This window comes from Acomys minous, assembly GCF_964271855.1.
Source record: "Acomys minous genome assembly, chromosome: 8".
Classification (NCBI taxonomy): domain Eukaryota; kingdom Metazoa; phylum Chordata; class Mammalia; order Rodentia; family Muridae; genus Acomys; species Acomys minous.
In genome coordinates this window covers 56,194,953-56,438,745 of record NC_140489.1, presented here as the reverse complement: position 1 = coordinate 56,438,745, position 243,793 = coordinate 56,194,953, and the positions used below count along the sequence as shown (strand labels likewise).

At 41.1% G+C, this 243,793-nt stretch overlaps 2 protein-coding genes and 2 pseudogenes across 17 annotated transcripts; 2 read left to right on the top strand and 2 right to left on the bottom strand.

Moving 5' to 3' along the window:
* Positions 1–1,352: 1,352 nt before the first annotated feature.
* Positions 1,353–94,926, top strand: MIA2 (MIA SH3 domain ER export factor 2). 12 transcript variants are annotated; one of them, XM_084792718.1, is made up of 30 exons: positions 1,354–1,681; positions 6,908–7,041; positions 10,436–10,522; positions 16,123–17,383; positions 24,484–24,666; positions 24,760–24,866; positions 40,652–40,783; positions 42,527–42,548; positions 42,642–42,730; positions 52,255–52,326; positions 53,885–53,911; positions 54,407–54,517; positions 55,477–55,548; positions 56,841–56,945; positions 60,173–60,295; positions 62,655–62,775; positions 64,561–64,607; positions 65,167–65,257; positions 70,641–70,779; positions 75,541–75,642; positions 77,861–77,921; positions 78,379–78,414; positions 79,699–79,766; positions 80,823–80,905; positions 83,256–83,384; positions 86,881–87,036; positions 90,625–90,741; positions 92,079–92,137; positions 93,189–93,423; positions 94,383–94,926. In XM_084792718.1, exons 1-30 carry the CDS (start codon positions 1,567–1,569, stop codon positions 94,544–94,546), a joined length of 4,248 nt encoding a protein of 1,415 aa, XP_084648844.1. In that variant the 5' UTR covers positions 1,354–1,566; the 3' UTR covers positions 94,547–94,926. The 12 variants fall into 12 exon arrangements, with proteins under 12 accessions (XP_084648851.1, XP_084648852.1, XP_084648853.1 ...); XM_084792725.1 differs by lacking the exon at positions 83,256–83,384 and having other exon boundaries at positions 1,353–1,681; XM_084792723.1 differs by lacking the exon at positions 52,255–52,326.
* An 8,229-nt stretch (positions 94,927–103,155) lies between these two features.
* Positions 103,156–122,969, bottom strand: FBXO33 (F-box protein 33). Of its 3 annotated transcripts, XM_084791375.1 has the most exons (5): positions 122,033–122,968; positions 111,310–111,420; positions 109,607–110,292; positions 107,775–107,926; positions 103,156–103,269 (listed from the first exon to the last, which is right to left on the bottom strand). In XM_084791375.1, exons 1-5 carry the CDS (start codon positions 122,641–122,643, stop codon positions 103,171–103,173), a joined length of 1,659 nt encoding a protein of 552 aa, XP_084647501.1. In that variant the 5' UTR covers positions 122,644–122,968; the 3' UTR covers positions 103,156–103,170. The 3 variants fall into 3 exon arrangements, with proteins under 3 accessions (XP_084647501.1, XP_084647502.1, XP_084647500.1); XM_084791376.1 differs by lacking the exon at positions 103,156–103,269 and having other exon boundaries at positions 105,893–107,926; positions 109,862–110,292; positions 122,033–122,969; XM_084791374.1 differs by lacking the exon at positions 103,156–103,269 and having other exon boundaries at positions 105,893–107,926; positions 122,033–122,964.
* Positions 122,970–141,090: 18,121 nt separating this feature from the next.
* Positions 141,091–143,593, top strand: LOC311604107 (NADH-cytochrome b5 reductase 1-like; annotated as a pseudogene). Its single transcript has 2 exons — positions 141,091–141,114; positions 142,809–143,593. The product of its transcript is annotated as an NADH-cytochrome b5 reductase 1-like (transcript).
* A 65,552-nt stretch (positions 143,594–209,145) lies between these two features.
* On the bottom strand, positions 209,146–209,583 carry LOC311603682 (large ribosomal subunit protein P2-like; annotated as a pseudogene). Its single transcript has one exon. The product of its transcript is annotated as a large ribosomal subunit protein P2-like (transcript).
* Between the last annotated feature and the right edge of the window lie 34,210 nt (positions 209,584–243,793).

The window sequence follows — 243,793 nt, the reverse complement described above, 5'->3', positions numbered from 1 at the left end:
GACTTTAATCTTTTAAAGCAACAGCAACATTCAAATGACTTAGTTTTTATAGCTTATTTTCAAATGATGTATGCTCACTGGTTTTTACAAAAGAAAGTTATAAAGGAGAACACATTCTGAAATGACATTTTCACTCTTTGAAAGAGCATTTTCAGTGCTCTTTCATTTCTTGCTGTCATAAATACACATGCAATTTTAAACACGTGGAACAGTTCTCTGCTTTTGTTTTTCCACAGCAGACGACTTAAAACACTCACTCATGACATCGGGTCACTTAGCCTGTCTACTGTGGCTCATATGCAAATATCAGAGTAGTAATGTCACCTACCCCAGAGAGCCGGTATGAAGTTGAGATCAGATCCTGTATCTGTGCACATTATTTAGGTTCTTCGGATCGTATGTGGGTCATAGTAAGTAGTCATTATGTGTTAGCTATTATCTAGCTATGACTTCATAGTAACACTGAGGATTTTAAAAAATATCCAAAGGAATAGTTTTTCTGATAATTTCATTATATTTCAAACTCATACGTTAACATAAATTAACTGTTTTTTGTATAACTATATGCCTTCTTCTTCTTCTTCTTCTTCTTCTTCTTCTTCTTCTTCTTCTTCTTCTTCTTTTCTTTTTCTTTTTTGGTTTTTCGAGACAGAGTTTCTATATGTAACAGCTTTGGCTGTCCTGGAACTTGCTCTGTAGTCCAGGCTGGCCTTGAACTCACAGAGATCCGCCTGCCTCTGCCTCCCAAGTGCTGGGATTAAAGGCGTGCGCCACCACTGCCCAGCCTGCCTTCTCCTTTCTTAAGTCATGTGCAGAGCATTTTTTTAGTTTAATTTCTGTACTTGAAGCTTTTGTGCAAAATAGTACATTCTTTTTAGATTATGCATTTAACTTTTAAAAATACATTATCTATCTACGTATTTATTTATTTATTCTCTCTCTCTCGTGGTGTGTGTGTGTGTGTGTGTGTGTGTGTGTGTGTGTGTGTGTGAATGAGTGTAAGCCAGACTACCACTTGTGGGAACCAGTTTTGTCCTTTTACCAAGTAGGTCCCAGGTAATATTAAACTCAGGTCATTAGCCTTCGTGTGGTAAGTACATTCCTTCTCCAAGCTATTTCCTGACTCTACACCTTCTCTTTTGAAGTTAGAGTTTGCATGCAGTAAAACTTAGTTTTGTACTCGTTGACCGGTCTGTCTGAAGACTATGGCTGAGATTGAGTGCCGTTTCTATGGAGACTTTAGAACTGTCCTACTGAGTGCAAGGTGCCTTTAAGTGAGTCAGTTTCACGTGGGCTACTTTATAAAACATTACTAAAAGTTCTCGTTAATTATTAAGCCCTTCTATATTATCTAGCTAACTGACACTGCAGATCGAGCCGAGAGAGTGTTAATTCCTGAAGCTGAGCCAGCACACCTACAGGAAAATGTAGCTTCGAAGGGACTGAAAAAACACTCAGCCCATTCCTCTTGCACTACAGAAGAGAGTATCTACTGTTTTGTTGGCATGCCTGCGACCTAACAAGTGCTCTGACGCTTGTTTGGGATTCCTGGTGGCTGGCTTAAGCATGGCGGATATCAGTGTTCAAAGATTGCTTCTTTTGCTTATTTCTCTGGCAAAGTGTCTGGAGGGAACAAAGTTGCTGGCGCACCTTAAAAAGTGTGGGGACCCCGAATGTGAAAGTAAGTTTGCTTTTCTTCTTCCCTCTTACACTGAATTCTAAAATCACAGCAAATGTTACTGTGGATGCATGTGTGATGAAAAATCAACATTACTAGTCCTGAGAAATATTTGAATTGTAAAGTATAGCTTGATATAAAAAGGAATTCTAGAAGCAAGGCATTTTGTAATAGGATTATTATAAATGTAACATAAAGGACAAAATAGAACTGGCATAGAAATATGCCACAAATGGTAGTAATCAATGTGTCAAAAATGAAATAACCAGCTGTTTTCCTTTTTTTTTTTTCTTTTTTAAAGATTACTGAGTTGTTTAAAAAGGTATTAGGGAGGTAATTCAATGTTTAGGAAGCGTCTACATTTTAGTTTCTAACTTTCTCTTTCTCATAGGTTTCCCCCAAAATGTTTTCATTTCAAACCATCAGGATTTAGCTGTCTAAATATTATCAAATGCTAATCATTTGCATTAATGTATTATGTAAAAATGCTATGTGTTCCAATATAGATATATATGATTTATGAAATTCAATACTAAATGTTCTTGAGTTTCTATGAAGCAAAATGAATTTCTACTTTGTTGTTTAAGAACTTACATTTAAATTGTATATATATGGGTATTTTGCTTGCATGTATGTACATATATATCATATATCTGTATACGTATATATGTACATAAATATATCATGTATATGCCTAGTGCTCATGGAATCCAAAAGAGCACATTGTATTCCCTGGAAGTTGGATTACAAACAGCTATGAGCTTCCATGTGAGTGTTGGGAACTGAACCTGGGTCTTCTGTAAAAGCTTTAAGTGCTCTTAACCACTCAGTCATCTCTCCATCCCCAATAACTTAATTTTTGGTATCCATGTGATGGTGAAAAATAATTTTATCCTACTGGATTGATGACATCAAGAGGCTCTCTAGTCCAGGCTGGCTCAGTCTACATAGTGAGTTCTTTGTCTAAAAAGAAAAAGAAGAAAAAGAAAATATCAAGTTCGCATCTTAGAGTTCTTGAAACTAAGTTCTATCTTTCCAATATAAAACTATTTCCAATTTTGCAAAATGTAAATTAAAATAACACAAAATATAACTATATGAAAAACAATAATGTCTAAGACATATATGTGTATTTAAAGATTTATGTACTCCTATTTTATGTGTATTAGTGTTTGCCTGTGTGCATGTGAAGGCACTAGGTGTGTGCCAGGTGCCCTCAGACACCAGCCTCAAACTCACGAAGATCTGCCTGCCTCTGCCTCTGAGTGCTGGCATTAGAGGTATGTGCCACCACGCCAAGCTCCAAAGAGGGTTCTCAATCCACAGACTGGAGCCACAGATGACCACAGGTCATGGTATGGGTGTTGGGAATTGAACCCAAGTCCTCTGGAAGAGTAACGAGTGTTCCCATCTGCTAAGCCATCTCTACAGTCCCAGTGATTTTTTTTTTCTTCAAGACAGAGTTTCTCTGTGTAGCCCTGGCTGTCCTGGAACTACCTCTGTAGACCAGGCTGGCCTTGAACTCACAGAGATCTACCTGCCTCTGCGTCTTGAGTACTGGGAATAAAGGTGATGCCACCACTGCTGGGCTCCTTTTTTTGTTTGTTTGTTTGGGTGTTGTTGTTGTTGTTGTTGTTTTTTAAGTTCTTTTAAAAGATTTGTTCATTTTCATTTTATTTTACATCTGAGTATTTTGTGCGCACATGTATCTGCATACTATGTGCCAGCGGAGGACATTTTGGAAACCCCTGGAATTGGAGTTACAGATAGTTTTTGAAGCACCGTGTGGATGTGGACCATCCACGAGAGCCATTGGCCACGCCCCTAAAGAAAAATGACTCTCTCTCCTTCAGAGGCCAGGCGGGGTGGACTCCATGTCTCCTCCGCTGGCAGGCGGGGCTTGCGAGCCCCTCCCTGCACTGTTTTGCAATGTCAATGGCTTGAGCCTGTGCAAGCCTTTGGCAGACAACCACAGCTGCTGTCAGATTGTGAGTCATGCCAGGTCTAGAAGACAGCATTTCAAAATGCAAAATATGATTAGTTTAAATGTAAAAAATTCACAAGTGGTTTTTTTTTTTTATGAGTAATCATTTTTTTCTTAGCCTTTTGGAAAAGTTGTTCCATATACTGGAAGTTTGTTACCATGGTACTTCTCTGTGGCAATTCTCTCCCACTTTGCATTAAAATCAGCACTTTAATATCTTTATCAAGATACTTAAATTCGTGTTTTCTTTTCTTTTCTTTTCTTTTCTTTTTTTTTTTTGTGCTTCTCACATTTATTAATGCCACATTGTAATGGTACTTAGATAAGTGTACAGTGACGGGCCATGTCCATCTAACACAGTTTGCTTAAGCTCACTTGACACAATTCATCTTGAGTGGATGCATGGGGTGGTTAATGATGGCCATGGGCAGGTGCAGGACTGGAGCCTTTCAAAGCTTTGCTTCTCTTACCAGCAGTACTCCTGATTTTATAAAGGATGAAGGTCATTAGCCCCATTCCTACCCAAATTTCCTGGTAAACCTGGGTATAGCAGGGTTTCATTGGGACCCAGACATTCTTTTTTTTTTTTTTTTTTTTTTTTTGGTTTTTCGAGACAGGGTGTCTCTGTGTTAGCCTTGGCTGTCCTGGACTCACTTTGTAGACCAGGCTGGCCTCGAACTCACAGCGATCCGCCTGCCTCTGCCTCCCGAGTGCTGGGATTAAAGGCGTGCGCCACCACGCCCGGCTGACCCAGACATTCTTAATAAGGCTTTGAAGCATCTCAGCAGACCAAGGCCACAGGCCACACAGGATTCCACAACACGAGTGTTCACATTTCTTGAATCTCAAGAAATTCAAATTTGTGGTAACCTGTTATGCTATTTTGACTCTTGCTGAAGGGCTTAATCAGTATGTTTTTAAAATTTACACATTTCTACTGTAATAGTTACATGATATGTGTATCACTTTAGGCATTAAAGGACTAAAGGAAGCATACATGATTTACTCAGAATTATTGAGGGCCTACTATGTCCCCTGGTGTGTGTTTTAATAGAATGTGTTTTTAAAGTAATAAAGTAAAATGTAAGCTGTTTCTTACTCTGTAGGAATGTTCATTTTATCTAATAATAACAAAACAAATCAATGTGGACTAGGAGTGATGTAAAATTACAAGCATAACAGGTAATGCAGGAGTTCAGTCTCAGGAAAAAAAGCAGGATGTGAGTTAAACATGAAGAGAGGTGGATTGTTTTCTTTTTTGACTGAGAGAAGAATAGAAAAAGAAACTTAAGAGCTAGGCGATGATGGCACACGCCTTTGTTCCCAGCATTTGGGAGGCAGACGCTGGTGGATCTCTATGAGTTTGAGGCCAGCCTAGTCTACAGAGCAAGTTTCAGGATAGCCAGAGCTATATTAGAAACCCTGTCTTGAAAAAACAAAAAAGCAAAAAAGCAAAAGGAAAAAAGAATAAGACAAAGATGAAGATTAAGAAGAGGAAGAGGAAGAAATAGAAACCTAGGATAAAGATGGTGATGTTGTAGTGAAAAATAATTTTTTTCTCAGGGCAGAGTCAGCCAACCATAGCTGTATGATCAGTCCCCTAAACCTTAGTTAAAGGCTCACTTGTTAGAATGAAATGGGGTTCTTTACCTTATAGGTTTTTTTTTTAAAGATTTATTTATTAATACATATACAGTTCTCTACCGGCAGGACAGAAGAGGGCATCAGATCACACCATAGATGGTTGTGAGCCACCATGTGGTTGCTGGGAATTGAACTCAGGATCTCTGGAAGAGCAGGCAGTGCTCTTAACCTCTGAGCCATCTCTCCAGCCCAATCTTATAGTTTTAACAGAATGAAAATATAATGCCTGGAAATGTGAAGGTACCAGAAAGAAAGACAGCATTTCCCACACATCAGAGAAGAGTAGTGACTCACTAGGAGAACAACAGGTTTGCAAGTTGGAGTGTAGCCCTGAGTCTGTGCAAAGGGATAGGAGAGGTTGCTTAAAATAGGAAAGGGCAGGGCCTTCAGAGACAGATCCGTAGTGCAGAGTGCTTACTGCTCTCGGACAAGCATCTGCCTTCAGCTCCCAGTACCCAGATGGCAGCTTACCACTACCTGTGGATCCAGTTCCTGGGGATCCAGTGTCCTCTCTGGCCTTGGTGGGCACCAGCCTCACATACGGCACACATACGTACATGAAATCAAAATTCAAACAAATAAAATAAAAACAACTTGAAAGCAAGATAAGGAAGAGAGAGCGAGCCTGTGAGATGAGTCAGTGGGTAAAGGCACTTGCTGCCAAGCCAGATAACCTGAGTTTGATATGCAGGTCCCACAGGGTAGGAGAGACTGACTCCCAAAAGCTGCACTCTGGTTTTTTTGTTTTGTTCTCTTGGTTTTTCAAGACAGGGTCTCTCTGTGTAGCCTTGGCTGTCCTGGACTCACTTTGTAGACAAGGTTTGCCTCAAACGCACAGCGATCTGCCTGCCTCTGCCTCCTGAGTGCTGGGATTAAAGGCATGTGCCACCACCGCCTGGCTTGTACTCTGAACTCTACGTTCAAACTACATGTACACACACACACACACACACACACACACACACACACACACACACATATACCGCGTTGTAATTTAAAATTTAAAAATAGGTAAATGGGATCAGGTTATGAATAATCAGCAATACTGTGCTAAAAAAAAAATCTGAGCTTGAATCTATATGTAGTTAAAAGCTTATTTTGTTTTTTGAGAAGATCAACATCAGTAAATTAGCATTTCAAACATTATTATTGTTGTTGCTGTTATTATTATAGAGATATCCCAGTCTCTTGAAATCCTCCTCAGCTTCATTAGTGTTGTTATTACAGGTGTGATCTATCAGGCTCAGCGATCATTCCAAAATTTTGTTTTTGCTTTTTCGAGACAAGATTTCTCTGTGTAGCCTTGGCTGTCCTGGATGATCTGCCTGCCTCTGCCTCTCTGAGTGCAGGGATTACAGGGAACACTGTGCCCAGCCTCATTTCCAAATTTAAAAGTTGGGTTGAAGGAAGGCAAAATGGATGGAGGAATGGGAGGAGTTGAGGACGGTGGGATGTATCTAAAATCTCAGCGCCAGGGAGAAGTTGGCGCTGGAAGACTCTAAGTTGGATGCCCACCTGGGATACATAGCAAGAGCCTGTCTATAATCAAGTGAGAAGCCATGGTGTTTAAAGTGTGTGCTTTTCTTCCTGTGTCTGTGCAGCGTTAATCAGCAGAGCCTTAGCCCTGAGGGACTACACAGGACCTGACTGTCGATACCTGAACTTCACTGAGGGGGAAGAGATATCTGTTTATGTTAAGCTTGCAGGGGAGAGAGAAGATTTGTGGGCAGGAAGCGTAAGTATCTAGCTAAGAACGGAATGCAGAATAGATGACCAACTTGTACAAGGATACTCTCTGTTAGCCTTTAAAGGAATTCTTATCCAACATCTTCAAAGCTCTGTATAAGTATTAACAGCTCTCATCAAATAGAAGCAAACAAACAAAAAGCCGATCACATGAGTGTCTTTACTCCAACCTCTTGGGAGGCAGACGCAGGTGGATATCTGTTAGTATAAGGCCAGCCTGGTCTACAAAGTGAGTTCCAGGACAGCCAAGGCTACACAGAGAAACCCTGTCTTGAAAAAACAAAACAAAACAAAACAAAACAAAAAACAAACAAAATCACATTTAATGGTGGCTCTAAAATTTCTATTGAAGAGGTTTTAGGAAACATTGTTTAAGATGAAAGACTAAAGAAGTGCTTTAGCTGGGCGTAGTGGCACACGCCTTTAATCCCAGCATTTAGGAGACAGAGGCAGAGGCAGGCAGATCGATGAGAGTTCAAGGCCAGCCTGGTCTATAAAGTGAGTTCAGGGCAGCCAAGGTTACTCAGAGAAACCCTGTCTCAAAACCCCCAGCCCCAAAATGAAAAGAAGTGCCTTGAAATTATTTTTTTCACATAACACACCCCCTAGGCCTGGCATGGTGGTGCACGCCTTTAATCCCAGTATTTAGGAGGCAGAGGCAGGTGGATTGATGTGAGTTCAAGGTCAGCCTGGTCTACAAAGTGAGTCTAGGACAGCCAGAGCTACACAGAGAAACCCTGTCTCAAAAAAACCAAACCAAACCAAACCAAAACATAACCCCCCCCCACATTTGGTTTTATTTGTAAACCAGGCTGGCCCCAAACTCGGAGATCTGTCTGCCTCTGCCTTCCTGAGTGTACCACCATGCCCGGCTAACATACATAAATTTTAAGCTTAGAGTTCATATTTATTTAGAAAGCCTTTAGGAGTGCTGACTTCTATTATGGCAATCACATCCATCTCTCTGTGCTGTCGGTGACTGAGTTTGAGAGAGACTGGGAAGTTAGTTGATAAGATTTCAAAGCATGTCTGAGCAGAGAGAGAACAGGGGTGTGTTGGAGAGGTCAGCAGAAAGGCTGGTGCTTTGGGGAAGAAAGGTATATAGAATTTTCATGGAAAATGAAATGATAACTGAGAGAGCCTTGTTTTGTTTGATTTTTCGAGACAGGGTTTCTCTGTGTAGCCCTGGCTGTCCTGGACTCACTTTGTATACTAGACTGTCCTCGAACTCACAGCAATCTGCCTGCCTCTACCTCCCTGAGTGCTGGGATTAAAGACATACATCACTAGGCGCACCTGGGGAGATCCTTTTATTTGGCCAAAGTAAAAGAAGCCCACGCTACCTCTCAGAATAATAATAACCACTTTCAGTTGAAAAGATTTGTATCTCTGATGTAGATCATGTTTTGTAGTGATGCCGTGCTGTGACAGATGAGTTTCCTTCCATGCTGAACAGACCTGGTCAATCTGATAGCGTCCTCCATAGGCCCCATATGCTGCAGACGTCAGCTTCTTCCCTAATGCTGCCTCTGTGCTCACTGTTTGAATGGGCAATTTTATTTTTGAGACAGGATTTGCATACCCCAGGTGATCTATAAACTCCCAATGTAGCTGAAGATGAGCCTGGATGCCTGATCCTCCTGAGGGTTGACGTAGCTGCTGTACCCATCTGAGGACACAGACCGTATTTGAAACCTTCCTCTTCCCTCCAGGGGATATGGACCCAAATTTTTGCCACTGGCTAGATTTGCTTTTTGCTTTGCAGCTTCTGGGACTCCTTGTTGCCTCGGGTGGCTTTAAAATACCTGTATGTGTTTTGAATGCACCACAGAAATCTGATGCAGGTATAAAAAATGACATAGTATATGTCATAAGAGGCAAAGTATGAAAGTAATAATTCTAACACTAAACAGTGTTTAATGGGTAAAGCTGTGGGAAGAGTCTTAGACGCCTTTGGTTTGGCACATTACGTGTTTAGCCTAATTGCACCTCTGCCTTTTGGCCAAGCTGAAGTAGATGTGATTAATCTGTGCTCATACCCATTTTAAGGACTCACACTGTGGACTCGTAGACTATTTCCAATAGTTGTAAATGAAGACTAGCTGGAGAGCCTGAAGACACACATTTAATGTGTGATGGTGATGGGCCAGAAGACAAAAAAAAAAAAATTTTGTGAAACTTTAATAGGAATAAGTGGGGCTGTGAGTGGCTGAATGGTGACTCCACTCTTGGGGGACCTCCTACATGTGCTCGCACTGGGTCAAGAGTAGCTGTTACTAGAATCACCCAGAAAAGCCTAAAGGAACTGCATCCTCCCTTGGGGACACACGGACCTTAATTCCCTTGATAAACTCCTCTGTCACTTCTGGGAGTCTTAAGTCCCTTACTTCAGTTGCGACATCTTGAAAACTCTTGGGTTTTGTCTTCCTGAGCTGTCACCTGAATTGTCACCTTTCGATCTACAAGCATAGACCAAAATATCTCAGATCTAGAAGTATAAATCTGCAGAACCTGGGCAAAGAAGGTGCTAGAGAACGGGGAGGGGTTGGACAAGAACAGTGGCTCAGCAGGTGAGAGCGTTTGCTACGCCTCCCGAGGACCTGACTTTGGTTCCCAGTATCCACAGGGCAGCTCACAGCTGTCTGTAATCCGGTTCTAGGCTGTCTGATGGCCTTTTCTGGTCCCCACAGGCACTACAGGAAAAACACCCATACACATAAAATAAAACATATACATCAAGAAATAAAAAGAATGAGAGCCAGGCAAGATGGCACACGCCTTTAATCCCAGTACTAGGGAGGTAGAGGCAGGCGGATCACTGTGAGTTCGAGGCCAGCCTGGTCTACAAAGCGAGTCCAGGACAGCCAGGGTTATTACACAGAGAAACCCTGTCTCGGAAAACCAAAATAAATAAATACATAAATAAATAAATAAAAATAAATCAAAAGAATGGGGAGAGGGAGAATAATAGGAATATATAGTACAGTTTACATACTGATGCCTGCAACAGTGTTGTTGCTCATCATACTCTTAAAATTTTATTATTATTTTTATTATTTATTATTTTTTAAATATTATTATTATTATTAAAATTTTATTAATATTATTAATATTATTCTGTCAAATAACAAAACAATGAGGCCTCACTCATGTTCTTGTACATTTGTTTGGCATTGGGGCTTGAAGCCAGGACCTAAGTGAGTACTTTACCACTTAGTTATATCCCCAGCCCCCACTCCGGATTTTTAGATGACATTTGACAGGCAGTTAATGTTCTGTGATTTAATATAGCTAGAAGCCAAGGTCACAGGGCAAATGAGGCTCAATGGTTATTTCTGCTTCAATCGCTTTTCCTTCATAATCTTTGTTCTCTGTTTTGACAGAGAGGAAAAGATTTTGGATTTTTTCCCAGAGACGCAGTCACGATCGAAGAGGTGTTCATATCAGAAGAAGTTGAAATGCCAGCTAAAGTAAGTAAACACATGCTCGGCTATTACTTGCATTTAAAAGTTCTTGGCAAAAGTGGCTTCCTGGCTATAAAGGTCCATTGGTTGTGTGCCTTGTTTTAGTGAGTGTAAGCAACAGTTCATAAGAACTTGTTCCTGGCATGCCGAGAATAGAATTAGATGAAACAGAATTGGTAACAGTTATCTCCAGCTGGCCAAAGAATAAATGAGCTTACAGAAAGCACACAATTGTTATGTTTTAGGTCCAGTTACTGATACTGTTGTCCTACCAGGACCAAAGGTCATTTCTCCTACCACCTCCTCTAGGTCTCAGATCTGTCCAAACACTTTAAGCTGTTGTTTTTAAAAATTAATTAATTTTATTATTTTATGCATATGAGTGTTTGTCTATGTGTATGTCTGTGCACCTCATGCATGCCTGGTGCCTGCAGAGGCCAGAAGATGGTGTCAGATCCCCTGCTGCTGCTGTTATAGACAGCTGTAAGTCTGTAACAAGCCACGTGAGTACTGAAAATTGAATCTTAAGACTTCTGGAAGAGCAGCCACTGCTCTTAAGCCCTGGCCATCTCTCCAGCCCCATGCTGTTGGAATCCTTTTTTATTTTTACTTTCTGTTTGTGCGAGTGCGTGCGCGCGCGCACACACACATGTAGGCATCTTTTGGGTCCAAAAGAACTGAATTCTACTTCTCTAGAAAAGCAGCAAATACTCCTTTTTGTTTGTTTTGTTGTTTTGTTTTTGAGACAAGGTTTTTCTGTGTAGCCCTGGTTGTCCTGGAACTCACTCTGTAGACAAAGCTGGCCTCGAACTCAGAGATCTGCTGGCCTCTGCTTCCTGAGTACTGGAATTAACGGCGTGCACCACCACTGCCCCAGTGCTGTTGGAATTCTTAATGAACTTCAAATAATGTTGAGCTTGGTAATAAGAAAAGGAATCAGAAATTGCTATTTTAACATATGAATTTGAGTTGCCAATTTAATTCCGACTCCAGATTTTATCACGAGTAAGGTCACTGTGGCATGAGACTGCTTCCACAAACTGTTTGCTGTTGGCACTGGGCTTAGCTGTCCACTTCCTGCAGGGCACTCTTCCCGTCACTTCTGAGTCTGTGGACTGTATCTCTAGCACATTATCTTCTCTGCAGTCCCACTCTTGCAGACCCGACCCCAGGCATAATCAATCATCCCTTTTTCATAATTTTATTTGTTTTATTATTGTTGCATCATGTGCATAATGAGGGCAAGACTGCATTGCCATGGAGTGCCTGTGCGGGTCAGAGGACGGCTTTGTGGAGGCAGTTCTCTCAGTGGTCGGAGGTCGGCTTTGTGGAGGCAGTTCTCTCGGTGGTCGGAGGTCGGCTTTGTGGAGGCAGTTCTCTCAGTGGTCGGAGGAGGGCTTTGTGGAGGCAGTTCTCTCAGTGGTCGGAGGTCGGCTTTGTGGAGGCAGTTCTCTCAGTACTTGTATGGACTCCAGGGACTAGACTGACATTCTCGGGCTGGCACAGAAAATGCCTTTACTCATCGAACCACTCCAGTAGCCAGGCGTCATCACTTCGTGACTGGAGGAACACAGTAGCCTTCTAACTGATTCTGTTTTACTCCTTTCTTCTACTCTGCCCTTCAAATAGCAATGGATCTTATAAAGATGAAAACAAAAGACCAGATCACATCGTTCCTTTTGTCAAATCCCTTTCGTGGCTTTTCACTGGATGTGGTGTACAGCCTAGACTTCAATCCCAGGCCTCACAGGTCCTGTTCTGGCTGCTGCTCCTGTCTTGTGCCCTCTCCTCTCATGTCACCCCCCCCCCCCCGACAGACTGGCTTTTGGATTGTTCTTAGACGTGCCAACTCTTTACTAGCCCAGGGACTTGAAGGGGGCACTTTCTCTGGCAGAAACCCCACACTGTTTTCATCTAGATAGTTTCCTCTCACACTTTAGGTCTCAGTTTAAAACATCAGTACCTCTTGAGAAATTTTGGAGTATTTTCCTAGATCAACCTTCCTAGATCAACCTTCCTGATGCTATGGCCCTTAACACAGTTAGTTCCTCAGGATGTGGTGACCCCTCAACCATAAAACTATTTCATTATTACTTCCTCACTGTAGTTTTGCTACTATAATGAATCATAGTATAAATATCTGATATTTGATCCCTATAAAAGGATTTGTTCAGCCCCTGAAGGGGTCACAATGCACAGGTTGAAAACTGCTGCCCTAGATTGTAGCTATGGTAACAGCAGTGGATTTGTCTGAATTCGCCAAATTAGATGCAGTTATTATGTGTCTTTTTTTGTGTGCCAACTATTACTCTATATAAAGTGGGGAAATGGTATAATTAGCTTGCAAGTTAAAAAACTGTTAATGGCCGGCTGGTGCTCTGGAGAGGTCCAGGGCAGGGTCTCTGGGGCTGGATGCGGATGCCCTTCCAGTTTGCTTCATCTCTTGGGTCGCCAGAGCTGATGCTCAGGCAACCAATCAGGATTGAAAGGGAAAGGAGGGAAGGGGAAAAGAGCGCAAGGCTTCTTCTCTAGGGACTGGCTATAGTGCTGCAGCCGAGGAGGAGAATTTAAACTGACTACAATTTTCCTATGGCTGAGGCTGTAAAAGCGGCTTCTGGCTAGAACTGCACCGGGGTCGTAAAAGGAGGCTCTTTGATCTGTAGATAGGCCTCTTCTCAGAGATCTCCAATAAATTGGTGTAAACTTAGGCTGGGTCTGAGTCTGCTAACTTATTTGTAAATCTACAGCGAAATAAGAAATACGAGAGAAATAGAAAATAAACCACTCACACACGTACATTCAAGAGAAAAGGTAGATGGAATTAGGCATCAACTGAAGTCAGGTTTCCCAGTTTTCAGCACATACATTCAAGAGAAAAGGACCAAGAGAGGAGGTGGATGAAGTCAGGCAGCTTAACTTCACCTGAAGTTAAGTGTCCCAAATTTCCAGCCCCGTTTATTGTAGAAGACTTATACTTCTGAGAGAAGGGAATTACCTCATAATCAAAAGAGTACAATTAATCACAAAAAACAGATGAATTCTAAAGTACAACAGGTTATATATTTTAAAGCTAAACATTTCTTACCTATGTATCCATTACATAAGTTCATAGTGAGTTCAGAATGGCAGGTTGACAGGGTCTAAGGTTAGTAAGGTCTGAAACTTACAATAGTATACAACTTATCAATTTGAATGGACCTAACTATACATTATCCAGCTATCTCTTAGTTCATTATGAGCTCAGGACAATACTTTTATCTGTCTTTCATTCTAAGAAACAGAGTAAATTCAGACATATCTAGGTAGCTTCAGTTCACTTAGGTCATGAGAAGTTTAAACAAACTTGCCCATATTTATGGTGAAAATACCAGGATTCGTGGTGTCATCTGCAGTGGAGGCTTATCTGAAGCCACAAATCTGCTAGTAAGCTATCCTAAGTGAGGCATTTGGAGGTCCACAAAGGTATTTATTGCAGCCATAAACTAACTTTAACTTTTAAAGCTATTTGAATCAAACCAGGAATTCCATAATCAGGGATTAATTCATCTGAATAACAAACAGTACATCTTCAACAAGATCCTGTAGAAAGTTTGCTCAATCAGTACCCAGAAAGTAACAGTTCACACCAATGCCAGATGTGTTTACTTTTAGTTTTTCGAGACAGGGTTTCTCTGTGTAATCTTGGCTGTCCTGGTCTCGCTTTTGTAGACCAAGCTGGCCTTAGACTCACAGTGATCCACCTGCCTCTGCCTCCCTGGGTGCTGGGATTAAAGGCATGCCCATCATGCCTGGCACTAATGCCAGATTTTAGAGATATGCAGCAAAGCATAATTGACAGGGTAGTCAGAGGCTGGAAACAATTCTGGGATACATCACGATACGGACCTTGCCAACACCAGATCACCTTCTAGACAGCCCACATGCCTAGTGAGCTCCCTTAATAGAGTGGCTCTTGGCAAAAAAACAAAATGGGAGCCAGTGAAATGGCATAGCCAGTGGAAGAGCTTAGCACAAAGCCTGCTGACCTGAGTTTGATTCCTGGAGTACATGTAAAAGTGGAAGGAGAGAACTAACAGCTCACATTCAGATGAACATCATGGTATACATGTGCTCAAATACATACATCAGGCATCGTGTGCACATGGGTGTACTTGTGTGTGTGTGCATATGCCCTTGTGCCACAGCCGACTCGTGTAGGTGCGAGGTCAACTTGCTGCAATCAGCTCTGTCCTTCTACTATGTGGGTTCGGACAGTCTTGGAGGTAGCCATTATTTACCTTTTGAACGATTCAAATAAATGAGCCTATGGGAGTCATTGCCATTCAGACCACTATAGCTGGGAGGTTCCATCTGCAGCTGCTAACACCTGGCGAGGGCGTTCCTGTGACAGGACTCCGTGGTGGAAGGAAGGAGAGTGAGCGAAGGCATAACAGAGCAAGTGCTGAGCCCACTGTCACTCCTGGGGTGATGCACCCACTCCCCTGATAATAATAGCTGTTTTCCATTTGCACTGACCTCACGGCTTAATCACTTACCATGAGTGTCCTTCACCCAAGGCTGTTGTGTTAAGTTTCCAATAAATGCCTTTGAGGAACATAGTTAAGCTATATGGTCCATACCTTCAAGTCACTGCATAGATGCATGCATTAACAGTATACAGTCAGGAGGTGCAAGATTTGGTACCTACTACATGTATTATATATATTTTGTCATCACAACGTATTTGTTGGGGACTGTGCAGGAGGAACAGCAAAACAGCAATCGGGCTCATGGAACGCAGCCCACTGGTTAGCACAACCATGATGGGTGGGCCTCGGAGGGATTCATGCTGCTGTAGTTTTGCTCTGCTTGTTGCCATCATGGTCACCACATCCCTTACACTCTATGCATTGTGTGAAAACTCTAAGGTGGCTTCCAGCCCCTCACTGGGCAGTGTCTTCGGCACTTACAATAAGAGTGCTTGATCTTTTTCAAGCCTTTCTGCTGGAGCAGTTCAGGGTTCGTCCACCACCGTCGGAAAGGACTTAGAGATGGGGATCGTTAGCAATGAACACCAACCTAGAGAGACTCTGGAGAAGCAGGTGTTAGTAACCATCTCAACCTAACTCTGCTCATCATGGTCATCCCTTCACTTTACTTGACTTTTTGAAAGTCTTTTAACAAAACATTTTTATTTACATCCTCCCCTGGTGTGTGTGTGTGTGTGTGTGTGTGTGTGTGTGTGTGTGTGTGTGTGTGTATGTGCATGCTACATGTGAGCAGTTGCCCCGGGAGGCCAGAAGAGGGTGTTGGACCCACTGGAACTAGCATTGCAGGCAGTGAGCGAGCTGCCTGATGTGGGTGCTGGCAACCGAGCTCAGGTCCTGCGGTAGAGCAGCCAGTACTCACTCTGCCGAGCCATCTCAGACCACGATAGCCTTTCCATAAAGACTAGCTACCGTCAAATCCACAATCCTCCTGACTCAGACTCCAAAATGCTGAGGTTATAAACGTGAAACAAATGTGAAACAAAATGCGTGGCTATAGTCCTCTATCTTAAAATGTTCAGGGAGAGAGACATTTATGAATTTTTTTTTCCTCTGTGTGTGTTATTGTGTATCTTTTAGGAATCTGACTTCCTTTGTCTTCTTGGAGAAGGGTACATATTTGGAAGCGAACACACTGAGTTAAACGGTGATGATGATGAAGAAGAGGAGGAAGAAAATATGTACCTATATGAAAAAGATGAAGACCACAAATATGGTATACATGAAGGGGATTTCCAGCCAGGGCCTGACTTTTATGCAGCATCTGAAGGGACTTTGTTTGAAGAGCAAATTTCAGCAGCAGACTCTCCTGAAGATTTCAGAACTTTTAGTGAGTCAAAGGACTGGGAAGGGGCCGAAAGCGCAGGCAGTGGGGAGCAGGGCAGCACTTCAGCCACGGAGCGTGCCTTGCCAACCCTGAGCATGCCTGAAAGGCAAGGATGGTTTGGACTGGGGAGAGAAGAAGCTAAAGAGGCCGTTGAACCAGGGACCGAGCCCGCACAAGAAAGCTCGTTTCATGGGGGAAAATTAACAGTGAAAGAGGAGACTGACCTGGAGAAATTAAACAGTGGCGAGCCCCAGATGGAACTTGAGCAAGAGCCAAAACCACAGTTTGATTCAGAGGTGCCAGATGTCAGCCCAGTGCCGGAGGAACAGCACGGACTAACTTCTGAATCCGAGCGTGTTCTCGACCCTCAAGCTACTGGCTGGTTTGGCGGTGGATTCACAAGTTACTTAGGTTTCGGAAAGGAAGATACAGGCCTTGAGTTATTATCCAAAGAAAACAATTCGCCATTACAAGATGGTCCCAGTTCTGTTCCACCGGATGAAGAAGCCCCGGCTCCATACAGAGAAGTTTCAACAGACAAGGAAGATACAGTCAGTAATGACAGCTCAACTCTAAGTCCAAGCTGGCTTTCCTTTGGTTTCGGTATGCTAGGCTTAGCACATGCTGATGAAGACAAAATCACTTCGGACAACGGGAAAAGTGATGCTGCCTGGGTAGATGACCACAAATATCCTGTAGCAAGTGACTTTGACCCTGGAAAGGAAGAAGAAAGCGAAACGATAACAGCTGTGGAAACAGACGATCAAACCGGTAAGGAAAGCGCCTTGGAGAAGACAGATGATTCTGATTCTATGCAGTATCTGAAGAAGTTCTTTAATAACCCTTGGAGCTTCCAGGATCTCCCGGAGGATACAGAACTGCCATTTTCCAAACAGATGCTGGAGCCAGAGAATATAGTCGAAAATGACAAAACTGAAAAACTTTCCATTGGAAATTCTCCCGCAGATAGCACGAAAGATCCCATGGTGTTGGAGAGCAGATACAGTCCATCCGGTTAGTATGAAAAGATTTTTGAACATATTCGTTAAAATAATTTTTTTCGAGATAGTCTCTCTGTGTTAGCCTTGACTGTTCTGGACTCGCTTTGTAGACCAGGCTGGCCTCGAACTCATAGTGATCTGCCTGCTTCTGCCTCCCAAGTGCTGGGATTAAAGGCGTGTGCTACCACGCCCGGCTTGTTAAAATAATTTGTTTTTGTTTGTTTGGTTTTGGTTTTTTTGAGACAGGGTTTCTTTGTTTAACTGTGCCTCTGTCTCCCGAGTGCTGGGATTAAAGGCTTGCGCCACCATGCTCGGCTCTAAAATAATTTATCTTTGTAAGCACTGATCGTGCTTGCGCTGGGAGACAGCTCAGTGGATGAGGCACGTGCTGCCTAAGCAGGAGGATGAATGTGGATTCTCCCCAAATGTATGGAAAGCAAGGCAGGCATGGTGGCTGCTTGCAACCTCAGCACCCAGGAGGCAGAGACAGGATCACAGGGGCAAGGCGGCCAGTTAGAGCAGCCGGAACTGCCGAGCTCCAGGTTCAGTGAGAGACCCTGCTTCAGTAACTGAAGTAGAGCAACTGAGGCAGACACAAGATGTCAACCCAGGTCTCCAAAAGAGGGCACTGGATCACACTATAGATGGTTGTGAGCCACCATGTGGTTGCTGGGAATCAAACTCAAGACCTCTGGAGGAACAGTCAGCGCCCTTAACCTCTGAGCCATCTCTCCAGCGCTCCCTAACACCTTTTTCTTAAGTCTATGAAGTAGACTGCACAGTTCTTTTGAATGTAGTTCTTCAGCAGAGGACTAATTAGAACACTGCAAAAAAAAAAAAAACTGCTTGATTCATTCAAATGAGCCGTTTAAACTATGTTTGAAAATCATACTAATTTCCTTTTCTTTTTAAAAAGAATGTTTATAAGTTTTATTATGTATGAATGTCCATGCATGTGTGTTATGTGCTCCACTTTAGCGTCTGGTGCCAGATGAGGCCAGAAGAGGGGACGGGAAAACTGGACTTTGCGATGTTGGAGAACTGTCACGTGGGTTCTTTGCAACAGCAGCACGTGTTCTTAAGCTCTGCGCCATCTCTCACGTTCTTTAATTAAAAAAAATATATCTATTATCAGTGTGCATGCAATGTGCTGTGTGTGTGTGTGTGTGTGTGTGTGTGTGTGTGCGCGCGCGCGCGCGTGCGCGCGCGCACATCTCTCCATGGTGCATATGTAGAGGTCAGAGAAGAAGTGTTGGGAATCCTTTATGCTCTCTCACTGTGGGTTCTGGGGATTGAACTCAGGTCACCAGGCTTGTATGACAAGCCTGTCTTTACCTGCTGAGTCGCCTTACTGGTTCATCCCATCACAGATTTTCTTGAAGTGAACTGATGGCTTTTTTTGACCTGACATAGACATACTTATATGGTGCACCATTATAAACATAGCAAAATTTGACCTATGTATGCTCAAAATTGGAAATTTAAAAGTTAATTCTGTGGAAAACCTAATTCCTTAAAAATTGTTACACTTGAACATTTTGCTTGTGTGTGCACACATGTATGCCATGCCACGGTGTTTGAGTGGAGGCCAGTGGAAAATTTTTCTGGAGCCAGTTTTCTCCTTGCACCATGTTTGCTCCAGGGATAAAACTTAGGGCATTGGCCTTGGTGGCAGTGCCCTTGCCTACTGAGCCATCTCCCTGGTGAGCTAAGCCTTTAAAAATGCAGATTCCTGGCCAGGCAGTAATGGTGCAAGCCATAATCCCAGCACTTGGGAGGCAGAAACAGGCAGATTGCTCTGAGTTTGAGGCCAGCCTGGTCTACAAAGTGAGTCTGGGACAGTCAAGGCTACACAGAGAAACCCTGTCTTGAAAAACAAAACAAAACAAAACAAAACAAAGCAAAAAAACCCCCAAAACAAAACAACAACCACAACAAAAAAACCAAACAAACAAAAACAAAAATGCAGATTCCCTATAGCATGCACAGTTTAATTTGCCAAGAATTAGAACTTTTATAAGAATCTAAGTCAATGTATCATCCTCTTTAAAATTTTCATATTTTTGTCTTTTATGTTTTTCAATAAATCCTATTGTTTTTCTTTTGAAAAACATACAGTAATTTAGTTTTTTTGTTTGTTTGTTTGGTTGGTTGGTTTTTTGGTTTTTGGTTTTTGAGACAGAGATGTGCTCATATATTTTATTCTGAAGTTGAATTCAGGCATATCGTGGTTATTTAAAAACTGTACTTGTGAATTAGGTGTGGTGGCATATGCTTGTAATCCTAGCTCTTAAGAGGCCGAGGGAACAGGCTGGCTCAGGTCATAGAGTGGCTGGTGCCTGAGGAGGCCAGAAGAAGGCATTGGGTTTGTGTGAACTGCCCTGTAGATACTGGGAAATTGAACCTGGGTCGTCTGGAAGAGCATTCAATGCTCTTAACTCCTGAGATGTCTTTCCATCTCCAGGCAACATGCTTTCAAAAATATTTTTAGTACTCTCTCTTACCTCTCCTTTCCTCTCTCCCTCTTGCCCTCCTTCCTCCACTCTCTTCCTCTGTCTCTGTCTCTCCCTGGGCTCCCTTTCCTTCTCTCCCCCATGCTCACATAATAAACGTTTCCATACAAAAATATTTTCAATTTAAGCTGATAATTTTATTCTTGTATGTAATATATCTTGATCAAATCCACCCCCACTACTCTCTTCTTCCTGGACTCCCAGCACCCCTTTTTGCTTAAATTCATTTCATTACATTTACTTACTTATTTATTTATTTATTTATTTAGTGTGTCTGTGTATATGTGGGGACAGTTGTGTTACAGTGTACACCTTGAGGTCAGAAGACAATTTGTGAAAATGATTTTTTTCCTTCCATCCTATGAGTCCCCAGGGTTCAAACTCAGGCTTTTGGGCTTGGCAGCAAGAGCCTCAACCTAGGTCCACCTTGCTGCCACCTATTTTTTCGAGTTTTGAGATAGAGGTTGGCTGTGTAGCCCAGGCTGACTTTGTTTTTTTTTTTCTCTCCTTTATTAATTTATTCTTGTTACATCTCAATGGTTATCCCATCCCTTGTATCCTCCCATTCTTCCCTCCCTCCCATTTTCCCCTTATTCCCTTCCCCTATGACTGTTCCTGAGGGGGATTACCTTCCCCTTTATATGCTCATAGGGTATCAAGTCTCTTCTTGGTAACCTGCTGTCCTTCCTCTGAGTGCCACCAGGTCTCCCCCTCCAGGGGACATGGTCAAAGGTGAGGCACCAGAGTATGTGAGAAAGTAATATCCCACTCTCCACTCTACTGTGGAGAGTGTTCTGTCCATTGGCTAGATCTGGGTAGGGGTTTAAGGTTTACCGCCTGTATTGTCCTTGGCTGGTGCCCAGGCTGACTTTGAATTCATGAGTCTCCTGCCTTATCATCATGAGTGCTCAGTTACAGGAGTGCACCACCATGCTTGGTTAATAACATGGATTTTTTAAAAAGCAGATATAATTACTTTCTGATGGGGAAAAAAGGTAATGATAAGTTTTATAATTTTCTGAGATTGTTTGCAGTAACTTGACATTTTTATCTTACTGAAGCAGTGTGTGAACCTTCCAGAATCACCAAAGGAAGCAGTTTGAGTTTTCCTTCGCCTGAGGCATTCACAGGCAAAATGATCTAAAAGACAGCTTAGTATGACTTTTAAATTAATTTCTTGGCACAGCCTTATGCTATATTTGGCTTGAGAGAGAAAAGAAACATTTCTGTGTGCAAATTCATGGCAGCACGGATTTCATAGTTGCCGTTTTATATTTTATATCTGTATCTTCCATGCACAAAGCCAAAACAGAACTACAAAATGTCATTGTTTTAACTCTGCCAGTCTTATTCTTGTTTGTTTTTTGGAGACAGGGTCTCAGGTAGCTCAGGCTAGCCTTGAAGACATTAGCAGAGGATGGCCTTCTGCTCTTTATGCTCCTGCCTTTACCTCCCATGTGTTGGCATTGTAGATGTGCACCATAATGCCTGGCTAAGACCGTTTTTAAAAAAGACAACATATTTTAGTCTATGAGTCACTGACATAATGTACTCTAAATATAAGATATACTAAGGGCTGCATGCGGCTGTAATGTCTACCAGCCCAGCACTGGGGAGGCTGAGACCAGAGGTAGCCTGTGTGAAATCATGCCAGACGGTAGAGTGAAACCCTGTCGCAGTAAGTACAAACAAAATATAACATGTAAGATGTGTTAGCTAAAACTGATTTCTCTAGAGTCTATGTTCTTCTAAATTTTTTCAGTTGATATAAAGTATGGGTTTGATAGTGGGATCTTAAAAGGCTTTTAAAAGCAATCATTTCTCTTAATATGCTCCCTTAGCCATGTAGTATGATACAGTATATGCTAATAAAATGGACCGGACATGGGATAAAAGGGACAACCAAGGATGGAGTTTGAAGTTAACAAACCCCAGAAGAACATAAAGGATGACAGTGGGTGACATTTGATTGGCATTTTCTCATTCTCAAAATTTTCCTAATATCCTAATGATGCAGGCCTTTTTCTGCATAAAGGTTTGATCTCCAGAACTTACATGGTATTGACTCCTGCAAGAGGTCTCTGACACACACACACACACACACACACACACACACACACACACACACACACACTGACACATGAGCATTCACACACATGCACACACTAAAAGCTTGAATGATAGTAGTTTTTACATTCAATGGTGTATATAATTACATACACCATGGTCCAGTGGGATCCTGTTCCATCAGTTTTAGAACTTGGAAATCAATTACTGTAAATTCTAGTATGGCTTTTCTTGGTGTAAGTACTTGATCTATTTATTAACTAGAATTAACCAATATTAAGCATCCTGTAGCTACTGTAAATAATTTTGGTATTCTCACTCCCTATTTCTCTAACAGATAAAGCAAGCAAACTCTGCTTTATTGAGTGACGTCTACATATTCATCTTTTCCAATACATGTTTCTAACAGGAATGAAATCTTTTTAACTTTTGTTTTTCGAGAGTGGGTTTCTCTGTGTAGCCCTGGCTATCCTGGAACTCATTCTGTAGGCCAGGCTGGCCTTGAACACACAGAGATCCCTCTGCCTCCCAAGTGCTGGGATTAGAGGTGTGTGCCACCACTTCCTGGCATAAATCTTTTAAAATGAACTTTATTGTTTTATTTATGTGAATGTTTTGCCTGTATGTATATTTGTGTACCACCAGAAGCCAGCATTGGATCCTCTGAATTGGAGTTACAGATTGTTGTAAGCCACCATGTGGGCACTGGGAATTGCTGGGTCCTCAGCAAAAGTAACAAGTGCTCTTAACCACTGAGCCATCTCTGGAGATCCAGGAAAGAAATAATTTCTTTTTTCTTCTCTTGTGTTTTCTTTTCTTTTCTTTTGAGAGGGTTTCTCTGTGTAACCCTGGCTGTCCTGGAATTCTCTTCGTAGAACATACAAAGAACCTTCTGCCTCTGCCTCCTGAGTGCTAGGATTTAAAGGCATGTGACATCATGCCTGACCAGGAAAGAAATCTTAAAAATTGTATTTATTTACTTATTTTAAAAATATTTATTTTTATTTATGTGTGTGTATGCTTCTGTATGTATTTGTATGGAAGTGTCAAGGTATATGTGTGACAGTGGAAGGACAAATGGCAGGACTTAGAGTTGGTTCTCTTCTTCTGCCATGGGATCCTGGGGATTGAACTCAGGTCTTCATGCTTGGCAGGAAGCACCTTTACCCACTGAGCCATCCTGCTAGCCCAAGGAATGAAGTGTTTTTCTTTTCAGTTTTTTTGAGGTGGGGTTTCTCTGTGTAGCCTTGTCTGTCCTCGACTAGCTTTTGTAGATTAGGCTGGCATCAAACTTACAGAGATCACATGCGTCTGCCTCACTGACACTGGGATTACAGGAGTGTCTGACCACACGCAGCTGCTCTTGGGTTTTTTTTTTTTTTTTTGTATTCTCCTGTCTCTGTTTATGAAATGTTGGGATTATGATCCTATGCCACCATGCTCAGCTTCATTAAAAAAATGTTAAGAAAATTATATTTGCTTGCTTAAACACAAATTTTAGAACAACAACAAAAAGAATGTATAGAATATGAGTACAGTTTACGTTTTTATATTTTTGGTTGTGAGCCTAGCCTTTAACTGCCAAGCCATCTCTCCAGCTGCAGATTATATTTTTAAAAGTTTTTTTTGGACAAGGTCTAAAAAAGCATTATGCAGTCATCTGAGTAAATAAAGGCTCCTCAAAGCCTTGAACTCACCAAGATCCACCTACCTCTGCCTCCCAAGTGCCAGAATTACAGGCATGTGCCCTAAGCCATGGTCTTGGTGAGCAGGACAGGTTATTCTTTGGGTATACTGTAACCGCAGGGTTCTTCATGAAAAGAAAGTAGGACAAAGCAAGCAAGAGGTGAGAAGACAGCTGGGCGTGGAGGTGCACACCTTTAATCCCAGCACTCGGGAGGCGGAGGCAGGTAGATTGCTGTGAGTTCGAGGCCAGCCTGGTCTACAAAGTGAGTCCAGAACAGCCAAGGCTACACAGAGAAACCCTGTCTTGAAAAACAAAAACAAACAAACAAACAAAAAAAGAGGTGAGAAGATGGGTCCCACCACTTCCATGAAGAAAGGAATGTGAGCAGCTTCTGAAGCCACAAAAGGCAAAGGTTTGAACTTTCCTCCCAGTTTCCAGAAGGAACACAGTTCAGTGAATATGGCTTTAAGATTTTTGACTTTCACAGACAGGCAGAGTGGTGCAGGCCTGTATTGCCAGCACTCAGGGAGGCAGAGGCAGAGGCAGGTGGATCTCTGTGAGTTCGAGGCCAGCCTGGTCTACAAAGTGAGTCCAGGATAGCCAAGACTCTTTTGACTTTCAAAAGTCTAACAGAATGAATTCTGTTACTTAAGCCATAGCTTGTAGTCATTTGTCATACTACTATAGGAACTTGTAGCGGCCACAGTAAATGTTTTGTGTATTTTCTCAAATGAAGTGTCATACTTATCATCCTGTTTCAAACAGTAATTTTTTAAAATAAAATAAGAGGAAGACAATGACAAAGCAAGTCTTTTCGAAAAGACATTTCTCTTTGTGTGTTTGTAGATATGGCCTCTGAAACCGAGTCACCTATGAGAGTCCATGAAGGAATACATCTCACAACCTCATTTTCTGAAATGGATGAGGAAGATTCAAAATCATGGGCGGATTCTGAAGGGCCTGCCATGGCCGAATCAGACAGGTCTGTGGAAGGGGCCTTGCTCAGTACTCAGCTGGCTTCTCCAGAAGGTAAGAAACACTTTTTTGTTCTGATCCATCAGCTGGAGAAGAAATTAGATTCAGAAATTATACATCAAGTGGTAATGTGCTCTGTTTCCAAAGCCACAGAACACGCTGCAGAGTTTCAGCTTCTCAAGTGTTTATTTCAAATCAACGTCCACGGTTTCATGAACTCGGCTCTTTCGCCAGTCAAAATTCTTATAGAAAGTGTAAGTCAGATTTAAAATTTTTCTTTTCTTTTCTTTAATGTTCTCTCTCTCTCCCTGCCCCCCCCCCCCCCCCCCCCCCCCCCCCCCCGTCTCTCGCGCGCGCTTGTGCATGGAGGTCACAGGACAATTCGCTGGAGTCTCTTTTCTCCTCCCACCATGTGGGTCTTAGGGATGCAACCTATTAGGCTTGACAGCAAGCACCTTTACCAGCCGAGCTGTCTCAACCACGCCATGGATTATTCAGTGCTTTGCAATACTTTTACCTAATGCAGGAATGACTGACAGACTTGGGTGACCCTTTCCTGTCCAAGCCTCACAAGTGCTTCACTTCCCATGAAATCTTACGTGTGAGTTCTCCTTTGGGATTTTTTTTTCTTCTTCTTCTTCTTCTTGGACAGGGTTTCTCTGGGTAGCCCTGGCTGTCCTGGTACTCATCTTGTAGTTCAGGCTGGCCGCAAACTCAGAGATCCACCTGCCTCTGCCTCCCAAGTGCTGGGATTAAAGGTGTACACCACCCCCACCCCCACAGCTAGGAGTGCTTTTAAGAAAAGATCTTGAATAATACCTTTTTTTTTCTTCTTTTGGCAAAATTATGCGAAATAAGCTAATTAAAAATAGTCTGAATTAAAGAGTCTTGAGTGTATTGTTAGTAACAAATGACAGTTATGTTTTAGAAGTGGTGTAATAAGAACAGTAAGCCAACTAGTACTATAATATTTAACTTTACTGTAGCAACATTTCTAATTCTGTTCATGTGTCACGGACCGGCCAAGTCAGGGATGGGTACTTGGGGTTGGGAGTTCTTGAAGCATCGGTGGACAAAGATAAGGCAGTTGACAAACAGAGACAAAACTCAAGATCAAGTCTGTGTCTAATTGTATTTTGTAGCCAAGCAGTCTAAGTTTTTAAACATACATTTCAAAAGCAGGGGGGCTTGCGGTTACATTTTCCCACAGAGCAGATTTAAGGAAGTCAGTGAGCAATCAGGCATACACAGTGCAGGTACAGGATGTAAAGTTATCGTGTTGTCATATTTTGAATTACAACTTTGAACGTAACAATATGGGGTACAGCACACACAGCAAAGACCGTCATCACTTCTAAGTTGCTGCCTTGACATCAATATGCCTGTGCTCTCTTTGTCCAGGGTCAATGTTCTCTCCCTAACGAAACTTGTGCCCAACACCTGTGTGTCAAGACAGTTTTTTTTCTTTAGTTCCCTTTTCTGATATCTGAGTGCCATCATCTGGAATTTTTATATAACGTATTAACTAATGATTAGTTTTTAGTCATTTTTTTTTTAAAATAAGTGGAAGTCAAGCAGAACTACTTCAGCCCTTAACAGTCCCTGGCTGCAGTCCTGAGTCAGGGTCGTCTTCCAGCGACTGTGGTTACGCCTGAGGAGTCCTGTCATGGGAGTGAAGTAGAGTTGAGAAGAAAGAATAGAGTCTAGCACAATGAGAGAAAAGAGCCGTGATTCAATTTCTCCTGGCAGAAACATCAGCCCCAGTCTAGGAGACTCTCCCCTTTTGGGGGGTTGTCACCTCAGGCCTGTGTAGTATTTGTCATACAGACTCCTGGAGGGGTTGTGACATTCTTGTTGTTGTTATTTTATTTTTTAAAAAATATTTATTTATCTATTTATTACATACACAGTGTTCTGCCTGCATGTACACCTACACACCAGAAGAGGGCACCAGATCTCATTATAGATGGCTGTGAGCCACCATGTGGTTGCTGGGAATTGAACTCAGGACCCCTGGAAGAACAGACAGTGCTCTTAATCCCTGAGCCATCTCTCCAGCCCCGTGTTGTTGTTATTTTATAAGTAGGGCCAAATAAATGTTTATTAGGTTAATTATTATTATAGTGGTATTTTCTAACCCACTATCAGTCAGATACAACACAGACACTTGTTATGTTTTAAAATAGGAGGTCAGGGCAGATATTAATTCCCTAAGCTACCTCACAGACCTCCCTGCCTAAATCCCATGCCATCTGATTCTAATAATTTCTACCTATTTTAGCTATCCCTTTCCATAAGCAACTTCAGAGTCCCCTCTCTGGGCCATGTGGTTCTCTTCCTATGCCTTGGCGACTCTCCTCCTTGCTCTTCTTCTGTCTGGTCTCCTTCTCTTTCCCAAGAGTCTCTTTTTTCCAAAGAGTGGGAACCTTAGCCATGAATATCCATTTGTCTACCAAGATGTTAGAGTAAAAATGTATCGGTTCGGCCTAAGATTGCTAATAAAAGACAGAGTCTGAGGGGTACTTCAAGGCTGCCAGCACAATGCTGGGCAGAATCTAAACTAATACAAATCTCCTAAACTATGGTAAACAAACTACTCTAAACTGATATATAATACATATACCACAAGCATTTGCCACTAAGATGCTCCTCCAACCAGTCTCCCCTTTGTTCTCCTACCCAGTCAACCATCTCTCTCCTCCCAACTGACTATCCTCCTGGGTCTCCTCCAGGAGGTCTCGCCTTACACTCCCTGTCCTTCTGCCCAGCTGATTGGCTAAACTGTGCTTTATTGACAATTGTTACATCCACTCAGCATTCTTCCACACCCAGGTGTGTTGGCTTTTATTGGTCAAACAGGTATAAATTCTTAAGCAAGGTTACCAACATTTTGGGCCAGTAGTAATTAGCATCAAAATACATCTGACCAACCTCCAACAGGTTCATGTTTCTCATTTGTTGCTACTCTGTTTATCAGCTAGATGTGGTGTTACAAACCTGTAATACCAGCATTTGAGAAGTAGAGGCCAGAGGATTGTGAGTTAGACTTCATTGACACAGTGAAATCTATCTTAAAAAAGGAGGGGCACTAGAGAGGGAGCTCAGTGGTTAAAAGCACTTGCTTCTCTTGCAGGGGACCTGGATTCAACTTCCGGCAACCACATATCAGGTTACAACCATGTATAACTTCAGCAGAGGATCTAGCACCCTCTTCTCCACATGAGGGGCACCAGGCACACATATGTGCACATATATATTTGCAGGCAAAACTCAAAACACACACTCTCTCTCTCTCTCTCTCTCTCTCTCTCTCACACACACACACACACACACACACACACACACACACACTAAACAAACAAACAAAAACCCCTCACACACATAAAATAAAAAGAAATACAACTTTTTAAAAAACAATAGTAGCCAAGCAATGGTCACACATGCCTTTAATCATAGCAATGGGGAGGCAGAGGCAGGCACATCATTGTGAGTTCATGGCAAGCCTGAGAAACAGAGAGACAGAGAGAGAGAGAGAGAGAGAGAGAGAGAGAGAGAGAGAGAGACAGAGAGACAGAGACACAGAGAGACAGAGACACAGAGAGACAGAGACACAGAGAGACAGAGACACAGAGAGACAGAGACAGAGACAGAGACAGAGACACAGAGACAGAGACAGAGACAGACAGAGACAGACAGAGCAAGATCCAGAACAGCCAGGGGTACACAAAGAAACCCTGCCTCCAAAATCAAAAACAAACAAACCAAACCAAACCAAACCAAAAATTTATTACTAAATAAAAATAGCCTTTCAGCAGGATCCCACTTTAGTGTATATATTTGTTTGTTTTTTCAAGACAGGGTTTCTCTGTGTAGCCTTGGCTGTGCTGGCCTTGCTTTATAGACCAGGCTGGCCTTGAACTCACAGTGATCCGCCTTTGACTGCCTCCCTTGAGTTCTGGGATTAAAATGTGCACCACCACACCCCACTGACACAAATCTTTTGCAAACTTATACCTCCAAGTTAATTGAGGAAGCATTTCTCTCTGCTCATTTGCTTTGTAGGTTGCTTTCTGGGAGTTTACTCTACTTGGAAGATGTAGATTGGAAAAAGAATACTTTTAATATAGTGATATAATAGTCATAGGATGCTCCCACAGCAAAGCCTAGGGGGTGGCTTAGGTAGTGTGGTAGGTAGATGGGTGGAGAAGGAGGCTAGGAAGTGTCCTAGAGGAGAGCATATCTGACCTAATACTGAAGGAAAAGCAGAGTTCACAAAGCAGGAAAAGAGGAAATTACATTGTGGAGGAAATAACATTTTTAACACTTATGAAGTAGGAGAGAACATGACTTTTTTGAGAACTATATATAGGCAATTCATCTTGGCGGAACTGGGAAGACTTAAGATGTATATGAGAATCAAATTAAGAGGAGCTTTACACACTGTAATGGGGGTTTAACTTTGTTGAAATTGTTTGTTAGTTTGTTTGTTTGAGACAAGATCTCTTGACATATCTCTGGCTGTCCGAGAATTCACTATGTAGACCAACCAGGCTTACCTCAAACTCCTAGAAATCTACCCACTTCTGCCTCCCAAGTACTGGGATTAAAGATGTGTGCCGTCATGCCTGGCCTCTTTGTCTCATTTTTCAAAGCTGGCAAAAATTCGTTGAAGAAATAATGCCAGTTGGGTGTGGTGGCACACATCTTTAACCACAGCCCTTGGGAGGCAGAGGAGGGAGGATCTCTGTGAGTTCAGTGAAATAGAAATATGCAGGCCAGCCAAGGCTACACAGTGAGACTGCCTAGAGACAGAAAGCACTGTATAGGTCTGACAAAACAGTCCACTAGCCATGCTTTAAAACCTGTGGCTCAACATCTGGTGGTTGAAATGAGTAGAAGAGCCAGTTGGATGGATCTTGTACATAGTGTTCATTGGATTTAGTGACTGATTGGTTAAAGCAGGAATTAGAAAGAAAAGCAAGATAGTTAAATGCTTCTAGAGGACAGAAGCATATGGTAGCACCACTAACTGACAAATTTTGTGGAAACTACCTAATATTTTTCCTTTTCCTTCCTTCCTTCGCTTGCTTTCTTTTTGTTTTTGTTTTTTTGAGACAGGGTTTCACGGTGTAGTCCTCTTTGTCCACTTGCTCTGTAGATTAGGTTGGCCTCAAACTCAGAGATCCATCTGCCTTTGCCTTCTGATTCCTAGGATAGAAGTCACATGCCACCACCTTTCAACACCTACCATCTCCCCCTCTCTCCCTCTCCCCTCCCCCTCCTTGTGGCTATGTCAGATCCTCCTGCCTCATCCCCCAAATGCTGCTGTAACAGGCATAAGCCTCCGTGTCCTACTTCATCATTTTGCTTTGAGAAGCCCCTACTCATTTAATTATCTTTGCTAGGTTCTAGAAAGTAGATATATTATAAGAAAAAGCTCCAGAAAGAACATTCATTTTCTTTGTATGACTCAGTCTTAAAGATGATTACAAATGTTAGGTTAAGAGAAAAATTAGTACTAATGATAATTGCTAAGTAGTCAGAGTGAAACTTTCAGTTCTACTTACTAGTGTATTGTGTGGAAATATCCTTCCCTGGGCGGTGGGTGGTGCACACTTTTAATGCCAACACTTGGGAAATGGGAGGGGGGCAGTTGGATCTCTGTTGAGTTCCAGGCCAGTCTGGTCTACAGAGCGAGTTCCGGGACAGCCAGGGCTACAAAGAGAAACCCTGTCTCAGGGAAACAAACAAACAAAGGAAGAGAAAAAAATATCCTCGACCATAAATTATACCAGAGAAAGTAAGAAGCTGAAAAAGTAACTTACTAATCAGAACATGATATTTGTGTTATGGGTTCAAGAATAGGCGCACACTGACCACTTGAACACCATACTCAGATTGATGAAAGTTTTTCGAACGCTAAACAAAAACTGACTTGTCAGAGCCACAGCTTGGATTTAGGAACTGTGATGCTGGTCTGCTTCTAAGGCAGGCTTTTTAAATAAGAAAAACCATAACCAGCTAACAACCAGGTAACCATGTGGGAAGGAAGGGGAGGGCAGAATTACATCATTTTGACTAGCTAAACATCAGAAGAATCAATTTTGTTCTGAGCACAATGTATCCAGGTGGCTAGACAAAGCATTTTATGGTGATTGCCTAGGATATAGGCTTGGGGACTTTCCAGTTCCCCACTGTTCCGGGAACATAGCAGGGTATTATTGTGGTTTTGTTTAAGTAGAACATAAATCATTAATTCAAGCAGAACGTCCAACAAGTCTTGAACGCTAAGTAAAAGGCTGTTCAGGCTCCTAGGTAAGCAGAGCCTTAGAACCTGAACTTAATTTTACCTTGTGGTCAAAATGGAGATTGGGAGGCAAAAATGGCTTCTGGTATGTTAAAAGTGACAGCAGGCGTTAACAGAGAAGCCACAATTATGCTAGGAACTAAAGCAGGTCTCAACAGAGGGGCTCTAGAGGCTAGGCACGTTAAGGAGTTTATAACAATCTGAGTCTCTGTAAAGCATTTATTTAATGAGGCCTACTAAGAATGTTACCTTTGTGGGCTTAGCAAATATAGTCAAGTGTATTTTCCTTAACCGTCTTGTTGAAATTCATTAGACACGAAAATGTTGAATTTAATATTATTTTAATTGTCTTGTGGCCTTGGAAAGTTTCATCTTCTTTGGAGAAGGCATTTTAATAGTAAGCCTTCAGTATTAAAGATGAGACTAGCTAACAGGTGAAGTGGACTTGTCAAGTGCTTTTTAAACAAGTTATTGTTAGCCGGGCAGTGGTTAGTGCATGTCCTGGCACTCAGGAGGCAGAGGCAGGTGGATCTCTGAATTCAAGGCCAGCCTGGTTATAGAGTGAGTTCTAGGACAGCCAGTGCTACACAGAAAACCCTTGCTCCAAAAAACAAATGAACAAAACCCCCAAAAGCTATTGTTGGGGTGGTGATGTAGCTCAGCGGAGGGGAGAACTTGCTTAGGCTAAGAAGGCTGTGGGTTTAATTCCCCAGTATATAAAACAACGGTAACAAACAAACAAACAAAAAAACAGCACACACACATTCATCCATATTCACACTCACAGGTCAATTGTCAACATCTAAAATGTGAGTTCACTTAAAAATTCTGCATTTTCTTGAAAAACTAGAAGATTTCAGTAGAAATACCTCTTCTTTGGCAGCCAGAGCTGTGCCGATAACTTGGAGGAATGTAGGCTTGGTCTGTCTACGACTACTTCTGTGCGTCCCGACTGCTTGGCTTCTCTAGGCTGGCTGGCAGCCCATAATCATTGGATTAGGTGTTCTGACGAGTTCCTGACCGACCTAGAATCTAGCAATCTGGGCACAGTTGTAAAGTACGCAGAACATAGGTCTGAAAAGCTTCAGTAAACAAAAATATTGGAGCAAATTTCCAGTTAATTTTGAGTGAATGTGGTTCCTTTCCCTCTTGCCTAATTGTTTGAGGTGATGGCTTCAATGAACCAGTATCTTAGGTAGATTATGTGCAGACGTACCTTCCTTGAAGCACGGAGAAACAGAGTATACACAGCTTCTTAGCAACTTCAGCTTACAGCTGAGGAGCCTCTTGAAGTTCAAACATTCATCTACTCCTCCCTAGAGCGCTTCACTTGTAGGCGTGATAAGCAGGAAATTCGCTCAGCTCCTGTCGAACAGGTAGCTCCTGATTCCGTGTATTCTGAGAACAACTCTTACATCACAAACCCAGAGAATAGCAATGTGGCAGGACAGAGCTGATTTCCTTCCAAAGGAGGAGTGCTTATGTGGGGGACACTAGTGCTCGCCCCGCCCAAGTGGGAGTGGCTAGTCCTGACAGCCCTGGGCACAGGGCCTCTCTGAGGGAAACCAGTTTCTAGGCCATAGACTAGGTTTTCTGGTTAGCAAGTTGTCTAGTGTCCCTGGATGTTTTCTCATAGCTGCTGTGAGCACTAATAACGTTTACTGTCCAGTTCCTTGAAGGCCAGGTCCTTTATAAGATAATAAGTTCTCATGTCTACTTATGGAGAAGAATCTTTGAATATTACTCACTTGGTGGAAATTATGGACTCTGAATAGACTAGAACCAAATCTTCAGTGTTTCAGCAGTTTGACATCCTAGGATTTTTCTTTCTCGTTGTGAATTTTAATGTGTGATATGCATACTATTTAAGAAAATATGTATATGCAGGCCTGTGTGCACACATACATTTAGCAAGTTATGAGGTCCATGAAATTGGATTATGGGTTGGTAGTCACAGCTCCACCTATAGCACCCCTCTATCAGTGTCAAAACAGGATCACACTGTGTGGAAACAGGAGTGCAGAAGGTATTAAAATCTGGAACCTCTCTCAGCCTTATGAAGTATTCAGGAGAGATTTACTTACATGTTAGGGTATTTTAACATGAACTTTCTAAGAAATGGAATCAGAAGGTCTAGGTGAGGGGGTAAGTGTCTACATGACTGCAGTGCATGGTTTGGGAGTTAGATTTGGAATTTGCAGTGATTGCTAAGTTTACTTTTTTTTTTGTTATGGGGAAATCTTTGCTATAGATATGCTTGTGTTTTTGTTTTGTTTTTTTCTTCTATTTAAAGGTTCACTTGTTTTATTTCTGCTTTTAGCACTTGGGATGGTAACTACTGCAGATTGGAAAGGGGCACAGATTAACATAGGGAAGGCTGAGTGGAGCAATTTCTTTTTTCCCTTTCTGTTTACAAATCCTAAAAGCCCAGTAAGATTCGGAGTCCGTTAAAGATGCTCAGACTCATTGGAGAAGTTTTGAGTAATGGTGGTTCTAACTGAAGCCTAAGCACCTGTAAAATTCTAAAAAACTTCAGCACACTTCTCTTCTGACTGTAGTATTCATATAAGCTAATTTCAACACAGTCCAATACGTATGAAAGTTGTGCGTTACCTTAAAATGGGAGTATTGAGCAACTTTTGCTATCTCCAGTAGAAGCAGTTTTTGAAACTCCCTAGGGTGATGTGGCAAAGTCTGAGTATCCACAAAGCAGGCCTGAGTTTGGTCTTAAGTCACTGGCTGCAACCGTGGGTATTTCCAATTTTGTGTTTGTGAGTGCTTGTAGCACCAAAGTGATGTTTTTTACTAGGTTATATTATGGAAATTTACAAAGGGTTATGATTTTGTTTATCAAGTTCTCTTGGGCAGCTGCTACGTTGTGAATTGCGTTAGTTTGGATAAGTGATCGTGTTCGAAAAGACACACAGAGACAGGTTATGTTCCAAACCTTTCGTAAAATCGTCTTTCCCAGGATACTTCACGCAATGGCTCTAAAAATAGGGCCCTAAATTTAGAGGGTAAGCTGCTACACTGAGTTCTTTTCTCGGAGAACGCTTGGTGCTGGGCAGAAGTCCACACGGGCTTGATCCGGCACTCCCGGACCTAGGCGCCAATGGAGTTTGAGACTGGGGCGCCTAGCTGACGCCCGCCAGGTGAGCACCAGGTGAGTGAACCAAGGCTGGCGGCTGCGCAGGAGAGGTTAAATTCTGACCAGACCGCACGGTTGACCCGAACGCCTTCGTGGTGCAGAGTCCGAAGTGCGGACTCGGAAAGGAGGACGCGCCGGGTCGTGCGCCTCGGGCCATTTTCTGACCGGAATGATGGCGGAAGCCGGCGTCTCTGTGCCGGAGGGATCCCCCGGGGTACGACGGCGTGGGGTTCGGGCTCTGGAGGAGCGGACTGGGGCGCGCTGGGAACTAGGGCGAAGGAGGCGCCCTCACCCTGGGAACTGCGCCCCAGGCTTCGGGGCGCAAGGCGGCAGCTTCACGCCCGGTGCTCTGGGGTTGGAGGCCTGGGAGCGGCGCGCGGGCCCTTTAAGCGCGAGCGAGGACGTGTCCGCTGAGCTCGAGCGGTGGGAAGGGGGCGTCTCCGCCGCGCCGGCGAGACCAAGGCCGGGGGTGGGGGTGTGCGACGACGCCGGCTCCCCCCGCGGGGCCGAGGTGGTGCGCGCCGGCCGCCCGTGCGTTCGCGTCCCCCGCGCCGCGCCGACTGCGCCGGGCCTGCTGCTGGCCGGCTGGCCGGCTGCGAGGCCTCCGCCCGTGGGCGCGGAGATGGTGGGGCCCGGGGCCGCCGGGGGGTGCGTGCGGCGGGTTCTGGAGCAGCTGCGCTGGGTGAGTCCTGGATTCCCCGGGGCCGCGGGCCCGGTGGGGGCGGAGCGAACGCGGTGGGGAAGCCAAGCTCAGCGCGCCCCGCCGGCCTGTGCTCGGACGCTGCTCGCCGCGGGGAGAGGGGCCGGGGAGCCGGGAGGCCATGTGGGCGTCCCAGAGGAGCCCTTCCGGTTCCCGACCGCCGTACCCCCCCCCCCCAACCCCCCAGCCAATTTGCCTGGACGTTATTTATTTTGAGCTGGGGTCAGTTACACGTGGTTTTTCTGACTGCCGGAAACTGGAGTTTCTTGGTGATGAAACTTCTTAAGAGGACACCTAAGCTGGGGCCGGAGCTGAATTCTAATTTTGCACTATTTTTCCCCCAATAAAGGATGCCCTTTTGAGATGCTTTAAACCATAGAGTTCCTTCTTCGTTTTTGTACTGTTATTGTAAAAGGAATTCTTGTAAACTTTAGTGATACTGAATGCTCAGGATCCAAAGGATGGTTTTTTGCTTTTTTTTTTCTGTTTCATTTTGTCATCAGGTGGCAAAGGTTTTTCTCCTTAAGTGTTGTAAGTGGTTTTGTTGTTGTTGACATATTTAGGGTTACACATCTCTCTCTCTCTCTCTCTCTCTCTCTCTCTCTCTCTCTCTCTCTCTCTCTGTGTCTCTCTCACACACAAACACCCTCTCACTCTCTCTCTTTGAAAACTGGATTGCTTTTTATTTTGGTTTCCAGTCAGGGTTTCACTGTGTACCCCTGGCTGTCTTGGACTCACTTTGTAGACCAGGCCTGGAACTCTCAGTGATCCTCCTGCCTCTGCCTCCTGAGTGCTGGGATTACAGGCATGCACCACCACGCCTGGCTGCATTGCATTTTTAAAACGACCATTTAACTATTTTGGCTGTTCTGATTAACCAGTTTGGATTATCTTCTTGTTCTAAGTTTAAAGTAATGTTGTTACATGGTTCATTTATCCAACCGTAGTGTAGTGAGTGCACCTGCCCATGAGTGAAAAAGCTCAATGGAGGTTCTAAATGAACTGAGTATTTTTTTTTTTTTAAAATCATTGGCATTCTGTTGTCTTTTAAGGGAGAGAAGACACAGCAGAAACTTATTGCTTATAGAAGCACACGTGCAAAACAAGGGGAGGGAGAGATTGTATTTTCTTGGGTGGTTGGGAAAGACTTTGCAGTCTGAGCAACCAAGCTCAGTGTGAAATGAACAAGTGTGAGCAACCAAGCTGGTGTGAAAACATGGTGTGCACAGGAGCTCTGCTGCTCAGTGTACATTGAGCCAAGGGTGTGATGGGAAACGGTGCCCCTGTAGACCAGTGGGGTCCTCAGGAGACTATAGGGTGCAGGAGAGCCACTGAAGCCTCCACTGTTGGTTTCTGGAGATTTTCCTGATAGTACCTAGTCCAGATGTGGGAACAAAACTCAAAACAGGAAGGAGAAATGATCGCAGTCAGGATACAGAAGTTGATACGAGTTCCTAAATGAGGAAGTAGAAGGTAAGAGCTAAAATTAGATGTTGAGAGGAGTTGGCTGTGGGGACTCACTAGAGTAACCCTAAATTTCTGGCTGTGTCAATTAAGTTAGTGAGATGGGGTTTATGGGAAGAGAGTTATATTGTAGACGAGAGATACTTTTAAGTCATACACATCTCCCTCCATTAACATCAACCGTTGGGGACTGGAGATACAGCTTAGTGGGCGAAGGGCTTGCTGTGAAGGCGTGATCTGGGACCCTCACATGCAGTGTAAATCCTAGCCTTGCGGTGGCACGGGGTGGAGTTGTGTGTAGGGGAGTGAGTTCCAGGGGCTCACTGGTCACCAGCGTCACAAAGAATGGGTGAGCTCTAGGTTCAGTGAGTGTCAGACCCTGTCTTAGAAAAACTAAGACGGAGGACGAGGACATCTCGGTGTCAGCCTCTGGCTTCTCTGTCCGTGCACCTGCGGGGTACACGTAGAACACAAACACACCCAGCAGTTACCAGTGCTTGGTTTTGGCAGGGTTGGTAATGAGGGAGGTGGAGAGGGGATTTGGCAGGACTTTTTTGTCGTTCAGTGGACTATGTGGATGTGCTTGTTCCTGCTCTTAGGGAACAGTCCGTCTCTGGCCTTCATTTTGGTGTTCGCTGTGGATTCTCTGTTGACGCCACTTGTCAGGGTGAGAAACAGAACCCCAGCTTGCTGAGTCTTTTTGATCGCTAGAAGGTGTTTGATTTTGTTAGACATTTTCTCAGTAAATTTTTCTTTTTTTTTTCTTTTCTTTCTTTCTTTCTTTCTTTTTTTTTGAGACAGGGTTTCTCCGTGTAGCCTTGGCTGTCCAGGACTTGTTTTGTAGACCAGGCTGGCCTCGAACTCACAGCGATCCGCCTGCCTCTGCCTCCCGAGTGCTGGGATTAAAGGTGTGCGCCACCACCGCCCGGCAACATTAATTTTTTTAACTTAAAAATTACATTCATTTGTGTGTGTATGTGCATGTGGAAATCCAAAGACCCAGGAGTCTGAGTTTTCCTTCCACTGTGTGGTTTCTGAAGTTCAAACTCAGTCATCAGGCTTGGTGGCAAGTGGTTACCTGCTGAGCCATCTTCCTGGCCTAGGAAGGTTTTAAAAAAGGTTTTACAACTATAAATTTCCCCTTTATGCTAACTACATTAGCTGCATTCTATAAATTTTGTCCTGTTGTGTTTTTTCCCCCATTTAATCTGAAAGCTTTTCATTTAAAAAGCTATTGTTAACATGCATGGGTGCTTTGCTCCTGCATGTATGTCCATGCACTAGTGTGTTTGTAGTGCCTGAAGATGCCAGAAGAGGGTGGCCTGGTCCATGTGGGTGCTGGGAATTAAACTTGGGTCTTCTGGAAGAATAGTCAGTGCTCTTAACTGCTGAACCATCTCTCCAGACCCTGGAAGCGTTTTCTCATTTCCTTACTTGGACTGGTGACATGAGGCTCAGTGGGTAAGACACCTGCAGCACAAGGCCTGAGTGTAGGTCCCCAGTACCCCAGAGTTGGACACAGAGTAGGCATCTCTAATCCTAGCTGATCCTTACTGGTTTGTGGGAGCAGGAGGCAGGAGACTTTCTAGAAGCTTAGGGCGGGCTAGCCTGGCATATGTGGCAGTGAATAATAGGAGGCCCAGTCTCAAACAAAGTAGAAGGTACCAACCAGAAACCTGAGGTTGTTGTCTGACTTCATCATCTGTGCTGTGGCACTATTGTGCCTAAACTCACAATAATCTCCCTCATGACCTAAGTTTTCATCAATCTGTGGTTACTAGTGGTATATTATTAATTTACATATTTGTAAAATTTCCAGATTTTCTTTAAAAAGTCATTTAAAAATTATTTATGTGTATTGAGTAGTCTTGCCGGCATGTATGTCTGTACACGCTGTGTGTTGGCTGCTGATGGAGCCCAGAGGAGGGGTCAGATCCCTTGGAATTGAAGTTCCGCCTGCTTCTGCCTCCCGAGTGCGCCACCAGGCCCGGCCTAAGAACAAGCTCTTAACTGTTGAGCCGTCTCACCAGCCCTTCCTGTTTTTGATGGCTAATTTAATTCATTATAGTTGGAGGACACACTTTTTAAGATCTGAATTGTTAAGTTTTACTATTTTAAATTTATGTGTATTTGTGTATATCTGTGTGTGTCTTTTTGTATGTATGTGCTTGTGGGCTCAGGAGTCTGAGCAGGCCAGAAGAGGGGACATCAGATCCCCTAGAGCTGGAGTTATAGGCAGGCGGCTGTGAACTGCCTGACATGGATTCTGGGAACTGAACTCTGGTCCTCTGCAAGAGCAGTAAATGTACTTAACTGCTTAGACATCTCTCTGGGCTGGACTCTGTGATTTAATTTAATTAAAAAAATTTTTTTTTGTTTTTTTTGTTTTTTTCAAGACAGGGTTTCTCTCTGTAGCCTTGATATCCTGGACTTTCTTTGTAGACCAGCCTGACCTTGAACTCACAGCATTCTGCCTGCCTCTGTTTCCCAAAAGCTAAGATTAAAGACATGCGCCAACACCACCCGGCTGGGATTTAGTTAAAAACAAAAATCAAAAACCATATTGAGGTTTATTTTAGCTTGATGTGTGGATTTGTTCTGAAGAATCCTCCATGGACACTTGGGAATATTTTGTTTTGTTCTTGTGTGGTATTTATTTTGTTAGTGTGTTAAGTCTAGTTGGTTTGTAGTGTTGTTCAGCTTTCTCTTCTTATGCTGACTCATTGAAAATGAGCTCTTGAAATCTGTAACTTTAATTGATGAATTGTCTGTTTTTTTCCTTTACTTCATTCAGACTTACTTCATTCTGTGGTTCTCTTGTTGGATAAAATATGGCCTACATCTGAAGATTGAGCTAGCCTTTGCCATAACATGATATCCTTCTTTTTTGTTTTTAGTAACAGTTTTTGTCTTACAGTCTTTTTTATCTGCTATCAGAGTAGTCACTGTGCTTGCTTAGGATCAGTAGTATCTGGGGCCCTACAACAAAGGGCAGGATAACCGCTGAGGGAGGGTGAGTGCTGAGCTGGTGCAGGAAGAGGTCAAATCCGCAGCCAGCTGCACACCGTACCGTGGTGAGGAGAGCACTTCAGGAGGAGTGTAGCCAGGCCGTGGTCATGCACTCATGGTCTGGGGGAGAGATGAGGAAAACAGTTGCCTCTTATTGAATCACTGCCTTGGTGATCTTGTTATCATGACTTGATGGTATGATACCGCACATTTGTGTATTGGTGACCGAAGTGAAGGAAGAGACAGAGTAAAAGGGGTTTCACCCTTTCCTGGGCCCTTTTAAGGTTGGCGCTGTACTTTAAGAGGCTAACACAGAAGTGTAAAGGAACTCTCCATCAAACCCGGAGAGACGCTGTACACCTCCTCTTTGGAGCCTCTCTGGAGTCACAGCTGAAAAAAGAAAATAAAGAGATAGAGATTTAGGAAAAGAAGATACTATTACGTGTTTCCGATAAAAGTTAATAAACTGTAGCTAGCAACTTGGAAGGAGTCCATGTGGATGTCATAGCTAAAAGATTTTCAGGAGAGTAACCATCAAAGGGTTGGTTTGTTGTTGGTTCTGTCAGGCTGCCGAGGGGAAGATGGCCAGTTCTAGAGAGTCTGTGCTGACGCCTGGGGAGGATCAGCTGCTCGTTCTTTGGGTTGCTTTTCAAAGAGCAGTTTTCTTCTTGCCTTTGTTTGTGTTTAGGACCAGGTAGTATGGGGGGCTGACAACAAAGGACAGGATAACCACTGAGGGTGAGTTTGAGCTGACCAGGAAGAGGTCAAACATGCTACCAGCTGCACGCCTGACGAGGTGAGGAGAGCACTTCAGGAGGAGTGCAGCGAGGCCGAGGCCTCATGGTCACGGGGAGAGATGAGGAAAACAGTTGCCTTTTGTTGAATGTCTGTCCTTGAGATCAAAATGCATTATTTAAACTGGAGAAGAGATAGGCGGGAGGGATTCTAACCTCAGATTCAAAGCTGTCAGTTGTTTTCTGATGACTCGCCCTACTCCCACCTAACAAACTGCAGACCTAAAAAACCCTCTCTCTGCAGGGAGTTTTTGTTTGTTTGTTTTGGTCAAACCCAATGCATATAGATAAAACATGAGCTTGAAGTCAGGGAGAGCACCCAGCCCAGGTCATTGATACTCTTTTCTTGGCACTCTTTGTGTCCTCCTGCCCTCACGAGTTAAGCTCTGAGGAATCTCCTTGTAACTCCTGTTTGAAAACCATTGTGTTCCACCACACTGCTGCCCTTCACTCAGCGGGAGCAGTTGGAAGCTGCCAGAGGAATGCGCTCGGAGGCTTTCTGCCTCATGTTATGTGGCAGCCCGCTTCCTGTTCATAGAGCTGACCACAGCTACCTGTCTTTGTAACGATGCTGTGGAAGATGAGCGTTTATAGATTTCACTTCCTTTGTCTTGAAGGTTGTGGCAGCACTGCCTGAAGATATGAGAGCAGACGTGAATGCTGGCGGATTTTCATTGGAACTGGCAATATGTGTGTCTACCATTGGCCTGCTGGCCGTGCTCTTGTTTCTCTGGAGAGGCTTCCGATCAGTAAGTGACCACTGCATATAAGAGAATGTTTGTTCCAGTTTTGTTTTGTTTTTTAGGTTTACTTTATGTTATGTATATGAATGTTTCGCCTGCATCTATGTATGTGTATCACACGTGTGCCTGGTATACAGGGAGATAAGAGGGCGTTAGATCCCCTAGAACAGGAGGTACAGGTGGCTGTGAGTTACTGTGTGGGCGTTGGGAATTAAACCCTGGCCCTCTACAAGAGTTAACAAGTTCTCTTTTATTGTTCTTGTTGTTTGTTTGTTTTTTCGAGACAGGGTTGCCCTGTGTAGCCGTGGCTATGCTGGACTTGCTTTGTAGACCAGGCTAGCATTGAACTCCCAGAGATCTGCCTGCCTCTGCCTTCCCATGCTTGGATTACATCGTGCACTTGCTTGTAACAAGTGCCCTGAAGCACTGAGCCATCTCTCCAGCCCTCATTCTGTCTTTAGACTGAACAACCAGTTGGAGAAACTTACTTGTTGCTTCAGGGAGATGAGTTAGGTCACAGTGCTCTGGCTTACTCTTGGAAGTAAATGGTTATTAGAAACTGAATGTAGAGTTAGAGAAATGTTTCTGTGTCAGGATTTTCTTTGTAGGGATACTATATGCTAGTAACAAAGCCCCACTCTTCTTCCTTCCTCCTGCTCTTCCTCCTCCTCCTGTTCTTTTTTGGTCTGTGGTTTTGTTTGTTTGTTTTGTTTTTTCTAGGCAGGGTTTCTGTGTGTAGCCTTGGCTGTCCTAGATTCACTTTGTAGACCAGGCTGGCCTCGAACTCATAGTGATCTGCCTGCCTCTGCCTCCGAGTGCTGGGATTAAAGGCGTGCGCCACCACACCCCTTTGGTCTGTGTTTTTAACAGTATGAAAAAACCAGCAGATGTATCTACCCCAACTTAGAATAAAAAACACAGACTGCCACTTTTATTCAGTTCATAACCCCTGATTTCATCCGGCTTGTCTTGTAGAGGGACCCCTGTCCCGGATAGAGCCTGTATGGCCTGTTCCCTTACTTAATATTTTTTAGGAGGGGATCAGAGCATATCCTTTTCTTTCTGAGACTTCTTTTTAGACGTTAGTCCTTGGGCTTCTGATTCCATTTCTGATCTCTTCATGGTTTTCCGGGGTTCTCCAGGATTCCTTCTATCCAGTGTTGCCCCTCTTCATCTCCTGTTTGCACAGATCCCACTATATCTTGTCTTTTTTATTTTCTCTTCCAATTTCCTGTCTCTCTGTCTTTCCTAGCTGGTATAAATCTTCCTTTTGTTTGTTTTCCTTGATTGTTTTCCCTAGCCCCAATGCTCCCACCACAAGTAGACTTATCCCTTTCTTCATTGAGAGCTGAAGCTTAAAGAAGAAAAATATTCTAATGGGTTTTTAGAATTGCTCCGTGTCTAGAGCCCTGTGGTATTTCTTCGACTGTTTTAGTTTATTTAACAGTGGGGCTCCTTGAAATACTTTGTATTAGGGCCAAATATGAGTGTGGGAAACATGGGTCTAAGTGAAATAAAAGATGTCTTCAGAATAAGGCAGTTTTGGAGCCTTTAATATGATAACACACAGGCTGAATCTTCAGTGTAAGACCTCACTGTGTAGCAAAGTTTTCATCCGAAGTGAGTGCCTTTGGTAATTCATTCACTGTAATGCCATAAGAAGTCGTTGTCGTAAAGTTGGGAGAAGTCAGGTAGATTTACTTGATGGTATATTTGTTTTAATATAATTTTGTTAAAAATTTGTTTCAGATTCAAAGCCGATTTTATGTAGGTAAGTTGTTACCTTTCTATTTTAGATTCATTATTGTATACAATTTAAAAACATAATAGTTTAGTCATAATAATCTTTCTTTTTCTTTCTCAGGAAGAGAAAAAAAACTCGCTCTTGAGCTTTCTGCACTAATTGAAGAAAAATGTAAACTACTTGAAAAAGTTAGCCTTGTTCAAAAGGAGGTAAGACATGTTTGAAAATAACATCAGCGGTAGTGCCTGGAACTTGATTCTCCGTGGCTTACTTAGTGTATCAGGTCTTTGAGAGCAGAGTTCCGTCGCTCTTCACCTCCACCACTTAGCCTTTCTCTGTGCAGTCGGCCTGCTGGTGTAGGCGCTTATCTTCCCTGACTAGTGAAGTGCAGCACCTTGATCGCTTACTGCTCATTTGATAGTCTTTTTCTAAAAACTGCCCTTTTAAAGTCTTTTTCACTCTTAAAAAAATACATTGTGATGATGATGATGATGTGTCTATTTGTGCCTGTGCATGTGCCTATGTGCCGAGGTCATAGGGTACATGGACCAGTCAGTTCTTTTTCTCAGGTGAGTCCAGGGATTGAACTCAGGTTGTCAGTCTTGGCAGCAAGCTCCTTAAGTACTGAGCCGTCCTCCTGGCCCATGTCTACCCTTTTAAAGAGACTCAATCTTTTCCCCTTTATGTCATATAGAAGCAGGGTTTTTGTCAGATATATGATTGTAAATATCTTCTCTGTGGCTTATATTTTTATTTTGTTTGGTGTCTTAGAAAACAGGTTTAGGATTAATGTGTGATATGTCTTTTTTATGTTTTTTTTTGCTTGCTTAAAATGATTTTTGCCTATTAAGGATGTAAAGGTACCCTTACTTGTTTTTGTGTATAGACTTCATTCACTTTTTTCATTTGGGTTTTGTATTAGCCTGCTAGGGCTACTGTGGCCAGATGCCACTTCAGCAGCAAGAGTGATCTCCTTACAGTTCTGCAAACAGGAGTTGAAGACTGAGGTGTAGGCGTTGCTTCTTTTGTGGCCTGCCCCTGACTTGTAGCTGGAACTGCTTGCTTGCTGTGTCTCACTCCATCCTAATGATGTCTTAGGATACCAGTCATATTAGCTTAGGGTCATTTTAGCTGCCTCATTTTAACCAGTTACCATTGAAAGGCTTTGTCTCCAAATAACAGACACATTCTGAGGTGCTGAGACTTAAAAGATAAGGTTTCTCTGTGTAGCCCTGGCTCTCCTGGGTCTTGCTCTGTAGACCAGGCTGGGCTTGAATTCGTAAGAGATCTCTCTTGAGTGCTGGGATTATAAACACATCACCATGTCCAGTTCAGAATAAACATTTTTGTAATGTTGACTTCTAACTTGTGGGTTATAGTATATTTTTCTGTATATACCTTTTAAATGTTCTTTTTTTTTTTTTTTTTTTGCTTTTTTTGTTGTTGTTTTGTTTTTTGAGACAGAGTTTCTCTGTAAAGCCCTGGCTGTCCTAGAACTCACTCTGTAGACCATGCTGGCCTCGAACTCAGAGGTCTGCCTGCCTCTGCCTCCCAAGCTCTGGGATTAAAGGTGTGTGCCACCACTGCCTGTCTAAACGTATCTGATGCAGTCTTACTTATTTTATTTTATGTGTATGGGTATTTTGTCTGTATGCACATCTGTACTTTGTGTGCATGCAGTGGCTGCAGAACTCAGAAGGCATCAGATGCCCTGTAACTGAATTCACAGGCAGCTGTAAGCTGCCATGTAAAATTAGGTTATAATTTGGGAGGGCTTTTCTAATCACCCATTCTAGCTTCCAGATAATGAGACAGAAACCTATTAGATTTATTCAGCAAGCTTTTAAGCTGGGCAGATATTTATTCTAACCTGCTGTGCTAGTCTGGCTGCTTCCCAGCCATGTTCCCTGAATTACCTGCCATATTGGTCCTGCCTGGGGTATTTTTGCTCCATCAGGTCAGTCCTGCCGACCATGTCCTTTTCTCTCCTCATCTTTCCCTTTCCTCTCCCACCTTGTGGTCCCCACCTGAGACTCCTTGACTGGGAATAGAAGTCCTCTGCTGGTCATAGGCTGCTCAGCTTTGTTATTAACCAACCATTTGGGTTGGTTAATAATTGAGGAGCAATGTTACACAACAGGAGATTGTTCTTAGAAACAACAGTGCCCATGTCCCTGATTATAACCAGATCCGTGGGTGCAGAAATCAGCATCTGAAAGCGCAGTGCACCAGCCCAGCCCCAACACTGCCATGTGGGTGCTGAACTCAGACCAGGGACCTATGGAAGAGCAATCAGTGCTCTTAACCACTGAGCCATCTCTCTAGCCCCTCTCTGCTTTCTTTTTTTTTTTTTTCTTCTTCTTTGAGACAGGGTTTCTCTTTTTATTTATTTATTTATTTATTTATTTATTTTTATTTTTTTAAATTAATTTATTCATATTACATCTCAGTTGTTAGCCCATCCCATGTATCCTCCCATTCTTCCCTTCCTCCCACTTCCCCCCTACTCCCCTCCCCTCCCCTATGTCTGTGTCCGAGCGGGACCTCCTCCCCCTGGATATGCTCATAGGGTATCAAGTCTCTCCTTGGTGACCTATTATCTTTCCTCTGAGTGCCACCAGGCATCTCCATCCAAGGGACATGTTCAAATATGGGGCACCAGAGTTTGTGTGAAAGTTAGATCTCCTTCTCCACTCACCAGTGGAGAATGTCCTGTCCATCGGCTAATCTGGGTAGGGGTTCGAGGTTTCCTGCCTATTTTTTCCTTGGCTGTTGCCATAGTTTGCGGAGGACCCCAGGGCCCAGACTCGCCTGTAGTTTTCCAGGACCTGCTGGATCCTTCTATTTCCTCTTTCTCCCAGGCTTCTGACACCTAAAGTCTCAATAGGATGACCTCCCCTCTTACCCACTATCCTGGTAGGTACAGTTTTTCATGGGGACGTACACCTTGGACTAGTGTCTCGATATAAGTGAGTATATACCATTTAGCTCTTTTTGCTTCTGTGTGAACTCACTCATTTTGACAATTTCTAGTTCAATCCATTTGTCCACAAATTTTGGAAATTCCTTGTTTTTAATAGCTGAGTAGTAGGTTGTTTCCAAGTTCGAGACAGGGTTTCTCTATGTATCCTTGGCTGTCCTGGATTTGCTTTGTAGATTAAGACATTAGTGGTACATGAATAATACATCGAATAAACATTGAACAAAAAGAACGTAAATTTCTAACATACAATATATAATATTTTGTCAACATATAACATACAATACATAAGGCAAAAATGAATGGAATACAATTTAAGTTCTTATCAATGTGAAGCAAAAGTTGAAGTCTTAAATTTCCATCAATCTACAATACCAATGTAGAATTTTTGAAGTTAGTAGATTCAATAATCTACCTTTTATTCTACAACCCTGTATCCTCCCTTACCAATGTAGAATTTTTGAAGTTAGTAGATTCAATAATCTACCTTTTATTCTACAATCCTGTATCCTCCCTTCCTTTAGATCAGCCTGGGCTTGAACTTGGAGATTCGCCTGCCTCTGCCTCCCAAGTGCTGGGATTACAGGTGTGTGCCACAGCGTCCAGTTCCTTCTTTCGTTTTTTTAAAGTACATTTTTTTGAGTCTTTCAACAATTTTTTCTTAGATTTCTTCTCATATATCTGTTTTAAAATTTGTTATTTTTAACTGTGTGTGTGTGTGTGTATACATGCGAGTATAGAGTCCAGAAGGTGCCAGGCCTTTGGAGCTGGAGTTAAAGGAACTAGCGAGCCACATGATGCAGGTGCTGGGAACCAAAATTAGGTCCTCTGCAAGAGTAAATAATATGTGCTCTTAACCTCTGACCTACCTCTATAGTTCTCCCAACCCTTTTGTTTTTGTTTGTTTTGCTTTTTTTTTTTGGACAGAGTTTCTCTGTGTAACAGCCCTAGCTGTCCTGGAACTCTCTTTGTAGACCATGCTGGCCTCGACCTCAGAGATGTGCCTGCCTCTGCCTCCTGAGTGCTGAGATTAAAGGCATGCGCCACCACACCCAGCCTCCCTACCTATTTTTGTTAAGGTCTCATGTAGTCCAGGCTGGCAGCTGAGGACAACCTTGAACTTCTGTGTCCTCCTGCCTCCACCTTCTGAGTACTAGGATTTCTTCAGCCCCGTAGCTTCAGTGGGCTACAGTTTCCACTCTCCAGCTGACTCACCTGTTTGAAGTTTGTAGGTGAGTCACTGTGGTGATAAATGACTGTAACCCCAGCATTTTAGAAGGAGTACAAGTTTGAGATTATCATGGGCTGCATGGTAAAATTCCATGCCCTTTAAAGTTTGTAGATGAATGACTTGTTATATTCACAGATTTGGATATCCATAATAGCAATCAGCTTTTGAATTAAAAAAAATTTATTTATATATATTATTTGTATATATTCTGTTCACGTATGTGCCTGCCTGCCAGAAGAGGGCACCAGATCTCATTGTAGATGATTGTGAACCACCATGTGGTTGCTGGGAATTGAACTCAGGACCTTTGGAAAAGCAGAAAGTGCTCTTAACTTCTGAGCCATCTCTCCAGCCCCCTTAAATTTTTTTATTATCCCAAGAAACCCTAAATTTTTGTTATTACCCTTCACCCAGTTTTTCCAGTTTATTCATATTCCTAGTTACTTACATGCTTTCTGTCTCCATAAAATGTTTATTCCAGACATTTTCTTTCTTCTTTGTTGTCCTTCCTTCCTTCCTTCCCTCCCTCCCTCCCTCCCTCCCTCCCTCCCTCCCTCCTTCCTTCCTTCCTTCCTTCCTTCCGTCCTTCCTTTTTCATCCCTGGCTGTTGTGGGACTCATTCTTTAGACGAAGCTAGCTTTGAGATCCATCTGCCTTTGCCTCCCTGAGTAATAGGATGAAATGTGTGTGTCATCACTGCCTGGCTATTCTGGATATTTTCTGGAGAAGGAATGTGGCACTATATTTTTTTTTCTGATTGGGCTTTTCCCTTAGTGTGAGTTAAGCACAGATACAGCAGTTTCACTCCTACGTGTACACGTAAAGGAAATGTGCTTCCATCTGTGTTGTACCATACATACACATTAAATACTTTATCCCATAATTTACGTATCCATTTCCTAGTTGATGGCCCTCTGTGTTATTTCCACTTATAGTGTTGTAAAAAAATAATGCTTTGTGGGGCTTGAAAGAGAGCTCAACTGTTAAGAGAACTGGGAGCTTTTATAGAGGACCTGGGTTTGATTCCCAGGACTCAGGTTGTTTATAGTTTCCAGTCAGAGTTAGCCAACACCCTCTTCTCGCCCATGTGGAGCATAGATGTATACACAGATGAAACACCCCTATATAATGAACAAATTAATAAACACATAATTTAAAAATACATATTACAATAACAATGCTTACGGCATTCATGTAAGTTTTTTCAGATGCTTATGCATTTACCTAGGAATGCTGTGTTTGTATTTATGTTTTGGTAGAATCCTCAATCTCTTTCACGGTGGTTGTATCATTTTGTGTTTCCACTAGTAGGTGAGTGTCGTAGTTCTGTGTGTCCTTCTCAGTGGGTTGTGCTGCTGTTATCCTGGCTGAGCAGTGTCCTGGTTTTCACTGGCTTTTCCTTGGAGGCTAATGACATTGACTATCTTTAATGTTTGTCACTTGCTGTCTTCTCTGGAGTGAAGTTTACCTGTTACATATATGTTTATTTTTGAGACAGCCTTAGCAGTTGCCCAGGTGCCCTTGAATTCTCCACCCTGCTGTAGCATTCTGAATGCAGGGATTATAAGTGCTGCCAGCTGTGCATATCCAGGATACAGATACCTTACTAGATACACGATAATACTTTCTTTTTATGGTTGTTTTCTTCCTTCCTTCCTTCCTTTCATTTATTTATTTATTTATTTATTTATTTATTTATTTTTGAGACAGTCCTATTGTAGCCCAGGTTGTTTCTTTCCATTTATTTATTTATTTATTTGGAGGCTGTCCTGCTGTAGCCATGTTGTCCTTGAACTTGTGGTAGTCCTCTTCGGGCCCCAGCCGCCTCAGTGCTAGGGATCACTGGCTGGAGCCACAATAAATAGGTAGCTGACTCCTCCCCCTCTCTCTCATGTCTGTGTCTATGTCTTTTTCTTCCTTTTTGGTTTTTTGAGACAGGGTTTCTTTGTGTACTCCTGGTTGTCCTGGAACTCACACACCGTAGACCAGGCTGGCCTCAAACTCAGAGATCTGCCTGCCTCTGCCTCCTGAGTGCTGGAACTAAAGGCATGTGCCACTGTGCCCAGCTGTCTCTTTCTTAACGGTGTGGGGTTTCTTCCATATTTATTTTTTTATGTGTATGAGTGTTTTATCTGCGTATATGTCTATGTACCGTGTGAGTTTCTGGAACTACAAGTTGTAGGCTGGTGTGAGCCACTGGGTGGTGCTGAGTGCGCTGCCTATCAGAGCCTTCTCTCCAGCCAGACATGGTTCTTCTTCTTTGTCGTCTTTATCATCGTAGTCATTGTCATCCTCCTCCTCCTCCTCCTCCTTTTTCTTTTTCTCCTCCTCCTCTTCTTCGTCCCTCCTCCTCTGCCTTCTCTTCCCTCTCCTCCTCCTCCCCCTCTTCCCTTCCTTCTTCTTCCTTTTCTCTGTGTGGCCCTGGCTGTCCTGGAACTCAACTCGTTTTGTAGAACAGGCTAGTTTGGAACACACAGAGATCAGTCTACCTCTCCCTCCCAAGTGCTGGGATTAAATTAAAGGTGTCTGCCACCACCACACCCTGCTCCCTTGCTTGCTGTTCTTTCTCTCTCTCTCTTTCTCCTTCCCTCTCCTCTCCTCTCCTCTCCTCTCCTCTCTTCTCTAGACATTGTTTCTCTGTGTAACAGCCCTGGCTGTCCCGGAACTCTCCTTGTAAACTAGGCTGGCCTTTCAGCTGGCTCATTGTTTGTCATGCACAATCATGCCTCTACCTTCCAAGTGCTGGGATTAAAGGAGTTAGAGGTATGAAAAGCAATAGAGGAAATACTGAAAATACAGAGAAGGCCTGTCTCTGTCTCTGTCTCCCAAGTGCTGGGAGTCAGAGGAATGAAGAGCAGTAGAGAAAATTCTGTGCTTTCAGCTTAGAGGAAAAAGGACAGATCGAAGAGCCTTTCCTTCCAAGGTGCAAATTCCCACATACCAACCAAACACCTAAAGTATAAAATAAATGGATAAAATTAATAATTAAAAGTTATGTATAAATAATTAGGAAAATAAAACTAAAGATTAAAATAACAAACAACCTCCTGCCCCCAAAGAAATAGAGGAGTTAGGCACCTGGCCAGTTTCCTGCACTATGTACTTACGGTAGTACCCACGTTTTCTGTGATCGTGTGGCTCCTCCCTGCTGTGCCAGGGCCGCAGGTATTGATCTCATCTGGATGCTGTTCAAATTCTGTATGTTCTTTCCCTCGTTCTGTAGTAGGGCTGAGAGGATCAGGCTTATAGTTTTTCAGCTACAGGGTCCCCTGTCCACTCTTTGGAACTTTTATGAATATACTTTGCTGAGCTAGTCTCGTCTGCTGGAGGATTTAGCCTCCAGGCTAGCGCTTCCCAGTGTGTCTGCCCCAGTCCCTGCCCTGCTCCTCTACACAGTGCCATGGAGTGAGAACAGCGGGCATTGGGAGGCTCTTGCTCAGATTCCCTATCCCCGTTTGGAGGGTTGTGGTCCACTTTCCTTCCTGGTCACCTTGGATTTGTATGTCTGCTTGGAATCCTTCCTAGGCACCTCCCTGGCAGGATTTGTTGCTGCTGCCTGGTGTGGGGGGGGTGTGCTTATGCAGGGAATCCCAAGTAGACTTATTTCTCTCTTCTGTAGCTCTTATTTCTCTGTGATATTATCTTGACTTTCTTCTGCTCTGACTCCTGGTCTGTCAAACACTTCTTCTAAACTACCACTGTCAAGCAGGCTGTCGGTATCTTCTTCAGCTGGCTCTTTATTTGTCATGTACAATGCTGCTGCTTTATTGAATTCATTTGTTGGCCCTGTAGTCTTAATAGTTTCTCTACATATAACATGCTATATTAGTTAGGGTTCCCTAGAGGAACAGAATTGATAAAATGAATCTATATACACTGAAAGGGGATTTCTTACAGTGTCTTACAGGGTGTGGTCTTGCTAGTCCCACAATGGCTGTCTCTCAATAGAAAGACCCAGAATCTGATAATTGTTCAGTCATCAGGGCCAGATGTCTCAGTATTCTATATACCTCAGAATCCCAAAGAAGTAGGTTTTAATACTAGGGAGGATTGCCTCAGCAGCAGGATAGATGGATTTGCCCATGACAGTAAGGGCAAGCCCTTTTATAAGTGCTGCCATCAGAAGGTGTGGTCCAGGTTTAGGATGTCGGCTCTACCCACCTCAAATGGTCCAATGGAGATCAAGGGGTACTTGGTTTTAATTGATTACAGATGTGGTGTTGACCAAGATTGCCATCTCACATGCTGTCTGCAAATGGAGATAATGTCTTGTTTGATCTGGTCACCTTTGGAATCTCCTTTCTTCCCTAACTGCTCTCAGTAGGACTTCCATCACTATGCTAGCCAGCTGTTGGGGGAGGGGATGCCCTTGCCCTGCTTTCAGTCCCTTCCCATTGGCTGTGTTGGCTGTATTTTCCATAAATGACCTTTATCAAGACAAGGGACTTCTCTTCTTATACATAAACCTGTACAGGTTTTGGTCAAGAAAGGATGCTGAACTTTGTTCAGAGCTCTGTTGATCTGTGTGCTTGTGTTATTTGCTCCTGTGGTCTGGTGAAGTGATGGATCACACTGGCTGTGTGTTTAGCCTTAGTGTCAGGAGGAAAGCCCACATGGCTAGGCATATAGCTTAGTGTGTTAAGTTCTATTTGTTAGAAATGTACTTAGAGTTTTTGCAGTACTTAACAGACATATTCACCTGTTTTCTTTTTCTTGTGATGTCTTTGTCTTGCTTAGTTACCAAAATGATACTTTTGAAATATTCAGGCAAACACAGGATCTGGTCCAAAAGCTCATCCTACTTACCAGATCCTGAAGTATACACATTGTTTCTTCATGGTTTCTAATTCTCCTGAAATCCTTACCTAGTTCTCTGCCTGTGTGAGTCTCTTTTATAAGGAAAAAGAAATGTGAACCACTGGCCTTGCCTTTCTCCAGGTCTCTCTTCTCCCATAAATCTTTACTGTTTAGTTTTCTGAGGCCTTCAGACAGATTCTGTCTTTTTGGTGTATTATGTCACTATTGTTTATCAGGAAGCCATGAAACCACAAAGTTGCCAATTTAACCAACTTAATCTTATGATGTCTCATATTTTATTATTCTTCGTTTTCATTCCTTGATTACTTTGTCATTTAAAAGTTTTATCTTCCTTACTTGCCTTATGTGTCGTATGGTATAAATGATGGCCAATTACTTCACATCGCTCTATTGAGACGGCTAGAGAAGCTGTTCACTTGTGCAGGGCATGGCAGACAGCTCATATCTTGGATGCTCTTTCCTACACTCTTGCTGTTAGAGTTTTCACCCCCAACCAGCAGTCTACAGGGATAGACTTCCCCATATGTTGCCCAGGCCAGAGGTTCTGACTTGTTGTGGTCCTGGCTTTGCTTGTCACTCTGGTTAGATTGTAAAACCAAGCTCAGAAAATCCAAGGGAATTTTACATACATGAAGATAAATTCTGTTTGCTTTGTAGGGATAAAATTTGTAGTTTTTACTTACGTGTTGCCTTGTTTCATTCAGTATGAAGGCTTAGAGTCATCTTTAAAGGAGGCCAGCTTTGAGAAGGAGTCAACAGAAGCACAGAGTTTGGAGGTAAAAAAACAAAAACCACAAAAAACAAAACAACAACAAAAAAATAAGTATCATTTAAAAGTTAGGGAAAATATTCTTATTAAATAACAAACTTTAAAAATATGTTACCGTCTCAAAAATAATTGTTTCAAAGAAATATGAAACAGCATGTCAGGATCTTAAAACTTACAGAAAAATTTGGAGGAAATAGAACATTGTAGGTAGCATTAAACATTTAAAAACAAGACAAATTGGACTCTTGTTGCTAGCTTGTTTTGAGGGATACATAATTTTTATCAGAATCTGTAGGTTTACAGGAAGAAACCTTTTATTCTGTATTCCTAAGAGTGCACTGAAGACACTGTTCCTTTTTGGACATTGTTTGCTCCAGGAAGGAGACATACGACTCTTTCATAATAAATTATGTAAGGTGTGACTGTATGACCTTTTTCATCCTATGATAGTAAACATTAACTAGAATTCAACCAGAGGTTACATTGTAAATAGTGCATGCTGGTAAGTGTTCAGTCCTTGTCTGCAGACCATTTCCTGTGTTCTGTGTTCTAATGAATATTCCATCACGGCCAGTTTTCAGTCACTGACATGACACCACTGAATGGGGAGTTTAGGAGAGTTGCAGTTAACGCTGATGATTTTCAGCTTAGCAGACAGATGAGGGTGTGATGGCCTGCCTTGATACTGTGTACAGATGGGCATGCTGTGGAGTAGAAGCAGCCTGCTCAGTTGATGATATAATAGAAAACAGACCTTCGTACTTAGGCTTTACGTGTGAGTCCAGCGTGGCAAATCTGTCATTGTCTGTCCTCAGTAGAAAGTATGTGTCTTGTGATTTAGAATCCCCAAGAAGTTACAGACTCCAAGTGAATTCCTTAATTTTTTTTTTCTTTATTTGATACCTGTGAATATCCTCAGGAACCTTTTGTTGCTGTGTGTTCTTTGGTGAGCCTGTGTATATAAGCACTATCCCAATGAGAATGGGTTAGCGTCCCTAATGAAAGGGACTCAGGCAGGCGTGGGGTGTGCCTATCGCCCTGGCACTTGGGAGGCTGGTATTGGAAGATTGCCAAGTCTATCTCAAAAACCAAACAGTGGCAACAACAAAACAGCCAAAAAACAAAACATATAAATAGTTTTAGAAGCCGTTTGGCATGCATGCTTACAGAAGAGTTGTTACTGGGTAACAGTGACAAACGTTTATTCAAGCTTGGTGTTACAGGTAATATAAACACACCATTTGTTGCTATGACAGTGGCTTTATGTGAATTAAAAGTCAATGGGTTGAGATTTGGCCAAATTGAATATTTTAGAAAATGTTCTGTTAATTTTAGTAATTTAAAACATTTGTAGAAGTAGTAATTGTAGTTGGACACAAACTATAATATAATACAGGTTTTACAAAGTTTGATAGTTGACATTGCAGGTAAAAATTAAACCAATGGAATAATCTTGATTCATGTCAGAAGTTCTATAATGAAATAGTCAAATTTGGGGAGATTGTAGGCAAGCATTCTTTTAAACTACTGTAATACATTGTGGTTTTGTTCTTTTTTCTAACAAGTTTGTTGAAGGATCACAAATATCAGAGGTATGTTAATTATATGTAGTATTTGAAATTCAACTATACCAATCTAATAATTAATCACTTTAAATTAAAAACATTACAGAAAATATGTCATTCAATGGAAAATGTGATGCAGTCTTGATTTTTAAATTCACTGTGTCTTTATATTAAATAGAACTTATCATTTCCCTCTATAACATGCTTTTTAACATGCTTTAGAACTGGGCTGACAGGCTGTGCTTAGTGGATTTTCTACCTGCTTTAAAAAAAAATTATTGGAAAGCAACTGTATTAATTGCTTCAGGGGTCCCTTGTGTTTCTCATTACAGTTAGCTGATGGGAGCCTAAAATGCTTATGCTCTTTATAGAAGTTGCTAGCAACTGCTAGGCCTGCTGTTATCTTAATATCAGAGAAATGAACAAATGTATAAAGTGTTAGTAAACTTGTTTGATTATACTTATCTTTATCCTAACTAAGAATTCTTCTCTCTGTCTACTAAAGTTGGCTTTCTGTTTTAGGCAACCTATGAAAATCTAGAAAGATCCAAATCTAAACTTGAAGATGAAATACTCCTCCTAGAGAAGGAGCTAGAAGAAGAGAGAGCTAAACATTCTGAACAAGATGAGTTGGTAAGACTTGTAGTTCAAGAGAAATATGAAGAGCAAGTTATGTATTTTATACATTTAATGATATTGGTTAAAATAGTACCCATATGCTAGCCATAGTGGCACAAACCTGTAATCCCAGCACTTGGGAGGCAAGAAGTTCCAAGCTTGCCTGGACTGCATAGGGAGAGGAGACAGTGTCTTTAAAAAATGTAAATAAGCAAAAATAAATAAATAAAAGTCCCAAACCAACAAATAATAAATCTAAACAAAGCAAAATAAAACAAAACAAAAAACTCATTCATGTAAAAAATAGAATACAGAAGGCCATAGAGGGCTGAAATTTCCAGATCTGATCTTCTCACTTTTAAGATGTTACCCTGGGTCTTTTTTGCATATTCCTCTTTGGTGTTGTTTTGATTTGTTGAGATATAGGGTCTTAGAATATAATCCAGTCGGTATAACTGTGTAACTCAGGCTGGCCTCAAACTCATGATCTTCCGGCCTCTCCCTCCCAAGTGCTGGGATTACAAGTGTGCACCCCCACACTTGGCTCTCTTGCCCATTTACATAAAAATTTTTTGTATTTGCTATGGAAGTAACATATGTTATAACTTGAGTAATCATATACTTAGTGAGAGATTTTTTTTTTTTTAAAGCTTAAAAATATGTTAAGAACGTATAGCTTTCTATTTTAAATTCTGGCATAAGGAGAATCTTGATGTGTGTGAGATTATTGAGATTATTTAAAGTATGACGTCAGTGGGCTCATCTTGAACCTGAAAAGCACTGTGCTACATTGAAGTTGAGAATATGTACTGTGTGACTTTATTTGTGAGATCCTTTTAAGTAGATGCTAAGCTTGCTGACAGGGCGTCTTCATCTGACTTTTTTTTTATATTGAGTTAACAATGAACTCAACAAATACATGTTATCTTGAAGCTAATGGGGCTTAGTAATACTGACTGGCACTGTCTTTACAGATGGCTGATATTTCAAAAACGATGCAGTCCCTAGAAGATGAATCAAAATCTCTCAAATCACAAGTAGCTGAAGTAAGTTGAATTACTCTAATTGGTCTGTTACTTTAGAAAAACATTTACATTTTCAATCAATCAATCAATCAGTTCTATCTATCTGTCTGTCTAGGATTTATTAGAGTGGCTTACAGTCTGTGGTCTAGCTGGTGCAGCAGTAATGGCTGCCTACCAACGGAATGTCCAAGAATCCAGTAGTTGTTCAGTGTGTGAGGCTGGATGTCTGACGTGTTCTTCAGTGTACACCAAAATCCCAGAGAGCTAGGCTCTAGTGCCAGTGAAGGAATGGGCATGCCAGCAGAGTTAGGACAAGCCAGAAAAGAGCAAAAGCTTCCTTCTTTCATGTCCTTCTATAAGTTGCTACTAGAAAATATGGCCCAGATTAAAGGTGGATCTTCCTACCTCTAAAGGTCCTGATTAAAGGTGATCTAAGATCTGTATTAAAGGTGGGTCTTCCCACTTCAGATTAGTTAATTAGGAAAAATTCCACATAGGTATACCCAGCTTGCTTGGGTTTTAGTTAATTCCAGATACAGTTAGGTTGATAGCCAAGAATAGCTATCATGTCCAGCTGTGGTGCTGTGCACCTTTAATCCCAGCACTTGGGAGTAGCGCTTGGAGTTCTAGGCCAGTCTGATCTCCAGAGGAAATTCAGGACAGCCAGGGCTACACAGAGAAACGAAAACCAAACCAAAAACAAAAAACAGCAACAAAAAAATTGAGATATAGGGCAATGCATTCTTAAACACTTGAGTTACTTCAGTGAAATTCACTTTTCACTAGATAGGTTTAAAGTATGGCCATATCTGAGCACTCATGAAGTTGTCTAACGTAACAATAATAAACACAAATTGTCTCCTATAAAGTTTAGGAGAGGAGAGAGAGAGGGGAAGTAGTGTTGCGGGAATCTTTCTGGAATAAGCACTCCCTCACCAGTGAGAGTGAAAGAGAGGCTGTGTCATCAGAAGCCAGGACAGCTCCTGAGAGGCTTCGATGCTGAGTCCAGTCACTAAATAAACCAATACAGCAGTATCTAATCGTTGGTCTTTTTGTATGTTTCCTACTTCAGTAGAGACTTGCCTGCACACTACATGAAAGGTTCAATAATTTGCCCAAATTTATGTGGCAAATGAGAGAGGTAGTGCTAGGACTAGGTTCTGGATTCTGGCCAGCCTTTGTTTGCTGTATTGTGCTGCCTCTGCTATTAATAGTGGCATGTTCTAACCTTTGCTTAAATTTATATTCTGTGGAGAATGTATAAACATGAGGCATTCAGTGAATTGTCATAAACTGTGCGTTTCTCTGCTTAGACCAAAACAACCTTCAGAATATTCGAAATCAATGAAGAACGGCTTAAGGGAGCAATAAAAGATGCCTTGAATGAAAACTCTCAACTTCAGGAAAGCCAGAAACAGGTTTGTAATCTCTAGAGACTCTTTTAGATAGTGAATATAGATTTTGAATGTTCTGGGTGCACTTACAGGTGATCCATGTGTGGAGTCATGTAATGCGTGAGTAGGTGTTTGCTGAAGAGCATAAGAGCAGGACAGTCTCCCGTGCATATTGTGCATTTCTCGTAAAGGATTGAAAAGTATATCCTTCAGTCTGTCTTCTCCTGTGGAAGAAATAAGCCAAGGCTGTCAGCATTCTGTAATCACAGTAAACAGCAATTAGCATCACTCTGCAATTTGGAGAGTTACTGTTTTACCAATTTGGGACCTAAAGGAGTAAAGAGGTCTGGGGTCACATAAAATTGAGAGCTTAGCTTTATTCTCATCTTCCTACACATAGGCACTCCCACATTTTATACCCTCCCTTCTGTCCTCCCAGTAGAATTTTTGGCATGGAAATTTTGTCTGTCTCTTTCTTTTTCACCCCCACCACTCTTTCCCTCTTTCTCTCTACTTTCCTGTCCCTCCCTTGCTCCTTCCCTCTTTCTTCAATGTTCACATGTCGTGTGTATGTTTTGTGAAAGTGAGTGTGCACATGTCATGGTTTGGTGTCAGTTCTTGCCTTCACCTTGTTTGAGACAGAGTCTATCCTTTTTCTGTTGTGTATGCCTGGATAGCTAGTGTGCAGGCTTCTAGGGATCCACCTGTCTACCTTCCGTCTCTCCATATTAGGAGCACTGGGATTACAGATATTTGTGCTGTCCATCTGGCTCTTACGTGAGTTCTGGGGATTTGAACTTGGGTCTTCATGCTTGATGGCAACTTCTTTTACGCATCTCCCTAGCCTAGTTGCATGAAAGATTTCTGATTATATTATTTTGATTCTCTCAGTAGCAGTCTGTCTGAGCCACATGCTATGACCAGATTGGTTCTGTGTTGAGATTATAGGCATGAACTACCATGTCCAGTTCTTTGATAATTTCTTGTTGTTATTGTTGTTGTTTTGTTTGTTTTTTGAGACTGGGTCTCTCTGTGTAGCTTTGCCTGTCCTGGACTCGCTCTGTACACCAGATTGGCCTCAAACTCTTAGAGATCCTCCTGATTCTGCTTCCTAAGTACTGAGAATAAATTAGCTTGGCTTAAATTAGTTATTTTTTGTTTTGTTATGCTTTTCCCCTGTTTCATTATTAAGGATATTGAGCTGGGTGTGGTGGCACATGTCTGTAATCCCAACACTCAGGAGGCAGAGGCAGGCGGATCTCTGTGAGTTTGAGGCCAGCCTGGTCTACAAAGTGAGTACAGGACAACCAGGGCTATAGAGAGAAACCCTGTGTTGGGGAAGAAAAAAAAAGAATAACTCATTGTTGATGATATTGAAATTTTTTTCAAGTGCTTTTCAGGTCATTATGTTGCCTTGTTTCTTTTGCATTCATTTTCTGTCTCACCTAAAAGGGTCACTTTTTATTTTCAGATATTTGAAGATTCATGGCTGACTGCTTATTTACTTATGAAGCAGTCCAAATCCAATGGAGAGATTTGAGTGTGTCCTTTGTGAGATTTTCTGTATTGTGATATGGCTATGGTGAGGCTCTCTAGTTGCTAGTATCTGAAGATTGTTTCCACAGAGGTGATTCTGCTTCAGTTTCTATTTGGGAGATGGTAGCCTGTTCCAGCAGTCGTGCAGCTCAGTGAAGTCAGGAAAACTGGTGTCTCACGGCTCAGCAAGTCAGCTTCTACCTCAACTCTTACATTTTCTGTGTGGTACTCCTACTTTCCCATCTGTCCAAGTTATCTTAGAGTCTTAGCTTCCATACTTCCAAAGAATAACTGTTTTTGACTGCGTGTGTACGTGTGCATGTGTGTGTGTGTGTAAAAGAAACAAAGGTTAAGAGATGAATAGCAGAAAATGAGAAGATGTGTATATGTATGCTCTAGGAGAAGACAGAAGCAGGGAGAGAGGGAGGAGGGAAAACAGGAGAGAGTGTGTGTGTGTGTGTGTGTGTGTGTGTGTGTGTGTGTGTGTGTGTGTGTGTTTCTGTGTGTTGGCATGTGCATATGTGTGCAGGTGCCCACGGAGGCCAGAAGAGGACATTAGATGCCCTGGAGTTATAGGCACCTGTGAGCCACCCAGTGTGTGAGCCAGGAACTGAGTGTGGAGTCTTTGCAAGAGCAGCGCGTGCTTTTAACTGCTCCACGTCCCTCCAGTCCCTCAGCTCTTCCTCTCAGTTCCACTCGCCCTCCTGTTGTTCTGCCTTCAGATCATGAGGCTTTCTGGGTTGTGTCAAATTGTTTTTTATCTGCTACTTTCCCATCTGGCTTAGTTTCCTTCTAAGCCTGTGGAGTCTTTTATCAGAATTGTGTCTTTTCTTTTCCACATCTCCTTTTTTCCTTTCTGGGTTGATGTCTTTTCCTTTTACATCTTTGTTCTGCCATTTTAGATTTCAGAGGATGTGGTGGTGATGCCTGTTGTAAATTTCCCATTGCTATAATCAAAGTTCTTCTCCCACAACAATTCCACGGTTCAACATCTTACCACATAGCCCAGGCTAGACTGGAACTCACAGTCCAGTTCAGGCTGGGATTATCTGCAGAATATCTGTTCTAGATTAATAATATTCTTAAAGGTTACTGTATCTTCAGTACAAAACAGCATCACGACTAAAAACTATCATTAAGGTAAGGGAGATGTGGCATGTTCTGTGGGCTACAACAATAGAAAGAATTGACTGCTTTAACAGATGAGTATGTGTCAAATATCTTGTATTTGATAAATATTCACTTTGGAAATCAGTTGAAGAATAATTGTTATTTTATACTTTTCTGTTTTGAAAGTTCTTTATAGCCGGTTGCTGGTGGCACACGCCTTTAATCTCAGCACTTGGGAGGCAGAGGTAGGTGGATCTCTGTGAGTTTGAGGCCACCCTGTCCTACAGAGAGAGTTCCAGGACAGCCAGGATTACACAGAGAGAAACTATCTTGAAAAACAAAAGGAAACAAAATATTGTTTATAAATGGGAGCCACTTCTGGCTTCCTTTTTAAAGTAAACCTACTTTCTTTTTTGTTTGTTTGTTTTGAGATAGGTTTTCTCTGTGTCGCTTTGGCTGGCCTAGAACTCACAGAGATCACATGCCTCTGCCTCATGGGTGCTAGGAGCCACCTTAGTATCTATTAATGATACATCTAAATATTTAAATAAATATATCTAAACATTGTATTGACTTTCACATCTTTTTTATTGTTTTCATGCCAGCTTTTACAGAAAGCCGAAGTAATGAAAGAACAACTGGATGAACTCGATAAACAGAAAGTAACATTTGACGAATCCAAAGTCCAGGCGGAACAAGTTTTAAATGATAAGGAAAATCAGATCAAGGTAATAGCTCTTCAGTTTTAGTGACTAGTTGGCCACAGTTTTATAGGAAATTCAAATACTTTTACAGCTTTTACTGCTGTTGTATCTTTTGTCACATTTCAAGTGCTTCTTGAAGATACATAGATTTGTAACATATATGTTAATATAGTATATCTTTGTGCCTCCAGTATTTAGCCTGGTGTTTATCAATAAAGAAGAAAATAATGGTTTTTACCCTTTCTTGTTTTGCTGACATCTGCTTCTGCTAAGATGATGTTGAAAAGAGTTTGAGAAACTGTTTATAGTTTATATGTGCTGACTGAACATGCTTAGTATCTCTACTAGTTAGTGTTACTTTCATCAATATAAAAACTTTTTAAAACATTGAAACTCTGGGAGTTGGCTTACTGGATAAAAGCATGTGTTTCCTAAGCCTGATGATGTGAGTTCAGATCCCCAGAGCCCAGGTAAAAGCTTACTACTGTAGCACCGTTATAATGCCCGTACTCTGCAGTAGAGAAATGGAGGCAGAGTCTAGAGCTCTCCAGAGCTTGAAAGCCAGCTAGCCTGGCTGACCCAGGCAGTGGAGAGACCCTCTTTCAAACAAGGTGGAAAGGAAAGGACTGACCCCGGAGGTTGTCCCCTGACCTCTGTAAGTTTGTTTTGGCTGTGTACCTGAACCTATACATATGCAGGTACATGCACATGGCTGCCGGGTCACACATATATACACTAATTGGAACTTGACTTTAATTGTAGGAATAAAATGATTGACATTACTTAGGCTATTGAGAGCACTTGGTGGGCAAAAATACTTCTTGTACAATCCTGACAGCCTGAGTTTATTGTATCCTTAGGGCTCACATTGTAGAAGGAGAGACTGACTCTCATAAATTGTTTGCTGACCTTCGTGTGTATGCCACAGAATACAGTTGACTCTCGGTATCTACCTTTTCTAACTCTGTGAATTTAACCAATCACAGAATGGTGCTACTGAAAATTCTGGGCTTATAAGAGGGTTCAGTTAGTGACAGTGAGTGCCTCATAAACCTGATGAGCTGAGTTTGATCCCCAGACTGTACAAAAGTAACAGGAGAAAGCCAGCTGACTTCAAAGTTGTTCTCTGACCTTTATGTGCTTGTCCATACATAATTAATACACGGACATATCAACACAAACACTAATAATAAAGCAAAACAATTGCACGTGCAGACTTTTTCCCTGTTGCTCCCTAAGTAATACAGGATAACAACTGTTACATAGCATCTGTGTTGCCTTAGTTATTATAAGTAATGTAAGTGTGATTTCACGTGTACAGGAAGATACATGTAGGTTATATGAAACATTGTTATTTTATAGAAGGGGACTTGAACTTCATTTGTGGAGTTTGTAGCCATGTACTGGGTGTGGCAGGCATCCTGCAACAATGCCCTGAGGATGCTGAGGGATGATGGTACCTTCCTCCCTATAAACTTACTCTACTTAGGAAGCTTAGGGTTCTTCCTAAATAGAGCAGGAATGGGATGTGAGCCCTCAGCACTACTCAGAGGTGGTGGGCATTTGAACGAAAAGAGATCGGCAAGTAGTTTTGGTCGGACCTTCTATAAAAGTGCGTGGTGTGTAGTCGTTTTGTTACTTGTACTACCACACCTGATCTTGGCCAATCGGCTATGTTACTAGAGAGCGTTCCTTACTTCAGAAGATTAAAATAGCACTGCTGAAGCCAGGTGTAGTGGTGCATACCTTTAATCCCAGCACTGGGAGGCAGGGGCAGTTTGAGGCCAGTCTGGTCTACAAAGTGTGTACAGGACAGCCTGGGCTCTGTTACACAGCGAACACTGTCTTGAAAAACCAAAAAAAGAAAAAAAAAAGATTTAATAGTCAATAAATGTAGTTTTAAAAAAGAAACCCAGTGATTTACATATCTTCATGATAGTTAGAAAATTAGAGCATGTGAGGGCTTATTTATGTGGGTTGAGTTAAAACATTTTTTATTACATTTTAATTTTTATTTGTGTGTGTCCATGTGTACGATGGTGTGTGCGGAGTTCAGAGGACAGCTTTTGGGAGTCAGTTCTCTTCTTCTTCCAGCAGATTCCTTTACCTGTTGAGCCTGTTGGCCTGAAATTGAGGTGTTTTGTTTTCTTGAGACGTATTATCGCTGTGTAGCCTTGGCTGCCCTGGACTCATTTTGTAGACCAGGCTGGCCTTGAACTCACAGAGATCCACCTGCCTCTGCCTCCTGAGAGCTGGGATTACAGGCGTGTATACGGCACCTGGCTGGAGATTGAGTTCTGAACTATTGTACATTTCTAAGTTGTAAAGCTGTTAGCAAAGCCATTACTTTTTGTTTTTCTTTTTTCTTTTGTTCACTGTCTAGTCTCTGATCGAGAGCCTGCTAAAGATGAAAGATTGGGCTGCTGTGCTTGGAGAAGACATAGCAGATGATGACAGTCTCGACTTGGAAGTGAAGAGTGACCTAGGAAGTAATGCTCATTTAGGTATGGTGCAGGCTTCCTGCTGCCTGTCCGTTGCTCATGTGTGCCCTGTTCCTCATACACCTGGACTTGGCACATTCTGTCCAGCTGCCCGACATGCCGGCCACTCTCTCAGCACGTCACCGAGCTAGATCTTCCAGTAAGTCTTTCCTCACCTCTTCAGGGTTGTCGTGAGCTCCTCCTTTGTCTATGGGTCATATATCTCTCCATTAAAACAGCCTTAGAACGTAGATCATGGGCATTCTCGTGTCTGTCTCTTGCTGATCACATAGGTGTCAGCGTAACTAATTCAGGATGCCCCCTTTGCTTTAGACAGATTATAATTCTTCAGTCTTGGCTGCCACAGACTGTTACTGCCCTTGTGGGTTGTGTTATGGTGGTCATAAAACTAAGGCTCATTTACTATATTTTCAAACAAATTCCTTTGACTTGTTAAAATTTAATTTGAAAAAAATAAAGAATAATAGTAAGAATAATACAAGAAGGCCCCTTGTACCTAAACCTAATTTGTTTCAAAGGTGATTCTTAAACCTTATGTCCTCTCGTGGCTCCTGGACCTGTCGTACATTTAGTAGTCTTCTTGTACCCACAGAGGATAGTTTTCAACTTTCTAGTAGGGGCCTGAAACTGCAGCTGGTACTGAGTGAGCCCACTGTGTGCTGTGCCCTCTCCTGTCCTTATGTACCTGTAGAAGGTTAATTTACTACATAGCCACAGGAAGAGACTTGAAGCACCAATAACGGAATAGGATAGTTATTACAATACACTGCTACGAAGCCAAGGGAATGTGTTTTCTTTTGCTCCTGGTGCTGGAACAGATTGTGTAATTGAGGTGTCTGGAAAGTGAGTAATGAACAGATACAGTGAGGGTCACATCTCAGGCAGAAAGAAGCAGGACAGTGCAGGGCTTCCTTATGCTACTCAGAATGGCATGTGATATAACACTTAGGAGCCGTGCATTCCAAAGCTGTTGTCATGGAGAGGTATATGACACAGGACAAAGGAGAAGGAGAAGAGATGAAGAAAGACTAACTGGAAAATCTAGCTTGGTGAGGTGGCAAGAGTGGATGACATTTTGGACAGATATGGCGAACTATAATGAAGTTATATTTGTATTTTTTCATTTGTACCTTATCATGTAAGAAATAGTTTTCTAATAGAATTTATGCTTAATATTACTTAATTTGGAGCCATGATTTCACTAATATTTTGGATGCTGTAATGCCATAAGCATCTAAGCATAGTTAAGTCTGTGGCCAATGTTTAGGTGAATATTTAGTTCTTGTTGGGACTCTGATATTTTGATTGCCTTTAATGTCTAGCTTCCTGAGAATAGGTCACGGTACCTTATACAAACTTATATAGTTGCTGACTTTCTGAGACAGTGTCTCACTGTAGCTCAAGCTGGCCTAGAATTCACTTTGTAGCCAAAGCTGGCCTCAAACTTATTGTAGTCCTCCTGTGTGAGCCTTTTGGAGTGTTGGGATGGCAGACAGGAGATATTAAACTCAGCTCCAAATTGTTTATTGTAGCAAGAAGACAGCCCGGCATGGTAGCGCATGCCTTTAATCCCAGCACTCGGGAGGCAGAGGCAGGCGATCGCTGTGAGTTCGAGGCCAGCCTGATCCACAAAGCGAGTCCAGGACAGCCAGGGCTACACAGAGAAACCCTGTCTCGAAAAACCCAAAAACAAAAACAAAAGCAAGAAGAGCTGTTGTAAGACTAGGTGAGGAACTAGGCGTGTTCATTTGGATGTATTTAGTAATTATGGTTTTATTTTTCACTTAGATAATCAGCCAAAGGGAGCTTTGAAGAAGCTGATTTATGCTGCTAAGGTTTGCATTATTATATAAATACAAGGATGAGGAGGAGGATCTACAGCAGGGATTAAATCTATCTGTCCTTAAGAACTAATTTAAAGATGGTTTTAATTTTTCCATATAAGATTATCTGAGAAATGATTAGAATTTTTTAAATCAAGTGCTTTTTTATATTAACTTTAGAAATTCACATAATTTTAGAATTTAGAAAAGTTTCAGTTCTATACTCATTTCTTCAGTGAAAAAATACTTCTAAAATGTTTGTTTATTTTTATAGTTCCCTTTATGCATCACTTTCCTTCTGGTTTTATTATTTTCTTACCCTGATAGCTCCACATCCTATTTTGAGAAGTAAATCCTAGCTTTGCTTTCTTCTGGTTCATTCCTTTGCCCTGTTGTTAGCTAATCTGTGTAGGAAATCTTGATAATGTAGTGTGAAGGCTGCTTTATGGCAGCTGCATTGATGGCTTTATGTTCTTGAGTGAAAACAGAACTGCAGAGCAGTGTGGGGTGTATCTGGAGAGTGTATGTTCTGTAACTGACTGTTGCTTTTTTCTACATTCCTTCTTTTAAGTTAAATGCATCTTTAAAAACCTTAGAAGGAGAAAGAAACCAAATTTATACTCAGTTATCTGAAGTGGATAAAATAAAAGAAGACCTTACAGGTAAGGGTTTACCTCCTGAGAGATGGAATTACTTCAGAGGTCGGCTGTTAATGGTCAAGGCTTTTCAACTTGTGAGATCGTTTTTAAAGCGTGTACGACCGGAGTACAGTGTGTCTTAGTCAGTGTTTGATTGCTGTTAAGAGACACTAGGCCCACGGCAGTTCATTTAACTTGGGGTTGGCTTACGGTTCAGAAGTGTAGTTCGTTGTCATCATGGTGGGAAGCGTGGCAGCACACAGGCAGGCATGGTGCTGGAGAAGGAGCCAGAAATTCTATATCTGGATTGGCAGGCAACAGGAAGAGCGCGAGACACAGTGGGACTAACCTGAACATTTGAAGCCTCAAAGCCCACCCACCCTCTTAGAAGTGACACACTTCTAAGAAGGCCACACCTACTCCAACAGGGCCATATCTCCTAATAGTGCCATTTCCAATGGGCCTATTGGGGCCATTTTCATCCAAACCACCACACAGTGTTGTATGTTTGGTATAGTTGAATCCAGGACACCAGGGCTACACAAGCCTTTCTTGAGTCCCCCTCCCCATCCCCCCTACATCCCCAATATTTAATTGAAATTTTTATGATTTTTTTCAATTGTAAAATTGATCTTCAGTCATAGAAGTAGTATTGTTTAATATATATGTATATATATGTGTGTGTGTATATATGTATATATGTATATATAGTTTGTTAGCACATGTATGAGTAATGTTAGACCTATTAAATAATTTTTTTGCATTGAAAACATTAAATTTGTTCACATTGAAAAATAAATTCTGTCAGGTGTTTAGGATGTTTAAAAAAGTTAGTATAAATCATATCTCATTTTTGTTAAAGAAAACTTCATATTTTTATATCTGAAAAGAATTGATGGAAATATTCAGATGTCTGTGCTGGTTAACCCTGAATATAGGGCCACAGGAAGTTTCTTATTTTATTTCTCCTAATGTACATTTTCTTTCATTTTGGCTTTCTAGAAAAGTGTTTATTGATCCAGTTGCATGAGTGTAAATCATGCAGCATTGGCCAAGTTTCTGTTTGCAGAGCTTTGCTTTTCTCGCCTGATCTTCCTTACCTGTTTCCAGCTATGGACCAGCAGTCATTGGTTACATAGCAGAAAACAAACCAGAAACAAACAAAAACTGCTTAATGAGGAGAAGCAAGATATATCCAAAGTGCTTAGGCAGCCCTTGCTACAGCTGCCCAGAACCTCGGTTTCTCTACTAGAACCTGTGCTCCATCCTGTGCTATTGCTGTGAGAATAGCTCCAGTGTACTCTTTCCCTTTACAACTACCAAGTCCAGTGTTAAGATCTTATGAGAAAGGGACAAAACGGGTCTTTGTCTGAATTTCTAAAGCTTTTTTAAATGAGTAAAATGTTTAAAAGGATTGAACTGCTAGATACAGAAATTACTAAAAAAAAAATTATTACTGTACTCAATGATTATAGTAGTTGCATCTTTATTGGCCCTGAGAAAACATTGTACTAAGAGCATGGATGGTCCATGGGGCAATCAGTGCATCTCAGTAGGAAGTGTCAGTGGAGCAAGGGATTAACTCCCCACTTACTCCATTTGCTTCCTCCGGCCTCTTCACCAGCCTTTACTTTCCCCAAGTACTAGTGGAGATGTGTATCTGTGTATAGTGTTCCTTTTAATCCAGCTTTTTTTCTGCAATTGGTCATAAAATTTTTCAGCAGTTGATTTTTGTTGTACATGACCATGTTTTTCTAGCTGTCTCTCTCCTTCCCTAGTCTCTGCCCTTTTTGGCACGGTGCCTGTCTTTCTTTGCAGTCAGAGCTTCTCGGTGACCCCAGGCTGTCTTGTAGTCCTGACTCTTCTGTCTCAGCCGCCCACATGCCTCATGACCACCATACCTGGCCTGTACAGTGCCCTCTTTAAATATGTGGGCTGTGGAGATGGCTCATGGGTAGAACCCTCTCTGCTGAGCCTGACCACCTGAGTCAGTCCCCAGTGGAAGGAGAGAATTGACCCCTGACCCCTGTTAGTTGTCCTCTGACCTTTGCTTCCTTGAGCGTGCTGAGACACCTGTGTACATATACACACACACATAATTTTTTAAAAGTTTTGAAGTAAAATAAAGTAAGAGACAAAAGAGCTAGACTATATAAAGGTAAAATAATTTGTGGTGTTTTGTAAGGTTTCTTTGGTATTAGATTTGAGTCAGTTATAATAGAGATATAATATCGAACATTGATTTTTCTTTTTCCTAAGTGACTGTTTTTGGAATTGGATGGCAACATAGGTAGGCAATTTTTTTTTCTGATACAGATGTAAAATCTTTCAGCAAAACCACTTACGCATGATTTCCTGTACATGCGTTATATACTACTAATGTATTTACATAAACTGTTCTTTTGGTCTGTATGTTTAGTTAACTGATGTTACATTTAATTACTAAGCTTTTCCATATTTGTAATAATCTTGAAACTGCCCTTTTGAGGCGTAGAGCATTCACGTGTGTTTTGGGAAATGATACCTCAGGGAAGGTGAGAGTTGAGTTCCTCCTCTTGGTCCCTTAATATTAAAGCTGTTCAGAGTTGAAGTAATTCTATTGAAAAAGAAATGAGATTTTAAAAAACAGTTGTGTGATAGTTTGAACAGATTTCTAATTACTTCAAATTGTTCATTTTCATGTTTGTGTCTGTTCTTGTGTGTCTGTGTTCATATGTGTACATGCATGGAGGACAAAGGCTAATGTTGAGTGTTTTCTTCAGCTGCTTTGCACCTTGTTTGCTGAGAAAGGGTATCCCGCCAACCCTGAAGCTTGCTAATTTGGCTGGGATAGCTGACCAGTGAGCCCTGGCGATTCACCCTGCTTTGGCCCCCAAGCATGGAAACGGCTTACAGGCTTTATTTTGCTACCCTGCTTTTATGTGGGAGCTGGGGATCCTAACTCAGGTTCTCATGCCTGTGTGGCCAGTTTTTTTAAAAATTAATTAAACATTTTTTATTTTTTACATATACATTTATATTATTATACATATATACAATAAACTACCTACAGCAAGAGAACCATGACACAATTAGGAATTATATAAATGTTACATTCTTAGTGTTTTGGCTATTTGTATTTGATATCCTTGAAGAAAACATCTTTCCTATCTTGATGCCTCTGAAATTCTGAATGTAAATCAGTCTCCATCACATCTTGTCATTATCAACTTAAAACATCTATCTACACCTAAAAACATCTTAACCTCTAAACAACTAAGCTTCAATATAAAACTGAGCCACCTTGTCTTCAACTCCATCAGAGACTTGAGAAGGAATAAACTTGATTACCTGAGTATGCCGGGAGTGAAGGTTAGTAGCTTTCCAAATGAGAAGATGACAGAGACAGTGTTCTACCTGGATAGTCACCCAAAACTCTCTATTATGTTGGAGCATCTTCTATAGCCTCCTGGCCCAGTATATCTGACAGACGTATTTGAGAGGCAGGAACTATTGAGGACTTGCTTACCCTGTCTTGGCAGAATTTGGCCGTCAACTCTGCCTGCATCCAGGCTTGCCCTTTTTTAAGGGAGAATTCTGTCTGTGGTAGAAATGAGAAGATTTTGCCCAGTGGCTTGTTTGCCACATTGAAGCTATCTCCAAAGGAGGTTCTTTGATGCTCATCATCCTGTTTGAGGTAGGCTGGGTGTTGCCAGGAGTTAGCCTGTCTCATTGTCAGTGGTGAATCTTTAAAATAATAAAAACATTTTAAATGCCATATTCCGCATGTCTCTGAGGTTTTTGAAGACATTATGTAACTATCCTGCCTTATCTTTCTATAGAATCATATCTATCTGCCACACCTAAGGTGTATATTCTTGTGATAAAAGTAGACTGTGTGTGTGTGTGTAGAATAAAGCTTCATTTGAATTCTATATCACTGTATCTAGAATTAAATTTATTTTGCATCTATAAACAAAATTCTATACCAGTGAATTAAAAATAACCTTGTAAGTGACAATTGAGGCATTAAGTTGAGGAGTAGATTCACTAATCTACTTTTTGTTCTATCTTCCCTATGTATTTCTATATTCCCCCTTTTCTTTCTTTTCAACTCCTATTTCCAAACCTAAGAATGTAAAATAAGGGAAAAGAGAGACATCTCTGAATTTAGCCTTGTTTTCTTTCTAAATAAGACCAATAATAACTTGGAACCAACTTCCATTGATAACAACCCTCTATAGCTCAAGAAAGCAACCAAAAACCTACCCTACCTCCCTTAAAGGAAATGGGGCGTTGCTCCCTTAAAGTTTCTTCCAGCTGATTTGAGATGAATAATACCTAGTAGGGGCCCAAATAAAATGAAGAAATGGCTAAACAAGCTAGGAATTGCATTTGTGGTCCAGCTTCTAAATGATGAGAAATTCCAGGCTTAGTTAGAATCCTGTGTGGGACAGTCTGAAATGCTGGACCAATTGGGATTGGAAGCTTTTTTAGAAGGGGTCCTGGGAGCTGTCCTGTTCTGATGAGGACACAGTAATTGAAGCACTTGGTGCTGGAACATGAGGGATACAGGATGTCAGTGTCCAACATGCTGAGGGGAATGCATCGGTCAGGTCTGATCCAATGTTAGTGTCTGGTTCTTTTGTTCTGAAAGCATATAATTTCTCATAAGCATTATATAGTCCTAATATAAGTATGTAAGGTGTGCGTGATGCACAGAACAATTAAGGCTGGTTTTCTGCTCTTTGTATGAGCAGGAAAAAAAATACATGTGTAAACCTTCATTCATGCTGTGTAGCCAATAAAGTCATAATTATTCTTTCTAGTCTTGATCTTGCTTGAGACATTGGCTCTCATTACACTGCACAATGAGCATTTGTTACCAGCTAGCTGGAATTACAGCATATGTAAAATTTTGGCTTAAACATCAGGGCTGGGTTTATGACACTGGTGATTGCACCCATGGCTTCGTGCGTCCTAGGCGAGTGCTCTCCCACTCAGCTCTCTCCAGCAGCCTGAACTTCTGTGTCACTGAGGTGAGGTTTTTATTAGATTATAGCAGATACTCAGCATATGAAATAGGGAATACTGAGTGGAATTGCCAGCCTTTGAAGCTCTAACCCTCGTAGCCTTCCTTCAGTGACTATTACCTCTCTGGTTGAAAATCCGATGCTAGAATTAGAATGTTGAAGGTTTTGGAGATGTTCATAAGAATAATTATCAACAATTAAACAGTGTGTTAAAATAGTGAAAAGCAATTCAGCAAACGAAACGTCCCACAGGTTTTATTGTTGCTGGAGAAAGTTTTGTCTGTTACTGTCTTCATCACCCTGCACATGCCCAATCTTGCCTATCTTTGATAGGCTTTATTTTTATGAAATTCTTTTAGTTTTGTTCTTTTTTGACTTTTTAAATTTTTCTTTAGAGCATATGAAAAGCCTCGAGTCTGAACAAGCATCTTTACAGTCAGAAAACACAGAGTTTGAAAGGGAGAACCAGAAACTTCAGCAGAAACTGAAAGTACTGACGGAGCTGTATCAAGAAAACGAAATGAAACTTCACAGGTAAGAAGTATCTCCATTGGATGGCAAATGGCCTTAAATCAGTGGTTCTCAACCCTTCTAATGCCACCCTTGAGTACAGGCCCTCACGTTGTGCTGAGCCCCAGCCATAAATTTATGTTGTTGCGACTCCATAGCTATAATGTTGCTATTGTTAATGAATTGTAATGTAAATATCCGGTATGTGGTCTTGACCCACAGGTTGAGAACTGCTGCTCTAAAGTACATGTTACATATTCATAGCCCTAAAGCATGCGATTATTGGAAGTTACCAACTATATTCATTGTTCACTTTAAAGAATGTTATTTGATCTTGAAGCATGTCTTTCTTCATGGAAGACAATGTAAGTGATGTTGAATTTCCAAGCTATCCCACAAAATCCTCCTTAACATCTGATAAACAGCTATCAGTTCATTACTGACAAGCAGGCTCAGGGAATCTTGAGTGGTCTCTTTGGATGGAACTGCCCGATGTGTGTAAAACTGTTTCCTTTCTCCTGTGCAAATTACTCTTGCTCAGTGTTCCTTGTTAATAGGTGACAGTGTAATTTGCCCTGTGTTCGGGCAAATCATCCTTAAATGCCCCTTGTGCATCTGATATTCATCTCCCCAACCTTTGGTTTACGTCATCTTTGGCAGTAGCTGGCTTATCATGGGAGCCTCCTGAGTGTTTGTCCTTGCACCTTCCCCTCCCGCACTGCCTTTTCTCTGTAATCACAGAACAGCTCTTGGAATCCGAATTGTGGGTACCGTCACTGCCCTTTTCGTACCGCCTGAGTACGTTTAAACAGATTTAAATCAAAACTTAATCTTGGCCTGTCAGTGCTTCCTGTCCCTGCCTCCTGGCTATCTCTGTACCTTATTCTGTTTCTCTTTGTTTGTTGCGCTCTATGACACTGGCTTTCTTGATTATTTTGGTGTGCCAAGCACATCTTCATCTTAAGGTCGTTTATGCTTTTCCTTTTGTGTTCAGTCGTTGATGTTTCCCTCTGTGTTTGCATGGATCGATCTTTGGTTTTATTTGGGTCTAGGTTCAGCCATCATCTTAAAGAATGCTTCCCTGGTTGCTCTAACTAAAACAATACTTGTTCTAAACATGGAGTTTGCCTTCCATCTCATAACTAATTTAAGCTCTGTAAGAAATACTATGTTTTTGTTTACATTCCCAGGGCCTAAACTGGGAGGAAAATGGTAGGTTTCCAGTAAATACTTGTTGAACATACAGATAAGTATGCTAGGGTGTTTTGCGCTTAGTGATGCCTAGCAACAAGGCAGAGAGAAGAACCTGTGATACTGATCCAGACACTGCAGATTTACAAGGACAAATTATAGCATAGAGTTTTCATTATAAAACCTAGCAAACTTTTATTTCCCTTTAGGGAGTTAATTAAAGTTACAAGTCCTTATCCTTCATTCATTCTAGATGTAGAGTTTGTCTATTGATAAAATGTGCTTGCAACCCGGAAAAGCTCATTTTATTTTAGAGCTTTCGTGGCCTTTCATGGGTTTGCAGAGAATGATGAAGGATTTGAGTTTCCCAGGGTGAGCACTCCCAGCTGAGGAGGAACACAACAACTTCTTACAGGTCTTATTCTGTGAACATGTATCCTTCTCAAAGTTACTGAATGTCACATCTTTTGAGAAGTAATTTATCTGGTGCCTTAGCTGTTCATGCAGACCCAGACATAAGCTTGACTGCTCTGAGTGTTCCTGATGGTAAAAAGCCATGATGTAGTTTGTGAGAAAATATCTTTACAAAGATTAACTGTTTGGGCATAATTTACAGTGCTGTTGGCTGTGAGTTTAATGTTGGGAAATCTATAGTGTATATTAAGTAAGACGTTTTTTATTTTGCTTGCGACTGTTTCGTATCATCCGTGCTGGCCTGACTGTGATATGCAGTCAGTGATGACCTTCAACTCCTGATCTTTCTGCTTCCACTTCCAAGTGTTTGGATTGCAGTGTTTGCCACCACTGTAGTTTTTAACTTATTTTAAAAAAAGATTTATTGTAAATTATGTCTGTATGTGTGGGCCTGTGCACATGAGTGCTGGTGTCTACAGAAGTCAGAAGTGTTGGATCTTCTAGAACTGTAGATGTATGCAGTTATGAGCACTGGACATGGGGGCTGGGGACTGAACTCAGGTCCTCGGCAAGAGCAGTATGTGCTCTTCCTTACCTGCTGAGCTATCTCTCCAGCCCATAAAGATTTATTTTCATTTTATGTGTATGTGTGAGTTCTTGCATGGATGTCTATGCAGCACGTGTGTGTCTGGTGCCCTCCAAGGCCAGAAAAGGCATGGGTCCTGTAACTGAAGTTAAGGATGTTTGCGAGGCGCCACGTGGGAACAACATGGGCCTCTGCAAGAGCACTGAGTGTTCTTAGGCACTGAGCTATCCCTCCAGCCCACGGCAAGTTTTAAAGAGTCTGTATGTGAAACAAAGTTGTGTATTGTTTAGTTGATGAGTTTTGTGAAAAGAGGTTAACAGAACAGTAATCCTGTAGTGGCCCCAGTATTTGCAGATTTAACAGTTCATGGTCACTTATCAGAAGAGAATGAGCTCAGATAACAAGAACCCACTCTATATTTGGAAACTAGTGGAGACTATTCATGTTCTATTGAGATATGACTGCTAGATGGTTGGTTACACTCATTCACTTCCACCCTCTGTACTGCACTCATACTTATTAAAGATTGGAAACTTGCCATGCACCATGGGCCCATTAATCATTAATCAAAAAAAAAAAAATGCCCCACAGGCTTGCCTACAGCCTAGTCTTGTAGAACTATTTGTCCAATTGAGGTTCCATTTTTTCAAATGACTGCAGTTTGAGAAAAGTTAACAAAAAACCTAACTAGCACAACTATGTTGAATCCCCAAACGTTATAAACTCTCTTCTGAAGATGCTCACCACTCAAGCTGAATTAGACCACTAGTTGTTTTTCAGGGTAGGAAATAGAAAGTTGTTGGAACTGTTAAAATGTTAGATTTAATTCTTGCCTGTATAGGGTATAATTTAGGCTCAATTATTTTCTAGATTTCTTTTCTTAGATTCAGATTTAAATACCCGGACTTTTTTTTTTTTTTTTTTTGCCTGTGACCCTTGCAGTAGTGTATGGAAATTGCTTCTTGGAATGTATCAGTTCTGATGTGTTTTTAAAATGTATTTACTTGATGTTTTTCATGACTGATATTTCATGGTGCTTGTACTTTTTGAAGTTTAATACTGGAAAGAAGAGAAATATTAAAATCCAGGAGTTTAGTGTACTGTTTTAAATATGTGATTTCTCATTAAAGTTCCATCAGTGGAGTTTACTTTCTTGGAGTCATTTTCAATTTTAAGGCCATATTAGTTACTTTTCTATTGCTGTGATAAAGTACCATGACTGAAAAAACTAAACAAAACAAAGCAAACAAAACCAAACAAAAAACCAAACCAAACTAAAACAAAAAACCTGAAAATCAAAATCCTGTGGTGAAGGCAACTTACAGAAGGGAGCGCTTGGCTTGCAGTTCCAGAGCAGTAATTGTGAGGGGAGCATGGACGCAGTACTTGGAACAAGAAGCTGAGAGATCATTGTGTAACCTTGAAGAAGAGAGAGAAAACTGGAAGTCGGGGGAGATTCTGATGCTCCCGAGGCCTGCTCCCAGTGACAGTCATGTGGCATAATGGCAGGTTGGGCACCTTTGAGCCACAGATATGATGAAACTTTCATGACAGTGCCACCCACTGATTCTTAGCCATCTTGTTTTGTGATGAAATGGCCTCCTGGTGCATTTTTTTCAGGACCCGGTGTTACATAGTGTATTTGGAGTCTCTGCTGCAGTTTCCTTTTTTGTGTGTGTGTGCAATGGGAATAATAGTTCCTTCTGTACAGCTGCTGAATAGTAAAAGAGCCCATGGAAAAGCCTGACAGAAGCTTCCATCACACACCAGTGGCTCACTGTTAGTAGAAGAAATAGGTAGGGACAGGATTAGCACTGGTGCTGGTAGCATTCATTCTGTTATTATAATTAATGTGTTCTGGAACAAACCATTATTTTGACTACTAGTTAAAAATATGGGGCCAAGTGTAGTTGCGTGCCTTTAATCCTAGCCCTCAGGAAGCAGAGGCAGACAGACCTTTGTGAATTAGAGGCCAGCCTAGTCTATACAGTGAGTTCAGGCCAGCCAGTGCTACATTGTGAGATCCTGTTTTTTAAAAAACAAAAACAAAAACAAGAAGGGAGACAAAAAGCCATAGTATATTAGTTTTGGCTTCTTTTTGCAGTTGTTTTTTTGGGGGGGATTTTTTTTTTTTTTGAGACAGGATTTTTCTCGGTAGCCCTGGCTGTTCTGAACTCACTCTGTAGACCAGGCTGACCTCAAAGTCACAGAGACCTGCCTGCCTCTGCCTCCCGAGAGCTGGGATTACAGACGTGTACCACCACCTCCCAGCTAGTTGTTGTGTTTTTATTAACCAATATAGTGCTTTATTATTACAGGAAACCTTGATAAATGATAGTTATAACAGTTTTTAATAATATTTATATCTAATGAATTAATATAAAACACTTGAGACTGTTAGTTCTAATAGCACTGTAATGAACAAATATTAAATTTCATATCAGAAATACACAGACCTTTTTCTCATGTATATGACCTTATAGTAGTGTATGTCAATTGCTTTGTGGAACACATCAGTTCTATGCGATTTTTAAAATGTAGTTGATTATATGTATTACATACATTAAAAGAAATAAAATACTCTTTGTTTTAAGGAAATTAACAGTAGAGGAAAATTACCGATTAGAGAAAGAGGAAAAACTTTCCAAAGTAGATGAGCGGATCAGCCATGTGACGGAAGAGCTGGAGACCTGCAGGTATGAAGCACTCTTTATTGTTGGGAGACATAGCGTCAGGAAGAGCTGGAGACCTGCAGGTATGAAGCACTCTTTATTGTTGGGAAGCATAGCGTCAGGAAGAGGCAACCAAAATGATGGGCGTGTTTATTTGTTGGTTTTTTTTGAGACAAAGTTTCTCTGTGTAGCCCTGGCTGTCCTGGAACTCACTCTATAGTCCAGGCTGGCCTCGAACTCAGAGACTCTCCTGCCTCTGCCTCCTAGGTGGCTGGGATTAAAGGCATGTGCCACCACCGCTGCCACCGCCGCCGCTGCCTCCAGTGGAATGGCTTATTTTTATTTCATTATTTTTAAATTCGGATTTCTTGGTATTTTGCAGATAGTTAGAAAATATAAAAGGGAAAAGTTTTCTTTTCAGGGATTTGATACTTAAGTCTCACACTGAATATAGACATAGTTTATGTTAGTTTCAAGTTTGTAGTTATTAATGCTAGTGTGGTGGCATAGGCCTGTAATCCTACTGCTGCGATCCCAGCACTTGGGAGGTGGAACAGAATGATCACAAGATCAAGGCCAGCGTTGGCTACATAGTGAGTTTGAAGTCAGCTTGGGCTACATGAGACCCGCTCTCAAAGAAGGAGAAGGGACAGGACAGTTAATCCAAGCTCAAGTGGCTTTGTTCAAAGTGGAAAGAATGTACACAGTAATGTGAAATTAAGGTACGGTTTTCTCTACGCCTGTCCTAGCTCCCAAACGATGACACAGAGACCTAATACACTTATTAATAAGCTTCAAAGCACTAAGCTGGGCAGATATTCATCTGTTCTAACCCAGCTATGCTGACCTGGCTTACTTCCCAGCATGTGAGACCTGCCATCTAGTCTCACCCGGGCTGCTCTTGCCCCCTCAGAGGCCTCAACTCTCCTGACCAGCTATCGGCTCTTGAGCTCTTTGTTAACGAATCAGAGATGATGGAGAAGAATTTTTACACAACATTGAGATTGGAAATTTTTCAGTAACAATGTCTAGACTGCAACCAGATCTCGGCACAGAAATCAGCACCCGATCACACAGTGCACAGTGCCATTCCCCAATAGTACTAACGTTGAGTAAGTGTGCCACAAAAGGAGCAGGCCATACTTAGCATTTGAGTAAGTGCTTAGCGAGAGCTTTTGGTTCAGTCCTTAGTTGATCTAAGGAAATACTAGAATGTTTCTATCAAAAAGGAACAAGCAAAGCAGCGTTCTGATTCTTAGCAACACTTCTCTTTACCCCGGGAAGAGGAAATTTTAGTTTTATATAGAGGGAGAAATTATCTTCTTTGTTGTATAAAGACAGTAAGTCATATTTTGCCTTCTAAGAGTTTCTCTCCTGAGACTCTGCTAAGATTACAGGCATCTGAGTAAATCTTTCAGGATTCCTTGTCCTGAAAATAAAAACCTGAGGACCAGGCATGGTGCCATGTGTCTGTGACTCCAGCACTTGGGATGGAGAGATAGGAAGATTATAAATTTGCTCAAGGCCAGGCAAGGCTACACTGTGAGAGCCTGGTGAGACCTTGTTTATTGTACAAGTCCTTGTGTGACTTTGTTTTAGCCACACCCAAGCAGTGGTACTCATAAGGCTTAACTGAAGTTAAAATTAGGTCAAGAAGCGGTGGGGGAGGTGCATGCATGCCTTTAGTCCCAGTAATCAGGGGCAGAGGCAGGGGGATTTCTGTGAGTTTGAGGCCAGCCTGGTCTACAGAGTGAGTTCCATGACATGCAAAGCTACACACACACACACACAAACTGTCTCAAAACAAAAAAAGAAAAGAACAATAAAACTCCCAAACATATATTACTATATCATATATATTATTCTGCTTTATTTTAAGTATAACCCCAAGCTTATCTTTGAGAAATGCTGACAAAATTTAAAGTATATCTTTTCCTGGCCTGATTCTTTGTTTTGTTGGTTGGTTGGCTGGCTGGGGTTTGTTTTTTATTTTCGTTTTTTTTTTTTTTTTTTTTTTTTCTTTTTGGTTTTTAAGGAGAGTTTCTTTGTGTAGCTTTGGCTGTCCTAGAACTCACTATGTAGACCAAGCTGGTTTCAACTCAGATCCGCCTGCCTCTGCCTCCTGAGTGCTGAGTGCTGGGATTAAAGGCTAGCGCCACTGCTGCTGTTTATACTTGTGTAGTCATGTGCTCTCATTTCTTACTATATGTAACCATAGGGCAATAATTACTGTTCCTTATAGACAGCGCGCCAAGGATCTTGAAGAAGAGTTGGAGAGAACAATTCGTTCTTATCAAGGGCAGGTATGTTTGTAACTGCTGTTGTTTACACAGTTTGACTCACTAGAGCTGATGCAGGAGTATAGTTTCCTCCTGTCCGAGGTGGTCATGAGTCTGAACTATTTCCAGGGAGCCAAAGATTATGAAATCAAAATTAGGAAACTTTTTTCTTCCTTTGAGAATGAGGATTATATATCCCAGATGAGTCTCTGTCCCCATTGCAGTCCCATGTTGGGCTGCTGATCTCTTCCTTGTAAAGCCTTGTAGTTGATTATCATATGAGGTTTGTTGGCATAAAGAACCGTGCATTCATGTGTGAGAGTCAGGAGAGTAGAGCATGTGTACATGAATGTATACTTTCAGATGCTGGATGCTTCTCAGGGATGCTGGGCAGCTTGACTTTGTGATTTGTGCACTGAATTTTAGTGCTGGGAATGAATGTTTTTTTTTTATTTAAGAAAAACTTTAACTTTGTCTTTAGGTTATTTCTCATGAAAAAAAGGCACATGATAATTGGGTAAGTTTTAAGTTTCCCTAAATCCCCTTGTCAAATTCCTTTCAGAAAATACACTGCTCGTTTTAGATTAGGCAAAAACATAAACAGTATTTAAAAATAATCACTTTTTCCAGCAGTGGTGGCACACACCTTTAATCCCAGCACTCGGGGAGGCAGAGGAAGGTGGGTCTCTGTGAGTTTGAAGCCAGCCTGGTCTACAAAGTGGGCCCAGGACAGCCAGAGAAACCCTGTCTCCAAAACCAAAAACAAAACAAAAAACTCTGTCTTAAACAAAAACCCCCCACTTTTTATTAATTTTACCAATGATGAGGTAATATCAAAGACCAGAGACACTGAGAAATGATTGTCTTTACTTTGTACTTTGTTTGTACTTGTCTTTCTGAATGTAATTAGTTATAAAAGCATACAGACATTAAGAGGAACCGTGCTGCTGGAGAGCCTTGTTGCTCTCTGGAGGCCCCGGACTCTCTTGTACTTCTGAGCGTGTCAGGTGGTTCACAATTGCCTGTAATTGTAGTTCCAGGTGATTTGACATCCTCTTCTGTTCTCTTTGGACACCTCTAGTCACATGTGCGTGTACACACACACACACACACACACACACACACACATTTTTTTATTTGATCCATCTAATGATTTATATATCTGTGTCTAATCTGTAAAGTCCACAGAGTAGCTTGAAAATATGTAGAACACTATGTTTAGCCTTTATTAATGATTATTTGGGAATATTGTATGTATATTCTTCGTATTTATTATAAATAAGCTGGGCACAGTGCTGCACACTACCAACGCACACACAATACTTAAATGCTGTCGGAACATTGTTCTGTACTTAATAGATGAGCAATATGCATGCATTGTATTTAGGTTTTAGAAAAAATGACTTCTGTTGGCGATCTGTGAAACTGTTCTAGGCCTTTTTAGTTTCCCATAATGACCATCTGTTTCGTTGACGTTGCTCTAAGCTTGTCTGCCAGCATGCCTGTTATGATTGGATAGTTACATTACCAAATAATTCTAGGCTCTGAATTGAATCTAAATAGTAACATTCATTAACAAGTACAATTAATGTACTCCAGGTTCATGCTTTTGGCGGGCACGAAACTCATTTCCTTTTTGAAAAGTTCCCTAAATTTAAAATGTTTTAATTAAATTACTAAAATAGATACAGACTCATGTCTGTTTCCAGTTGTGATATTCTATGCCATCGTGCTGATATTTATGATGCTCTTGCATTTAAGTTTATATAGATATATTTTCAAATGTATTATTTTCTTCAAGCTGGCAGCTCGGACTTTGGAAAGAAATCTCAATGATTTAAGGAAAGAAAATGCTCTCAACAGACAGAAGTAAGTATCTCTGTGGGAATATTTAAAAGCTTGAGACAGTTTTTTCATAATGTAATGCTAATATAAAAATAAATTTAAAAATTATAGTTCTCACATGATCCATTGTGAAATATCTAGTTAGTTTTACTAGTGTGAAGTTTTATTCATTTATTTTTGTTTGCTTGAAGTACCATTCTTAGGCTACTGCAGTGGCACTTTAAAGAAGCTTTTATAAGTTGCATTGTAAAAAGTGTAGCTTATAACAAATTAAACCAGTATGAGTAGAGAAAAAACAAGAGTAGGCAAAAGAAAGGGTGTTTGTCTCTGGCACAGTGATGCTTAGAAATTAATATTCTTCACTGCTAGATAGATAAAGTAGTTATCTCAGCCCCTGGGTTTGTTGCTGTTGGATGTCATGTTGTACAGTAGTAAAGTGAGAGAAAGAATAAAAGAGATGAGTAAACGCTTTTCTCAGGGCTGTAGAGTGTTGGACTTGCTTGCCAGACTGTACTTTCAGCAACGTTAAAAACTAGTTTCTGTCTTCTGGCTTGTAGCTCAGAAATTAAAGTCAAACAGTTGTTATATTTCAGGTCTGAGGATCAGGAAGTAAATGCCGTTTGTTTAAAAATGTGACATTTACAGATACAAAGTTTAGAAACAAAATAGTGTCAATTATTGGGATTTCCAATTTCACAAGGGCAAGTGTAGGAGACTCAGAGTAGGCATTCTGTGTTGTAGCTCTGGTCTTCTCATTTAGAGGGAGTCAGTTAAACTCCCTGTCTCAGTTTCCTTAGTTATAAAATGACACATTTGCATTAGTTCATCTTGAATATGGACTCTGTGAGTAGCACTCACCAAATCTAGTCTTAAAGAGCCAAGTCGTACTGAATATCAGTGCCCTAACAAGAAGCCCTTCACCCCCAGGTCAGTGTGGGGCTGTGTAAGGGTGTCTGGGCAAAGTTTCCTTTTCTGCAGATATGGAGCTTGTGAGAGTAGCTGGTTTGGAATTCGCCTTTACTTAAAATGTGGTGTTTCACTTGGATGAGTAACTTAGAGATGTTTGTTCTTTGTTTGCAGATTAACTGAAACAGAGTTTAAATTTGAACTTTTAGAAAAAGATCCTTATGCACTTGATGTTCCAAATACAGCATTTGGCAGAGGTAGTCTTTTTTTTTTAACCCCTTGTTTGAAATACATATTATGTCTCCATATATATATATATATATATATATATATATATATATATATATTGTATCTATAGCTTACATTAGTGTACGTTAACATTTTCACTTAACAATATTTTGTTTTTTGTAGCCAGGATTCTATTCGAAATTGTATCATTACCTCTTAAGTTTCTGGGTTTTGTTTTCCTAGCAATAATGAAAATGATTGGTGCCTTCCTTTCTCAGTGATGTGCATGATAGACACTTAGTGCTGTCAGCTCCTTGTAGAGTCCAGTGCTCTTACTAAGGTACTATTAGTTACTTGTTAGGAGCATGAATGAGAAGTGCTTCAGTGCAATAGCATCATGACTGTTTATATAGTAACAACATTTGAACATTTGCCTGGGTAAAGTGAGGATTTACATTGCTCCTCAAACATTCCTAAAGCACTGATGTAAACCTCAGCTCAGACCTAGTCTAAATAGTGATTACTGTAACTATACCAGGGGGGTTAGTCCCTTAAAGATCCAATTAGCATCTCTGCAGGTTTATTATTGAGTTAGACATTTTCAGAGTAATTTTAAAGCTGGGCAGTGGTGGTACATGCCTTTAATCCCAGCACTTGGGAGGCAGAGGCAGGTGGATTGCTGTGAGTTTAGGCCAGTGTGGTCTACAAAGTGAGTCCAAAACAGCCAAGGCTACACAGAGAAACCCTGTCTCGAAAAACCAAAACCAAACTAAAAAAACAAACAAACAAACAAAAAAAAAAACAGAGTAATTTTAGTTGAAGTGGAATTAAAGTGCTATGGTTATGAAAAGAAATACTTATAGGTAGAATCTGTTTTTAATACCCTCTGGAAGTCAGCAAATCACTTTGAGAGTTAAAATGTAAACATGTCTTACACTTAAAAATACCAAATTACTGTAGATTTTAAGTAATAGCAAAGCTCCGAATGAGACAAGTGTATAAGAATTTTAGTATAAATCCCATGTAGGAGTCTGCGGGAGCGTGAACCATGCTTTGGTCTTGTCTGTAAACCGTTTGGGTGTAATAGATACACTTTATAAGACTTACTGTGTTTCAAGTGTGAATTCCCTGATGTTTAAGTTCAGTTTTTGTTGCTACTTTTTGATTTTTGAAAGTATAACCACAATTTGGGAGTAATTAAATTTGCAAAATGGTAGGGCTTTTAGTTATCAGAATTATAGAGAAGTTTATTGGATGCATGATAGTATGTAACAATCTTTTACTTGTAAGGATTCAAAAGTAATTTCTGATTCTTCAGAGTATTTTATGCATTTATTTATTTTCAAAATCTGGCTTTTATGATTGAACATGGCATATCTGGCTGTGACTTAAATTAAACATTTCCATATTGTAAGCCTTCCAAGTTGAAATATTGGGAAGCATATTGCCACCAGAATTTCAAACCATATGGACATGGAAACAGACACCTTTAATCCTAGTACTCTGAAGAAAGGATAGGTTAATCTCTGTTTTTAAGGCCAGTCTGGTCTGCAATATCCAGTTCCAGGCCAGCTAGCGCCACATAATAAGACTCTTTCAAACAACCAACCAAACAACCAAACAGACAAAAAAAGCAAACCAACGTCATGCTCCCTAAATCCTTCTGTAATTGCCAAGTACACCAGCATCCTTTGTTTAACCTGTGTGGTTACTTAACACTAAGCTAATGGTTTTGTTCTGTTTGTGGCTCCTTTGTTGATATTTTGTTTTGTTTTGTTTTTATATGCCACATGTTCTGAAAATTGCACTTATTTAACCACATAAAATTTCTCTAGGGGCTTATGGCTTGCCCTCAGTATTGGACAAATTAAAATAAAGGACATTCAACATAGACAGAATCTCCTTCACATTTTAAATATCAGATCTCTCTGAGGGCTGAAGAGATGGCTCAGCTGTTAAGAGCACATACAGCTCTTGCAGAGGACTTTGTAGCTCATGATCCCTGTAATTTCAGTTCCAGAAGATCCAGTGCCTCTGACCTTGTAGGCCACTGCTACTTACATGTACATATCCAAACATAGACAAGCAAAATAAAGTCTTAAAACATGAGAATATTGTTTAACTCTGTGTGTGTGTGTGTGTGTGTAAAGCTGACAGAATTCAAATTCTGAGTATTCGTATGTACAACCTAATGTTTTAAATGGCTAAATGTCTAATGTACCATGCTTCCTCTTTTATTTAATGCAGTGTAGTATTCAGTGCACAGATGAGACTTATGCTGACAGTAGGGTGACTCGATGACAGTTGTTGATTAGGTTTCTAGCTTTATGGTACAACTAACTGCATGTGCATTTACGTCTGCTGTTTTAATTGTTCCAGAACACTCCCCATATAGTCCCTCACTATTGGGCCGGCCTTCATCTGAAACGAGAGCTTTTCTCTCTCCTCCAACTTTGTTGGAGGGTCCACTCAGACTCTCACCTTTGCTTCCAGGGGGAGGAGGAAGAGGTATATTGTTTAAACATTTTTAATACTCTGCATTTCTTTCTTACTTTATACTTTCCTCTCAACTTACCTTTAAAATAATCTCTAAACAGAGATTTGCAAAGTACAGGCATTCCTTGCACTTATCATAGATTGACTTAGTTTTTTAGCTGGGTAAAGAATATTGGGCCAGGTATGGTGGTACACACCATTAATTCTAGCACTCAGGAGGCAGAAGCAGGAGGATCTGTGGGAACTTGAGGCCAGCCTGGTTTACCCAGTGAGTTCCAGGCCATTCATAGCTGCAGAGTAAGAGTCAGCCTCAGAAAGCAAACAGCCAAACAGCCAGACTCTCCACAGCACTTGTTCTGATTTTTCCTTTTTGCACATAGTGCAGTGCATGTGGCCAACCCAGCTCTGAAAATACAGAGTGCCCTGGATCCCAGACTCTCTGGGGGTACTACTGAACGAGAGGTAAATTTTAAAGCATTTTGTACGGTAGATTTTGGGTTTGTGGTGCTTAGCTCTGAAGGTCTGTAAATAGAAATTGCAGGCACTTTTGTTGCAGTCTCTCCAGTAAGAAAGACTCAACCTATGCCGGGTAACAGGTTAAAGAATGTGTAAGACAGAGGTATAACAGCGTACAGTGTGTTTGATGAAACATGATCAGAATGTCGATATTTTAAATATATATTTTTTAATTTCAGTAACTTTTCTTATTGTAGAAAATCAGAACATTCTCCACAGTTGAGTGGAGAGTGGGGTCTGACTTTCACACGAACTCTAGTGCCTCATATTTGTCCATGTCCCCTGGAGGGGGAGACCTGGTAGCACTCAGGGGAAGGATAGCAGGTTACCAAGAAGAGACTTGATACCCTATGAGCATATACGGGGGAGGAAGTCTCCCTCAATCGCAGTCATAGGGGAGGGGAGTAAGGGGGAAAAGGGAGGGAGGGAGGACCGGGAGGATACAAGGGATGGGATAATCATTGAGATGTAATAAGAATAAATTAATAAAATAAAATTTAAAAAAAAAGAAAATCAGAATTTGAAAACCCCACCCCCTTTTTAACCATAGGAGGAGACCTAACTCTTACTGACATTTTGAGGGACTGAGCCCAAGTTATCTGCGTGGCTCCCATACCACCTTGCTCGTTCTATGTTTCCATAGCTACGTGGAGTGTAGGAACTGCTAATGAGTGTCTCTAACCATTTATGTAAGTGATTTAACAAACTAAATTTGTTCCTACAAATAAGACTGAGCAGCAAGCTAACGCAAGCATATCTGCATTGCACACTGAGTCTACTCATCTCCAAGCCTCCCAGGCAGCCTTCCACTTCTGCTAAGCCCAGCACCAGCGCAGGGATTTTAGAGCCCTGCTCTTTGGCCTTGGCTTCAGGCAGCGGGAGTCTCACTTTTGCAGGCACCCAGGTTAGGTGCTGCAGGTGAAGGAACAGCTCAGCCTGTTTCCTCTGTGTTTCTTCTTTGTACTCAGTTTGCTCCATGAGCAACTGTTCTTCATGCTCTTGCATTGGGCACCAGCTCTGCTTTTGTAGGTTTTGATCTGGAAGCTTCTAGGGAAAGTGGCGCTGCCACAGACATGGAGCCCTAGGGGAGTTGTATCGAACACTCCAGAAAGGGGCTTAAGTTTCAAAATTTACATGTGTGCGGTAAGCCTGGGGCTTAGGGCTGTCAGTTAGGCTCCTTGCCACCACTTTTTGTTTTTGATTTTTTTTTTTTTTTCTCGAGACAGGGTTTCTCTGTGTAGCCTTGGCTGTCCTGGACTCGCTTTGTAGACAGGGCTGGCCTCAAACTCATAGCAATCCGCCTGCCTCTGCCTCCCAAGTGCTGGGATTAAAGGCGTGCGCCATGACCACATGGCTGCCACCACTTTTTATACATTGACTTATGATAGGTAAGAAATGTGGGTTGTTCTTCCAGAGGTTCTGAGTTCAATTCCCAGCAAAGGCATGGTGGCTCACAGCCATTTGTAATGGCATCTGATTCCCTCTTCTGGCATGCATGAAAACAGAGCACTCACATACATAAAATAAGTCTTAAAAAAAAAAGAAATGTTTGTCATGTCATGTTACATACTAGTGTAAATCACAGCTGAAGCCAACCACACAAAGTATTTGCCTTTGTACTTCTGTGACTTGTAGTATTTTCTATATAGTATTACCACATTTCATTAGGAGAAGCATGTTCATTAAGACAGTTACCTTTGCATAGCACACATGGGTAGCAGCTATCCAGAGCTGAGCACAGTACCCTAGAAACAGGGTTTAATTGGCTAAACTAATTCACTGGAAGTTGAGTTGCATAAGTCAAGGATTGCTTATAGTCAATGTATGTTTCAAATTAGAGTAAAATTTACCTTTACTTTCTCCTTTCCTATTTCATTACTTTTCCTCTTCTATTTAATTACTTTTAAGTGACAGTGTGTTTAGATTATTTGCAAAGTTGTTTCCTGTCTGTCCAAAAACTTACAGAAGTTCTTTGTAAGTTACCAACAGGCCTAAAATCTGGATTTGGACCAAGTTCCCTATGACCAGTGAAAGACTGTTACCCTGAAATTTGAAAGTTTAAATAGGATTGTGTATAAGGAGAACAGGTTATATTTAGATAGTGAATTGTATATGATTTGTTCTTAAAACTCTTTAAGCTTTTGTATTTTCAGGTTTGCAGTGTCCACCTGGTAGTCACTTGATCTGTGGCTTTGTCCTGTGGTGGCAAGTGATGAGGAGAGGCTTTGAATCTCTCCTTAAGGCCTGTGTGCTCCACTCGAGTTAAGCTCAGCCCAGTGGATTGAGTGTTCTCTCTTCCCAGCCTTGCCATAAACTGATGAGGAGGATGAGCAAGCTAGAAGGAAAGCTGTGGGGATTTTCTAGAATGTTTATCCATTGTTGGCTAGAGTTAGAGATTCATGTTGCTTATGATACAAATTTTGGCCTCTTATTGTTAGTCAGTATAGTACCCTTCCAAAGAAGCTGTCTGAATCTACTTGCTTAGTAGCCTCTTAGATGGCCAGTAGAGATCATGCATAAACAGCAAAAACCTTAACTTTTACTTAGCTTATAATTTTGCTTAGTATAAATCTTTACACTTTACTTTCTATACGTTATTTTTCAGATTTAGCATTTATTACTTACCCACTGATTGTAGTTGTGAAATGATGATGGTAATAATGCTTTAAAATGAATTTCATAGGCTAGTGTCATTGGCTATTTATTCACTTTTTGTGTGTGTGTGTGTTGGGTTAACCCCAGAGCCTTGTGTTAGCTAAGCAAATGTCTCTGAGCTATACTCCAAGCCTGTAAGCATGTATTAATTTATGCACACTGTAAAAATTTTTCCCATTTCTTACAAATGGTTTTGATAGAATTATAATCTAAATGTATCCTAGGGAAGCTTTGTTGGAATTAGTATTCACTTTTAAAAAGTGTCTTGATTTTATTTGATAGTAGGCCTTTTGGGACACTTCTTGAGATAAGGTAGATTTGTGTTTTCTTTAATTAGGCTCACGAGGCCCTGAGAATGTTCTGGACCATCAGATGAACACTGAAAGAGGAGACTTGAGCTATGACAGGTTATCGGATGCTCCCAGAGCACCTTCCGACAGATCCCTGTCACCTCCATGGGAACAAGATCGCAGGATGACAGCCCCTCCACCAGGTGTGTGAATACAACAGTCAGCTGTTCATATCTGCAAGATATCATATGTGGGGGACACAGTGGTGGAAGGAAGGAGGACCGTATGTGTTTTCTATCTTAAAAATCATGATACATTTTAGAATAGTAAGTCTTTCCAAAAGAATATTAGGAGGTGATGGTTCACATTACAGGAAGCTTGTCCCCATTGTTTTTGATGCTTATAAAAGTAATAAATGTTTAATTTTGAAAATCTGAATAATGTAAGGATGTATAACTAAAAAGTAAACATTTCCATTGTTAGCAACATTTCTTGCCTAGAATTCAGTTCTTTATCTTGAGATATTTAAAATATATCTATCTACATGTATTCACAAACATAGATGTTAAGATTCTCCTGCTGCTGCTTGACCTTGCAGCATTTGTCCTGCATCTGGAGCATACTCTCCCACCTTTTTGAGACTCCCCAGATCATACTTTCTGGGGTGACCGGCTGGCAGCTGTCTCCTATTGGGAGTGCTGGAGACAGCTGCCTGCCTGAGATGTGTGAAGGTGTGGCTTGTCTGTAGACAGGGAGCATCTGCGGGTGCCAAGGTCAGACCTGTGCTTCAGGACCTGTGCTGCAGCCCCGAACACTGACTGGAGGGCTCCTGAGGCTGGCCTGCCACTTGTGTCCTCAGCTGAGCCTCTTGCTTTTCGGCTTCTCACTTTTTACTTTTCGGCTTGTCACACAGTTTCCTAGGTTTTTGTCATACTGGTCATGGCTGGTTGAGTTCAGGCTTCTTGATTTGTGGTTGACCTCTGTTCTCAGTCCCCCAAATTAGCTCTGTCTTATATAGGTTCCCTCTCAAGATGACGCTCAGCCTTCAACCTCCAGGTCATTTCAGAGCAACAGGGTGGGACGTCTTTCTATTGGAGACTCCTGCTGGGAGCATTACGGTCTCACGAAAGCCTGCAGTTCTCTGAGTCTTGTGAACACTGTGGGTCTGTCCTACTTTAAGATGCTTAGTCCCTCTCTCCAGGGCTGCCTGGCCCACCAGAGAGCCATCTGACTGGACCTGTGTTTGGCTTGGCTTCTTTTTGATAACATCCATTTAGCAAAATAACAGCTGTAGGTCCCCCTCTAGGGACCGTGACCTCCCGAGCCACAGACGTTTGAGCAGTACTTTACATGAGTTCCTTCCTGTAAAGCAGGCCTCCAATTCGATTAGAAAATGCTCGCTCATTCCCAAAAGACCCATGGCACTATTGTCCCGGTGGGTGTATCTTGCCTGGAAGGTCGTTATTGTAGCATACAGGATTGATCAGTGCTTCCACTGGTGACTTTTCGTCTCTATAGGACTACAGAGAACCTTCTGGAACTGCAAAAAGCTAGTGTGCAGGGAAAAGGCTTCCAGGTCAGACAGTTCTCTCTGTTGGTTCGTCAGCGGTAGATTGCTTACTGTCCGGCTCTAGTAAGCAGCCGAGTTTAGTAAAGCCCTTTGACCCCACTTAATTTTTACTCCCAGTTATGTCATTGATAGTCTGCTTCTCATATTACCTTTATTAAAACATGAGCCACACAGTGAGATGGCTCAGGAGTAAGGGTGCTTGCCAACAAGCCTGAAAAGCCAAGTTCAACACTTAGAACCCACATGGTAGGAGAGAATTGACTCCTGAGAGCTTTTGAACCTCCACACTCAAGCCATGGCGTATGGACACACATACACACAATAAATGAATGTTTAAAAAGGCAGCAACATTATATTTACTGATTTCCATTACCATTAAACTCTTAAGAACATGTACTATATTGAGACCAACATTGTATTGCTTATTACCTGCCACCTGATAGGCCCTGGATTTAAGGACAGGTTGCTTTTGTTGATGGAGATGAAATGTACGTACTTTGTCAAAGGATAAACTCGTGAGTTCTGATATTTTAATGTACATTAGGAATAAAGCATCAATGTGGTCTCTTGAGACCTGAGTAAGGCTGAGTTAATAAGCTTTCAGGTTTTCCCACATCGTCATCGTCCTTATGCTTAGTTAATCCCATGTTTGAAGAAGCAGGGAGCAGTCTGTTTAGATAGAGGGTTTCCATAGCCCCTGTCTAAGATCTGAAAGGTGGCAAATGAGTTACAGCATTCTTTAGTCATCTCCCTTGCTCTTGGGAACTCATTAAATACCAATCTCTCCACTGACTCTGTTTCATCTAAGTGGTTTCCTTGGCTTTGCAGGAGAGAAGCTTCAGGGGAGTCCCATGTGGTTAAATCAGGTGACGTAGCTAATACTGAGTTCTAGCAGTCCACATTATGAACCCCTGCCTAGTGAAGGGTGGGAGACAGCTTGCCGCTGTTGGTTGCTGTCTGTCGTAGGCTAGTACCTTAGTAAAGGTCATTACTGCTTTGATGAAACATCAGGACCAAAGCAACTTGGGGAGGAAACCCAGTTAGTTTATTTGGCTTACACTTCCACATTGTAGTTCATCACTGAAGGAAGTCAGGAATTCAAACAGGGCAGGAACCTGGAGGCAGGAGCTGATGCAGAGGCCATAGAGGAGTGGTGCTTACTGGCTTGCTCCCCATGGCTTGCTTAGCCTGCTTTCTTATGGAACCCAGGACCACCAGCCTAGGGGTGGCCCCACCCGTAGTGGTCTGGGCCCTCACACCTCAATCACTAATTAAGACAATGCCCTACAGACTCGCCTTCAGCCTGATCTTATTTTTTTCAGTTGAGGTTCCCTCCTCTCAGATGTCTCTAGCTGTGTTAAGTTGGTGTGAAACTATCAGGACACCCAATGAGAGAGCCACACAGTTCACCTTCTTTGTCTCTCCAGAGTTGTGGAGTTGATACCTGCATACTCTACCTAGTAAAGTCTGCCAACAGCTCTCAAGAGTGAAGTAGACTACTTGTAATTTTTTTCTAGAATGCTAACTTCTACAAGGAATTAACAGTTATCATCTTCCCATTCTAAAAGATCCTTGTGACTGAAGGAGGGTGTCTGAAGTTGTTGTAGTTGGTGTACAAACGTGTGTGTTTGCATGCATGTGAGTGTGTGTGTGTGTGTGTGTGTGTGAGAGAGAGAGAGAGAGTGTGTGTGCACACGTCTTTTATCTGAGCTGTGAGCCTGTTTAGTGAGATACTCCTTAAGTTTTGCATGAATGCTAAAACTCAAATTCTAAAGTTAGTCAAAATTTGAGCCCGGGTGGTGTCTGTGACTTTCTGTTGTGACAAATGTAATGGTGTACTGAATTTCTTTCTGTGCTTTTCTTTCTTGGTGAGTATCTTTCCCCCAGCATTTTCTTTGACATGTTGATGCGGTTTCCTTGAGGTACTGTTATTAGTTTGAAGATGAATTGAATTTAAATTCTGTTTTCACAGATTCTAAGTTGTCTTGTTTGAGCATTTCACGTGTAGATTGAACTTACATATACACAGTGATTGAAACATTCAAATTCTAGTCAAAGCATGCTTGTTGTGTATTATGAAACAAAGTTAGTGTAACTTTTCTCCAATCGTTGATCACAGTGGTTTGGATGCAGAGGAAATGTCTAAGTGTAATGTATAAACCTAAATAAACTAGATTTAAAATTTATGTTCATGGAGATATTCTAATAATTTATTTTCTAGGCCAACCATATTCTGATCCAGCTCTACAAAGGCAAGACAGATTTTATTCTAATTCTGGCAGACTCTCTGGACCAGCAGAACTCAGAAGTTACAATATGCCTTCTTTGGATAAAGTGGGTAAGAAATACTATATGTATGCGTGTGTGTGTGTGTGTGTGTGTGTGTGTGTGTGTGTGTTTGTATGTGTATGTGATTAAATAGTTGTGATGGTCTGTAAGACTGAGAATTGAACAAAAGGCTAAAATAATTACCATTTTGGAGAGCTCTTTTCTTTTTCTAATTAGAACTTACTCTGTAAACTAGGTTGGTCAAGAATTCAGAGATTCACCTACCTCTGCCTCCTGGGTGCCACAACCATCCAGCCTGAGAGAGCTCTAAAAGCCAAAATCTCCTTTTTAAATTTCCTGTGTTTGTATTTCTTGTCTTTTAAAAAAAAGATTTTTTTTTATGTGTGATATGTGTGGGTGTTTTGCCTGCATGTGTTTCTGCGCATCGCATGCATGCCTGACGTCTGAAGAGACTGGAGCATGGTGTCAGGTCTTTGGAATTGGAGTTACCGATGGTTGTGAGCTGCTGTGTGGGCTCTGGGAAATAGCAGCCAGTGTCTTAACCACTGAGCATCTCTCCACACCTTCCTTGTTGGCTCGTATTACAGGCATGTCATGTAAATATGTGTTGAACGTTAGTTTGGGTAACATAGTAAGGGTTTGCTATATCTCCTTATGGTATAAACTGTTCCATAGCTAACTTGTCATTGTTTTCAGTCCATTTTCATATGTCCTGTTTAGCAGTCAAGAACATTAGGCAGCCAAATGCCAACGGATGTATAAAAGACTGCCAGGAAAATAACTTGGGTTCATGTTCTTAATCAGTTATCTTATTTACCCATTTCATATTTAGTGGATTTAATCTGTTCACTGAAACCTCTTCAACTACCACTCAACCACCCACTGAAGTTCAGAAGTATGTGTATCTACTGTAGCTATCAAAGTATACAACATTAAGAAAGAATAAAATTCAGAAAATTAAGTTAAAATTGCATTGTACACTCATTGCGTTTCATAAGGGTACTTCATAGAAGTATATATTGTATCCTGAGGGAATAAAGGCAAACAGAAAAGATAGGAAACGGACTCCCAAGCAGTCCTTCATGAGGCTATGGCAGCAAGTTTGTCTAGCAGTCAGCTGGAAGTGTTGCATCACGACATGCAAAAAGACGTCTGTTGTACTGAAGTTTCCACAGGCCTCCACAGGCTGCTCTTGGGACCCTAATGTGGAATACTCATGTCAAATTGTTCTCCTGTCCCAAGAAGGGGAAGGAACATATCAGTGTCATTTTGATCTGGAAATGGTCTAGGAATGAATTGAGAACTCATGGATTTTTTTCCTGGTTTAATTTATCTTTCTTTTCTTTTTCTTTCCTTCTTTTTTTTTTTTTAATTGTTGTTATCTAGATGGGCCAGTATCATCAGAATTGGAATCCAGTAGAAATGATACCAAAGATAATCTTGGTGTAAGTGTTGAAAATTGAATTCTACTCATGTATCTGTAACTAGTATTTTTGGTTTTACTAGAGTAAGGTTAGAGCTATTCTACTTTGTTTTATCACTATATTAATAAAATACACTTCTACTTGTCATTAACACTGTTTCTTTTTTGGCTTGTAACCTATGGTGAAATAGTACAGACCACAAGCCAGGTTTTGGTGGTACATGTAATCCTGGCATTTTGGCAGGCTGAGGCAAGATTGTGAGTTCAGAGTCAGTGTGGGCTACGTAAGGAGGTCTTGTCTCAAAAAGCCAGATAATGGGCTGGAAAGATGGCTTATAGGTTAAAAGCACTGGCTGCTCTCCTAGAGGGCCTGGGCTAGATTCCCAGCACGCGCGTGGTGGGTCACAAGGGATCGGAAGCCATGTTCTATCCTCTGAGAACACTGATGTACGTGGTATGCAGACATACATGCAGGCAAAACACCCATGCACATTCAGTAAGTAAAACATACTAAAACAAACAAACAAGAGAACAAAACCTTGATAGCTACCATGTAAAGAAAAAAAAACCACAACTTGTGGATGGGTTTTAAAGCCAGTTTACTATCTGAACACAATTTCAGATTTTCTTTCTTGAAAATTTATTTGAATCTTGAGATATTTTAGTTCTAAAATATAACATTTATTTTGGCTTTAGTTTTAAAATAAAGCATTGATTTTGGTCCTTTTAAAAATATCAGTATCAAAAAAATATATCAGTATCTTAACATTTTCTTTTTGCATGTGTGTTTGACAACAGTATCTTGTTTTTTTAAATGTCTTGATATGCTTGAACTGAACTTGAGTTTTAGTGTGAACCACATAGACTATTGTTACTGTTAGTAAAAATATTTATGATAGCAACAAGTAGCTCATAAGCTGAGGTGGAAAATTGAGTCTGTTCTTCAGCTTTCTAGAATGGCGTGAACCACTTTCAGCATAGACAGCTGCAAGCATCCTTCTATAGATAACATTCCCAGGAAAGGCTCTGAGACTGAGCCACTCCTCTGACTGCTGGTTGTCAATCTGTTACAGAATTCAAATGTGCCTGATTCCCCTGTTCCTGCTGAGTGTGAAGCAGTGGGCCGTGGCTTTCTTCCTCCACCGTTTCCCCCAGGCAGAGACCCATTGTTTCCAATGGACCCGAGGAACCAGTTCATGAGAAGGGCACCTCCTTTACTCCCACCTCCTCCAGGAAGCGTCTATGTAGGTCCTCGAGATTATTTCCCACCAAGGGACTTCCCTGGCCCACCACCTCCTCCATTCCCAGGTAGGCTGTAAAAGTCCATGTGTGCTTTTCCTCTAGTTTGGTCCCTGTTGCTATATGTAATAAACATTGATCAGAGCCATGTGGGAGAGGAACGGTTTGTGCAGCTCACAGGCTACACACAGTCCAGCGTCTAGGGAAGCTGGGCTTCCCCTTGACCCACCTTAGCTAATTTTGAATTTTAACTGTATTGTGATAGTTCAGGAAACCACTGAATATACAAGTAGTTTTAAGATTAAAATTATATGTATTTCATTTGATAGAAATTTATTGTGGCCATTAGTTAAAGTAAATACTTAAATTTTAGTCTTAAGAATACTACCTAAAGTGTTATAAAATCTTTTTCATAAATAGTATCTATGTGACCATATTTATTTAAAATCTAAGATCTTGTTTGTTTATTTATTGAGCTTACTGAAATTCCTTCATAATTTTACATTTTAAAATAAAAGTAATTTATTTCTTTTAGAGCATACTTTACCATTTGGTAAAGTGCGTTTTTGTCCAGTAAATGATGTTTTCCAGTACTAGACAAGAACCAGCTTAGTTGTCCTAGGTAATCAGTCGCTCTCTGACCTCATCGCTGGTTTTAAAGTTCAAGGTGAATCAAAATGAGTTTTGTTTGGGAAGGTTGAAGGTGGTCCTCGGTATTTCAGGAGATGATCAAGTCAGAATCACTGATCTGAATGTTAAGTTTGAAATTTTTACATTGAAGAACTGTTTCAAAGTAAGTCTTAAGTGTATTGGGATCTTGTGTAACTACTAAGGTAGGACAAACATACATGAAATGAACGATATTTCTGTTAATCCTATATATTTGAAGAAGTACATTTGTCAATGACAAAATTAATTTGTGAGAGCGAGTGTTCTGGTGTGACTGAATATCATAATAGCTACTGGAGCAGGGGGTTTAACACGCACAGGGTTAAACTCCAGTGTCCTTTACTCATCTCTATGAACAGGGAGAAATGTGTATGCACCGAGGGGCTTCCCACCTTACCTTTCCCCAAGACCTGGCTTCTTCCCCCCGCCCGCACATCCTGAAAGTAGAAGTGAGCTCCCCCCAGACTTGATTCCGCCTTCAAAAGAACCTGCAGCTGAACCTCCAGACACACAGGAGACCTGACAGTGGCGTTTGGTCTTGTTGGCAGTCATTTTCTTCTCATTTTCAGTTTAAGTAACTGCTGTTACTTATGTGATTATATTTTTGCTCAAATTGAAGCTTAATGGAATTATAATTCTCAGGATAGTATTTTGTAAATAAAGATGATTTAAATATGAATTATGAGTAAATTATTTCCATTTTATCTTATTCTAGATAGTATAGCTATTTTACTTTGATTACCTCATCTATAATTACAGTAGTTTTATATATGTAATCTTATAATTGGGGATATCTTAAACTCAAAAGGCTGTCACTTTATACCAGGAATGTACTCACCATGGTTGTAGACAAATGTAAAAGTAACTTTTTGTTTAATCAAATAAAATTTTAATTAACTACAAGTCTTGTTTGACATCGATAATAAAACCAGCCAATTTCCCATAAATATGGTTTCATAAATTGGTCTTTTCACTCATAGTTCAGTGGTTGAAAAGTAAAACATTTGGGGCTGGAGAGATGGTGGCTTAGTGGTTAAGAGCGCTTCTTCCAGAGGACTTGAGCTTGGTTCCCAGCATCCAGATGGTGGGTCACAGCCCTCTGTAACTCCAGCTCCAGGGGATCCGATGGCCTCTTTTTGCTTCCAAATATACCAGGTATGCATGTAGTGCACAGATAGGCATGTAGACAAACACCTGCTAACAAAGTTCTGTTTTAAACAAGTAAAGCATTTTGTGGTCTTTCTGACTTACCGTACAAAATATGTACCCTGCTTCTATTTAAATGTTGAACTTGAGGTTTTTGGTTTTGTTTTGTTGTTGTTTTTGTTTTCTTTTTTCAAGACAGGGTTTTTCTGTGTAGCCTTGGTTGTCCTGGACTCACTTTGTAGACCAGGCTGGCCTCGAACTCAGAGATCCACTGCCTCTGCCTGTTTTTTTTTTTTTTTGTTGTTGTTGTTGTTTTTTATTTTTAAGATAAATTTAGTCCCACGAAAGCCTTCACTCACCAGGAAACTGAGACGGAGGGGAGGACATTCTATTGGGACTTTAGATGAGAGAAGCATGGGAGAATGGCAAAGTAGAAGGATCCAGAGGGTCCTAGAAACCTACAAGTAGAACATTATGATAGGCAGATTTGGGTCCAGGGGTCTCGCTCAAACTAAGGCACCAGCCAAGGACAATACAGGCGGTAAACCTTAAACTCCTACCCAGATCTAGCCAATGGACAGAACACTCTCCACAGTAGAGTGGAGAGTGGGATATTACTTTCTCACATACTCTGGTGCCTCACCTTTGACCATGTCCCCTGGAGGGGGAGACGTGGTGGCACTCAGAGGAAGGACAGCAGGTTACCAAGAAGAGACTTGATACCCTATGAGCATATACAGGGGGCGGTAATCCCCCTCAGGAACAGTCATAGGGGAGGGGAATAAGGGGAAAATGGGAGGGAGGGAAGAATGGGAGGATACAAGGGATGGGATAACCATTGAGATGTAACAAGAATAAATTAATAAAGAAAAAAAAGATAAATTTATTTATTATGGATAGAGTGTTCTGCCTGCATGTACACCTGCATGCCAGAGGAGGGCATCAGATATTTGTGAGCTACCATGTGGCTTCTGGAAGAGCAGTCAGTGCTCTTAACCTTTGAACCATCTCTCCAGCCTTGGTTTTGGTTTTTTAAGACAGGGTTTGGCTGGGATTAAAGGTGTGTGCCACCATCCCTGGTGAACTTCAGATTTTTTTAAAACTTAGTTCACTGATTAGTTTTCTTTTTTAGCAGTTTAAAAATGTGTATATTTGTATGGGGAGGGAGAAGAGAAGAGAGGAGAGAAGAGAGACTGACTCATGCAGGGTCGTGGGACAACTGGCAGGTTAACTGCTTTTCACTGTAGGTTCTGGAGACAGTTCATGTCAGGCTTGCACAGTGAGCACTTTTCCCCTTATATCTTGCTGGTCATACTGACTGGCTTTCTTAAATAATTTCTCTCATTATAACTAGTTAGTTGTTTGAGACAACAACTGTGTAGCCCTGGCTGCCCTGGAACTTGCACTGTAGTCCAGGCTGGCTTTGAGCTCAGAGACACAACTGCTTCTGCCCCTTGAGTGCTGGGATTAAAGGTGTGTACACCGCTATGCCTGGCTCTGATTTGCCTCTTGTAAGATGTTGAGTGTTTACTGTGGGTGGTGGTGAGAGCTGCTCTGGTATCACTGATGTGAGGCAGTTTGTCCTTGTTTTGAGCTTGTGTCAAGTGTCTTCAGATGCTCTGGGGTTGTGGTCTTAGTCTTGCATACTCAGTGAAAGGAGAGAGCGGGTCCTGACGGACTTCACAGTAGGCGTGGTGTGCTCAGCCGCTGGTCTTCACTTATTCAGTTGTGTTTGGCCTTCAGTGTCAAAGGACAGCACATTAAACGTTCTCTAGCAAAACGCTGTGATTGTGACTGGAACGTTCCTGTGTGTTGTTACTGGGAACATTAATCCTGTGAGACATTTCTGCTCTCTGGGGACGAAGGCTTTATGTGGAATGTACGGTTTCCCTTATTCTGATTCTAGTTTTTTTTTAGAACAAATGCTTCTACTTCTTTGTTCCCGTTTTATTTCTTGATTCAGAAAATTTATCAGTGTATTAGTTACTTTTGAAGTAGGAACATAGGATATTGATACCCACATTTAAGTTTTTTTCTTCAACGTAATATTTTTATTAATTCTTTGAGAATTTCTGCATCATATGTCCTTGTCCCATCACATTTCTTCCCAGGCCTATGTCTGCCTCCTCTTTAACCCCCCCCCCCAACAAAAACAAAAACAAAACAAAACCAAGTCCAGTTTATGTCAGCTATATACTCACTGAAGTGTGATCCAACTCTCAGTGGCTTGTCCCTTAAATAGATCTGAGTCCTTCTCCCACATTTCCACCGGAAGTCATCAGTTGAGAGCTACCCCTTAGCATCCTTATCACACATCTTAAAGAGTTCTCTTGCATGGCTTCCTGTTTAGGTTGTTAATTTTTTGGGAAGTGGGAGGTGTGGAAGTAGCAGTCGTCACAGAAGTCTTCTACGTCCTGTGCCAGATGTCCATCTCCACCTGCAGTCATCCATCTTACCACACAGCGGTCCTTTAGAAGGCCAAGTCCTGAAGGTGAACCTTCCTCATTTTGAGCCGTGGTTGTCCACAGCTGGAGTGATCCCAAGGCCAGGTGGTATGTTGGGGGTGGAATGGATGGTACTGGATCTGCATCTGTATGAGCTCCCTGTTGCAAGCCTCCCCCTCCCCTGCTTGGCATTGTCGACCTCGCCTCTCTCACATTTGTCACCAATGTCACAATGTCACGTCTCCAGTTCCTGCCTCTCTCCATAGTTCATTTACTGCTCTACTCTTCCATCTTTCCCACCTTCTCCATCACACGTTTCTTCATTGTTGTGTGGTCCTGGGTGGCTGTTTGACTGCCTGCACACATTTAATCTTAACCTCTTTGAATCTCTGTTTAAACCCACTTTCCTTCTCTCTCTCCCAGGACCAGCATCTCACTTTCTGTTAGCTATGTATTTATAGTTTCAAGTATGCTACTAATTTCAATGTGCATATAACCGTGTGCATAACTGTTGCATATTTGACCTAAATTTTACAAGTTAAGAAACCAAATTTATAACTTAAATGTTAATTCAGCACAGTAGTACATCACACACTAAGTTTGTCTCCTTCTCTGTGAGTCCCAGTGACTGGCTGTCACTAAGTTTGTTGAGCATTGAGACAAGATCCTACAACAGAGACACATTTTAGTTTCCTTTACACGTAGGCTAACTGAGGTGATAAAGGGAAGGGTCAAAGCTGACAAAACTGAATTGGGAATTGCTTTGACCAATATGAACGTATAATTACAGGTTATATGTGCAACTTTCTCTGATTAATCTTACTTTAAAAAACAAAACAGAAGCAGTTTGTAATCCTTGCAGAAAGGTAGACAATGGCTGAAACAGCAGAAATCTGTTAGGAAGCAGCATTTCCACCCCTTCAGGTGGTGTCCTGCCTGGCCTCTGTCCTTCGAATGTCTTCTGAAGGGCATGTGTTTAGATCCATATTATATATTTATGTAGATAACTGATTATATATTTCCATACAAATTAACACATTATTTTTGTTATATAGCTTTTACAGTCTTCGTGTAGTGTGAAGCTATTTGTGAAGGCAGTTGTAAATAATCTCTTCTTGAAGCTAGGGCTGGAGAGACGGATGGCTCAGCTGCAGTCTGCGCTTGCAGTTGACCTGAATTAGGATCTCAGACAGGTTACTCACAACTGCTGTTCTATGGCATCTGATGCCTCTGACCTTGAGCGTGCACAAACACACAGACACACAGTTAAAAATTAAAAACCTGGGGGTTGGAGAGATGGCTCAGTGGGTAAGAGTACTCTCCGCTCTTCCAGGGGCTCTGAGTTTAATCCCCAGCAACCACATGGTGGCTCACAACCATCTATAATGTGATCTAATGCGCACTGTATACATTAAAAAAATTAAAAAACCTGAAGATAGTGTAATATATTTGCACATAGACTTTTTCTGTGTTTTGTATAGATTTTAGGAATGTTATTAGAATTAGGGTCAGAGGACCTGGGTGTGGTAGTGCATGCTTTTAATCCTAGCACTTAGGAGGCAGAAGCAGGTGGAAAACAAAAAGAATTTGGGTCAGAGAAAATGACATTTTTTGGTAGCAGGTTTTGCTGAAAAGCCAAGTGTGGTAGCGCGTGCCTTTAATCCCAGCACTCAGGAGGAAGGGGCAGGTGGATCTGTGTGTTCGAAGCCAGCCTAGTCTACAAAGAGAGTTTCCAGGACAGCCAAGGCTACATGGAGAAATCCTATCTTGAAAACCCCCCAAAAAAAAAAAAAAAAAAAAAAGGACTTTTAAACGTTTATTTATAGCTGGGTGTGGTGGCACATGCCTGTAAACCCAGCACTTGGGGAGGCAGAGGCAGACGGATCTCTATAAGTTCTAGGCCAGCCTGGTCTACAAATTGAGTCTAGGACAGCCAGGGCTGTCACACATAGAAACCCTGTTTCTCCTGAAGTCTCCAGGAAAGGCAGTGTCTGTGATTATAGACATTAAGACTTGATTTGTTTGAAGCTGAGCTAGTTTTGACTCTAATTTCGTGACCACTCTAGCAGATGGCATGGTATGTAGTCTCATGTTGAGTTTGTACAGTGTTACATGCATCAGCTTTGAAGTTTTCATACCTCCTGTAGGGCCTTCGGTCAGGATTAGGTAGGACAGCCGTGCTCTGCAGACAGTGCTTCACCTGTCTCCACTACCCCCTCTGGCTCTTACATTCCATCCCTTCCTCCTGTCTATGAGGTTCCAAGTTTTGGGAGGGGTGTTAAAGACGGATGGGCGTTTAGCAGTCCATTTACCACTTGGATAAATTTTGAGTCTCTAGTTACTGCTACCCACGGTAAATGGGAGAATCTGTAGTCAAAGCTGAGAGCTGCACTAAACTGTGGACATAAATAAAACCATTTGGAGGGTGATTTTATGTTTGTATGTCAAATCAACTCACTGAGCAGAATAACAGTTGATTTCTAGGACTTTTATGTAATAGTAACTTTTATTCTCCTGACTCAATTGTCTGGGAGGCTAACTTCCTCTTTCTGTTAAGCTAGGCCTAGTCCTGGAAGCTTCTAACCTCCATACAATCTAACCTAGGCCTAGAATGTTTTCAGCGTTTGAGACTTAAGAAAGCTCACCCTTACTTCTTTCTGAGCTCTGGGCTGGCTAGTTCAACTCAGCTGTTTTGGATCAAACTCTTCTCCCAGCTGACTTATTTAATCTGGCTTCTCTCTTGGCTTGGGATTGCTCTGCTTGGTCTCAAACTAATTCAGCAGTCTGCTTTAATCTTCTGGCTTGTCCCAGCTTCACCCGAGTTCTCTCTCTGTAATCCATCTCTCTATTACTGTCCTGGTAAAACTGCCTCCTCTCTGTAAAATTGCCTCATAAGTAGTTTCGCTGTCCTCTCTCTTCCTGTGAGAGCTGGGTGTGTCCTATTCTGTCAAGTCTTCTCTGATTTGTCACCTTTTCTGCCACTCAATTCGACATCCCTTTCAATCATGGGTGCTTCATTCAACAAACTAACTTTACCTTTGTTTGGGATTAAGGGCATGCATCACCCTGCCAGGACCTAAGCTTTTCTGTACCTGATACTTGCTTAGACCAGGTTGGCCTTGAACTCAGATCTGTTTGCCTCTGTCATCTGGGCTAAAGGTATGTTTGTATCCCAGCTGGGTCACACAGACCTAGAAAGTCTTTGGATGTGATCTCTTGCCAGAACAGCCACGCTCTGAATGACCATTCCTCTACACTTGTAGCTTTGGGCTTTCAATCATGTTTACTGCACCAGACTGGAAATCCCTCCTGTGGAGTGAGCGCCTGTGCTCTCAAGCCTCAGACACTGGATGTGACTTTGAGTCCCAGAGGTAGAGTCCTTCCTCTGGGTCAACCCAAATCCCAGCAGGAGCAACTGGCTAGTCGCATTTCACTGATCTGGTATTTAAGTCCTTTTTGATTATTTCTCAAATCACAAAATGTGTTAATTCTACATTTTCAAATAGTTTGTCCATAAGCGCATGGTTTATTTTAGCATGAACTCAAGTCTTAAAATCTCACTTTTCTCTTTAGTATTTTAATAAAAAGAATAGTCTAGTTATTAACATGTTTCTAAGGAATATACTAAGTCAAAGTAATTTAATTTCCTTATTTGGAAGAAAAGGGTCACATAACCACCTACCGCTGATAAGGTGCCAAAATAGTTTATTTAATAATTTAGAGGAAAACAGGATCAGTCAGCTTGTATGTTAACAGAATTTGATCTACTTCTTCACTATATATCTTCCACCAGTCTGGTTCATAAGCATATGTAAGAAAATGTTCATAAAGTACAAAAAAAAATCACATTTATGTTCAGTAACGGAAAAAAAAATTGACAAAGTATCACCTCAGGTGAGCAGAATTCTATTTTGCCATTCTAATTTTACAGTTGCCAAACAGTAGGCAGACTACATACCAACCCTGATTTTTCTTATTAAAACCAGAATGAAATGATAAACCTATGTAGTATACTTAACATTTCTACCATTTCTTCACATCTGCTTTGTAAGAGATGTGAATTCATGCTCCTATGGTCATTCTCTCTGTGGTTCAGCAGATTCAATCCCACCAGGCACAAAGAATGCCCTTGAGGGCACTAGGAGAACATTGGCAGATGAACATGGACACTGCCTAGCAACCAAGGAATACCTGCTCACCAGCAGTGAAATTACAGGACGAAAAGTGGCAGGAAGGAGCCAGGAGTAGTGGCCACACCTTTAGTCCCAGCAGAGGACTTACTCCCAGGGAGGCAGAGGCAGGTTGATCTCTATGAGCTGGAGGCCAGCCTGGTTTTCACATCCTGAGTGGCAGGATGGGGTGATACTGTAGGGGCCTGTCTGACTGCCTGAGCTTTCATCTCATTAATTGGCCTTGGAATTTGGACAAGATTATTGTTTCTGTTTCTTCATGCAATGGAGAGGAGATGCTGGTGACTTCAGAGGTGCTGTGTGGTAAGAGAACACATACTTGAGTGTCTAAAGCTCTGCTTCACACACAGCAAATAATTCACAGGCACCCTTGACAAGTCCTAGTTAATTTACCAGCATTTCTTCCGAATTCATTCTTGACTAAGGGCATTCTCTTAAACACAAACTTGACTTGTGTGTAAATGTTTCTAAGATAACGTTAAATGCTTCATTTCCTGCATATATTATGAACATTGTTGTGGTTTAAATCTGAATGTCCCCCACAGGCTCATGTCTTGAATTTTTGTTATTGTAGTACTAGGAACTAGACCAGGGCCTCACATGTGCTTGGCAAGTGCTCTGCCACTGACCTACTCCTCCCAGCCCACTGTCACCACTCTTCATTTCTAGCTTGGTATAGGCATGAAGTCTTCCAAGCCTTCGTAGGTGCTGTCATCCACTGCAGACTGAGAATCTATGATCAGGATTAAAAGGAAGTGTGAATGGGTCTTGAGGGTAGCACCCTTGAGGGACTCACCCATCTCTACTGTTTTTATTTCTGGTTCCTTTGGGTGGTGTCTTCATCAAATATGCCTACTTGAATGACAGTAGCACTCTCAACTGAAATATTTAACTGCAGTGGCATTTTCAACTTTAATGAGGCATGACCGTCGAAAGTTTGCATGTACATGCTGGGCAGTGGTGCGTACCCTTTTAATCCCAGCACTTGGGAGGCAATGACAGGAGGACCCCTGTGAGTTCAAGGCCAGCCTGGTCTACAAAGAGAGGTTCAGGACAATCAGGGCTACACAAAGACACCCTGTCTCGAAAAACAAAAGCAAACAAAAAAGTTTATACATATTTAAGGTGTGTAAATAATGATTTGACATATTTATTGTGAGATGATTAGTACAATCAGGTTAATTAATGTATGACCACATGTTAATTTGTGGGTACATGGAGAAGACTTGAGGTGTACTGTTAGCAAATTCAAAGGATACATTATCAGTGTATTATAATCTTTGCTACATGTGTACTAGATGGCCAGAATTAACCAGAATCTGTACTCTTTAACCAGAATCTTTTTTTATTCCCACAATGACGTACTTTTAAAAACCCACTTGGAAAAACAAAACAAAACAAAACCCACTTGGAACTTTCCTCAAGCAACTGCTGCTAACTGATCCTTGCTCCGAGTGGTGTTTCACCTAGGAGTACAGTTAAGAGTGGAAAGGTATAATTAAGTTAGCTGAGCTATCTGTAGAAGCATCACTATTTTGATATATGAAAAAATCCACTTAAAACTGAAATCCATATAGAAAGAAATGTCAACATTCTACCAAAGCAAATGTCTTAATTTTAACATACTTTCAAAAGGATATTGAAAAAAAAAAAGGCTTAACCATTATCACCCATTGGCTGGGTTTTTTTTTTTTATTAATGGCAGCATTAAATTTATGAAGAGGTTGACAAATAACAAGATTGTATTTGAAAGTTCTGTATAAGAGTCAGAAGATGGTTTTTACAGTCTGAGTTTGATCTTTTGGACTCAGGGTGTTCTACACATTCACTGTGGCAGGCGCATACACACACAGTAAACATAAGGTTTTATATAAAATGTTGCATTTAGTAACTATAAAGGAAATGCAAATGTTACAGGCTATTGGGGTGGGGGGTGGGGCGGGAGCAGGAGGCCCAATTCTTCCTAGTGTGTATCACTATGCTTCTATGCTATTTTCTGCCAGAATGTGAAAAAGGGCTAGGAAGCAATGGGAGGGTAGTCGGGTCCCTGCATATTTTTCATGTTTGTATGCTACTCCAGGAAGACAATTCTTATTTGCTTCCTAGAGAGCCACTGTAATTCATGTTACAAGTTTAAGCAAGCTTATTTCTGCATCATATTCAACCACAAACACACTGTCCTTTAGAGCCCCACCCTATTGGTTCCCTAAATTCTCTATTTCCAGGATGGTGGAAGATATGGAAAGATGACTTTATTCTGCTGTTCCTGTCTTTTTGGAAGTGCTGGGGATGGAACCCAGGGCATTTTCACATGAGAGGGGAAAACCTTATCATTAAGTTGTATTCTTAGACATGTAAAACAAGCAGTTTAGGTCACTATATTGAAACTATTCAATATATATATTTTAAAGACTATCTTATTTGTCTAAAACCGATTAAGTTAAAAACAGCTGAGACTTATTTTTAAGGGAAAATCAGTATTAGGTAACCTGTTCTTTTTTGGCTGCTCCCCTCCCTCCCTCCCCCTAAGACTATACAGATTTTTCTGTGTAGCCATGGCTGTCCTGGAAGCTTTGTAGACCAGGCTGGCCTCGAAGTCAGAGATTAGCCTGCTGGGACGCTGTCAAGTCCCATTCTTGACCAAGAAGAGCGTGTGTTGAAGCAGCAGGACCAGGACTGGGAGTTGAGTCCTTCAGGTCAGCACGTCACTCTTCACCTGGGTGCCAATCACAGTTGCTGACAGTCTTTTCCTTTTCATATGCATGGGTACATTTGTTTGTAATTTTTTCCGTACACAAACATGCTGAGTCACTCAAAGGCATCAGATGTGTCTAAGAAATAAGGATTCAAAAGACTCTAGACAACTCCAAGAGGAATCAGTGTCTAAAGAGTCAGCACCCAAAACAATCAAGATGGGAAAAAGAAAGAAGCTGTTTTCTTTTCCCTTGTATAAAGGCTGTTGATCTCAGGGACCAAGAACGGAGAGAACATTAAGACAGCAGTAGCTAATCAAGTGCTTACCAGTGGCAATAATTCCTGCATCTAATAAAGGAATTTTAAAAAATAAGAAGCACCTTAAAGTTTGCAGTATTAATAATGTATACTAAATGAACACTACAGTGGGATTTTGTTAACCAGTCTTTTTTTTCCTTTTTCTTTTTGAGATCATGTCTCATGTAGAATGCACCCCAAGCTCTTCAAACTCACTATTCAATAGCAGGTGGCTATAGTGGTTTGAAAAAGAAAAGGCTCCTATGTTTGAGTACTTGGTCTCAGGTGTTAAAACTCTTTGGGAAGGATTAGGAGATGTGGCCTGTCATTGAGGTGGGTGTGGTAGTTTGAATGAAAATGGCCCCATAGCTCATATATTTGAATTCTTATTCATCAGTTCGTAGACTCTTCGGAAAGATTAGTGGGTGTGGCCTTGTTGGGGAAGTTTTGCTGCTGGAAATGGGCTTTGAAGTTCAAAATCCTATGGCAAGCCAAGTCTATCCCCTGGCTCCCAGCCTCACCCTGCTGCCTTAGGATCGGGATGTCAAGCTCTCACCTTGAGCACTACGCCTACCTGCATCCTGCCATTCTCCCTACATAATGGACTAAGCCTCTGAGACTGTAAGCAATCCCCCAACTAAACGCTTTCCTTTATAGGAGTTGCCTTGATCGTGGTGTTTCTTCACAGCAACAGAACAATGACTAAGACGGGGCTGGGGGGTGGAGCTTTGAGGTCTCAAAAGAGCTGTGCAGTGCTCAGCTCTGTCCTCTACTTGTGGATCAAGATGTGAGTGCTCAGATGTTTCTGCTGCCATGGTTTCCCTCCACCACCATGAATTTTAACCCCCTGAAACTGCAAACCCAATTAGACACTTCTTTTATAAGATGCCTTGATGATGTTTTGTCACAGCAACGGAAAGGTAACAACATTGACCTTGAACTTCTCAAGAGCTGGGATTATAGGAGTGTGTCATAGTACTTGTACTGTTTTTAAGCTTGCCTTTTTTTAAAAGTGAAAAAAATTTAAAACTACACAGCCTAAGAGTTTTATTTAAACATTGATACTTTTTGTGTTTTGTATAAAATACATCATAATGGTCACTTTTTAATGCTTTATTCATTGATTAAAAGAATATACATTTAACATAAACCATACAACATCAGTCATCAGGTCAAACATTCAGCTGGTTTCCTTACAGTTTCTGTCAGGAGTTATTTTTGTCTGATCACATATACAAGATAAAATCTCACCACATCTGGCATTTACACACACTGTGCCAGTGGATTCACACTACTGATGTACATATAAAATCCGCATGGTATGTGCTCACTGGAGACAAAACAGTGCACACCTGTCAAAAGGTCATTTAATATAAGATGGTAAAACCATTTGTAAAACATATAAACTTTTTCCATAAATAGAATCATATCTGGACATCTGTTGCATAAATTGTGTTTCCAAAGCTTACAATAGAGCAGCCAGGTCTCAGCACTGCTGGGCACCCACGTTGGCTACTTACTTTATTATTGCAGACTGTCCTTAACATTAAATGCACAACATTCGTACCATTTAAAACTTGGGTCAGGTGGAAGTCTCACAGAGACCACGTCTGTACCGCGGTTGCCCTGAAACAGTTAAATTGGCTTTTAAAGCCTCTCAGATATAACAAGGTTTTAAAACATACTTCATGGAATGTTCTTCATGTATCATAGCAGCTCATACCTGTGATGGAACAAGCTTTTGGTTTTTCCTTTCTTTCCTTTACATTCACTATTCACAGTGAAACAGGTGCATTTTTTTTTCTTTTTTTCTTTTTTTTTTTGTTTTGTTTTTTCAGAGTTCTGAGGTTGCTGACTGAGCCACAGCACAGCTGTGTACCACAGGTCGAAATTCGACCTTAAATATTACAATCTAGCAGTATCTGGCTGACCAAAGCTGGCCAGCCCCTGCCAGCATGTGGGCACTTCTTCATGTAAATCTATTCTTTGGCAGCTGACACGCGCGCTGACAGAGAGAATCCAGTGACTTGTTAGGGATTTCACGACCAATGTTGGTTTGCAAGCCTGTGCGTTTACAGTTCTGTGCTTTGACTTAGCCTCAGAGGTTTCCCTGGAATATGGTTTCTTTCTTCCTCTACTGTTTTGAAATCTGGGCTAGAGAAGCTAACTTGAATGTAACATATGAAAAAAATCATGTCAGATACAGTTTAAAAAATCCAGCAATTTGAGTGTTCATGTTTATGTAAATGCATTTTAAGGGATTAAGCAATGTCTAACTTATGCTATATGAAATTCAGAATGGTAATTGGCAATATCAATTATTATATAGGTAATGAATGTTAAACTCAGCTTTCTGTTAAAGACAACTCATTTGGGATACTATCTTCCCTTCTATTTCAAACCAAAATCAATGAGATGCTATCAGAATACATAGATGCAGTGCATTGCATACAAATCCACCAGGCTATGGATATTTATTTATATATATATATACGTATAAAAATATTTGGCTCCTGAGCTCTGGATTCTGACAAACAAAGAATAAAAATGTCAAAAAGGCAGAGTAACTCAGTGAAAAACAAAGTTAGCCAGTAACCTCAGATGACCATTGGCTGTATGTCCTTAAGGTTTGGTAACAATGCCATTAACCGTGAAAGCCCTATACAGTGTCACTTTGAACTTCTAAAACCAATACCCGACTACGTTCTTTGATCAAGAAGTAGAATATACATTTATAATTCTATAAAGCTAATACTGATTAAACACAGCACAAAAGGATTAGTTTACACTACTGAAAAAAAAAAAACATAATGGGACCCTACTTGCATATGTAGCCACAGGAATTATACATTAAAAAAAGCTAAACGTCTTCACTGAAGCTTTGCATCTCTCTGTAAAAATGACGATTTGGTTCAGTGAAGACACTGAGTGATTCAATGTCCAAGACTGCATGCCAAGGTTGACCAAGGCCCAGGGATACCTGCTCAATAAGGTTATGTACTGGATCCACATCCTGGTCGGCTAGTTCACCTTGGTCAAAGTCAATGCTTTCTTCGGTGACTTCAAGCACTTTTAGGTCAGAGCCACGAAGACGAGCAATGGCAATGAGGTTGTGTGCCCACACGGTGTAACCTTAAAGATAAGCAGAAGGCAACGCTGTCATTCTCCTGTTTTATTTTGTCTCTGACAAGTTAGTCTGTTCCTCAGTAGGTGCTTCTTGAGAAGCTTCAAATTTGTATTTACCATGTTGGTCCTTTCCCCTTCTAACACATTAAGAATAAAAGAAATACGACTACCTAGGAGTCTGATAAACAGCATACAGTAGTGAGCTGGTAAGTGGTATATAATCTGATTCTGGTATTTCATTCAGCAAAACAAAAGACATTTAAAGTTTATAAATACATTTTTAACTTTGGATAATGTATCACAAGGAACAAATTTTATTTCCTATATAGGTCTCTATTAAGAATATATAGTAACCTGTAATTTTTCATTATAAAAAATCATTCCCTATGGTGTCTCACAGTGCATAGTCTCAAGTTCACGACACTTGAAACTTTGAAGGTAACTTGTTCACTATCAGAAGTCATAGAAACCACAGGAATACTTCAGAACAGAGGTCACCTCTGGGAAAGGATAAGGGGGACAGAAGATGGACAAACTTTACTTGAAAGAAGAAAAAAACTTTAAAAGGGCTGGTTTAAATTAACTTTTAAATAACCTGGCACTTGCTGATTCCTTTCCCTCCCCCCCCCCCATACATTTTTGGGTGTATTATGTAAGTGTGCATGCATGTGTGTGTATTTGCAAGTGGATGCACATGTACATGCCTGCCTGTGGAGGCCCCAAGACAACGCTGGGTGTCTTCCCTGGGTGCTCTCCAATTTCTTTGTTGAGGCAGGATCTTGAAATGGAACCAGAGCTCGCCTGGCTAGTCTAGAGCCAGCTCGACCCAGGGATGCTCTCTGCCTGAGTACAGGGTTTGAGGGGGCCACTGGCTGTTATGTGAGTTCTGGGCATCTGAACTCTGGTCCCACATTTGCACAGTAAGGACTCAATCCATTGAACCATTCCAACAACCCCTTATTACTTTTAATATGGATCTGTTTCTTGCTACTACCTGTAATATATGGCCCAATTATGAAGACAGACTCTAAAAGTACAACAACAGGCTAAGAAAATAGTTTCAAAAACAATGTAAGAGTTAGCATACAGAGCTTAAGATATTCTTTGCGTGCCTTATTATTATTTTAAAATAAGGTCTTGTTCTATAGTTCAGGCTGGCCTAGAACTCACTTATGCAGTCCAGGCTGGCCTCTCAAACTAATGACAATCCTACCTCAGTCTCTCAAGAGGTAAGATTATGATGTGTGACACCATGCCTGGTGCCTTTTTTTTGTAACTGTCTTTGAAGTAAATTGTTACCTTAATTCATCAGAATAGCAACTCCACTCAAATGAGACTAGTTCACAAACTAAGATGAATGGCTAAGAAATAACATGTACCTAACCAATAGATTATTTCAAGAATATAGTAAATACATTAAAATTAGAATCTGAAGGATGGGGCTGTAAATATAAAAGCCTTGTTTCCCCCCCTTCTGTACTAAGCACTTTGGCATCTTCTGACTGGAATGAACATATTCACAGCAGGTAGACATACACCTGTTTTCTTAGCCATGGCAGAAAAAGTGGGGTGCTCAGACAGAGCACTCGGGGTTGAGATATGACTTTCTACTTGTGATATATTTAGGAGCATAAAATACTTTAGGCATGATGTCAGTATCAAGTTATAGTGAACAAGACCACATACCATGAATTGCCAAAAGAGTGAGTTTTGTGCACCTCCATGCTAATAAAACCAAGGGATCTTCATTTCGGTTGTCACTAAGATCTGGAAAACCGGACGTGTCAATCACATCATTCATCAATATAAAATGGGTGAGGAACTTGTCGTACTGCCTGGATATAAGATCAACAATAGCCCCTGAGACACAAGTGACGTAGCTATCAAAGTGAACCCTCTCAAGTGGTATACTGGGTTTCAGAATCTTTAGCATGTCTTCACCTTTGACATCAAAAGCCATTAGATAGACCCGAAGGCTGGAGCTCTTTCGTGACAGGGCTTTCCAGTGCTCATCATTTGGCATGTTGTCTAATGACTTGTGCATCACTGAAACATTGTGGACCAGAAGAGACAGTCGCTGCAAAGGCACATGGTTGCTATCGGTTAAGACTCTCGCCATCTCAGCTGTAAAGTCACAGAAATCCAGGGCAAGTGAACGCAGATTTACAAACCGCTCTAGTTCAACTGCAGTGATGAGAGTGCTGTTGCCAGGAATGTTGTTGTCCAGTAAACTCAGGTGCTCCATGGTGTTGGCAATTGAGTTAGACAGAGACGACAGGGATGTTGGGGTCACTATTTCCAGCATAAACCCACAGGACAGCCATTTTAGTTGCCTACTATTGCTCAGTATTTCTTCAAACAGCTGCTGAATTCTACAAGGAAATTATCAGAATTTTGTCACTAGCACTCAGCTCTAAATCCTTTAATGGTGACTTTAAAAATGGGCAACATGACATTCAATGTTGAGATACATTTCTCTCAATAATTAATTTCTATCTAACCTACAAATGCAATTAAAATTCACATTATAATATAATAAGATACATTAAACATGTAGGAATGTTTCTCATCTTAGGATAATAGCATTTTTCAAACTAACATTATGGAATTAAAGACTGATGACATAGGACTTATTTTATAACAAAGGCAAGTGAAAAACAACACCTTTAAATAGCAGTAAGGGACTGTGCACAAGAGAACTTTCTTCTGCAGATTATCCAGGTTCATTTCCCAGCATCCACATAGTGGCTCACAACATCTTTAACTCTAGTTCCAGAAGATATGACTCCCTCTTCTGACCTTTGTGGAAACCAGACACACATGTGTTGCATATATACACATTCAGGCAAAACACTCAAACACATAAAGTAAAATATTAAGAATTAATTCAGCAAGAAGTACCCAGCAAGCTATATAGTTTATCCTAAAAGACTTATGCCACGAAGTGTCACATAACCACCACTAAAATGCTGGGTTAAAATGCTTCTAGGAGTCATACTGTACCTCCTGCTCTGTGTGAGTGAGTGAGTGTGTGTGTGTGTGTGTGTGTGTGTGTGTGTGTGTGTGTGTGTATAAGAGAGAGGGAGACACACAAACAGTCTCTCAATCAAACCAGAGCTTGCTAAAAGGGCCCGGTCTCCTCTGGTCACCTTGCTCTAGGGATCCCTGGTCTCCAGGCCTTCCAAGGTTAGAATTCTAGGTAGTCTGCCATGTCCGTGCATGGTTCACATGAGGCCCTTCACAGTTGTGGGTTAAGTGCTTAACTGCCAAGCCCATATATTCTCTTTAGAAAACAGAAATCATCATTCTTGATTGTGTCCTGTGACTTTTCAGAAAGGAGCTAGACTTATTATCACCATAAGCCCCGTAAAGCTTACTGCAGAACTTACTGCTTAATCTTCTTGCCGTCAGGGTCTACCCTGCTGAGGTACGCGCTGGACAAATTTCCTTGCTGCTGTACAACACTTATATCTCCAAAAAGACTAAACTTCTGGAGGTTCCTACAGGAGAAAATGGTTAAAATGATTATCTAAATGCTTTAACCACTGTGGAAAACAGTGACTGAACTGGAACTCTGAACTCACAGGTCTTAGGTACAAATGAGTGACATTGGGAACAGAGCACTTTAACTTATAAAAATGTCAATCATAAGAACTTCTCAAATAAGCTGGTAGTGGTAGCACACACCTTTAATTCCAGCACTAGGGAGGCAAAAGTAAGGCTGTGAGTTCAAAGCTAATCCCAGGACAACCACCAGATCTATTACATGGGGAAACACTGTCTCAAGAAAGGGAGGGAAGGAGGAAAGGAAGCAAGCAAACAGACATCTAAAAAAGGAATGGCCCCATAGTAAAACATTTGACTACTTGGTCACTGGGGAGTGGAGCTACTTGACAAGGAGAGGTGTGGCCTTGTTGGAGGAAGTGCGTTACTGGGAGTGGGCTTTGGGGCATTAAAAGCTCAAGCCAAGTCCAGTTTCTCTCTTCCGGCTGCCTGCTGATGCAGAGACAGAACTTTTAGCCATCTCCAGCACTACGTCTTCTTGTGTTCTGCCATTCTTCCCACCATAATGATGATGGGCTAACCCTCTGAACTGGAAGCAAATCCCAATGAACTGCTCTCCTTTATAAGAGTTGTGGTCACAGTGTCTTCACAGCAGTACAAACCCTAAAACACTAGGTAACTTAGCTGAAAAATGGGGCATTTCCCCAAAGTTATTTTCTGTAAGAAATACACTTCAAGTAAAATATAAAGAAAACCTTCCCCAGTTTTGTGACCAAACATTTAGATAAGCCAAAGCATATTAAAACAAAACAAAACAAAAAACCTCTATGTTTTGAGGAGAGTCTACTGGGTGTGGGTCCCAGCACCCACATGGTGATTCACAATTGCCTGTAACTCCAATTACAGGCTAGCCAACACCCTCTTCTGGACTGCAGGTACCGAATGTACATGGTGCATAAACATACATGAAGACAAAGCCCCACACACGCAACAGAAAGAGATCTAAAAGAAAACCTAAAACAGCTTAAAATGGGAGATCGGATATTTGCACAGCAATGCACACAGATGCTGGGGAGGGACCTGCACTAGTTTATTTGTGGTGCTGTGGTAGTGAGTCATCTTACGAGAGGTATTATAGTCAAACTTCACCTTCAATAGCAGTAGTAGCCACTGCATTTTTATATCCACAAGCCCCAAAGGTCGTATCTTTCTACCAAGCAAGTGACAACTCTGAGAATCAGAGTGGGTCCAGGGAACTGCTTATGTATGGGATACTAATTCATAGACGTGTGAGTCTATGTGGAGGAACTGTGCTCCATCACAGAGGGCTGTGGAGGACCCTTACAGCTGGGCATGACTGAGCACTTAAGTGTCTGTGCCCTGAACTGCCAACACAGACAGCCTTGGCCCTGCTGCTTTCTATGTTTTCAAGGCCTAAGAGACAAGTGGTAGAAACTCAGCTGCTTTGCTGTTACCATTCCATGCCTATGCCCACACTAGCACAGAGCCTTTGGTATGAGAAGGCATTTACCACAGCTGATGCCTGTCTAATTATCTTTCTTTTCTTCCTTTCTTTCCTTCTCTCCCTCCCCTCTCCCTTTCTTGAGATAGGTTCTATGTAGCCCTGGCTGTCTTAGAGTTTGATATGTATGCCAGGCTGGCCTTGAACTCACAGAGATCTATCTATCTTTGCCTCCAAGTGCTGGGATTAGAGGCATTGCTGTAACTGGCCTTCATATTTTACAAAAAATTTCTATGCTTTAAAATTTCTGGCCTGCTTCTGAACTACTGTTATTATGTCTACTTTAATTTCCTCCGAGTAGTAATGGGGACTGAGACCTCAAGAGAAATCTTCCACTAAGACCCCAATGCAAAAGCTATAGATGCCAACAAATGTGCACATTTGTAGTGTAGAAACAAAAGACATATATAAAGGCAACATGAATGCTGTAAAAGTTCACTCCTCACTAAATGAACCAAATGATACTGAAATGGCTGAGATTTAAGGAATTAAAACACTTGGTTTTTGTTTTTGTTTTTTAAGATGTAAGGATTTTCATTTCATATTCGTTAGTTACAAAGAATTTGCACTAAAAGTCCTATGAAATATCAATATAAATTTTCTTGTTCAAAACTCAAACACACAAAAACTCACAACAATTTGACACAAATGAGTTTCTGAAATATTAGCTTTGCATATTCATTTTAGGACATACAATGTATTTTTAATAAACATTCTTATTTTTTACATATATATTTATATTATTATTATACATATATACAATAAACTACTTATAGCAAGAAGAACCATGACACAATCAGGAATTATACAAATGTTAAATTCTTAGTGTTTTGGCTATTTGTATCTGACAGCCTTGAAGAAAACATCTTTCCTATCTTAAAACACTTAGTTTTAAAAATGATCAAGACTAAAAAGACTCAAACAGGTGTAAGGAAGTTATTTCAAGACTAGGATGAAAATTTCAACAACTTGTATAGCATGGAAACTTTAGAAATGAAATAGCTCAACAAAAGCCAAAACAAAACAAATCTGACCCAGTGGATGGCACACCTTATAGTCCTAGGGCACAGCATACTAGATTGAGCAGAAGAAGAAAGAATACCAGGGATTAAAGCAAGGTCGAGATTTTACCTCATTCAGATATCAGTAAAGAAAATGTCATTATGGCTATGACCCTCAAGAACTGTAGGATATGATCCAAAGACCAGTGCTGTTTAACAATCCTTGAAATAGAAGGTGCTGAAATACAAACCAAAGGCATTAGGGAAACAAACAATGTCCCCCCCCCCCAAATTCATATTCAATGAAATTAGAGCAGAAAATTCCCCCTAATACAGAGCAAGTTGTAGTCATCCAAGATTAGTAAGCATCTAGAACTCCAAACATGACCAGAAAAGAATCTCTCAAAGTAAAAAATTCAGAATGAAGAAAAGAATATTCAAAACTGCCAAAAGAGCCAAGTTACTTAAAAAGGCAAACCTATCAGCATTACTTTAGCTCTCAGAAGAAACGCAAAGGCCAACACAGAATAGGATGATGTGCTTCAAGCCTTGACAGTAAATAACCACAAGCCAAGGTTTCTCTAGCTAGCAATGTTATTTGTTATCCCTTAAATGGATGGATTAAACAGACTCCAGGATAAGCATAAATTAAGCAATTCCTGCCCTCTCAGACAGCACTACAAAAACAAACAAACAAATAAACCAAACCAAAACCACAAGATTACTACTATGCACAGATGAGAAAGAATGCCACAATTATAAGAACTAAGAATAAACTTCACAAACCAGGTGTGGTGGCATACAACTTTAATCCCAGCACTCGGGAGGCAGAGGCAGGTGGATGGATATGAGTTTGAGACCAGCCTGGTCTACAAAGTGATTCCAGGACAGCCAAGGCTACACAGAGAGACCCTGTCTCGAAAAACAAAAACAACAATAACAACAACAACAACAACAAAACTTCACAAAAAGAAATGAGCATAGAATAGGAAAGAATCAAACATTTTTCTAGTCAGTAAGCCAGCAAACCTTTAAAATTAGTAAGGAAGAAAGAAAAGTCAACCAGGAAATAACCAACTACAACCAAATTCTCAATAAGAACCATAAACGTATGATCTGCAGTCTCTAAAAGCCAACTTCTCGGTAGTAACTCAACATGATCTTAAATCTCCAAATAAAAGACACAGCTTGGCTTAAATGGATTAAAGATAAGATCTGAGGTGTGAGAAAGCTCAGGTGGTACACTGCTTGTATGCAGGCCTGACCTCATAAGGCAGGGTGGAAAGAACCAACTCCTTCACATGTGTGCTATAACTCACATGCTGTGCCATACATTTTGTGCATGCATACATACAAATAATAATAATAACTATATCCATAAACCTTTAATTAGTCCTTAGCAAACACTAATCTTTTTACCACCTCCACAGTTCTGCCTATTGTAGAATTTTATACAATTGAAATAATCTCATATACAGCCTTTTCAGATTGTTTTATTTAGCAATATACTTCGAGGCTTTCACGTCTTTAATATCTCATACTTTTTAGCACTGAATGATAATTTATTATCTAGATTACCAGTTTGTTTATTGATTCACTTATGAAGGGCATACTGATTACTTCCGAGTTTTGGCAATCATTAATACAGCTGCTATAAATATCCCTATGAAGGTGCGTGCACACACATTTTCAGTGTACATGAGTATATACCAAAAGGATATACAGGATATCACATGACTTTGTATGGTTTTTAAAGAAAATGTCTTCTCTTCCTGAAAGTCAGTTTTTATTAGTGTAATTACATAATGAATTTTTATGACATTTTATACATTTACATAGTATGTTTTGATCATATTCACTCCCACTATCCTTTTCTTTTTCCCTTTCCACTCACATGATTCTCTTCCACGTCCCAACTAATTCCCCCTGTAGAGCCCAGGAGCCCGCCTGGAGCAAGTGTGAGGTCTAGGCATGTCAAAACTCCAAAAATCTCATCTAGAGATTGGCAAGAGTACGACTCCTCCTCCCTGCCCTGGGCCTGCATGTCTGTTGAAGTGGTCATGTAGCCTAGCATAGGTTAGAGTTTAAATTTCCTCTTTCCCTAAGGTCATGTCTAGTAAGCATGTGCAATTCCTCTTCATGCAAATAAGGCATTCCCAGCACCTTCGCCCTAGGCAATGATGTACATTCACCCTGAAAGCCTCTACCCACTCCCCTGCCTCCCTCTCCCTCTAGTTCCACCTGTCATAATCACAAACGATACCCCCTCGCCCTTTTTGAACTCAATGAGTTTCATTAAGATTGCTTTCAGGAACATGACTGAAGGGTTGTTCAGAGTGGAGGAGTTGTTTAGAGTTGTACGGGCACCGGAATAGTGGCAACTATTACAGGCACATAAACCCTCATGGTGAGATGGTGTCCAGGAGTTCCCCTTCCATGACAAAAGGCTGACAGGTCCAGAGCATGGGCAGAGTACCAGAAAGTGTAACACTCAAGTAAATGCCCCTCTGTCCTCCAGTTACCTTTAATCCATCATAAATCCTCAAGGAAGGAGCCTTGCCAGCTCCTCCCTCATTTATGACTTGTCCCTAAAATTTTTGCTGAAGACTTTTTTTTGTTCTTGTAATACTGTTGTGGAGGTTTGAATGAGCTCTCCCCTCCCCCACAGGATCATGTATTTTTGGGCTTAGTCCTAGCTGATGAACTGTTTGAGAAGGATTAGGAAGAGCGTTGCCAGAGATGGGCTTTGAGGTTTCAAAAACTGAAGCCAGGTCCAGTGTCTCTCTACATGCTCTCTGTGTATCCGGATATAAAACTCTCAGCTACCTCTCCAGCACCATGCATACCGCCTGCCTGCCATGATGATAATGAACTAACCCTCTCAAACTGTAAGCAAGCTCCAATTAAATACCTTTAAAAACAAATAAGAGTTGCCTTGGCCATTGTATCTTTTCACAGGAATAAATGAATATGACAATCTCCTATAAGCTCCATCATTCTTCCCGTCTGCCTCTCAGAGATTTTCCTGAAATGACTGAGTTATTATTTTGCCCTGGTTATCACTCTTTCCAGATAAAAATCCTGTCAGGTTGAGGCCATGAACTGCTCCGTGTACTTGGAGTGTTATTTGCTCTGAGACACACAGGCAACTCTAGCCACTCACAATACAGCTCTAAATGCCTCTCCAAAGAGGTCTTTATGTGCCACTCTGTCTACTACTGCAACTTCAGCCATGGTGTGGTGTGTACAGTGGGTGCTCATCTGCATGTGCATGCACACTGAGGCCAGGAGGATGCTGGATGTCTTCTTCTACTATCTTGTGTCTTTCACTGAACAGTAAGCTCATCTTTTCCGCTAGGCAGGCCGGCCTGTGAGTTCCCAGGATCTCCATGTTCCTGCCCCCAGTGAGGAGGCCACATGATGTTGAGGATTTTAACTCAGGTCCTCAAGCTTCTGCAGCAGATGCTCCTCTCATGAAGCCGTCTCCCCAGCTCCCAGGCTGTGTGTGTGTAACAGGGCCTGGTGTATACTATTTCTTAGTGCTCACAACATGACTCCTTACCTGTGTATGTCAAATAACAAGACCAAATCTAAGATTTACTAATTGACCTTTTGATGAAATAGTGCTGAAATTTGGATACGGATTATTCTCAAAGTCCATAGCTAAAATAGGCCTGAGCAATTCTGGAGGGTGGAAAATTTAAAAAATGGGATAGGTCTAAAAGCAAGAGGGTAATTGAACAAGCTGAAACCTTCAAAATTGTAAGCAAAAACTATTATTTTTGATAGGGTCTATTTATGTCGCCCAGGCTGTCTTGGAACTCACTATATAGAGCATGAAGGCCTCAAACTCACAGAGCTCCTCCTGCCTCTACTTCCTAAGTGCTGGGATGAAAGGTGCACACCATCAAACCTGGCAACTCTTCTTTTTAGCAGTTAATTTAGTTGAAGCATATACTATATGAATAAAAAAGGATAATGATGTAACCATAAAATGGCCTGTCTACAAACTAGTAAGGAGAGGCAAATCCTAGAATTATAAAGAAGAAAAACCACCCCCATACATAACTTTGCTGGCCTGGTGTAACAAACCTTTAAAAAAAAAATACTACCCTTATATGACGCTTATATGAAATTTGTAGAGCGGAAAGATAAGCATCAATTTAATGGTATCAACATGTTCACATCTACTGCTAAAGAAGTGCACTTGCCTACAACAAATGAGATTCATGGAACGCTCCAGAAAAAAGTATTTTTAATAGGTGAGCCTGTTATATAGTATCTCAAAAAAAATTTTTTTTTTTAACGTTTGGACTTATTTATTATCTATTTAGGTGTTTCGAGACAGGGTTTCTGTGTAGCCCTGGCAGTCCTGGACTCGCTTTGTAGACCAGGTTAGCCTTGAACTCAGAGATCCGACTGCCTCTGCCTCCCAAGCGTTAGGATTAAAGATGTGCACCACCACGCCCGGCTTATTATCTCAAATCTTACTGGTAACTTTAAGGTTTTCATTCTTCCTAAGTATCTCAAAACTAAGTACTTAATTTAACACCTTGGCTGAAAGCTACAAATATATTTCTGAACTTGTTTTGAATGTGGATGAATTTCTTCAAGAGCCATGGCAGAAGAAGTTCAACTCAGTTAACACACATTTTAAGTTGTGGTACACACATTTAACCCCCAGCAGTTGGAAGCCAAAAGTAGGTAGATCTCTGAGTTTGAGTCCAGCCTGGTAGAGATAGAGAGACAGAGAGGGAGAGGGGAGGGAGGGAGAAAACCAAGGAACAAACCAAAATATTTTAATGAGCTCTTACTGCATCTTTAGACAAGGCAGGAACTCTTGCCTTCTGTAGAGAAAAGATTTCTGAAACCCTGTGTTTTACCTTTGTTGATTATCATCTGTAGCTAACATATATGATACCAGTATGGCAGCCATATTCACTGTGCCAGTATGTAATTCAAATCAAGAAAAACTGCCAGTTATTCTCTCAGAAGATCAATAACCTGATTATACCCCACAACTCTAGGTTGAGGTTTTAGTTCTTTTCCTGTGGGGTATGAACACATCTGGAACAAAAGAAAAATAACTATGAATTGTGTAAAGCAGTTCAGCACAAGGCTTGGAAGCAGAATGTCTGACACAGTATGATTCATACTCTGCTTTCTGCTTAAAATATGGCAGAAATCACAAAGCCAAGAGCATTATAAAATGTAAAGAATGTATGTTTATACTTCTCATTAGTTATTAAATTTTGGCATATAAGAAGCACGGGTTCAGTCCCCATTATCATTAAATTGGGAGTGGTAACACACACCTGTGCTTTAACACTAGGAAAATACTTGGTTTGAAAATGAACAAAAAACTACTAAGTGACACTGTTAATACACTATTTTAGGTTTGTAGTTATAATCACAAAATCACAAACGTCACTAAAAGTTAAGAAAAAAAGTTTTAAAAAGTCACAGGCTTCACTAAAGTTAGTGAATAAGAAACTTAAGTTTAAAATGCTTTTAAGTTATTAAAGCTTTAAGGAAAAGTCTCATTTATATTTGTAACATTTGAATACTTATAGTATCAAGAGTATTTAGACACTTCCAAAAATAAAGATGGCATTAACTTATTTCCAAATATATAAACATAACTTTTTTTTTTTTGAAAGAAAGGGACCAGTGTATCCCACCCTAGCCTTAAACTAACTATAGTCAAGGCTGACCTTGAATTCTGGATCCTTCTGCTTCTTCCAAGTGCTGAAAAACAAGTCTGTGCTACCACACCCAATTTAAGTGGTGCTGGGGACTGAGCCCAGGGCTTTCTGTAGAAAAGTGCTAGAAAGCCTAGCGTGGTGGCAAACACCTTTAATCTCAGCACTTGGGAGGCAAAGGCAGGAGATCACTGTGAGTTGGAGGCCAGCCTGGTCTACAAAGCGAGTCCAGACAGCTACCCAGAGAAATTTTGTCTTGGAAAAACAAACAAACAAACAAACAAACAAACAGTGCTAGAAAAGCTCTTATCACCTAAGCTACACTCCAGTCCAACATGATTAAGTTATAAAATAAAATAAAATACAATAAAATAAAAGCATTAATACAAATAATGCACATACATATGGTAAATATGCTATCAAACCACCACAGTGTAGTGTTCCATTACTACAGCAGATGAAAGAAAAAACCTTACAATCATGGATAACCGACGGCTGTTAGCAGAGAAGTGATAGTGGACCCAGGACAGGCACATGTGGACTCACAAACAAGTACATCAGGACAAAAACTTAAGTGGTAAGGGTGAAAAAGAGAAGGAAAGACAAACTATAGGACACTACTATTGTGTATATATGCTATAGATCCACCTAGAAATTATTAATATACCTAAAAGAACTACGCACTGTGAGTTGTTTTTACTTGAATCAAAGGCACTTACCACCCCCTGACTGTGTTGTTTTTTCTTTGCAGGGCGAGTTGATTTCAGAACAAATCAGCTGGTTCCCAGCTACATTCAACTCTGAGCGAAAACCTCCAATATCTGATTAAGAATATTTTTAGCCTTAGTAGTCTATCTTGACAAATAAAGTCAAAGCAAGGAAATAGAATGGATTAATGTGAAAAGCTTAGAAATCAGTCAGAGCCCTGGAATAATGGAGTCATGTTCCCATAAACATTTTTTTTTATATTGTTTTGCTTGAGACAGAAATTCACAAAACCCAGGCTGGCTTTGAACTTGTCATGCAGCACAAAATGACCTTGAACTCCTGATCTCCCTGCTTTTTTAGCTCCCAAGGACTGGGATTCCAGATCTGTATCATGCCTGGCTTCCACACACAACACAATGCTGTAACACCTACAGTCTAACCTATAACAGGCAGGGTCTCTCTGGGTAGCCCTGGCTGTCCTGGAACTTTCTGTAGACCAGGCTGGCCTCGAACTCACAGAGATCCCTCTGCCTCCCCAAGTGCTGAGATTAAAGGCATGTGCCACTACTGCCCTGCTTAATCTCTGGATTTAAACACAGATTATGAAAAAAACCATAATCTATACATAGACATAGCATTAACCACAACCATACTTAAAATAAAGATGATGGGATATTAATTGTGAAAGGAAGGGCACTGCTCTTAGAAACAGTGTCATACAGCAATGTGCACATCACTTGACCTATTAAGGACCCGCTTTTGGTCTGTAAAGTGGACAATATTTTCTGCCCTGACCGCTCTGATTACAACTATGTAAGGGTCTCTCTCTCTCTCTCTCTCTCTCTCTCTCTCTCTCTCTCTCTCTCTCTCTCTCTCTCAACTTTCTCCCAAATTAAGAGTTGTTGTAAGAATGGAATAAATATCCAGATACAGAAAACATAAATATGGTTTGAAGGACACTAGACTTTCATGGGACAATAGAGAAATATTGATTAGGATATGGAGTGTGCCCTGGAGTCTGAATATGGGTTATAAGCTATGTGGAATTATAGTAAAGACCTAATGCAAAATGAGTTTCATACTTAGCCCTCACAGACTCTGGCCAACTTCTTTACCCCACCCCAAATTATATGGCGTTACTTTTGTGTGAATCATTGGGAATAAGTTCAGTCTGTTTTCTCCCCCAATAATTTTTAACAAGCTTTCCTCCCATTCTTTGAACCTGGCCTAGCCTAATAAAGCTATTTCAGGTAAGAAAAGAACTGTTAAGGAATTCTTACAGGCTAAGTCTTGTTATCATGAACACCAGGAGAAATCATGGACACCTCCTCACTAAGAATTATCTATCACCAAAGGTCAAACTCAGAATCGGAAAACCGTCTTGTTTTCTTACTCGTAACTCATAACTCTCCTACGCATAAAATAAGAATCACATTCCTGGCCATGAGATAGAGCTACCGGTAGCTCTATCTCAGGGCCAAGAACGGATGAATGAAACCATGCCTGGGAGGCGCAGAAACGGTGTTTGATAAAGCGTCGCTCAGTTATCGCCTCTTGTCTCCAGAAACATCCGGGTCAGGACGGAGAGCTGCACCTACACAAGGCCACGCCGAGGCATCCCACGGGATCTTAGCAAGGGGAAGGGGAGACCCTCGAGGCTCCCACGCAAGCCTACCTGTTGTTCCGGATGCTGAGCAGCACGCACAACACCAGCTCCAAGTAGATGCGCAGCACTTCCAGCCAGCGGGAGGACAGCTGCAGGGCCTCTCCTTCCTCCCCTCCGGTGCCCGTGTCGGCTCCGCCGCCGCTGCAGTCGCCCGGGCCGCCGCCTCCGCTCAGGTAATTCTCCGCGGCGAACTCAACCCGCAGCTCCCGCACGAACCAGCCGCACTTGCGCATGAGGAACTCCAGCCGCGGCTGCTCCGCCGGCGAGATGCGGAGGCAGATGCGGAGCTGGGGCCACAGCGCCGGGTAGAAGAGGCACTCCCGCCAGTGCGAGCAGGAGGCCGAGGCCCGCAGCCGGTCGGGCGGCGGCAGGAAGGAGAAGATGTGCACGATGAGTTCGCTGGGCAGCGACGCGGCGCCGGCCGCCTGCCCGCACAGAGCCATCCGGCCCCGCCGCCGGCCGCTCGCCTCCGGCCGCCCGCGCACTCTTCGCAGCAGGCCCCGCAGCCGGCGCAGCTGCCGCAGCCGCAGCCGCCGCCGCCACCGCACCACCCGGGCGGCCCCGGCTCGGGTTCGCGCTCCCGGCGGTCGGGGCTGCGGCACTGACAAGAACAACAACATCAATGACAAGGAAGAAGGGGGCGGAACCGTCGTGCTCCTCGGCGGAACCAAGTGCAGCGTGAGTGGCGGAGAGGGGGGGAAAAGCTTAGGCGGGGAGACCTTGCGCGCCGCCAGCCGCCGGCTTTCCGTACCGCACGCCAGTGCTCCCGGACCGGCCCAGTCAACAACCTCAAAACCCTCGCTCGAACGGACCCAGGGCCCGGAGGCGGCCGCGCTGCCTCGGAGGAAACGGTGGCTCTACCCGTACCCGGCCGCGGAGGCTCGGTAGTGGTAGAGACTGGGCTTGACGTCAGCGGCGACGGGCGGAGCCTGGCGCGGCTGTGAGCGACTTCCGGAACCGGGGAGCTCCTGGTTGCCTGGATCGCGCGGCACGTGATCCAGGACGCCGGCAGGATAGGGGGCGGGGCTAGTGGCGCGAGGGCGGGGCCACGCACGGCGTCCCTCGCGGGATAGGCCCGGCCCCTGCAGCGTGCTCATGGCGGAACTCGGGCGTGCGGCGCGAAGTCCCGACGCTTTCTCATTCGCTGGGCTGAGGTTGCGGCCCCCCGAGGCCCCGCAGGCAGCGGCGTCTTTCTACAACCTTCTTGCTCAGAGTAGGGCGAAATAGGCTACTGAGAGCCGGGTGGAGGCAGCTCGAGGACTTTTCTCTTCCGATTGGCAGAGGCCTCTCACGCCCCAATGCGGAACGAGTGACGACAGCGCCACCCTTCGTATTTAGAGGCAGGAAAAAAGTGACTAAGGATTTTTATTTTTATTTTTTTAGAGCTGGTACCCAGACTTAAAGGCTCTCTGAACCCTTGTCTGTAAAAGTTCTGTGTAATTAGCATGTTTTATTAATAGCTAATCATTACTTAGTGGTAACAACAGCAAATTAGGAAGTTAAGACAGAGGTTTTAGTTTTCGGTTTCATAAAGTCATTGAAGTGTCTTTGAAGAGAGCTGTAGACACAGATGGTTAGTGTACCAGTGTGTACATTCACCTCCGTAACAACAACCCCCTGTATACAAATATAGCATGAATTAAGATATTTTTATATCATCTGTTACTCCTGAAAACAAGGTTGAGAGGAGCGCTTTTCTTTAGTTTGGCGCTCCCAAAGGAAGCTCTCCAAGTTCTCCAGTGGTAAGAAGCAGCTAAATCGGAAGGATTAAGAGATTTTATATAAACCGGGCGGTGGTGGTGCACACCTTTAATCCTGGCACTTGGGAGGCAGAGGCAGGTGGATCTCTGAGTTCCAGGTCAGCCTGGTCTACAAAGTGAGTTCAGGGCTACTCAGAGACCCTGTTTCGAAAAACCAAAAAACGGGGGACTACTGCTGCTTGAAAGCGTTGGAACAGTCTCTTGCATACACTAAGAAACTAGCTATTCTAGATGTTTTTAGCCCAATGAGAGCAGACCTTTCCGTTCACTTTGTGTGTGTGTGTGAGTGACACATTTTGGTGTCATGAGCCAAATAAGCTACCAATAATAGTATCCTATTACCTCTGAATCTCCATTAGCTCTGTTGGTACTTTGAATAAAAACATATTCCAGGTAGGTCACTTCTCTGATCCCTTGTCTACAAACTTTGATGTAATTATTATGTTTTCTGTGCATTCAATGAACGTTAAGTGGTAACAGTAGATTAGGAAATTAAGCCTTGAATTTGAGTCTCAGTTTCAAAGTCACTGCAGTGTTTTGAGTGGAGCCACGGACTTCCGGAGCTTCTCTTTAGCGTACACCTCTGTGATGGCTATTCTTGGTTGTCAGCCGGACTCTATCTGGAATGAAGTACAATGCAGAAATGGAGGGCACACCTGTGAGATATTCTGCTTGGTTTGAAGCGGGTGAAACCGCTTCTGCTCCGGACCTTGGAGGAAGGAAACCACACCTCTGTACTGGTCGGGAAGACACTCTTTTTAATCTGGGCCACACCCTCTGTTGGAAACCAGCAGGATGACACGGGAGAAGGAAGCCTTTGTTCGTCGCCTGAATGCCCTTCCTTGCTGGCACCTCATTCCTTCCCGGGCTTTGGGGCCGACTTCTCTGGGGTTCCAGCACACACAGGAGGCCAGCTGAGGCCCCCCAGCCTTCTGCGACTGAGCAGCTGCTAGGTTCTTGTACTTTTCCACTCACAGCTGGCCGCTGTTGAATTAGTTGCATTGCAGCCTGTAAGTCATCTCAGCATCCCAATGAGTTTCATATATCTACACATATATACATTCATATATTCATCCCAGCAACACCACAGGTGACAAAAACATTTGAGCATTTGCTAATATTCCATGTTTAAATTTACAAATATTTTCCAAAATAGGTTTTGTAGTTGCTTTGTACAAACCAGGATCCAATTAAGGGCCACGCTTGCATTTAATTATGTTATTTTTTTTTCCTTTAAATAACCTGGGAAGTGTTTTTGTTTGTTTGTTTTTTAATGTCCAGTTCTCTAACTAACCATACCCTGAATAGGTTCTGACAACAATTCATAGTTCTTGCATGGGTCACTGTTAAAATGATGATAACTTCCTTTTGTCTCCTTGTATTTACAATTATTAGTTCATATTATTATGTAGACTTAAGAAGTTTTCTTTCAAAAACTAGTAACATAAAAAAGCTCCACAAAACAAAATTAGTAACAGTTAAAACCTGCCTAATTTTTTTATTGCCCATTTTGAAAGTAAGGCCTGAAGATGACAGATGAATTTTCCATTGATTTGGTTTTTCAGCATATTACTATTTATTCATGAATGTTTTATAGATTTGAATCATTCATTGCTTCTCAAATTCTGGTGCTTTCAGAATCCCTTTGAAATAAATATTTCTATGTAATTATTATAGTGTTTTTTATAGTTCTATCCCTATTATACACTTGACAACTGATGATTCTGGGGGAGGAACTGTTATTGCCTTGAGTTGTGTACTAGGCAGTGGGCCCACCACGCTCCAGTGAATAGTTTCAAACCTACAGCCACGCAGACAGTCCTTCGCATCATTAGTGGATCATAAAACTGTTGGCATAATGTTCTTGAGGAGACAGAGCAGGAAGGACCGGAGGGATGCACATGGGGAAGACTGGGACACACCAGGAGGAATGAGCTGGGGCCTATCATAGGAGTAAAAAGCAAGTGTGGTGTGACAAACTGAAAGGGGGAACTGTACTAGGTCGAGGTTAACAATGGAGTAATTATTGCTCAATATTGTGCTCCAGGCTAGTTAAATAGATCTTAGTCTTTGTGTGGTTATCTGGGTATAAAGTTGGTTAAGGAGTAACTGCTGATTTAAGATAATCGATATAAATATTAACAACCATTCAACCAAAACAAAAAAGCATGTATTTTGGAGGGGGGTTTGTGAAGAAGAATGGGAGGGATTATGAGTGACAGAGAAACAAAAGGTCGGAGAGAGAGAGTCAACAATGCACTAACATATGCATGAAAGAACAAATTTAATCCATAAAGGAATAAAAATTAAAAATTCCTTGAGCAGTTTCAGTAAAATGAGCGGGAAGGTGAGGCTGAGTATCAGCTATTCTTTTTGAGTTTTCTGAGATCTAGCTAGGTGGACTTTAAAGAAGTTGCCTAACCTGTTTGGTCTTTGATTTTTCATCAGGCGGGGATTTCTGCAACCCTGTTCTTTTGCTCTTAAAAATATATACCTATGCCGGGCATGGTGGTTCACACCTTTAATCCCAGTATTTGGGAGGCAGAGGCAGGTGGATCACTGTGAGTTCAAGGCCAGCCTGGTCTACAAAAGTCCAGGACAGCCAAGGCTACACAGAGAAACCCTGTCTCGAAAAACCAAACCACACCAAACCAAACCAAAACAAAAAAACAACCCCCCCAAAAAAACCATACCTACATTTTCATTGAGATACATTTTACATGCCATAAAACCTTCTCTTTCAAGCATGTAATTGAATAATTTATAGTAATTTTGTTAAATGATGCAATCATCACCATAAATTAGATTCAGGACACTTTTATTCCACATGTAAGGCTCTGTATGTAGTTAATCCTCACTTCTACCATTTCCCAAACTGTTATGTACACTTTTGTCTACATTGCCTTTTTTGGACATTTCAGATGGAATTATACAATATATGATCTCACAGTTTGTTTGTTTTACTTAGCATAATGTTTTGAGGTTCATTCATGATAGACCATACATTCCTTTATGTTGCAAAGTAGCATTCCACTCTGCATTTGTTGTTATGGCCATCCAGTAATTGATAGATGTTTAGATTGTTTCCAGCTCAGGCTGTTAGAAATATGCTGCTTTTATTTTTTTTTTTTTTTTTTTTTTTTTTTTTTTTTTTGGTTTTTCGAGACAGGGTCTCTCTGTGTTAGCCTTGGCTGTCCTGGACTCACTTTGTAGACCAGGCTGGCCTCGAACTCACAGCGATCCACCCGCCTCTGCCTCCCGAGTGCTGGGATTAAAGGCGTGCGCCACCACGCCCGGCTTGCTGCTTTTATTTTTAACTAGCAACTGAGCAAAAGAAAATTCAGAAGTAGCAGCATGCTATTATTGGTAGCCTATTAGATGCAAGTCACCGGAATGCATAAAACACAAAACAAAACAACAACAAAAACAAAAAGACAAAACCAAAAACTGGACATGGGCAGTGTTGATATAGCCTTTAATTCTTGCACTCAGGAGGCAGAGGCAGGCAGATCTTTGAGTTCAAGGCCAGCCTGCTCTATAGAGTAAGTTCCAGAACATCCAAGACCACACAGAGAAACTCTATCCAGGAAAACAAAACAAGAACAAAAATCCCAACAACCCAAAAAATGCCCCCCCAACCCCAAAAAACAAAACAAAACAACAACAACAAAACCCAACCCTGTGAAGACAGTTATATTCTGCTTTGTACTTCTTGGGTACTATTAATGTTAGGCTTTAATAATTAAGAATGTTATTTAAGTAAAAAAAGATATTTTGCTTGAAATAAAAGTATTTCTAGGTATTATGTTTGTATTTTTATTTTCTTATTAAACAAAGATAGGGATACTGTTACCTATAACCGTGAACTAAGACATGAATTAATAAGATACAATCATGTCCAGTTACAATAAAAATACAGAAAATTCCAGTAGCAACACATAATTTATCAAGGCAATACACTTTATGTTGCCTATTGAATATGTGTTCTTTACATGTTAGGTGAGCTAGATTATTTCTTTTGACTTTTATGCCTGCATTGTATTGCTAAAGGAACAATGTCAACTTACAAAGGTTAGAATGAAATCATATTTCATGAAGTTATAAAGCCTGAGCTATGATTCAGAGTGTGGGAGGAAGCACTGGTGTTATGAATTTCATAAATACCTAGTACTACTGAGTTCCAGGATCCCCATATTGTCACCATGGCAACTACCATACTTACTTGGATTTGAATCTCAGGCAACCAGTGGTTGTTAGGGCTGTCTTATCCAGGTAGATGGATTGGATTGAATTAACTGCCTGTTGACAGTTAATGGGTCTGTTTATTCTTGTAACTCTTTTATAGAGAGGTATTAGTTGTTTTGTATTATTTTTCCAAGAGATGGCTTAACTATTCAGTGTTTTTATATTGCTTCTTTTTAACACATGCTAAGTTTAGTGCTTTTTTTCCAGTTAGGTAATTAGAATTTTCTCCTCATTATTGCTTAAATTTGGCAATTTGTTTTGATCTAAATATAAATTTTATAACAGAGGAAAATGGCTGTGACAGAATTCATTTTATAATAATTAAGGCTACTGATAAAACAAACAATCCTCTAAATTCAGATATTTTTTGAAAAAGTTATTTTTCGTCCCTGAGTTCCTCCATTATCTTAGATGATATTTCCTGGTAAAGACAACCTAAGTCTCTTACAAATTATCTCTTAGTGCTTTGATAAATTTACCCAGGGGTAACCAGGCACAGACTCATGCAATCTCTTAACTGTAATCCTTTAAAATCAAAATGAAAAAGCAGATCATGTATCTCCAATATATATTGGCACAGCATTTACATTATTCTAAAACATAGGGAAAGGAGCATAGTAAGGAAATCTGGACCAAGGCAAGAATGAAAACCAGCTGGGCAAACTCAAAACTCTGCATCTCCATGTCTGATGTTAAAGCACTCTTCAGATCTCGAATTCTTTTCAGTTTTGTTGACTACCAACACATTTCTCTTTCTTGGGCTGGCTCCACACCTTGTTAACGGCTTTCCTTAGCAGGTGTCCCACAACGCTGGCATCTCCAGCATCTTGGTGTCTTCAAGGCATTCTAGGCTTCACCTTCACAGCTTTACACAATGGCCTCTCTAGGCTTCCATCTAGGGACATCCTTGACACTTTACTGGCCCCACCAGCTCTCCTTAGCTGTGGATGGAGATTCTGTAACCCTTTCCATCTATCCTTGACTCTAAAGCCAGAACCTCATGGCCGAAACTGCCACATTCTGATGCTGGTTGGGGCCTGAAACATGACACCCACATTCAAACACATCCATACCAGCTTTCTGTTTTTGATCATTTCCTTCACTGCCTAAGCTTGGCTGTCCTGAAACTTACAGACGAGGCTGGCTCCACACTCAAGAGATCCGGGTGCCTCTTCCTCCAGAGTGCTGGGATCAAAGGCCTGCACCATCACACCTGGCTCTAAGCTCTAAGTCCTTTTAACAAGTTGAAAGCTTAGCTGGGTGGGATCTTGCCCTGAGGTCATCACTGTTTATTCCATTTAACATAAGGTTTTTCTTTAATCTGTTTATTTCATTGAATACAGGACTTAATTCTGTTCCACTTGCTGGTGCCCCTTTCTCCTTAAATTATAGCCTCCGGCTGACAGTAGTGGTGTCTTTTATCCTAGCATTCAGGAGGCAGAGGCAGAAAGATCTCTGTGAGTTCTAGGTCAGTCTGGTCTACAAAGCAAGTCGAGGACAGGCAAGACTACACACAGCAAAACTCTGTCTTAAAACAACAACAACAAAGAAAGAAAAAAGTGTACCTTTCGTAACTTCCTTGGCTCAACTTGCTTCTTTTCATTATAGATTTGCATATGCATGATTAGTAATATGTTGCAGGATATTTGATCCCATTGTGAATGCTGAGATTGTGAACTGTAAAAACCTGTTTCTAACTGTGGTATGGCTCAATCTTTAACCCTAGAGCTTTCTGTTGACTGTAAACAAGTACTTGTGTTGTGGCTCAGCTCTAGCACACACCTTTAACCCAAGAGCTTTCTGTAAATAGGATTAATTAAAGTTAACCCTAGGTCAAGAGGCAGAGCAAGAAACCAGCTGACAGGGAATAAAGAGAAAGGAGGGACATTTGAGTTGAGGGTATTTAAGACAGCATGGAGAAGTAGAAAGAGCCTTTTCCTTCTGGGACATCAGCTGAGTAGGAAGGTCTGCCTCTCTGAGTAAGCAGGGTTTCACCCCAATCTGGCTCCTGAGTATTGGTGAGATCAAATGTTTGGGATTTTCTTTCATTATAACAATAGTAATAATCACAGGACACAGTCCCAACAAGACTGTTTTGAAATCTCTGCAAACACAATCCAAAACTCTTTAATTTAGCCTCAAAAAGATTTTTTTCTGGACAAGGGCAGAAAGCAACCATGTTAAAGAATGGTCTCTCGACTATATATGAATATTCTCTGAAACTTCTTGAGCTAGGGCCCCACAGTTAAAATCTCTCTCAGCACTGCTGTCTTCCATGTTTCTACTAGTAGGGTCCATTAAGCCCCACTTACAGAATTCAGCTGCTTTTCTAATCCAAAGTCCCACAGTCCACATTCCTCCAAACAAAAGCATAAATTAGGCCCATCTCAACAATACCCCAGTCCCTTGTACCAACTTCTGTTTCAGCTAGGGTTTCTATTTGCTGTGAAGAGACACCATGACCATGGGAACTCTTAGAAATGAAAACATTTAATTGGGGCTGGCTTATAGTTTAGTCCATTATCGTTATGGTGGGAAGCTGGTGGTGTGCAGGCAGACAAGTGGCCAGAGAGGTACCTGAAAACTCCACATCTGGATGTATAGGCAACAGGAAGAGACAACGAGCTACTAACCCTGCCTTGAGCTTCTGAAACCTCAAAGCCTGCTTCTAGTGGACACATTTCCTCCAACAAGGCCACACCTACTCCTCCAGGCCACAGCTCTCAATAGTTGTCACTATGGGCCTATGGGGGCCATTTTTATTTAAGCCACCACACTAGGTTTCATAGGTTTTCAAGAGTAGCTAAACTGAATTTTTAAAGTGATGAAGTTTCTTGATTGATGCTTGATTCACATTACAAATATTCTGCAGACGTATAAGACAAGAATTGGTCTTTAGGACATTGAATTACAAATTCCTAGAGTTGTGAAGTCTGTGGGTGGCACTCCTTTTTATTCTTCTGTCTTGGCCTGTTAGCTTATTCCTGACATTTAAGTACACTGCAGAGATCCTTTTTCCACCCTCTCTGCTCAGTTTAAAGATAAAGGAAGTGTTTATCTTGTATGGCTATTTTAAATTATGTTGTTTTTGACCTTTTACTCAGAAGGATAGATACTTTCACAGGAACATTTTATTGCGTATGTATGTATGTATGTATGTATGTATGTATGTATGTATGTACAATTAAAAGTCAAATATTTCTATTTTAAGTCCTTTTATACAACAACAAATGTCTTTGATCCATAATTTAAAATTAACAGTTTGATAATTTTAATGATTTTGGTTAACAAAGGACAGTCTCCAAAGTAGTCACTTTAATTTGGTTTCTTTGGTTGCTAAACTAGTAGAAGCATTGAAAAGATTACCTCCTCTCCCTCTGTGCTCATCCCCTTCTCTCTCCTTTCCTTTACTCCTAGATATAATAGGAAGCTTTGAGAACATCCACATGCTTGTGACTACCTAAATTTCATAGCGAACATTCTCTTCGCCTCTCAGTGTATCATGAGGTCTTTCTATTTTCTTTTCAGACATTTTAGATAATTTACTTTACATAGGGCTCTAACTGGGCTCAACTCCAAGTCTCTAAGACCTAGCTGTAGTTTCTAATTTCATGAACAGATTTCGTCTCTGTCTTCAGTTGAAATTGTTGAGGGAATCTGCTTGGGTTATCTTAGGGACATACATAGGTCACAAATCATTAGCTAATTTGGTTGGCTGCTTTAAGTCCATATACTTCTGTTCTTGTCTAATGAGATGAATTTAGAGTGTTAGACCACTATGCAGTTCTCTAGACAGATGGACATGGAAATAAGGATTAAGAGAACAAAAAGCTTTTTTTTCTGAACTGATACTATAGGCCTACAAGCACTCTGAAATTCATATTGTACAGTAAATACCATGGCTCAGTTATATTTTCTATGCAAAGATGCCTATAATTTTACATTGAACAAAAGTGGCCTACACTGGACACCCAGGGACAGATCACCTTGTAGGAACTGGATTGGTGCCTGTGTTCTATTAATTTCAACTGGATAGATTCTTAAATTCCCTGGATATGGGCCCCTGGATATACCTCTGGTGGGATTACCATAAAAGACTTGTCATTTCTGGGTGGCATTATTCCCTGGTTGGAATCCTGGACTGTATAAAATGGAGAAATGAAACTGACTACTGGCAAGCATGCCTTACATTTTTTATTGACTATGGATACAATCTGATTAGCTGCTTCAAGCTCTTGTTGCCTTGGCTTCTTCACTATGATAGACTGTTCTTTGAACTATTCCTTAGGTATTTCTGCCACAGCAATAGGAAAAGAAACTAAATCAGTTCCTTTGGGCATAACAGTGATCAATAACTTCTTCTGATCCACCTTGCAGGTCCTGAACTAAGACAATAATGGGAAAGACTACACCTTGACCAGGACTACCTAATTATGTATTCTTTCTCCCATGCGAATCATTTTTCTATTTAAGCCCAAAGTTTGTGTCAATACCTTGAAGACAACTTGAACTTACTAGACCCCTTTGTTTGTTCCTCTTCCCAACATATATTTAATTTCTTTATTTGTTTTTAAAAAGGGGGGCCAGATGTAGTGGTTCACACCTTTAGTCCCGGCACTTGGAAGGTAGAGGCAGGTATATAGCTCTGTGAATTCAAGGCCAGCTTGGTCTATATAGTGAGTTATAGAACAGCCACAGATATGTAATAGACATTGTCTCATTTTAAATTAAATGATTTTAAAAATTAAAACAAAAAATAAAGAAAAAGAAAAAGAGGCCTAAGCTGATGATAATTGGCCTTTTAGGTTGTTACTGAATAGGTGAACAGGCTGAGAAGTTGTGTCCTAGCCTCTTAGAATATCCATCACACTTTTTGAGACCATACAGAGTTTGTTAAGAAGAGTTAAATTCTTTCTGAAAAATTACTACAATATTCTTATTATAGAATATAATGTGTAGTTCTTTGAAAACAATCCTTTAAAATTATTTGGTACAGAAAAAGCAGAAACAAAGTATTTTCATACAATAAACACTAATCAAAGTATTGGGGCAAAGGGTTTACTTGCTATGCAGATGTTAGTCAGTTTAGGATGTAGTGGTCAGGGCAGGAGACAAAAACTGGTAGGCAGTTCAGGAGCCAGGGTCTCAGAGTGAATAATTTCATTGTCCTTGGTTAGAGCAGGAAGTATCCTTGGGTCTCAATTCAGGAATGCCAGAAGGGAGCTCTGACTTACCTCCTTCCAAATGAACACTTCTCCCTCGAGGAGATACGTGAGGGTGTAGCCAAAATGCTAGTCTAGATGCTAATTCCTTTAGTGACCAGATTTAGATTATTTCTCTAGGATTTTTACATGGAAAATGGATTATATTTATTCCCTAATTTCAGGCCATCTCCTAATGATGTTAGAATTACCTCTTCAGATGGGGAAATGTCATAGTAGTTTTGAAGGATATATGGGTTTGGTTGAGGTCCATGAAGACAAAGCTACTTCCTTCTGGTCAAAAGAATTGAATTTTAAGTTCTACCTCTGGCCCTAGGTGGAGATCTAACATTGCAAGATACCTAAAGCATAGGAGCTAATTCAGCCAGCTCAGTTAATCACCTGGACACCTCACTATAACAATTCACACTAAGTCTTGTGAAACAGATGGGAGGAATAATTATCCCTTTAATGAGACAACATTCTTTTCCTTCCCAGAACCTTTTCCCTCAGGAACTGCTGATATGCAGTGGGTTAGGCCTGCAGTGTAACTTTCACTTTTTCTTTTTCTTTTAAATATTTGCCATATTCTGATCATACTTTATTGGACATTTTGGGATTCCTCATTCTCGTTTTAAACCCCACCCTCTCCACCCTCTGTTTCTGCCACATGGCAATTAGTGTCACCTCTATTGCTAACCTCTAGCACTAACTCAAAAGGCTTGTTTTCTCATTTTTCCCTCTAATCCTTAGTCAGCTGCTGAGCTATCCAGCTTGTGTGCCTTGTAGTTTTTATTTTTAGCTTTAATAAGATTATCCTCAAGCTTCATTCTGAGTCTGTTTTTAAATTATTTTATTAAGAAGAATGGGAATCCTAAGAGGGAACCCCAAATTTTCAATTAACATGAGGCACCCCAGATGAAATTCACTGGTAATTTCCATTAATAGTACTATCTTGAGGAAGATTTTGAGGTGGCTTTTTTTTTTTCTCTTACTGTGTTTGACTCGTAATGTCTGTGATGCCTGGGGGGAAAAAAAAAGCTAATGATATGAATGACCTGTATTTTCTATCCCTAGACTAATTTAATGGTCATTTTATGTGACAATATATTAGTGTTTGTTTTCTACTTTTGTTGTACACACAAACCCAGCCCATCCACATTCCTAAGTACCAACTCCAGTACCCAGAGACACATTTCACCTGGAACCCACAGCTAACACGCTCTGCTAAGAAACAGAGAGGAAACAGAAACCAAGGAACAAGCACCCACCCAACAAAGATACAACTCAGAATTACAATCTCAATGGCCGATGCCTATATATCAGCATAAAATGGCAAATCAATAACAGGCAGGACAATGTGTCCACTAGAGCCCAGCAAACCAGGCACTGAGTATTGCAACATGGCTGAAGCACAAGACAAAGACCTTAAGACAGCCTTTATGAATATGATGGAGGTTCTTAAAGAGGAAATGAATAAAATCCCTTAAAGAAACCTGTGAGAACACAAACAGTGGGGGGAAAAATGAATAAAACAGCTCAAGACCAGGTGAATTGGAGAGAAAACAAATCATATAAAAAACTTTCTATCAGGTAGGTCTAGCTATCTCCATTCTACAAAGTGCCAGGAGATAAACTCTTAGATTTACATTTCTTTCTTTAAAAAAATTTTTTTACATATACATCTATATTATTACACCTGCATAAAACAAACTACAGGAATTACATTCATGTTACATTCACAGTGTTTTGGCTGTTTGTATTTGGCAACCTTGAAGAAAGCATTTTCCTATCTCGGTGAGTCTAAAATTCTGAATATAACTCAATATTAACATATCTCATCTCTATCAACTTAAAACATCCATCTAGACCTAAAGACATCTCAACTCTGAAACAACTAGGCTGTATTGTGACACTTAACTATTTGGTTTTCAACTCCATCAGAGACTTGGGAAAGAGTGAAATTAATTACCGGAGTAAACAGCAAGTACAGGTTAGCAGCTTCCTAATTTAATAATGAGAGAGAAAAACAAGAACAAAAACAAACAAAACCCCCACAGAGGCAGTTTGCTGTCTGAACAGTCACCCATAACTCTCTAAAATGTTGGAGCATAATCTTCAGCCTTCTGGCCCAGTATTTGACAGACATATTTGTGAGGCAGGAACCATTGAGGACTTGCCTACCCTATCTTGGCAGAGTTTGGTCATCAACTCTGCCTGCATCCAAACTTGACCTTTTTAAGGCAGCATTAGAAATGAAGACATTTTGCTGATTGGTGTATTTGCCACATTTGAAGCCATAGCCATCTCCTTAAGGAGGTTCTCTGATGCTCATCATCCTCTTTGAGGTAGGCTGGGTGTCACCAGGAGTTAACCTGTCTTATTGTCAAAGAATCATTAAAACAATATAAACATCTTTAAATGCCATATTCTGTAGGATTCTGAGGTTTTTGAATACCTTAACTATCTTACCTTATTTGTGTAGAGAATCATATCTATCTGTTACATCTAGGATATATATTTTTGTGGTATAAATAGACTAGTAATTGAAATGACCAGGATTTGATCAATTGACAATTAACTTGTCTAATTTACTTATCCTAAACAGCCTGCCATAGCATTTTCAAAGAATTGGAGGTAAACCTTGTATTCTATTGAGTGGTATGGGTACAATACCTCACAATAGAGTAGAAACATATATAACGTGAGTGAAGAAAATCTTAAATTTGAATCCTAAGCCAGCGTATCAAAATAAAACTTATTTTACATCAGTATATAGATTTCTATGCCAATGAATTAAAAATAACCTTGTGTGCACAGTTAAGGCCTTACGTTGAGGGATCGACTCAACAATCCACTTTTTGTCTATCTTCCCCATGCACCTCCACATTCTCTCTTCTCTCTTTTCATCTCCCATCTCCAAGCCCAAGAAAGAATGATAAAGGAACAAAGAGAGATCCCTGAGTCCAACCTCGTTTTCTCTCTGGGTAAGACCAACAGTATCTTATAACCAACTACCAGTGAAAATAAACACCTAAAGCCCAAGAAAGCATCCAAAAACCTACCCAATCCCCCTTAAGGCATATGGGCATCTTTCTCTTAAGGTTTCTTCTGGCTGATTTGATATGAATAATACCTTTGTAGGGGCCCAAATAAAATTGGGGAAATGGTTAAACAAGGTAGGAATATCATTTGCGGTCCATTTTCTAAGTGTTGAGAACTTCCAGGCTTAATTTAAGTCCTGTGTGGGATAGGCTGAAATGCTGGACCAATTGGGAACAGAAGCTTTCTTGGGAGCTGTCCTGTTCTGATGGAGAACATCAACTGAAGCACTTAGTGCTGGAACATGAAAGGTGTAGGATGTCAGCATCCAGCATGCTGAGAGGAATGAATTGTCTCAGGTCTGATCCAGGTTCAAAGTCTGGTTCTTTTGCTCTGAAAACATTCAGTTTCTCACAAGCATTATACCATCCTAAAATTATAAGTGTATGAGGTGTGTATGGTGCACATAGCGATTAAGGCTAGTTCTCTGCTTTTTGCATGAGCAGAAGAAAGACATCTGTACATCTTCATTCGTGTCCTACAAGGAATGGCATCTAGTCCTAAGTTACATGTATTCTGTAAGAAGCATTGACTATGCATAGACATTCATGCCTCAGCCTGTCTCAGAGCTATTCCCGTGTAGTGAGATTAGGAATGTAAGCTACCTGTTCTGCAGTCTTAATTTTTTTTTTTACATCCTGATTTCAGTCCTCTCTCTCATTACTTCCCAATCCTACCCTCCCTCCCTCATACCCTCTCCCTACCTCCCTCATCCCTTCTATCTACCTCCCTTAGCCCTCTACAAGGGGGGCCCTCCTCCCCTAATACCTGATTTCGGGTCCTCAAGTCTCAGTTGTACTATCTGTATCCTCTTCCTCTGTGGTCCGGCAAGTCCACCTGGCCAGGGGGAAGTGATCCACATTGGGAGTCCAGAGCCCATGTCAGAAGTAGTCCCTACTTCCCATATTGTGGGACCCACAAGGAGACTGGGCTGCCTATGTACTACAACTGGGTGGAGTGTCTAGATCCGCACCATGCATTGTCCTTGATTGGTGCATCAGTCTCTGCAGCAACCCCCTCCTCCATCCAGATTTTTTAAGTGTATATTTTATTTATTATAATTTATTCACTTTAGCTTCCAATTGTTATCCCCTCCCTCTTAACTTCTCCTCACCACCCTCCTTCCCTCTTCTGCTTATTCCCTTCCCCTAGACCTCTGGGAACAGCCTATCATCAGAGTGGTTTGCATTTCCTTCCACTGTGTGCCCACTAGATCATCTTGCCAAGGAGCAGTGACTAAGTATTAGGCCCCCAAGTGCATGTCAGAGGTTCAGCAGCAGTCCTCCCATTCCCCCATGCAGAGAATCCGCAGTTCATTGGTTCATCTGAGAATGGGTCTTGGTTCTCTGCATGCATTGTTCTTCACTGGAACCTCAATGTGTGCAATCCCCCCACCCCCACCCCAGGCCAATCTACATGACCCTTCCAGTCCTTCCATGTCCCCACCCTTACCAGCAACTCTCAGCACACTGCCCAGAGTCCTGCTTCAAGTCTCAGGATCTGCCCACATCTATGTTGGGCCAAAATCCACTTGTAAGTGAGTAAATACCATGTGTATCTTTTTTGGTCTGAGTAATCTCTCTTAAGAGGACCATTTCTAGTTCTATCCATTTGCCTGCAGATTTCAAGATTTTCTTGTTTTTAAAAAATGTTTAGTTTTGGTTTTTTTGAGACAGGGTTTCTCTGTGTTATCTTGGCTGTCCTAGACTCACTTTGTAGACCAGGCTGGCCTTGAACTCACAGTGATCAGCCTGCCTCTGCCTCCCAAGTGCTGGGATTAAAGGCGTGTGCCAACACACTCAGTCTGATTCTTGTTTTTAATAGCTTAGTATTCCATTGTGTAGATGTATCACAGTTTCTTTATCCACTTTTCAACTGAGGGACATCTAGGTTGTTTCCAGATTCTAGCTATTACGAATAAAGCTGCTATGAACGTAGTTGAGCAAATGTTTTTGTATGGTAGAGCATCTTTTGGGTATGTGCCTAAGTATAGCGTAGATCTTGAGTATATGAATGATATAGCTGGGTCTTGAGGTAGAACTATTCCCAATTTTCTGAAAAAGCACCAGATTGATTTCCAAAGTGGTTGTACAAGTTTGCACTCCCACCAGCAGTGGAGGAGTGCTCCCCTTTCTCCACATCTTTGTCAGCATGTGTTCTCATTCGAGTTATTGATCTTCGCTATTTGCATGGGTGTAAGATGGAATCTCAAAGTCATTTTGATTTGCATTTCCCTCATGACTAGGGATGTTGAGTATTTTTTTAAAAGTGTTTCTCAGCCATTCAATATTCCTCTGTTGAGAAGTTTCCTTTTAGCTCTGTACCCCATTTTAAAAATTGGATTATTTGGTTTGGTGATGTTTAATTTCTAGAGTTCTTTATATATTTTGGATATTAGCCCTTTGTCAGATATAGGGTTGGTGAAGATCTTTTCCCAATCTGTAGGCTATCTCCTTGTTCTGTTGACAGTGTCTTTTGCCCTACAGAGGAAGCTTTTCAGCTTCATGATGCCCCATTTATTAATTGTTGATCTTAGAGCCTGAACTGTTGGTGTTCTGTTCAGGAGGTTGAGATTTACATTTCTTAGACTTGTGTCAGCTTCTGAGAACATACCAACATGGATTTCACAAAAGTTGAACTAATTAACAATTTGCTTGGAGGCCTCTTCCCCCACATACTTACTGTATTCTTCATTCATGTTTTCGCGTAAATGCCTCCTGTGCAGAAGGGTCTTTCTGTACTACCTTGTCCAGAATCAGCCTCTCCCCCACGACACAGCCTATGCATTGAGAATGTGAGGTGCTGGAGAGCAAATCCAGGAGCTTGCATGCTGTAGGCAAGCACTCTACCTGTAGATAACCCTCTGAACCTCGCCTTCTTTCTTCATTCATTTTCCTTTGTAGTATTCATCACCTAACACACTGTGTATTTTGCTAATTTATCAGTTCTCTGAATATACATACAGAGGTCATAACTTTTTGTTTGTTGACTACTATATCCTTAATGTCTACAGTCCTTGACATGTAATGAGCACACAGATATTTGCTTAATGATGAAAGAACCTGGCAATGTTGTACAGAGTACATAGAAATAAAAGCTATGGTTATAGAATACCTTTATTTAGACACATACAAAATTGAATACCAACTATTGATACAAGGCTTTTTGTGTGTGTGTGGGGAAGGTAACAAATATGGGAAAAACGGTGATGAGATATAAGTTAACTCTAAGCTAAAATAAAAATTTATGTGTGAATTGGAAGAAAATGCTTTAAGTGCTAGAATAAAAATTATGCTGTGGCTGAAGAGGTGGCTGAAGAAGAGCACTTGCTGTTCTTGCAGAAGACTTGTGTTTGGTTCCCAGCAACCACATAGTGGCTCACAACTGTCTGCAATTCTATTTCTGGGGGATCTGATGCCTCTTCTGACCTCCAGTGTCTCCTGCACATATGTGGTTCACATGTATACACTCAGGCACACACATATATACCCATAAAATAGATTTATATACAATATTTTTAAAAAGAAAGCATTACATTGGCAAATAACTGTTGCAGTGGACTAGACATCAGCTCCCATGCCCTACACCATGCAGTTTGCAGAGAACATGGGCAGGAAGGTGTTAGCCACTAGGCAGGTACTTTTATGGGCAATTATTGTATGTTTGTGCTGTTTGGGGAAAAGAACAGCTGCACCTTTGAAATCACTTTTAATTGATTAACAATACTTTATTGTTGATTTCCTGTTTCAGATAAGGCCTTCCTGAGAAAAACTCAAGGAACTTTTTAAAACCAGCTCCATCAACTCAGTCCTTCTTCTGGGTGACCTGCAGTAAGCTGGACTCATTATACTGTCATCACAATACTCAATTTTACAGCCATGAGACAGTTCTGACTGCTATTCTTGAAACCTTTTATAGGGGTTAACATGATTTCCAGCTGTGTTTACTGAAGGATGTGCCTCTATTTCATGAGATGTCTTTCCCATACAGTTTTGTATGAGATCACTAATCAATGTTCTTTGCTTTCCTTGTTGGAGAGGAGGCTCTGCTTTGTGAATCTTCCCAGGTGCTGTTTTTACTATTATCTTCTGGCTATAAAGATTAGCTTTTTACTTACCATTGCATAGGTATAGATATTATGAAAATGGACAGAAACAGGACAAAGTGATCTTTTGAATAGAAAAAGAAATGCCAAACTTGGATAGTTGTGTGTGTGTGTGTGTGTGTGTGTGTGTGTGTGTGTGTGTGTGTGTAGTGCCTCAGCATTCAGACAGATTCCAGCAGAGAAAAATGAGAATTAGGTAGAGGGGAGTAAATAGATGAATGAGTCAGAGATCATGGCTGGGAGAACGTTGCATCTCTTACTGCCTAGCAGCCAGGATGTTTCTTTAGTTAAACAGATTCCAGAAAAGAGGCAAAATTATGACTTTTAATATATTTGTATTTTTATATTGGAGGGAGTGAGTAGAAGAGAAAGCAGCCCCTGTACTGGGCCCTATTCAGTGACAGCTTTTTGTTCCATAGGGTTAAGGAAGACTTTGAGGAAATAGAAGTTGTTTGGAAAAGTCCAGGTGTAGTTTCTTTGTATGCTATGATGGGTAGGAGAGATGAAATGAAGTGTGAAGGCCCCTCACACCCTTCATCTTGCCTCAGACTATGTCCTGGAACCCCAGGGCACAGAAATCTCCACTTTCATTCCCACTTCTTGGGATTGTTGACTGCCATGTAGTGATAGAAAATCGTGAGCAAGAAAAGCGACATGCCCAGCATGTTAGTGAAGATGGTGAGCGGCACGTCTGTGATCAATCATCCTGTGCACAAGGGGAGGGACTTAGCTTCAGTCTGCACACCCCTTGCCCTCACCAGGCCAGGTTCTCGTCACCACCGTCCAGCCTCCACTGGTTCCCTTGTGAGACAGCACCTGCAAGCCTCTCATGTGACCAGTTCCACTTGACCGTGACACTACGGCTGTACCCAAAATTATGATTTTTAAAAGAAATACAAGTGCTGTGCCCTGTTTGCTCCATTTCCAAGCCCACAGCTCTGCCTGTGCCCCCAGAGGCTGGCTGGCAGTAGGGACAACAAGCTCTGTCTGCCTTCCTGGAGGCTTGCTGTCATCAGAGACCACCAGAGGCCTGCCAACACCAGGGACAAACAGGTGACTAAAGGCCAGCATAAGAACACAATCAGCAAAAGCTAGGGCAATGTGGCACCAGCAGAACCAAGCTATCTTATCACAACAAGTTCTGGATATTCTAACAAAGATGAAGTACAAGAAAATGACCAATCATATGAAGATGATAGAGGCATTTAAAGAGGAAATAAATAAATCCCTTAAAGGAAAAAGGAAAGTACAATCAAACAAGTGAAGGAAATGAATAAAACTGTTGAAGACCTGAAAATAGAAATAGAAACAATAAAGAAAACACAAACTGAGAGAATGCTAGAGATGGAAAACTTAGGTGAGAGAACAAAAATATAGACATAAGCATCACCCACAAAATTTAAGAGATGGAAGAGAGAATCTCAGGTGTAGAAGACATGGAAGAAGAAATTGATACATTAGTCAAAGGAAATGTTAAATCTAAAAAGTTTCTAACACAAAACATGCAGCAAATTGGGACTTAATCCACCATATAAAGAAACTGAAAGAAAAAAGCTACATGATCATTTCATTAGATGCTGAAAAAGCCATTGACAAAATGACACATCCCTCAGGTTAAAAGTCTTGGAGAGACCATGGACACAAGACACATACCTAAATTCAATGAAGGCAATATACAGTAAGCCTATAGCCAACATCCAACTAAATGGAGAGAAACTTAAATCAATTCCACTGAAATCAGGGTTAAGACAAGGTTGCCCACTCTCTCTGTATCTCTTCAATATAGTACTTGAAGTCCTAGCTAGAGCAATAAGACAACTATTGTATCCAAAGGGATACAATTTTTGGAAAGGAAGAAATTAAAGTATTGCTCTTTGCAGATGATATGATTGTATGCATAAATGACCTAAAAATTCTACCAGAGAAATCCTACAGCTGATAAACTGTGGGGCTTGTGGACTGTGCCACCAGAGGAATTGGCATGAGACTGACAAGGTGTATCTTGTGCAAAGCCTTCTGCATGATGTTCCAGAGAGAAACACGTCCTCATTCCAGTCATGGCGTCCAGTGGTGTCCAGGCACCCCAGAGAGAAGTGGGACTACAACAAACACCTTCAACAAACTGGGTGGATACAAAATTAACTAAAAAAAAAATCAGTAGCCCTCCTTATACAAATGATAAACAGGCTGAAGTAGAATTCTGGGAAACAGCACCCTTCACAATAGCCACAAATAATATACAGTATCTTGGTGTAACTCTAAACAAGCAACTGAAAGATCTGTATGACAAGAACATCAAGTCTTTGAAACAAGAAATTCTGCTTGGCTTGGCTCTGAGTACTTACCTGGTCCAAAGATCCTGCTGGCCATAGGACTTGGATGAGAAGTACTTGCTGCCTTTGCTAGACAGGATGACTGTGAGCCACACTAGGAGGCTCTGTTTTGCCCTGCCTACCTCCCACCACATTCTGGGGCTGCTTGCGGGCAAGCAAGTCTTCCTCTCTGCCTGAATATCAGTGACAGTCTGGTCATCAGGCCTTACACTTCTGTCACCAGTGATGAAGACCAAGGTTATGTGGTCATCCAGGTCTATCTGAAAGGTGTGCACCCCAAATTTCCTGAAGGAGGGAAGATGTCTCAGTACTTGGATAGCCTGAAGATTGGTGATGTGGTGGAGTCCAGAGGACAAGGAGGTTGCTCAGTTATGCTGGGAAAGGGAATTTTCATATTCAGTCCAACAAAAAAATCTCCACCCTAACTTCAAGTGGTGAAGAAATTGGGAATGGTTGCTGGCGGGACAGGAATCACCCCAATGCTGCAGCTGATGTGAGCCATCTTCTAAGTCCCTGAAGATCCCATCCAGTGCTTTTTGCTTTTTGACAACAAGACTAGAAAACACATAATCCTTCATGAGGACCTAAAGGAACTGCAGGCCTGATATCCTAATTGCTTTAAGCTCTGGTTCACCCTGGACCATCCTCCAGAAGACTGAACCTCCAGCAAGCCCCTTGTTACTGCAGACATGGTCCAGGAGCACCTACCTGCCCCAGCAGAGGATGTGTTGCTGCCATGCTGTGGGCCAGCACCTACGGTCCAGCTGGCCTGCCATCCTAACTTGGACAATCCAGGCTATTCACAAAAGATGCGATTCATCTAATGAGCATCTCAAAGCCTCCCTGATCCCATGTGTGCAGTTGTCCCTAGTCAATTCTTGAACTCCTCCTAGTTTGAGAGGAGGCCTAATGCCTTTGCTGAGAGCATTAGCCTTTTGTGTCTCATCCTGGAATCTGGATGCTTGCAGAAACAACACTCTTCTGGCTATGGTAGATGCAGGTCAAGGATAAGTCACTCCCTGGACTAATCTTGTGGTAAAAGGTTCAGATGAGGCTCAAGGAACAGTCTCTTCCCTAGAGCCAGAGAGTCTAGCAGGATCATCTTGGCTGGATCCCTATGACCTAGTCCTGACTCCTGAGCCAGTGTGGTTGATAGAGTCCACAATTTGCCACAGGGTGGGCCTGGGGTCACAATACAATTCTTTACAGACTTTGAAGGAACAATTCTCAATGTATAAAAAAAACAAAAAACCCAAAATAGCTGAAACAATTCTGTACAATAAAATAACTTCTTGAGGTATCTCCATGCCTGTACTTCAAACTATATTACAAAACAATAGTAATAAAAACTGCATGGTATTTCCATAGAAACAGACGGGTTGATCAATGGAATCAAATCAAAGACCCAGAAATAAACCCACACATCTACAGACACTTGATTTTTGACAAAGAAGCCAAAACTATACAACAGAACAAGGAAAGCATCCTCAACAAATGGTGCTAGTCTAACTGGATGGCTACATGTAGACGTAACTAACTAACTAACTAAATAAATTAAGCCTGGCGTAGTGGTACATGCCTTTAATCCCAGCACTCAGAAGGCAGAGGCAGGTGGATTACTGTGAGTTTGAGGCCAGCCTGGTCTACAAAGCAACTCCAGGACAGCCAAGGATACACAGAGAAACCATGTCTCAAAAAACCTAAAAAGAAGAAGAAGAAGAAGAAGAAGAAGAAGAAGAAGAAGAAGAAGAAGAAGAAGAAGAAGAATGCACATCTGTTATCTGTACAAAACTCAAGTCCAAGTGGATCAAAGACCTCAATATAAAACCAGATACATTAACTCTGATAGAAGAAAAAGTGGGGAAGAGGCTTGAACTCATTGGCATAAGAGACAACTTCTTGAACAGAACTCCAACAGCTCAGGCACCAAGATCAACACTTAATAAATGAGACCTCATGAAACAAAAAAGCTTCTGTAAGGCAAAGAACACCATCAAAAGGACAAAATGGCAGCCTACACAATGGGAAAAGATCTTCACCAACCCTAAATCTGACAGAGGGTTGATATCCAAAATATATAAAAAACTCAAGAAATTAGACAGCAACAAAACAAACAACACAATTAAAAATGAGGTACAGATCTAAGCAGAGGATTCTTGAAATGTTCAACATCCTTAGTCATCAAAAAAAATGCAAGTCAACAACTCTGAGATTCAATTTTACACCTATCAGAATGGCTAAGTTAAAAATCTCAAGTGACAGCTCATGTTAGTGAGGATGTGGAACAGGAGGAACACTCCTCCATTGCTGGTGTGAGTGCAAACTTGTACAATCACTTTGGAAATCAATCTCAAAAAAAAAATTGGGAGTACCTCTATCTCAAGACCCAGATATACCACTCCTGGGCATATACCCAAAAGATACTCTACCATACCACAAGGACACTTGCTCAACTATGTTCATAGCAGTTTTATTAGTAATAACCAGAAACTGGAAACAACCCAGATGTACCTCAACTAATGAATGGATAAAGAAACTGTGGTACATTTTCACAATGGAATACTGTTCAGCTATTAAAAACAAGGAAATCATGAAAATTTCAGGCAAATGAGTGCAACTAGAAAAGATCATCCTGAGTGAGTTAACCCAGACTCAGAAAGACACACTTGGTATATATTCACTTATAAGTGGATATTATTTATAAAATATAATATAACTAACCTATAATTCATGACCCTAAGAAGTTAAGCAACAAGTAGGGCCCAAGGTTGGATGCATAAATATCACTGAGAAGGGAAAATAAAATAGACCTCTGGAGTAGATGGAGGAAAGGAACTGGTTGGGAGAGAGGACGGGGAGGGGAACAGGAAGGATCAAGTGTGGTGAGGATGGCAGGAGAGAGACCTGGAATCAGCGGGGGCTTATCTCGGGGACAAGCTAGAAATCTAGGACAGTGGAAACTCCCAGGAATCTATGAGGGTGACCCTGGCTAAAATTCCTAGAAATAGGGCATATGGAGCATGTAATGGCCACCTCTTGTAACCAGGCAAGTCTTCCAATGGAGAGATGGGCACAGCAACCTAGCCACAAAACCTTTGTCCTACAAATTTTCCTGCTTTTAAGAGGTACAGGGATAAAGAGGGAGCAGAAAGTGAGGGAATGTTCAACCAATGACTCTTCCAACTTGAGTCCCATACCATGAGAGAGAACCAACCCCTGACACTATTAATGATATTCGGATATACCTGCAGACAGGAGCCTAGCATAACTGTCATCTGAGTGACTTCACCCAGCAGCTGATAAAAACTGAAGCAGAGACCCACAGACAAACATTACATGAAGCTCAGACAATCTATTTTTTTTAAAAATTTTTATTTTTTAAAAAATAATTTATTCAGATTACACCCCAATTGCTATCCCCTCACTTATATCTTCCCATTCCCCCTCCTTCCCTCTTTCATCCTATTCTCCTCCCCTATACCTCTGACATAAGGGGACCACCTCCCCCACCATATGATCACAGCCTATCAGGTCTCGTCTGGATAGCCTACTTCCCCTTCCTGTGTGTGCTGCCAGGCCTCCCCACCAAGGAGGAAGTGGTCAAATAGGGGGGCACCAGAGTTCATATCTGAGTCAGTCCCTGCTCTCCACGCAAGAGTGGAGAATATGCTGTCCATTGGCTAGATCTGAATAGGGGGTCTGGGTTTACTGCATGCATTGTCCTTGATTGGTGCAGCAGCTACGGAAAAGGGGGAGGAAGGATTGAAAGAGCCAGAGAGATCAAAGACTCTATAAGAAAACCTACAGAAACAAGTAGCTTGGCCTATAGGGGATTCACAGAGACTGAATCATCAACCAGAGAACACACATGGGATAGACCTAGGGCCCCTACGCATATGTAACAGATATAAAGTTTGGTCCTCATGTGAGACCTATAACAGAAGAAACAGGGCTATATCTGACTGTCACCTGCCCTTGGATCCCCTTTCCTAACTGGAAAGTCTTGTCTAGCCTCAATAAAAGAAGGTGTGCCCAGACCTACTACAACTTGATATGGGAAGGGGAAGTAACAGGGAGGGACTTGGAGGAGAGGAAGCTCTGAAGAGGATATAAATTAAATTAATTAATTAAAAAAACCCAAAACAAATAACAAAAGAAATACAGATCATGTCATTTTGTCCCTGGACAAGTGTTACAGAGAGAATAGGTATTATCAGTCTCAAATCATTTAAGACTACCTAAACATTTTTGACATATGACATTCTGTTCATCAGAAAAGCGAACCATTAAATATCTGAGTCAGTCTAGGTGAGTTCCCAAGTCTCAAACAATGCATAGTGGTTGAGGTACAAATTGTGAATTAGCCTAGCTCAAAAGCTTTAGATCTCTCGCAGGCTGTAGGCTGACTTGTTCTATTCAATTGTTCGCTCTCTCTCTCTCTCTCTCTCTCTCTCTCTCTCTCTCTCTTAATGTGAGCCAGTCTCTTTAGGATTGACAAATTCTTATGTTTTTATATTAATTTTATATTATTTATATATTATCAAAGGTTGTTTTAAGCAAACTATCTTTGTTATTAAGTTGTTACTTTTGAGGGGTAATGTCCTGTAAACACAGGAGAAGCCTGTAATCTGATCTGTTGCCAAATCTATTGTTTCTGAGTTTGCATAGGAGCAGGTGAGCCAAGAGAACTCTGGGGCTATCCATTTTTTGTGCTTTTCACAATCTCCATGGCAAGGAAGACTCCTGAGTAGGGCCAGATGAGGTTACTTACATAAGAAATAATCTTTTGGGGGGGGGAAAGACATAAATGAATCATAATATAAAATGTCCCCCACAAATGCAACATGTAGAGAGATCAGAAATCCAAGGCGAAAGACAGCACAATGGTGACAACAATGTTCAGCTCAGCTTTGCTGGACAGTGTCAACAAGCAGCGCTGGCTTTTGCCATTTTTCATGGCTGTGCCAGATAGTGACAAGTAGCATTATAAAAGAAGGTCGTCCTAGTCACTCAGTGGTAGGGAGCATATGCTTAGTATGTTCCAGGCTCTGAGCCTATCCCTACCATCAGTCAGTCAATGCATTGATTCATCCGTCCATCTGTCTTAGTTAGCGTTTCTATTGCTATGACAAAACACCAAAAAGCAAGCTGGAAAGAAAAAGGTTTATTTGGTTTATACTTCCATGTCTTCTGTGTTCAGCACTGAAGGAAGTCAGGACAGGAGCTCAAACAGGACAGGAACCTGGAGGCAGGAGCTGATGCAGAAGCCACGGAGGGGTGCCACTTACTGGCTTGTTCCTCATGACTTGCTCAGTCTGCTTTCTTATAGAATCCAGGACCACCAGCCCAGGGATGGAACCACCCACAATGGCCTGATATTCTCCCAGAAATTCCTAATTAAAGAAATGCCTTATGGCTGGATCTTATGGAGACATTTTCTCAATTGAGGTTTACTCCTTTCAGATGACTCTAGTTTGTGTGTCAAGTTGACATAAGACAAGCCAGCACACCATCCATCAATCAGGGGATGGGGGGTGGGGATGACACAGAGTGAGTGGAAAAACAATGAGTCCAATAATAACACTTTTGTTTTAGGTAATAGTAGATCAGATCCACATCTAAGGAATTTTATTTCAAGACAGGGTTTCTGTGTGTGGCTTTGGCTGTCCTGGACTCACTTTGTAGTCCAGGCTAGCCTTGAACTCTAGAGAGCTACCTTCCTCTGTCTCCTCAAGTGCTAGGATTACAGGCATGGGCCACTGCGCCTGGCTATCTGAGGATTTGTTAATGCATAGTTATGAGTCAAAAGCTAAGAAATATTGACTTATAAGGGTATTTTCTCCCACACAGAGATTAATTGAAACAGGAAAAAAGTGAGATTTCCAGACAAAAGAGGAATGGAGGAGACCGTAGGAACCTGGTGAAGTCACAGGTCAGGAGTGGGTGGGTGGGTAGGATGGGTAGAGAAAGAAAACCAGGGCAGCTCTGGTGGGTACAGCGTAAGAGTTTATCCCAGGGTTAAGAAGAATCAAGCTACCATCCACTGTCATATTTAATAATTTTTCAAAATATGTTCATTTAAGTCCTCAGATGAAATGAAAGCAATACTTCATTTCAATCTTTATTTTGAATTGCCAGACTGGCAGATCTTCCCAATAACCTCTGAAATGAAAATACAGCTTGTGTTCTTTTGCACATTTAATTGGAATTTGGATGAAAGATAAAGAATATGATGCAACAAGACTCTGTCACCCAGGAAACCAACTAATATCATGGAAAAAATCGTGCAGCCTTCTTTATAAATATGAGTCAACCCTGCTTGGCATCTGTGCTAGTTCCATATATAAAAGAAACATTTAATACATATTTATTTACACTGGTAGCAAGTTGAACAGTTAGAAAATATAGAGAGAAGTAATATAAAAATAATTTATGGAAGGAATAGTTTTAAAATAATCAGTTCACGGAAGAGCAGGAAAGGAGAATTTGGTATTTGGTGTGTACTACTCAGTTGCAGTTTGGGAAGATGCACAGGTTTCTATAGAGAGAGCTGGTACAGAGTGTAAGTGTACCCAATTCACTTATAGGAGTTAAGATATTAAGATAGTAGCATTCTTTATTACAGTTACATTACTTCAACTAACATTTTATGGTGTAATATAAGATCTAATTCCCAGGAAAAGTGATTTTTATCAATTTCATTTTAATCCTAGGTCTCTGGATTCACACCTCATATTTAGTAATGAGGTGGGAAAAGTGTGTTAAACCCAAGGGAAAATAGAGAACAGAATAAAAACAAGTATTTTTTTTAAAAATTATTTTTATAGTTATACTCTTATGTTTTTATATGATTTGGTTTTGCATTAAGGAAATGGTTGGCAATGGCACAGTAGCCAGCAAACTAATTTTCAAAAGCCAAATTTTTGTTTTGCTTTTGTCAGATTTTTTTATTAGATATTTTTTACATATACATTTGTATTATTATACATATTCAAAAGCTAAATTTTAAAATGTAAAGCTTAAATGGACTCACAATGACCAGGCCTGTAGAGAGAGAATCAGTCAGGAACATTTGATGAATGAAAGTTTTTAGGGGTTTGTTGTTTATTTGTTTTGTTTTTTCAAGACGGGGCTTCTCTGTGTAGCCCTGGCTGTCCTGGCCTCTTTGTAGACCAGGAAGCCTCGAACTCACAGAGATCCACCCAAGTAATGACGTCTTTTACTCTTCCTTCATTCAAGCAGTTACCAAACAAGTAGGAAATGTTTGTGTCATCTGGTATGCGGTCAGCTCACTGTTGATTTGATTTGTAACACTGCCTCTTTTTAAATTATTTTTTTCTTTAAAATTTTTTTATGTATATGGGTCTCTTGCTTACATATGTGTTTGTGGACCTGGTGTGCGCAAGTGCCTATGGAGGTCACAGGAAGGCATCAGCTCACCTAGAACTAGAAGATTGTGAGCTGTCATGTGGTTGCTGGGAATCTAACCCAAGGCCTAAGGAAGAGCAGCCAGTGCTCTTAACTGATGAGCCATCTCTCCAGCTTCCGGACTTTTTTTCTTGTTACCACAAAACATACCAGCTCTGGAGGATGGACCAGTTCGTTACCCACCTGCTCTTCGAAGTTTGTCTCTGTCTGGCCCTCCTGCTCCATGCCTGCCTGCCACGGCTTTTCTCAGCCTGGGGCTGTGGGAAGCCGACTTTAGTCTCTGTGCCTTGTGATTGGTTATTGTTCATAGGTCAAAGGTGGCTCAGTTTGAAATCTTTTCTATATTATTTTCTTGTTGCCAGAACTGAATACATAAAGAGAAGCTCAAGGAAGGACTTCTTTTGGCTTGTGGGTGATTGGGTAATGTCTATTGCATTTGGGAAGCTTGGCTGCGGGAACCTTTGGGGCTGTAGTGAAGGGACTGTGAAGTGGCCGGTTACGTTCTGTTAGCAGACAGAAAGCTGAATCGTTGGTCTGGATCCCTGGTCATCCCAGGTCAGACTACAAGGCCTGCCTTTCAATGACCCACTTTCTCCAGCTAGGGTATTTTCTTTCTTTCTTTCTTTCTTTCTTTCTTTCTTTCTTTCTTTCTTTCTTTCTTTCTTTCTTTCTTTCTTTCTTTCTTTTCTTAAATTGGTTTTCCTGACAGGCTTTCTTTGGGTAGCCCTTGATATCCTGAATCTATAGACCAGGCTGGCCTCAAACTCACTGAGATCCGCCTGCTTCTGCCTGCCGTGTGCTGGGACCACTACAGCCCAGCTAGGCTATCCTTCTTAAAGATGGCATAGTCTCCCAAAACGGCACCACTAGCTGGACACTAAGCATTTGACTCTGAACCTGCAGGGGACATGACATTTTTAAATCATAATAAGCTCTATATCAAGCTGCCATCCACTCACTCAGTCACAGAGGGAGACAAAATGGACCCCCTTCCACTGCAGAACAACACTCCAGAGGGGTCACTGTCTCACCAGCACTGAAAACTGCATTTGAGGCTTGTGAGAATGAAGAGTCAGAGCCAGCATTTACCACGACAGCAAACAAACATACATTAAACATAGTATTCCATAACATTTTCATACTGAATAAATAAATAATAAATAAATAAATAATAAAATATAGTTTTTCAAACTTCAAAATAGTCTAACGGAGCAAATTGAGAAGTAGAACTTTGCTCTGAATTTGGAGTCAGGTCTCTAAGCTGAGAGCGAAGTACGTTAGAGCTAAGTCTGAAGAGTCTGAAGAGGGGTGCTGCGCTTTCAGTGGGAGGCACGTGGTGGCTTTCTAACTGGTGGTCCTGTGCAATTCTATGTGACTTGCTGCTGGTCTCCAGAGAACTAAGGATTATGGGATGCCATTCCAATTGCAGCCAGGCTGATTACCAACTGAGCACCATTTTTCTGTCTCCTTAGAAGCAGTGATGTTTGATAAACAATGAGATTCTTTCTTTCTTTTTAAACATTTATTTTTTTATTCACTTATATCGTGGTTGTAGCCCCATCCCTCTTCTCCTCTCCCTCCCTCTCCTTGTTTCCTCCTCCCTTATTCCTCAGAAAAGGGAAGCCTCCCTTTCCCACCCACCCCAGCTCATCAAGTTGTACCAGGACTGAGTGTGTCCTCTTCCCTTGTGACTTGTCAAGGCAGTCCCGCCAGAGGGAAGTGATCAAAAAGCTGACAACAGAGTCCATGTCAGAGACAGCCCCTGCTCTCATTATTAGAAGACCCACATGAAGTCTAAGCTGCCCATTGGCTACATCTGTGTTGAGTCCAGTCCGTGCATGGATCTTTTTTATTTATTTATTTATTTATTTTTAATTTTTATTTAAGTAATTTATTCAGATTAGATCTTAATTGTTATCCCCTCACTTGTATCTTCCTGTTTCCCCTCCCTCCCTCTTTCATCCTGTTCCCCTCCCTTAGGTCTGTGACAGAAGTAGACCTCCTCCCCCACCACAAGATCACAGCCTATCAGGTCTCTTCCTGGTAGCCTGCTTACTCTTCCTCTGGGTGTCACTAGGTGTCCCCACCAAGGGGAAGTGGTCAAATAGGGGTCTCCAGAGTTCATGGCCAGTCAAGATCCATGCATGGAGAGCAAGGACTGACTTGGCCATGCATGGATCTTGATTGGTGCTTCAGTCTCAGCAAGCCCCTCTCGGTTCTGGTTAGTTGGCTCTGTTGGTATTCTTCTGGAGCTCCTGTCACCTCCAAGCCCTCTTTTCCTTCTCTCCACTTTTCCACAGGATTCCCTCTGTATCACCCAATTTTTTTTTTTGCTGTGAGTTTCGGCATCTGTTTCAAAGTGCTGCTTGGTGGAGTCTCTAGGCTCCTATCTGCAAGCATAACAGAGGATTGTTAATAGTGTTAGGGGTTGGCTCCCATGGGGTGGGTCATGGGTTGGGTCCAGCATTGGTTGGACATTCCCTCAATCTCTGCTCTATCTTTATCCCTGCACATCTTGTAGGCAGGGTAAACTTTGAGTTTAAGTTTTTATGGTGGATTGGTGTTCCCCTCCCTCTACTAGGGGTCTTATCTAGGGATACATCCTCTTCAGTTTCTATGACCCCTGCTAGTAAGACTCTCTGCTAAAGTCCCACTCATATCCTCCCAGAAGCCTACCCTGACCTAGGTCTCCATCTTGTTACAGAGATGTTCCTGTCCACACTCCTTTTTTTTCTACAGGCCTTATGTCTTCTCATCCCCCTTCTCCCCAGGTCTGATCTCCATTCTTGTATCTCTCTGTGCTCCCTCTCCTGTCCTGTTCCCTCTCTTCAACCGCTATCTCTGTCTGTTCTATTTCTCCTTCTGAGTGAGATTTAAGCATCCTCACTTGGATCCTCCTTGTTACTTATCTTCTTTGGGGAGATTCTTTCTTAGAGGTTTTTGTTTGTTTGTTTTGATAATAGGTATAGCAAGACGGGCAGGTAGTTGAATGTAGAAACAAAAATTAGGAAAGCGCAGAAGAATAACCACCATGTCAGTATTGAAATATCAAAGTAGAGAGTCACCTGTTTTAGCTACAGTTGCCTAAGCCCAAACCAAATCAGGTTTCACTGTCATTAAATTTGTTTTTAGATATGAGCAAGGTTTATATGGCCAGGAATAATGTTTGTGGTTTGTTAGTTTGTGGGAAAAACATTATTTTTCCCCCCAATTATCTATACATTTATTTGCTTGAGATCCTGTCTGCATGTTTCCAGTTGTGCACCAGTGATTCTTTGGGAAGCGTCCACTGTAATCTCACACACTTGAGCTGTAGTGACTGACAGCATCTTCTGTTGCCAACGTGACTCTTTCAGACATGGAAATCTGATTAGATTTATTTGTCAGACAAGAAAGGCTTGGTATTCAAATTTGTTTTACAGTGTAATAATCTTAAATATTGTCTCTATTCTCTTCTAAAAAGTGCTGATGTGAAATAAAGTTTCTATAAGCAGGAAACATATAATAGCTTTAATACAGTGGGTGTACTGCTGGCCTCTGTGTTTTGAACTAAGAGATTAATATTAATGTGTAGTCAAGAGAAAAGGAGGGAGGGGAGAGAGAGAGAGAGAGAGAGAGAGAGAGAGAGAGAGAGAGAGAGAGAGAGAGAGAGAGAAACTCAGTGTTTCTTTTGTCTACCATTCCAACTTCTTCACATAACTGCAGGCTTCAGAGACTCTCAGTAGACTTTCTAGAGGGGAGCTGTATGGAAATTAACACATTAACTACCACCACCACCATCATGGGCTAAGTAGACAGTAAGGACAAAGATCCTTTCCTCTAAGGTGTGGCTGTGAGCTAGAAATACATAATGCACAGGGGACTCCCTCTGGCTGGTCCAAGTGATAGTTTTTAAAGACATGTACCACTCACTAACCTCTCTCCAGATCATACTAAACATTTAGTCTTTGGCACTTTGAAAACAAACAACTAACTCTCCCAGAATATTCACTATTATAACTCATAAATGATTTATTTATTTATTTATTATTTATTTATATGTCCAGTGTAGGACCTGACAGGCAAGAATTTGCTGACTGAAATATTGAGCCTGGAAGCTGGGCAGCTTAGCCTTCACAACATTTTGTAAATGAGAGCTTTTATCAGGTCCTGCCAGTCCATGTAGGGCACTTGTAGTGTTATATAGCTCCGTAGAGCAAGCAAGCAGAATTTTAAGAATTTTAATTTGCACGTATTAGTTACATAATGCAGGTGCTAGTTGTGATGGAAGTACAGCCTAAGTATAGCGCCCCACCCACAGTCTGCAGGAGTTTACAGGGTGGGGGATATGACTGAAACGTTAGCCCCTTAAGAATAGGGTAGGAGATACTATGTAAAGTCTTTCTGAATGTCCTGATTTGGGGATGGCCTTGGACACTTGGAGGAAAGTGACCCTGGGAGAGGAAAGAGCATTACCTTACTGTTGCATGAGCAGAAGGAAGGGTGGGGACAAGGAGGAAGGGGCATGGCCCAGTAGCGAGGGCAGAACAGCACAGCTTTGTGTTTAGTGACTGGAAAGGTGGCATGGGATCTTTGTTTAAAGGCTTTGAATGCCAAAGAGCATTGTGAACACCTTTGAAAGCCATCACAACATCCCAAGCAAGGAAATGGTAGTTGGGATAACCATGTAATGAAATAATTATTTACTGGTGTGTACATGAGGATCCTCTGCCAAGGTTGTAGGATGTAACCGTGCTAGGATCTTATTCAGATGGAATGACTTAGAATTTGTGGGCTGGAACATGGCTGTGTAGGTTTTAAGCTTCACAGGTAATTAGGAATATCTGGAGTGGCAGTCAGAACATCATGGGACTTAACTTTTCTGAAGTCAACTGATATAACTAAAAAAAAAAAAAAAGACTAATGAGGCCTTGATGTCTGCTTCCTAGTATTAATGTTATTGTGAAGGTTGTATGGTAAAAATATATGAAGCTGTGATAAATATACAAGGAGAAAGAGGGATCATGATCACACTTGTGTTTCAGGTATGAACCATATTTTTCACGGAGGAAGATTATCCAGCCATAAAGAACAGAATCTTGTAAAATGGATGAGCCTGGAGGATGCTAGACAAAATAAGGCAGGCACTGAATAGTAAATATTGCATCTTCTTTCTCATATAGGCAGGAAAAAGTCAACCTAATATAAGCAATTACTAGAGATCGGGAAGTTACGTGTGTGCTGGGGAGGGTGGACAAAGGAACAGCAGGATCTGATCAGTGCATAGTGTGTTGCACTACTGCAGTGGACTCCACTAATATGTAAAATAATACATTAATCATGAATAAAACAGTTTTAAAAGGAGTTAAGCAATGGGCGTACTGTAAGAGCACTCCAAGAGCAACACACAAGGAATGGCCAAAGAGCATCTTAGGCTCCTTGCTTGAAAGACTATGTTCTTGTGGCCGGACAACCCATCCATCCTTTTCAGCTTTTGGAACTCCCCTCTCTCATTTTAAAGCTGGGTTAGTGAATTTCCAACAGATAGATATCTTTGCTATCAGAATGTTGCTTCAAGAGAGCAAAGAGAAAGCAAATGCATAATGGGTACCAAGTATGGAGGAATAGAGGAAGGCAGATGCTTGGAAGTTAGTTGCTTATTTGGAAAGCGTGGCTAAGGAAGCCCTCTAATACAACACTGGAGGAACTGAAGGAAGAAAGAACTATGGGTTGTCTATTAGAGGGTATATTAGCTAATTCCATTGTAGGGCAGTTGGAAGGCTGAGGGAGGGCCTGGCAGCCAGTTGTGTTTCTTTATGTTTTCTTCCACTCTGTTTTGTTTCCTGCGAGTCTTCCTGGCAGGATGTCTTGTGAGGTTCAGCTGTGGAGACTGGTGAAGCTTATCCCTGCTTCTGTGGTGGGGTGATCTGATGCTGGCTGGCTAGGTGACAGTAGGACATGAGCAGTGCTGCACCCCGATCACCAAGGGAGCTCTTGGTGACATGATGAACTTTATGCTCTGGCTGGGGCTGGTTCTAGCTTGCTTTCTCTGCTTCTTGCTTGCTGTGATGTGGATAACCCTCTACTACCTGCTCCTGCCCAGCCACTGCCCAGCACCACAGCTGCCCCGCTGTGCTTCCCTCACCACTGTGGATCTCCTCAAACCATTAGCCCATATAAACCTTATCTGAACTTCTAAAATGGATTTGTTTATTTTTATTTTTTTGAGGGCCTGCATGTTTGTCTCTGTACCATGTGAATGCCTAGTATACATAGAAGCCAGAAGAGGCCATTGAATCTCCTGGAACTGGGGTTACAGGTGGTTGTGAGCCATTGTGTGGGTGCTGGGAATGGAACCTGGTTGTTCTGAAAGAACAGCAAGTGCCCCTAACTGCTGAGCCATCTCTCCAGTCCCACCTCCGCCCTCCTAAGTTTCTCTTAGGTATTTTGACCATAAGGATGAGAAAAGTAACTACTACAGCTATTAAATTTTGGGAGAAAATTTTCATGTAGCCATAGAAACGGAGATGGATGTCACTATCTGAAATTGGAATGCTGTCTGTTAGAAACCTAAGCTTGAGGCTAGGCTGATCAGGACAAGAGAGTGGGCAGAAGTGAGACAGCTTTGGGGAGAGGGGGAACTTGAGAGCCCTTGGGGAGGCTTCTGGAAAGGACTGGAATGAAGTGGAGAAGTGAGCTGGGGGAACATAAGTAACTATGCAAAAGCAGAAGGCTCAGCAACCATGACATCGCCGCTATGGTGAGGTGAAAAGCAGGGCGTGGCTATGACTATTTTTGATAAGGTTCTTTGCATGGGGAGAGTGTAAGGGGTTTGACTCCTTGCTGCTTACAAGGAGAGAGATGAGCTAAGGGAGAGAGGGACGAGCTAAAGAAGGAACTGTTAAATATAAAGGAGCTAGGGCTTGGTGGGCTTGAAAATAAAACTTTCTATTTTCCAGCTTCTCCAGATGGCAGACAAATCTAAAATTAAGAGAAAGCCTGTGGAAGATCTAATCTATGGTTTTGTCAGGAAAATATGGCATACTAGGAAGCTGAGAGGATGACGGTAAGCCTTTAGTTAAGACCTCATCCAGCTATGAGAAGATGTCAGGCAGGGCTGGAGAGATGGTTTGGATTGCTCTTTCAGAGGACCCCAGTTGGGTTGCCAGAACCCAGGTCAGGTGGCTCATAACTACCTTGAGGTACCTGGAGCTTCAGGGAGCTCCAACACCTCTGGCTTCTGTGGTTGTCTGCACTTGTATACACACACACACACACACACACACACACACACACACACACACTGGCAAACACACATACACTTAAAATAATAAAAATAAAATTTCAAAATAGATGTTTAGGGAATAGCATGTGTGGTGGCAAATCTTCGTTGTCAACTTGTCAAACCTGGGAAGGAGGCTCAGTTGAAGAACTGCCTCCATCAAGTCAGCCTGTGGACATATCTGTGTTTTCTTAATGTTCAATTCCTCCCCCCTCTCTCTCCCCACTCTTTTTCTCTCTCAATGGCTCACTACTCAGTTGGCAGACTACTGTGGACGCCAGGTGTGTCTGGGGTGTATAAGATAAAGAACTGATGTGCAGATGCCTATCAATGACCATCATGGTGAGATATCCCAAAAGATGCTGAAGTGGCAATACCCTGGCAGTGACCAACAGCTCTCTAGGTGGACCTAAGGCCTTCTCAATTGGGGAGAAGGGATCAGACTGACACTGGAAGCCTAGCCAAGCTACCCAGGGTTACGGAGCTCATGGTCTCAGAGGGGAACCTACTACCACTACTTGCCTAAGCCAATAGAATGCCCAATTGCATCCTTTTGGCCAGGCTCTCTCTGGTATTGGTAGAAGGTCCCTAAACCTCTGAACCCCAACATCCCACTGGCCATTAGCAAAAACCTCCTATCTTTTTTCTCCTTAAAAATGAAAGAAAGAGAGCATGTAGAATTCAAGTAAAGCTGTGGGTCTTCCCTCCCTCTGACTGAGAATGGCATGACCTTTAGGGTTGTCTTTTTCTCCTTCCTTATAAGGGAAACTTGGAAACAACAAGACTTCTCTTGCGATGTACTCAAGAGCACCTGGTGAGAACTTACATTAGACTTTAGCTTCCGCTTACACTGCCGTTTTCCATCAAACAGCAAAGTGAGACTTAGTGGGACCCGGTATTGAAGCTGTCATTGGTTTAGCTGCACAAATCTCACATGGCAGCATCACACCAGGGTCCACACCAGGAAAAGCAACACAGCTTAATGGCTAAGTTGGGAGAGGGAGAAAGGGCATCTCCCATAGCCATCAACAGGAACATGGCCGTGCCAAGGAAGCCTGTGGTTCTTGCTCTTTCTAGGCCCAGGTGCTTCAGCCCCACACTAGCCAACCACGCTTCTCAGTTCTTCACACAAACCTCAAAGCTGCATTTGCTGATTTTGAAACACAGCAGTGTTAATCACACAAATCAGCCATTATTATTATTTCTTGTTGTAAAAATATGATACTTTGATTTTTTCCATTGATTTTCCATTGTTTTATTATAAAGATCAACATTTCATTTGTTATAATTTAGCTTCTTGTAATAATCAAAAGGGGGGCTTATACAAGGTCTCTATACAGTTTATAATTAAAGCACTTATTTTCCAAAAGAGGGGAAGCAAATAAGTGGACAAGGGTTGACCATTATAATATAAATACATTGGCCATTATTATATTATATTATTATATTGTATAATATAAATACATTGGCCATTATAAATACATCTTTAGAAAGCATCATCATACCAAAGTTGATGTACAAGAAACACCAGCTGGCTTTAAGACAATGATAAAGATTATAGCGTAAGAAAAAGTTTAGACTCATGGAGAAAAACATCTGAAAGCAGCAGCAGATCCTTTACTTGCAAAAAGGCCAGTCCGTGTTGGTCCCATACTGCTTATGAGTATAATAAATTAGTCTGTAATTACAAAAACTCCCTAGGAATAAAATTAAGAATGGTTTAAAAGGAAGGAAGAAAGAAAGAAAACCTGTTACATAGTGACTAGTAAATACAGAAAACCATAATTGGTCAAAATGCTAAGAACAACTGACTGTTGGGTGCCCAGCTCTACCTACTTGATACATTTACAACATAATGCCAGTATCTAAAGCCCAGAGAACATTGGTAAATGTGGGACAGAAAGATTTTAAGATTTTAAGAGCTAGAGAACAGAAAAATTTCTGCAAGTTCATGTCTTTTAGAAATGACAAGGAAGATTTACTCATGATACCTCAACAACATGGCTGCCTAGAGAAGACATGACCAAGTATAACACCAACAGACATGCTAACACAGAAGGGGACACCTCACAGGATGCCACTCCTAGACAAAAAACTACAGGTAATCAAGGACTGCTGAGAGCAGGAGAAATAGTCTTCGCCAAGGATGAACCCCCTAGTAGGTTATTCAATATCAATAGTTTAGACCTGAAATAATATACAAAGTAACAACAGTAAATAGACTGAGCAGTACACACACACACACACACACACACACACACACACACACACACACGTATGTGTATACATACATATATATGTATGTGTGTATGGTATGTGTGTATATATAGGCATTTATATTGTGTAAAAATAAGAGGAAAGAGGACATGAATTTGAAAGGGAGCAAGATAGGGTAGGAAAGAGGTTGGAAGAAAGAAAGAGAAGAGGGGAAATGATGAAATTACATTTTAATTTAAAGAAGAAAAGAAAAGAAGGTTACTGAATGGGAGCCTCAGAGCAAGCAAGGAGCAGCAGCATCTGTGGCCTCTGTTTTAATTCCTGCCTCTAGGTTCCTGTCTTGACCTCCTGACCTGGCTTCCCCTGATGATGGAGTATAAATTGGAAGATGAAATAATCTTATTCTCAAGTTTCTTTTGGTGATGATGCTCATCACAACAACAGAAAACCAAACTAGTACAGACCTAATTTATTAAAGAAAAGGTCATCTAAGAATTTATGAATATTGTCCATAAAAATTCTGATAGGATCTGTCTTGAGAGTTCAAGACTTACTTGGACATTTGTAGGTTGGCTTTTGTCTAATGAAGTGGATAAACTGAGTCACAAGAAAGCTACACTGTCTTATATTATTCTCATTTAAAAACCTTAAAAAAATTTTTTTGTGTGTGTGTGTTGGGGAGTGATTACCATGGTGTGTGTGTGTGTGTGTGTGTGTGTGTGTGTGTGTGTGTGTATGTGTGTGTGTGTATGTGTGTGTGTGTGTATGTGTGTGTGTGGTGTGTTGGAAAGTGATTACCATGGTGTGTGTGTGGAGGTTAAGAGAAAACTCATGGGAGTCAGTTCTTTCTTTCTACCATGAATTCCAGCAACGAACCCAGACGTCCGTCTTGGTGTCAAGTTCACTCTTCAGATTTTGTAATTTTAATCCTTAATAAAAAGCATCTAGACAGAATACCCTGCAGTTTTAAGGATTTTGTTTCATATTGAAAGGGTTTTGGATTTTTGTGTACTATAATCTGTGGCTCTTAGGAGCAGCGATCCTCTCCTCCAGAATCAATCTCCTCTCCCCGGCTCCCTCCCTCGTCTTACAGATTAGCAGCCTTCCACATGGCTTTTTCTGCACACCTCACTTGTGTTAACCTCCTTCCCTGCCCCTCATCTCTCTCATCTCCCTACCTCCACCACGGCCTTAACCTCCACCCCCTACTTCTTTTCCTGTCACCTTTTTTTTATCTCCTCTACTCAGTGCAGCCCACCAGATGGCTGCTTTCTACTTTATTTTGGCTGCTACAGGTGCTTCCAGTTAAACACATGAGTTTTAGGATTCAAATTTAGGCTCCACAAAAGAGAGAAAACAAGAACAGCCCCATGGCTCCTCGGGTGCTCAACAGAGACTTTCTTTTTCTTTTTAAAATTAGATTTATTTATTTTACATTCTGATCGCAGCCCCATCCCTCTTTTCCACCCACTCCCAAGCTCCCACCTTTTTCTCCCTTTACTCCCTATCCTCTTCAGAAAAGGGGAGCCTCCCCCCAAACAAACCCACCTGGCACATCAAGTCGCAGCAGGACTAAACACATCCTCTTCCGCTGAGGGCAGACAAGGCGGCCCAGTTAGGGGAAAGTGATCCAAAAGCAGGCAAGAGAGTCTTGTCAGAGACAACCCGCTCTACTTGCTAGTGGATCCACTTTCTAAGGAGTGGGTGAGGGGCTTTGCTGCAGGGATGATGCCGGAGTTGCATATGGGATTACCCTTGGCAGAGGCCGGCTGGATATCAGGCAGTCTGGGAATGAGAGCTCCACCGTAAGAACAGACTGAGGATTCCCCAAAGGAGATTGAGCAGCTGGGCCTCCATTAGTAGAGTGTTTGCCGAGCCTTGGGCTTGAGCTTCAACCCTAGATAAACTGGGTATGGTGTCAGCAGTCTGCAATGTCCTAACCCAGGATGTGGAGGCAGCTAGACCAGAGGTTTAAGGGCATCCTTGGCTACATAGCTGGTTGAAGGTCAGCCTTTCTCTCTCACACTGCCTGGCTACACCGCACTGAACCCCAGGGCTCTCCTCACCCACAGCCACTCACCCCACCACTTTGGTTTATTTTTATTCTCACTAAATTACATATTCTCTTTGTTCATAGTCTTTCTGGTGTATTTGTCCTCCTCTTTTAACTTTTCAAACAGGATCACAAGGAACACCTTTAGAATTATTTGTTCTTCCAACTGCTCCCACACCCACATTAACAATTAGATCTGTTATCTTTATTTGCGTTCTCTTCAAATTTTCCTTTAATTTTCTTCCTTCTTAAAAAAGAGCCTTTACAGAATATGTATGCAGCATTAGTAACTTTACTTCACAATGAAAACATTTAGGAATTCAATATTTATCAAACTCTGGGTATTACTGTGTTCCATAATTTTAAAAATTAAACCATCTTTTTAAATTTTTTGCTAGAGAAGTTTTTATTTTTTCATTTGACCGGGAATTGTTTTTCAAGCCATTAAAATCTTTCAAGTCACTTACCAATTGTTTGTTCATTAAATTGAATTATAGTCAGTGATTATGGCCAGTTAAATGTTTATTTTAAAATATCTATTAATACTTATTATAAGATAAATATTTATTTGAGAAAGACTTTATAAAAATCACATCTTTTGGTCTTTGAACTAAGAGTCTATAGATAGACTAAAAAACAGTCACTGTAGATAAACTTAGGGAAAGCCAGTCTGGAAATGTGTCTGAACTCATGGTAGGGAGAATTCAGAAAGAAGAAATAGCTCAGAGTTAAAAAAAAAAAAAAAAAAAAAGAAATAGCTCAGAGTTAAGAACATCACACAGAGAGAAACAAACTACAATAGCTATTTAATTAAGGATTCATTTTCCATATCTAGTCTGTGAAAGTTTCCAGAGCTTACATATCATCAGAATAATGGTACGGAGCAAGGAAGCAGAAAACAGAATTAGGTAAACGGAAACAACACAAAAGAGAGCCAAGAAAACAAGCCGTAGGCTTGGAAGTCAGCCAGTCCACACAGAGGAAACTGACGGGATACCTCTGAGAGCACTGAGAATAGGTTTACACAAGTTTTGGAGTATTTGGGGAATAAATTAATGTTAAGCACATTGGAAAACAAGAAAAGATCATTTTCAAGTCTAGAGAAAATAGCTGTAATAAGCATACACATTTAATAATTTACATAGTCACCATAAATAACAGGAATCGATCAAGTTAATGCATCTTGATTTATCACAAGATAAGATGATAGTAGATGACAAGGGAACCCGAGTGTGCACACGTATGATGAGACGGGTGGTTACATGCTAAAGACCATGGGATTCTCAGCTTCTGTAATGCCACTTGCAAATAATGAGTACAACTAAGTTAGCAAAAATATAAAACTGTTTTTAAAAATATTATTTAGAGATCGAGGGCAAAAAGATTCAGGAGTAAGATGTTTGCCGTGTATGGGAGACTAATGTTTTCGTGAATAAGCCTTGTGATTTTCAAATGATGCCTCTGTGACACTCTGCTGAAAAATAAGCCCAAAGTAAATTAAAACAAAGGTAAGTAAATCCTGAGGAATGATGGAGACTTGATAGATCCAAGAGATACAATATTAGTGCTAGGAGTTTAAACAAAGAGAAAGGGGGCTGGGAGAGAGCTCAGTCACTCAGTGAAGTGCTTGCCATATAAAGGTGAGCAGGACCCTGGCACTTAGCGGCCAGCGGCTTAGCTTACTTGGCAAGCCCCTGGTCCCAGTGACAGATTTTAAAAAGGGGGGATAGCTACTGAATCCAAATTCATATGCACAGTTGTGCACACAATCCTGCACACACATATGCACTTCTTCTGTGCATATGCACATACATCACACACATACAAGAAAACAGAAAACTCTCAGCTGGGTGCAGTGACCCACACCTGTAATCCCAGCACCGGTGACTGCCTAAATGAAGGCAGAGTGAAAAACCTCATTCCTCAGGGGGATCTCTGTGAGTTCAAGGCCAGCCTGGTGTACAAAGTGAGTCCAGGACAGCCAAGGCTACACAGAGAAACCTTGTCTCAAAAAACCCAACCCAACCCAACCTAACCCAAACCCCCCCAAAACAAAACAAACAAAAACAAAACAAAACCCTAAAACTCAACCAACCAACCAAAGAAACAAACAAAAAACCAGAAAGCTCCCATTAAAAGAAACAGAGATCTGTAGCATGAATGGTACCTTACTCCTTCACTCAGTGAGAAAAAGCATTTAATAGGTATATTCATCTGAAACTGTCAAACTCCTAGGATATTGACCACACCATTTAGGGGGGGGCTCCATTTAATAACAGTAAGTTACTTTCAGCTAGCAACTTTTGTCTTGGTGACAAAATGTCAGAGAGAACAATTTAAGTGATGAAGAATTTATTTGGGTTGGGGTTTCAGGTCTCAGTAAGTTGGCGCCTATGCTTTTGGGCTCATGCAGGGTGAAGCAGAACATCATGGCCGGCATGACATGTGAGTAAAATGGCTCACCTCATGGCAAATAAGAGGCAGAGAGAGCCAGAGAGGATAGGGGCTAGGGACAAGACGAAGTTTTGAAGATGTGTCCCAAGTGACTGGTGCCTTACCACCAGATGCCTCCTTCTCACAGTTGATGACAATGGCAAAAGGCAAAAGAATTAGGCTATTATTGAACTTCCTGTACGCGTCTCTGGAGACTGGTGTGATGGTGTAATAGGGATGGTACAATGGTACCAATGAGCTGGGAAACTGTACCATCGAATCCTCTAACTAAGTTAATCACCAGTCATGTCTCAGAGACAGTGTTATTTATATATGTGATTCAGAATTGCAGAAGTTTTGGGAAAATATGCTAACCATTGAGTAGAGTTGAGTGGTTAGTGTAGGATATATGAAGATGAAAAAGAGGAAATAGTTGTAAACAATGAACTGGACAGTGTACACTGTTTTCAATCCTTGGTTAGTGACAAGCCATTAGCAGATGTTTATGGTAAATTCTGAAGTAATATTTTCTTCACCCTTCAATTTGAACTTCCAAGAAAAAAAATTGAGAGACTCACCTACATACAACGATTTCTCTCTTCCAGTTTTTTTCTCTTAACTAAAGAGTACTACTTTAGAAATGGCCTGTTCCAGGGCAAGAATAGTAGAAGATGACTCTCATTGTTTCATGTGACTGAAAGCAAGAAGATGCTCATGGATGAATGGGGCATCCCAAAGGGCAGCAAGTGCATGCACTCAGGACATTTACTGGAGCTTGCTTTTCAGAGGAAAACACCCAGAGCAAGGCAGGGCTGGCAAAGGGGCAAGCTGAGTGACACAGGCCACCTGCATGGGAAGCTGTGGATGAGCATTTGTATTTGTTATGCATGGAGGCGGGGCCTAGGCTCTGCTATTGCTTATCGAATGGCCACCTGATGTGAACATCCCCTCCAGAGGGGACTTCACCTTGCCTATAGAAGCTCCTTTTAATGGAAGTGCATATTGTCAGCTTTCACACATACTATTTTTTGTCACCAACTCAGAGTCTCCTAGACAGTACAGCAATTCTTGCTACCTGTTTCACATAATATTTCCATCTGGGAGCAGATTCCTCCAAAATTTTGCTTGATCTGCCTCTGTTTCCCATAGTTACAATGAAATACTGATGGTTTGGTAATTTATAAGGAAAAGAGGTTCATTTTGATTCATGGTTTTAGAAGCTCAAGGTCAAGAGGATTACAACTTGTTGACAGAACCCTGGGGTACCACAGAGATCATGCAGCGTGGGGGCAGGGTGCACCTGTGTATCTGTTTAGTCTCTCACCCTCTTCCTGCGAAGTCACCAGTTATCCATTCTGACTTATCTAATTCTAATTACTTTTCTAAGACTTTTGAGACAGTAGAGTCAGATTAACTTTCCAAATCTATACAAATTGTGTGTGTGCATATGTATGCATTTGTGTTTGTATGTATGTATGCATGCATGTATGTATGTATTATGTATGTGTATGCATGCGCATGTGTGTTCAAATAAACATTTGAGTGTATGTGTGTGTGTGTGTGTGTGCATACATATAGAGGACAGGGACTCTAGTCCTGGTTGTTACCCAGATGTTTGTTATTTTGAGACAGGACTTCTCCTTGGCTTGGAGCTTGTTGTTTAGTTGAGGTGGCCAGTGCATTCTACCTGCCTCTGCCTACCCTGATCTGGGATTACAACCACACTTTACCATGCCTGGCCTTTTTATTTATCTGGGGTCTAGGGATTGATCTCAGGTCCTCATGTTGATGTGTAAGTACTCACTGTGTGGCCATCTCTTATCTTATAATGGAGATTAGATTTTAACACAGGGAGCACCGAGGTGTACTCAAACGATATTCAAGCCTTATCATTCCACTAGTGTTCTAGAAGCACAAGTGGAGGTAAAGAAGGACTCACTCCAACCTCTTCTGCTACAGGTAGTCTTCTTGGGGCCATGAGTAGTACTTGGTATTTGTGTTTACTGATTGTAGATTTATCTTTCTTTCTGTTTTACTGGTCCAGGTGATTCACATGTTGGATCACTGAGTCCCTTGTTAACTCTCCAAAGACTCTGTTGATTTTGTTCACTGGTTGGCAAAATCACCAGGACTTACTCATAGTTTAAAAATCAGGCAAGAGGGTATGAAGGAATATCCTTTGTACATATCTTCATGTGACAAATACTATGTTAATCATCCGGGTGATAAAGTTGTTTTTTCTGCACTCTTTATGTGACATAGCCTGACCTCTTTCTAATGATCAAGCCAGCTATCCGGACTAGATTGTGGCTGAGTCACTTGTCCAGTTTCTTGGCTCTGTTTCTTGATATGATCTAGTAACAGTGGTAACATTTAATGGGCTGTTTTCTTTGGTAGGGATTGATCAGGATTCATTCATGGGGAAAAACATAGAAATGATGGGGATTTCTGAGGATGCTGGCTACTGGGACCACTCCTTTTCATTTACTGGATGCATGTATTTTCTCTGTTGCAGAAGTAGTCACAATATTACGGCTATTGCTTTGGGTTCTCATATTGTATCTCTTGGGAGGTGCCTTGGCATGCTGTCCGAATGCCCTTTCATTGCTCTGCCATGCTGACATCTTCTGAATGGCAGCGCATGGTTGGTCCAGTGGGGCCTCTGTTCAGGTATTCACATTCCCCTTCCTATCAGTAGAATGTCTGGGTCTGAGGCAAGGTTATATGAGAGGTGGTTACAGTGAACTAGTAAGTTTCCTCCAAAGTAGTGTTGATTAAGGCTCTATAAGCTGGAAAGGCAAATTCATGTTGTAATGTGTACTGAGTTTTATCAAGATGAACCAGTGCCCAAAAGTGTTCAGCGAAATACATTTCCCACTAACTGTATGATCCCGTGGAAGGAATGTTTCATGTTGGGTGGTGAGTTTTAGATTCTGTTACTAGTAGGATGGCTAATCTGCCATGCTAAGAGCTAGTCCACCTTTCCTGAGAGGGGCTTGTTATGTTGAGGTCCTTGCATAGACTTTATCCCTGTTGTCATGACTGCATTGTTCATTCAGTTGACACTAAAGTGGCCAGTGACAGATGTGGAAGATGCTAATTGATTAGCATTCGAAGTAAAGGCTTGGTGCCTTACCCTGGAGGATGGATGTTCTCTGGTGAACGTGAACCTGTGATAGATAAAATGATCCTCTTACTTTGAATTTGCCTCCATGGGCCACCCTCATGTTAAGAAGCCTGTCGTTGGGCTGGAGAGATGGCTCAAAGGTTAAGAGCACTGGTTGCTCTTCCCAAGGTCCTGAGTTCAATTCCGAACAACCATATGGTGGCTCATAATCATCTATAATAAGATCTGGTGCCCTCTTCTGGCTTCTAGGCATACATGCAGGCAGAACATACATTTTAAATAAATCTTTTTAATTTTTTTATTTTTATTTTTTAAAGAAGCTTGTAGCTAGAGCAGAATTAGGTCTCTGAGTTATCAGAGTGTTAATGAGAATGGATGTAAATAACATCTGGTTGTAATGTCTGGTCAGGTTTGTGACAGATTGGAGACTCTAAAGTGTCTAACCCGACAAAATGGACCATATATGCGTTTTATTTTGTTATCTTTCTTCTTCTTCTTCTTTTTTTTGATATGGGGTGTGATGGTTTGAATAGGTTTGGCCCCATAGATTTCTGTGTTTGAGTGCTTGGCCCATGGGGAGTGGCACTATTAGGAAGGTGAGGCCTTGGAGTAGGTGTGGTCTTGTTGGAGGAAGTGTGAGACTGTGCAGAAGGCTTTGAGGTCTCCTGTGCTCAAGCTCCGTCCAGTGTGCAGGTCCTATCTCCTTCTGGCTGCCTTTGGATCAAGACATAGCATTCTCAGCACTATGGCTGCCTGCATGCTGCTATGCTTCCCACCATGATGATAATAGATTAAACCTCTGAAATTATAAGCCAGCCCCAATTAAAATATTTTCTGTTATATTAGAGTTGCCTTGGTCATGGTGTCTCTTTAAAACACTGGAAATCTTAAGACATAGGGTATCAATATGTTGCCCTGGGTAGCCTTGAAGTTGTCTCAACCTCCTGAAATGTTGAGATTTTAGGTGAATACCACCATGTGAGGCTGAGATCATTTTAATTGAGGCAGAGAATTTACAGGACAGACCCTGTAGGTTGGAGAGATGCATGTTAAGTCAAAAGATTATTAGAAATGTTGATAAGAAACTCAAGAAATGGGTCAGGTTTAGAGACAAAAACATACCATAAGCCAACTTGCCTTACAACTCTTACGCATGGGGAAACTTGCTGCTGCAGCTCTAAGCCACTCGTTACAATTTTCAAACTGCTGAAGCATTGAAAACAAGGGGAAAAAACCAGCATAAGCATACAAGGAAATTGATTTGATCAGCTTTGAAATTTAGCCTCATAAGATAGTGTACACATTTCCTCTCCTGAATGCCTGGTGTCTGCTCTGTCCCTCAGATGGTGTCTGGGATCATGGCATAAAGCCGTTTCTATGACTTTATGGCTGGAAGAGGGCAAGATTCTCAAATTTGCATATTGTCCCAAGGCTCCTCTGGTTGCCATGGTGATGTCTTTTGCTGGATGCTGTTCTCCCTGCAGCACTTAGATTGCTAGATTGTGTCCTGCCAGTTTTGACAGAGCCCAGTTATGATTTCTAGCTTTCAAGGCCCCTAGCTTTTGAGAGCCCTATGCAATATGGCTGTGAGGTGGGGCCAGTGCAGGCTATGGGCTTCCTAGAGTCCTGGTGTTTACTCCACACAGAAACCTCAATTGACAAGCAGCCCAGCTAGGTGCTCTGGGGCTGATAGATGCTAGCCATGGGGGAAGGTCACTTCCTATTATTTTCTACTGACAAATATGAGTTGTAGAGCTTACTTGGGTAACTTTGCTCATTTTCCTTTTGATTTGTTTAGTCTGTAATTTCTCACCCTTCCTCCTCTAACAGGTATACACAGCAGAATGGTATCTTTTGATAATGGGGGTGTTGTCCGTCTCATTCGCTGCAGAATCCCAAGCTCTAAGGAAGTACCTGTCACACCACTGGTCTCTACTCAGCCTTTGCCACATCAGTCCCAGAAGGAAGAGTAAAAATAATGAGCCAACTCTCTAGGGAAGAACATGCCAAGAGAGAATGAGATGGATGCTAAGCTGCTTTGTATATCTCTCGTCTATTACAGATGTCGGGGGCAGAAGTGGCTCCAGGGACGGGACGGAGGAGAACTCTAATTCAAGCGGAACGTGAAGCTTCGGACCTGCTGTGTCTGAATATCAAGGCAGCCACTGTTCCCCGAGCTCTAGGAACTCAGCAGGAATAGCTGAATGTGGCAAATTGAAGTTATTAACTTGGGGAAAGTGACAGGAAAAGTGAAGATTTCATGGAATTATGCCAAAACGGGAGAAAAGAATTGTGGCACCAGGTAAATGCATATGTGTGTGACTGTGTGTATGTTAGAGCGTATGGATGTGTGTGTGTGTGTGTGTGTGTGTGTTTAAATGAAGGTGGTAAAAAGAAGAAATTATGATATATCCCTTAGACTGATGACTCACTGAGTCATTTTACATCCTAAGACAGAAGAAAATTGGTGTGCCAGAACATATGAATATATATACACATATGTATATATATACACACACATATATATATTCAGAATAATGGAGGGGAAAGGAAGAAGGCTACAGAAGATAATTTATGAATTTAGGCCTCAGAACTTAACTGGGAATGAGTGAGATTCACCTCAGGAAAATGGGAAGAGAAGCAAGCTCTGAGGCAGACAGGAAGACCATGAGGGTGCACACCTCAGATTTTGTTCAGTTGAGCTAGTGGTTCAGCTTGTCCATGCCTTGTCCAGAGCCCTGTGACCACTACTTTGCTTAACACATTGCCTCACAAGGTTTGGCTTCCTGCCTCTTACATGTCTTGCCCACCATCTTTGCTGTTACTTGACCTCTGGGCCTGCCAGGCCTGCTCTCTGGAATTGCTTTTCGGAGGCTCTGAGGAAGAGACCATGTGAGCTCTAATTGTTTAAGTCAGGCAGGCTTGTTTGACCACATGTCTTTCCCATGCTGAAAAACCAAATTTAAAAGAAGCCTGGGGGCCCTAATGCCAGGATCAGTATGGGAACTTCAGTAGATCACAGCTTCAACTTTATTTGTGATCCTGGAAATAATATAAGTAATTCAAATAATACACCGCTAACATTTTTGAATCTTAATTATATTGATATTGATTGATTATCAAATAAATTAATTTTACTTAATCTGTTTCCTCTGAAAGCTGAGAGCAGACTATCAGTATTTTGTTTTAAATTATCTTGTGATAATTGAGACTTTTATAAGCTAGGTGCTAGTAGTGGCTGGGAAATGACCCAGTTGGAAAAGTGTTTGTCTTGCAAGCACTAGGACCCAATTTCTACCACCAGAGCCCACATAGAAAAAAAGCCGGCATGGGGGCATTTCCTGTGTATCTCATGGAAAAACAGGGAGAGACAGGCAGATAGATTCCTAGGATTCCTTGGCCAGCTAATCTTGCTTACTTAGCAAGTGTAGGCCACTGAGAAGACAAACCTAAGGAATGACACCCAAGGTTGTGTTCTGGCCTTGGTAAGCATGCACACACATCTACACACGGACTAACACACACTACACAGCTGTATGCTAATAGGCAAAGGTCAGCCAATGTGAGTCTGTGTTTGTTCTTTATTCTGAGTTCATGTATAGGAATTTTGTAAAATGCAGTATTGGGCAAAAAGCCACTGAATACATAAGGGGGTTTTTATTATCCTTTTGTTTTGTTTTCTTGCTTTTTATTTTCAAAAGAGGAAGAGAAAGAAAAAAGGTGTGGAGTCGGGTGGGTGGGGAGACCAGAAGGATCTGGGAGGAGCCGGGGAAGGGGAAACTGTGATAAAAATATATTATATGAAAAATTCAATAAAAAGCTAATCTAACATTTTTTATTAATAAAAGTTTGTCTAACTGATTTAAAGTCTTTGATTCACTGTTACTCATTTAAAAAATTAATTTAGATACTTATTAGTCAGCTACCGTATGCATGTTTTATGGAGATGCCAGGGATATATGTATCGAAGAAATACAATCTTAGAATATTAAGGACTTTATGACCTAGTTATGGGAGGCAGGCGTTGTAGTAAATAAATACAGTAGTATATTGCATGAACTAGAAGGAGTCTTAAACATAGGATGGAGTAAAGTCTACAGTGGCCCATGGGGGCTGTCTTGTCCAAGGATGAGAGTCCACTTGTGAAAGAAGTTTTCTTATTTAAATGGTTCCTGAATACAAAAAGAAGATGTGTTGTTATTAATAATGCTTTAGTAGCCAGGCATGGTGGTGCATGTGCCTTGGAGGCAGAGGCAGTCATATTTCTATGAGTTTGAAGCCAGCCTGTTCTACATAGTCAGTTCAAGGATAGCCAGGTCTATGTAGAGGGACCCTGTCTCAAATAAACAAAACAAAACAAAACAAATCTTTGGGAAAAAAGATTGCTGTAGTGGGCCTTAAGTCCAAATAGACAGTTGTTGGTTACAACCAACATATGTGTGCCAGTCTTGCACCTTTAGGGCTATCTTGCCGTGCTGGTCCTTGTAATTCGTTGGTATCTCTCTACCTTGTCAGCTTGCATAGTACTCTCTGGGAGAGAAATCTTTCCTTGTAGTAGAATCCTAGCTCACTTATCCTGGGATAGTGAAGTCATGGATATTACACTGTTGTCGCTTTACCAGGCCAGCATAATTTCTAACCACATCCTAAAACTTATTCTTACACCTACAGGTAAGAGTAGTTCTCACCCCTCATCGAAGATGTTTCTCTTTACAATAAATGGAGACCAACACACACACACACACACACACACACACACACACACACACACACACCTAGTGGATTATGAACATCTGAGTTTCAACTGATACATCTGCATCACAGATCTTGAAACTAAGAGAACACCGAGAAAGTTGGGGCTGGGGAGGAGAAAGATTGTAAGAGCCAAAGGACCAGGAACTCTGCTGTGAGAATGTGTCTTCCAGAAAGGGCCTCCTAAACGCAACCTGAACAATGACAGTACCATTAGACCTCCTAACGTGAAGTGTGGAGGTCTCTCAGAGTCCAGCCCCTAGGCAAAGACCTATAGTCAACCAATGACTGCTGAGAGAGGGGGGATTAGAGCCCTTTGATTGGTTATTCAGTGTGAAGTGCTCAGTCCTGAAATCACACACACATAAACAACAACAACAACAACAACAACAACAACAACAACAACAACCAACAACAAAACGATCCAGCAGAAGTGGGCATGGTGGCACATGCCTTTAATCCCAGTACTAGAGACTAGAGGCAGGTGGATTGCTATGAGTTCGAGGCCATCGTAGTCTACAAAAGCGAGTCCAACATAGCCAGGGCTACACAGAGAAACTCTGTCTCAAAAAGCCAAAAAAAAAAACAAAAAACAAAAAACAAAAAACAAAAACCCCAAAACCCCTCGATCCAGTAGGTTGCAGTTATTATGTTTGAGATAGAACTATATAATATATGTGTAACAATAATAAGAAAAAGAAAAAGCCACCAATTTGAAAGGGAGTGAGGCGTGGGAGGTGTCAGAGGGACGATAAGAACGGCAGAAGTGATGTAATTATATTTTTATTAAAATGTATTTAAAGAAAAAAGATTGCTAGTAGATGGCAAAATGTATTAGGGAAGGAAACCAGTCTTCTAAAGATTGCAAAATTTAAGGTTGTTACCAGCGGTACTTTTTACAAACACCAGCAGGTGGCAATGTGACTCTGTGGAAAAAGCTGGGCCCACCTTTTCTGGATTTCCAAGCCTGGTAAGAGGGTCCTCTGGGTTAAAGATGGATAAGAGAAAGTGCTTTTGAAATTCTCCTCTCCGGAAATCAGCCTTTCCTAGAATAAGCTGATGTCTGATCCCTCCTCCCCCGCTTCTCGTTCTTCCTGGACCCCAAGAGAGCTACATAAGGCTGGTATGGACACCCCCATTCCAAGTCCTGTGGGGAACGCTGAAGCCCTTCTCAAGATTTCTGCACTGCTCTGACCCAGAAACCACACTGAGCTCCCTGCTTGATGTCCACTAAAAGCCTTTTCACATAAAACATTCATGAGTGTAAATGCCTTCTGTGCAGATTTGGGAAAAGGATAGCGGTAGAGATTTCACAGCAGTGAGAAACAGCCTCTAATGGACCACGCAGCCCCTCGGTCTCAGGGTCCTAAGTCACCTGCCACCACTGAGTTTTACTACGTTCTTCTTTTTCAGTCTTTCGCTGGTTGTCTTCTCTTTCCCTCTGCTCTGCCAAGGAACTTAGATTCCACTTTTTCTCTCTTCACCTCTCCATCACCCCGCGTTTCTCTTCCTTGTCTTTTCGCAGCCACAGTCCTTTCCTGTCTGTCTTTCTCTCCCTGGTTCTCCCATAAAGCCAGAGTGCTCTGTGGCAGAGGGCCCAGTACTTAGCATAGTCCTTGCTCTCTGGATGGCAGTGGTCTCAGTTTATTATCTTGAGACACAAAGCAAAACTGCTGTTTACCATGCAGTTAAAATACTTTTAAAAAGACTCTGCCGCACGCCTGCCCAACTGAAGTGTTGGTTGCAGCTAGTGGCTGTAGTGTTTTTCTAAACTAAAATATTACTGTTTATTAATGTTCTGTACACTTCCATCTATTTCTGTGCTCCTGAAAAATGAGTTCCAATTCATTTGATAACTGGCTGCATCTCCTTTATTTGTATATATCTATATCTAGATATATGTCATCTATCTATGCCTTCATGGTCCTTTGACTGCATGACTAAATGTGGTCTTAAGATTTCTGCCAATTTGTAAATTGTGACTGTCTGCTCCTGGGGACCTTCCTTTTGACCCATCTTTTATTTAGAAACATTTCAATATAAAGAAAGAAAATGGAATCTATCACCTAGGTTTTAGTCTTATTAGCACTGCATTCTTGTCTCACTCGTGTAACTTATGTTTTGATGCATTTCAAAGGAGGTTGCAGCTGTCAAATACCTCATTACCAGATGACTTCAGTGTGCACAATTCACTGGCATTTAGTGTCTGTCTTTAGTTAAAAAAACATGTGTTTATCTTTATTTGTATGTATGTGTACCTTAGTGAGTTTATGTGTGCCATATTCCTGCAGGTACCTCAGAACCCAGAGGATATCAGATCTCCTAGGACAGGACTACAGTTATAGGTGCTTAGGAGCCACCTGGTACATGTGCTGGGAACTAAACCCCTGTCCTCTGAAAGACCAGCGAACGCTCTTAACTACCGAGCCATCTCTTCAGTCACTGCTGTGGTTTTTCTTTGAGTTAACATTTATATCTGGTGAAATCCAAATCTTAAGTGTACCATTAGACATTTAAAAAACAAATTTTATTTGCCTATTGTTTGAGCATTTCATACATACACAGTTTTGGTTAGCTCTATTTCCCCAACTCCAACTTCTCCTAGAGGCTTTCCCTCTACCGCCCCCCCCCCCACTACCCACAAGCAACTTAGATACATTTTGACAAGGTTGTCTACAGGAGTTACCTTTGTTGATTTGAGATGTGAGCTACAGATGTATTTCATGGGATTACTTTCTGGCCCTTTGGCTAAGATCCAAAGTATAGCATAGTATCTGTTTTTGTCAGAAAATTTGTAGGGAAGGTTTACTTTATTCTTAATTTTTCTGCACACTAAATTCTAAAAATTTCTGTTTCTGGTGTGTGTGTATGTGTGTGTGTGTGTGTGTGTGTGTGTGTGTGTGTGTGTGTGTGTTGTTTTCTTATTGTGTGGACCAGGACTTTAGATGGGTTTTGTGTTATAGGTGCAGAAAGCTATCTCAGATTAAGGTCTGTGTCTGCTTTTTTGCTGTTTAGTTTGATCCCAGTGGCACTGCAATCGAGCAGAAGCACTTATAAGTGGAGTGCCCCATGCCAGTGAGTTAAGAGCACAACCAGGTCTTCTTTTTCCTTTTTTTTTTTTTTTTTGATGTGTATCTGAAAAACGCAGAATGCTTTATACCTCTGGCACTCAATAAATATTTTCTGCCACCAGACAATCTGCCATAAAAAAGTTTCCTGAGTCTATTTTATGGCTATTGTTCTTTCACGTAAATAATCACAGGATGATAGAGGTCAAATCTGTGGAGAGAGGTGCACAGGTTTTTTCCACTGTGTATCACTTGCTCCTTGAAATAGGGTCAAAGGTTGAGGTCATGCCACAGAAAACTTCACCATCTGCAGAGGTGAAGAGAGGAAAAAGAACAGCTAATTCACACGGAACAGCATCGTGTCTCAGCAGAAAAAAGACTTGAGCTCTGAGCCTTCTGACCTGTCCTTGTCGAATTCTGACCCAGCAGTTGGCAATCTGGGGTCTTGAAAGTGTTTGTAAGGAAAAGTCCTGATGTATACTTATAGCAAAGTTTGTGTAGCGAAGCTGCTGCCTGCTGTTTATTAAGTTAAGTCTCAAGGATTTCATGCACCTTTTAAAACAGGATACCAGGGAGCTGGGAGATGGCTCAGTGGTTAACAGCACTTGCTGCTCTTGCAGAGGACTTGGGTTCAGTTCCCAGCACTTGCATGGTGGTTCACAGTCACTTACAGCTGCAGTTCTAGGGGAATTTGTCCATCTCCTTTTCTGGAACTAAGCATGCATGTGGTACATAGACTTATACACAGACAAAACACAGATATACATACAATAACAAATACATTTACTTAAATTATAACACCAAATTTCAACACCCAAAATATTCACTTTGGTTGTTGTTTTCCTACTACTGTTAACTTAAATCAAATGTTATAGTTATTTTTATAAAAATGTTTTTTTGTTGTTCAGTTTCTATGTTAACCCTGCTGTCAACCAAGTAATTGAGATTCTTTTACATTATTTTAATAAACTTCACAACACAGTAACTGAGCAGTTATTATTCTACTCTTAACCCGCTAAGATAATCTGGCTTACTCGGCCAAAATCCCTGAGATACTTCACTTTCTAGCATTCTCTGCGTCAGCTGAGTCGTCTTCCTCTCTCCTGGACCTCTGTCCATAGCCGAACCCCTGCTTCCTCCTCTAACTCCTCCTTCTCAGGCTGGCAGGAAGTCCAGCCATATTGTTTTCCCTGCTCAGTGATTGGTTGTAAGTGCATTATTGGCATATCAGGGGACAACTGGGGAGCAGTACTTACACAACATTGAGACAGGAGATTCTCAGAACAAGGATTACAACCAGATATGGGGGTGGGGCAGGGAAGAAATCAGCATTTGAGTTACACACTAACCTTATGCATACAATCAAGGATTCAGGGTTCCGTCTACTTCCCAGTTATCACTATCCAGATATAAAATTTCCACAGTAGATATAGTAACAATAGAATTTTACTTGGTGTTCTATTGTAGAGGATAAAACTCAGTGTATAAGTAGATATTCATTATGGAGTGTTGAGACTTACAGATTTCAGCTCAAATGTCTAGGATTAATTCTTTTAAAAAATATCTATTTTGGGGGTGGAGAGGTAGCTCAATGGTTGTTCTTCCAGAGGACCGGGTTCAGTTCCCAGCACACACATGACAGCTCAGAACTGTGTGTAAGTCCAGTTTCAGAGGATCTGACACCCTCACAGAGGCACACACAGGGAAAACATTAATGTAAACAAAAATTAAAAAATATCTATTTTGGTATGTATGTATGTATGTATGTATGTATGTATGTGTGCCTGAGTGCATGCATGTCCATTATATGTGTGCAGGAGCCCACAGGGGTCAGAAAAGAATGTCAGATCTATAAATATAGCTTTTATTCATCTGAGTTAATTGTCTTGGAGGCTTTCTGCCTCCCTCTCTAACCTAGGCCTAGCCCTGGAAGCTTCTAGCCTTTGTACAATCTAATCTAGGCCTAGAATGTTTTCAGCCTCTTAGACTTACTGTTGAACAAGCTCACACTTTCTAATTCTCAATTCCGGTTGGCTGGTTAAACTCAGCTGTTCTGGCTCCTCTCCAAGCTGACTGATTCAAACTGGCTTCTCTTAGGTTCTAACTGAGTTGTTCTGCTTGGCTTAAAACTAGCTCTAGCATTCTGTTCTAATTTTCTTGCTTCTTCTCACTCTTTGGCTCATTGTATCTCCACCCATGTCTAGCTAGTTCTTTCTTCAACCTCTGTCTGTGAAACTGTCCTGGTAAAACTCTCTGCTGTACCCTACTCTCTTTCCTCCTGCTCCCTGTTAAGTCTCCTTTTTCCTGTACATTCTGGTGAGAGTTGAGCACATCCTATCCTGACTGGATTCTGTCAAATCCTTCTCTGATTCATCACTTTGTTTGCCTCTCAATTAGACGTCACTTTCAAACATGGGTGATTCATTCTACAGACTAACTTTACCTTCATTGTTTGGGATTAAAAATGTATGCTAAGGGTGTGTCTGTATTCCAGCCAGAGTCGCCACCTTGCTGGATTAAATAAAATCCCTCTACTCGGACCCCTTAAAACTAGAATTACAGGGTGCCGAGGACTGTACGAGGTCCTCTGCAAGAGCAGCAACTGCTCTTAACTGCTGGGGCATCTCCTCTCTACTGCCCCCTCACCCCACCAACCAGGACTGATTTTTAGAGCTACTATCAAGTGACTATGCCTTTGCCAAATTCAAGGTGAGGTGGGTTGGAAAAGAAAGCATGACACTTGCCAGTTGCTCTTGCTGTGGGTAGAAAGCAGGCAAGTTATCTTGCCGCTGCTATTGCAGATTGCATCACCACAGTGCCAAACCACACCAACCATGGGAACAATGCCACAGGAAGCAGTATTCAGCTTCCTAGCCAGGCATAGTATCTACTGGAAATATCTACCATTTCTTAAGGACACCTGCACGAAGCAAGGTGCTACCATTCAAGTCTTAGAAGCAACATGCCTCATTGGTTAAATACTATTATTATGGCCAATTATTTTCACTTTAAAGAAAGTTTTATTTTATTCTTTTTGGGCATGGTGCTGCACATCTTTTTTCCCCGATATCATATTTTAATTATTTATTTGGGAATTCTACTCAATGGACCTCGATCATACCCGTTTCCCATTCCTCCCATGTCCACTTTCTCATACTTGCTCCTGCCTGCCCCCAAATACACCAAGTCAATCTGTGCTGCCCATTTATTCATTGGAGAACAGTTGATCTCCCAGTGGTCATTCCCTTAAAGATAACTGAGTCCCCTTCTCCCATCCCCCTTCAAAAGTCACACTGTGAAGAGCCCTTCGGTACCCCTATCACAATTTTAAGGACTCTCTTCAATGGCTTCCTGTTAGACTGTTGTATGGCCTGTGAATACACTTTAGGATGTTTTAAGTGTGAAGGGCTAGAGACCAAATTGGAATAGAGCTAATCTAATCTATTCTAATAGAACCATTGAGAAATGGTGCTGGATCACTCAAACTTGGTAGTAGTGAGAAGCAGATGTGAAGCCTCACTCAGGACAGTTGTTTGGATGTTGTCATGGTTTGAATGAGAAATGTCCCCCAAGGTTCGAGTGTTTAAAGACTTGATCCCCAGCTAGTTGTGCTAACTGCCTTGGGAGCTCCAGCCTTGCTGGGGGAAGTATACCACTGGGCGAAAGCTTTGACAGTTCATGGCCTACCCTCATTTCTTTTTTTGTTTCCTTTGTGTGGATGGAGTTGTGATCTTTCAACTTCCTGATCTGGCTGGCTGTTGCTACGCTCCCTTACCATTACAGAACTCTGGAACTGTAAGGCAAATACATTCTTTCATCTATAAGATGCTTCTTGTCATGGTATTTTATCACAGCAACTGAGAAGAACTAACACAGAAGTGGGTAGTAATGATGAGAGGGGAATCAGATTATTCTGATGTCTTCATTCTAGGGTCTAAGAAAGATCATTCTATTAATAAAATTACAGAGAAATAACAATACCTTTGCATAGAAAATGTAATTTGCATGGACTGTAAGTTTAATTTTTGATGTTTCAAGTGAAAATACTAGTGGAATAGAAGAGAAATGTCCAACAAATTTGGCGATGTGGTCAGAAGAAAAGCCAGAACTCAAAGCATAGATTTATAATCCATTCACTTTGAGTAGTAGTTCTTGATCTATTTGCACATTAGTTGAACCCAAAGACCTTTCAGACTAGAGGCCTGGATCCAGAGGTTCTGATTTAATTGAGAGGATCATAGACTGTGATTTAATTAGGTGTGTGTGTGTGTGTGTGTGTGTGTGTGTGTGTGTGTGTGTTTTGGGGGGATGAAGGTTGTATATTTTGTGAAGCCTTCTAGGTGATTCTAACATACAACCAAAGTTGATAACTGCTGACGAGTAATTCATAAGTCACAGAGCTAAAATAGATTTGAGAAGAAGATTACACTGTAGAGGGAAAAAGTTAATTATAGAGCCTTTTGTAATATCAACATTCAAGGAATAGGACGACCAGACAGCAGGAGGTCTGTTAGATAGAAAGAAAGATAAAAAGCCTGAGAGGTAAGAAGTCAGCAAGGAGGAATTGCTGTGCTGTGCTCAGAGAATAGAGGAGACCCCTGAGGAAAAATTTCAGAGCCTGGGGTTGGAGAACTGGCAGATATGCTGTCACTTATTTCTTTGTACATGCGTTATCCCTGTTCTAAAAAAGTTACAGGGACACAACTAAAAAGAGAGACAGGTTTCCTGAGATGGAGTCTGTAAGATGAGCAAAACAATTAGAGAATTTAGAGGGAGTTGAGTTTTGGAGTTCAGTGTCAGATGTTTGTTGATTCAATTCTGTGTGAGGACACAGTTCTGAGTGTAGTCCTAAAGCAGCATTATTATGAGAAGCTGTTTGTTGTAGAGGTCTAGGTTAGACAGTTGTGTAGTTGAGAATTGATGTGTTTACGAGTGGACTATTCAATCAGCTACTTTGTTCCAAGACTTGAAGGGTAACGGATAATCCTGAGCAGCTTTTAATGACTGTGGGAATGATGAAGACTTGGAAGTATATTTTGTGGTGCTGAGACAAGAGTTAATTCCTCCCAGGAAAAGAGAGAGAGAGAGAGAGAGAGAGAGAGAGAGAGAGAGAGAGAGAGAGAGAGAGAGAGAGAGAGAGAGAGAGAGAATATAACATAAGACTACTTCCCATGAGATTAGGAAGCTCAAGCAAAGTGTCTATGCTCTCCTTGTCAGTTTGACTAAAACTGTACTTGAAAAAATAACCACGCTCAGTAAAAATCATCCCAGTCCCTATCCCATTCTACCATCCATCCAACAAAAGGCCCCTAGACAAGACCCTTGGCAGTAGCCCCTTCTTGCGGCTCCTTCCCCTTGGTGTCCTTCTCGCTGTTTCTCTAATACAATCTACAGTCACTTTGCTCAATCCTAGTCCACGTGTTCACCTGCTTTAATTTTCTTTGGCACAAAACAACAGCTTTTGGAAAGCTGCTGGCATTCTAGCTCCCATCAGAGGTAAGCAAGGCTCTGTTTTTCTCAAAGGCTCGGATGGCGGGAGCTTCAGAGGAGAGGAAATCCATGAAGAATGTTTTTTAAAGGTCTGGTAGTGGAAGGGGGGGGGGCGGGGAAAATTCAGCAACTCCTCTCCTCCTGCATGGATCCAAGGATAAGGGATGACATTCTTGTTCTTCCATAGGATCTTGTCACTTACCTAATATCTCTGCTCCATTTTCTGGGAAGTATTTTAGACTCTGCTTTGTAGGAATCAGATGAGACTGGGTACTGAGAGTGCTATGAAAAGTACAAACTGCCCCCAACATCTTTATTGATATAAAATCACATTAAAAGTAAGGTGAGGTTTTTGGAACTGATGTTACTAAGTGATATTTTATAGGTAAATAAGCTTTTAGTAAAAAAAAAAAAACAAAAACCAAAAACTAACATTGCTGTGTCATCTGTTTCTCCCCTATTTTGTTCTTCAGGGGCTAGGACTCTTCAGACATCATCCTGAACTTCTGTCAAGTCAGACTTTACCAGCAGGAAGTGTAGGAGGGACATTGGGAAATAGGAGGGGAAAGAAGAGACTTGGTCTTCTCTGTGGACTTCCGGCTTTCTTCCTGTCTACGTTGTGTTCCCATGAGCCTCAGCCCAGGAGTACTAGTAGGCAGCTGTGGTTCCCTTCTTGGGTATCTGGAAACCTGCCTGCTAATTTTCTAGTACATGCAGAGAAACGTTTGTCAGGTACAATGGCGTCTGGCTGCCTAAACTAAGTACCAGGGAGCAGTAGTCCCCCTTTTCTATTCTTAAAGACAAGGTCTCTCTGAGTATCCCTGGCTGGCTAGACTCACTGAGGTCTATTTGCCTCCGAGTTCTGGCATTTGATGTGTCCACCTCCACTCTCAGCAGCATTCCCCCTTGAGAGGTTTCAGTCCCCAGGGATCCCCCACCACCTTTTCAAGGGGTTAAAAACCTTTCTTTTGCTCCTCTAACTCTAGAGGTGGTAGCTACTTCCTGTAGTTATTAAGTCTAGAATGTCAGAACATTTTACTCATCTAGTTAATGTTTTCTATTGAATCCACCTTGTTCCAATGACTGTGTTAACTGTGAAGGGACAGAGACAGCTCTATACTATGACCCTCAGCAGCCTGAGAAGTTTCTGTCATCTTTTAGGCACCTGTACTCAGGACTGATGATTTCAACAAAGAAAAGAATTTCAGGATAGCCAGTATGAAGCAGAGCTGGAGCTTTTATGAAAGGTATTTTAATATAGACTTTGACAGCATTGACTACATATACGGTTTGGTGGCTCTTGAGTTATATCCCAAGGAGTTGCTAAACTTTCCCTTCTCTATCTCATTGGTAAGTGAGATGATGGGGTGGCTTTAGAAGTCTCTTGGATGGAAGTGTAGAATCTGGTGAGGTAAACCAGGAGCCACCGGGGTTGCACAAGGACTCCGGGGCATGTCCTTTTCCTGTACATGGAGCTTCTGGTGTGGTTCCTAGAAAACCTCAGGCATACATTGGGAAATGGAGAAAGGCACTATGCACTCATCACTTATGCTGGGATTCTTGCTTCTCTGCTGGAGAGAGGCTTCAATCAGACTCTGGGGTGAGGGCTCCTCTCAGGTCCCCATAATTTTCCTTGTATTTTTATCTTGCCTCAGCTAAAGTAGGCTTGCCTTCTTGTTGAAATTACATTGATACAATTTAAAGTCATATCTTAACTACATGTACTATTTAGCATATGCCATTATTATTTAGAGAATAGCAATGGCATGTATTTCTCAGAGTAATTATTAAATAAGCGACAATAGAAATGAACTGAGATTAGCTCCATGAAAACCTTCTGCTTTGTCCTCATTTCTTTCATTTTGCTGCAGACGCATGAAAACTTCATCAGTGTCTTGCTGCCCTGTGGGGAAGTTACCTGGGGACCATCTACTTCATTAAAAACCATCAGGCTTTAAATTAAAATGTCTCACTTCAGCCTGGACTCACAGGTTGGGCTGATATAATTGACATTTTTGACTCTGCACCAAGCCAGGTAAAGTTCTGAATTTGCCTTTGCGGGCTAGAGTGTAAATGTCAATCACGAAATCTCAGCTTGGGTTGGTTAATTTGAAAATCTCTGAGATGACATCGTTCCTTTGGTAACTCTTCTATGGGACTTTTACTATATAAGACAGAAATCTTTAGTGTGGTCAAAATTTGCTTTCAGCCTTCACCAGCTAAGTGTGACTAAGCTATCACGCGAATGTCTCATGTTGAAGAGGTTCATGTACAAGGATCTCCTTCCTTGGACTTTGCTGATGACAGGGATTCTGGTCATTCAGGACATCAAAGTGAAATAGTTCTCTGTAAACATGGAGATCTGAAGGTAGTCTGCCTATTTATTGAAGTCTTCTCAGTCAAAGACTAAAGAGATCTTTAAAGATGACAGCAGCAGCAGCAGCAAAAACGACAATAGCAATGATGACGATGATGAGGACAAAAAATCTACCTTAATCACAACCTTTGCATTTTACTTAGTTGGCTCACCAAGTAACATAACACAGCTTATTTCTTCTAAGTCATGGCACATGATCTTGTCTGTACTTTCCTTAGTACACATCTCTTCCTGTATATCTACAAGTTGTTTGTCTTTGAAGTGCCAAACTATCAATGCTTAATATTTTTTTTGTTTTTGTTTTTTTTCAAGACAGAGTTTCTCTGTGTAGCCTTGACTATTCTGGACTTGCTTTGCAGACCAGGCTGGCCTCGAACTCACAGCGATCCTCATGCATCTGCCTCCCGAGTGCTGGGATTAAAGGCGTGCACCACTATGCCCGGCCCAATGTTTAATCCTTAATGTCTAAGTTATACAGTCTCAGGAATTGATCTAGCTCAGGCATGGCCTCATAATAACCTAATTTACAGAAACCATTCTGTGTGTTTATATGGGTGTGGAGATGTTCCTTCATCCCAAATGATTCCAGTTTGTGTCAAGTTGGCAAAAAATAACCAACATACAATCTAAGAGCTCATTGTATTAGTCACTTTTCCGTCACTGTGATAAAAATCTCATAACTAGAAGAACTTTAGAAAGTTTATTTTTGCTTATGGTTCTATAGACAGTCCATGATGGAAGCAAATGGGTGGTAATAGAAATGGGAAGCTGGCTGATGATATTTCAATTGCACAGAGAAAGCAGGGAGACCAAACTAGAAGTGAGATGATGTCATAAGACTTCAGAGCCCATTCCTAGTGATGTAGTTCTTTCAGTAAATCTCTGCTTTCTAAGGTTTCCATCCCCAACCCCAAACACCACCATTAAATGGAGATCAGTTGTTTAAAATACATGAGCCCACGGGCAGCAATTCTCACTGAATCCACACTACTTACCTAAGATATTTTGAATTGTTTAATTCATCCTTTCAATTTTAGTGGTTTAAAAATGTATTGAAGTATGCTTCTATTGACTTTCCTGCATTTATAAATGATATAAGTAGTATTTTATAGTGTTTATAATCTTTTCTTTGTTGGAGTATATCACTTTGAATAATGTTTCTTTAAACCAAAGGTTATTTATCATCTTGGGACTTGGTTCAATCTTACCATTAGCCTAAATCTAGAAACATGTCAGTCAGGTGGTGTCAAATAGATGTAACTTTAAACCTTCAATGGTTTTAGCTATTTCTTTTTACTACTTCATAAAACCTGCCAATATTTTCTAGAAAACTCTGTAAGTAATCTTCAGTAATGAAAAGTCGTAAAATGTTTCAGTGATTTGTGACAAATGGGCAGAAGTGGTTAAATTCCTGGTAATACTTGTAGTAGAAATCTTGTATGATCACTGTCCCTCATAGAAGACTGGTTCTTTACTTGGGATTATTTCTGACACAGGTATTGGGCATCCACTGGCCACATTTATACAGTGGTCTTGACTTTATGTTTGTCATTGACTGATTTTCTGGAGGTATAGCTAATTGAACTTTGGTAAGCTACATTATTTATCTCATGAATTTGAAATTGAGTGTTGAAGTACCCAGTGCCAAGAGGTGTTGGAAACTGGGTTGTGATTTATGGCAGTGCTGACAAATAACATTCTTTAAAAAAAAATCATTGCCAGGTAATAGTGGTGCATGCCTTTAATCCCAGCACTTGAGAGGCAGGCACAGGTGGATTTTTGTGAGTTCCAGGACGGCCTTGGAACATGGATTTAGGTTATCCCAAATTACATATTTCAATGTGGTAGCAATTTAATGAAGTTTATTATTGTAATAGAGCACAAAAGTCATAAATCAAGATAACAGTCAAGGTTGTATGGGATTGATGCTGAATGAGTGTTAACTATGGAGATATCAATACATTGGTGGTTACATTGGATAGGTGGGTTACAGAATATGAAGAAATCTCTGCTATATACTTCAGATGCTACCTGAATGCCATTTTTAGCTTTTGAGTTGGTGGAAGACTGGGCTCTACACATTCCAAAGGAATTGCTGAAGTCACAAGGACATTAGGTTGCATATAAAGATGGAAGAGGCTGAAGGTAGTCCAGATAATTTTAAAGATATATTTATTATGTATACAGTGTTCTGCCTGCATGTATACCTGTATTCCAGAAGAGGGCACCAGATCTCATTATAGATGGTCATGAACCACCATGTGGTTGTTGGGAATTGAACTCAAGACCTCTGGAAGAGCAGTCAGTGCTCTTAACCTCTGAGCCATCTTTCCAGCTCAGAGGTTAATATAATGTTAGGATGTGGACTTGCAATATTATGTTGATACAGAACCACAATCCTTACCTCAATGGGGATAAGAAACAATTTATTCTGGAACCAGAATACGGGTGACCCAGAAACATGGATTCAATATACCTCAAATTCTGTGTTCCAATGTGGTAACAGTTTTGTGAAGTTTTTATAGTAACAGAAAAAAGAAAATCATAAAATAAAAATACCTTTAAATATCTTGTAAGAAACAAATCAGGAAGGCAGGCTATAGAAAAGGGTGAGAATCTCAACAATAGGCCTTGGATGCTATCTGATGGTGCATTTAGTCTTTTGGTTGGTGCAAGCTGGGGCCCTATTTGTATAGTCTGAAGGATTCAGTCATCACAAAGATGTTAGGTCACATGCAGAGGTGGATACAAATGGCTATTGAGAAATCATCATAGCCTAGAATAATTTGTAATTAGGTTCTGGACCTGCAACAATTCCATCTGTTTCACAATCATTGATGTTCTAATTATTCTGTAGTCAAGGAGAGATGTCTTCTTTACAGGAATTTTCTTCCACAATTCCAACTTCCTTCCAAACATAGAAGCTCTGACTAGTCAATTTGCTTTTGTAGGTACCACTTCTTTCCAGAAACTTGCATTCACAGTGTACTCTATGATGTTCACACATGGAAAATAATTACCTAATGGCTAATTTTTCAGAATGTATCTACATCATTAAACAACATATAAGATATATTGTAGATATATTGATGTTTTTTGTTGCAGGAACTTGCTCATGGGGTTACAGAAGCTGAGAAGTCCCATGACCTCCTATTTACAAACTGAAAAAGTAGGAACTTATAATTCAGTCTGAGTACAAAGGCCTGAGAACCGAGGTGGAGGAAATGATGATGGAGGTGCTGGTCTGAGTCTAAAAGCCTGAGATCCAGCAACGGTCATATTTGAAGACAGAGGAGCAAGAATGTCTCAGCTCAATCAGAGAAAGTGAATTCACCCCAAACCTCCACTGTTTGGTTCTAAGTGGCACAGGATAGGCATGAGGTGGAAGGTGTGGGTGATGGTGTTGGGATTTGTGGGTGTTCAGTGTCTTCAACATGGGATGGTACCCATCATTGGTGAGAAAATGATGTCATTTTCTTTACTAAATCTACTGGCTTAAATGCCAATATCTTTTAGAAATGCTCTCAGGCACCCAGAAATAATATTTTACTAGATATCTGGTTACCTCTTAGCCCTGGCAGTTTGATATGTAAAATTAGTCATTGCACCAATTTTATTTAGCCACTGTGTTATAGACATTTTAACATTTTTCTCAAAGGAAGAAGAAATAACTTTAATGACTGTATGTTTCAGAGCAATGGTAGCCTAGACTTAGGGAAATGTCTTACAGGAAGTGGTTTGGCCCATGTGACCCACATAATATCTAGTAATTGCAGTTTCAATAATATCTTTCAATCAGAAGGTAGATATGTCATTGTTTGTTCAGTAATTCAATAAAGATTTGTTTCATGGCATTATGTACCATGCTTTATACTAGTACCTGAGATTCTCAGTTAAGAAAATAGGTAAATATTCCTGCTCTTGAAGTGCTTATATCCTTTTTTAGAATGAGCACTTTTTGTGTTTGTTAATTCAGTTGTCTTCTTGTTGGGTTTAGTCAATTTGAAGCTTTTTCAGAGTATATTGACCAGGCCTTTTAGGATAATATTTTAATATAGGGTTGTAGGGCATCTATGATAGACAAATGTTTATCATGCAAATAAAAAATATATAATTTTGTGTTTCAGTTCCTAAAGTCAGAAAAGTGATCATATTTTGATTCTTGCTAGAGAAAAAGAAATGCAAATTGAAGAATTTAGGAAACGTGTGAAAATATCTATACATATTTATATGATCATACAAATATATTTGGTATCTGTATATATACACACAGATGCAGCACAGTGAAAAATATTCTTAAACAAATGCTTTTCAAGATCTTAGTTTTATTATCCTCAGGAACTGTAGCACACAGAAGATATTTAAAGCAAAGCAAAATGAACAGAACCAGTTTATCACTATTGTAAGTTAATTGTGGTATTGATATGTAATCAACTCTAATGAATTCAACAGTCATTAATTTGAATTTAAAAACCAAGCCCTGTCACAGTTAACTAATCACTGCTGTCCATTTGCATTTCATAAATATTACTCCCATCTGTGGACGGAGCCATGCTGGGTCAGAATGGGAGCTGATTCCCGTCGGAAATTACAGCCCTTGTTTTGATCATTGGTCTAGTGTGTTTGTGCCAAACCTATGATGGTTTGGTTACTGAACAGCAACAAAACCATTTTTTTTCTATCTGAGAATTGGATTTTCTTATTAGTAGATAAACCCAAATTTTCAGAAAATGGTTCTCCAGGAAGTCTGCAAAGTCAAGGCTATCTCTATAATACTCAGACTCCATGTCCACATTTACTACAGAAGCTATGTGGAGTAGTGGCATAGTTATTCTGACACTAACACGTAGTGAGCCTATTATTAGTTTTTATTATAAACGAACAAATTAATAACTGCATATGTTGCTGTTAATTTAAAGATATGTCATAATAAATGTTTATTATTAGGGTTATACTTATTACAGTGGTATTATTTAACCCGCTTTCACAATCAATAATGGTACAGATACTTAAATTTATTTTAGAATAGCCTTATCACCTGGGGCTTGACAGATATTAACTCCTAAGCTACCTTCCATTATATCCCAGCCTCCATCCCATGCCATCTGCTTCTCATAATCTGTGTCTGGGCTACCGCCCATCTACAATCTCAACCTTGGGAAGGCTGTTCATCTAGGCCATTTCTTTCCATGTGTAACTTCAGAGCTCCTCCTCTTGGCCCACGTGACTCTTTCCTATCCCATGGCGATTCTCCGTGCTGTTCCTCCTCCTGTTCCTCTCTGCCTCTTCCTCCGGAGATTCTTCTCTCCTCAAAGCCTGTGAACCTTCACTCCGCCCCTTCCGTCTGCCTTGCCCAGGTGTAGGCCTTTTACTCAGCCGATCAGGGCGGCAAGGTTCACAGCAATGCTCGGGGTATGTGAGAATGTGCTCTTCAGGGCAGCAACTAGATCTTGTGAGCCAGTAATTAATATCAAAATACATGGCACCTGACCAACCTCCAACATACATACATAGATAATTTTTGCTTAAATTTCCAATATTGTAATGCTTGCTTGATAAATCTTTCATAAAGCTTTTCTTTCTTTCTTTCTTTCTTTCTTTCTTTCTTTCTTTCTTTCTTTCTTTTTGTTTTGTTTTTGTTTTTTGAGACAGGGTTTCTCTGTGTACCCTTGGCTGTCCTGGACTCACTTTGTAGACCAGGCTGGCCTTGAACTCAGGTCGATCCGCCTGCCTCTGCCTCCCAAGTGCTGGGATTAAAGGCGTGTGCCACCATGCCGGGCAAGCTTTTTGAGGCCTTCCATATGGTTTAGATTTATTTACATTTTTCCATTTATTTCATTTACATTTGAGATTATAACATAATTACATCATTTCCATAGTTGAACTTTTGCCTAGTTTGTTGTGTTCTTTTTCCTACTCTCTATACCACTTTATCCTACAACCTTCCTATATAGGTAGGAAAGAAAGAAGGTTAGAGGGGAAAGGGTGTCAACATCATTAGACTACTTCCTGCTGATTAGGGGCATTGGGTTCCTTGGGGGCAAATTTGATCTTCATCATCAGGATATCTCCAAGCAACAACCAGAAATCTAGCAAACAGTGACAAACAGCAACTAGCAGCAGCAGCAGCAGCAGCAGCAGCAGCAGCAGCAGCAGCAGCAGCAGGGGGAGCAGCAGCAGCAGGGGGAGCAGCAGCTGCACTTGGGCCTCTGCATTTATACACCCTCTGAAGAGTGCCCAGAATTCCAAATGTAAGCTATCTTCAGCTGGCAAAATCTGCCCCTGCCAAAGCATGAGACAAATCATAGTTAGATACTGCTGATAAACTGAAGCAGCCCCGTATCCCACTCCTGGGATTAAAACAGAAACACATTCCCATAATATTTCTATGCTTTTAAAGAACCCAAAATTTCTCATGACACATTTCTCCCCTCCTTTTCCTCCCTCAAAGGAGAAATATACCCCTCTTTTCTCTCTTTCAAATGTATGCCCTCTATTCCTTTTAAATTATTAATACATGCATATATGTATATGTACATATATCTCAAGTGTAATCTGCTCAGTTGGAACAACGCCATTTGTATGAGAATTGACCATTTGGCATTGGACAACCAGTTGGTGTTCTCTGGTCTGGAGACTATTTCTTCCACTTTTAGCATCCCTCAGTTGTCTGTAGTTCTTTGTGTAGGGTTGAGGTTTCTTGTGCTTTTCCTCTCTGACTTTAGCATGTCTGTTGACACTGTTCTTGTCAGCTCGTGTTTAGGCAGTCATGTTGGTGAGACTTTATAGGTATAGCTTTTGTCATTTCTAGGAGACACAGTCTCATAGCTATGATTCTTTGGCTCTTCAATCTTTTTGCCTCCTCTTCCACAATGTTCTGTGAGCTGTAGGAATGGGAGTATTTTATAGATGTAGCAATTAAGACGGGATTCCACAACCTTGAATTCTGATTGATTGTAGTTTTCTGTAATGGTCTCTATCTGTTGTAAAGAGAAGTTTCCTAGATGAGTGATACAGTCTGTCTTTTTAAGTCTTATATATATATATATATATATATATATATATATATATATATATATATATATATATATATTTATTTATATATATAAAATAAAATTAGGTATCCAGAGTTTGGTGCATGTAATGTTCTTGGTTAACTGTTTTCTTTATTAGAATGAAGTACTCCTCTTTATCTCTTAATAGTTTCAGTTTGAAATTTATTTTTTCAGATATCATGATTGTAATGCCTGCTTGCTTTCTGGTCTTATTTTATTGGAGTATGTAAGTCTATCTTTTTACTCTAAGGCAGTACCTATTTTTAAAGCTAAGATGGTTGAAAGGTGAGATGTTGCATGTGAAGGTCCTATGGGCTGGGCGATAGGTAAGTTGGGCCTTGGCCAAAGCCTAGATTATCTGAAGTGCTATGCGGGGCAGAATAGGTTGGAACATTGGATGTGGGACCAAGGCTAGATTAGCAGGTTGAGGAGATGGCACGGATGGCTCATCAGGCTAGACCCTAGATCAGGAGTTGGGAATTCTGCCCTATTTTTCTTAAATTATGCATACATGTATGTGTTTATGTGTAGGTATATACACTTATGAGTTCAGGTGCCTTCAGAGGGGGTCAGTCCCCCAGAGCTGAAGTTAAAGGCAGTTGTGAAATACTTGATATAGGTGCTGGAAATATCTCCTATCTACTACTTCTGTAATTGTAAAAGGATAAATGAATTTTGAGACCAAGGATATCTACATTGCTCATTTAAGATAATATAAATGGTTGTTTTAGGAAATCAGTGTTTACCGCATTGTAACCAGAAGTGAAGATACCTCTAGGAGACCCTTGAGCCTCTCTCATTGTCTATTAGAATACTTAAACAATGGTTCCCAGGACATTGAAATTTCCTTAGGATTTATATTTTTGAAAAATGAAAAGGCCAAAGCCTGGTGCCAGCTAGCCAGGGGTGGAACTTGTCTCGCAGGAAAAGATTTCATACAGTTCCGACAATTTGTCATACCACTTTGCAGGGGAGAACAGAGTCAAGACTACAATGGGCCAGTGATGGTCAGGACCACATTTTGACTGTGACTGCTTACTATGTATACTTGTTCCCTTCTACTTAAATCTAACCCTGCTTCCTTTCATCGTGTATGTGTTAACTTCTATGTTTGTTCATTTTCTCAGTGTGGGCACATAGAATAAGTCTCGTTTTTCTGCTCTTCAATATTACTTGCTTCTTCAATGGGCTTATTGAAGACCTAGCTTTTTTGCCCAGGCTCTAGCATTAACAGCCCTGGCAATAATTTATTACTCATGATATAATTTTGTACATCAATCTTGTGGTAAAATATGCCTGTGTCTGAAACAAATACAAACAGAATGCTATTGTTTTTAACAAAACCTCAATCATTCAATTTTGCCAGATGCTGGGATGAAAGCTTGCTAGCTCATAGAGCCAGAGAAAGCACCCAGCTGACCTTCCTCCTCAGCCAATGTCCCAAAAGGAAAAGAAAACCTTTCCCCATGCTGTCTCAAAAAACTCTCTCTTCTACTTCCTGTGCATCTCTCTATCCATCCTCCTTACTTCTTCTTACTCTCTGTTTTTTCCCCCCTATGTTCACTTCCTGTGAAATAGTTGCTTGCTTTGCCTCTTAACCTATGGTCAACTTTATTTAATCCTATTTGCAATATTCAAACAGAAAGCTTTTAGATTAAAGGTGTGTTCTAGAGCTGAGCCAGACCACAAATAAAAACATGTTTTTCTAGTAAACAACACAATCTGAAGGTTCACAGTGTCATCAAATATCCTGCAGCAGAATGCAAGATATTATTACAGATATAAGCTGGGGAAGAAGACCTTTAGTCAGTGTCATTGTAACAAGACACCAGACCTTAGTTGGTTCCCAGACCTTAGCATGACTGACTCCATGATGCAATTGCCATCAGGCTATAAAAATCAGTATGTGGACAGCACCACCTGCCAAAGCTAAAATCCATCAAAGTTCATAGTTTTGGGAAAGTCTCTAAACATACTAACATTGCTTTTTTGTCTTCTGTTGTTCTGCTTCTGGCTGTTTTCATTAATTAAAATATGTTAACCAAGAACTTTGTGTGTGTGTGTGTGTGTGTGTGTGTGTGTGTGTGTGTGTGTGTGTTTAACAGCTCACCATGAGAGATGCTTAGTACTATACTGGGATCCTGGACACCTAGTATTGTTGCTGGTTGGTTAATAACAATTTTCTGTTGCCTTAAACCCATGCCTGTGCAGTCTTCTCTAGCAGATATCCCACAATACTTAGGCAACCATGCTTATGAACCATTTCTCCTTAACCCGTTGGTTAGTTGTATTTGGAAGGGCTGGCATAAGCAACCCTCTTTTCCTTGTTAGCTTTGAGACAGGGTCTTACTATGAAGCCCAGTTTGGCCTCAAACTCATGACCTCCTGTAGTCGCCTCCTAAGTGCTGCGGTTACAAGCAGGTGCCAGTATGCCTGATGTGACATTTTTCCCTTTGCCTCTGAACAGTATTCACTGAGGACATCCCTGATTAACCCTGTGGTGGCTGGTCTCAACTGCCTCTTGCCTATGGGATGTGATCTGTCCTAGTTGATCTGCTATGATCCCATGTTGTTAAGGGTGAATGGCAGATGTAAAGGAGTCAGTTCCAGTGACCATCTTTTGCCAGTTTTAAGCAACTAAGAAGTATAGAAGCAATGGCTCTTAGGTCAGGTCTATTTGGAGTCTGTCCTGTGGGTGATATCCTAGCAACTTAAAAATAGTGCTTACATTCTTTTGTTAGGAGCTGTACTTTTGCAGACTGTTAATAGGAAGTAGTCACAAAGCTTCTCAAAAACATAATCAATAAAAACAAATATTTAAAGAACACTAGTTTTACAAGATTATTAAAGGATTTACATTGGACATCTTAAATGTTGACAGTTCAGATAGAACACATATTGTTTAATACAGACCACTTATTGGTCACTTTGCGTGTATTAAATTCATGTCTGTAGCTCTACAAACTTTTGCATCACAGATAAAATTTAGACATCTCACTTCACATGTTTCTAGTCACAAATACATAGGATATTACATACTAAAGTCACTTAAAAATACTTGCTTATAATGTGGTCACTTAAAAGACTTTAGTATGTGTGGGAGTAACCAAGCACATTTCGATTGGATTTAAGGCCCACTGTATGAGATGGAACCCATACTTGACATTGGTAAAGTGGTCAATAACTTGAGACTAGATAGGCCATCTGCCTACGGGAAAAACCACTATCATTCTGTTAATCCACAGATCAGTGCATGTGTATGTTTTGATTGTCAAGGGGATAGTTTCCATAGTTACTTCCTCATTATGTTTTTTTAAAAATTGTTTTATAGAGGACCCACCAATCTTTGTATATTAATGTTCTTATCTTGCCACTTTGCTGAAAGTGTTTAACAGCTCTAAGGGTTTTTATCATGGAGAGTTTTCTTTCTCTTTCAATTATGACAGATAGCTTTGCTGGCTATACTATTCTGGGTGGGCAGTTTTTGCCTTTCAGAAGTTGAAATACATTCCAACTTTTCCTTAATTTTAAAGTTACTGTGGAGAAATCCAGTGTTATTCTTATGGTTCTGCCTTTGTATGTGATTTGGCATTCCTCTGTGGCTGCTTTCCTGTCGGGAGCCATGTACAAAGGCTCTCTGTCTACAGGCTTTGCATTGCTCTTGTGCTCTCTGGCCTGATTTAAGGGTTATGTGAACTGCTGAGAAGGAGGATAGTAAGATGTTCTGCCAAGTTTGCATTCAAAGTCTACTGATTCCAGGAGGACCTGGGCCCTTGAGATAACTCATGCAGGTCTCTGCACCGCATGATGAGAATGATTTTTGACCTTGTTCCTATGCATGAAAAGTGTTTAAATATGCTCTTTTTTTTTTTTAAAGACAGGGTTTTTCTGTGTAGCCTTGGCTGTCCTGGACTCGCTGTGTAGATCAGGCTGGCCTCGAACTCACAGCAATCCACTTGCCTCTGCCTCCCGAGGCATGTGGCTTCAATATGATCTTACCAATAAAGTCGGGGCTGTAATGTTGATTGACACTCCTCTCGAATCTGTCATTTTTTTCTCTCTATTCTCAGCAATCTCTGCCTTTCCCCCTCCCTAATACCCACTCCCCAACTCAGGTACTGTTCGATTTTGTCGGCAAGCCCTGGCATTTTCAAAATCTTTTTTTTTTGTTGTTGTTCTGCATAGAGACATAGAATAATATGACAATGGGAAATTCTCTTTTAGTCTTCTCTGTGTGATGTTCAAAATGCCTCCTCTATGTGGGTTGGCGTCTTCTTTCATAATTTTTCGTAAATTTCTGCTAAGGTTATGTTGAAAATGTATTCTATGCCATTAGAGAGTTACATCCCCTCTTTATGCCCATGATTCAAATTGTTCTTCTCATAGTGTCTCATGTATCTCAAAAGTTTTGCTATAACTTCTTATTGAGTTATCTTTGTCTTTGTAGGAGCATTCCAATTCTCCTACATTGTCTCCAGATAATTTGTCCTCTCCTTGTTCCATTCTATTGCTAAAGTTTTCAAGAGAGCATTCTATTTTTATTTATTTATTTTAATTTTTAAGTATTACTAAAATTTATTCACATTACATCCCATTTATAATCCCCTTGCTCTTGTCTTCCTGTTCCCACCCTTCCTCCCTTTTTCATTCTATTCCTCTCCCCACGACCTCTGACAGATGGGGTCCTCCTCCCCCATCATGTGACCACAGCCTATCAGGTCTCTTCTAGATAGCTTGCATCCCCTTCCTCTGTGCTCTGGCAGGTCCTTGTTGCAGTTAAATTACCAGTATGACCTAATAATGTTTATTATTAGGCCTATAATTATTATTATGACAGTATTTCCTAGCCCGCTAGCAATCAATCAAGACACAGACACCTGTTTTATTCGCCTTAGTTATAGCCTTAGTTAACCTGGGGCAGGGCAGATATTAATCCCATAGTGGGGCAGGTATAGGATATCCTATACCTGCCCCAATCCCATGCCATCTGCTTCTAATAATTTCTATCAAGCTACCTTCTATCCATATCCCAAATACTTGCTAATGATCTTCATCTGGGCCAAGTCTCCATCCATTCCTCTCCTCCATCTAACCCCTCCATGCGCCTTCTCTCTTCCTCCCAAGATCCTTTCTGTCTTCCCAAGCCCAGGAACCTTAGCCACGCCTATCCCATTTGCCCTGCCCCAGGTGCTATGGCCTTTTATTGGTCAAATAGTCAGGCTCTTAGGCAAGGTACAGATGGGGCACAGAGACAGCAAGCAGTAATTAGCATCAAAATACATCAGACCAACCTCCAACGGGACCTCTCACCTAAGGGGCAATGATCAAATAGAGGGCACCAGAGTTCTTGTCAGAAGCAGGACCTCTCTCCTGCCTTCCCCATGTGGAGAATGAGCTGTCCATTGGCTATATCTGATCAGGAATTCTAGGTCCTCTGCTTGCCATGTCCTTGGTTGGTGCATCAGTTTGTGCAGGCCCCCCCCCCTCCCGGTCCAGATCCACTACCCTGTTAGTCTCCTTGTGGAGCTCCTGACAACCCCTGCCCCCCATCTTTCCATACCCCAGCTCTTTTCAAAAAAAGATTTATTTATTTATAATTTATACAGTATTCTGCCCAAATGTGCACCTGCACACCAGAAGAGGGCACCAGATCTCATTGTAGATGGTTGTGAGCCACCATGTGCTTTCTGAGAATTAAACTCAGGACCTTTGGATGAACAGCCAGTGCTCTTAACCTCTGAGCCATCTCCCCAGCCCCATCCCCCAACTCTTGCATACAATTAACGGCTCTTCTCCCAGAGTTCAACTGCATGTCCCAATATCTGTGTCAATTCCCCACTGGGTGGAGTCTCTTAGAGGACATCTATGTTGGGCTAATATCCACTTACAAATGAGTATATACCATGCATGTCTTTCTGTGTCTGGGTTATGTCACTCAGGATGATCATTTCTAGTTCCATCCTTTTGCCTGTAAATTTCAAGATTTCCTTGTTTTCTATAGCTGAATAGCATTCCATTGTGTAAATATACCAGAGTTTCTTTATCCATTCTTTTGTTGAGGGACATATAGGTTTTCTCCAGATTCTGGCTATTACAATAAAGCTGATAGGAACATATTTGAGCAAATATTCTTGTTGTATGATGGTGCATCTTTCAGGTATACACCTAGGAGTGATATGGCTGGGTCTTTATGTAGCACTATTCCCAAATTTCTAAGAAAGCACCCTATTGATTTCCAAAGTGGTTGTACAAGTTTGCACTCTCACCTGCAATAAAGCAGTGTTCCCCGTTCTCCACAACCTTGCCAGCATGTGCTGTCACTTGAGTATTTGATCTTAGCCATTCTATGGGTGTAAGATGGAATCTCAGAGTTGTTTTGATTTGCATTTCCCTGATGACTACTGATGTTGAGCATTTCTTTAACTGTTTCTCAGCCATTTGATATTCCTCTGTTGAAAATTCTCTGTCGAGCTCTGTAACCCATTTTTAATTGTGCTATTTTGTTTGGTGGTGTTTAATTTCTTGAGTTCTTTATATATTTTGGATATTAGCTCTTTGTCGGGTGTAGGCTTGGTGAAGATCTTTTCCCAGTCTGTAGGCTGTCATTTTGTTCTGTTGACAGTGTCCGTTGCCTTACAGAAGCTTTTCAGTTTCATGAGGTCCCATTTATTAATTGCTGATCTTAAAGCCTGAGCTGCTGGTATTCTGTTCAGGAAGTTGTCTCCTGTGCAAATGAGTTCAAGGCTCTTCCGCACTTTCCTTCTATCAGATTTCGTGTGTCTAGTTTTATGTTGAGGTCTTTAGTCCACTTAGATTTTAGTTTTGTACAGGGTGATAAATAAGGGTCCAATTGCATTTTTCTACATGCAGACATCCAGTTAGACCAGCACCATTTGTTGAAGATGCTATCTTTTTTCCATTGTATGGATTTGGCTTCTTTGTCAAAAATCAAGTGACCATAGGTGTGTAGGTTTATTTCTGCATCTTTGATTTGGTTCCACTGATCTTAGTTACTTTTTTATCCTTCTCTCTTTCATTACTTCCTTACTGCAGTCTTGCCCTCCCTTCCTCTCTCCTCAGAGAAGAGGAGGCCTTCCAGGGATATCAATGAAACAGCATAAGAGGCTACAATAAGACCAGGCACATACCACCAAATCAAGGCTGGACAAGAGAACACAGTAGAAGGAAAAGGGACCCATAGGTAGGCAAAAGAGTCAGGGACAGATTCCAATCCTGTTAGGATTTGCATAAGAACACAGAGCTACTCAGCCATGACATATATGCAGAGGACCTACAAACCCCTCCAGGCTATCTGATCTCTGCAAGTTCCCATGAGTCCAGGTCAGTTGATTCTGTGAGCCTGATCCTTCTGGTTCCTGTAATCTTTTCTTTCCCTCCGCTGCTGGACTCCTAAGCTCTGCCTACTGTTTGGCTGTGCCATTCTGCATCTGCTCCTATCAGTTGCTGGATGAAGTCTCTCTCTCTGGTCTCTTTTGATGATGATTCTGCCAGGCTCTGGTCCCAGCACACTCTTTAGGCAGGATAAACTAGGTAGAAGATTTTGTGTCTGGGTTAGTGTCCCTCAAGAGAACATTTTTATTGAATTTGTTTTTCATATATTAGACTCACTTTCTGATTCATTCAGCTGTTTTTTCTGTGTTCTCTTAGACTCCATTCAAGAGTTTGTGTTTTGCTGCATGTTTTTGAACATAAAACCTCAATTGTTCTTTTGGGCTTTTTGTCTGGCACTGTATCCAATCCATTCTGAAAACAGGCTTTACTGTTGGCTCAGTGAGCTTTGGAAGACTCATGTTGCTTTGGTCTTTCGTGTTTCTGTGTTTTGTATTAGGCTTTTCAGATATGGAGGTTTAATTTGCTTATTGTTTGTTTTTATTTGTGCCTTTGTTTTAAATTACTTTTCTAACAAAGGGAGTGTTTGCTTCGTCCAAGATGGATTAAGATGTTGTAGGGTATGAAGCTTTCCACACATAGTCTGGGCACCAGATGCAATTCCCAGTACTCCTCTATTATTGGAATATTAGCTACAAAATAGTCATCCTCAAAGAAGAAGCTCACTGTGAAAGTATGGTAACAATCAAATAAAATGTCAGTTATTCCTTAAGCATCAAGCATTCTAGTGAGCAATGAATTACTGTGTGTACTCCACTTGTGTGTGCGCTAATATATTAGTTATTTTGAGTGAGTGGAAGTAAAAACAACGGCAATAAGAAAAGAAAACTCAGGATCAGACAAATTGTGAGTTTTGGATTGACAGAGAAGAAGTGGAGGACAAAAATGTATACAGAAGAAGGGAAAGTAGGAACGGAGGAGAGGGGACGGAGGTAGCCTTGGCTGGATGCTGCTGGAAAAGGAGAAGCAGAGATGTAGTCAAGTGACATATACTGTTCCCAGCTCTTGGGATGTTAAGATACAGAGATCTCTCCAATCCTTTCCAATTCTATATTCCTTGGAAGAAGAAAACAGAAAAAGGGTGGCAAAACTTGAAGACAAATAACCATAGCACAATCACAGAGAGAGAGAGAGAATGGGAGTCTAGATTAGGAAGGCAAGCAAGCCTGTTTGTTGGTATGCAGAATTCTGGCTCAAGTGACAGAACCCCGCTGCTCCTGATCAGTATGTAGTACTATGTCATTTGAGCTCAGTTTTCCAAGAGTGCAGTTCACAGTCTCAGGCTATGGAGTTGCCAACTCAGCAAGGTCTTCTTGACGTGGCATTCTGCAGCTGTCAGCTGTACTTGGACAAGTCTGCTTCCACCACTTGGGGCGAGCGTACGGTTCTGATTTAAATTGGCTACTGCTTTCTTGGACTCTCTGTATTGCTCTCAGACGTACTGTTTCTCTCTCAGACCCGCCATCAGCTCCCTGTGGTGTGGCCCTCATTGCTAGAGTCTCCATGCTCCAAATTCTGTCACTTAAATCCATGTTTCAGTGTCCACAGCCATCCCGTACTCACAGTTTTCTACCTCTCTGCTATCATGCCTGCTTGGCTCCACACCTTTCTTTATACTATTCACTACTGGAAGTGGCTTGTTTCCCCTCCGTGTACCCCTGGAACCCCCACTGAGGAGCTGTGGTGATACAGTTATTTTTGGCTTCTCTGGGTCAGACCATCACTTTTCTGGTATCTATTCAGTTCTTTTGTGGATTTCTGAAGCTCTCCCTTTATTTCCTCTGTAAAGTTAAGTCCACTTTTCTCCTGACTCTCTTTCCCTAGCTCACACAGAGGTAGTCTTTAATCTGCCATGTTTCTTGGAAGTCAGCACCTAAGTTTATGAAAGAAATACAGAAAAAAAAAAAGAAAAAACAAACCCCGAAGTGGCCAACGGCTTATTTTTAGGAACTCTAGGGGTGGATTAAGTTTTGCCTCATGCTGCATGGAAGTAGAATAACGCATAAAGTTTACAAAAAATTTATCAGCTAGAATTCTTCCTAAAGGACACTCACTGTCTTAGGGTTATTATGTGATGAGACACCATGACCATCATCAAAAGCAGTGAAGGCAGGACCGCATACAGGGGATTAACCTGGAGGCAAGATCCAATGCTGAGGCTATGGAGGGGTATAGCTTATTGCTTTGCTTCTCATGAGTTGCTCAGCCTGCTTTCTTATAGACCCCAGGACCACTAGCACCACCCACACTGGGCTGGTCACTGCCTCATCAATGACTAATTAAGGAAATGTCCTAAAGCTGGATCTTACAAAGGCATTTTTTTTCCTCAGTGGCAGTTGCCTCCTTTCAGATGACTTTTGCTTGTCAAGTTGCAATAAAACTATCCAGTACAGACACCAAGATAGTAAAAATGTGATGGTTTGTTTTCGTTTTTGTTTGTTATACAGTTACAGTGGAGGTGGAGCTCTCAGTATTTTCACTTCTATGTCTTAAAAGGTTCAACAGAACCACAATGGCTCAATAGAACCTCAAAGGATCAACGCAATTTACATTCTGCATCATAGGGCACACAGCTCATCAAACTCCAATTTCTTCAAAACAGCTTCCAAGTTGAGAAATCTATGGTATTAAGTGTGCAATATCCCAAATGGTTCCTAGGAACCAACATAGAAGAATTCTGAAAGAAAAGGCCAGTCACCAAATAGCGCTCATTAAAATGGGGGTGGTGGAGAGATGGCTCAGAGGTTAAGAACACTGGCTGTTCTTCCAAAGGTCATGAGTTCAATTCCCAGCAACCTCATGGTGGCTCATAACCATCTATAATGAGATTTGGTGCCCTCTTCTGGTGTACAGGCACAACAATGTGTACATAATAAATAAATAAATCTTAAAAAGAAAAAAAAAGTTTAAATTGTACTTAACTGTAAATATCCTGGGTGGGATGAAGAATTTCTAAAGAAACATTGTGGACCTCAACACACTGCACTTCCCCTAGGGAGAACAGAAAGCCTAAAGCTTACACCAGCCAGAGAGGGAAAATTTTCCCCAAAAGAGACTTATAGCTTAGTAGGACACCTTACAAAAGAGACAATAATGGGTCAGTGTGGTTATGAACCTTGACCAGGCCTGATTATATATCTGTAACACTAGCCTCCTACTTGAATTTCTTTTTTTAAATTTAAAATTTAATTTATTCACTTTACTCCCAACTGTAGGCTCCTCCCAGTCTCACATCTCCCTTTCCTAGTCCTCAGAAAGGAGGAGCCCTCCTCCCCTGTTATCTGACCCCAGCCTATCAAGTCTCAGCTGGGCTGCCTGCATCATCTTCCTCTGTGGCCTGGGAAGGCTGTGCCACCAGGAGGAAGTGATCAACAAGTGGGCACAGGAGTCCGTGTCAGAGGTAGTCTCTACTACCCATATTATGGGACCTACAAGGAGACTGTGCTGTCTAATGACTATATCTGAGCAGGGGGTCCTCACCATACATGGTCCTTGGTTGGTCTCTGCAGGCTTCCCTGGGCCCAGATTTGTTGGCTCCATTGGTCTCCTGGGAGAGCTCCTGTCCCATCCAGGTCTTTCTATCCCCTAAGTCTTCCATAAGACTCCCTGCGCTCCACACCAAAATTTGGCTGTGAGTCTCAGCATCTACTCAAATCCCCAGCTGGGTGGAGTATTTCAGAGGACCTCTATCGTAGGCTCCCATCCTGTTACTTCTCTTCAACTGCTTCTGGCATCTATTTTATTTGTCCTTCTGAATGAGAATTAAGCATCTTCCCTAGGGTCATCCTGGTTCTTTGGCTTCTTTAGGTCTGTGTATTGTAGAGTGGTTATCCTGTATTATGTGGCTAATATCTGCTTATCAGTGAGTATATACCATGCATGTCTTTCTAGGTCTGGATTACCTCACTCAAGATCATCTTTCCTAGTTCCATCCATCCATTTGCCTGAAATTTTCAAGATTTCCTTGTTTTTAATAACTGAGCTGTATTCCGTTGTATAAATGTCCTACAGTCTCTTTATCCATTCTTTAGTTGAGGGACATCTAGGTTGTTTGCAGATTCTGGCTATTATGACTAAAGCTACTAGGAACATAGTTGAGCAAATGTCCTTGTTATATGATAGAGTGTCTTTCAGGTATATGCCCAGGAGTGGAACAGCTGGGTCTTGAGGTAGAGTTATTCTCAATTTTCTGAGAAAGTACCAGATTGATTTCCGAAGTGGATATTAGGTGGGCGAACCTGGTTTGTTGGAGCAAAAATTGTGACCTTAGGTTTGGTAACATTTCTGTCAGCCACGAAGTAATTAAAAGGTACAGTTTGGGGTATCTGCTATATGCAGTGCAGAAATTAACCACATGTGGAGAGAAAATACTGAATGCCCTGGCCACTGCTGAAATAGTTTTATTCCAGGGACATTCCCATTCTCATTTTCATTCTCTCTCCCTTCCTCCCCACTCCCTCTCTCTCCTCTCCCTCATTTTCTTTTTTTGGTAATTTTTGAGACATGGCCTTACCTTGAAGCCCTGGCTGTCCTAGAAATCACTATCTAGACCAGGTTGGCCTTGAACTCAGATATCCACCAGCCTCTGTCTCTTGAGTGCTGAGATTAAAGGCATGTGCCACCACACCTGGCTCAGGGACGTTTTCTAATCTTCCAACTTCTGACAATATCAAATGCTTCTTTACCTCTACTTTATGAAGCAGAAAATGAATATTTGGGCTTTGTTTTTGTTTTTGTTTTTTTTTGGTCAGAAAAATAATCTATAAACTGTTTTCTTCTTAGTCAAACTTTTAGGATCAGCCTATGTGTAGAGTTTTCTGAGACTTAGTCTGTTTGGAATACACATAATATTTCAATGTTAAAATGAGATAATTTACTTTTGGGATAATTGCTAACAGATGATACATGTTGTAAGTAGTGCTATAGAGTTAGGCATTTCATATCTAAATGCGTCCTTAGGAATTGGGCTTCCCTTTTGTGAGTTCTTGTTGCTAGGACTTTGGCTTGCATCCAAAGAAGAAATAGAAAAGGAGGGAATTTTGACTACAACTCAAGAAATGTATATGAGCTTGACAATGAAGTTCTATAAGGGGATTCACCAAGAAAAGGGAAGATAACGCTCTATGCTATAACCCTTGAGACAAATTCAAATGATGTTTTAAAACACAAAATCCCAAGTATTCAATTTTACTCAAGAGACAGATGCTGAGGTGAAAGCCTGCTAGCTCAAAAAGAAAACACCTCGCTGACTTTCATACTCAGCTGATGTCCCAGAAGAAAAAAGCCCTTTCTTTTTCTCTAAGCTGTCTTAAATACCCTCAACTAAATGTCTTTCCTTTCTGTTTACTCTCTGTCAACTGTTTTTTAAATTAATTTATTCATATTACATCTCAGTTGTTAGCCCATCCCTTGTATCCTCCCATTCCTCCCTTCCTCCCACTTCCCCCCTACTCTCCTCCCCTCCCCTATGTCTGTGTCTGAGGGGGACCTCCTCCCCCTGTATATGCTCATAGGGTATCAAGTCTCTCCTTGGTGACCTATTATCCTTCCTCTGAGTGCCACCAGGCATTTTTTTTCTCTACCTCTTGATCTAGGGTTAACTTTACTTAATGCTGTTTACAGAAAGCTCTTGGATAAAAGGTGTGTGCTAGGGCTGAGCCATACCACAACTATCTGTTTACAATAAACAGAAAGTTCTTGGATTAAAGGTTCACCAGGGCCAGATACAAGTAGTTGTATTTCTTTGGTGTATTGAAACTTGTCTGTTAAACAATTTAGGATTGTAATAGACTGTGATGACTCTTTTGTATATTTAATTATAAACTTGGTGCCTGTGGAGTCCAGAAGAGGGCACCCGATCTCTTGGAGCTGCAATTAAAGATGGCTGTGAGCCATCATGTGGGTGCTGGGAACTGAACTCAGGTTCTCTGCAAGAGCAGCGAATACTCCTAAACTTTGAACCACCCTCTAGTTCCCACTGTGTGCTTCTCTCTCTCTCTCTCTCTCTCTCTCTCTCTCTCTCTCTCTCTCTCTCTCTGTTACCTGTGTGAATGTGTGTGGATTACATGAGTGTCTGATGCACATGGTATATTTCTTGGAACTAGAGTTGTAGGAGATTGTGAGCAGGCACGTGAGTACTGGATCCTTAACTACTGATCCAACTATTTAGTCCCATCTCTCTGCTTTTTTTTTTTTTTTTAAAACAGCAGCGTCTTATTATGAAACCATGGCTGGCCTTGACTTCCCTATATAGACCATGCTGACCTTGAACTCAGAAAGATCAATTTGTCTCTGTCTCTCAAGCTTTGGGAATAAAGCTTGAGTCGACCAATCGACCAGTCGACCAATTTTGCAAGCATTAATTGTTTTCCAAATTACAGAAAATTTACCACTTAATAACTTTGTGTTAGTTAGGTTTTTCTATTGCTGCGAAGAGACACCATGGCCATGGCAACTCTTATAAAGGAAAACACTTAATTGAGGCTGGCTTGCAGTTCAGAGGGTTAGTCCATTATTATCATGTCGGGAAGCAAGGCAGCATGTAGGCAGACATGGTGCTGGAACAGGAGCTGAGAGTTCTACATTTGGCTTTGCAGGCAGCAACAAGAGAGAGTGACACTGGGCCTGGCTTGAGCATCTGAAACTTCACAGCTCACCCCAGTGACACACTTCTAACAAGGCCACACCTACTCCCAGGCTACACCTAAATGTACTATTCCCTATGGGCCTATGGGGACCATTTTCTTCTTTTTAAAAAGTATCTTTTATTATTTCTTTCTTTCTTTTTTTTCTTATTGAGATAGGGTTTCTTTGTGTAGCTTTCACTGTCCTGGAACTCAACTGTAGACCAGGCTGGTCTCAAGTGTATAGATAAACCTGTCTCTGTCTCCAAAGTGGGTTTAAAGGCGTGTGTCTCTGTAGGCTCAATTACCTTAACAATTTTACTTTATTATGAACTTATTAAATGAGCATACCTCCCTTATAACCTGTCTAGCCTAAATAAGAGGAAAAGGAGATTAAGGAAAACAAGAATGAAATCTGGATATCAGTTCCTAGGAACAATTCCCTTGGTGTAGTCAGCAGAATTTCAGCAGACCAGCAATTCCACCAAAGTTGCTGCTGGAACCTGGAGCAACCAGAACCCGGAGCCTCAGCTGAAGCCCAAAGCCTTGAAGCCTTCCCCAGAGAAGTTCTCTTTAGTCTCGAAGAGGACTGCTGATCAGCCAAACAATACCAAGTCCCAACAAAAAGCCCAGCTTCCTGTTTTGGATATATATATATATATATATATATATATATATATATATATATATATATATATATATATATATATATATCTCCTCTCAGCATGTTCAAGGATGTTTTTCAGCTGGCAGCAACCAAGCTTCCCCATGAAGTGGTTCAGCTTCTAAGCGGAAAAACATCCTGCTCTCTCACATCTAAGTGGTAAACATCCTGCTCTTTTCCCTATCCCACACTTGGGATCAAACCAAAAACATGTTTATCTCCCCTACATGCCCCCACCATGGCTCAGGGGGCCATTTTCATTCAAATGATCACACACTTCAAGTGATTATTGCTTTATGAAAAAGACAAAACAAAACAGTACTTTTCCTTTAACCTTTTGAAGTTTGTAAAAGTCTAAAAAATACTAGTAAAAAATTAGATCCAACCGAGCTTTCGAGAATTCAATTTGTGAATAATGGATGTCCCAAAATACATTACTATTTGTTTTTTTCTTGTCTAGTTACCCATTAACTATACCATCACCAGTTCAGAATGAATGGATACTGAGGAAGCAGACTGCTTAGATTCTTGGATCTTAAACTGTATAATAGATAAGAATGGATGCTTAGTTAAAAAAAAAAAAAACAATAGTTTGTGTGCTTTATATAGTATTTGCCTATTGAAGAAACAGGAAAAATACAAGGCAGTTTACGCCTGTGAAAAGCTATGTGCTTCACATGCTGTACAGAAGTTGGCAAAGTTAAAGGAGTGTGAGGCGAATACATGCCAAGTAAGCAGCAAGTGCTTGCACGAGGCATAGGTTTTCTCAGCAGCTGGGTATGGTTGAAGGAGTGGAAATGACAGCAGCTGCACTCAGAGCCAGCCTGAGCAATGGACACAGCAGGTTAGAGCATAGCCTTACTTGGCTCTGAGCCAGGCTGAATTGCTTACATTCACCCCATTGAATATGGAGATGGAGAAATGCAAGGCATCCCCAGGTCAGCATCCTGTGTGAGAAAGAAGACAACTCATGGAGGCTACAGACTATGGGAAGCTAACAAGAAAATTCCCCTCATCCACACACTGAACCCGACTTTGTTTGTAAAGGAACAATTGATTCAAATGATGGAGTGTTTTTACAGTTGCATTGGGCTTTGTTGGTTTCTTAAGTTTCCTTAGCTACAAACTCCTGAAACCAATGGGACCTGCTTAAAATAAGTAATGATGGCTATTTGGAGAGCCTTCCACCCCCCTACAAAGAGGTTACAATAAATGTGTGACATAATTCTTACCTTAGTGTCTTTCAGATTTAAGGGGCACCGGGGGAAAAATATTCTATCTGGACAATATTGCTATTTGAAACCCTGGTATATATTTGTTTGCCTTGACAAAATAAGTATTTTGTCATATTTATGAGATACACTGAGCAAAATCTATAACACTGTTTCATATTTTTATAAGAGATTTAATTTAAAAAATTGTTAGTGCTGGGACCCAATTTTCCTACTGAATGAAGGGTTCTGAATTTTACTTCAACAGTAAATGCCTGTTTTACATATATTCTGTATAATTCTATTATGTGTTGTTGCTCATTGTTTCTGGTTCTTTTATATATATGCATTATATAAGTTTTCTTATATACAATGCTTAAGAAAACACTTTACAGAGATGGTGCCCTCTAAAATAGAACTGTAATGATGTTCAACATCTTCAAGTGTTATGTTTGTATATTCCTAATTATATTATGACTGTTCTCTTCAGCAAAGCAATTAGGTAGACCCTAACTCTGGGGAACCCAAGCCATGCCTCCTGGTGATTGAATGTCTGCAAACAAATACTTAATTTTTGAAATAGGTCTACTTTATTGGTTATGCTTTTATAAAGTTATTGTTTGTTAACACTCCACAAAGGCATTTACTCTTGATGGTTCTGTTTTTGAAAAGCTTTATGGCAAACTGTTGTCTGTTAACATTCTGCAGATGTACAACTCCTGACAAAGGAAACTGAGCTATAGTTTTGAGATTCTGGTGCCTCTCTTACCAGAGAAACAGAATGTATCACAGGTATATCTGACCTGAAAACCATTCCTTCTATATCTCCTAGTTGCTTGAATTTGCCATATAGGGTTCATTGGCACTAACTCCTTGACATCTGTCATTTACTCCCTCAGCATAGAATTGGATCAGACAAATCAGTACAGACCTTATCCAGAGGATTGTTTAGAAGAACATAACTTATAGAATGAACCTATCATCTCTGTCTCTGTCTCTGTCTCTCTCAATCATGATCTCTCTCTCTCTCTCTCTCTCTCTCTCTCTCTCTCTCTCTCTCTCTCTCTCTCTCTCTCTCTCTCCTACCTACCTATCTAGCTATTGGGAACTTATTAGAGTGGCTTACAGGCTATGGTCTATCTAGTTCAACAAAGATGTTCTACCAACAAAAAGTCCAAGAATCCAGTAGTTGTTTAAATGTGAGTTTAAATGTGTTAGCTGGTCTTCAGAATATGCTGGAATCCTGTAGAAATAGGCTCTATTTGAAGGAAATGACCTTTCCAGCAAGAGCAAGGGCAAGCAGGCAAAGAGCAATGTTTTCTTTTTTCATGTAATTTATATAGACTGTCCCCAGAAAATGTGACCCATATTAAAGGTGGCACCATCCCACCTTGAAACATCTGAACTAAAGCTAGACCTTCCCATTTCAAGTGATTTAATTAAGAATCCCTCACAGGTATACCCAGCTGCTTGGTTTTTTAGTTAATTCCAGATGTAATCAAGTTGACAACTAATAATAGCCATCACAGGACAGTCGAGAGAAAACACATCAGATGTCTAAACATTGATGTTTTCAGAGAATATTGTTGTTCAGAGAGAAGTGTGAGAAGTATCAGAATTAAAATGAACTCATGTTGGTCGTGGCAGTGCTTGGCTATAATCCCGGCCTTTGGGTAGCAATGGCAGGAGGATCATAAGTTTTTGTCCATAAGCTTCATGACAAGACCCCATCTCAAACAACAAGATAGAATCGCTTGTGCCAGCCCTTTGAAAACAACTAAAAGTCAAGAGGTTCCAGAGAAATGTCACTTATGCATGGTCACCTGCCACTAATTGAATGCTTTCAAACTTTGTCTCCTATCGAATTATTTATGATATTTGTTTCAGACACAGACATATTCTACCTCAAGATTGAGGCATTGAAAGACAAAATAGGAAAACGTAGCTGACCTGGTGGGATAAAGATATTCTTTAAAATTTGTTTTTTTTTAAAAGACTTTCATACATGTATTCAATGTGTTTTGATTATAGTCATCTCCATGTCCTCTCCGCCAACACCTCCTAGCCGGTCCACCACCATGTCTTCCTCCCAACTTCATGCAATTTTTAAAAACCTACTGAACCAAAATATTGCAGCCGGTAAATGCATAGGCATAGGACCATCAATTTGAACATAGGCAACATACCAGGGGCCATATGAGATGAAACTATTTAAAAGAGGCACTTGTATTTCTTACTTTGGCTATTGAAACTATAGACCCAGGAAACCGGAGTTACACTAGAAACCTCACACTGTATGAAGAGAAAGGCTAAGGATGGGGTAGCCAGAGGGGGAGCCTCTCTCTAAGAGAGATTGCAACTCCAGACCACATTACAGAATAGACAACAGTGGGCCAGTGTTGAGTAGGGGCATACCTTGACTAGGACTGCTTGGCTGCTCATAACTCCTGCCCTCTACTTAAAAATCAACTTCACTTCAAGACTCTGAAGATGAACTTTGGGAGAGAGATGTCCCGGGATCTCTGCCCTTTTTCCTAATGTGGACACATTGAATGAATCACCTCTTTCTGCTTTTATCTATTAATTTGGGGGTTTCAATTGGCTTATCAAGGATGTGTGGCTGAACCTGGCTTTTTTTTTTTTTTGGACACAGGCTGTGACCATAAGTCTGGTAATATTTAGTCAAAGGGGTTCCTAATATAAAAGGAAGCCAAAGCCTGAGGTGCACTGTTGGGGAGAAACTGCAAGCATAAGCTTTCTTGAGAGTCCAGAAGAAATGTAAATATTCATTTCTCTGCTTCACCAAACAGAGATTAGAGAACAGCTGATGCCAGCTCAAGTGGGAAGACAAGAAGAGCCCTCGGAATAAAGTGATCCCTGCAGCTGCTTGGGACCTTTCAGACTTTACTCTCATCCTTTAGTCAACTTGCAGCAGGTGGCTGACACACGAAATTGTTATTGGAGTTGTTAGGGTCAGAACCTGTGTCCTGACAGCCTGACAGGTGAGTTCCAGCTACTTGTCTGTTCTCATCAGGCCAACCAAAGAGACAAATAGTAGTGAAAAGCAGAGAAAGAAGAATTAGAATCATTCTTTGTGGTCATGTTTGGAAAACTGACAAAGAAACAGATAAAGAGGTCATGACATCCCCACACCACATGCCATCAATTCCATTTTTTTTTTTTTGGGTCCTGACATAAAAGCTAGTCTTTTTTTTCTTAATACATAGAAAGGTTTTATTTGCAGGGGAGCAAGAATTTAATCAAATAAACCAAATCCCATGTCATCATCTGACTCTTTGGACTTCCTCCTTCTTCTCATCTTTCTGCTCTGCTGCAGCAGGGGCAGAACCAGCAGTAGGAGCTGCTGAGCCAGGGGCAGCAGAAACAGCTACAGCCCCACCAGCAGGCACACTGGCGAGCTTGCCAACACCCTGAGCAATGACATCCTCAATGTTTTTTCCATTCAGCTCACCAATGACCTTGATGAATCCGCCTCGATGCCCACCCTGTCTAGTATCTTCTTGATGTCTTTGGCGCTAGGAGAGGAGTTGCCCCCGAGGGCGGCCAGCAGGTAAGAGGCGACGTAACGCATGTCGGCAGCGGCGCACAGGCTTCACGCGTGCGACCTCGGCGGCGTCGGGCAGCGAAAAGCGTAAAAGCTAGTCTTAAGTAGAGGGCAACAGATATGCATAACTAAGCAGACCTGGTCTGCCCATCGTGGGCACACCATTATCTTGGCTCTAGTATTGTTTAATGACATTTGACAGGTTGCTAACTGCGAGAAATCTCTTTCTCCAGGAGACAAATTTCTCTTCTGGCTTTCACCAGGCTTCAGCCTTTCCTTCCTTCCAACCTTGCTGCGGGAATTTCAATTTCTTGAGGGCTATCATTTCAATAGTCTGATAGCTAAAGGGAGGATCACAAAGGTCTTTAAAGAATGGGTTCATTCCCTATAGGTCGATTGAAGAATTACTTTCTAAATATACTGACATGGATGTTCAAACAGTATTATTTGGATCTTCTGTCATTGTCACAAACTTCTAACACATTTGCTGAGCAACAAGTACTGCTCAAGTTTTTTTCAACATCTTTATTAAAAGGTACATTATTCTTGTGATGAACATTTATAATTGATCTTACTTGCTATTCATTATAGTTAATTTATTTGCCAATTAAAGGCTTTAAACAATCGTGGCATGCTTCATTACAAACTGAAATTTACATTATAATGAGTAGCTATGAACCATTTTATGCAATTGATAATGAATAGGCTTTCAAATCTTAAGATAATAACACATCTCTTTTGATGTTTATGCATTTATCTTGGTCTGTTTATATTATTATATTATATATTATATTTTCTGTATAGGTTATTTTAAAAAGTTGATAGTTGCATTTACCTTACTTATGCAATCTTGGAAAAAAATGAGTAATGTTACAGAGTTTTGCATTAAATGCCCAATAAGAGAAACTATTTGTTTCTGGTGAAGAAAATTCAATTTCTGGCCCAAGGGGAGACATAACATCCCAGTTGGGCTGGCCAGTCATCCAGCTAAGAGTCTTAGAGTTTCTTTTGCTGTGATAGAGACCATGGCCAAAAGTGACTTAGAGAGAAATTGTCTCCATTCACTGGCCTTTGGAGCATCTTGTTACTTGCTAATTGATGTTGAACACTTCAATATACTGTGGACCATGCCATCTCTGGGCATGTAGGCCTGAGCTGTACCAGAAAAGTAGCCGAGAAAGCTGAGTAAGCTTGTAAGCAGGATCTCTTCATGGTCTCTGTTTCAGTTCTTACTTCCAGGTTCCTGTCTTAGATTTTCTTTGGTCATCTTGTTTGTTGCAGCAACAGAGAGACATGTAGGCCAGAAATCACCCCCAAGGAAGGTAGAATCACATTAAGCCATGTTAAAGAGATACAAATTATTATTCTTTAAAGAGATAGTGTAGCTGGGTGTGGCATGCACTGAGGGAGGCAGAGGGTGGATTGCTGTGAGTTTAAGGTCAGGTCTACAAAGCAAGTCTAGGACAGCCAAGGCTACACATAGAAACCCTGTCTCAAAAAACAAACAAACAAACAAACAGAATATAGTTTTCCTTTTCAGAGTTCCTACTCCCTGCTATGGTCCCTTACAGAGTTATAGCTATGCAACTTTATTAATCTATCTGGTTTTCTAAATTACCCAGAAAGGATAACTTTTCCTTATTCCTACTTCTGTTCTAAGCATGCTTTAAAAAAAAATACTATAGGCTTCTCCCTTCCTCTGAAGCTCTGTTCTCTGTCATGTGCTGATTTGTGTGACATGTGGCTTTGTCTTCTCTAGCTCGTTCCTCTGGGCAGTTGCAAAGATTTACACCTTGTTTATTACCAATATTTATGCCAAAATGAAGACTTTTAATATTGGTTTAACTCAAGTGGCAATTTATAATATTTTTAGAAAAGTAAAGCTTCACATATAAGTTTATTTTGATTATAAAATGTCAATAATGGGCTAGAAAGGTGGATCAGTAGTTAAGAATGATTGCTGCCCTTTCAGAATACCTGAGTTTGGGCACCCACATCACATCTCCATCCAGCAATAACTCCAGTTCTAGGAGATCCAACAGCTTATGATTTCTGAAGACTTCTTCACTTATGTGGTATGAATACATACACTCAGGCACACAGACACACACACACAGAACAAATAAATAAATATTAAAAATATCAGAAACATATTGTTACATTGTATGCTTGAAAGTATGAGCTATTGCAGTCTGAGCAGGGAAACAGGTAGGCTAACTACAGATCTTCACTCGTTTGTCCTCTCCTTCAACTCTAACAACTGTTTCTCATCCTTAGCTCTGTGGCTGTTTGCTGAGGCCTCATCTTCTTCTCTGTCCCTTCCCCAGTGGATCACACAGATCTTCCTCTTAAAGCTTCCTTCATTCCGCTAATTGCTTTATTCCACACCCTAACTCTAACGGGCACTCTCTGGGAACCCCCTCAGGCGACTCCATCCAGGGGAGCACACAGGCTAACTTCAGACCTTCATGTCTCCCTCTGTTCCTCCAAATCCACTTCCTCATTCTCATCTCCAGCTTTGTAGCAGGCCTTCTGTTTTGTCCTCTCCTCACTCTCTTCTCCCATTCCCAGGGAATGAAACAGCACCTAGAATTATAATCTTCCCAATGAGAGAAGCCTGGATATCAGCATGAAACACAATCAATAACAGCCAGAACAGTGTCTCCACTAGAGCCCAGAAACATTATTGCAGTTAGGCGCTGAGTTTTCCAACACAGATGAAGCCTATTGCAAAGTCCTTAAAATAGCTTCTAGGGATATATGATGGAGTCTTTAAAGAGCAAGTGAATAAATCCCTTAAAAATTCATGAAAACACAAATAGTGGAAGGAAATGAATAAAACAGTTCAAGACCTGAAAGGAGGAGTAGATTCAATAAAGAAAACTCAAACGGAAGGAAATCAGGAAATGCAAATTTAGGAAGTCAAACAGGAATCTCAGAGGCAAGATTCACAACAGGATACAAGAGATGGAAAAAAGAATACTAGGCATGGAAGACACAGTATAAGAAATGGATACCTCAGTCAATGAAAATATTAAATCTAAAAAAATCATCTGGCACAAAACATCAGGAAATCTGGGACACTATGAAAAGACAAAATCTAAGAATAATAGGAGCAGAAGAAGCAGAAGAAACTCAAGTCATAGCACAGAAAATATTTTCCAACAAAATTACAGAAAATTTCTGTAACCTAAAGAAGGAGATATCGATCAAGGTACAAGAAACATATAGAATACCAAATAGACTATACCAGAAAAGAAGGTCTCCTTGGCATATAAATATCAAGTCACTAAATGTATAGAACAAAGGAAGATATTAAAAGCTGCAAGGGGGAAAACCAAGTAACATATAAAGGCAGACCTTAGAATTACACCTGACCTCTCAATGGAGATTCTAAAGGTCTGAAGGGCCTGGACAGATGTTCTACAGACTCTTAAGAGACCACAGATGATAACCCAGACTACTATACCTAGAAAAACCTTCACACACTGTAGTTGGACAAGACAAAATATTCTACGAAAAAATGAAATTTAAGCAATATCTATCCAAAGATTCAGTGCTACAGAAGATGCTAGAAGGAAACTTCAAGCTAGACAGGTTAACCACACCCAAGAAAACACAGGAAATAAATAGTTAGACAAGAAAACCAAAAGAGATGAAACAGCCCCCCCTACTACATCAACAAAATAGCAAGAATCAACAAACGCTTCACACTGATATCTCCCAATACCAATGGTCTCAAATCCTCAATAAAAAGATCCAGACTAACAGTGGGTGTGAAAACAGGATCCATCTATTTGCTGCAAGCAAGAAATACAAGTTAATAGACGTCACCTCATGGTAAAAGAATAGAAATGATATTCCAAGTGAATGGAATTAAGAAACAAGCTGCTGTAGCTGTTCTAATATCTAACATCTAACAAAGTAGTTTAAACTAAAGTTAATCAGAATATATGGGGCAGGACAGTAGGACGAGACTTTCTGAACAGAACACTGTTAGCATATGCACTATGATCAAAAACTAATAAATGGAACCTCATGAAACTGAAAGGCTTCTGTACTGAAAAGGACATCATGATTTGGATAAAGCAGTAGCCTACTCCATAGTCAATGGAAGGCTAATATCCAAAATAAACAAAGAACTGAAAAAACTAGATATTAAGAAAGCAGAGAACCCAATTGAAAATAGGGTACATATCTAAACAGAGAATTCTCAAAAGAGGAAACTCACATGGCTGAGAAACACTTAGCTCAACATCCTTAGTCATCAGGGAACTGCAAACCAAAACTACTTTGTGATTTTATCTTATATCCACCAGAATGTCTAAGATCAATAAAGCAAGTTACAGCTCATGTTGGTGAGGATGTGGAGCAAGAGGAACACTCATCCATTGCTGGTGGGAGTGCAAGCTTGTACAGTCACTGCGGAAATCAGTGTGGTGGTTTCTTCAAAGATGGGAATCAGTCTACCTCAAGATCCAGCTATGCTCCTCTTGGGCATATACCCACGGACTCTTCATCCTACCACAGAGATGCTTGCTCAACTATGTCCATTGCTGATCTATTCATAATTGCAAGGAATTAGAAACAGCCCCGATGTCCCTCAACAGAAAAATGCATAAAGAAAATTACACACAAAAAAATATTAATCATCCTTTAAAAAGAATAAAATCATGAAATTTATAGGTGAATGTATAGAGTTAGATAAAATCATTCTGCATCAGGATGTCTACATATTAGACTCCAAAAACCAAATATGGTGTGTATTTGCTTATGTGTGGATATTAGATTTTAGTCAATGATAACCAAGCATAGTCAATAGCCCCACAGAGGTTAGGTATAGGTAACTAGGGTTACAAACAGATCCCCTTAAGAAAGGGAAATAGAATATATACTTATTGATGGCCAGGGTGGTTCTGGAAAAGGAAGATCAAGATGGGAGGTGGAGAAGAGAGAGGTTTGAGGAGGGAATATGGGGAGTGATAGCTACAATTAGGGACTTTTGAGGGCATTGTATAAAAACCTAATACAGTAGAAGCTTCCCAAACTATATACACATATGAAGGTGATCTAAATGAAATTACCAAAGAATGGGGCACGTAGAGCCCTAACTGGACATCTTTTTCACCAAATGGAAGCTTTCAGCATTGAGAATGAGTTACATCTAATTGAGCGGTTGGTGGAAGGGGTCTCGTGGGAATCCCCAAACAACTCAGTCTGTATGGGCTGCTCTCCACAAAAAAAATGGCAAGGTCCAATTGCTGAAGGCAACACTGTACAACTCATTGAACATGGAGAAGTAGAACTGGTGCCTACATAGAGCCTTCATTTCTATATTCCGACATCTATGGTACAAGAAGATAGATACTCTGCACACTACTGAAAGAGAAGTATAAACACCAATCTGTTCATGACTCCTTTGATATACGATCTACAAATCATAGCTTGCAAGATATGCTAGGGCAGTGGTGGCACAACGCTTGTGGGAATAACCAACTGATATCTGATTTACTTAAGGTCTATGGAACTTATACCTGACATTCCTTGTGTAACCCAAAACTTGAGCCTAGATAGCCCAGGGACATAGGGTGAAACCAAATGCTACTGTACCAAAGCCACCGACAAAATGGCAATAAAATGATTTCTAATGACATTCTGCTATATTCATAGATCATTGTCTTGCTTAGCCATCATCAAAGATGCTTCCTTCAGCAGCAGATGGAAAGAAATGGAGACACCCATCCAGACATTATGCAGAGAATGATAGAACTTAAAATAGTCAGCCCGAAACAGGGTGTCCTCCCCACTCTCCTCTCCCTTTCTTCCTCCTGCCCTCTCTGTCCCTGAGACAGGGACTCACTGTATGACCCCAGGGTGTCTAGGTGGGGCTTGACCTTGTGTCAATCCACTGCCCCTGCTTACCAAGTGTCCCCATTCTAGGTGTGCACTACCATACCCAAGCCCTTCTCTTACATAAGTTTGGATCCTTGGGCTTCTGTGTTTGTGCTTGCACACCGTAATTTCAGCAAAAATCTTTTAAAGTCAGTTTTATAAAATTCTCTCACCTGTAATCTCTGATCACGCTCTTCATCTGGTCAAACTCTTTGTTTGCCACTTTTCCCAGGAGGATATTTTTCTAGCTTTATCTGCTTTCTGTAGGAATCCTGTTGAGTTGTTTTTACAAGGATTATCCCTCTCTATGCTTTCTCTCAGTAATTTTTTTTATCTATAGACCCCCAACTCCTGCATGATATATATTTGGAATTGAGTTCATGTCTGTATTGCAATCTCTTATGGCAATTTCCTATTGTAGTTTCTTTAAAAATTGTCTGGCTCTTTTAAAAAAAATCTATGAAAATGTATACTTTAAGTACTGTAATGTTTTTATTTTGAAGATCTGATCCCGAAGAAATGGCAACTCAGTGTAATGTTAAGACATTTGGAGTTTATAAAACTTTAGTTTTGCTGTGTAGACAATACATGCCCTGAAACACATCCAGAGGTTATCAGTGAAAAGCCTTCCAGGAATCTGCTTTAGCTTCCAGCTCCCCTCCCCTGTCTCTGTCTGGTGCTCTTACTTTTCATCTGGATCACTGTGAGGCATCCTAGTCAATACCCACTCAGCCTCTTCCCCGTGCCTGCCACCCACTCTCTAGCGTGCAGCCAGAGAAGGATTTAGAAACACAAGTATATCTCCTTGTTTCCTGCTTAAAACAGTGGCTCCCTTTCTCATTCAGAGTAAAACACAAAATTCTGGCAAGTTTTGCCAGATCTCTTCCATCTGCCTATTACCCAATGGATATAAAGTCCTCTTTACAGTGGCTTACCATGCTGTCTGCCTTTTCTTTCCAGGTCTTCTGCTATTTATTGCCTTTTCTAGTTGAATTGCTTTTGTCCAGATTTATCAGGACTGCTTAGGACCCAACTATTTATTTCACAGAAAGTTCCTCCCTACTTTCACCTGATCAGAGATTCTCTGAGTCTGACCGAGAGTCCTGGTGTGAGCAAATCTTAATCAGGTGCCCGAATCTTTTCCAGGCCTGTGGTGAACAACATCTTTGTACAAATTCGGTTTTATAAAGACTTGCTGAGCCAGGCGAGGTGGTTTTGGCCTGTAATCCTAGTACCCAGGAAGGCATAGGCAAGTAGATCTCTGTTAGTTTAGAGTCAGCCTGGTCTACAAAGCAAGTCCAGGCCAGCCAAGGCTACACAGAGAGTCCCTGTCTCAAAAAACCAAAAACCAACCAACCAACCAACCAACCACTCACCCACCTACCCATCCACCCACTCACACACACACACACACACACACACACACACACACACACACACACACACACAAATCAACCAAACAAAAAACCCCAAATCTTTGTTAAATCAGTTAGTCTAGCAAGAACAGCTTCTCTCCTGTTTATCAAGGCTCATCATCTTCAATATCTGATTGACTCTTTGTGACTCTTTGTGAGCCTCATGTCCTCTCCACTGTACCGTCTCCAACTTTTATTGCTAAGGAAATGGTAGTGCCACCAACTGAAGGAAACTTGGGAAAAGAGGAGATTTGGCTGTAGCAAATAATAAATTGGAATTTGAATTTATTAAGTTAAATGTGTTGAGGAGTAAGTAGTTGGAGCTATGCAAGAAGGGCTGCACCTATGCGTGGAACTCAGTAGAGATATCTTAGCAGTAAATGTGTACGCGATATTCATTAGCATGTGTTTGAGAAGGTAGGTAAAGCCACAGCCATTGATGAAATCCGCTAGGGGGAGTGCTCAGAGCAAAAGGAGCATCATCCAGCAAGAGAATCCGAACAACGCACAGACCAGGAACACAAACCCAGGAGGCCATGATGCTTTCCATTGTGCCTCCTGTAAATAAAACGTCAATAAGTGAATAATTTCCTGTATAATATAAGGTAAAACAAAAACAAACAAGTGAAAAGCTCCTCAACTAATCTAGGAGGAAATCCAGGAGAAACTTGTTAAGAAGCTACGGGGAAATGGATGAAAAATTAGGGGTGCTGAGAGCTTCAGATGACACACAAAAATATAAATAAGTCACGTGGTTTGTTGGTCACCACACATAGTTACTAGAACAGCTTTTCTTTGTGCTGCATCCTTGCATAGCTTGGGTCCTAGAATCCTGGCCAAGGGAAATAAGGGAATCAAGAAATGACAGACATTAAAGAAACGACAGACATAAGTACACAGAAAGGCTGCAACTGGTGGTGTGCTTTCTGATGGAGAAGCGGCAGCACCCTGGAAGCCTTGTGTGTTTACTACACACAGGTGAATAAGGAGCTGGGGTTTGTGGTGTACAGCTGAAAGAGGAGGTTTAGCTAATCTTACTGGGAGCAGTATACCTTGCCGTAAACAGCCAGTCAAGAAAGTTACAGGGGACATTTTCTGTGCACACTATCAGTGTCCCCAGAGGAAACAGAAGAAGGCTTTGTCATCCTCCTGAGCCTCACCTTGGGAAGGCACTTTCATGGTGCTGAGGCCTTGTGGTCCTTAACATAGCTAGCTGTGCCCATGTTAAACAATACACCCCTCAGGACTTCCACTTGCCTTTTGTCAATTGCTTTTTAAAAATCAGAATGATATGAATAAACACAACAAGATTTTAATATGAAATCTTGATAGAAGGTGTCAGTCTGTCTCTTTGGCCAGGTACATCCCTCAAAGGCAAGTGATGCTTACCTGCCTTTTTGGTCATAAGATGACAAAACATATGCTTAAGCAGTCTCTCTCTCTCTCTCTCTCTCTCTCTCTCTCTCTCTCTCTCTCTCTCTCTCTCTCCCCTTCCCTCCCTCTCTCTGTCTCTCTGTCTCTCTCTTTCCCTCCCTCCTTCTCTCTCTCCTTTTCTCTTATCTCTGTTGGTTAATAACTCCTGTGGTGTCTTGTCAGGCCTTCCTTTTGAAGATAGATCAGCCTGTGGATAATGTGGGCAGTATTCTAGTGTCTAGGCTATCAATCAGTTGGCTCTTTAAGGATTTATTTATTTATGTATTTTATGTATTGTGGGTATTTTGTCTGCGTGTGTATCTGCACTCCAGAAGACAACATGTGAGCTGCCATGTAGGTTCTGGGAGTTCAACTCAGGATCTTCAGAAGAGCAGTGTGGACTCTTAAACCACTGAGCTTAATGAAAGATTGATCATCTTGGATGTGCTTGCCATTTGCAGGAAAACCTTTTAAAAGAGGGCCTGACTAATTTTCTGGAAAAATTCTGCTAGCCTGTGTTTTGAAAGAAGAGGGTCACATGACAAGGACGTAGGGGTGGCTTCTGGAGAAGAGAGCAATCTGGGGCTGGCAGCAAGTGAGTGCCAGCTTTTGTCATACAACTGCTAGCAAATGAGTTCTGCTGATAACTGAGAGGCTGGGAAAGGGTCCCATCTCAGATGAGACAGCAGTCCTGACTGGCAGTGCAACTTCAGTGCAATGAGACACAGAGAGGACATACAGACGTCCAGGTAAGAAATTAGTGCAGCAATAGAAAACAATAGAAAGACATTAGGACTTTTACTTCACAACTAGACGATTTAACTTGTTTACTTAGCTCTAATTCACATCCTTTCTCATATTGCTCAAACACTGCATTAGTTTTAGCTCTTCAAGGACTACTTTCTTTCCTTAATCTTTCATGTTCTTACTTACTGTTCTTTTGCATGCAAGTCAGCATCCCCATTCCTGCTCCTGGGAGATTAGGACATTAGCAACTCGCTTTTGCTTGCTGTGAGGCTAGCTCCAACTTGAGGAATCTGAAGACATGAGATTGCACAGCATAATTGCATGGTGAAAGTGCAGCACATCTGCTCAAACTGTGTCTTTGTTAGGGAAAAGTCCTTCTGAAATGGGAGGTTCTTTGAAACAGAGTGCATGTGATTGCTACTTGACAAATCTCAGCCTCCCTGACTATGATGCTATCTGTTTCCCAGGAGAGGCCAACACAGATTATGTGTACGGATTCTGTTAATATTTATTGTACTGGTGACTTTTGCTTCATCCTAGAAGAGTTCTTTCCATACATTATGGAGACTATAACACACATAATGACAATTTCTTAATAAGTTGGCCTGAGATATATTCACTTCTTTATTTATTTTTAAAATTTTAATTTCCTCAGCTTATATCTCAATCGTTATCCCCTGGATTGAATCTTCCCATTTCCACATTCCCTCATCTGCCTTCTTCCCCTTTGACAGAAGGCGGAACCTCTTCCCCCACCATATGACCACAGCTTATCAGGCTTTATCCAGATAGCCTGCTTTCCCTTCCTCTGTGCTCTTGCTGGGCCTTCCCACCAAGGGGAAGTGATCAAATTGGGGGCACCAGAGTTCATGTCAGAGGCAGTCTGCTCTCCCCACAACCATGGAGAATGAGCTGTCCATTGGCTAGATCTGAACAGGAGATCTAGGTTTACTGCATGCATTGTCGTTGCTTGGTCTAACAGTTTGTGCAGGTCCCCCCCCCCCCCCCACCGCCCCGGGTCCACATCCGAGGGCCCTGATGGACTCCTTGTGGGCTCCTGAACCCTCTGGACCCCTCCTTTCCCCATTCTTCCAAACCACGCTCAGGGCTCCACCCAGAGTCCAGCAGTGAGTCCCAGCATCTGTCCAGATCTCCTTCTGAGTGGAGTCTCTCAGAGGACATCTCTGTTGGGCTGATATCCACTTATAAGTGAGTATATACTGTGTGCATCATTTATTTATTTATAAGTGAGCATTCAAAGTACCTGATTTCATCATGGATTTTAAATTTCAATTGAATTCAATTTTATGTGTATACATATTTTGCACGCATGTATGTATGTGTGTCATATGCATGTCTGGTGCCAGAAGGGGGCACTGTACTTCCCTGGAACTACAGTTCTGGATGGCTTGAGCTACTATATAGATACTGGGGACTAAGTCCTGGTCTTCCGGAAGAGCAACAAGTGTTCCTGAGTGATGATCCACTTCTCTAGCTCCTCATTATGACATTTCATGCACTCTTCGTATTTATTCCTCTTCCTCCCTTTCCACGCATGCATCTGCTTCTCACTGGTCCTCTTCCTCCCCATGTGTTGGCTGTATTCTGGTTTTATGTCACATGTGTTCCACTGCTAACCCTCGGCAAGACATCTTTCTTTCGTTGTCCATTTTTGAGTTTCAAGACATCCCCCCGCATTTAACCATAGGTTGCCAGTTTCTGTTTGTGCAAGACAATGTGCAGTGTTTGTCTTACTCTATTAACAAAAGGATTTCTGGTTTTAGGCACTTTTCTGCAAATGCCATGTTCCATTTTTCTTTTTGGGAGAACCGAGAACTTCACAGACATCTTTGAAAGCACAATGTCCTGCAACATCACCTTCTGTGGATGCCAGAGTTTTGCCATTAAAAATAACTTTGGTGACAAAAATTGTGTTTTGGGTTTGGTTTTTAAATTGAATTTAAAAGTTAAAGGATCACAAATAACATTTCCATGGTTATAAATGCGGTCTTGTTTTTAAAATTTCACAGAGGTTAGAGGGTGGGGGAGGAGGACCCCACCTGTCACAGGTCTAGGGTAGGGGAATAGGGCAGAAGGGAGGGAATGTGGGAGCAGGAAGAGTGAGGGGATTACAATGGGAGTGTAATGTGAATAAATTATAATAAAAATTTTGTAGCTAAACAAAAAATATTTCACAGAGAAGAAAGTAACTCTAGATGATTTAAGCAAAAGAGGTTTAAAAGGGAATCATGGGAACTGATAGCATTTAGAGAGCTAGACTGAGAAACAGGGTGCCACCATTAAAGCACAGTAGAGTTACACACTGGGTATACTTATAGGGAGAAACTTAGAGGGTTGCTATAGGAACTTCTGTAATTTCCACAGAAGGTTTGCACATCTTACCTTGATTGCAGCTCCACAAAGGAATAGAAACATTGTTAGGAATGGTGCCAGACACTGGTACACAGTGCTAACACAAGGAGAGGCTAGACCTTTTATGGCCTAGCCGTAAAAAGGGGTATAGATGTGAGTGGTCTCTGAGAGCTCAAATACCATGCCTCTGAAATTCCCTTTTCCACTTTCCAGGTCCCCTGCTAAGTGAGAAGCAGAGAGAACAGACCAAGACTGAATGCACATATAGGGTTATTCCTCAGAACGGAGTGGGCGCTGAGCAAGATGGCACCATCTGTGAAGGGACGCGCCTCCTGCACATTCGCTAAGTCAGTGGTTCTTTGGAATGATGCTGAGACAAGGGAAAAGTGAGCTAGTAAGTGGATGACATCATTGTGTATAATTTATAAGGCATAGCTTAGCAACATGGAACTCCACTTGGTTTAGGCTCCTAATAAAACACTTGACAGCGTGTTAACAACCTGGGACCTCCCACCTGCGTCAGCTACACTCATACATGCTTTAACCAGTGGAAACCATCTGTCAAACGAAATAGAGAAGCACTCAAACTATACTCGGTAAAAACCAAACTCCTCGTCCACTTGAATGCCATGAAAAGAAGTCTGAGACAATCTTGTGGGTCTTTGACTACTTGTTCACTCTCGGTGCCCACTGATGATGCTCTGGACAGTGTATTTCTGCTCATGTAAGAATGATTTACTTTTGAGTAAAGTTCCTGCTAGTGTGCAATCCACACCAGCACTTATTTTAATTCCTTGAATAAGCGGCTAAAATCCTGAAAACACCCGGCCCAGTCCCTGGCCGCTCCTAACAAGCGCACGGGTTATTAACTTTCAAAGCCCCCACCCTGAAGCAGGCACTATAGAGATTAACTGCTGCTTGTTCACTTGGCAAATGCCAGACCCAGAGAAGTTCACTGCCGCTGCACTCTTCCTGCTAGTACGTTTATCTCCCCGACTAGTGTTTCTGTTAAGTAAATTCCCCATAAACCTCATGTTTCGTACATAACTTTCTTGCTTATCTTCCTTCTTTCAGGAGTCCACCCCATTGCCCGAGTTTCTGGGCTGTGGTCTCTAGCAGGGGGAGAAAGTAGTTATGAAGTACTGAAGTGGGGCTAAACCTCAAAACCCCAGCGTTAGCCATGCGTGATCCGAACATGATCCAAAAAGCACCGGTCAGGGAGATGGGAGAAAGGTTTAAAGTGCTTCTTCTTGCCTATGAAGCATTTTTCCATCTTCTTTGGCAAATTCTAGATTGTGTCTGAAATATTATTTATCTTATTGTGTCCACATAGTAAAACTTCTCTATCTCCTCATTACATAAAATAGGGATTGGCCTCTGTATTTTTTTAAATTAGAAATTATATTCCTCAACTTTTCTTTACTTCCTCCAAGCCCTCCCACGTACCTCTCCTTAGTCTCTTTAAAACTCACATTCTCTCTCTCTTTTTTTTTTAAAAAATTAAATTCATTAAAAAATATTCACATTATATCCCAATCATAGACCCCTCTCTGGTCTTCTTCCATCCTACCCTCCTCCTTCTTCTCCCCTGGGCCCTTTCCTAGTTCTCAAAGAAGGGGAGCTCCCCCCCCTGTCAACTGACCTCAGCCTACCAAGTCTCATTAGGACTGTCTGCCTGCATCCTCTTCCTCGGTGGCCTGGTAAGGCACCCTGTCAGGGGGAAGTGATCAAAGAGCCGATGGCAAGGATGCCCCCTGATCCCCTTACTAGGGGACTTCTATGGAGACTGAGCTGCCTAGCTTAATTCTTATTCAGAAGGGTAAATAGAATAGATATTGAAAGCTGTTGAAGAGCGGGAACAGGATGGGAGCCTACCATAGAGGTCCTTGGAAGGACTCCACAGTCTCTTTTTTTTATTAACTGCTTTTGCATGCATATGTAGGTATATACATACATAGTCCACTCAGTCTCTTCATTGGGCTGATTTCATCATGTAGTTGGCTTCCCTCAGAATACCCAAGGGAAGAGAAGCAGTGAATGGGTACCCATGACAGAAGTCATAGTCTTATAAAATAACTTTTGAAGTGACATCCATTATACCTTCTGTATTCTATTAGAACTCCATCAGTACTCCAGCCACATTCAAACAGAGAGGATCCCGCATCTATGTTAATGCTGGACTTCCCCTATGTTGTGCCAACTGCAGAAAATAAGCAAAAACTTTCAACTCTTCTGGGTAAAATTCCACACCAGGGAAAGGGATGTGGAACTTATTAGAGGCAAATACTTATAACTCATAAATGAATAGGATTTTGTAATTTCTTTATAGAGCATATTCCACAAGATAGATTCCAAATGTCTTGGAAAGAACTTTAGGGAAAACAACCCCAAACTCTTTAAATTAAGTTAGAAACCTTAAGACGACTCATCTGGTAAAGGCCCTGGTCTCCAAACCTGATGACCCCCTTGAACCTACAATGTGAAGGCAAGAGTGAACTCCTACTAGTGGTCCTGTGACTACCACATGTCTGTGTTGGCATGGGCATGCGCCTATACCCCTCCTGCATACAAACAAATGTAACAAGACATTTTAGAAAGCTGATTCCGAGAAAGTGTGATAATGTTGGCTCTACCAATGTTTTTGTAACGTTTTATTTAATCAGCTGTCAGAGAAGATATACGTGTAGATTTGTTTCAGACAAGATTCTTTGCTTTAAAAAAACAGTTTTACTTTGATTTTAGAGATAGGGTCTTACTATGTAGCTAAGGCTGGCCTTGACCTCTTAATCCTCTTCCTGAATGCTGGGATTATATATACAACCACACCACCTGGCAAGATTAAATTCCTGTTAAATCTGCTTAACATAGTTCCAACCAGCATATGGCCAAGTTACAGGAATAAACTTCATGTTATATGCACTGTTATTTATGAAACAAACAGAAAGTTCTGTCTCTCACACAATACTTACTTAAGACATAAAAGATGGCAATGCACAAATGCGATAGCATCCAAACGTACTTTCCTTTCGGCTTTTTTTTTCCTTTTTAAAAGTTAAGCATACCATTAAAGGCTGGATGCATCTGGCAAATCACAATGAGCGGATCAAAGAGCTGGCGCATGATTTTGTGGGATTCTCCGGAGCTGAGCACGTGCTGTCTGCAGCAGTTCTGCAGCACTGCCAGAAACATCTTGACAATGAGTAGTAAAGTCTAGAGTCTTATTTGTTGGTAAATATGTTTTGTATGTTTATAAGGAGAAGAAGACAAATGGATCCTTCCTTTACAGAGAGCTTGATGGTTAGAAAATTGTTTTAAATCTGGCAATTAAAAATTCAAAGTTACACATAGCTGGACCCAATGCATTTTTTTTCCTCTGAAAAATTTAATTTTTATCTTCTAAGAGGGTATCAAATCCCTTGGTATTAGAATTACAGAGAGCTCTGAGCTGCCATATGAGTAGTGGGAATCAAATTCAGGTCCTCTGGAAGAGCAATACATGTTCTTTTTCCACCCCCAAACATTGAAATTGTCTTTAAAAATTCTTATCTCATATATTACCTCCTTACTGCAGCTTCCCCTCCCTCTTCTCCTCCTAGTCCCTCCCACCTACCTCCCCTCCTCTCCCAATTCACTTCTCCTCAGTTTCCCTTCAGAAAAGGGCAGGCCTCCCAGGGATCCCATTCAAATATGACATATTAAGTTGCAATAACACTAGGCACCTCCCCTCATATTAAGGCTGGACAAGGCAACTCAGTGGGAGGAAAAGGGTCCTAAAAGCAGGCAAGAGTTTGGGACAGTTTCCACTCCTACTGTTAGAGTCCCAGAAGCAGACCAGGCTACAAAACCATAACATTTAGGCTGAACGCCTCGGTCAGATCCTGACCATGCAGCTCCCTGATTGTCAGTTCTTTCCCTGTGGGTCCCTGTGAGTCCTGATTATTTGAATCCATGGGATTTCTTGTGGTGTCTTTTACCCTTCTGTCTTCTTCAATTCCTCCTCCTTCCCCCACCTTCTGCAGGATTCCCCAAGCTCTGCCCAGTGTTTGGCTGTGGGTCTTTATATCTGTTTCCATCAGTTGCTGGATGAAGCCTCTCTGAGAAAATTGGGCTAGGCACCTATCTATGAGTATAGCAGAATATCATTAGGAATCATTTCATTGACTGTGTGTGTGTGTGTGTGTGTGTGTGTGTGTGTGTGTGTGTGTGTGCGCGCGCGCGCGCGCGTGCATGCCAGTCATGTTTGGCTCTATCCTAGGTCTCTAGGCCATTGAGCCTCTGAGTCCTGACCCTCCTCCAGCCAGTCAGAGGTGGTCTACCTCTCTTGGCATGAGTCTCAAGCTAGACTTGTCATTGGGCGCTCCCACAATTTCTGCACCGCCTTTACCCCAGCATATCTTGCAGGCAGGGCTAATTGTAGGTTAAAGGTTTTGTGGCTGGGTTGGTGTCCCAATCCTGCCATTGGAAGTCTTGCCTGGTTACAGGATATGACTGGTTCAGGCTCGCTATCTCCCACTACTAGGAGTCTGAGCTAGTGTTACCCTCAAGATTCATGGGAGTTTCCATTGCACTAGGTTTTTTTTTAACCTCACTCTCCAAAATGCCCCCAATTCCAGTTATCTCTTTCTATATCCCTTGCTGCCTGAACCCTCCTGTTCCTATCTTCACCTGCCCCCAGTCCACTCATGATATTTATTCTATTTTTCCTCCCCAAGGAGGTTTATGTGCCCGCCCCTGAACACTTCTTGTTATTTAGCCTCTCTGGCTCTACTGTACAGCTAATATCCACTTATACGTGAGTACATACCGTTTCTGTCTTTCTGGGTCTGGCTTACTTCACTCAGGGTAGTTTTTTTTTTCAAGTTCCATCCATTTGCCTGAAAATTCATGATTTTATTGTTGTTGTTGTTGTTTTTAATAGCTGAGTAATACTCCGTGGTGTAAATGTACTGCATTTTCTTTATTAATTCTTCAGTTTGAAGGACATCTAGGTTGTTTGCAGTTTCTGGCTATTATTGAAGAAAGCTGTTATGAACATAGTTGAGCTAGTGTCTTTGTGGTATGGTGGAACATCCTTTGGGTATGTGCTCAGAAGTGGTATATCTGGGTCTTGAGGTAGATTGGTTCCCAATTTTCCAAGAAACTTCCAGATTGATTTTCACAGTAGTTGCACATGTTTGCACTCCCACCAGCAGTGGAGAAGTGTTCCCTTTGCTCCACATCCTTGCCAGCATGAGATATCACTTGAATTTTTGATTTTAGCTACTCTGAAAGATGTAAGATGAAACCTTAAAGCAGTTTTAATTTACATTTCCCTGATGGCTAAGGATGTTGAACGTTTCTTTAAGTGTGTCTCAGTCATTTGAGATTCTTCTGTGGAGACTTCTCTGTTGAGATCTGTACCCCATTTTAAAAGTTGGAATGTTTGGTTTATTGCTGTCTGGTCTGTTGAGTTCCTTATGTATTTTGGAAATTAGACTTCTGTCAGATGTGGAGTTGGTGAAAATCTATTCCTATTTGGTAGGCTGCTGTTTTGTTCTAGTGACAGGATCCTTTGCCTAACAGAAGCTTTTCAGTTTCATGAGGTCCCATTTATTAATTGTTGATATTAGTGCCTATGCTATTGGTGTTCCATTCAGAAAGTTGTGCCCTGTGCCAATGAGTTCAAGGCTATTCCCCATTTTCTCTTCTATCAGGTTTAGTGTATCCTGTTTTATGTTGCAGTCTTTTATGCACTTGGACTTGAGTTTTGTAGGGTGATAAATATGGATCTATTTGCATTCTTCTACATGCAATTGTCCAATTAGATTAGCACCATTTGTTGAAGATGATTTCTTTTTTTCCATTGTATACTTTGGGCTTCTTTGTAAAAAATCAGGTTTCCATAGGGCAACACATGTTTTTAATCACTGACAGAATAGATAGATGCATAGCATAGTGATAAAAGAATATGTACAGAAGAATGTGTACTTGGTTAATACTTTCATTGTGTGATTCTGAGCAAGTTCAATATTCTCTCTGTTCCCTAGTAAGTATAAAATAATATATCTGGTTAAATTGATTAGTTTATTCAGTGTGTTTAGAGAAGTGTTTTGAATACTACAAACCTTCCAGAACTGTTTGTGTTGTGGATGATGATTGTATTTGGTTGTTCTTTATTACTCCTACAAGACTGTGGTATCTGAGGCCCTGGAGATGAGTCATTTGATAAAGTGGCTGCCACACAAGCTTGAGGGCCTGAGTCTAGATCCTCAGTACCTCAATGACTGATCCTGAAGGCACACCTGCAAAGTGCAGTCCCATGATCCTGACGGCACACATGCAATCCCATGATCTTAAGAGCACACCTGTAAACTGCAATCCCAGGATCCTGACGGCACACCTGCAATCTCACCACTGGGAGAGTGGAAATAGGGCTTGCTGACTAGCTGTCTAGCTAAATAAATGGGATCCATGTTCAGTGAGAGACTTTGCTCCCAAAATAAGGTGGAGAGTGACAGAGACAGATAACCAACACTAACCCCTGGCTTCCATATGCACACAAGCATATACATGAACACATACACATATATACTCACACAAAAAGATTATGCTACTTATTCATACTTAACTTTTTCTGTTAAATAATGTTTTTTCTTTTATTCATACCAGGAATTTATTCTACTTCAGGGATGGACACTCATGATTTCAAATGCCTTAGGTGATAATACTAATAATTAAGATGGCAAACATTGGTTTAAACTGTTATTCATTCTGTTATTTACCCTGAACTTTGCTTATGCGCACTGCTCATATTCACTTAGAATCTCTGGCCACTTCTAGCAAATCAAAACACTTGATTTAATTTTAAATTATCTTGAATATTTTAAATTCCTGATTCATAAAAATTTAAATTCTTTTCAAAAGTTGACTTGTGGGCATGTTATTTTGTTGGGCATGTCAGAGCAAAATGCCACAGGCTAGGTAGCTTTGGTTTCTGGACCTGCTGGCGTTGTCCCCATAGGGGGCCAGATAAATGAATGTGTGTGTGTGGATCATAAAAACAGTGAAAGGTTTCTCGACACAGTGAACCAAACTTAATTTGAAATCATGTATGTAATGAGTCTTAAATGTTACCAGAAGCAGTTGCCTATGTTGTATTATGTGATTTCACCTTGGTTCTCAACCCATAACATATAATCTGAACATATCATCACACCATGCAGTAGTCAACAGACATATCCTGAAACACTTCAGCTCAGATCTGAAACTATTGTATGTTATGATCTGTGGTGTTTTAAAAAAACTACCCTTACAAAAACATAATTGTTTAATTAAGGAAAAGAGACTATTCCTCAACATGTAGGTATCACATTAGTGGATCTTTGAGTTATATTAGATAAACAAGCATAGCCACCTCACTATTATGCAGCTTTACTTTTATGTGCAATAACTGGTAAAAGCATATGCACACTGAATTGCTTTAAAGTAAAATTCTTTATGAATCATATCAGTAAATTATTATAACTATTTTATATTCTCATAAGACAGGTTGCATAAAATTTTCTTGGTCAAAATTTTGTTATGAATAGGGACAGGGAGATGGTTCAGCAAGGGTTGCATCCCCAGCATGCATGTAAATGCCATGTGAACATGACAGCCTGTTTATAACTGTAGCACAGGAGGGAGAGGCAGAGAATCCTAAGAACAAGATGGCTAGATGAATTGGTGAGCCTTGAATTCAAGCGAGAGACTCTGCCTCAGTATATAAAATGGAGAATGCTCTAGAAAGATAACTGATATCAACCTCCGGCTTTCTCTCTCTCTCTCTCTCTCTCTCTCTCTCTCTCTCTCTCTCTCTCTCTCTGTCTCTCTCTCTCTCTCTCTCTCACACACACACACACACACATGCACACACACACACCCCAAACCATACCTACCTACACATATATGCCCACAAACAAAACCATGAGTACACATGTACTCACCACCACCCTCACACACATATAAATGTGTCAGGAATAGAAAAAATTTAAGAAGTTCTGGTTGAGACAATAGAAATTTATTTCCTCTTAGTTTTATATGTTAATCTAGGGCAGGTTTAGTTTTTCCCGTATCATATTCTTTTTTTTTTAAGTTGGTAGATGGCTATCCCAAGTTTTTCCCAAGTCTTTTTTTCCCTACAGATGTATTACCTTATCACTTCCTCTTCTATGACCATCCTGGATTTGGGTCCTCACCCATCAGACTCATTTTAGTTTAACATCTCTTTGTTTAGCTCTGTAGCCCATTTCTCAACTGGGTTATTTGGTTTGGTAGGGTTTAATTTCTTGAGTTCTTTATATATTTTGGATATTAGTACTTTGCCGCATGTAGGTTTGGTGAAGGTCTTTTCCCAGCCTGTAGGTTATTGTTTTGTTCTGATGACAGTGTCCTTTTCCTTACAGAAGCTTCCCAGTACCACGAGGTCCCATTTATTAATTATTGTTCTTAGAGCCAGAGCTGTTGGTGTTCTGTTCAGGAAGTTGTCTCCTGTGCCAATGAGTTCAAAGCACTTCCTCACTTTCCTTCTAACAGATTTAGTGTGTCTGGTTTTATGTTGAGGTTTTTAGTCCACTTGGATTTCAGTTTTGTACAGGATGATAAATAAGGGTCTATTGTGTTTTTCTACATGTAGACATCCAGTTAGACAAGCACCATTTGTTGAAGATGCCATATTTTTCCATTGTATGATTTTGGCATCTTTGTCAAAAATCAAGTGTCCATAAGTGTGTGAGTTTATTTCTGGGTCTTTGATTTCAACTCCATTGATCCTCCTGTCTGTTTCTATGCCAGTACCATGCAGGTTTTTTTTTTCAGTTTTCATTACTATTTTTCTCTAGTATAACTTGAAGTCAGAGATGGAGATATCTCTAGAAGATCTTTTATTATACAGAATTGTCTTAGCTATTTGGGTTTTTTGTTTTTCCATATGAAATTTAGAATTGTTCTTTCAAGGTCTATAAAGAGTTCAGGGTATATAAAAGCATTTTGAAGGTAATTGCATTGAATCTGTAGATTTCTTTTGGTGAGATGGCCATTTTTACTATGTTAATCCTACTGATCCATGAACATGAGGGAATTCTCAACAGAGGAATATTGAATGGCTGAGAAACACTTGTAAAGAAATGCTTAATGTACTTAGTCATCTGGGAAATTCAAATGAAAACAACTCTAAGATTTCATATTACACCTATTAGAATGGCTAAGATCAAAAACTCAAGTGACAGCACACACTGGCGAGGATGTGGAGAAAGGGGAACACTACTTGATTGCTGGTGGGAGTGAAAACTTGTACAACCACTTTGGAAACCGATCTGGAGCTTTCTCAGACAACTGGGAATAGTTGTACCTCAAGACCCAGACATACCATTTCTGAGAATATACCCAAAAAATATTCCACCATACAACAACTACATTTGCTCAACTATGTTCATAGCAGATTTATTCGTAATAGCCAGAATCTAGAAACAACCTAGATATCCCTCAACCGAAGAATGGATGAAGAAACTGGGGTACATTTACACAATGGAATATGATTCAGCTATTAAAAACAAGGAAACCTTGAAATTTTCAGGCAAATGGATGAAACTAGAAAAGATCTTCCTGAGTAAGATAATCCGGTCCCAGAAAGACATGCATGGTATATACTCACTGATAAGCGGATATTAGCTGCATAATACAGGATAACCACACTATAATCCACAGACTTAAAAAAGCCAAATAACCACGATGACCCTAGGGAAGATGCTTAATTCTCATTCAGAAGGACAAAAAGAATAGACATTGAAAGTGGCTGAAGAAAAGGAACAGAGTGGGAACCTACCATAGATGTCCTTTGAAAGACAACACCCAGCAGGGGATGAAAACAGATGCAGAGACTCACAGTTAATCTTTGGGGTGGAGCACAGGGAGACTTATGAAAGAGTTGGGTGATAGAAAGACCTGGAGAGGACAGGAGCTCCACAAGGAGACCAATGGAGCTAACAAATCTGGGCCCAAGGGTGGGCCTGAAGAGACTGATGCACCAACTAAGGACCATGCATGGTGAGGACCTAGATCCTCTGTTCAGATGTACTCTATAGAAACCACAGTCTCGCTGTGAGTCCCATAATATGGAGAATAGGGGCTACCTCTGACATTGACTCTGGTGCCCACTCATTAACCACTTCCCCCCTGTAGGGGAGACCTTGCCAGCCCACAGGGGAAGAGGACACAGGCAGTCCAGATGAGACTTGATAGGCTGAGGTCAGATGATAGAGGAGGACTCCTCCTTTTTGAGGACTAGGGGAGGCATGTAGGGGTGGTGAGGGAGGGGGGGTGGGCCAGGAGGAGATGAGGGAGGTGGCTACAATCAGGATGTAAAGTAAATAAAATAAAAATAAAAATTTAAATAAAAAGAAACAAAAACTAGATTATTATTATTTTTTAAAAGATTTTTATTTTATTTATTATTTATACAGTATTCGGCCTCACATGTGTGCCTGCACACCAGAAGAGGGCACCAGATCTCATTGTAGATGGTTGTAAGCCACCATGTGGTGGCTGGGGAAGAACAGATGGTGCTCTTAACCTTTGAGCCATCTCTCCAGCCCAAAAAACTAGAATATTAACTTTTGTTTATAACGAATAAATCCTAACCTTTTTATCCAAAAAAATTTTAAATATCTTTGAAGATTATCTTCAAATATGGTCACATTCAAAGGCACTGGTTAGTGGTTGGCTGTTCTCTGTAGCCCCTGAGAGCTTGTTGTTTCTGGGATCTGGGGAGATGACTCAGGGTACTATGTATTGATTTTAGGCGGACGTAATTTATACCATAAGAGTTGCTTTGCTTTAGAACTTAAAGTTCCCAAACCAGTACTGTTACCAAAAAAACCACTTTAAAATATATTTTAAAACATGAAATAGGTAATGAAGTAATCATCTTAAATAATGTTTTCTACCATTCTATTTTGTACAATTCATTAAACTGAACAGTGTCATTGTACATGCTGATCATATGAAGAAGAAAGTTTATAGGAATGAATTCTTCCATTTTCCAACTATTTACCATGTATCTTCTGAGCCATTTGCAAACTTCCTTTTAGTATTTCTTGTGGGGCAGGTATACTAGCAACAAACCTAGTTTCTGTATTCCTGATAGTATCTTTAACTTACCATCATTTTTGGAAAATCATTTCACTGACTGCAGGATTCCTGGCTGGCACTCTTTACTTCACTACTCTTTATCAGTCCTCTGCTTTTGGCTGACACTGTAGATTGAAAAGTCAGCTTTTGATTTGATTGTGATCCCATCCTACTGTGTCATCTTCCTCTTGTCACTTTGAAAGCTTTGTCTCTCAGCATTTTGCTATGATGGCCCCAAAGGCAGGGCTTTTGTGTTTATGCCACCTGGAACTTGTTGACCCCTTTGGGTATGTTGTATAGCATTTTTCATTAGCTATAGGAAGCTTGTGGCCATTTTACGCTTGACTACTTTTGTTCTCTTTCCTTTTTTCCTCTCTCTCTCTCTCTCTCTCTCTCTCTCTCCTTTCCCTCTCTCTCCCTCCCTCTTTCGCTTCCTTCCTTCCTTTCTTTCTTTCTTTCTTTCTTTCTTTCTTTCTTATACTTTTGATTATATATTGTTAGTGAGATTAATGATATTCCACATTTCTGAGGCTGTTTACTTTTCTTTATTCTTTTTTCTTTCTGTTTTTAATCCCCCCAGAGTACATAATCGCTATGGTTCTACCTCCAAAATCAAGGAATATTTTAACTATTAGCTCAAACCTTTTGGCCCATCAGTGTGTTTTCCATTTTAGATATTTCTTCCTCCCTCTTTCCTTTCTTGTTCTCTCCCCTCCCTTTCCTCGACCATCCCCCTTTCCTCAACCATCCCCCTTTCCTCGACCATCCCCCTTTCCTCGACCATCTTCCCTTTCCTCGACCATCCCCCTTTCCTCGACCATCCCCCTTTCCTCGACCATCCCCTTTTCCTCGACCATCCCCCTTTCCTCGACCATCTTCCCTTTCCTCGACCATCCCCCTTTCCTGGACCATCCCCCTTTCCTGGACCATCCCCCTTTCCTGGACCATCCCCCTTTCCTCGACCATCCCCCTTTCCTCGACCATCCCCCTTTCCTCGACCATCCCCCTTTCCTCGACCATCCCTCTTTCCTCGACCATCCCCCTTTCCTCCCTCCCTCCACTCATATTTTGCATTTTGACCAGGAGCTTACTATGTGTTCTTGGTTGGCCTGGAGCTCACCATGTAGGTCAAGTTCTTGTCCTCAAAGTCACGATCCTCCTTTGGATTTTTTGAATTCTGGGATTATGTGATCTGTATCATTGTGCTTGTTGGATGAGTACTCCTTGGTGGTACCCCTGAGCCCCTTGCCTTGGCCTTGTGACTGTGGAAAGGGAAGGATAGTTCTTGCTGTCCCAGACCGTCTTGCCTTCAGTACAATCCTCACCTTGAGCCATTAGCTGAATGAAGGAGAGGAATCCCAGTATTTAGCAGCTCAGCTCTAATATTGATTTTATTGTCTGTGTAGGGTGGCTGAAAGATACTAGTAGGATGAAAAGACAGCTGTAAACTAGAATCTTAGAGAGATAAGGTAGGGAGATAACTAGGGGCTGTAAAGAAAGGGACCTCCTCCTTTGAGTTTATGGATAAGAACTCCTGGGACAGTTTTTCTGTTATACAGGGCTGCAGAGAACAGGGTATGGTTAAATGCCGCAAACTTTCAATGTCCTTACTGAAATATAGTGGTATTTTCTCTTTTGGTTTTATGAGAGAAGGTTTCTCTGTGTAGCCTTGGATGTCCTGGACTTGCTTGGTATTACCAAGCTGGCCTCAAACACAGCGATCCATCTGCTTCTGCTTCCCGGAGTGCTGGGATTACAGGCTCTCACCACTGTACCTGACTAGTTCTTTATAATTGAAAGTGTTTCATTTTTTTTTCTACGCTCCTAGAGTACTTAGCAGAGGGTTTAAATGTATGTAAGCCATCTGTTTGTTTTATTTAAAAATACCCAACAAGTAATTTTAATAAATTAGTTCTGTTGGGGAGAGTATACTGAAGCCTTCACAATACCTCTGAAGTCTCTCCAAAGACTGTTTCAGTTGCATCCTTTGTCATTAATTCTCAATCTCTGAGCTGAAGTTTGGGGAGCAAAATGATCCTCCAAACAATGATTGTATTGAAACAGATGAATTAATATCTTAAGGCAAAATGATTTTAGAAGTGGAAAAGTTTTTGTTTGTTTGTTTGTTCATTTATTTTCAGATGTTCAGATAAAAGCCAGTTAAAGTTTAATGGGTGTTAACATAAATGAAATCTTTTGGAGCCCTGGTCACCTCTGTGTTTCCCTTAGGAATATTTGGACAGATTCAATACACCTTTAGCATTACTCAAAGGATAATTTTGGAAGATAAATTACTGTGGCAGAACAAAAAAGAGCTGTGATTTCAGTATGTGTGCTTCTATTTTTTATTTTCCTTTAAAAATTTGCCTTCTTAAAAATGTTTTATGAGTTAACTAAGACATTTCCCCTCAGAAAGTATTTTACAACTTGGGGCACTATAGCTTTAAGTCCATTACATTCAGGCCAAATAAAATTTGCTGAGCAAGATTACATAGTTATTTGTGCACAAAATAGTAAGAGAAAGAATGAATGGCTTGTAGCATATGTTGTGAGTGCAAATGTCGAAGTTTTCGGTGAGCCAATGACTTTAAAAGGTCATACTAATTTATGTTCCACCTTTAAACTGATAATAAAGTAGGACATGTGCTCTGCTTCCCACAGCGAAGGCACTTGCTTTCCAGCTTTCCATGTTAAAGAATGGCTTTGCCATCTGCCACTGTTTTCTGTTATCCCTTCAGACTCAAGCCTTTCTCTCTCCAGCCGTGTTTATTAATCTTCGAGAGGTGCCATTATCAAGGATGGAGCTGTTTCCTAGTATTTGGCTAATAGTGCTACGAATGATTGCCTTGGAACAGCCTTCAGTATCAAAGACGAATTTGGAAAAGAATTACATGAACTGTGGGATGGATCATGATTAGGATTCTAGTCAGCATGACTGAGTAAGCACTTTATACTCCGTTCTTTTTCTGATTGTTAATTAGGTCAGAACTCAGCTGTTTTATTCAAAATCTCTATCTTTTACTTGCACTGTGCACTTGATTTCTCATGAATTGAAAGAAGACTGTTGTAGTCTCTCTCATGTTGTGTTTTTAGATTGATTTTAGCATGTCTTATAGATTTAAATATTTGAAGACTGTAAGAATTTTGAGATGTAATTTGACTGTATGTTCTATTGTCTGAGATATCCTAATTATATGCACACATGGCTACTTTATACATCTTGACTTTTACTTCTATATTGTCTGACTCACTGAATGGTCCTTACTTTTTATTTTAATTTTTTTCTTAATTTATTTTTAATTCACATATTTATTTTACACCCCCAATTGTAGCTGTTCCCTCCTTTCCTCTAGGTCCCTCCCTCCCACCCTTTCCCCCTTCTCCTCCATCCTCTTCTACTTAGAAAAGGGGAGCCCTACCACAAACACACCCCAGCACATCAAGTCGGGTCAGGACTGAACTCATCCTCATCCATAGAGGCCACGTAAGACAGCCCCACTATGGGGAAGTGATTGAAAGCAGGCAGCAGAGTCCATGTCATAGACAGCATCCACTCACATTACTAGGGGGACTCACGTCAAGATCAAACTGCCCATCGGTTACATATGTATAGGAAGCCTAGGTTCAATCCCTGGCTCAGGGCACACAGTGGAACTAGCCCTGCTTGATGGCGGGGGCATTGGGGGAGCTGGCGCCAAGGGCATGGCTGTGGGAGGACTGACCCTGTTACTTGTCTGCCATGCGATGGCATGGACAGGGGGGTGATGCCCTCCCCCCTCTCTACCCTCGCCATTTGTAGTAGTTTGGAGAGCTGATCAGAGAGCTATCCCTGCCCTTCACGTGGGAAAGTGAACCCTGTACCTCAACTAGGAGCCAGCGGAGCTGACTCTGCAGGCATGGATGTGGGTGAGTTGGCCTTCATGGCTGATCTAGCTTCCTGCCAAAAGTAGTATTGAGTGGCCTCACCAGAGCAGGGCTGGAGAACTCCCCTGGTGGTGTAGCTGAGGGAGCTGGGGGAGGGTGCTGACCAGTTCAGCCACCACCCAGGCCCAGATCCAGGGCTTTGAGTTGACTCACCTCAAAATCCATATCATCTGCGAACGGTTGGGAAGAGTGAGATGGCCAGTCCTGCTGACCCAAAGATGCGTGATCTCCATGACACAGAGCACAAACAGGATAACTGGGAGGAGTCCCAGTAAGGATCCAGTATTGATGGTGTGACAGAAGCCAGAGACCTGGAACTAGACCAATGACTCACTGCAATGAACATATGGAAGTGAAAATGTGTGGACAGAGGGATATGTTGTGAGACACACTGTGACACACTGCAACTTCCGTGATGAGATGTTTTCTATGTTTTTTTTTTGGTGTTTTAAATTTTCTTTTGTGGGGTTACAAGGGCAGAGAGGAGAAATGAGGGGACTTGGAGATGAGTTGGACAGGGGTACATTATGTGAAACTCATAAAGAATCAAAAAGTAAAAAAAAGAAAGCACTTAATTGGGGATTTCTTACAGTTTCAGAGGTTTAGTCCATTATCATCATGGCATGGAATATGGCAGCACATAAGCAGACATAGTGCTGGAGAAATAGCTGAAAGTTCTGCATTAGGATTGGCAGATAGCAGGAAGCCACATCTACTTCTACAAGGCCGCTCTTCCTAATTCTTCTCAAATAGTGCCACTCCCCAATGACTAAGCATTCAAATATATGAACCTATAGGGGTTCAGTCATATTCAAACCAATACACCAAATAACAATTAATTCAAGTCAAGAAATTAAGTATTGGTACATTGGTATTATCATTGAATATTTAAAAGATATTTCGTAGTTTTGTATATACATGTATATATATGTATTTTTTTTTAAAAACCAGGTCTCAAAAATAGCCCTTGCTGTCCTAGAACTCATTATGTCTACCAGGCTGGCAGGCTGGCCCTGAACACACAGAGAGCCTCCTGCTTTAGCTTCCTGAGTGTGTAGGTGCACCACCTCACTGAGCAATTTCTTTTTTCCTTTTGTGGTACAGTCTGGGAATTGTGTATGTGTGTGTGTGTGTGTGTGTTATGTTCATGTTTTTTTTATTTCACATATTGATTTAACAAATTTATAACATACTTTTACTTTGTAATATACTTAACTGGGTCTTTTTTAATAGCCCAACTTGTTTAGTAGGTACTATGTTGTTTAGTGTTTTATAGAGGTTATTTATTAAGTAAACTTCTCTTAAGCTTATGCTTTGCCTTCCTATTTTAGTCATGTCTTCTTTTTAAATTGAAAATAAAGTTTTTCCATACAATATATTCTGATCTCTCATCTGCTCCCAGATCCTCCATCCTTTGAATGCTACTTTCTCTTTCTCTCACTAGAAATCAAAAGGGAACACACACACACACACACACACACACACACACACACACACACACACACACACACACACACAGACACCCCTTAGAAACACAAAATTAGAAAGCATAATATGTCGGCAAAAAACCAGGAAGGCTAAGAACACACCCAAAAAAAATTTATGAGAAAAAAAACCCCTTAAAACTACAAGTGTGGCTTATATATCCAAAGAGACTCCCGGAGAAAACTAAGTTTTCATTTGTGATTGGCTCCTAACTTTGGAAATAGCTTCTGAGTTAGAGGTCTCTGTCTACTTTCTCTCTCAGCACTGGGGCCCCATCTGGCTTAGTCCTTTGCCACAGTTGCGGAGAGCTCACATATCAATCATGTTGTGTCTAGAAGACTTTTTAAAATTATTTTTTTGGTGTTTTTCAACCAAGGAAGCTGGCTCTTACAGTCTTTCTTCCTCCTTTGGCATGTAGCTCCCTGATCCCTGAGATGAGGGGATGGATGAAGTCCTTAGGACTGAACATTCCAAAGTTTTCACTCTTTGCACATGGTGCAGTTGTTGGTCGCTGTGTTAGTTCCCATGTCCTGCAGGGGGATGGTTCATCAAAGAAGTTCTGTGTTCTTAATTTCTGTTAGGTGCTTTCTGAACTACTGGTTATTTCCTTATGTATGTTTGTGTTTTAAGATTGTGTGCACATGTTTGTATTTTAGAATACTATGAAGTACATGATTAGTATTGTCTTATTTTCTATGTAACATATGGATTTGATTTTAAAAAACAGTTGAATATTGGGCCAGCAAAATGGATCAGAACTTTAGGCTTGATGACCTAAGTCTGATCCTTTGGACCTACATAGTGGAAGGAGGGAACTAATTTATTAAGTTCATTTTTTAAAAAAGATTTATTTATTCACATATCTATTTTATGTCCATGAGTGCTCTGTCTTCATGAATAGCAGGAGAGGGCATCAGATCCCATTGCAGATGGCTGTGAGCCACAATGTGGTTGCTGGGAGTTGAACTCAGGACCTCTGGAAGAGCAGCCAGTGTTCTTAACCACTGAGCCATTTCTCCAGCCCCCTCAAGTTGTTCTCTTATTTCCACATGTGTGCTGTGGAAGCTGTGCACACCTCCATCACATAAACACACAAATAAATAGATATAACAAAAATAAGTTAAACAGATTAAAGACATTTTTAGGTGGGAATGGGTATCAGGACCACATTTTTGGTATGCCCTCTTATTTGTATTACTTTACAAATATAAGTTCTAATTTAAGGTATAAGAAAAAGTATTTTAAAGTAACTTTATAACCAATTCCTAGCCTATTCCCCTTTCTATTTTCTTGGGTGTGATCAATTACTTGGCTCACTTTTTTTGAAATCCAATATATATATTAAACTTTATTTTTAGTTTATATATTTACTTTACATCCTTATCATAGCCCCCTCTCTCCTCTCCTCCCAAGTCCCTCCCTCCCACCCTCTTGACTTCAGAAAAGGGGAGCTCCCTAACCAACCCATCCCAGCACATTAAGTCACATCAGAACTGAGCTCCTCCTCCTCCACTGAGGCCAGGCAAGGCAGCCCAGTTAGAGGGAAGTGATCAAAAGTAGGCAACAAAGTCCATGTCAGAAGCAGCACCTACTCATGTTACTAGGAGACGCACATGAAAATAAAACTGCCCATCTGTTACATATGTGTAGGGCACCTTGGTCCAGTCCATGCATGCTATTTGGTTGGTGCTTCCATCTCTGTAAGTCCCCTGGGTCTAGGCTAGTTGACTCTATTGGTCTACTTGGAGCATTTTTGTCCCATCTGGGTCTTTCACCTGTTTGTTTGTATTTTCCTGTATTTCTTTAAGTGATTTATTAATTTCTTCTTTAAGGGCCTCTATCTTTTTTTATTGCATTTTCATGCTATTTCTTCAAGGGATTTATTTGTTTCTTCTTTAAGGGCTTCTATCATCTTCAAAAGCATAATTTTAAGGTCAGTGTGTGTGTGTGTGTGTGTGTGTGTGTGTGTGTGTGTGTGTGTGTTTCAGTTGTAGTAGGGTATCCAGGGCTGCTTGCTGTGGGATAACTGGTTTCTGGAGGTGCCATACTGCCCTGGTTTTTGTTGATTATGTTCTTACGCTGGCGTATAGCCATCTGGTTGTTTTTGATGTTGGGTGGTTGTTCCTGGAGCCCCCCTCAAAATTTCAAGGATGCCGGAAGAGCCCTGAGCAGGAGACTGGATGTTCCTCGAGAAGCCCTCCTTGTGATAGTGAGCATATGGTTGTGGACTGGCTGCTGTATCTTTAGGAATATCCTGCTTTTCTCCTCAGGTGGACGTGTTTCAGTTAGACTCATAGCCAGGGGATTGGACTTAGAGTGCCTAGCTTGTATGATCCTGAGCACTAGCAGGTTTCCTCAGGAACTCAGGAGCCCTCCTCTTGCCATGTGAACTCCCAGAGTCAGCAGCTCTGCCACTTGCTTGCTCTGTGGTCTCTGAGCTCAAGCTGCTCAGACACTGTGTGCACTGTGTGCAGTGTGCTGCCATCTTAGAGTGGTCTCCTCAGGGGAGATGGGTAGAGTCATGGACCAGAGGCTGGGACTGTTTCGCTGGATCCTGGGAGTTGGGTGGCTAACCGCTAGAACCGTGCACCCTAGGAATCAAGGAGCTTTCCTTGGGAAGGTGGGAATTGTCACGTGGCCAGAGACTGGAGTGCTCTTTCTGGTACCTGTGGGCTTTTCTGTCACTTGGGAAACACAGTGTGAAGCACAGCCTCTTGTTCATTCTACAGTTACTGCGGTCCTGCTACTCAGAAACAGTGCACACTGGGTACCTATCTTGGATCCTACTGGGATCACTTTTGATGACTGTAATACACTAAAAATTTTCACAGTATGGATTTGATGGAGGAATTGAAAATTGTCACTATTTAATTCTTCTTTAGCTGCATTTACATTTGTTACCCACAGATGGCATTTTATACCATGGAATAATTATTATTTTTGTTTTTTCCTTCATCAGAGTTAGTCACTGTAGTCTCCTCTATCTAAGATTTAATATTAATGGACCTTTCTTGAACATAAAATTATTCTTTGAAGTATCAGAAAAGATTGAATTTGTTTGGAAAAGTGCTATCCTATTAAGTTTTTTTTTTTTTTTTTTAGACAGGGTTTCTCTGTGTAGCCTTGGCTGTCCTAGACCAGGATGGCCTCAAATTCACAGTGATCTGCCTGCTTCTGCCTCCTGAGTGCTGGGATTAAAGGTGTGCACCACCACACCCAGCCCTATTGAGGGTTAATGATAAGATATTCAGCTTTTTCATTCCCCTGGCTGCATTTATACTGTCACACACATATGTTGGTTATTGAAACTATTTCCAACCACGTGTGCTTTTCCTGGGGAGAGCTGGCTATTGCTTCATTAGTCTCACTTTGACTCCCAAGCCGAAGAATGAACAAATGGGTCCAGGACAGCAGAAAAATGGGTCTGAATTGTGAATTCTTCCTTCACAACATGACTTACATATCCTGATCTGCCCATCTTGAAGAGCCTCCTTCAAAGCAAGTCCTTACTCACGGTTGCCAATCTTTAAAGTACTAGCTATCATGTTCTCACCCCCTATCCTTTTCCATTAGTCTCCCAAATCAGAACTTTACTAAACTTGACATATGGAAATCCAAACTTTCATTTATTCATGAATAGACCTCCTGTGTTAGTGCCATTCTAGGTACTGAGATGCAGTATTGAGCAAGACAGATGCAATTCCCATAGTCATGGAGGCCAAAGGGACAAGGATAGCAGGCCTTGATAAATGTTAATGATGAAAATAAGGGATGAAGGTAAGAGAGGATGAATAAGGTGTGGTTTGGGTGGATGGCCCAGAAATCTCTTTCTAGGTGATACATATTGAGTTGATGTTTGTAATAAGAAGGAGCTACTGTGAAGAGCCTCATATTACCAGCAGCCGTCCTGGGCTGCTCACCCACATCTGTCTCCTAAAAGGTCTCCTACAGCTGGCACATGGGACAGATCTCACAGTCTTCTCTTGCTATCTCATTTGACTTTGTTTTGTAAGGTTCTTTTCTTTTTCATTAGCCACATCTTGAAATTCTAGTCTTCCTCAAGATAACTTTTGTCATCCCATTCCATGTTCTCTTTGAATACACTCTCCCATGATGCTTTTTCTCTATGGTTGTGAGCCAGCAACAGCTCAGTTTAGACCTCAAATTTTGACATTGCTTCCCATCTACAGAACAAGTATCCTACCATCTACAAAGCTTTCGGCTTTCATGTTTCAGAGACATCAACACTAAATGTCTTCTCCAAGTCATTCATTGCTCAGCGAGTACAACTCAGGAGCTAGGAATTACACCTGCATTAATGTATGTAATTACTAATTTCTCTCACAGGCTTCTAAGCTCCAGTAAGGCAAAAGTCCAGTCTAATTTGTTTACCTTTGTAAAGTCATAATGTATATGCTAGAGGAGCTCCTTATACACTTGTTGAAAAAGTAAATGGATATTTCAATCTATCCTTTATTTTTAACAAAAATTAATTTAATCTACTCCTTGACCCATCTACCTATCCATCTAGTGAATCAATTGATACCATCTACCTACGTTTGTCTGAAATGTGCCTATGAGAGAAAAAAAGGTCATATTCACATTATAAATGACTTTTCATTCTGATGTACACATGAACACGTCTGGCTAAATAAATGAGCATTCCCACATACAGACTATTTTTCAGAAAAAGGCATGTGCCAGTTGTTGATGCTTGTTTAGAACTCTATTTTCTCTGGGGTATAGAAGCCTCTACCTCACTTCCACACACCCCTTAACCCTGGATATGAGAAAGGAGGTTAGTGGGGAGAGGGGTGAGAACACTTCACTTTTCCTTGCTGTTTAAGGCTAGTGGGCTCTTTTTGGGGCAATACCAATCTCTGTCAACAACAAACACAGCAAGCAGCCTCCTCTGAGCTGCTGTGTTGAAATGTTTCTGTCTGTCTCCAAGCCACCACACCTAAACTGCAACATGCCACACACCATGCCACATGCCACACTTTCTCTCTAGGCTCTGTTATTTTCATTCCTCAGAGTTCTAGACCACACCCATCTCCATACCACATGAGGCAGGCTGTTACTAGCTGGCAGACAACATGCCCTGCAGGAGGCAATTATCAGTTGTGGACATACTAAAGCCCAAACTAAAATCCCATACTTGGGATTAAAACAAAAACATATTTATATAATGTAACTGAGTTTACAAAGAAACCTAAACTTCCATTATAGCCAGTTAAACTTTTGTTTATTTATTTTATGTACATGGGTGTTTGGCCTGCAAAAATGTCTATCTGTGCACCACAATCACGCCTGGTGCCCTTGCACAACAGAAGAAGGCGTCAGATTGCCTGGGACTGGATTTACAAATGGTTGTGAGCCACCACTAGATTTTTGTCTTTGGAAATACGTGGTTTGGATTTTATTTTCTTGGATGGATCCTGGTTGACACAAATATCAAGACACAGGATATTTTATTTTTATTATTATTTATTTATTTATTTTATTAAGTACATTTATTTTATTACACATATATAAAACAAGCTACATACAGCAGGGAGAACCATGTGACAATCATGAGTTCAGAATATTTTACTTTTGTTGATTTATGTTAGTTCATATTTCTGTCCATGTGTCTGTCCATCCACCATCAATCCATCAAATCACTTGACGCACTTATATGGTCTATGAGAGACAGAAAGGCCATATTCCAAAAATCTTTTTATTCATAAACAAACCTGAAGGCAAACTATAGTCAGACAAATGGCATGCATATGTGTTTTTTACATTAAAAATTTACTTTAAACTTCAAATGTACTAAGAAATACGTAAAATAGCTATATATTTGTCAACTAGTAAAGATGTGGAAAAAATTCTGTCTCCTCTGTGCAGTGGCGAG

Bases quoted from the DNA above. Each gene is read 5' to 3' on its own strand.
- FBXO33 (XM_084791374.1), bottom strand. From the start codon at position 122,643: ATGTTGTTGTTCTTGTCAGTGCCGCAGCCCCGACCGCCGGGAGCGCGA. The intron at 111,421-122,032 runs GTAGGCTTGCGT...TTTCTCCTGTAG, and splicing joins CTCAGCATCCGGAACAACAG to GAACCTCCAGAAGTTTAGTC. The intron at 107,927-109,606 runs GTATGTGGTCTT...CTTATCTTTAAG, and splicing joins CACTCTTTTGGCAATTCATG to GTTACACCGTGTGGGCACAC.
- MIA2 (XM_084792718.1), top strand. From the start codon at position 1,567: ATGGCGGATATCAGTGTTCAAAGATTGCTTCTTTTGCTTATTTCTCTG. The intron at 64,608-65,166 runs GTTTGCATTATT...CCTTCTTTTAAG, and splicing joins AGCTGATTTATGCTGCTAAG to TTAAATGCATCTTTAAAAAC. The intron at 75,643-77,860 runs GTATGAAGCACT...TGTTCCTTATAG, and splicing joins GAAGAGCTGGAGACCTGCAG to ACAGCGCGCCAAGGATCTTG.